Genomic DNA, 223,933 nt, shown 5'->3' on the forward strand with positions numbered 1-223,933 from the left:
TAAAAAATAAAAACTAAATAACAACCTCTAACAGCTAGCTTTATCATAAATTGTGTCAATGGAAAGTTAATTGAACAGATAAACTGAATTTCTCCACAGACTGTTTAACTATTAGGTAATAAATGTTTAAATAGAAAATGTAATTATGGAAAACTACACTTCCTCTCAGCTGTTACTGTTATTATTTATGCCATGCTAGGCTAACTATCTGCTGACATTTGCTCTTAGAGTAACTGATGAAACTTTTAAGTGAAGCTTTGAGTGAGAAAGAAATGAAACCAGAATATTTCTGTGTCACAGAAAAACATTGATATGGAAGCTTTTAACTGCCAGAAATAGAAAATGAATGCAGGAGCGGTATCTCTTTAAAACGTGACAGTTTCTCATTATAACAAGGCGAGTCATTATTGTCTTGTTAAAAAGGTATAAAAGGAGCTCCCTTTGACACTCCGTCTCCCCACTCCGTTTCTTCCAGATGACAGCACAACATCCTGTGAGGCTTTGCCAACATAAACAAGTTTTATTTTTTTTATTATGATACAAAACGCTGCTCTTATGCTATTTCCAATCTCTGGCATTTAAGGGCTTCGGTGGTTCAATCATGTCTATGGAAAAATAAACCCTGAGGCACAGTTCAGCCTAAAATTACTGAAACTTTCCGCAGATTTAGTTAAGATGGATTAATATTAAGATTTTTCTAAAATCCTTTTCTTTCTGGAAGTGATATCAGTGTTTGAAGTGGACCAGCCAGAGTCCAGACTTGAAGATGAAAGAGTTCATGTGTCAAACTCAAGGCCAGTGGGCCTAATCTGGCCCACCATTAGTATTTATGTGGCCCTCTAGAACTTCCAAGATAAAAGATAAAGGAAAATTAAACGCTGGTAAAAAAAAAAACGCTGTAAAAGGGTCAATAGAAGAACCTTTTACCTCTGTTATGTTGTGATGACATCCTGTGGATGGAGTTTCAGAAAGGACAGGTGTTTTTAAAGAGACAGAGGCCCAATTTCAAGGAGTTCATATTTGAATTATATTGTATTTTTTTATAACAACTGAAGGTCATAGTTACTTTATTGTGTTATAAAATAGCTCTATGTACCTAGAAAACACATAATACTAACTTTTTAACATTTTAAGAGTTTATTAATGGGTGGTTTTATGAATACAGTCTGCCACAACCAACCCTTGAGAATATTTGTGACCTTAATATGGCCCAAAATGAAAATAATTTTGAAACCCCATAGAGAATCTGTGGAGGGGGCCCAAGTGGGGAAAAAAAGTTTTTTTGTTGCTGTAATCCCAAGAGAATTATTAGTGAGAAGGGTCAACATATTGTAAATGGCATGGGCTTTTTTTTTTTTTTTGAAATTGATACTACTTTTACATTGTTCCATTTTTTTTTTCCAGATATCTGCCTTGCTTCAATAGTACCGTGCTGATGTGTTCTGTGGTTTCAGCAACATGAAAAAGTTTGAACTTTGCGAGACAGATGAATATTGCGTCATGGCGGACGATGCTGAAGAAGACCCGGAGTGCAGTAGATGGCCCACGGCTCCAGACGGCTACATCCCCAACTCCATAATCAGAAGCTGGAGGAAGAAACAAAAAAGTTCCAGCGGGGAAGACTTCTGGCAGCAATTCTTTTCCACCAGTGTGTACGTTGAACTGGGCGAGGAAGAGGAGAGAACTGCTGACGAGGTCTTCTACTGTTATTTCGATGTGGATGAGATCGATATTCCTGCTGAGATGGAAAGGAAGAAGTCAGCAAGAGACAGGTCGCCAAGCACGCGGAAATCAAGCAGAGTGGGAAAAAAAACCCCTGGAAGAAAGGTTTCAGTTAAACCAAAAACAAGTCAGAAGAGAAAGGAGAGCGAATATGGGTCTGATATGCAGCCGAGGAGGAGTCTGAAAACGTCTAGAAGAAGTCTGGTGTCTCAGAAGTCAGGTCAAAAAAGAAGTGGCAAGTAAGCAATAAACACAAAGATGACTTTAAATCCACAAACATGCCCAAATGTGAACTACAATTCAGTCTAGGTGTTTGTGTGTGATAGACTTTCCAAAACAGAAATTGAAGAGGGCAGACCTCTGGACAGGACAGGGCTTGGTGAAGGCGTTGAACTTGGGCTTGGTGAAGGCGTTGAACTTGGGCTTGGTGAAGGCGTCCAACGTCCACTTCAATCTGACTCCATGTTTGATTCAGCAGGCCAACAATTCGACACCAAACCTGGAGGTGAAAGGAATTAATGCTCTTGTGTATGAACATGTATGGTTCCTTACAATACAAACATTTACACTTTTTTTGTATTTTTTGCAGAGGGGCAGCAGCCTTCTGTTGACTATTTGGATGCTGACATCTCAAAGCAAGGTGACATACGAGAGCCCTTCATTTGGCCATCATAGCATAAAGTTGACATCAAAAGCACAGCATTCAGAACAAAAGTTGACTAACTTATTATGAGCTGCAAAATGTTCCCTTCTGAGGACATATTGGGAAGTAAGGGACACTTAAAATGCAATGCCCTGTCATTCAAATTCAAAAATACTTCGTTAGTCCCAAAGGGAAATCAAATGTTGTTGTAACTCAATAATTTAGATTATTCAAAGATCCATTGAAGATGGTGATGGCTGCTGACAGGAAATATTTTCTGTAGTGGTCTGTATTGCACTGAAGCTGAAGAAACCTCTGACTGAAGACAGAAGTCTTGGGCAGGCAGATGAGACCTTCCCAAGATGCCTGGGAAGGACTGTCTCATGACTGTCCTCTTCATGAGACAGTCTCATGAAGAGGAGACTGTCTCCTCATAGACAGGGCTGTCTATGATTTTCTTGATCCTATGAAGGACTCTTCTTTGCATCGTCATCTCCAGAGGTTCCATAGAACCAGAGCAGAACCAGCCTTCTTTATCAGGTTGTTGAGCCTTCTTAGGTCCCTGGCTCTGATTCTGCTGACCCAACAGATGACAGCAGAAGAGATGACACTCTCAGCAACAGATTTATAGAAGATCAGCAGCACCTTACTGCAAACCTTGAAGGATCTTAGCTTCCTCAAGAAGTACAGTCTGCTCTGTCCCTTCTTATACAAGCTTCACTGTTGCATCTCCAGTCCAGTCTGTTGTCAACACGAACACCGAGGTATTTATATTCCTCGACCACCTCTACGTCTTCTCCCATGATGGAAATAGGGTTTGATCTAATCCTGTTCCTCCTGAGATCAAAATCATCTCCTTTATTTTGTTCACGTTTAAAATAAGATTATTGTTCCCACACAAAGCATGTCATGGTGTGCCAACACGCGGCCAATTAACACCAGACACTGATACATTTATACCTGAAGCTAATTAACGATGCCTGGTGGCTTCTCCAAAACATCAACTATTTCCCCTAAATCACTTTGTAACAAGTTAGGCCGTATGTTAATGGTTATTGTCCATTTGGAAGACCCATATGTGCCTAAGATTTAAATTCCTGTCTGATGTCTTTAGATGTTGATTTGATATTTCCACATCATTTTATTTTTTATTTTATTTTATGAAGTGTTCCATACACAGGAGCTCCTCCATACAGTTCCTCCTGAGCAACAGGAGGAACTGGTGCACAGCACCACAGCTCTTACGTAACTCACAGTTGGGAGTTACGTAAGTCTTGCCGCCATACGCCCGATGGTCGCTTCCTGTGGAAGCGACCATCAGGCACCAGTGCCTGATGGTCTTCTCAGGCACTGCAGTTTCCTCACTTTTTCTTCAAATGTAACTTTGACCATAGCAATAAACATTTGAGCTTTAGTTTAATCAAATCACAGGATATGTCTTCAAAAGCTATGGTGTCTGTCCCTGAGTGCATTTGCAAACTGTGATTTGTTTGAGATTTATGAATTTATTTGGCAGGGACAATTAATTTCAATTTATATTTCTTCAAATGTGTGCCATTAGGATTTATATATTTGTAAATGTGTGATGATATTTATGAGCCCTGGACAGTACGAAGTAACAATCCATCTCCTTTGTTTCTCATGTAGCTTTAGATGATCAAACACAGATCAGTACCACAGAAACTCCTTTACCAAAGGCTCCTCCTCCAACTCCAGAGGATAAGAAATTAAAACGGAAGGTGACCTTCCAACTGCCTCAAGATGCAGATCTTCTGCTGTCCACTGATGAATATGACAGTGGAGAGCACAACAAGATGGCGCTCAGTACAAATGTTATGTCACTCTTTAGAAAGCAAAGAGAAACATTCTCTCCTCAAATGAAAAGAGCTAAGATTAGTTCTGGAAGAAGAAAGTCTGGAAGGGAAAGCTTTAGTTCTAGAAGAAGACGCTTTAGTTCTGGAAGAAGAAAGTTTAGTTCTGGAAGGGGAAGCCTTGTATCTAGAGGAAGAAGGATTGATTTTAAAAAGAGAAAGTCTAGCACTAGAAAGGGACAGATAAGTCTTGCAATGGCAATGCATTTGCCACTTGCTCATTTCTCTACAGGAATAAAGAGAGGGACCAGGCCTATCAGAGGCAAATCTCGAGTTACTGTTCCATTGTCCACCACATCCCGGAAGCAGCTCAAAGTCCAACCTGAAAGTCCTCCAGACACTGCTGATGACAGTCTTCCTCCTTTTCTATCCTTCGGCCCTATCAGCGACAATAGGCCCCTTCCTGAATGGAGGAAGAACATGTACAAAGTGATTGCTCTCAAGGGTTTCCGTTCTTCACGGGCACAAAGGCGGTTTTCTATGGAGTATCCAGATGAGTCTACCATTGCATCTAAACTCTCAGCAAAAATCCCCATCCTCCAACAGGGACAAGCTGAAGAATCCCAACAGGAGAAGCAGGAGATTGAATTGAAAAAGAGCACAGAGCCAACTCGCCAACAACCCACCGAAGGGCAGTTTGCAGCAGAGCATCAACAGGAGTCTGCTGGTGCATTTCAGCCCTCAGTAACCACCCCTGAGCTCCAACAGGGTAAAGCTGAAAAATCGAAACAGAAGATCCAATTGAAAAAGAGCAGAGAGCCAACTCGCCAACAACCTGCCAAAGAGCAGCAATCTGCTCGTGCATCCCAACCCTCAGTAACCACTCCCACGCACCAAAAATTGAAACCAGAGATCCAATTGAAAAAGAGCATAGAGTCAACCTACCAACAACCTACTGAAGGGCAGTTTGCTGCATATCATCTAGGGGAACCTCCCGTTCTATCAGAATCTTTAACAGTTAAACCCATTATCCCAAAGCCTCGACCAAAGTTGACAAAGGTGTTGACGACGACAACAGAGCCAACCCAACAACAACCTACCACAGAGCAGTTTACTGCAGAGCATCAACAGGCTTTTAGCCATGCATACCAACCGTCCACCCCCATGCTCCAAAAGGGTCAATCTGAAGCATCCATAAGGTTGGGGCAGGAGATCGAATTGAAGGAGAGCACAGAGCCAGCCCACCAAAGGCCACGTTTATATGGAGAATCCACAGGAGCCTCCCCATATGCAGAAGCCACTCCATATGAAGGAGCTCCCCCATACACAGAAGCTCCCCCACACATGGGAGCTGTCCCACTCATAGGAGCCCAATCATATACAGGAGCTCCCCCATACCCAGGAACTACACCATACGCAGGAGCTCCCCCATACCCAGGAACTACACCATACGCAGGAGCTCCCCCATACCCAGGAACTACACCATACGCAGGAGCTTCCCCATACCCAGGAACTACACCATACACAGGAGCTCCCCCATACCCAGGAACTACACCATACCCAGGAGCTACACCATACCCAGGAACTACACCATACCCAGGAACTACACCATACCCAGGAACTACACCATACCCAGGAACTACACCATACGCAGGAGCTACACCATATCCAGGAACTACACCATATGCAGGAGCTACACCATACACCGGAGCTACCCCGTACACAGGGCCATTCCCTTTTACAGGAGCTCCCCCATACCCAGGAACTGCCCCATATACAGGAGCTGCCCAATCCACAGGAGCACCCCCATACCCAGGAGCTCCCCCATACCCAGGTGCTCCCACACATACAGGAGCTCCCCCATACCCAGGAACTGCCCCATACCCAGGAGCTCCCCCATGCCCAGGTGCTCCCACACATACAGGAGCTCCCCCATACCCAGGAGCTCCCCCATACACAGGAGCACCCCCATACCCAGGAGCTCCCCCATACCTAGGTGCTCCCACACATACAGGAGCTCCCCCATACCCAGGAGCTCCCCCATACCCAGGAGCTCCCCCATACACAGGAGCACCCCCATACCCAGGAGCTCCCCCATACCTAGGTGCTCCCACACATACAGGAGCTCCCCCATACCCAGGAGCTCCCCCATACCCAGGAGCTCCCCCATACACAGGAGCACCCCCATACCCAGGAGCTCCCCCATACCTAGGTGCTCCCACACATACAGGAGCTCCCCCATACCCAGGAGCTCCCCCATACCCAGGAGCTCCCCCATACACAGGAGCTCCCCCATACACAGGAGCTGCCCCATACACAAGAGGTCTCCCATACACAGGAGCCTCTTCGTTACAACTCACTGAAGGGCAATTTGCTGCAAAGTATCCACAGAAGCCTCCCTGTGCATCCCGACCTACAATAACCATGTCCATGCTACAATGTGGCCCAGCTTACACCGCCCTTAGGGAGCTAAGAGTGGTTAAGGATCTAAGGGTGGCACAGAAGAGTCAACTGAAAGACAGCAAAGAACCAACCCACCCAAAGTCAGTTTTCTATACAGCATACACAGGAGCCTTCCCATTCAAACTTCCCAAAGTGCAGTTTGCTGCAGAGCATCCACAGGAGCCTCCCCATGTCAGTTTACGAAAGGATGGTTTGCTACAGAGTATCCCCAGGGGTCTCCCCGTGCCAACCCATCGAAAGGCTGTTTGCGGCACTGAAACAGGAACTTTCCCGTGCCAACCCACAGAAGTGCAGTTTGCTGAGGAGCAACCACAGGAGCCTACTCATGCATCCCAACATTCAAAAACAATGCTGCGGCGGGGTCAAGCTGAACCAACCCAAAGGGTAGTGCAGGAGGTCCAATTGAAAACCAGCTCAGAGCCAGCCCAATGTTCCTTCAGTAAAGTGGTCCCTTTGGCTTCTCGACAAAACTTCATCACCACAAGTAAATGTGGGAAGACACAGTATGGAAAACTGCAGTTTAACTGGATGAGGGGTTCATTAAAGTGAAAACTGATTTGTTTCAAGAAAACAAAGTAAAGTACCTTGTCTGTGTTATCTTTTCTTACATGATTTCTTTGTAAAAGAAATCATGTAAGAATTATTTCTTTATACAATTTGAATCAGCTTAGCTACTTGTTTTACTGCACATGGAATTATTTCTAGAAAATGTTTTCATTCATATGGATGTGCAGAGAGCACCCTAAAATGCTATTTTCCCTCCGGATCTATGGGTGGCACCATAGATCCCATAGATCTATGGATCTATCCATAGTTTGTTTGACGTGGCAACAATTGCTTGCCCTCCAGTGAAGTGACGGGCGAAATTTGTGGATGTGAAATTTTGAGCTGGTACATATAGAGGCGGTATACAAGAACGTTAAAAATAAAAATCTAAACTTTTGTCGATGCTACTTTTGCTGTCGTGTTCCGTGTGTTGGGTTCAACCAGTGTGGGAGAAACCGCTCTCTTTTCGCTGTTGTTCTTCGGTCCCTGTGTTGACCCCATTACTCTTCGCGAGCTTGCAGTTCAATAGTGGCGCTTTTCCATGAGTGTCATAACCTGCTCGGTCTGACCCGGCCTGACCCGGTCTGACCTGGTCTGACCTGGTCACATTCATTCCCCATTGCTCTGTTCTCTGATTTTCTCAGAGGTAGTGCTATCTGTACCAAGCCGAAGCGATATGATTGACAGCTGACCACATTCGTTGACTGGCTCGTGATTACTTCACAGCAAAAGTGCCAAAACCTCATTATAGTGTCGCTGTGGGACCACGGACATGCTGTCCATCAGAGAACTGTTCGGTTTGGAGGAGTGTAATTATCAATGCAGCCACGAGCAGCGCCAGGAACGTATATGTTACGTTTTGGAGGGGAATTACCTTAACTGAGCAGACCAGCTAGAAGCTTCTCGCTCTGGAGAACAGAAGATAAAGAAGAGAGTAACGATGAAGCTGTGGTCAGAGGTCCGTCGAGCTGCAGGTCTTCATAGATTGTATCTGGAGTGTCGCGCGCTTCTGATCGATTCTCTGTAAAACAGCTCATATAATCATGTCAGGGTTGTAACTTTCGGTTTTAATGGCAGCTGCTGTTAAAAAAAGACAGAATTGTCAAATTAATAAATAAAAGAGGTCTTGTGTGGAGTTCTTTTTGTGTGTGTGTCGTTTTTTAAAGTTGTTTTCAGTCAGCAAACACAGGTTTCCAACACATTGTGTGTATGTATCATTTATCATGGCTGATATAAAAGAATGGAAACTGGCAGCAGGGCATAAAAAATGAAAACTTTCTGAAGTGAAGGCTTTCTGGAAAACCCCGTTCTAATGTAAAGTTTGACAGATTACTGGATAAAAGAAATTTCTAGTTGATAGACTGATTTGTTGGCTCAATCAGACGATCACACATAGCAATCTTTGAGAATTTGAAAACATTTGATCTTTTATTTGCCAAAGTTATGAGGGGGGAACCAAATATTTCAGCTGCCTGAAATAATCTGTCCCCCCTCTATAACACGGGAGCTAATTATTTTTTCATAAGGAAATAAGATGCAAATGCAAAGTGATAACATCCCAGCATATAATCTTAAAATTGCAAGACGACTGTATCCACTGATCCACAGTCACCCCAAGGTTTCCCCCAGTGAATTAGAAGCCTTGCGGCCCAACATGCTTCACTTTACTGTTTAAAATAACAAATAATGTTAAACACACTTTATTGACAAATGTTTCAAATCACAAGAAAAACATGTTTTCTGCTATGCTAGGCTGTTATTGCTAGAAAAGTCTGTTGATTAAAATAGAAATTAAAGCTGAAAAAAACATTTATAACCAGCATCACCTATTTATTTATTTTTTTCAATGGGAAGACCCAGGACACGCTGGAGGGACTATGTCTCCCGGCTGGCCTGGGAACGCCTCGGGATTCGCCGGAGGAGCTGGAACAAGTGGCTGGGCAGAGGGAAGTCTGGGCCTCCCTGAAGCTGCTAACCCCACGACCTGACCCCGGGTAAGCGGAAGAAAATGGATGGATGGATGGAAAAATAACACGCTTAAACTAGAGAAATTATACAAGAAACACAGCATCAAACTAACTGTACTGATGAAAACATTAACCCTTACTGAGAAGTATCAAAGAAACAGAGCATAAGAGTACTTTTTTAGGAGGCAGATATGCAGCCGACTTCAGCATAAATCCTACAGCTTACACAGATGGCACCTGGATCAGAGAGAAGCAATTACATTTTGAGCAATGGCTTAGAAATATGGAGCGTAGCATTATATGACGCCATTTCCATTACAATTTGACATAGTTTCACTTAGTGCCACCATCTTCCATATTGAATATCATCTGTTCTCAGAATTTGCCATGCTTTCAAACCCTGGCACCCGAGAACTACCACACACAGATGTTCCTGGTACAGACTCACATTTATGGATAAATCAGTGAGAAAACAGTTACTGATCTACAAATGTCTGCATGTATTTTTAGATCATATATGAGGATTGATAAAGTGAATATATATATATATATATTAGAATAGAAAATACATTTCCAGATCATGTTAGTTTTTAATTTTAGATCATTTTAATGGTACATATCATTTTAAGTCACTTTATTTGGCCTGGGGCCAGCTCCAGCTCCTTAACCCACCTGCTGCTGCTCGCTGCCAGTCAGCTGACTGAAAAAACAAAAACAGTCTCGCTTACGAGACAATTTCTGCTGTTTGGGAATATTTTGTGATGATAAAAAGTACAGGAAGTCATAATCTAAAAACTAGCAGAGAACTAGTCCTGTTGCCTGGCTACAACTACAGGCCAGGTACAGGAACAGATAGGTAGACAGTGTTACTCTGAAGAGCACAAAAAAATGTATATTCTTCCCTCAAATATTTCTTCAGAATTTAGCAAGTGTCTGTTTCATTTTCTGCCCAAGTCTATGCATGAAAATATATAAATAAATACATGCTATATCATTAATTTAAAGGTTATAGCGTAGTTTTCAGCAACACACCGAATATTTGCTGCTTTATTTGTTTTCGTATAAAGCAGTTAGATAAGGAAAGAATTCTAGTCTCAAATTTATATGAAAATACCATCGCTATGATCCCACCAGACCCTCAGCACAGCCTGAGCCTCACGTATCAGAGGAACCTCAGTGAGGCTGGAATAACCACATCATTTCACAGACACACACATTCAAATGTTTGTGCGAACACAGTGCTAATCACGTGCTCTTGCCAGCCGTTTTTGTGTTTATGCAAACATTCTTCACACTGTAAGTAAAACTTAAACCATCTCTGTTTGTAAAGAACAGAAAACTGAACTGAGGGAAGGGTTCTGAAGCTACAGCTTCGAGCGTTAAAATGTCCGGTTCAGTGCAGAGCTGTGCGGATCCCAGCCTCGCTCTCCAGTTCTGCTACGGGCAAGCGTTGGACTCAACATTTGCGTTTGTGTTTGTAACAACAGTGTGGATAAGCTCTTCCTTTCTGCTTCACTTGGATGACGGTGGCACGTCCTGGACTCATTTCAGTTGGTGATGCAGGTGCTGAAGGCCGTTTTGTGATCATCCCAGTGGGCTGATGTGTGTGTGGTTAAGGAGATGGTTCACTGAGGTAAGTACAGGCTAGCACCCAAACCAAGACCCACAAACAGAAGGGACTCCTGACAAACTGATGTGCTGAGCGCAACTTTGGTTCAAGTAGTGTTTCCACAACACAGTTTCTTAATCAAGTGGGCTTTAAATTAGCACCACACAAGACAAAGGTTGTGGTTTTATTTGAAACAAGGTTGCGTTAGACTGAACAAACAGTCCCTTCCATTGGAGGCGTAAGGGGAGGGGGAGGGGGTTATGGGATGGGATTATCTGGCGTCATTGAGCTGCCGGGCCACCGTCAGGATCTCCTTGGCTCCTTTGCTTAGTAGTAAATCAGCCAGTTTGACGCCCAGCCGCTCAGCCGCATCCTGGGCTTCAGCTGGGACTTTGATGGCTGTGACTCCCACTCTCTGGACCTGCTCGTCCACCCTCTCCAGGCTCTGCTGAGAGTGGAGATCAGTAGGAAGATTAAACCTGAGAACTCACAGTTGTAAAGAAGAGCAGCGACCAGGGAACCCTTTCACACTCACCTCGTCGCCGGGAGCGATGCTGGTCTGCATGGTTTCTTTGATGCTCTGTGATCCATCTAGACTGTACACAGCGCCGGTCAGGTAGAGCTGAAAAAGGACGGGCAAGTTTACAGTTTTTCTTCGGTCTTTAAGAATATTTTTGAAGAAGTTTGTCAAACTGATGCACAGATATGTGTCAAACAGCATGAAGTAGGGTTGACTGGAAAATCAAAAATCGCGTGTCTCATTTTAGATGAATACAGTTCGACCTGTTGGTTTGGGCAATCAGTATGTAAACACATTTGTTGAAGTCAAGTCTGCAAGTGACTGGTTTGAGTCAATCAGAGGGAAGCAGTGAACGAGTAAGAATTCACAAAAGCCTTAATAATTTTTACATTTTTTAATTATTATTGAAATAAGATATCATGTTCATCCATCCATCCATGATCTTATCTGAGCTCAGGTCAGGGGGGCAGCAGTAGTCTAAGCAAGAAAACCCAAACTTCCCTTGATTATATTAGCTAACTGTATAAAGTTAGCCGATAATCTCTAACTTTCTACAGTTAGCTAATTTTAATTTCCGATGCCGACTCAGTTGGAATAAACGATTTACTTTCCTTAAAGGGTTTACAAGTTGCTGCATGATATTGTAACTTGAACTGGGAGAGACTGCTACCAGAGGACTGAGTGGTTTGGGACAAATGAGGGGCCCATGTGCACAGGAGCCGTACTTTACACAGTCAAAGCAGCAGGCAGTAACCAACAGAGCAGAGTCCTCCTCTTCCCAGCATTCCTACCTGGGAGTCCTTCACCTTGGTGTGCACAGCCACAGGAACACTACAGCCGCCCTCCTATTAGTAAAAGTTATTCTGAGTAAAAATCAACTCCTTAATTTAAACGCTGACAAATTTGTTCAAATAGCACAGGTTTTTGTTGTACCAGTTGCTTGAGGAAAGCTCTCTCAGCAATGCAGCGCAGCACAGTGTCGGGGTCATGGAGGACAGACACCATCTCCAGGATGTCTGCATCTCTGGCCCGGACCTCCACTGCCAAAGCCCCCTGAACACAAACACACAGGGGTTCACTACAACACGACTGAGCACAGAGTTAGCTTTCCATCACACAAACTGAACACAATTTATTCCTCTACCTGTCCAACAGCGTACATACAGTCTTCAGGCTCCAGGATCTAGAAGTGGGATCAGAGAGTTTGTTAGATGTAAACCAATCAGAAATATCTATGAGAGGATCTGACATCATTATCATCATCAGAAGGGGTACCAAGCTGATTCGGTTCTCCCAGCCCATCCTCTTCAGGCCGGCAGCAGCCAGGATGATGGCAGCGAAGTCGTCCTTCTCATCCAGCTTCTTCAGACGCGTGTTCAGGTTCCCACGCTGAGGGCGGTCGCTAAGGAAACGCATCACCTCAGTGGAAACTAGGCAACATGTTGTTTTCTACACTCGCTGGAAATATTATTCATATTCCTTTAACTTTTTCCACTTTAAAAGCCAAAGACTTCAAAGTATCTTAAAATGTATTTGAGATAACAGACAAACGCAAAGTAGGGCATAACTATGAGCTCATTTTGAATTGAACTGAAATGGATAGAAATGCCTGCAATACTTTTCAAATTTATTTCTGTAGCCTGTAGCTGCGTTTCCATTGCAAATGTGCACAAAACTATGTCAATATTCCATAAATAAGTCTGTTCATGCGAGCAGTCCTTAAAAAACGTGAGACGCCATCATCCTCCAACCACTTCCTGTCGTCTTCTTCGTGGTCTGGGCCAGTGGCAACATCTGGTTGTTGATCATGTGACTTGTGTGATGCGAAAAGTGCAGTTTTATGTTGCAGTTTTGCGACATAAACCAATTTCGATACGACGTAAAGCCCACCTCGTCACAGCGGCAAAACTTTTAATGGTAAAACAAGAATCTTTGTTTGTTTTTTCAAAATTGTTGTGTTTCCATTAAGCAAACTTAATTTTGAAATCTCAAATTGAGCAATTATAAGGCAGATGGAATCGCAGCTTGTCCTTTTTCATGCACTTCACAGACATCCATCACATTGTGTTGACCTATAACATGGATGGAAAAAAAAATCACACAGAATGTGACAAAGTTCAAATCATATAAATACTCTGGTCATCTCCATGCCGTGCTGATGAGGCCCAACAAGTTCAGAATGAAAAGAGGAAAACTGTCAGAAAGGATACGATGTCCTTGAATTCCAGATGGGGAAACCTCTTCTTCAGCTGGGCAGCGCGGCGTAATGAACTCGTGCCAATAACACTGCACACACACACACACACACACACACACACACACACACAGATACATACTATGAAACATCATCTGTCCATAACCATCAACTCCAAGTTTCCTAAACAAGCCCCACCTTTTCTCTGGAAGAGTGTCCAGAGTTTTTCCTGTGTTGCTTGGATGGAGCACCACTGCATCATGGGGGTTCTCCCTCCTGAAACAAAGGACACAAGTGGTACATGCTGCTTGACCCTCTGCCCCCTCCATCTGCCCACTGACATGAAGACACTGAGTAATAATAAGACTTATTGTGAACACAGAGCCACTTTCCAGCTCTGCTGCTGGGAAGAAACACTAAAGAAACACTAAAGAAACACTAAAGAAACACTAAAGTTCGTATAAGAAACTGGAATGATCTAAAAATGTTTCAGCGTGGCGTTTGGTTCTTTGTAAAATTAGTGTTTTAATGTTTACCAGGTTTTTGAAAAATTTGAAATTACTACAATCAATCAAAACAACTTTAAATAAAATGTGTGAAAGATTCTAATGGATACAGGTTAATTAATAAAAACATAGCAATTATAAAATTGTGGGTTTTTTTTTACATTAACAGAATATCAACAAGGGTTCGCGCATATTTGTAATGAAAATCCAGGTATTATCACTCATAATGTGTTGACACCATGAGCCTTTATGTTCCTCCTCCATATTGAGAGTGATACTCAGGAAAATACAGAATTGTTGCTCATTTCCTCTATGTGTCTGGGGGGCATCACTAAGCACTTGTACTTCGGTCACCAAATTGGTCAGCAGCAGCCCTGCTTGTGGGCAAACTTCCTTTAACTCTGCTTGTCAGCAGCAAGTCCCGACCATGGCAACGTTCTTCTAGAGCTGATGACTTGGTGTTTGCTCACGAACAGGAGCAGCACTTCCTTGGTAGAGTCTGAGCTGCAAACAGAACAAGCTGTGACCTGAAACGCTCCAGACTGCAGACCGTGGACCTACTTCAGCACAGCTCCGATGGTGAACCCTGCAGGCAGGCTGGTGGGGAGATCCTTCAGCGAGTGAACGACCAGGTCGACCCTGCGGGTCACACAGGAAGGACATCACTCACACCAGTGGCGGCCATGTTTCACTGGAATAATGCATTCATTCAGCTGCAGCCCGGATACAGCTGCTACATCTGAGGCTGCGCTTTGCAAGGCGTTTCCCTCTGGAGGACTTCCTTTAAAACATGCTCTGCAAAAGTATTCATACCTGCTCACATTTTGTCTCACCAATTTATTTCATTGGATCCATCAATGAAATATATTTATTTGATACACATATTATAAATAATACATCTATTTGATGCGATAGAACACAAAGTGGGCAGAATTGCGGGGGGGAGTAAAACTGAACCTGGTTTTTCATTTATACAATTTAAAAAATGTGAAATTAATCTGTATTAAGAATTCCTCCATCAATATTCTGCAGAAGCATCAGCTTTCAGATTTTAATTGTGATAAAAAATGGAAACTGAAAGCCATCGTTTCCCCTCCACTTCACAACTTTGTGCTACTTTGTTTTGGCCTGTCAAAGAAATGAAACGATTAACCGCAATGATCAATTATTGAAATAATCGTCAATGAATTTAGTAATCATTTACTAGACTGTACAGACTTCACAACATGCCATATGCTGAAAGAACAACACAGTCAGAGATTTGATTAAGTCAAAACTGCACAAAAAATATATATCTATTTTGCATTTAAGACTAAAAAAATAAAACCAAACAAACAAAAAAAAACGCTCTTCATCTATGAATCTGTTCCACCCAGAACTTCAAATTCTGTAATAAAAGCTCCTAAGAAGCCTTTGGTACAGTTGATCAAGTGTACAGCAAAGTAATGCTGCTATTTCATTTCAGGTAATAAAATATTTCTTGTTTAGTTTTTTTTTAAAAGGAACTTTATTTGCATTTTTATGTGTTTTCAAATATTGTAGAAAATAAGTAAAAAGTGGTTAAATAAAAAAATCTGCAGAATGTGCCAATTTTTTTTAATCCCATTAATCAATTAACTGTGAGAACAATTTATTACCAAAGTATTGGTTAGCTGATGCCCTATTCTGTCACAAAAACTCCCCACGAAGCAGATGAAGGTTGTGGTTGTAAAATGAAACAAGAAAAAGATCAAAGGGTGTGAATACTTTTCCGCATCAAATGTGCAGACAGGCAACATGTATTTTCTGTTATAAAATGAATGAATCCTTAATCAACTTAGTTGCTATTCTTCCTTTATTCCAACAAAGAACCTTAAGTTGAACATCCAGCTGAACCCTGAAACAGTACATAGGAGTCTGCAGTCAGTCTCACACTTACTCATTCCTCTCCAGGGCGTTCTCCAACTCTTTGGTGAATAAACTCTTCTCACCAATCTGAAGGAAACATTTTTTAAATAAAAACAATATTTATTATCCAGACCTGCAGGTTCCTTACTTTTCCAGACTGCACAGATAACGACAGAGTAAAATCTGCTGGGTGAAGACTCCAGGTCACACTTAAACCGTTTAAAACTTTGAGCAGCACAGAGTACATATGGCACCGTAAACAATGATTTTACCTTTGATAAAGCTCTGTCAAGGATTATATCTCCTGTTGTTGACATGGCAACTAGAAGACAGAAGATATTTATTAATGATAGTTGGGGTCAATACCAAGAAGAGATGTGGTCATACAGGTCCAAACAGTGAGAGCGAGAGATCTGCAGCCATCACATAGTGCTCTCAGAGCAGTGAAGATAAGATCACTTTGCTCCCTGCAAATCACTTTATTTCTATTAAAATATGATCTCTGGCTGTTTCTAAATGTACTACAGAATGTAGAGAGAAAATATGTTATAGTCAGTGTCGTCATGGGAATTAGAAAATGATTTAGCTTTTGGTTCTTTGTGGTATATTATTAACATATCTATATGTTAATTTTGATTAACTACTTATACAGATTTTAAAAAGCAATAAATATTCTCTAACACTTTATTTGACTGAGTGTGCACAAACATGACATTAACACCTGTCATGAAGATGAAGGAGTTTTCATGAATGTTTATGACTGTTGTCATGAAGTGTCATTCGGTAAATAATGTCGCTTTTGATGCAAAGTTGACAATTTTAATGGACTTTCAATACAAGCTTCAATGCAACTTTACATTAAAGGCGTCGTTATTTATCGAATGACACTTCATGACAACAGTCGTAAACATTCATGAAGATTCTTATCTTCGTGGCAGGTGTTATGTCACATTTATGACAGTGTCACGTCAATGTTATGCACACCCCGTCAAATAAAGTGTTACCAAATATATTTGTTAATGGGCTCATATGTCTATGTCTTCATTAATTTTGTTGCCAAAAAAGGCATTTCAACAAACGCTCCTTTTTCTTCAGACACCATTTTAGCTATGTTTTCACCATCAACACAAATGAGTCAGATACCTATGTTTCTATTTAAATAATAGAAATCACTAATCGATTAAAAAAAAAGAAATGTAAAAGACAAAATAAAAAAGGCTTAAGTTTGACATCATTTACTTAAATATAAATAAAGTCATATATTAAAAAATATAATCCAGTTCTTTTTCATTTCCTCTGCTTGCAACTATTAACTAATTACTAGTCTGGACGTAGGCATATAATTTACGGATTAGATTAAAACAGTCACAGTGAATGAAACTTGTGCATCCATTCATGCCAACGATGACTGGAGGTAAACCACACACTTTGTTCAGACCTGGTTTGACTTTACTAACTAGTTTTATCTCCTGGCAGAAGAATCCACAGCTGCAGCTGCTCACCTATTTCCAGGTGGACGTCCGGGTAGAGCTCCTTCAGCTTGTCGGCCACACTGTCAGTCTGGATGCGCGCCAGCTACAACAGAAGACGACAGAAGGAGTCATTTTAGTTTTAATTTTTTTTTTTTTTTTACCCCTCCAAGGGGGTCTTTTGTGGCTTATATAAGTATACTTATATAAGTATACTTTTACTTATATAAAAGTAGGCTGACAGGAAAGGGGGAAGGAGAGGGGAGAAGACATGCGGCAAATATCGCCGGGTCCGGGAATCGAACCAGACGGCCACTTCGAGGACTCAAGGCCTCCAAACGTGGGTCGCGTTATCCCCTACACCACCACAGCACGCCCAATTTTTAATTTTTGTTATTAGTTCTACCAAATCCAGACAGCAACAAATCCTGAAATCAGTACGGACAGCAGGATGGGGAGTTCTCGTCAAGACAAAGCCACTGTGTTATCTCTGCTGCAGACATCCTGCTCAGCTGCCTCTGAAGCCGCATCAGATAATTCATACTCAACTGACACTCTGGATCTCTGCAGCATCTCGACCCAGGTTCAGAATGAGAGGCGAAGAGAGAGGAGAAAATGTAACGGAGGAGTAGGAAAAACTCAGCGTACCTGGCTCTTGCGAGTTCCGATCCTGATGACCCGGCTGACTTTGCCGTTCCCGTCCTGACAGGGTAAAATAAAAAACAATTCAAATAATCTCAGTCAAAGAATCTCTCACCGCTCCAAGCACAGCACTTTCCCTCTGCTGTCCCTCACCCTGATGTACTTATAGGGTCCTTCCTCCATCACTCTGGTTCTTCGCTCTGAGCCGTTGAACTGTAGAGCTTATTGTGTCTGGGCCTGCCTGCTGCGTCTTGGTAAAAGGCTCTGTGCTGACTGAGGTCATATAGTCTCAAGAAACAGTGGTGTGACTCACTGATCCTCCCCTCCCACTACCCTCCCCCTTCTGGACACCCACACCTACAGATCTCTGCTTCTGACAGATAAGTGTGCCGTTAGAAAAGGCAGGGATGGGCATCTGAGACGGAGGGGCTGCTGGCTGCAGGGCGCGGCCATAGTGAGGGCAACATGTGGAAGACCTGGCTCACCGTTTTTATGAATGGAAGTTTCAGTCATTAAAACTGAGAGTCAATATAAAGAGAGGACATTCTTACTGCTCAACAGTGGACATATACGCAAGGCAAAAAGAAATTACTTAGAACTTAGAAGCAGCAAAACAACCAGATCCTGAAAACTTTGTGACTCTCAGGACTTTGTGTGAGGTTTGAACTGGGGAGTCAATTGGTTGGAAAAGAAGAAATGATCTAAAGTTGGTCACCAAAAACTAGGAAACAGCTGAAAGAAACACAAATACTAATGACGTTTGAGTAAATTGAAATTCAAAAATACTTTCTTGATCCCAAAGGGAAGTTAAATGTTGCTGTAGCCCATATTACTTCAAATTCTTTGAAGTCTTTGTACAGTAACAAAAATACAATTTTATCAAATAAATATACATAATAGCCATTAGTCATTCAAAGTATTATTGATTAATTCTCTGTAGAAACATTTATTTGTTTTTATAGTAGCTCAGGAGGTTCAATAATTACCATCTGAGCATAATTTTCACTTTAGCATAGTGTCTGATTTAGCATAGCTTCAGCCCCAGAATAACTTCAGCTTTAGCATAACCAGAGTTCAAGCATAACATGACTTTAACATGACTTTAACATGACTTTAACATGACTTCGGTTTAAGTAAAACATGTTTTAGCATAACTTCCATTTAACGTCATTCCGTTGTAGCTTAATTTTAGTTTTAGCAAAACTTCAATCTGACCATAACTTCCACTTTTGCATAGCTTTCGTTTTGGCTTTTTTTTTTTTTTAATTTTTCATCAACCCTTCTGGTTGTCTGTATTTTATTCGACCCTGAAACCAAATCCGTTGATATTCTGGTGTGTCACAACCTCACCAAGTTCTGAAAGACCCAACCTGAACTCTGAGATCAAATAAAATGTTAAACTATAGAGAGCACCAGTGTCCTTGGACACAGTGAAGCTGGCAGGACATCATCATGGAGTAAGAAAGTTTCTACCAAGAAAGACTGTTCCAAAATTGTCACATTTGAGCTTCACTGTTTTGTTGTTTTCCATCGTGACTACATCTGATTGGGTTCACCTTACGAGGCAAAAGACTAAGATTTGTCCTACATAACCATATGATCTATTCTGTTTGTGAAATTGTAACACCTTAATTGAAAATCATCTCTAAAATTACAACACAGATTGATCCATCAAGGACTGTAATAATTTATAGTGAACAAATGTCCTTCAAACAGGATCTCCTTATTGTAGTAGTGGAAGCTACGAATGAATGAATGAAAGTTTATTTTTATTTCGAACAAAAAGGAGAAAATAACTAAAAACAAAAGAAAACCTTTTTAAAAATCACCGCTCGAAAAGGATCGGAGAGAAGTATGAATTTACTGAAACCCTCTCCTTTATAACATTATAATTAATTATAATTCATATGCATGCTTCTGTTCAACATAATGCTTTGCGAAAATCAGAAGTGACAGTCCGTTCTTTGGCTAAACTTTGACTCGCTTTTCCCCTCCGCTTTTCCGTCCAATCCAAACTTCTCTTCACTAGCAAACACAAACAACAGCCAATCAGCGCGCCATAGCTAAGTGACGTCGGCGGAAGTCAACCTAAGCTCCAAGAATGTACAGAGAGCAGAAATGAGGGTGGCCAGATAAGAACCTACCTGTGAGCTCGCTTCTTCCGACATGTCGGCCGTCTGTAGAACTCAGGTGGTTTTGTCGGACTCAGCAGGTTACTTTGTTCGACACTCTGCACGTCAAAAAAATAAATAAAATAAAATCCTTTCCTCAGAGCTCTGCTCTCATTCTGCTCGCTGTGTGAATGAGTGTAGATCCTTGTGACGTCATCAAAGTAGAGGTCATTTCCTCCTTCTGACTAGCGCCCTCTAGGACGGAGGTATTCAAACTTTGTGCACCGCGGGGAAAACTCGCCAAGTCAAAAAGCACTTTTTTAAAAATAAAAACGCAAAAATGTTTTTTTTCTGTCAATTACTTTTCTTTTTATCTGCTCAGCAAATATTTTGTTGAAACAAATAAATTATTGTTGGATAAAGCGGGTCTCTGAAGTTTGTTTCCTAACATTTTGGGTCGACTGTTTTCGACCCAAAATGTCGACCCGATTTTTAGTTGGACTAAAAAAATCATTTCAGTCTGTTCACAGCAACAAACACGAGAACCTTCTCAGAAAATGATTGGTTCTATTTGTCTAAGTTTAATGAATGGATCTTTTGTTGAGTAAATCATTTCTGGATGTGTGTGGCCCCACATACAACGATATTAAAATGAATATTAAAAAACAGTCTAAAAAGAAATATTTGTAATGCTGCATAATAAATAAGAACTCCTGAATGTCGTTATTGGTTCATCCATGCCCTTATTTCTTTAGCAGCATGTTGCATTTTCCATTGTCCTTTTTTTTCTTGTTAGTTCATAACCATATACAAAATCAACAGTTTTGTAGGGATTGTATTTTTCATGTAGACTAAATAAAATCACAGTCAGATTTTATAAAAATATTTCAAATAGAAAAAACAACCATTAAAAAAGCATTTTTAAAATTTTTATTTTCTTGGGAGTGCAATGTTTGACCCAGAGGGGAGCTATAGCACCCCCTACTGTCCTCCTTGCGAAGTCACTTGTTGAAGAGGTCACTTTGAGAAAAATTAACTTTTTAACAAATTATTGCGGATAATTTGCCCATACAAAACTGAATAGCACAGCCTGCATTAGATAAGAGTAAAAATGCGACAATAAAATAAGTCTAACATTAACATTTGTGGTAAAAATATATTTTCTCACAATTTGGAATATGTTTAATTCTATTTATTTAAGCTTTATTTATGCAGGTTGACCCATTTGAAATCCAATATCTCACTTATAAGAGAGAGTTACCTGTTTTGAGAAAAAAATACACAGTTTTAGCACACGCACGGTAATTAAAACATTTGACTCAAGTAAGTTAATACATTTTTAACAAGCGCTTAATGTTGTGGTTTTCGTTTCAGTGCCATAATTAGATAGTATTTTTGCTGCTGGCGTTGATAAAACAGTCTAGTTTTGATATTTTCTAAGAAATAAACCCCTGCAGAAACAAACAAACAAACAAACACTCCTATCCTACACTTCATTTCTCCACCAAGGCCAACATTTTGGAGCCCACGTCACCGGTTTCCACGGTGGGCTGATCCAGCGAGTCTCTTCCGGTGGATACGTGGCTCTCCGCTGCCGCTGCCATATTGACGCTAACTAGCTAACGCTTCACCTTACTCGAAGTCAGCTGTAGTCGCACTCTGGCATTCCGGAGTGACGATAAATCTCCCCCAAACCACATACACCACGGACTGAAGAGCGTTCACACATAAAGAGAGACCAAACATGGTGAGTGAAAGCTGAAAGTAATTGTAAATCGTTGTAGTTGTTATCGGGCCTCGCAGTTATCATAACAGTGGCTAACGCTAGCACGTTTGTAGCTTGTATTCTCTTAAACGGAAACAAGAGAAATTCAGCGGCTGCTTCAGCTGACTGCCGAGGCTAACGTTGTGAATATTAGTACACAGCCAATGAATGTTTCTTTTTTACTAAGTCAGTGCGACATGAACCAGGGACATGTAGTCTGCAGACACTGCTGACGTTAACTAGCCTCACATGCTAGCGCTAGTTATCTTCTGTCACCAGCTGGACCCGAGCTAAGCGTTCAGACTGTCCCCTCGTCAGCCTCCACAACCAACTCTTCTCATACAAAGTATAAACTTGTACATATGCTCTTTAATATAGTCCCCAAGCGATGACAGCTATGCTATGCTAACCAGTTTTAGCTTGTCTAGAAGCTCAACATGTAGTCAGTTTGCCTTCAACGTCAACGTGGAACAAAAGCAGCCTCTTTCTTTAGGCTGCGATAATGTTCATTAATTTCAATCGTGTTTGTAAGGTTCATGTAAAGCTTGGTTTTCATGGAGGTGGCTTTATATTTCATAGAGGCACGTTGAGCTATCCCAGTATTGTAACGCATTCTGTACAAACAAAACGCCGTCATGTTGCTTTCTGTGTACATATCGTCATCATGCCTAATCCTTCTAAAGCAACGTCCACTTCATGCTGGACACATGACAGGAGTCACAGAGAGGGCAGAAAATACATTTCTAATTATTCCTTTCTCGTTAAGATTATCCAAACAATTAACGCTCTAAAGCATTAATACTCTCGGTGATGACACTTTAACTCAATGTGAAAGTATAGGCTCACGTTTACCCAATTTTGAGGATGTACTGGAATTCGTGACTTGCTTTTTAATCAGTTTTTTTTCTAAAATAGGAGGCTTATGAAATGGACTACGACAAAATCATATCTCTATCATATTTCCTGGTGGTAGACCGTCTTGTTGCCATTTTGCCCCAATAAATTAACCCTGTTGAGTCTTATGTTCATATCTAGGGCTGCACGATTTAAGGAAAATGGGGAAATTTTGACCCAATTTAAAATAATGCAATGATGACACAGATTCTGGGAAACCCATCATTTTCCCCAGTTTTCTTTATTTTGTGCCATCAGTGACCCCAGCAGTCTGAATGTTTAAACCTGCACCTGCTTTGGGCTGGAAGTTCATTCAAGTGGCAGATTGCAGTGTAACCTGCATTAAAACTGTAATGGTGATTGTAATTCAATATATTTTTGAGCTCTAACATGTCAGTTTACCTTTTATACTCAATAGGTATTGTCAAGAGCTAGAGAGATTAATTTTCATGAAAGTTGAAAATTGTATGCCTAATGAAATAAAGTTTATTTTCTGAGAACTCTGAATGACACTATGTTTGTTTTAGATCTGATCCGCATCTGAAACCGTTGACTTTTATGAATTATGAACTATTATGATGTTTGATGAAAACAAAATGACTCTGACTTCATGTAGATATTATTTATTGGGGATATATACCATTTCTTAACAAATAAACTGTAGAAAATCATTTGAAATCTTTTTGTCAGCGCGAGTTTGACAAGGCCATGATCTGGAGTGGCTATATGACACACCCTGAATGGCATTATTTTATTCTCAACCTTTTAGGAAGCCAATTAAACCAAAATATGAGATCAGCACCCACAGTGGATTGAACTAGACGATTATTCAAGAGTTTGTAAATGAACACATATGACGGTCCCCAGGAAAGACACATGGAGGAAAAGGAGGAGATGGAATTGGCTTTCTTTTATATCTTAACAAAATTCCACAATGAAACCAATGAATAGAGTGTGTGGAACTATTTGCTAAATATGCCAAAAGCTCCAATACAAGTAAGAGAGATGGAAGGGATGGTCCTGCTTTACTACATTTGCTCCTCTTTATCTTCTAAAAGATCATGATGCTGCAATAAACTAGTGTCTCTAAATATGTCACTGACATATAGATTCTGAATGTATGGAACCTAAATCATGAGCTAACATTTATCACACTTCAAGCTGCTGTTTTTAAAATTGTTCATATTGCTGATATTGCTATAAGATTCCTTGACCAGTCCTGCATCTTGTAACTGACTGATCAGTGTACTTATTCCTGAAATGATTATTTTAGAAATTAATTCTCCATTCTAGTTAGGATCCTGATCTCTAAATGAGAGGTCATCGGTTGACCTATATCCCACCCACCCCTGCAGGTGCTGTTGGCAGCGGCGGTGTGCACCAAGGCCGGGAAGGCCATCGTGTCGCGGCAGTTTGTGGAAATGACCCGGACGCGGATCGAGGGCCTGCTGGCCGCGTTCCCCAAGCTGATGAACACGGGCAAGCAGCACACCTTTGTGGAAACAGACAGCGTGCGCTATGTGTACCAGCCGCTGGAGAAGCTCTACATGGTCCTCATCACCACCAAGAACAGCAACATCCTGGAGGATCTCGAGACACTCAGACTGTTCTCCCGCGTGGTAAGAAAACCCGGGAGGATACTTGGAACATTTAATGTACGCCACAAAAAATGGAATTGGAAATGCTTTTAATAATAATGTGGCAGTTGATGGTTAGACATTTCGGAAGAGCAGAAGTTTTTAAAGTTAAATTCTAATGTTATCTGCTGATGGTTCTGAAAAAGCAGAACAGAGCCGACTAAACCTTGAAGAAAGGAGATGAACCGTACTGATGGAGCAAAGCTCACATGCACACACACACACACACTGAACGCCTGCAGACTGCAGCCAGGGGTTTAAACACACACACTCATGGGTTTCAGTGGAAACTTTCAAGACTTTTAAAGAGGACAAAGGATATATTGACAGAACTGATTTATTTTTTCTTTCATTATTGTGGCATTTAGCAAATAGAAATAATTTTGGTGATTCTAAAGCAAGAGAAGTTTAGTCTGGTTTAACTTCAGACAATTAAAAAATGTGTGTGCAACCTTTTATGCAGGTTATGCTATCTTTTGTAGTGTTTCTATCAGAAGTTGTAAGTTTTTGTTGTTCTGGTTAATGAGACAGACGTCTAAACCATGTTGATCCACAGGAGAACTCAACCTGTTTGTTTAGTCAGTGGCCATCCTCCTCCAGCGCCACATTTACAGAAAAAGACTAAATGTTTTTCCAAAAACTAAAGTTGTTGTTTTTCACAAAACTTTGAAAACTGTGAAATAGTGTGTTTGTTTAGCAAAAGCTAAAAACACTTGAAATATTTCACAGTATTTCTTGTCATATTTGGTTATATTATGTTCCGTGAAGTTTGAATTCATAAAATGAGCTCAGGATGCTCTTCTTCCTTCAGTGTTGGTTGAGTTCCCTGTCTGAATCGGTTCCTCCTTGTTTCTGCTCCTCTCCAGATCCCAGAGTACTGCCGTGTGCTGGAGGAGAGTGAAATCTCGGAGCACTGCTTCGACCTCATCTTTGCCTTCGACGAGATCGTGGCGCTCGGCTACAGAGAAAACGTCAACCTGGCTCAGATCCGTACCTTCACAGAGATGGACTCCCACGAGGAGAAGGTGTTCCGAGCTGTCAGAGAGGTAAGACGCTGGACGTGCATGAAAACGGAGAAAAAAGGAGAAAAGGACTGCGTCAACGGTCAGTAATGTTTGCAGACTCAGGAACGCGAGGCTAAAGCGGAGATGAGGAGGAAAGCGAAGGAGCTGCAGCAGGCCAGGAGAGACGCCGAGCGCTCTGGGAAGAAGGTTCCAGCGTTCGGCGGGTTCGGTAACGTGAGCAGCATGTCGTCAGGGTCCCTCATCACAGACACCATAGTGGAACCTGAGAAACCCAAGATCACACCAGCTCCAGTCCGGTACGGCACCATGAAACGCAAAACAGCCCCTAGCTGAGCGTGCAGCTCTCCTCATCGGTCAGCTGATGAGTTGTTTGTTCGTTCCTCCAGATCAAGCGGCCCGAGCAAGGCTCTGAAGCTAGGCGCTAAAGGGAAAGAAGTGGATAACTTTGTTGACCAGCTCAAGTCTGAGGGTGAAACCATCATTTCCTCCTCAGGAAAGAGAGGCTCAGACGTGTCCAAGGTTCTGCCACCGCCAGTCCATGTGGAGAGGTACACACCTCTGGTTCAGAAGGGAATCATTTTCCAGTTTTCCTGGATTGATTTTCTTGGTTTTAGCGTAATAAAATCGGTTGATTGGTGTTTAAAGCTCCTGCTGTTTGTGTTCGCTCCTCAGCGTACATCTGCGCGTGGAGGACAAGATCTCGCTGAGCTGCGGCCGTGATGGCGGCCTGCAGAACATGGAGGTGCTGGGCATGGTGACGCTCCGGGTCTCGGACGAGAAAAGCGGCCGCATCCGCCTCATCATCAACAACAACGACAACAAGGGGCTGCAGCTTCAGGTGGGTCTGCTGCACAAAACAGGCTGTTGTAGTCCAACTCTATTGTTATTATCAGTCATTTGAGGTGCACTGATATGTAAACTTGAGCCAAGATTGATCTTGCTATATGTCTCACCACATCTGCTGCAGTTAAACTCCCTACAATCCTTTGCTGCATCACCTGCACTGTCACTTCACCAAACAAATACCACATGATCTGTGGGGAACAAATATCAGCCAAGTTTTATTTATCAGACTGATACCAACATGTTCAAAAAAAAAGACCAATATAGATACCGATGTTAGTGCCCATACTTAGTGCAAACTTCAGGTATTTGTGTTTTCTCTTCTTCCCATTTTCATTATTGTACTTAAGGATGAATATAATGTGATGCTACACTGTCCATGTGTGACAGATCAGAACACATGGATTTTCCAAATTAGAGATTTTGATGTTTATAATTGCAGTAGAAAAATATGAAAACAAATTTCTTCAAATATGTGGAATATCTGAAATTCTCTGAGCGCAGCAAACTGTTGGTTGTTGAAGGAAACCCAGATGTTTGACCCAAGTCATACCAGTCAAAGGCAATGTTACCAAATCCTGAGGAAATGAATGTAAACCAATAACTTTGAAGATATCAATAAATTATTCTGAGAAATATTATTTCTCCAAATTTTGTGGCATTTAGCAAGTAGAAGTAATTTTGGTTATTCCAACCAATCTAGAAGAGGAGATATTTGGTCTGATTTAACTTCAGACTGTGATAAAAGTATTTTTGTATCGTGTATATAAACTAATGGTTTCACCTGCTTATGTATTTATTCTTGTTTATGGAACTTTAAAACCCAGATAAGTACTAAATCGGGGGTACTTGTACATTAAAATGCACAAAGCATTTCGAATAGATAAAACCGTTTTTGGAAATATTCTTTGGCCTAAATGATCAATTCTGCTTCTCATTAAGACTTTTACATAAGAAAATGTGCTAAAGTGGCTGTGATCTGCCATATGCTGCTATTGCTGATGTTCCCTCCTAGTTACAGTTCAGCAGTAAAGCTAAAACCTAAACTGCAGACTAAATGATCCACATCCTGTTCAAATTCTGATTGGTAAACTAATTCCAGGTTTTAATACTGTTGGTTTGCAGACGCATCCTAACGTGGACAAGAAGTTATTCACAGCTGAATCGGTGATTGGCCTAAAGAACCCAGAGAAGTCCTTCCCTCTCAATAACGACGTTGGCGTTCTGAAGTGGAGACTCCAGACCACAGACGAGTCCCTCATACCTCTAACCAGTGAGTTCACGTTATCCTTCCTGTAGATTATCCAGACTTATTTTAACGTGAGACTGTTTGTTACAGAGATGGAAATAACTCAGCAAATCTAACTGGAATGTTTCCATTTCCTTTGATAATGCGATTACTGACTGTAAGGTGCGATCAGTAGCAGTTGTAACTGTTGGTCCTCAGTAGTCAGAGTAGAATAGATGTGCTGCTCTCTCATCCAGCTGCTCTGTCTCCCAGTAAACTGCTGGCCTTCAGAGAGCGCCTCCGGCTGCGACGTCAACATCGAGTACGAGCTGCAGGAGGAGAACCTGGAACTGAACGACGTCGTCATCAGCATCCCTGTTCCGTAAGCACCTCAAATCACCATGGTTACGCTCCGGATCACGCCAGTCAAATTCAATACTCTAAACACAGAACCTTTAATATTACAGCTGTGTACTTGTATATTATTTTAGCAATCAAATCACAGCAGTTTGATCTGTATAATATCTGATTACATGAAGGTGAAAAGATGGCCATTTAATTTTAGTATAGACAATTCACATTAATTGACATTTGTGTAAATGTGCCAGGATTAGCCAAAACACTATTTGTCATCTGTTTTCTCTAAACGATGCTCAGTCTGTCCTGCTAAAAACAGACAAGGTTAAAATGACATAACTATAAAAATAAATTCAATTAATCCAAACAATAAATACAAAAGAAAAAAACGTATAATTAATATTTGAAGAGCTTTTTAATAGTTCTATGAATACATTCTGCCACAGCCGGCTCTTTGAAAACATTCTTGATCCAGTTGTGGCCAAAATGAAAGTGAGTCTGACAACCTGCTTTGGAGGAAGTTCAGCTCTTGACTGTCCAGGAATTAAGAATGTGCAAGTTAGAAAGTAGTCGGAAGTTTGCTTTTGATAGAAAGTAAGTGGGGCTGCAGATAGCGATTATTTTAGTAGTTGATTATTCTCTATTAATCAGATTTTAAAAAATGACACACAGGAGCTTTTTGATTCAACCATTTATTATTATTTTATACATTAAACCAGGGGTGTCAAAGTCAAATGGACGGAGGGCCAAATAAAAAATTTAGCTACAAGCCGAGGGCCGGACTGATCGAATGTTCATTGAAATTTTTTTAAATGACGCATATAGTCTAGTGAACCTAATTGAACCTACTGAAAACCTAACAAATATATTCCAATATGATCAGATAAATAAAGCAATATTTTCTTATGGCTCTGTCAGTAATCTTTCATTTTCAACAGACACAACTGAAATATTTTTAAAATATAATTGGATTGAAATACAATAAAATAAAGTGCAAAAATCTATTAATCAAAAACAGCACTTTCATCAAGGAGAAGTAACATGCAGTGAAAACAAATATTAAACTTTAACTTTTAAACTTGAACTGAGTAAAAACTCTAAATATGTGATTGCACAGTAATGTTCACTTGTTTGAGGTTGAGGGTGATACTTGGTGGTGTCCCATCTTTTCCACAAGTTCATCAATGTTCGGGGTAAGGCTCTGAGCTGAGGAAATCCTCAGAATTGAGTGAAGGTGTTCAGCAGTAAGTCGACTTCTGTGTGATGTTTTGTTCAGGTTCATCAAAGAAAACAGTTGTCCCTTCTACACGTGTCGCCGGCGACACATCTAAATTTGCAGTACCGTAATTCCGCCACACGTAGCGCTAAGTGGAAAAATTCCAACGGTTTCTGAAAGGGGAGACGTTGCACTTTCCAGCAAGTATCGGGTTAATACTGTAACTTCGCAGCTGCAGCTGCAGAGAGTGTAATTAATCCGGGGGGCACTCCTTTAATAGATGGTATATTTCGGCAATAACTTGGTGGATATTGAAAGTTCCGGTTGTTATGGATACATGGGTAAGTACATCATCTCACAGAACATTTAAAGAACTACTTACAGTTCAAATAAGGAAGGTATTTTTTTTTCAGACGGGGTGCCGGCTTACTGCGGTCTGCGGGCCGGTTCTAATAATAAATCAAGATCATTCCAGGGGCCGTAAAAAACCTTCTCGCGGGCCGGATGTGGCCCGCGGGCCTTGACTCTGACATATGTGCATTAAACTATGCAAAATATTCAGCTAAAGAAGAAAATAAACATTTTATTGCCTAAAATGCAGTAACTGCATTCCTTTAGTGAAACCTTGACTATTTGCAGCAAAGGATGAATCCACAGCTAAAAAACTCCTTGTAACATCAACGTGTGGAAAAACTCGATTCTTTCTGCTTGACCTAACATCAGCACAGTAAAGGACTGGAGATAATTTTTTTCAATTAACAGAGTAATAATTGGCCTCAGATCACTTAATAGGAGACTTATTTAACACCATTTGGACCAAATGAAGCTAAAACTGCCTACATCAGTTATCAATTAACCATTAACTGTGTAGTAGACGATTATTTGGATAATCAATTAATCACGATTAATCCAGTCGCTTCAGCTCTAGAAATAAGATGGATATCTCTTCAAAAAACAAAAATTAAAACCTACAACAATATAAATATCAATAACTGGAAGTGACCTCAGGTCGCTCTCTGTGAGCCAATGAGACGTCTCTGTGTGTTTGAACCCGCTGTGACGGTTTGCGGTCGTCGACATGTGAAGCATCTGTCTGTCATTGACCTCCAGGTCCGGGGTGGGCGCTCCTGTGATCGGAGATCTGGACGGAGAGTACAAACACGACAGCCGGCGGAACGTCCTGGAGTGGTGCCTACCAGTCATCGATGCCAACAACAAAACTGGCAGCCTGGAATTCAGCATCGCCGGGCAGCCCAATGATTTCTTTCCCATCAATGTGTCCTTTGTGTCCAAGCGCAACTACTGTGACATTCAGGTGAGCTCCCGATGAAGGCGCAGTCTTTTCTTAAGAAGCTTCGTTCGGTTCAGTAGTTTTAGATGAAATGAGTGCAGTAACAGTGGAGATGGTAAAAAGTTGGCGCATAGATTGGGAGAGGGAGTTTGAAGCTGCTGGATGAAGAGGTCTGTGTTGGCGCTGCACAGCTCAGCAGTGTCGTTATGTGGTCATCTGGAGCCGTGTTGGTTTGGGAAACGGCTCGCTGCTGAGACACGACCACCAAGCCCTCACACCTGTGAAATGACGAGATATCTGTGACTTCAGTTTCCATTTTCTCCCATTCAGAACAAAGTTGAAACATTTCACATGAAATGTTGGTTATCACAGATGTGACCATCATGCGACAAGTTACAGAAATTCATGTAATTCTTTTTTTTGTTTTTTAATGAATTAAAAAATTCTTTAGAAATTAAAAAAAAAATTCTTTTAGTCATTTTCAATTACATCGATAGAAAATATTGTTTAAATATTGCAGAAGTTCTTCCACGTTAAAGAAAAATAACCCACGAACCTTTTTTTTCTTTTTTTCCTTTTAGGTTACCAAAGTGTCTCATGTAGATGGCGACAGCTCCGTCAGATTCTCTTCAGAAACCTCCTTTGTTGTTGACAAATATGTAATTGAGTAAAAATATTGGAAGAAAATGGCAAAATGAGAAAAAAAAAATCACCATTTACAAAAAAAAGTCCAAATCTACGCTACAGAGAAAGATCGACGATTTCCAGCCTGCTGCCCCTGTATATTATCAGACTGTACACAGCCAGGACGCCCGCCAGCGCCGTGGCAACGGCACCTCCTGTGGGGAAGAGCAGCAGCAGCAGCGGTGGTGTATTTATGTTTGTATGACAGAGGATCATCTATATATAGAGTTAATTGAACAGGAATAAAACCAACACACAACTTCTCCTTCCACTAATGCTGCGGTGCAGAACTGTACAGAGGATGAGTAGAGGATGACTGTGGGGATGAAGGAGAGGCTAGCTGTGTCAGTAAGTGCTGGTGGAGGAACAGCAGGACCTTAGCACTGCTAGCTTAGCTCCGCCCCCTCCCCGATCATCATGCGTTCTCCACAGACCTCTCTCTCTCTCTCTCTCTCTCTCTCTCTCTCTCTCTCTCTCTCTCTATCTCTCTCTCTCTCTCTCTCTCTCTCTCTCTCTCTCTCTCTCTCTCTCTCTCTCTCTCTCTCTCTCTCTCTCTCTCTCTCTCTCTCTCTCTCTCTCTCTCTTCTCTCTCTCTCTCTCTCTCTCTCTCTCTCTCTCTCTCTCTCTCTCTCTCTCTCTCTCTCTCTCTCTCTCTCACACACTGCGGTGATTATGGAACGGGTGCTTTCTTCTCCCCCCTTACTGTAGCTGTCTCTTTCTCATGTGTAATTGTTAAGCTCTTGTGACTTTCTGTTTTCATGTCTCAGATTTTCTGTTTCCTGGAGAACGTAAACAAAAGCTCGTCCTTTTGTTTCTGCTTTTCTTTTCTACTGTTGCTCATTCTGACCACTGCTCAGTTCGGTGAATTTGGCAGGATGTTGTAAGGGATTCTCAACAACACACCTATCAGTAAAAATCATTAAACTTCCCCACCATGTTGTTTTTGGAACACCATTAAACCACTCCTCGCCTGGTCTAGAAGGGACGCCATGTTTAATTGTGCTCCATTTGAGTTCAGAGATGAACCCTGAGATTTCACACTTCAAGGGTTTAAAATCAGATTCAGCCGTTATCCCCCCCCCCCCCCCTATATTTCCCATCAGCAGGGGGGCTTACTGCACCTCCCCCCCACTGTAAGCTGTAATGCTCATCCAACCAGTCATCCTTTACTTACATCGTCAAAGAGCGTCGACATTATACATGAAGTAAAATTTGTCTTTTATGGGGTTTTTTTCTTTGACTTATATTCCCTCCTTTCCCGCCCCTCAATTTCAATTTAGCAATGGTTGTGTGGATGTTGGGTCAACAATGACCAGAAACAACTTTTCTTTTCTTTTTTTAACAAAATTGCAGAAGGGGAATCCTGACATTCCAGTGTAAAACTAGAAAGAAAAAAAAAAGAAACTTTAATGGAATAAAATGTATTATTAAAACTGTAAGGTGGACTTGGTCTTAATGAGCCTATATTCCATCAAGTGGGTTAGCAGAAAGTTGCTAACATAATTTTAGCATTTTCCTACCAGCAAACCTGGGGCTTATGTCAAATAATACCAATTTATGACCTACATATAAAATGCTGTTGAGTTGTGAAACATTCTCCACTAGTGAGGCATTATGCTGTAGTGATAAATGTTATTGCAGAAAAATGCACCAGAGTTGACAGGAAGACCCGTGAAGGAATTCTGTGACAATACTTGATCAAAAGAAAAATGGATGTTCGGACGTAGTTTAAGAATGGGCTAATATTTCACATATAATGTTACTGCTTTATCAAAATATTCCTGGATCGATTATTTCATTTATGTTTGAGGAATCATTGAGTCTCCCGTAGCAACCATTCACAGGTGCTTAAACACCAGCTCTCACCAAGCCCCGCCCACTTACCCAGAGCTCCTCCTTGGACCTGCATCTCCCACCCACAGAGCGGGATCCTCAACCACTTCAGTCCTTCAGTCCAATGCTCCTATGATTGGTTGTAAGCTGCATAATGAGAAGTGCTGTGATGATGTGCTGAAGGAGTTGGAAACGTGGAGAAAAAGGCCCAATTCCATGGTGTCAAATGTCTTTTATCTATACAACATTTTGATGACAACTGAAGGTAAAATGGCTCTGTGTGCCTGGAAAATACACACCGCCCCTTCAAGGAATACAAAAAAGCTAAAGACAAAACCAGCTATGTTCATCATTATACGATTTCCCGATGGACCTCTATACGTCTCATCTGTATGTCCTCTGTGAGTCATAAAAAAAATCTTCCCAGAAGTTGCGTGGTCATCACAAAGACCCAGAGGCAACATGGAACGACACATTCAGGGAGAAGCTTCCACATCTTTTTGAGATTATGAAAAATGTATGAAGGCAGCCATGTTTTTAAGTATTAAGCTAAGGGTGTGAATACTTGTGTAAATGGGATTTCTTGGTTTTCTATTTTGAATACTTTTCCAAAAAATCTCAACTTTTCTCATAATGGGGGCATTTTTGTGTAAAATGTTGAGGAAAGAGCTTTTTCATCCATCCATGACATAACAAATCATGGAAACAGTTAAGCACCATGAATGCTGTCCAGATGTTGTACAGGCGTTTTCTGGATTATAATTTCTGCTCCTGAACTAAACTTTGAAAGTTGTTTCTCCAGTTTACCCAGAGTAAAGACCCTAGTTCCACCACAATAGCATCTCATTTTACCTCTAAATCAGAAGCTGCAATGCAATGCCACCTACAGCAGTATTAGCCACTAATGGTATATAACCATATTTTGTCACAGCTCTTACATAACTCACAGCATATCCATTTGTCATTGACTGAAAAATGAAATCAAACAAAGGAAAACATGTTTGGGGAACAAGTTACAGATCCCTTTTTTTTCCTTGCTGTAGCCCCATATGCTGTGACTCTCTGGGTAGAGAACCACGTCATTTATACTGAAATGCGCCAGTGCGCACCAATTCTTAGTTGCTTAATTTAAACTCGCCAGCAGGTTTATTTTTAGCCTCTGTCCTGAAGCCAAGTGAATTTATGTTTTGGTGTTTCACCTTTTAAAACAGATTTCTCTTTGCTGCCTGCTCCACACGCAACTTCAAAGAATCCCATCAGCAGCCACAAGGAGGAAGGTGAGACAGATGCTGAGTGGAGACGCTACAGGCCAACAGATGGGTAAATGATGGCAGATGAAGAGGGACGGGGACGGGGTGGAATCAGGGGGCCACTTTAGGGCCATAGGGGTCAGCTGCAAGGCAGCCAGCAGCCGTGCCTGGATTGAGGAGGGGGGGTTGGTGTTAATAGCCAACCATAAACAGAGGGTGTGCTCTTTACGAATGAATGAGCTGGCTGATAAAACTCTCAGTGGAGCAGGCGGCGGGGGCGGGCAGACTGTTGTCTCTGTCCTGTTAAAGCACACCGGCAGCGTCACAGCGTCCGTCTGCAGGCTTTGACTGGATCACAGCCGACTGGCAGGAACTTTGGTTAATGGAGTTTTGTCCTTCCAGAATGAAACTCGAGAGTGGAAAACTTTTCTAACATCTGACCCAGCTGTTAACATCCGCTCCACCTGTCAATGAAGGATGATGGTCAAGAAAGTACGATTCAAGGTACGGAAATCCGTTCGAGTCTCAACTGATTCTGTTTTCTATGGACGGCTGTTTTAAATATTAAATATGTCTATTTGTGACTTCTTAATGGGAAAATAGAAAACCAACTATTCACCAGTGCCAGAAGAAATTGTTGCAACCTGAAACCTGTTGTTTGATATCTCATAATCCACCTGTAAGGTGGAGGTTTTGCGTTCCGTCCCTTTAAGGAGCAGCAGCGGACTCGTGTTGGGTCTCCTGCCTCAGGTTGAGCAGCAGTTCAAAGGGAGAAGCTGCTGCTCGGTCTGAGCAGCGACACTGAGGTGATAATTATTGCTCAGCTCCAGGATCTGCTGCCTCTCACCGACTTTAAGAATCAAACGGTTACATGTCTCTTTAAATGGAAAGCTCCATTTAGAATGTGGAAATGCCAGTGAGATCAGCATCAGTACTCCCACAGTTCCTCCTTTCCTGCCCAAAATGGTTTCAGAGTAATTTTTGCATTTCTTAGAAAACACAGTCACAATCTGGTGACTGATCCATAGAATGCTGATGACATGCTGATCCATGTATCTGGTAAAACTCGCTGCTAAGGTCAGATTTACTTAAAAGTGTCAGAACTTTGTGTTTATTCCTGTATTCTAAGAAAACGCTGTCTGTTTAAAACATTTTTGTTTGGATATCAATGCACTTGAAAACAGTGTTGTATAAAGTACTGAAATCTCAGAGTCAAGTAAAAGTACAAGTACCTCTCCAAAATATGACTTTGGTAAAAGTCCAAGTCACTGACTGAAATGTTACTTGAGTTAAAGTCTTAAAGTATCTGAAACTTCTTGTACTTAAGTATGGAAATTACTGTAAAAATGGATGTACTCAAGTAATGTAATGAAAAGTACAAGTAAAAAGTAAAACAAAGCAAATGCAGTTTGAATGACATTTTTTATATTTTGGTAAACTTGTCAAATACACTTAAAATAATGTACACAACCATGTGCAGGCAAAATTAAACCTGCTAATAGATATACCTGCAGGCACCATTTAGTTAAGAAAATTAGATGCTTTACCTATAGCACAAGGTTAACTTAACCTGCTTTACAACTGAACCAGCTTCTTAGTAAACCCTCCAGGACAGAAAATACAAAGTTTTTGTAAGCCTTAAGTTTTCCCTTCAAGTAAGGTCAGTGCTGAAAATGAGAAAAATAAATAGTACAGAAAATGCGGCCAACATGAAGAAAAAGAGCTGTTACGATTACTCTACTTCACAAATCAGTGAATCAGTCAATGCTACAGTCAGTAGGTAGTGCACACAACTGGTCATTATGCAAAAGAAAAAAAGAATTGGGAGGGAAATGCAGCTTATTGGCATCTGAAGAGGGAGACCTTTTTTGTAAACCTGGTTTTGAACTTGCATGCCTTTCCTATATTCGTTAAATTTAGTCTAAATTGCTATCGCTATGGCTTCTGTCCCCCTTGAACAGAGGAGTCTAGGTAGCCTGCTACAGTCAACATTAGGCCTAAGCTAAATACACCACGTATGGAACTGAAACAATGCCAAACAAAGTTCATTTATGGTCAAAGTTTCACAATTCAGTAGTGCCTAGTGACCAAGCTATAGTTACTGAAACAGGAGGATTATAACCATTTCATAAGACGTTACCTCGATGTGTTTCTTCAAGTTGGACGGGGAGTTTTTGTAAGATAGAATTTCCACATCTTCGGGCAGGAATAACATAAACTGCATGCGGTACGACGAATCTTTAACACCCACTAAAGAGTATATTGTGTTTAAATAAGGCCATGGGCTCTCATCACCAGCTGGTGGTTCCCCTGGAGCCGTGTCCGACGTAGTTGCAGTCGTTGTGGTCTCCGTCTCCTCCTCCATGTGGCTGCTGCTGATTGCGAGACTTGCTTTGTGTTTAATGGGAGAAGCGAAACAGGTGTATCCTATTGGTGGTGATGAACAAGCCCAGGCTAGTAGGCTACGGACTTTGTTCGGTAGCCTGCTTGCTACTTGCTAATCAGTAGGTGGGATCAAAACACTTGCGTTTCTCTCTCTCGCTTTTTTGTAACGAGTAACTAAACCACACATTGAAAATGTATCGGAGTAAAAGTATGCAATTAAGTTCGGAAATATAGTGAAGTAAAAGTGAAAGTCATCAAAAATTTTCATACTCCAGGAAAGTATGAAGTACTCCAAAATATACTTAAGTAAAGTAGTGAAGTATTTTTACTTCGTTACTATACAACACTGCTTGAAAAGGTTTAAAAGTGATGTTAAAATGATTTCCAGCAAAATAAACGACCCTTATCTGGTTAAAGTTCTGCTCAGAGATCAGCGGTTCTGACCATCCACTCAAAGGTGACACTTTTCCTGAGCTGAGAGATTGTGTTCAGAAATCACAGCCAAACAGAAACAATCAGAACCAGCCACAGCTACTTTGTGTTTTTTTGCTTTGTTTTTTTCTTCTTCTTCTTTTTCTTTCTTTTTTTTTTTGGTGAAAGTATGAATATAAGAGTGATGTAGCATTTTACAGGTTGGACTGATTATTTTAAACTCTATCCCAATCAATGGAAGCTAAAGTTAGAAAAAAATATATTTCTCTGTTCCATTTTCATAAAAACTCTCACTGCAGTAGTTTGGCTGAACTCAGTGCTTTTCTCCCCCACTAAATATTAACAACAATAAGTCCAATAGATAGTATTTTTGAAACAGTCTCTACTGTCACTCTGTCAGATTTGTATGTCTGCTGAGTCGGGTGCTTCAGGCTTGTATCCCCTGTGCCTTCTGAGGGAAAGCATCACCACAGCATGATGCTGCCACCACTAGCAATGCACAATATATCGGCACCAACATCGTAACTGGCCGATATTTTCGTCATATTTATCGGCATCGATCGTATAAATAAAACTGGGTCAATTTCATTTCCATCTTGTCGCCGTTTGTTTCTGGGGGTCGGTGGTCATGTGGGATTTGTTTGGTCATGTGACTGTGATGCAGCAAAGGATTGTGGGGAGTTTAACCGAAGCAGAGAAGCGCTGGTGAAGTCAGAAGTGTGGTCAATTTTTCAAGGTAAGAGTAGTGAAATATATATAATATTAGTAAATATTGGTGATCGGCCATAACAGCAATATTGATATTGGCCCAAATTTTCATATGGTAGCATTCCTAGCCACGGCCATGATAAAATCATGCTGTGGGCTTTCAGTCCCCACATAAGTCATGTAACAGACTCGGGTGTCTACTGCCTTCGCTCAGCATTTATATAGAATCAGAAAGTGCATGAAACACTTACATATATATTTATAACACTCTGCAGATCAAAGATAACGTGTTTATAAAAGTCGAAAGCACTTTAAAGCATGTGTTTACAGTATTACCAACTATATAGATCTATTCAATTTCGTACTTATTGCATCCTTTTTCTTTCTTTTTTTTAACTTTTTGGCCTTTTTAAGATCTTTTTTAACAACTATATTAGTTTCTTAAAGGTCAAAGTGCACAGTGGGACACAAGACGAATAGCTGCAGACATTTTGTGGCGTGTGATTTTTGTTGATTTTCCTCACAGCACCAACCAGTATCCTGACTGAAAGCCCTCCAGGGAGGGAGACGGAGGCTGGAAGGAAATTGTAAGAATTCTGTGTCCATATGTGGAATTTCCTCTCGTTGACTGTTCAAACAGCGGGGAGCTTTTCTTGGGTTTCTCCTCACACTGCCGTGCCATGTTTCATCCTTCACCTCAGTCTCCATGGGAATGACGGTCAGCTGAGATCCACATATTGATCATTTTTAAATATCTTGTGTTTGCCATTTGTGTCCAAACCCATCTACTGTAGACTTCAATAAGAACAGCCTCTGCACATTTCTGAGCACAGCATACTGGTATGTATGTAGATAGTAAAACAAGAAGGTATACATTTGATTTCTGGCAAGAAATTTCAGACATTTTCTGAAAAAATAAATAAATAAAGGAAATTTCTGTGTGGAAATCTTTAAAAATTGCTAGAAACAAAACTCAGAAATGCTTAAGTTGTCTCAGAAATTCTTCCTAGAAAATTTCTAGAATTTCTTTTTGAAAAATACATGAAAATTTCAATGATTGAAAAGCCACAAATGTGCTTTTATTTTTGTCTAGCACATTTTGTTTACCTTTAATACTCAGGAATTTCTGTGTTTTTTGTAGGAATTTTCTGAAATGAATCTAAAACTTTCAGTTATTTTTTTTCTCAAGCAATTATTCTAATTGTCGAACTCAGAATGTTCTTGTTTTGTAGAAAATTTTAAAACTTTTTAATACATCTCTAAATTTCTGAATTTTTCTGCGGAAATTTACTCCTCTTTTTTTCTATCTACAATGGCCATACCACGCCGTTGCAGTTAACAGCCACTGGATGGCAGTGCTGTTCTACTGACCACCTCAGAGATGTTACGCTTGAAGTTTTCAAACCTCCAGAGCAGCAGCTCACACAAACACTTTAGTCTGAACTAAATTTCTGGTGTCGGTTGTTGAGCCCAGGGTCGACCTTTCAACTTTGTGAGACAGAATGTGCCCTAAAGGAAGATGTGGCCGTCTCTAATTGGTCTGTCTCATCAAAGGTAGTTCATCCTGGCTGTGACTCGTCTCTGCTATTTGACTTGCCTTTTCTGTTGACGATATCAGAAGTGTGGAGGGATGCTGTGAGATATTTCATTCACCCAGTGAGCAGCTCCAGTCCTCTGGAGTCAGCGCCCACTAAGGCCTTTGATGTTCATAATGAGCGACTCCCTCTGCTCAGCCCTGCAGCGCTGCGCTGTATGTTTCTATAAAGCATTTGAATGGGTGCGTGGGTGCTGGGGGAAGAGTGCGACAGAACCCAACGTGGTTTTCATTTGAGATGAAAGGACGGAGAGCTTTTACTGTCTCAGACGTCTGTTTATGCCAAGTGTGAGTGGGTGGATGTGTGTGTTTAAATTAAAGGAGAGACTTCCCTTGGATCCCTGGTGATTTGTAAGTTACCTGTGGGCTCGTCCGCGTATACGGTGGCTGCCCTGCATGTGTGCTGCCTTCTTTCTGCTCCCACAACAAAGAAACAGGCCTTGGATCTACGGTTTATTGGGATACATTGTTCCGTCCCCACAGGTGGTGAGAGGAAATAGTAAAACACAATTCACAGCTGCCACGGCTCCTGTGGAATGTACATCAAAGACTGTTGTATGAAGATATTGTTGAAAATGGCACCCTTACTAAAAACTATGGTTATGGCTGTGTTAATGTGTTCTTATACCAGCTCTCCTCAGGATTCTTCAAGTAATGTCCAGATTCATAATGTCAGAGTCTTGGAACTCTCTAAGTAAAGAAATGGGATGCTCTGGTCAGATAAGACAAAAACTGAACTTTGTTCCCAACGTTAAAAATGTTGTGCGGTAGAAAACAAAACTTCCACATCATCCTAAACACAGCATCCCCTTGGTGAAACATAGTGGTGGTAGCATCATGGTGTGGGAGTGGGTTTTCTTAGTGACAGAAAAGAAACCACTGATGGGAAACTCATTGGAGCTAAATACAGGACGATACTGCTAGGAAACCAGTTAGAAGCTGAAAAAGACTTGAGACCGAGGTGGAGCTTCTCCTTCCTGCAGGAGGACAATGACTCCTGCTGGAAGTCATTAAAGGATCTTCATGTGTTATAATGGTCAAGTCACTGGCCATTATTTTATTTTGTTAGGTGTCAAAGTACACACCTAATACAATCAGGAATCTGTGCTGACATTGGAAAATTACTGCTAAAAGGCATTCGCCGTCCAATCTGACTGAGTTTAAGCAATTTACAATGAAGAATGGGAAACAATTCTACCCATTGGGTGTGCAAAGCAGATAGAAACATACGCCAACAGCTTTGTGGACCTCAACAGGCCCACAAAGCTTCTGAAACTAGCTACTGCCAGACCAAAATCAGCTCGACCAATCAGAGCCCTTTAAGGGATCTTGCATGATCGGCCCGAAGTCAAACTATCCATGCATGGTCATGTGGTTGCAGGATGTGTGTATTCACACACACCCTTCTAGGTCAGCAAGACACACTGAGCCCTAAGCAGTGATCATGGTAGAAAGCAATGACTATTACGAGTTTACAAGTTTGGAGGACCTGCGATGGACTGGCGACTTGTCCAGGGTGTACCCCGCCTCTCGCCTGTTGACAGGTGGAGACAGACACCAGCACCTCTCCTGACCCCAATGGGATAAGGGTGTAAGAAAATGGCTGGATGGAAGTTTGGAGGAGGAGGAGGAAATAATGATTGATGATCGATTAGGCTTTCACTGTATTCTCTGTTTTTGGAAGCCAACAATAGGAACAGAAGGCGTCTGTGTAACGTTCCCCAACCACAGTGGACCTGAACTGAATTCAGTGTTTTGGCTAAACAGTACATACTTCTTTATGGCGTTGGACAAATGCACCAGCTGCTGGAAGTTGAGTTGTTGTGGCTGTTTTCCGCAAAAACCAACACACCCATGGAATTCTGACCAATCACACAATCGTGTCGTATAAAGAATGAGGCGAGAAGTTTGTTAGTTGGGTTGTGACAAGAAGAAGTAGACAACATGAGGCTGAGAACAAGATAATGCGATTTTCGTCATGGCAATGAGAACTGATTTTGAGGCTTCATGCAGAACCCTTAAGAGAAATTCAAAGAACTATTGATTTGGGGTGGCACATGGTGTAGAGGGACAGCGGGCGCCACACATGCTATTAGACATTGAAGCCACTCTGCAGTGTTTGATTTCCAACCTGGGAACCTTTCTTGCATGTCTTCACCTCTTCTCTCTCCGCCAATATCCCATTTGATTACTGCAAAGAAACTGCCACTAGTGCCACAAAAATCTTTAGCAAAAAAGATATGCTGATTTAACATTTTCTTAAGTTGCTTACAGAACTGCTGACCCTTGTGTTACATTTTGGCTGAAGTGTATATAGCTGAATGGGAATTTTTCGGAGCTGTTATTATTGCTGGGTATTCTTTGTCTGCTGACTACTTGGTCATTTTGTGTGACTTGTGTTTTCATGCCTGTCTGTTCAACGGACAAATAGACACTACAACCTGTGAGAAAGATTGTTGCTAACTAGAATCAACAGTTGTTTGAAAAGACAATACCAAAATGTCAGCTGCAGGATTGAGGTTTGAGGGATGGATCTCGTGCTGCTGGACAGGCTGAAGATGTGATGATCATGGTGGGAGGTAGAGCACTGCTTGTTTCTACAATGAACAAAAAGTGAAACGGGAGTTCTGCAAGCATCTTGGTTCTGATTTACACCCTATCAGCCCATTCTGATAACTTCCAGCTCAGTGTCTGCTGAAAACATTTCCCACCAGCTGCCTTTATATCTGCAGAATTCCTGTGAGGCTGGGAGATGTTAGCCTGGTTGGGATGTTTATGTGGGTGACAGGCCAGCTGTGTAATTTAGGCTGACAGATGAATACACTTTACCTAAATCATGTTATATCCCACACAGGCTTCCAGGAATGTTAGGTATGTGCAGTTTGTCACCTCCAGAAGGAAGCTTTTCTGGATCAGGACATTGAGCTTGTAAAGTGTACACACAGCAGTTCTAACTGGGCTTTAGACATCATTCTGGTATAACTCTAAATGACCGGTTTGGTTAGAGTCTGAGGCTGCTCTGCTGACCACAAACACAAACTACGACAGGATAAAAAAGGAGTAACACTATGAATATTTCTCTGTCTTATTGCTTGACTATTTACAGAAAGTCTGCTTCACTTTCTTAGCCACAACAAACACATATTTGAGCCCCTCCATTATAGCTGTTGGACTGTCCAGAATGAACCTACCATTGCGGTCAGTTTTACAGGAGTCTGCAAGAGTTCAACAATCCTTTACACCAAATCTTACGAGTATTTTTGGATCTTGTGTCCAACATGCACAGAATCTTCTCAATGTATCTTAAACTTGGACATATGTGCAAAGTTCAAAGCACAATGCAGTTATGCTGTGCTAATGCTAATTGATGTAACAAAGACCAGCTTGCTCTGACTCAGACTGAGTTGAGAAGGAGACCAGAGCATACCACCATGAAGACAAGACCAAGACTGCAGAGGTACCAGAGGTACACAAAGGTTCCCACCGGAACCTTTCTATATATATATTAAAATAAATCTGATTTATTGCCTAAACATTCTTAACACATTTAAAATCTGTTTAATTAATTACTCAGAATTAATAAGTTATAGTTCCAGCCCTAGTTTGGAGGCAAGATTCTGATTCCTCTGAAGAAATGCCATGTTGTTTTGCACAAACGTTAACCAGAACCAGAATCTTGCGAACAGAGCCCACTTTAAAAAGAAAAAAAACATTCTTTAGCATCCTATTAATATCAGCAGAAGCAGCGCTGGGTTTTGCTGACTAACCATATCTAACACCTCTCTATCTAGAGTTGCTGTATGCTGGTTTCCTGGGTCAGAAAGTCTCTATCAGAAAGAAAATGTTGTTCACCATAACAGTGCTGCCAGTGTGTGAGTGTATGTGGCTGTTTTCCAGCGAACATTTACCCCCTGACTGTATTCCGCTCATTTTCAGCACCATGTTTACCTACAGTATGAGTCCAGGCTCAGGTTAACGTTTGTTCAGAACAACACGGCATTTCTTCATCCAAAAGAATGAGCGCCTTGTGTCTCCCTGCTGAAGGAACCCTGAGTGTTGGCACGGTGAGGGTACGGTGTGTGTGTGTGTGTGTGTGTGTGTGTGCGTGTGTATGTGTAGATGGGTGGAGGACTGGTAATGCTGAGGGAGAGAGAGAAAGCAGGAACATGTGAATGAGAGGAGAGGCGGTGGGAGCTGCAGCAGCCAGACAGACAGAGTGTGTCAGAAGAGTTTCAGCCACATGGCTTCAGATCGGTGTGTGTGTTATGACAGTCAGTTACACACTGGGTGAATGTGTGTGTCAAGCAGAGACGGTGAGAGAGAGGAGCTAACAGAGATCAGGAGTCTTTCCTCACTGGATCCCAGTCAGAATTGTTGGGTTTTGGGACAACGGACCGGTCGCTTAAACCTGTCAGAGCGGACGGCCTGCAACACCCATCACTCCACCAGGTAAAACACACCCATTGCCTCACCACAACCAAAGGATCACTGCTGTTTGAAAGCGGGCTGCAGCCTTCTGAGGAACTAAGAGTGTGTGATCATCCTGATGTGTGTGTGCAGGTGTGCATGGCGACAGATTGCACACCAGAACCCTGCATGTCTGCTTTTAACGGAGTGAAAGTTTAGCCTTTTATGCCCTGGTTTGTTACGTTCCTCTTTATGTTTAGGTGAGGAAAAATAATGTCGGCTTCTGTACAGGAATTCTTTATGCAGCTGCTTGTGATGTTTTCTTGGCAAAGTGTCGCCTTCGGTTACATTTTCCAGTTGTACTTATCACAGTGTTATCAGAGAGAGCTTTATGTAGCCAGTGATGTCTTGCCTGAAGACTTGAGAAGCATGTGGGTGCGACGCCGGATTGGAGAGCTGCTGTTTTTACAATGATTACCCAAAAGAGACACCCTTTATTGGTACTAATGATCAACCTGGAGTTCAGACTAAAACTGTTCTTGTTTTATCAGTGACAGACACAACAGTCTTGAACAGGCTGAGAAGTCGCTCTGCTATGAAGTCAGAGAGTGGCGGATGAGATAAAGTGTTCCCTAACACACCAGCCTGCCACAAAGATATTTGCTGTCTTGAAAATGTGGAAAAGTTTTTCAAATGATTTCATTCGTTAAGGCAAGATGTTTCCCAAATCACCATGGCTCATTTTGAAAAAGTTATTGCCACTATGTAACCACAATTCTTGGTAAGTTAATTCCAATTTCACCAGGTTTTTTCCGGATAGATTACTGCCAGACTTGTGCAGTAGAAACTGACTCAAATAGAACCTGTTTGACAACATAAAATTGACTATGCAATTTTGAAAAGCAACACATCATGCCGAGATCTAAAGAATGTGTCACTTAGATTTTTTTATGGAAAGGATTGCGATGCCTTTTCTAAGGCTTTTGGTATCTATAGAACAGCAGCAGCTGAGTTTTTTCAGTATTTTGCTGATGTTGAAAAAACACAATTTTGCGATTGTGTTGTTCCTCTTGTCTTCTTCTTTGTAGTTTGCGCTAGTGGCAACATCTGGTTGTAGAACATGTGACTCGTGTGATGCAAAAAAAAAAAGTGTCCATTGCAGTTTTGCAAAGAAAACCAATTTTGATCCGGCCAATAACCACCTTAACCTAGCGCCAAAACCTTTTATCAAAGGAGAGTTTTTTCAAAATTGGCATGTTTCCATTAATAACATTTATTTTCAAAATGTCAAATTGTGCAATAATATGCGCAATTGAAATGCAGCTATTGATTCTTTTGAGTGATAAGTCCCTTAAACTTGAGATTGACTATGTGGATTTTTTTTGGAAACTGTTGTTGGGGGTTTTAGATTAGAGCTATGGATTCAATACTTTTCAATGACAAGCTCAGCACTTGATGAACTGTGCGATGCTGTCAGACCTCTGCTGGAAGCAACTGCTCCTTATCCAGGGAGACCAGTGGATACAAATAAGCAGGAGGCTGCTGGATACAAACTGACATGACTCGTGTGATTCCTATTTTCTCCATTTTAAGGTCAATAGCGGCAAAGCTAGTGGGAATCATAACCCGTAAAGATGGAGCGTGCAGTGGAGAATCTTTCCAGGTGAATCTGACCTAACAAATTGTGCGTTCTGTTATTTTTAAATTCCACTTTGACTCTGATCTTCCCTTTTGCCAGGAACATGGTGTTGACGTAGCTGGGTTGACACCACCACTCTAGCCCCCTGCTTTTCCGCCTTGCCCGAACATTGGCTGCTTTATGGACCCGTGCACAGAGTATGCTGTTGTTTGAAGCACCCAACCGAAGCTGAGCTGCTCCACATTTTTTCGGTGGCTGCCAGTGAAAACGGCTGTGCACAGTCTCCAAAGTGCAGTCGCTCTCCAGCTTGTGATAATAAATCCTTTGTTACGGGGAGCTCATTCTGCTGAGAGAATAATCAGGCCAGCACAGAGGCGCTCTATCTACCGCCCCATCCCCAGTCCCCAGCCTCCAAACATCTAACCAATCCTTTTCTTTCCCACATTCCCTCTCTGTTGGGTCCTAATGCCTCCTCTGGCTGCTCTCTCTTCTCTCATTTTAGCTGCTAATGATATTAGTGACATTGATTATGATCAAGCAGAAGGTGCTGCTGGATGTCCAGAATACTGTCATAATGTTCATGTAGTTTCTCAGTATCACTGCGGCACTGCTGAAGTGCTGAAGTGACGGACTCAATGTTTCAATCAATCAATATTGAAACTGATTTCAATATTCAGTTTCAATATTGGTTTCTGTCATTGTCATTACAAAAACCATGTGATAAAAATTACATGGTTTATAACTTATTGACCTGGGGGTTCTGGGTTTGAAACCATTCTGTTTGGGCTTTGCATGTTCTCATCTCTGGATGTTTAAAACGATGCCGTTAAGGCTACGTTTACACCAGGTCACTGCTTGGAAACTGACGGTATTCTCAGATGCTTATTGGGAAAATGTTCCACGTTTCGACGGCACCGCCAACACATCGTCAGTCAGCCGTAGTTGTCACGCCGGGTCACTACATGGCGCTGTAATTTTAGCATGTCGTCGAACATGCATGCGCTTTCGACCCCTAGCTTTCACCTCACTTCACTAGCTGCACTGTAAACAGAAACCCTTCCCCGTCTGCCATGAACACAGTGCTCACATAACACGAATATTAATGAGCGTCTGGATCGCAACTAACCTACAATTTAGCTAAAGAGCTTCAATGTGTGTGTGTGCATGATTATTGGCTGTTTGTGTCTCTATCTTGTTCTGACTGGAGTCCAGGTTGTACCCCCACTCTTGTCCAGTTGTCTCATCAGTTGTTTCTAACTGTGCAGTGCATTTCTGCGGATGGCAGTATGACCACAACGAGGAGGCAAAGAGGCTCGATTATTTTCACAGTTTATATGTCTCATGCTGTACTGCCAGGACATTATGACAGTTTTTTAAAATAAAAAAAAATCACCTACTGCTTTAAGAGTGTAAGCATGCCAAAAAAACAAAAGAGAAAACATTTCTGAGGTATTTTTGTCGCCGCACTGCGACTATCCATGAAACCAGGTACCAGATGGTTCCACTAGGGGGCACAGCAGCAGGACTTATAAGCACATAATTCGGCAATATCATACATGTCTGTATCAGTGCCGTCTTTCAGAGATTATGAAAATGTCAACATTCTTTCTACATGAGCCAGTCACCAGCTCTGATGAAAGCAGCTGAATGTTTGGCAGCAAATGCCACCAGATAAAGCTGGATGTTGTATCAAAGTCTGACTCATTTATGACAGATGCACAGACTCTGCCTGCTGCTGCTGCTCCACTGGTAGCCCTGGTGACAGTACAAGACCGGCTCTTTGGAGGTGAACAGTTCTTTTCAAGCCCAGTGTGATCCTCCACCACTCCAACAGCCAGTCACACAGAATATCATGAAAAGGTCAAGAGATCAGAGGTCATTTTAGTTCTGGTATGCCGCAATTGCCTTCTTTCTTCTTCTTTTTCTTCTTCTTCTTCACACAAACTTAACACACGTGTCTCTCACTCCATCAGAAAGAATGTCACCCTGGTTTGACCTCTGTAGATTCCACTCCCTTTTATTCCTCTCTCTCCTCCCTCACTACTTCCTCCCTTCATTGTCTTTTGTCTTTCATGTGCAGAAGGCCTTCAGGCCAAAGGTCCAAACGCTGCTCAGATCACGGTCACTTTGGTTCTCACAACGCTCTGAAAGGAGTCATTAAAAACATCATTCTAACTAAAAGATACTTTTTTTTTTTTTACTACAAGTGAATATACAACATAGCCATTTCCCCAAGGAGTTGTCATGGTAGCAAAGGATATTTTGGCTTGGTTAAGGATGAGCTCATTGTATATTGACTCTCCTTTGTATACAGTGATGCCCCAGGAAGACAATTAAAAAATGTACTTGTTAGTTTTTCAGTCAGCAATACAGTGTTCCAACTTAAAAAGCAGAAATGACCTCTGATCATTTGCTGTCATTTTTCTTTCTTATGTATATGAGCAAAGTACATAGTAAGAGCAGAATGTGGTGAAGAAAACTGTTATACATGTGTATATACTATTATGCAGTATATACACATGTATACACTGGGAAAGAGAAAAACACCGCAGGACACAAACACAAAAAAATTATATATATAACAATAACAATATCTATTCAATCTGAAATTGTAGAGGGAATAATAAAATTTTTACCAACATTTTACATTTTTAAAGAGACAGCATTATGTGTTTTCCAGGCACATAGTGCCATTTTATAACACAATCAAATAACTATGTTACCTTCAGTTGTTAAAAGAACGCTGTATTTATCAAATATGACATGGAAGACATTTTACCTTGTAATTCAACATCTTGAAATTGGGTCTCTGTCTCTTTAAAAACTCCTCCTCTTTCTGAAACTCCTACTTTAGGAAGTCATCACAACATGGCTCCTCTATTAACCCTTTAACTATGTTTGTTTGTTTTGTTTTTTTTTACCACTATTGCACTGAGAAGTAGCTCCTATAATGTATAATGAGCTCAGCTGACGTGCAGCTTCACCAGGTGTTTGCTAAATCCTGCTGGCTAGTCTGAAGGAGCCGAGTGGGGGAGACGTAGAGGAGGGAAGCTCTGTGAGACGGAAGATCGGTAGCCTTTAAACTGCAGCTCAGAGGAGGAGCTGTGTCTCCAAGGCGGAGCTATGTCCACTCAGGCGTTTTCAACAGCTGAATGGTTGCCATGGAGATTCAAAGATTTCTTGAAGCAAAGTTCATAATAGTCAATTTTACGTAATATTGCCCCTTTAACACATCCATGAAGAGACCCAGAGTGAGTGTGAAAACAGAGGAGGTGTGTTCACTCTGGATGTTGTGCATGTTTTCCACTGACGGCGCTATGAGGAAGTTGGATAAGTTTTTCCAGAGGCTACTGAATGTCCTCACAGTGTTATGGGCGCTGACTGACAGGACAATACAAAGAGACACTCAGAGCTGCTTGGCTGTCTGCGAGCATGTCTGCTGTTTGGATCAACTTCCATGACTCAAAGGGATATCCCACGCTGAATCCCCTCCCCTCCGTTTCCCTTCCTTCCCTACCCCAGCCTCCACCCCCTCACTGTCACTCCCTCTTTTTTCTTAGTTTACCACCAAACAATGTTCATACTTCAGTGTACTTTTAAAGATGTGGAAGGGTTTTGAAGCTTGTGACTGAAATGAGCTGTCAAAAGAAGGACAGCATCAAACCTTGAGGAAGAGGATTGAGGAGAGTTGGTGAGTCACACTGCTGTTGTGAGAGAGTGTGTGCGTGTGTTTGTGTGTGTTACATGACGTGGAAGTCAAAGCTGTGCCTTCAGGCTGCCAGAAGGAGAGCAACATGGTGTTGTGTTTGTTTTGGAGACAAAACGGAGGATGTGTGAACATGTTCTACAAGCGCAGGTGGCGCTGGGCAAGGGATGAACGCTCAAATCTGTTGTTAAAGATGACCACTGTGTTCTGTTGAGGATACTGATCTAAAGAACGGCAGAGTTTCCCGTTTGTTTACCACTACACTGATAAATAATGATCGTAATTTTAGCTCAAGAGACGTTGGGTCTGATTTAAGTTTAACTTTGAGATCTTCTTATTCAGTTTATGTAAACCATCAAGGTCTTACCCACCTACAATATACCTATCTATAGTTTCCCTCAGACATCCAAGGTATTCCCAGGTAGGTTCATGGTCTATCCCTGGGTACCCCTCATCCCAACAGGAAGTACCTGTCCAGGAAGTGTCTGCATTAGATTCCTGAACCGTCTCAACTAACTCGAACTCGAGTTCCTCCCATCTCTAAACCAGAACCTGGACATCTTGTGGTTGATCTTGTTTATTCCACTTGTATCTTGGATCTCATTCTTTTGGAGATTCTGATCATAAAAGGTGAGGATTGAAAACAGATAGAGCTGTGTATGTAAAAGCTTTATGTTTTGGTTCAGTGCTTTCCTCTCCGAGTTAGACCCAGAGCAAAGGTCCAACTGCTCCAGTCCTGTCTGTGACTTGTGATCAAGACACCAAGATGCTTGACCTCCTCTACTTGGGACTAGAGACTGACCCCCAAACCCAGAGGACCACTCTATTCTCTTAAACATGACATTAAATATTCTCTTTCTTGTTGTTCCCACACGTTGAGCACTTCAGTCCTGTTTGTTCTGTGCCCTCTCCTCCTTCTGATTACTGCTGCTGATAGAGCCTCGTTGCCTTCCTTTGCCTCACCACTTTGGGACGTACCAGGCCAAAAGTCAGCAGATCCATTTAGCAGTGGAATAATGCTTTGCTTGCCATTCTTTCCTACTGATTTCCCACTGCCGTCTCCGCTGAACTTGGGTAAAATTGGAGTAAAACCATCTGGTGGAGGACACATACTGCCTCCACTTCTCCTGACGTTTCATGGGTAAAGCAAGAAAACCAGGTCTCTTGACGCCCATCAGATGTTGAGAACATTTCTTTTCAGAACCTTCCTTCAGGACTTCAGGACTTTCCAAACCGTTTGTTTTGACTCATTGTGGAGATGCTCTTCCTCTTTCTATTCATTTTGGGAAACCAGAGGCTAGATGTGACTGAAGACAAATGGTGATGAGGTGTACTGCTCAGCGTTCTGTGCTGAGTTGACACATTGTGTCACATTCATAATGCAGCGCTGCACAAGGGTTAGAGCCAGTTTATTCCACTTGAGTTATTTAGGGTTTATTTATTAGGATAACAGATATTTTCCCACACAGTGCTGTGTGTGTGACGGTTTAATACATGATGGTGCATTGCCTTCCTATCCATTTAAAGCTGCAGCATACACAGTTTGGTCCCCGCATCAGCCAGTCTGTCACCAATCGTTTGGACAGATCAATAAGTTTTGCCACATGGTACCTTTATATAGCATACCTCACCTGTCACCAACCAACAGATGGGATGCTTCACTTCTGGATTAATTCAGTGTATAATTATCTGGCCTTTGGGAGAAAAGAAGAAAGGAAGGAAGGATGAAAAAAGAAAGAAAGACAGAATAAAGAAAGGACTATGGAGTAAATTTCTACGTTATGGGGGGAATCATAGTTTAAATTGTGCAAATTTAGAACTGTAAGTAAAAACTTTGGTGTATCAGTAAGTGGAGTCAAACTGGAATAATTTTAATTTTGAACTTAGTGTAAAACTGTTCAAATTATCATATACACATATGATTATTGCTGGATAGGCCTGTCGCAATAAACGATAAATCGATTAATCGTACGATAAATTAAAACTATCGACGTCATTTCAATTATCGGCATTATCGTCTCTTCCGACCTTTTTCTCTTTCTGTTGATGACACCGAATGAAAAAAGGTTCAACTCCGGTGCTCTCCACTGACCCTCCCTTCCTCGTTTCCTTAGTTAAATGCCCAGAGCACACACTACGATCTTAGAGCTGTCGATTGTCGGCCCATTTTCAAACCTGACAGACCACACATTAGCCGACAGAAATCCTAGGTATAACGGTTCGATCGGGTTCGTTCCTGCCGTGTGGTGTCCAACAATGGGAACAAAATAATGGCTACAAGTTCAGTGAACTAATTTTAAAACCAGGCATTTATCAATGCTTTACTACAATCTACCTGCAATGCATGTGGCTAGTGTCAGCGTAAAGTCCTGACTGAATGAAAATCATTATAAACTATTTACGTCACGTTAACGAAGAACAGCTGAAAAGTTACCGGGTTTATAAACTGCAGTAGCAATTTCGCTCCAACTGCTCCTCTTGTCATTTCTATATTCTTTGCATGTTGAATAAACATTAATGTTGTTAACACATATCATCTCCAATGTTCGCTGGACTTCGGATTTCGCCGTATCAGCTGTCTGGGATTCCCCGACGTAATTTCCCCTCAGAAAACACTGAGAAGAATCCGCGCTTTTTGATTGGCTGCCTGTCACATTCAACAGGCTGCGTTAAGATCCCAGTCGGGGAAAACCCCTGATTTAGATCGGAGCGGCAACGACGATCTACCGTAACACACCACACAATCTTAGAAAGACCAACGTTCTAAGATTGTCATAAGGGGAAAAATAGGAGCAAAAAATCATGTAGTGTGAATTATTGCATCAGGTAGTCAGATGTGCCCATTTTCTCTATTTAAATCTAATTATTACTGAAGGGCAACATAATATACAGACTTCATAATCTGCACTCTTTTGGTTGAATGCAGTATTTATTTCCACTTTGGCTTTATGTTTAGTTTTTATCAAGTACATTTTTTGTTAATGGACACTGAGAATCCATTTTATTTTTGGTTGTTTTGTTTATTTAGTTTATCAGCTCCAGTGTTAAATATTCTTTTGAAAATAAAGTGTATCTATCTTTGGCAGGAAATCACCTGCATTATTACGTCATTTCCATTAAATCAGTGTAAAAAGGTCTTCAGACAATATTATCGTTTATCGCAATAATTTTTTGAGACAATTAATCGCTCAGCAAAATTTGCTATCGTGACAGGCCTATTGCTGGATATTATTACCCAATTATTGTTTGTGTTTCTGTTATTGATTTTATGATCATCATGAAGTAATGATTGATTATCCACTGCAGTTAAAACTAAATGAGTTAACTACTAAATACAGATTTATTTATTATATGTAAGATTATGTAGGTGGTTAAGGAGTGGGAATTTTGATAAGTTTATACTTCTACCCTCTCTGATACATAGAACTAAAGTTTTGACATTATCCCTCATAATGTATTTTTTTTCTGTACATATTCAATAAATAAACAAACAAGCACTCTTCATAGTTAGCTTTATCATTTAGTTTCTTCAACCGGAGCTGCTGGCTTTAACTAAACCCAATCTGCTTCTTTTTATTTTCTCCGTATTTGGCGCCGGCGCCCGGACCAGTAGATTACTCAGCTCCTTCCGACTAAGCAACTGGAAACTCTGAGCTGAAAAAAGGGAGTTGGACAGTGGCAACAAGTCCTTTTTTTAAAATATCGTTTACCGTAACGAAAATAAAAGCCTTTTCCAAAAAGCTGTTCTTAATAGTTTCCACTCCCACATCGGAGAACATGGCTGCCAGTGAAACCCAGTCATCTCTGGCCGGGACAGCCGTGCCTGTTGCCCAGGCTCTCAGTCAAACATATGATTTTGCTGGATAACTGAGCTCTGAATGATGACAGCCAGGGATTTTCCTGAGGTGTAATTCCTCCTGTCACTGCAGATGGTAATCTGATAATGACAGGTCTTGATTCTCGCCAGTGCCGCACTTTGATCCCAAACTGCAGGAGATAGCAGCTGTGTTTGCGTGTCCGGCCGTTTTCTCTGTTTACACGTCTCAGTGCTGCAGCTACTAATCATCTGAGGAAAGTCACCTGCCTGCTCGCGAGGACCTCTTCAGGTTTCTGCACTCTCTTTGAACTGATCTGTGAAAAGCGTGACTTAAGAATTCATTCATCTCCATCCAGCCTGCAGTCTAAACACTCCAGTGTCGACCCACTCCGTCATGTTTGTGCGTATGAAGAGTTATGGATGAAGATTGGTTTGGGCCAGCATTCAGCCGCCTGCTGGTGGTGGCGTCCCTCCAGCCTGTGGTGTCTGATGCCAGAATAATGAATTTGTGTTTACTCACGCTGTTAGGCTGTTGTGGGGGGAAACACACAGCATCTCATGCATTTACACTGAAATGAGTTGTGTAGTTCCAGATAGGGCTGGGCACACTGATCTCAATATCAATACTATCAATACCAAGGTGCGTATTGGTATTGAATGGATACCAGCGCGATGAGACTGACAGTTTTGTTTGTAGTTTTGCTTCCGTATGTTCAGTAAATTCCTGGACATTTCTCACAGAGTTCATTCTGGCACATATGAAGGAATTGAAATGCCAGATATAAAGAGCAGGATTTCATGCCCTTTGTGATGTTTATACATATTAATGTGGCTCATTGTGATAATGGTTTTGTGTTTAGTAGTATTGAAGGGGAAATAGTAATTGCATTTAGGTAGCATGCACATTACAGTTAAAAACGTACAGTAAAACATCCAAGGAGGTGAATTCTTCTTTATAGTCACTCTATACGTTCCACTGGTGTAATCAGATACAGACAATCAGAGAAACATTTTCCATGTTTTCTGTCCAGCTGAGGTTAATTATAATTTTCTAGCTGGAAGCCCCAACAAGGCACACCTCATTTCCAGCTGTGAGCTTCACTGAAAGGACGGAGTCTCATCTATCAGTAGGCCGTCTCATTCCACATAAAAGAGACATTTTTTGTATTTTTTCCAAAGTACAAATTATTGACCTCATGCAGGAAATTTAACTCAGACCAAAATCCAAACACATTGGAAATTGATGCCCAGATGCAGATCTGTGCAGTTTGTTCCTCTGACCTCGGTGTGAACTGCTAACAGGAAATGATTCCTGGTTTGGCTCTCCGTACAGGAAGTCCACTTTTAGAGATAGCTCAGTGAAGACATATGTCTTCTTCTTCTTCTTCTGTTATCTCCCAGACGACTTCCTGCTGTTTTCCTCGTGATGTTTCTCTGTCATGTGGGAAACCAGAGAAAACACAACTTATTGTGGATTTTAATGCAGTAATAAAATGTGAAATTATACCAATATCATCCCAAGTAGGCACTTTAAGATACTCCCAGTATGACAGCCTTGGATAAAAATGAGGTAAAAATAATAATAAGCCTGTATAACATAATCTGATTGCTCTTATTGCAAAGCAGAAAATCATCTGCTGCTAAAATAATTATATTTATACTAACAATTATTATCCTGTCGTATGTACATTTAAAAGTACCTATTAAATGTAGCTTTTGTTTTGTAGGACACATGCCTATTGTGCAGAATGTTAAACCTTTATCTGTGTAGCTGCTTAAACCAATGAATTTGTCTTTTCTGTGAGCCAGAGCTAAAGTGGAAGAGGCTTCTTTCAGAGAGTGCTTTTGGGTCTCCCTTAGTTTTTTGTATTTGGTTTATTTTGAGTTCTTGATGTTCTGTACATCCTTTCAAAGAGGCAATGTTATGCGTTTTCCAGACATTTGGTGCCATTTTATAGCACAATCAAGCTACAATGTTAACTTCAGTTGTTAAAAAAAAATGCTATATATCAAATATGACATAAAAGAAAATTTTCCGTTGTAATTTGACACCTTGAAATTTTACCTCTGTCTCTTTAGAAACTCTTGCTCTTTCTGAAACTCCACCTTCAGGAAGCCATCACAAGATGGCTCCTCTTTTAACCCTTTAACAATGTTTTTACCTTTGTTAACCAATGTGTGGTAAGTAGCTCCTATCATGTGCAGCTCCACCGGGTGTTTGCTAATTGCTGCTGGCTAGTCTGAAGGAGCTGAGTGGGGGAGCCACAAGGAAGGGCCGCTCTGTGAGACGGAAACTAGGAAGCTTAGAAACTGGTTGAGGAGCTGAACTAGCTCTACCCAGGTGTTTTGCACAGCTGAATGGTTGCCATGGAAATTATGGGATTTCTCAAACATGCATGAAAAAATCAAGGCAGCACTCCAGGTATGTCTTTGATGAAGGAATAACATTATAACATGATGTAAAGCCCCAAACAGTTGATTTTACACAACACTGTGTAAAATCCCCTCTAATGATCCTCCAGTAGCTTCTCTGCTCAGGTTCTTCCCCAGCTGCTCTGCCTTCTCCTGGTCCATCACGCCTGGTTCTCATTCCACTCATCCACCTTCCCAGTAGTTCGCAGCCTGTGGATTTCCCCTTCACCTGGCCAGATTCATCCGTTCCCTTGCTGAGCGTTTTTCTCTCTGCCAATTCCCCCGAAGTCCAGTTGATTTGTCATTTCCTGTCTGATCTCCTCTAGTTTCTCTTGCGCCGGTTCCGTTGGGTTCTCTGTAAGCCCTTTATTATTAAATCCCATCTGCATGCAGGTGGAATAGAAGCAGATGTTTAAATGTTTTAAATATGACAATGAGTTTAGTTTGCACCGTCAGAAAAATTCAAGACGTTCTCATGAGACATGACAGACCTGAAACTTTGATGCAGCAGTTTCAAAATTAAAATTTCTTCTAAACTTACCACCAAAGTATACAACACAAATGTTAAAATCCAGCATGTGCTCATCTAAATCATAGATGGCCTTCAGGAGCCGTTATGACCAGTCATCTGTCCTTTCAGTCTTTCTGCCCAAATGAAATTATACTGGAATTTTTATAAAGATATTGAAGCCTAAACTTGCTGCCCTTGCTATATGTTTTAGTATTTGTACAATCATGAATTTTAACATTTAATAGTCCTATAGGGACTTTGTTTATCTCTCTGAGCATTGCACCCTTGTGCATTATTTTCTTTATTAGTGAAAAGTCTGATCTTTGATCCACATCTGTGCTGCCCTGCTGCTACAGCTGCTGAAAGGAAATGGGTTTCTTCCAGTAAATCGTCTGTTTGTTCTCTGAATGTTGTTTTTCTGCATCTTTAAATTTGAACTGCCTCCTCCTCACTTCTAAGAATCCCGTCTCAGCTGCAGTTCCAGTGCCCCGCTCACTTATGTCTATAAAAGTACACCAGTGGACGTTTGTGGACTGTTTAAACTTCCCTGCCTGTGCTGTTCGGATCCTGCCTCCCTACGACTCTCTGAGAGTCCGTTTACTCAGCCGAGCCGCGTAAACACAGCTGAAAGAGACACTTACTCCGATTCTAACGAGGTTATTTAAGATGCTCCGCTCCGTATCGCCGTCGGCAGCCATACTGGATCAAATTAGCTGCCTGTCATTTCCACAGAGCATTCTGTCTGTCTGCACTTCCTCCCAGAACTCGTGTTTACTGCATTTCTGTGGTTTCCGTCTGAAAACAGCATGTGCTGCTTCATTATATTTACATTCACCATAGAAAAACTCAGCAGCTCATGTTTAACAGAACTACTCTAGGATGAATGACGGCTTAGCAGAGTATTTACAGTTAAAGCCACATGCTTAAATACACTGCATGGAGATATATATTAGATTTTTTTTTCTGACTGCTTAGGATTAAATCAAACTCAACTTTTATTGTTTTGGATCAGTTTGGATTACAGAAATTAATTCTATTTTCTAAATGTCAGAATAATGACAGATTTTTTTAATTATTACTTTAGAAAATGTTTTATGACTTTATTACCTCTGGCATGAAAATGACTCAAAATTTCCTTCCTTTCCTCATGTTTACACCCACATCACACATGTTTTTTTAATGCACCATATATAAATCTACAACTTTGGATAAAATAAAGAGCTCACTGCACTGAACCCCATTGAAAACCGCCTTGTTATTCCATCAGACATTGATTTCTGAACTCTTCCTGAGTTCAAACATTAGTATTGTTGTTTCTAAATGAATATGAACTTGTTTTCTTTGCACCGTTTGAGGTCAGAAAGCGCTGCATCTTTTTTGTTATTTTCATAATTTCTCATCTTCTGCAAATTAATACAAAATTTTTGCTTGGGATTTCAGAGAGATGATGCCAGTAGTTCATAGAATAACATAAACCTATAAAATCTATAAAAAGTAAAGTAAGAGAAACTGATCATTTTAAGTGGTCTCTTAATTTTTCCAGAGCTGTATGTATATATGCATATGTGCATGCTAACCATGACATTAGCCTTTCACAGTCTCTTCCGTATTTTTTCTGGTTTCTATGATTGAAATGATCAATGTTGTTAGCATCTCCGACCTCTAAGAAGCCTGCTAGGAAAGCAAAACTCTGAAAAGTTTTGTTCTCAGACAGCAGGAGGTGATGTTGGTCTGTGCTACAGACACAGTTTAGTGTGGAAGAATCTCTGAATGGTTCGGCAAGCAACTTGTAACAGGTTTGATTTGAATAATCTGCGGTCATCTGACCCCCCTTCACTGAGCTGTTGCAGCTCCATAATGTATCCAGGTGTGTTTGCGAGGAAGTTCGTGACACACCTGCAAAGCCTTATGATGCCTTCCACCACATTCATATTCATTTTTTTCCCCCCTGTGAATATTTTTTCATATTAGGTCATGAAGTGCCGAATGCAGTGAGTTACCTCTGGCTACAAACCGCATCTACTCTGCAGCTGACACATGATCCAACCTGCCTAATATCGGCGAGGAGTTCTTTAGAAAAAAACAAAACGTGCCTTCGGGGTTCAAACTTTTGAATAATCCAAACTTTAAGAATTGCTTTGTTTTCGTATTGCAAAGATTAAAAGTTAACAAAAGTGTATTTACAGAGATAAAAGAAGTTTTCTTAAGAACACAAAGGTACCTGAGTGTAAAGAAATGAAGCCTTTTTGCTCTTTGTAACATTAAAGCACTATCTATAAGCGTTTCAATGATTTTCTGATGTAAGAACAGTCTGAGGAAATATCTTTATGTATTCATTATGACAAGACTTCACCCAGCCGTTAAACCACCTATTTTAAGAAAGTGAATTACCTGTGTACCTGCTTGAGTATCCGCAAAAAAAGGGAGGAAGATGAAGCCCTTTTAGTTCATTAGTTCAAATTTAAGAAGCTATTTCAATTTGCAGAAATGTCTTCAGTTTCAAAATAGTGCTGGAAATTCAGCCATGCTCAGATAAAACAATGCCAGCTCTTTCTGCTGTGGCATTAGAAGAGGGAAGTTAGAATATGAGCTTCAGAAGGAAGCGCTGCAGTAACCTTCTTCTATCTGGAGCGATCCAACGCTCACACCGAGAGCAACGTGGGAGTTCATCTGTGGTGTGTAGAATGAAATAAAGGGCTATAAAAGTGGATTGGAAACGTAAATGACAATATGCTTTTTATTTATTAGTGTCTAAAAGTAGCATTTAGAGATCGTTCTAGCACATGTGCTTAGAAAAGCTACCATGCCTCAAGTTTTGGTCTGTGTGTATGACTGTGTGAGTCCCAAAAGCTAAACAATGTTGCTTCAAAAAGCATTCTGCATCAGAAAGAAGTCATCAAAAATCTGTAATTTATTGAATTCTTTCAATCCATATGCATCAAACACAGGGACAGTGAGTTAATAGAAAAAAAAAATTATAAAAAAAAAAAACAACCATGTACAAATGTTTTGAAAAAATATTTAAGACCAAGGAGTCAAACATTTGACACTTTTTTTTTTTTTTTTTTTTTAGAATTCCAGCAAACATTCCTTTAGATGCAGATTTATAAATGTAGTTGCTAAGAAATTGTTGGATATAATGTCTCCAAGTAAATGTTTTGTTGGAAAGACTATGTGACCTTGCATTGAAACAATGTGTAAATACAGAGGAAAAGTTACTAGGGTAAGCTTTGGACAGGGCAGATGGCCTAAGCAAAGTAACCCCAGATCTTGGTGTCACATGGACCGAGCGATTAGGGAACTGTCTGCTGATGAAAAGCATCTGAGGTAATAGTACTTGACTACTTCTTGAAGACAAAGTTAGAATCATTGGAAGGAGTCAGTTGAGTTAGTAAGACCATGTGATCAGGATGTTTACTGATTTCTGCAGAGGGCAGTAGTAGAAATTGTAAATATTTCTTTTTATTATGCTACATACAGTATGAACACTACATATGACGATGCTGTGGCGGCGCAGGAGTGAAGCACAACCTACATAAGGAGGCCTTAGTCCTCAACATGCCTGTCACAGGTTTGAATCCCATCCTGGTGATCTGTAGCGCATGTCTTCTTTCTCTCTCATTACCTACTTTTCTGTCTGAGCACTTATAAATAAAGGCCACAAGAGTCAAAAAACTAAAACTAAAACTCTACATACTGCAGTTTATAACGTCAATTGGTCAAGGTTGGACCTCTTCATTTGTTCAGAACTGCCCTGATTTTTCATGGTGTAGATTTAACAAGTCCTCAGAAAAATTCTTCAGAGGCTTTCTGGCCTTTATTGGCGCTGTCAATCATATCGAGCCTGATTAACAGCGCTAACACCCTCCTCCTGGCTGTGATTGGTTGTTTTTGACCTAGTGGTGTGTTTCTGCAGATGGCAGTAGGACCACAGGGAGGTGACAGAGCAGCTTTCACAAATGATCTATCTCATGTTATAAGTCACAAGATAGTGACAGGTTTATCAAATACGTAAAGAACATATTTTTTAATAAACGTTACACGCTGCAGCTGTTAGGATGAATCACGTTGCCACCTCATCAAGTGCAGATAACGGTGTCTGTTTCCGATATGGGTGACATTGGCAACCACCCAGGGTGGCATCTTGTGGGGGGCGGCATGAACCGAGGATATGAATGTCAACATTTAACCTAGTGGGGGGAGGGAGGTGCCGGAAAGGTCACCCAGGCTAGGACAACCTCTGATAGGTAACACCACATAGAGCATATAAACAATTTTTCTGATATGCTTCACACATCCCAGGTTATTCTACAGCAATAGTGGCTTGTTCAGTAAGTTCATTGGTGTCTTCCTGTGTAATTTTTCTGAAAATATTTCAGTCATCACTTTGTTCTTCTTCCTTTAAGTTGTTGTCTTCCTCAGTCCTCCCTTTTGATCACAGTTCAGACGCAAGCACACTCAAGCACATCCCGACACACACATCTCTCTTTGGAGTTGCCATTCAGGAATGCAGGTGTTAGCCTAGTGGAGCAGGCAGCAACAGGTCTGACCTCCTGAGTGGTAGTCTGTTCCATACAGAAACACACACACACACAGCAGTGTGTAAGCTGTCCGGGGCAATAAGGGTCACTCTGATAGGATTCAGTCGGCCAGCAGCAGCTCTCTGCCATGGAGGCCATGCACGTGCTGGACAACTGGAGACAGGTAAATATTACTAACCTGTAATGAAAACTAGTGTTAATGGAGAACAAGCTGTTTTGTTTTTTCTTTTTAGTTTTGCGCTGTCGAGTTTACAGACGAAACTTTCCAAATATTGTTTTAATTCTACTTTGTGAACCTGTGTGGCGCTTCCTCCAGGCTGACTCCACTGTCTGAATATCATTTCGCGGCTCTGTCAGGAGAGCAAACATGGAGATATCTGCTGCGGTGTTTAGTCATCCCGAGGCTAAAGCACATCGCAAACAGATTTCCATCCCCCGCCGCACACACATCTCTGGGAGCCACGGGGATAATTATGTGCTTTCTAACGTCTGCTGCATGCTAAACCACAGCGTGTCTCACGTCTCACCTAATGACTGCACAAATATACCGTCTCACACTTACGTAGAATGTGGTTGCTGAAGATTTGTGCTATCATACACAGTGAGATTTTATAATTATAATAAAAAAAGAGGTTGGGTTTGTGCTCCTGACTTGATGGAAATACCCAAAAGGACTCCAGGTTGGGTTTGTTAAGATGCTCCTTATGAGATTTGATGCGTGCTCAGTGGAGGTGACGATTTTGAACATGTGGGTGTGTGTGTAAATGTGTGTGTACCTTCCTGTCTCTGCCATCTGTTGTTTTGTCTTTGTGATGACAACATGAATCACAGCTAAGATATGATGGAGGAAGATCGGGAAACCCCCAGTTAACGTCGTCAGACCTTCCGAAAACAATTCTCTCATGGAGTTACACAAGAAGACTACGACGGTGTGTTAGGGCCATTGTAAATAATCTCAGAGATTATCTAGAAAAAACAAGGAAATTTGTGAGTTTGAAATGTCAAAAATGTGCTAGAAAAAAAAATTCAGGTTAATCTCAGAAATTGTCTAGAAAAATTGGAACTACCTGAGTTCCAAACGTTTAACTCTTTTGACTTTTGAAACTCTGAAATTTCCATGATTTTCTAGAATATTTATGATATTTTTGGGTGAAAATATAAACCTCCTTTTTTTCTATCTATAATGGCCCATACGTGCTCTTTTAGGGCTTTATTACATGAATACTTGCTGCCTTTCTTGATGGTAACTTGGGATTCTCACTGTCCCTGTCTCTGCCTTGTCCCTTTTGCTTTCCAGGATCTTCATGTGTTGCAGGGAGACGTAGACAACTCCGTGGACATGGATCGCTTCAACAGGAACATGCCTGAGCTCGGGCGAAAAACTCATCAGGTGTTACAGGTGGGTGTGGGTGTGTGTGTGTGTGTGTGTGTGTTTGAGGTAGTACTAGATGAGAGCTGGAGGTTACAACCCCAAAGCCTTTACTGAAAGATGGCAGCATGAGAATGACAGCATCCTTTGATGGGGTCTCGTTGATAGATTCTTGGTCCAGCTCTCTTCAGATGATAATCACAGTTGAAAAAGTTCCAGGTCGGCTGAGGCAGCACAGCTGCGGCGGACTCTGACAGCAGATGTCAGTGTGTCATTAAGCACCCTGAGTAATTAGACAGACCCTGAGATTGGACGTCTTTGTTTCCCACCTGCTGTCTCTGACAATCCTATTAGACCTTAAGGGGAGGAGTTTGAGTCTACGTGTGTGTGAGAGGAGTTATCTCCTTGTATATATTAGTGGTAGTACTTGATTAAAATCGCAGGGTCTTTAATTACTTAATTGCAATTAATCGAAAACTATTTATTGACAAAATAAGCAACATTTTCAAGTCAAAAACCCTTTTTGCTACTAAATTATTGGATATATAGTTATATGAGCTCAACAACAAATATATTTATTATCTTTTATCTCTTAGTTAGGGTTTTCAACCAATAGATTGGTGCAAAGTTCCATTATAGCCATTCAGCTTCCAAATGCCTCAGGAATCAATCATGGCACTTCTTTAGAAATGTGGACTGTGGACGCTGACATTGTACTACAGCTACATGTTTAGCATAGTGATGCTATCTTAGCCTTGAATAGCTCCTCTGATAAGCTAATTCCTTTTAGCACAACTTGAACACAACAGTGTTTTCCAGTGTCTCATCGGATCATATTTTTTAGGTAAAACTGAATCCCCACTGGCTTCATCAGACTCTGTTAGCAGATGTCGCTTGTGTGTGTCAGATTTACAAGTGTACCAGAAATGCGATACAAAAGTTCCAGCTTGGGACTTTTGTACTTTACAAAGAAAAATATGAGTAATTGCGTTAACGTTTTTAACCTGTATAATGGATGTAATTTATTAATTCAGATTAACATGTCAAACTGCAGCCCTAATAATAATAAATTATGCATATATGATTGTGTTGGAGGGCTCATTATTTGAAGTGGCTTTGCAGACACAGCAGTATCCCTGATATATCAGTAAAATCCGACTTTCCAAAATGAATTCATGTTCTTTGAAGTGTTCCACATTTGGTACCAAACAACTTTAACCAGCTTCCCTGTCGCTGCGGAACAGTAACATTCCCTCACCATGACGCTACCACCACCAAATTTCAGTATCCATTTTGGCGTAGTCTAACCAGAGCGCCATGTTCCAGATGTTTGCTGTGTCCCTGGACTTCTAACGCCTTTCATTGTGATGTGACTCTGGATTTTTATTGAGGATTATCAGAATGAAGAAGACTGACTAGGAAATGAAAATCAAATTTTTCAATATTTTTATTTGTAAATCGCTTGTGAGCAAGTTTGTGTGGGCCTATCACATCAAATTCCAGTAAAATACATTAAAGTTAAAAGAAAGTAAGGGTTTACACTTACAGAAATTACTTCTGGAAGTCGGATAAGAGTTAAAATAGGGCCAAAATTACTCCACAAAGACAGAATTGACTGATACTATTACTGCTAGAGGTTTTTAGAAGCTGCTGATTCACTGAGAAGACTTCAAGTTTAACAAATAGAAGTTAGTTTATGACATTTCTAATTAGGCTGAATGAAAGAAATTTTGACAACCAGAAATGTGGAAATGCGTAGTAAATTTTCGACCAACGGTAAATGAGTTGTTGCATGCAGTAAATTGTATAAAGGCATTGCATGCACTTCTGAAGTATTAGAGCATGAAGCAGTTGCAGAGTGCACCACTTGGGAGCAGCAGTGCACAGCAGATACAGCAGCATGAATCCCTGCAGCTCCTCACTACTCCCTTTACTCCCTGTTTGCCTTCCCAGCATTCCAGTCTGTAACTCGGTGATCCTCTTAGGCTTGACCCCACTTCACTGGCAGACCACCACAACTAGATAATCCCAGTTGGACACACACAGAGGTAGAACAACCAAACAAGGGGCCGGGTCAATGATTGCATCCCAAGTACCAAGTATGTAAGCATAAAGGCTTAAAAGTGGCACAAAAAGACACAGTCAAGGTATGTGTCCATATAAAATGTCTTTGCTACTGAATGAGTCCACTTCCATCAGAGCTCATATTCCAACAGCTCCAGAAATACCGTAGTCTGATTTAAAAAAAAAACAAAACATGCCAGTTACAGAAAAAAGAGCAGAGAAATGTCATGAACTGGAAATACTTTGGATCATCATAATCATTTAATAAAGGTCAAACCCAGTCTGTTACAAAGAGCTGTATCGGATAGACGCCCATCCATGCAGACTTTTAATTAATAATCACAGCCACTTTGCATAATCAAGTTTAGCTGAGGACCAGCGGTGTTTGGCATCGTTAAAATGTTGAGCCTCACATTGTTGAAACAGTACATCAAAATAGTGCAGACAACATGTAACCAATTTGCAGATAAATGTTAAAATAAACAAGAGGTTGACATGCAGCGTCCAATACAGCAAAGATATAAAAATATCACTTCGTCTTACTGCCAAAGTTGAGATTTCAGGAGCAGTATCTCGCTAAAATCAGAAACATTTTCATTTTAATGAGACGTGTCTCGTATCTCGCTATAACAAGAAGCAAGAACTTTATCATTTTAGCAAGTTTTGTACACGGTTACAATGAGAAAGTTTCTTGTCGGAAAGAGGGACTGCGCCTGAATTTATTTCTTAGCTATGGCAGTTAAACGCTCCTGTAAGCTTCATTGAAATGGAGATTAGTTTTCTAACTAGCTACCAGTCAGAATTAGCTCTCTTAGCATCTTTAGATTAGCTCTCCCCAGAAGCTAAAGCTAACGGTTAATCTGAGCCAGGCTAAGACAGGAGCCTTGTTTTTATTGCTATGTCATATTTAAGGCTGACGGGCAGTAAAAAAAGAGAAAAAGTAACTCAAATGTCACATTTTGAAGGTTTATAAAATAGCATTTGCATGATATGTTGGTGTCTGAAGTTGTTTGAAGATGGTAGAAACCTACTTTGATCTGACAGCTTCTCTGTACAACTACTATGCTCCTCACACTGATGTCTTTCTTTTAATTCAGTGTGGGAATAATACGAATCTTACACCTGCTTTTAACATTTCAACTGAATTTAACTTAAAGAAAGCTCATTCGTGTAGGAGTTCACACATGCACTAAATAGAAAACGAGGGTAAAATGATCAAGACGATGACAAAATAAGTCATGGTAAATAAGAAGGCTGAATTACATTGAACTGCCTGTTTTAGCACCCTGGTATTTGTACATAAAGCATAAAGTCAGCAGGGAAAAAAAGCCTCTAATTTATTCAGTGTTTTGAAACCTTGGAGGTATCGCACAAAACTGCTACGGTGGGATTAATTTAACGAAAAGCAAATCACTGAAAAGCAGAATTGGTTTTATATTCAGGCTGTGCTGAGAGCGCTCAACACAAGTTAGTTCTCTGAACAGCCTCCAGGATCCTCGTGCCTCATGACTGTGGAGAGCTGTTGCCATGGTGACATCCCCATCACCCCCCTCTTGCTGAGCACATGGTGGTGCTTTAGGGAGAGCTTGGAGGGGGGAAGACGAAATACGCACATAGACACACACTTACACACGCACACGCACGGACATACACTTTTCTTAGTGTGTAAACAGGAAGAGAAGTCAGTGGTTTAAAAGAGGATCCTTCTTTTTATCTCCAGATGGGAGATAAGAAGAGAGACCCTCTGTCTGGGTGTCAGATGAACCACTGAAGCTGTAAAATTCAGCAATGGTCAGAGCCACATCATCAACATCAACAATTTTTGATATGGTTCTGTTGAAACGGCGCTCTTTGTGTTAAATGCTTGCCTGCAGAGTACCCCACTGGATTTAATCGAGACTGGAAAGGGGCTGAAGTTTCAAGCGGAGCGCCCTCACCTGGTCAGCCTGGGCAGTGGACGACTGAGTACAGCGATCACCTTGTTGCCTCTGCCTGAGGGTGAGCCAGTAACCTCCACACAGCACAGTGATTTACTCCGTTCAGACAAATGAGACAAAAACTGATCTAAAGTACTTCACTGTAGAAAAGTACGGCTGACGGAGAGCAGAGTACAAGTAATCACGTGTGTAGCCCCTCTTCCACATTTCACATTTACTTCCATCAAGTTTTTTTTAAAACTTTATTTAACTTAATTTCCTGCCCATGTACGATCCAACTGATTCCTACGTTGGAAGGTTTTATGCAGGCTGAGAGGTCATGCATTGTCTACCATCTGTGACATTTTGTTGGAAGATTGCTTCCATTTTGGAGGCAGAGTACAGGTCAGAGTGTCACTTTGAATTTTCAGAAGAACACAAAACAGAATCAGATCTATTCAGATATTATTCATCATAGTTTAACTCAGTTTATATTTGGTTGTTTTATGCAAAGCCTATTTAAATTTATAGCCCAATCCAATTATTCCAGGTTATCCAATCAGACATGGAGTTTTTTTTCCATAATTAGCCATTTTGAGCCTGACATTTATTCTTGAAATGTCCTCTCAACAAATCAATTTTAAAAAATGCTATATCAAATGTGCAAGTAGCTTACTGTTCTCATATTAGTAAAACCAGATCTGTAGGTTTATGTGCTGTTATGTTGTTGCATTTCTTGCATAAGAAACAACCGTTGGATGTTTTTCCCATCTTGAACATGAAAGGCGACACTTCGGCCATCGTTTTAACTTGAACTGTCACATTATCAAATGTGTAGAAATTATCATAAAAACAAAAAAAATTATATATGCATATTACAAAATATATATTTCTGTACACCTTACATCATCAGAGGTCAATTCTGTGTTTGATACCGTCTTTTTGAAGCCTGATGCATGTCCCTTCCTTCAGGCCGCACCACTCTGGGGTACGGTGCCATGGACATCAACATCCAGGGCCCTGGTGTGGCAGCACAGCACTGCTACATCGAGAACAAGTCGGGCGTCATCACGTTGCATCCTTCTGGGAACCTCTGCGCTGTCGATGGGCTCCAGGTCCAACAGCCCACCCGTCTGTCACAAGGTATGGATCTGTGACTCTCTACAAAAAGCAGCCATTTTATCGCCATTTTCCGCGCATGCTGTATTGTGTTAGCGATCGATCCATCAACTCTCCACCTGCTGAAGAAAAGGTTGCGAATGATCCCAGAGATTGACCGGAAAAATCCGCCTGTATTTCCGACTTCAATGAGTTAACCTAGAAAGTCTGGTTGGTTTGGGAAATACTGTACATAATCAAACTCTGATCCGGACTAAAGAGCAAACTCTGGTCTGCCTACAAACCTAGACCTAGATCTGGCTGAAGTGAACACTGGTGCGGTTTGAATGTCTATGTGAATGCTAAGCAGACTGAAGACTGCTCCAAAAGCAGGAAGCAGGCTAAAGTGCACAGCATTCTGGGTAAATACAATGAAAGCAAATGCGCTGTTCTTGTCTTAAGGGGAGAAATGACTTGTGGTCTTTTGCCAAAGACAGAAGAGAAATCCTACAACCGCTAAAATCTGCCATCACTCCATTTTTGTTTACATTTCATGAAGAAGGATGTTGTGCTCAGTGTTTTCTTCAGAGGTGTTTGTGTTGTTCCATTCAGTGGTTCTTGGTACAGCGCCACTACAGGAGGGAGGGAACAGGTTATTCAAATGCTTTGGTTTGTTTGACGCTGTGCAGTGTGAAAGCGAATTGCACCAGTATAACAAATGTTGCAATTTTGGTCACCAATCAAACCAAGTCTACTGGACTATCAGGTGAGAAAATACTCTTAACCAATGCTAGCACTAGCCTGCATATTGACAAAACCAGAGGGAGGGGAATTTAATTATCCTCTGACTAAAGTAGGATGTGTCTAATATTTACTTGAGTGGAGAGTTTTTTTACACAACGGCCAGTGATTGACAGTAGGTGAGGATTGTAAGAAACAAAATTTGCCGCTGGTGGCCCCCCAGTGGGCCACAGTCCCCACATTGAATAACACTGCACTAAACAACCTATGAGGCGTTCACAGAACACCTGGATCTCTACTAACTTACTCACAGAGGTTAGGATTTTGAATTTTAAGGATTTTAAGAGGTGTCACATTAAAGGGGGTTACACACAAATCCATGCCACAATTTTCAGATTTCAGAAACAAATAAAAACAATGTATCCATTTCCTTCCACTTCACAACGATGCTCTTCTTTGTGTCATGACATCCCATTAAAATAAAAATTTGTGGTTGTATTGTGTTAATATGTGGAGATATTGAAGGCGATGCGATTCAGATGTATTCAGTTGTTTTCTAGGAGTCAACGTTCTTTGCAGACGTTCTCTGGTTATCACAGTACAACCTGACGTTGATGTGATTCCATGGCAGACAATGGTTCTAAGACACAGGAAACAAATTAGACAAGACCCACTTTCACTTTTACAAAATCATTTCTTTCATCCAAGCTGCTTCTAATACCACAGCAAATCCTCAAGACTCAATTAAGAAGGGAGAAAAAAACCCACGTCAGACAGTTTGATGCTTATGTTCCCGTATGGGCGTGCTGCACAACAGTGGTTCAAGTGAGGAACATTGTTACATTCAACATGTTGGAAATGCACTGTATGCTTGACCGACTTTACTGAGGAAGTGAAACTGTAAGTGTTCCACTGTTAGTCAGTGAAATTCATAGAAGTTCACTCCAGAGGCCAATGTGAATGCTATGAGGGTGAGATAAGGCGATACTACTCAGCATTACTCACAGCTTCTGAACTTCCCCCTGTGCTGCTGTCTAATCGCTCGACTTAAAGTGAAGTTAAAGAAACTTCACTTTAACTAACATAGGCTTCTTCAAGGGGCAACAATATGTAAAATTAACTTTTTTTGAGCTGTATGTCATGTTATAATCTTATTCCCTCATCAATTCCCTTGCATGCTTGAGAAAGCCTTTAATCTCCATGGCAACCATTAAGCTGTGTAAAATGCCTGGGTGGACCTAGCTCCGTCCTCGAGACGCAGCTCCAATTTCTAAGCTTCTGAGCTTCCTCCTCACAGAGCAGCCCTCCCCCGGGACTCTCCCACTCAGCTCCTTCAGACTAGCCAGCAGCAATTAGCAAACACCTGGGATTACTATAGGAGCTGGTAAAATGTTGCTAAAGGGTTAAAAGAGGAGCCATGTTGTGATGACTTCCTGAAGACGGAGTTTCAGAAAGAGCAAGAGTTTTTAAAGAGACAGAGGTCCAATTTCAAGTCAATTACAAAGTCAATTTTCTTTTAAGTCATACTTGATCTCTACTGAATTTTTATAACAACTGAAGTTAGCATAGCTACTTGATTGTGCTATAAAATGGCACTATGTGTCTGGAAAACACATAATACCGCCCCTTAATAAATCATGTCATATCCGCAGGACTGAGTGGTTTGTGTTGTGCCTGATGGCATTTGGACATGGACTCTGGCAAAGTAACCTGAGTGGAGACACGGTGCTATTTATACTGCCCTCTCTGCCGCAGACAGAGGCAACCCTAAACCCAGAGGTTTCAGGTTGAAGACTGAGTGTGAGGGGAAACCTGAGTGCACTGTCAGGCTGCTGGAGGGCAATGAATGAGCGAATTTGCAGATCTAATTTTACAACAGGAAATGAATCAGACTTTATTGGTCACTTGCCACTCCCATGCATTACATGAGCAATACATTACAAGGTGCTTCAGTTTTCTCGGCACAAGCGGGGGGCATTGATGGGTGGAGAGGTTGCATCGCAGCAAGCCAGGACAAGATCCTCCCATGTGCCAAAAGTCCTTCTAACTAAATCCTTTGGCTTCCCTTTTAATGAAGCGATCTACAGTACACCTCTTCAAGGCTTTGACTTGTCAGCAGGTCGATTTAAACAAAATCAAGCATCAACAAGCGGCTATTGTTGCACAAAGCAAATGTTACCGACAAGCTTTTGAAAGTAATTCTCCTGGATTTGCTGTAAAGTCAGAGGAGCCGGTGGAGAGAAATCCGTTCAAAATCAAAGGGCTGTGAAGAGGAAGTCAGTTTACAGAAGGCAGGATGTAAAGCAATGAAGGAGTAAAGTAGAAAAGGTGTGTTGTCTTTACTGAACCTCAACGGCTCAGATCAAGACATCATGTAGGACAAGCTAGTTTCTAGCACCCATGTAAACATCTTTTATAGTCTCCATTCATCGCTCATGCTGCTTATCTTCTGTTTTCCATAAACATATTATGAAACAGCGTTTGTAGCGTCGCTGTGGTCCTGTGTTTTCTGCCAGCATTTATTGAAATAATCGTCAGCTTGTGCTGAAACCAGGTTATTTACGTACATTGGGTAAAAAGGTATACACAATTTTTCTCACCTTCTGAAGTTAAATCAAACCAAAGTTTTCTTGTTTTAGCTTAGTTAAGATCACCAAAATTATTTCTATTTGCTAAATGCCAGAAGATGAAGTGAAAAGCTCACATACATTTGGTCAGTTTCAGGGATAACCGCATTTTGAAACTCGGGTCAAAACGTTTGGGCTTAATCCAAAACAATGGATCACCCATACGCTGCATTGTCAAGCAGAATGGCCTGCGGTTTTCACATGTTGGGGTTATTTTTAGCTGCAGATTAATGTGCACTATTGATGGAGGGTTGATTACTAAAATAATCGATTATTAGGCAGCCCTTGTCTCTCTCTCTCTTTTTTTTTACATACTTTAAAATCCTTTTTAGACATGTAAACATGGTGTGGGTGTCAATGAAACATGCACTGTCCTGTCAATGATTTATAGTATGCATAATGATTAGTAATGGGTTATTGGTAATCTGCAGGTCTCTGGTGGATCATGTTATGATCCTGCCACACACAGAGTGATTACTCCTGCCGAGGCTCATGTGACTCCAGGGAGCTCTTGGACAGGATGCTTCCCCTACTTTCACTGTGTTTATGGCTCATAATAAATGTCTGCTCCTACTTACGCTGTAACCTTTGCTCGCTAATGATTGGGATAAGATATGAAAATAGGAGATCTGCCTAAAGAGGCTATTGCTATATTCAAGCAATCTGAAGAAGTTCCTCCTTATGTGTCCGTCCTCCTCCTCCTCCTCTTCCTCCCCCTGACTCTCTCCTTCCCGCTGCGGGCTGAGACGTGATTCTGAGCCAGCTGTTTCGCTCAGCCTCGCCGTGCCACATAGCGTCTTCACTGCGCCACAAAGCGTGCGTGGGTGGGTGGGGTGAGGGGGACACGGAGACAATGGACAAATAGATTACACAGACAGTAAAGTCCCGTCCGTCCGGGCTGTGGAGTGAGGAGGGATCCACGGAGGTAGCTGCCGGCGGATGAGCTCGCGCGCGCTGTAAGAAGGCGGACAGCTGCCACGGTGAACTTTCAGATTATCGGCAGAATATATTAGACTGCGAGTTTACAGGGATTATCATAACAAAAGCGCGACCCGGAGGACAAAAGCAGGCAGTAAATAAACGCCGCTGTTCACAATTGCACAGAAACACGTGGTTTTTTTTATTTAAAGGAACAGAAGCGATGAAATCAGCGGAGGGACACGGGAGTTCTGCTCATATGACCTGAAGTAAGTCGGACTTTTGTCTGGTTTTAGTCTTTAGACTTTGTGTTTTTTTAAGTAATTGCTGGTTGTGGTTTTCAGATGATTACTGGGCTTTTTTGTTGTTGTTGTTGCTCCTTACGGTTAATAAAAGCGATAGCTACTACAGAGTTACACTAGTTGTTCTTTTAGTTAGAAGAAGTATGGTTTAGAATGATTTATTTTATGCAATAGTTAAAAACTACTTGTAACTTAACTAACCTTGATATACATTTTTAATAAGGTAACAAAAAAACAGACTTGTTGAAAATATGAACCTACAAAAAACCCAGCCTCCACACACTTTTTTCTCTTTTTTTTAATTAAATGTCTATTTCCGTCTTTCATCCTTCATTCATTCTTATTTTTAAAAGAAATATAAAAAGTCAATATATTTTGTGAAAATAATGTGTTTATGTTATTTTTGCTCTTTTTCTTTATGAAATTAAACTATAGAAAATACAAAAATGTACCCTGCTTGAATAGTGGTCGGGGGCCACACTAAATCAGCTCAGGAGCCGCAAATGGGCTTCTGGGCTCACTTTGGACATCCCTGTTGCTTTTGTGTGCTCCACTTAACCAAATTTAGCTTAAAATTGTATAATATGCATTGAATATATTAACTTTAATCAACACACTCACATATGCTTTTTAAATGAGACATTATTAAGATATAAAGACAAAAAAATGTGTAAAGTTGTACATATTTTTGCCCCTTTTTGGTAAAAAGAAAAAAAAACAAGAATGAAAAATGAAGAATGAGAGAGAGAGAAAGAGAAAAAAAATCTTTCTCTCATTCTTCATTTTGTATGTTGGGAGACAGTGACTTAGGATGTAGCAACCTGAGCTGTCTAGCAACCGGGTGGTTGCTAGTTGAAATCCTAGCTCCTGTTTTCTTGTGATGACCAGGGGGCCTTGTGACACAGATTGACTTGCAGCATTTCTTCTATCAGTTTGCCTCAGTCTGCCTCATGGCTACACCATCAATGTGTGAATGGGTGAATGACTGATGGGCTTTGGAATCCTCTGACTTAATAATACACTATAAATGCAGGTTGTTGGGTTTTTTTTAACCCTTTTTAAAGATTAAATGTTTATTATTTTAAAATAACGTGTTTTTTGAGATTTTCTTGCAAGATTTTATTTCTAGTTAGCTGGGTAATCAGATTTTTGTATTTAAATTCATAAGATGAAAAGAATAGATTTTTTTCCAACCAAATTTCTTCAGTTATCCTTCTGACACACCTAACAAACAGATCTGTTTTTCTTTCTGCTTATTGTAAAAAAATTAATTAAAAAAACTGCACTGCAGAACACCAACGACGTGTCTTTAAGATCTTCATTATTCCGTGTTGGCATTGAAACTCCTGGTTTTCCATGGACAACCCGTTAAGATGATCTTTGTTTGCCCATTCCTTGATATTCTCCTTGGCGTTGAATTATAATGAGGAAATATTGAAACTTTACAGGAAGAAAGTGTTAGGTTTTTGCTGTAGCTCTCAGGACTTGCAACCCAACACCTGCAGTCTCCAACCACTCAGTCCCACAGTTCTGACGTCCCTCCTGCCTCCATGTGAACTCTATGAATAGTCTACAAACATATACACCCCCGCCCCGCGACATCCCATCCAGTCTAGCAGGATCACACTGTCTCTGTCTACTGTTTCATTGCTATTCCTGGTGTCCAGTGCGACCAAATGGGAACTGCTAACTGGAAGAGAATGGAGCTTCCCCTTATATCTGCTGGCACTTTGGGGCCACAACCCCTGATCCCATTAGACATTTTCCACCTAGTTGTCTCTGACCTGCTCCCACTGCTCTACGAGAGCGGCCACTCCGTCGTGTCATCAGTGACATATTGTGTTGACCCCTGTGTTGTAAAGAAAGGAAGTGATGAGTCAGAGACAGAGAGAAGCCCCCCCAGCAAACACTCATCGGAGTGCTGTGAGAATGATGTGCTCTCCCAGGGGGCTTGGGGGTGCCACAGGCACAGGTCAGACATGTGTAAGGGGCCCATGGGGGCCATGATGAGAGGAAGGAGGCTGATAGCAGCTGGTGTCCCCCGCTTTGCTGGGTCAGTGTGTGTGTGTTCCTGGATGTTGTAGACAGAATGTGACCGTACATCCTCTAACTGCCCCCAGCTCTAAACAGGGTTCCTGAACGAGAGGCTCATTAGACTCTACAAATATACCTTTGGGTGAATTGCTCACGCTCTCCTCCATGTGTTTGTGTATCATAGATGTATTTTATAGCTTTACTCTCAATTTTCTTTTCCCAAGTTTGCCTGGTCCCATTCGAACTTTGTAAAGAGAAAGGGATGATGGGAAATGCCTTTTAGTAAAACTACACCCTCCTAGGTGGAACAAATGAAGCAACCGCAATGACAGGTAGAGAAATGATCTGTTTCGAAATGGTTTTGTTGGAGAAGCAGAGTTCAAATATTTTGGCAGATCAATATTTAAGGCTCCCACATACTAAGGCGTATTGTGTGTGTTCTATACCACGCAGACTCCACGCACACTGTCTGCAAACAGTTGAGATTTCATAGCCAGGAGTACCGATGGACTACATTTCCTGTGACAAATTCCTTCATTTCCCATCCCACAAGACTAATGGAAACTAACAGGTTTGATGAGCTAGTTGGGCAACCAGCCCTTTTCCTTCTCCACCAGAGCAGCATTCGAACACCTCTTAGTGCAGCACAAAATGGCATCCTTCTGACTGGTTGTGCCGACTCTCAACCTTATAAACTTGGTGCCGACCTTGGCACGGACATCTGTTTTGATTATGCGCAGACCTAAGTCTTTAATATTATAGTAATGTTTAAAAATGCATACAATATTACACGGTCTTCATCTATAGTATCATACAATTATAAAAACAAATTCCTGATCATATTGTCCTTACTTTTTTTCCATTAACCTTTACGTTACAAATTTGACAAGGAGGTGCAACAGGTTTCTCAATTAGTATCGACTGTGTGACGCAGTACAGTATGAAAGCAAACTGCACCAGTTAAAAATGCAACAAAAGTTGCAATTTTGGCCCCCAAATTAATTAATATCAGGTGTGAAAACACCCTTAGAGTGATTATTCTATATCGTTTTTCTAGTGGTTGTAAACAATCTCCAGATCACATGGTTGACTTCTTCTAAATCAGTCCTCTTTGTTTGTGGCCTTCTGCTTCAGGGAACGAGTTGAACAGCTGCCTGTAGTTAACAGAGAGGAGGTGAGGGAAGTGGATGGTTGGCGGTGGCGGTGTGAGGGTAGAGAGGCAGAGAACATCTGTTCAGACAAGCCAGAACCGGCCCCTGACATGCTGCTCATATGCACCAGCTTACAGCCTGCTGGATGAACATCTGGTCTGTAGGATGTGGATGCTGAGAGCAGCAGGAACTGATTGTGACAAAAAGGTGTGAAGTCGACTCGCCACAAGGAGGGACCCCTTAAAACACTGCATATAGTCTCTTTCTTTGAGAGATGAAGACCTCAAAGTAAAATGTCCTCAAATTTTGTGAAAGTGGTAAAAAATTAAAACAGAGATGTTAAAGGTTTAGATACATTTTTATGTAACTGTGAATCTGAAGGAATCTGAAATAACTTTTCTTAGCACTGTCAAACCACACCTCCAGGTTCGGAGTTGTTCTAGATTTTTAAATTACCTCATCCCACCTCAGAACTGAATCAGCTTGAATGTGTGTGTGGGCGTGTGCAGGCGTGCGTGTGGGTGTGTGTAGCTGCTGCCCAGGAGCATCTTGTGGTATCTGCTGGCGTCAAACGCATTCTGATATATCATCACTTTTTCCAACCAGCCATTTTTTTTCTGGCCATTTTTTCCCCACTGATGGGAATGTTAAGTTTCTGCTGAGTATGTGTATTGCTGTCAGAGCAGCAACATATCTTCCTGTGGTGTGCCTGTGTTCCCTGGAAGGCAGTCATTGATTAACTGGGGGACCTGACTCGCCAGCCTCTGCTGACACTAGAAACCAGTAGCTTTCTTTAGAAACTCTGAGAAACAGGATGCAGATGGCCATTGGTCTTACCCTTTTCCAATCGCTTGTTGGTTTTTTAGTGGTCAAACCTTCGTTTAAAGCCCATAATGATGCATTTTCATTTTTGTGGTGTCATAAACAAACAGATTTGCATGTTGCCATGCTGGATGGGTCCATGACTTTTTTTGGAGATGTTTTTTGTAATCGGAATCTTTCTATGCATTGTTTCAGCCTCATTCACCACTAGTTGAAACGAAATGCTATGCTAATAAAAGAGCAGCAGGTCTTGGTGTTTGTTGACTGTCGTGGACTCGTGTGGTGTTGTTCAGAACGTACAGTGAGATCCTGGCGGAACGTGAAGGGCTCTGGCTCTGACTGACTCGCTGTCCTCCAATCCAATCTTCCAGGCAGATATACCTCAGGCTATGCCGACACAGTGGAAACAGCTAACATGGTAATACCAGTGTAGGAAAAGGGGAAAATAAAAGCCCAAGTTGCAGATATTATTAGGCAGCTGATGGAGCATTTGGTTTACGGGTTTCAGTTTTTAGTGGGGTTTGTAACCACTCCTCCTTTTACTGCCACAGTATACCCTGATGGCAAGATGTTGCTTTGAGACCAGTTGGCCTGTAAAGTCCCACAGAAATACTCCAGTAGGCCTAAAGGGATCACATTGGTCAGCAGTGGCATTTAGCCAGAGTTGGATTAAATCTTTCTTGATTTGTACCATTCTGAAGATTTTCATGGTGAGACTCTATTACAATATTTATTTGAGTTAATTGCAGGGTCTGACGTATTCAAAATTAATTCTATTTTAATTGAAAACAATATTTTGGCCAAATAAACATTTGTTAATTAGAATTTTATTTGGCTCTAGTGGCATTTATTTGAAAGTAAGTGATGAGAGAGAGGGAAGACACATGGCAAGGGTCACCAGGCCAGGAGTCGAACCTGCGACAGCCACATCGAGGAATAAGGACTCTTTATGTGGGCTGTGCTTAACCCCTTCGCCACCACAGCACCACCAATAATTATACATTTTTGCTGCTAAGTTGTCGGACAAGAAGTTCAGCAAAATATATATTTGCTGCTTTTACATTAATCAAATTTTAGTCGAACACCATACATTGACCAAATAAACATTTTCAATTCAAAAAGCCTTTTTTTCTGCTAAATTATTGATTAAATAGACATATGAGCTCACCAACAAATATGGAGGTTATTCAACCATCAGATTGTTGCAAAGTGCTATTAGACCCACTCAGTTTTTAACTTTTTCAGGAAGCCCCGAATTGTGGAATGTGGATGTTTTCGACAGCTTATGTGCTGCTGCAACATGTTAAGCATTGAGATGCCATTTTCTTCACTGGTTTCCTGTGAACTAGCCTGATAATTCAAGAAAAACTTAATTAGATGTTTTATTTAGCCTGTTGTATAATTTTGCAGGTAAAGACTGGTTGAATCTAAATAATTTGTTGATAGAAGGCAGTTTATTCAGTAAAACTAAATACAACTTCAAACACATAGCACCGGTGCTTCCAACAGAAGACCAGGACTCTTCCTCTTTTGACATTAACCTTGCTGCATTGACTCGCTGAGCATTTTTGTCTGCGTCACACTGATCATTAATCCGCCTTGGAGTCCCAGCCAGTATATTTTACAATAGGATCATGTCGTCCTTGTAGGAAGGTGGTGGGAATCTTGTGTCCTCCTCACTTCAGAGTGCCACTGAAAGTTGCTGTCTCTGCAGTAATAATCGAAGTGCACTCTTTGTGATGAAGCCAGTGAATTGCTCCTGAGAGTGAAACCTTTCATATCACACCGTCCAGAGGATGTATCTCACTGATTAGCCCACGGGTCGTTATGCTCTCCTCTCTGTAACATCACCGGCGGTTCTTTCGACCACATTGGGAGTTATGATTGAAATATCAAATGTTGCTGGTGGAAAGTGTTGGGACCTGTATTAAGTTTCTGTTTCGCTGAACTCAGCTGCAGAGAGACGCGGTTCTGACATATTTTAGTGAACCGCTGGTTCTTGGAAGAACACTCAGAGGCTTGCCCGGGGGTCAGTGGGTTCTCTGAAAGAGGGAAAGAAAGTAGAATCAAAGATAGCTGTCGCCAACATCGTGTTAAGCCACATGTGGTGTTGATACATTAGAAAGAGAATACCATTCATTTTAGGCTGAAATTGCACAGAGTTTGGTGCATTTTGTTGTTTTAAGAAGTAAGAATAACGTGTGTTATTGAGAGTCACAAAGATCAGAATAAGGGCCTCAGACTGTAACCAGGTTGATTCAAACCCATCATCTACTATGATATTTATTAAAGAAATCCTTTCTAAGTGAAATATGTATTAGTTCAACTACACCAAAATAATTGTGTAGTTGATCACTTGGGACAAATTAACTGAAATAAATGTAAAGCAAATTGTTAGCATGTGTTGTTCAAGCATTTTTTGGTTGACGATTTCTGGTTTTCTTTATGGTCTTAACAACTAATTCTAGTGTTGACCAGTCAGTTTTGTGTTGTTATTTTAAAGATTAAAATTGATTGATGTAAATTAGAATTTGACCATCACCTTTTGCTTTTTGTTTGGTCTCCTTTCAGCATTTCAGTTTAGTTTCAGTGGTAGTAGGATTTGTCATTTGTCTTTGGCAAAAGACCACAAGCCATTTATCCTGTTAGTGTTAAACTTGCACTTTTTTTGGTTGCATTTTCCCAGAATGCCCTTCACTGTAGTTTGCTTTCTGCTTTTGGAGCGGTCTCCGGTCCGCTTGGATTCACATGTGCATTCAAACCACACTAGAGTTCACTTCAACCGAACTGAGACTTAAGTTTTTAGGCAGATCAGCATTTGTTTTTTTGGGTTGCATCAGAGTTTGGTTGGGCGTTCATAATTCCCCAAATTAACCAGACTTTCTAGGCAAACAAACTAGAGTTTGATTAAAGTGGACCAAACAGGACTGGTGTGTATGAACTGTAAGTGCAATTCTACTTAACATGCTATGCTTGTGTTTTCAAAGCAGCCAATCCAGGAGCAAGATTAGTTTCCTTGGCATTGATTGGTTGTTCCCCCAAGAGCGGTGATGAGGAAGACTACAGATGTCAGCTTCTGTGGCATTGCACTGTCCACATTGACTATATTAAGTTACAGTTGGTGTTTCAACTTTTGAAATAGACAATTAAGCATTTTTAGAGGCTATCTCAGATTTTAGCTATTCACATGGCTGTAGTCCCTAACCTCAGAGAGTACCAGGGTCTGCCATTTTAACAATCAGTGAAATCCTTAAGTCTGATCTTTTCCTATCACCAGGAAGGCTAGATTTTGATTCTTCAACATACCATTTACAGTTAGCAAACAGAACAGATGAAACAATACATCTCTAACTGCAACGAATTTCAAAGATAGGAAACTGCAAATATCACCTGTACCAGATGGTGCTGGAATCATCTGCTATTCAGAATCTTGTTCAAACATATCTTGGAAAAATTCTCCACATTTATTTTCCCCATTTTTGCTCCAGAGAGACAGTTTGCCAACTGGTATTTTGGTAATACAACCAAATACCAGTTGTATTTGGTTGACTGAGAAATACAACCAAAGCGCCAAGCAAAACCAGCGGGCTCACGCAGATAAGAACCCAAGGGAAGATGATCATTGCCATGGTGATGGTGTGTCTTGGAATTTTGGTTGCAACAGAACATAAATCATCCAGATGCTTAATGGAGACCACAAGTGTATCTGAACATTCTGTAGGAGATATAGTCAGGGTCTTGGTAAGCAACCTACAGGTGTTTCGGATTAAACAAACTCATCACAAACATCTCGGTTAACATCCCTCCAGCCTAAATGAGTAATTGAGGTGGTTTTCAGGAGTGGTTAATTTCTCTTTATGGGTAAGCTTTGGCATCTCTAGTCTCATTAACCGTTCCCACCCAGCTCTGTGTTTACAGGCATGTCTGCAACACGTCTGTTCGGTCCTGGAGATAAGGCGGGGAAACCCAGACTTTTAGGGTGGAGGCGGGTGCTTGAGACAAGAAACAGATGCTCTTTCTATAAACAACTAATTGAAATGAGCTGTGAATGTGATCCTGTCTATCCAGAAGATTTTATGATATGGTAACTGTACTTTTGGTAGCACTGCTGCCTTACGACCAGAAGGACCTTGGGTTTGAATTCTGGCTTGGGGTCTGTCTGTCCAGGGTGTACCTCGCCTCTCAGCCAATGACCGCTTCATGCATAAGTTGGTGGACAGATGATTGGATGGTCTTAAGCTCAGAGAATCCCAGCTGATTACGCTGACCTTCTTGCACAACAACTTTACTCCCAGGGCTTGTGTTAGATTACCTTTCAGTTATTTAATTGGAAAATAAAGCACAGCAGTTCCTGTGTTTAAACTGTTCTGGTTCTGCCTAATACAAATCTGCATGATTTATGAGTTCAACACTTTCCACCCTCCCTCCACTTAGTGTGATGCATGGCCCTTTTAGAGCATCTCTTTATCTCTGATCTATATCAGGGATCTATTCCTTCTCTCTGTGGTGTGTCTCCTCACAGCAGGGAGATCCATCATGATGAGGGCCTTGTGTGGTGTGGTAATGGCTTAACTGACAAACACTAATTGGCATCCAGAGACTGTTGGTGATGGATATTTTCAACAGCAGTTCAGTAACAACTTAGACCTGACTGATTGTAGATTGAAATATGATGTCAGGTTTGCTTCTCGACTGTGTTCTCAATTTAAAAAGCGTCTTTAAAGGTCAGTCTCTCTATATTAATAACTTGTTTTTCTGGAAAATGTCAACATTGCTGCAAAGTTTCAAGAAATGGCTATGATACTTAAATCCAAGTAAGATATATGGAATCATGTAGGTATTCTCTACTATTATTAACAATACTAGGATGCCTTTAGAAATAAAATCACCAAATAACTGAAACACCTGTGAAATAAAAAAGATAAAAAATCAAATTAACATAGATTAATCTCATATTTGTTCAAAAATAATTACCTACAAAAGATGCATTTCCTCATTGTGTGGTGTTAAAACAGGCAAATATTTCTGTTTTAGCCAAGCTGTGATTTTTCTCTTTTTCCTCTTAATGACCAAAAATGAGCTTTATTTTTAGGCAAACATCATTTTTTATATAATATGTGGTTGAATTGCCTTTAAGCTGTGTGACTTGGATCAAACATCTTTGGCATCGTTGCAATGGTTTGCTGGAAATTTGTCCAATTTCTCCCAACAAACTTTAGCATCTTGGTCACAATGGCTTTCAACTCTGGTCACAAAGTTTTTTGGGAGTCATTTTAGGGCTTTTCAAAAATGTTGACTGTTGCCCCTAAACCATTTGTACATAACTAGGCAGTATGTTAAGTCTCATGGTGTATTTGGAAGACAAGATTCCATATATCTTACTTGGATTTAACTGTAGCACACCTTTAGGTACTGTAGCACCTAAAGGTGTGCTACAGTAGCACTTTAAGAGGTTGGTGTTGAGTGTGAGCGAGCCAAGCAAGTGGTGTGGCTTTTATACTTGATGCGTATGTTGGTGCAGTATTCTCAGAAAATGAGCCCTCATAGAGAGTTTATATAAATGCGAGCAGTTGGAATTGCTCGCATACTGAACAATTCATCCAGTTTAAGTAAAACATTTGGTACTCAATCTATGTGACTTGCAAAATAATCGAAGGCGCATAACCAGGCACCACGCCAGCGCACAGACTGCAAAGTTGGCGCGCAGACTTAAGGTATTAACCTAGCTTAAGCTTTAATTTCATTGCTAATGTTTTGAAATGTTGCTTTAAGATTTCCACATGATGTTCTGTCCTTATGATATCATTTGATTTTTGATGAGCACCAGTCCGTCCTGCAGCAAAACACCCTCCAACATGATGGTCTGAAAGTCTTCTCATGCTTGTGAGCTTCCCCCATTGTACTCCAAATGCGATTATGGTGATTTTAGTTTAATCAGACCAGAGGTCATGTCTTCAAGTGCCTTTTCCCAAACTACAATCTATCTTTTAGTTACTTTTGAAGTTATTGATTCTTCCTTCAGTAGTGTCTTCACAGGGTTTTCTTTTGTTTTGTTTTGGAGTTAATCCTTATTGTGCAGAATATTCTGTTCTGTCTGCTCTTTGTATAGGAACATTTGGCTGATGTTAGGTAATTTTACGAATGTATTTCTTTAGTGGCTCAAGAGTAGAGTAGGACAAGCGGTACATAGTAGATTGTGTTATGTTGTAGTTTTGGAATGCCTCTCAAAGACCATGTGCTCTGTCTGTTTTGCTGAGTTATCGTGAGCTCTTCTTGGCCTTGTGTCCACAATCAGTTACCACACACACACTCAGCCTGACATTGCTGAGGTCAGGATGCCGTGTGGGCAGCAGAGGGGTCAGTGAATGTGTGTCTACTGCCTGTAAGAGGAGAAATGTCTTCCCTTATCAGCCTGCTGCGTCCGGTGCAGTGCATGGAGGTCCAGCTCCAGTCCTCATCGCCGGCTGTCCTACATGAGTCTCTGCTCCAACACAATGGATTCAAATAGTCCAGCTACCTCATCAGTATGTCACAGTTTTGCAGAGGCACAATAATAAACCTTCATTTGTTTCAGGTGTGTTGAGTCAGGGAAAGATCTAAACCATGCAGGACTGACTTTGGACAACCCTGGTTAAGATGCTCACACACACTGAAGCATGCTCTGCCTTTGTTATACATGGTTAGTCACGATGATTACCTGCTAGGGTGTGTTTTCCTGGATCTTTTTATCTCTTACACAAACCTGCCCTCAATGCCTCTTTACAGTAGAACCAAAACGTTCTAAAAGCTTCTCCAGTGTCATCAAGAACAAGACGGAAAAAGTAGTTTGCTTCACAGCCCATCGGTGTATCTTTGTTTTAAATTTCCTCAGGATAATCAGAAGTATAGAGTTACTGGTAAGAGAGGGAAAAAAAAAATCTTATTCAATTTCTGATTGTTTACTTCTTAGAAAAAATACTAATTTTGTGATTTAAATTTAATGCTACCAATTTTGTGTCGAAGAAATCCTAATAATGACAATATTGTTTTGCTGCAATTTTTACCAAGTTCTGTTTTTCCATCTAGAACTACATGTTCTCCATGCTCACAGTAAAATGTTATTATTATTATTATTATTATTATTATTATTATTATTGTTAACAACTAGACAAAAAATTAATACTCAGTTCAGGAAATATATTTTCCTTTGATTCTGATGGTAGTCCAGTATTGATTATAATACTTCACAGAAGAGATAGTTACTGGAGAAGTTAGTTGTTCTCTAGAACCAGCTGCTGGGTGAATTATGTGAATTATGCCACAGCGTCATCAGCGACTCCCTCCAGCTCCGACTGAACAATGATTTGTCATGATTACAGCACCTGATATGTGTTGCTCCAAGCTATATCCCGTTAAATGGGATTTTTTTATTTGAATTTATCTCCTTTGGAAGATCATGTTAGGTCAAGTCAGGGGGTTGGCTTGTATACCATGAGTCAGAGAAGTGGAGGGAGAGGGAAGTGCTGCTGGTAAAGTCCTGAAGAAAAGCGGGAGTTAGATGAAGGAGTTAGAGGAGTGTGGGGGGTACTTGGTGGGGGGAGCTGACGCGGCTCTAAATACCACAGGATCAAAGTGTTAACGACCGCTTTTAAATCATCCATTCAGCACTTTCTTTGTTTTTACTCGTTCTTGGCCTCAAATCATCGGGAAAAAACTGATCGGTGGAAAATTTTCACCGAAACGATGGAAATCTTCTGGAACAGACTCTTATCCATTTCATATGTACTGATTAAAGACAGCAGTGCTAATGCAAACATAAAAAAGTTTTCCCTTTTACACCGCTCATATACTTCAGGCATGTGGGATTTAACCACACTGGTTTACATAACATTTATTTCCACTTTATTGTTCGGAGCTTGAAGACTTTTTATGGCACCATCTTTTAACGCAGACGAACAAACACTCTGGAATCTACGGTGAACGTAAACAGGAAACAGATTATTAGCTTGTTGGCTGTAAAAAACATCCAGTAGGAGCGAGAAAAAAATTGACACAATCACTGACAACCCCCCCCCCCCCCCCCCCCCCCCCCCCAAAAAAAAACAGACAACTTGCAAAAACACACAGAAAAAGCAAAAGGTTTAAAAAGTGCATGTAGGTGTGGATTGGACCCAGGGCTGTAACCACCAGTCAGGAATTGAATCTCTGACACTGGAACCACTTATTATCACTGCAAGCTTTTCCATGGATCACGATGTACTCGTGTCATCCTGTGTTTGCTCAGCATAGAAGAGTTGACTGCAGGGAAAATTGGGAGAAATTTGCTGGTTTCCTTAGATAGAAAGCAACTTGGGGTATTTTTTTAATCTGCCGTGACGCAGTTGGCAGCATTGATTCCCTGCAGGAAGAAAGTCTGTGGTTCGAATCCCAGCCTGGGGTCTCTCTGTGTGGACTTTGCATGTTCTTTCCATGTGTGGGTTCTCTCTGGGTAATCCGTCTTCCTACCACAGTACAAAAATCATGACTGTTCGACTCACAGCTTTTCTGTATCGGAGAATCGGTTCCATGTCAAGAATATCCATCATACGACATACAGTATTGACTAGAGATGCATCAATCTGAAATAAATTCCAGTTCAAGTAGAAGTGACCATGTGCAAAATCCATAATGGCAGATTTATTTAATCCAATTATATGCTTTGTGCTCTGAGCGACATCATGCTTTATTATTTATTTTACGTTATATTTAGACTGTAATGGACTGGTGACCTGTCCAGGGTGACCTTGCCTGTCGGCTGTTGATGCTGGAGATAGACACCAGGACCCCTCATGACCCCACTAAGGGTGTGAGATAGTGGATGGTTGGATAGAGGGAGGGATGGACGAATGGATGGATGGATAGTTGGATGGATGGACATTATATTTAGAATTCCTAATTGCACTTTCTGAACCATTTGACAGGTTTGTTACAGTTTATTTTAAACATGTTTGACCATAACAAAACTTATTGTTTATGTCAATATATAAAAAACAGTCGCACTAAACAAATTAAAGTTTTTTCGTTTTGTTGACCAAGCTTGTGAAACTGTTGGTGTATTTTGGTGTACTGTACTGGTGCAAAGTTAGCAAATAATTTTGTTGTTAAGGACATTTTTGTCTGTTTTTGTTTTATAAAAAAGAAACATTTTGAGCCAATTCAGCTCTGGCTTTCTGTATCGGAGCCGTATCGGTTCCGATACACTCAGATACCCTCAGATATCAGTATTGTATCGGAAGTGAAAAAAGTGGATCAGTGCATCCCTAATATTGACCATTTACGGTGTTGTTTACTAAGGCAGGTCTATTTTATCTGCTTGCATGCCTCATCCTGCTAAAACCTGAAGCCTCTCTGTGTGATGGAGAAGGTTCCCATCCCTACCTCGGGCCTGACGACAGGAAGGGATCTTATCTGTCCCCCTACCCCGTCTCTACAGACGTTCCCCCCTGCAGTCCCAGCGTGACACAATGGTGCTATATTGAGAGAGCTATAAACAATTGTTTGCTTATCTGTTACTGACCTCATGACACATGAGAGGGCTGGATTAGTTGGACGTGTGACGTGCTCTGACATTTGAAACCAGACTGAAAGTGGATGGGACGGATATTACCATGGCGACTCGGTGAGAATGAGCCCAATCAGTTGCTGGACGTGGGATTTTCCTGTTTGGTCTCATATATCCAGGTTATTTAGGCATTTGGAGTGGCTTTAGTAGCTGATGTGAGACACAGACAAGATGTAGTAACCTTTGAAACCCGTCATGATGATCTCAGTCTGTCTTTGCTTTGTTTACTCCAGGCTTTAATGTCCAACAAACTGTATTTAGAGTCTTATCTCCATAATTGGATGTGTTTCCTGCAGGATATCAGGGTGAGGCAGATCAGATTATTCACTGTGTAAACCAGTGGGATTTCACTTCATCAAAGAGCAGCTTCAGTTTAAGAGCTATTTTATTCTTAGAAATAAACATTTCTGATGCAGCCTCCAGCTTCCCAAAAATACTGTTCATTTATGAATCAATTAAAATGGAAACAAATGTTTTTGTTTAAGAAAAAAGCTTCAGATTTCCTTATTTTAGAGGAAAGACTGTGCAGGAGGTTTGGGGTGGTATGAACTTAAATAAAAAAACTACAAATAGGCTAATTGCAGGGATATAAACACTTATTTGGTTTGTTGGGAACATTGATGGTTTTAAAGTCTAACAGCTGCTGGGAGGAAGGATCTGTGAAAACGCTGCTTTGTACACATAGGATGTCTGTCACTGAAGGAGCAACAGCATCATGTATGGGGAAATATACATATATGTTTCTCTAAGTCAGGAAAGCAACAATTCTAACTAATGCTAACGTTTGCACAGTGTAGATATTTAGTCATGAACAATTATTGTTTGTGTTTTATTTTTTATTGTTTGTGTTTCCCAGTTAAATTTCTTTGGGAATTTTCTAGTTGACTGATATTATACTAGACGATAACTGAGCCCTCTTGCGTAAGAAATTGTATTATGTAAGAAAAAAATCAAAGATCTCAGAAAATCCTCAAGAGTAATTAGAACAATGATGGAGCTTACCATCATGTTGATGGAAATGACTTGGACAAAACCACATGGCGAGTGTTAAAACTATCCCTTCCTTGAGGGAGAGTTTATATATTTGCTGTTTTTGTTTTCTTTTTATTATAAATTTAGGACTTTTATTGTATCACTCTTGATTAGGACTTTATCCTTTGATTAAAACATTATGGCTCTTCTTCCACCACTGGCAGCTTATCTACAAGACAGGAAGCAGGAAACAGCTAAGGGACAATAATCAAAGCTCCTTGAACCACCAGAGAGACCACAAGTTTTATCTTGTTTGTTTAATCTCTGCTCCAATAGATTAGAAAAGCAAAGTAAAACAAATGACATGTGTTTGAACGAGGTCACAGCAGGAAAAGGTGGCTAGCTTAGCTTCTAACCTCGGTTTACTGCTTTAAAGCTAATTTAAGCTAATCAGCTTAAGTTTAGCTTTTATCTTATCATTTAGCTGAAAATGTAATTTACACTTAAGATAATCAGATTCAACAAATAAAATTATTTTGTTCTTTCTGTTGTTTTGTTTATTCATTTTGAACATTTAAAATGTTTTTCAGTTCCAGTGTTAAATGTTAATTACAATTGAAAGTTTATTGATATTTGAGAGGGTGAATTTGCATTATGCCATTACCATATTATAAATTGAAAATCGTCTAAAAACAATATTATTATTTTTCACAACAACTTCTGGGGCAATTTGTCGTCCAGCAAATTGTGTTATCGTGACAGGCTTAACAAGAATTTACTTACAAGCTGGTATCGTTTTACTGAAGATGTACTTAGATATTTGCACTAGAAACTATACAAACAAAAATACTTTGTAAGATTTTGTTTTTACAGTGTGGTTTCCAATATTCAATGTCACATTGCAACACTATAAATGTGATTTTCTTGTGTTTTTCCTTGCAGGCTGTATGCTGTGTTTTGGACAGTCAGCCTTCTTCCGCTTCAACCACCCTGAGGAGGCCTTCAGGATGAAGAGCATGATACCTCATGGAGGAGGTGTTCGCACCGGGAGCTACGCTTTGTGTCCAGGTAACACGTCTTGTGCTTACGCATCCCTGCAAAAGTATCTGTATCCGTTCGAATTTTTCATAAGTTGTTGCGTTACAGCCTCAAACTTCACTTACATTTTTTTTTCTCCAAATAAAATCAGCAATATTTGGCATGTATCCTGCTGCTTTCCTCCTTTGTCCCTAAATAAACCCTATTTCAACTAACTAACTAATCCCATCAAGGGGCAATTTAACCTCAGTATAAATGCAGCTGTCTGACAATGTGTGACATTGTTTAATGTCTGTTTGGGACATTAAACAATGTCCCAAACAGACTTCTGTTCAGTCCATCACCTGGAAACAGAAAGAGGATGGAGGGCATAAATCAAAGAATCGGCCAAAGATACCTGGTTACTATAACAGAGCTGCAGAGATCCACTGCTCAGGTGGGATATGACAGCTAGAGCTTGTCCACAAATCTGATCTATATCCGATCAAATCTGGAAAAATTTGAGGGGTATTAATGCTTTAGCATAGCTCTTGCATGTCAAAGCAAAATTAACTTTCATTCCAAGCATTCAGGTCTTCTGATCATTGGACAGGTTCTAGTAGATGACCTGTGCCAATACTTACAAATCAGTGCAACCAATTTCTTATTCTCCATGACGACTACTTTTATTTTATGTTTCCATTTTGTCATTTTACTTCTGCTATCTTCTTCTTAACTTGGGAGCTGAAGTTTCCCCAAGCAGTGCACTGATTGCAGTTTTCTCTCCAGTTACTAATCTTTCTTGCTTTTTTCTTTTGCTATTATTAGCAACATTTTTGGCCAGGAAAGTTGCTAAATATAATGAAAAAGTAACTAAGATGGCAAAAGTGGAGTGGCTATTGTTAAAGGCAGACCTGGTGGGCAGGTCCGTCAGTCAGTCCTCTCTCATGGCAGAGGCAAAGAGAACAGTGGCTGATTACCAGATCTGTTTTACGCGAAAGTATCGACCAATCGTCAGCCTCCCAAAAAAAAGGAATTTGGGCTGATTTATCGTTGCGGCATTTTCTGCTATGCTGAAGTGATCTACCTGAACAGAAGCCACGTTTTTGTCCTGATACCTGTTGGTGATTCTCAGGTCGCACGGCCTGCCTATACGAGGTTTCTCCATGCAGATGATAACATCTGGAGACCATTTGATTGACTGCAGCGAGTCGAAAGTTTGCCAGCTGCAGCCCACACAGACTGGGTCCCCACCCTGCGGGTTCTTCCTGCATCTGTTTGACTGACAGTTGGCTGCAGTGTCACGTGTTTCACACTTTTACTGTTGCCACAGCCACACTGTGCTGCTCTCTGACATGCCTCAGTGGAGGACTATCAGGACTGTCCCCGTCTGAGGACAGTCCTGATATTTCAGAAAATGCAAATTTGAGCCTCATTTAGTGGCTGTCCAGTACATCAGCCTACCTCTAATAACCTCCATGCCTATACAGCTCTGATTTGAGCTGGTCCTGTATGGCTGGGATTTGGTCGTACAAGCCAGTCCAAAATCAACTCAAAGGTTTGTGATTCAGAAAGTTCTGCCAATATATTTGATTTCATATAAACTAAGGATGCATCGACCCACTTTTTTCACTTCCAATACCGACACCTGAGATTTAGTAACGGCCGATGGCAATTAAGAAAAACAGCTGTATTGACTTAAAATGCTTCTATTTTTAAACACAGACTTAAATATACTGAACTACACATTTATTTGATAACTCAGCAGTACAGCACACTTAAATACAGAAACAGCTTCACAAAACAACACAACTTTAATTTGTCCAGTAAGTGCAAGTAGGAGTAGAAGAGACAATGTAAAATAAATAAATAAATAAGAAAATGAAACCGACAAAAACAACAGGTTGACTATCTTGGTCAAACATGTAAGATGAATCTTCTTTCAAATGATCAGAAAGAACAATTAGGAATTCCAAATAAAATGGCAGATAAATAATAAAGCGTCGCTCAGAGCACAAAGTGTAGAATTAGACTAAAAAGATCTTCCCTTATGTCAATTTGCTAATGCAAATTGTTTTCAATATCAGTACTGATACAGATATTAATGTCAGATCGGTGCATCTCTAATACAAACTTATCAACAAGCTTCTAGTATTCTATGAATAAGTTCTTGTTTTTTGCGCGTTTATAACCTCTACTAATGCTGGACAACTGTTCGGCGCTTATAAATAGAGTTGTTATTATTATTATTATTATTATTATTATTATTATTATATTACCATCATGTTTAAGCTGTAAATCCATCCTAATATTCTGGGGTGGTTCAAATTGCATCTAAACTTTGACTCTGGCAGCTAACACTTTAGTTCAAAACCCTGAAGCAGTTCTTTTTACAAATCCAAGGAAAATGCAGCAGGTTCTGTTCATTGTCTAGCCATGCGACAGGCCGCGATCTGTCAGCGTTCAGTCCGTGGGACACAGTACCCGGCGAAACCCGGAGGGGGAGCCGTGCCCAGCTGGGAACCCGGAGCTGCAGTTCACACCATGCATGTTTTATGAGCATCTCATTCCTCCGTGTCTCTGGGCAGAGTCTTCAGCTGCTTGCTGTGGGCTGAGTATGTGTTTGTGTTCTGAGTGTTCCTCTTGGCAGCTCAGCAAATGGAAGCATACCTTCATCTTTAGCCTCTACGGTGGAACTGTCACCGCTGTTCCACCGCTGACGCTGCCGGCCACCGGGGGATAAGTATAGCGCACACACAGGCACGCTGCCGGCGGCACACTTCCTGGGCCAGTAATGAAAGCCTTCCGTTGTTTAGAAACGTACCATTTATGCATTCCTGTGCTGCATCCAGATGAGGACTGCTTAAACCACTCCTGTGATAAACAGGGATTATCTGAAATGTCTAAAAGCAAAGAAATGAGCTCATATTTATCTCTGAGTTCAAGAAAGAAGACAGTAAACCCCAACTAAACCAAAGGATTATTCATTTTGACATATTTCTGTCCAAATTAAGCATTACTGTAATATTCCACAAGTCAGGTTTCTAAACTTAATTTATAATTGGGGATATTCAACATGTTAGATTGTCCTGGCCCGATATCGCAGTGTGCGTGGAGTTTCAGAGGAGAAATCAGAACACATGCTGTTGAATGTAACAATTAGCCAATCAGAAAACGAGGTGACAGAATCCAAAATACATAGAAGTCCAAGCAACTGCCATGGTGGACCAAACAGTGGAGTGGACGTTGGAGACATCTTTGTATTATTTTCCCTTTATTAAATAATGTCCACAAACTTTTGCTGTTGCTTCTTCCCAGTCGGCCATGTTTGTTTTCTCTGAAGTTTTGTGAGATTTCCCACCTGACATTTCAATGTTTGCGAGTGAAATCGGTTCGTGTGTTGCTCCTGCCATGTGGCTCGATTCCACACGCTGTAAAACCAAATCGGTTATATTTGTGATTTTTTTTTTACATCATCTGTGTGGTCTCTCTGGTTTTGAAAATTGTCCGTTTGTCCGAAAATTGTCAACTAAATATGAAGAAACTTCCTGTTTTGCTAATTAATGTCAGATCTGGAACTTCCAACACCACTCCCCTTTCCTGGTTCAAAGGGTTTTTCTTACCTTGTTAAAAAAAAAACACTTGTAAATGTAAGGGCAGAATGTAAACGGCCAAAAAATTCTTAAGAACTTAGCAAAAGACAACCTCATTTAAGGACCTGACGTTCTCTAACTACCTGAGAGACTGAATGGTGTCCTTTCTATTTATAGAGGATGGTCTAGTGTTTCTGAGCCAAAAAGAAATAACAAAGAAAGCACTGATACTCCTCACTGTGGCATTTAAAGCATCCGAAGAGCTTCTGTCATGGCTGACACTTATGTACTTCCAGGTCATTTCATTCAATGAGGAACTTTACTAAACAAAACAGACTGTTTGTGAAAAGTTCCTATGAATGGGAATGTCCTTTTTCACCAGTCCGAAAAGCTGTGACGGTTTAATCTGAAATGCTGTACAGTCCTTTAAGTTGAGACAGATTCTTGTTTTCAGAGCCAGAGCAGTCTGTCACTGAGCGCTGCCTTTATTTATGAGTCTGAGTTTATTAGGGCTGTTGAACAAATTGTTTCAAGGAGAAGTGGAGTCTTCATCACATGCATAGAATCTGGAGCATATTCAAAAAACTTCAGTTTTTCCACATTTTGTTATGCCTAAATTCTTATTTTAAAGTTAAGTAAATCCATTTCACACTCAAAAATTCTGGAAGAAAACCAGGTTAGATGCGTAAAGGACTTGAGACTGTGGTGGAGGTTCACCTTCCCTAAACCCTAAACTTACAGCTAGAGACACTATAGGATGATTTGGATCAATGTCTAGACATAAATTCAACATAGAATCTCTGACAAAACTAGAAAATTGCAGTTCAACCCACCTATCCATCCAGTCTGACTGAGCTTGAGCAATTTTGTAAACCAAAAATGCGTGTTCTTTCTAGGACTATAGCAGAATGCAGTTCTAGAGAGTAGTAACACAGAAGGTCCAAATGCAAATGTATATTTTCTTTTCAGATTTTTATTCAAAAAAAAAAAGATAAAAACTTTCCAATTCACAAACATACACTACTTGGTCAATCCCTAAAGAATACATTGAAATTTGGGATGGTAATCTGGCAAAGTGTGATGAATTATGAATTCATATCTTTACAAGACACTAGATTCACTCTGTGTGTTGCCTCCTCAGCCTCTTCTGTTGTCCAGGTGAACAGTCAGGTGTCCACTTTCCATCCTCCACATGTTCCAGTATTTCTCCCAGGATGTACTGAGCCTACATGTCATTTCTTTGAGACAGGTTCATACAAATATGTTCTGTCCCTGACATATCAGCAGCTTGACTCTTGTTTGGTTTCATATCTAGAAAAGGTGCAAAAGCTGTGATTTTAGTCAGTCAAAAATATTTCCTGCTTTCAATATGTCTCCTATAGACCAGCAGATAGCTTTGTGTGCTGAAAGAGGCCTGTTGCTGGGATTACAGGCTCTTTTTTCACAGACTATTTATAATCTTCCAGCTCAAGTCAGTCTTTTTCCTCTTTGGTACTTGCCCCCAAACTCACCTATTGGCCCAGTATGTGTGCTTCTCTTGCTTTCTCTTCAGGTGCTGTTTGAAGGTCAGTTCCTGTGTAGGATAGACTAATTAATGTGGTTTACAATATGAACAAGTGTAGTGGATAAAACTGACATCTAACATTGAAACTTTAATGATTTTTAAAAGAAGGATGTCTAAAATGTTTTATGAAGAAGTATTTTTATCTCACTGAAAAATGTAGAAAATTCCAACCTCAAGTTGGAGTACTTTTATTTGTGGGAAATGATGTTAAAAAAGAATTGTTTTGAGCATAATCTTGGTCTTGAACCGGAAAAGCGGAAAAGGGTGCAGTCTTTGGGAGAATTAGAGAAACTTAGATATCTCTGGGTCTTATTTATATATGAAGAAAAAGGCAGCAGGAGAATGATAGGTGGATTGGTGTGGCGTCTGCAGTGACGCGGATGATGTACCGGGATGTTATGGGGAGAGAGCTGAGTCAAAAGATGAATCTCTCGATTAATCAGTCGATCTATGTTCCTAACCTATCTATGGTCACCAACTCTGGGTAGTGACTGGAAGTCTGAGATCATGGATGCAAGCAGTTGAAATGAGTTTCCTTTGGAGGGTGTCTGGGCTGTCCCTTAGAGGTAGAGTGAAACACTCGATCAGTTAAGCATCTGATTAGGATGCGTTCCTAGTGAGGTGTTCCAGGGACATCCCATCATGAAGAGACCCAGAGAAAGACCTTGGACACGCTGGAGGGACTATGTTCCTCGGCTGGACTTGGAATGTTTTGGGATTCCCCCGGAGGATGGATTTTGTGTCTGGTGAACCACTTTTAACCCTTTTTAGGTCTACTGGTAGATTCCACCGACCTCTCTTAGCTACAGTATATATTGAGGGTTCCTGATGCCACATATTCTAGCAAGTTTCTCAAAACCTTTTCAAGAGAAATATGCTCAAAGTGTCACAGATCCTCCACCATACATAACAACGGACAAGAGGTTCGTTCCACATGTCCGTCCAGACGAATCTGTGTCACTCCAGATTTATGGCCAGTTTTCAATACACTTACAATAAATGTATAAGTATGACCTCAAACCACTTTTATTTGCAACATACACCTGTATCAGACTGCAAGAAGTTACTCTAAGGCATTTATCAAAAGAGACACTGAAATCATCATCAATGATGATGAAATCAATTTTCACGCTACACGCTGGTGTTTTACTGTAATAAAAGGGCCCTCTAGTTTATGGTGGTGCCCCCTGTTGGAGAGGAGTCTGTGCAATACTTTGCCATTATAAGTTGTGAGCATTTGGTTACTTGACATGTTAAATATGATGACACTATAAATTGCTTTAAACAGATGATATGAATATATATATATGTCATATCATCTGTTTAAGATAATGGATTAATTAGGGCTTCATGAGATACAATATCAATTCGGTTAACCCACATTTTCCTGACTTTTTTTGTTCCTAAATCACAGTGACCACATCACTCTTTCTAAGCGTCAGCATCTCAAAACGTACCTCAAGCCTGGGGATCAGTGAGAGTCTAACAGGCCTTCATATCCTCCACTGATAGCACATGAAATCTTATTTGCTGACAAATTATTGCATGCAAGTAGACCTTTCCATCTGCAGTATTCCACACATTAGATATTTTGATAATAAATGTGATTCCATCTATTATTTATTTAATCTATCAGTTATATTTTTTTATGATGGTGCCACTAGGGATTTTGTTAATAAAAATAATTTCTATATGTGGAGTTTTCTTTCCTCATTGAAAAATTGATATAGTTTTAAGGTCGGATTTTACAAATTTTTAGAGTCAGAGGCCATAGTAGGAAATCCTTTTTTCCCCAAAGTGTTTCAGGGTTTTATTGGAAGCAAACTAAGCTTTTTGTGGCTTTTTATTTTTGTTGTTTTATTTTTTATTTTTTTTTTTGGAATGCCAAAATAGAATAAAACTCTTTTGATCCTAAACGAAAATGATCGTAATGATATGTCAGTTCACAATTACTCATTTATTCTAAAAATCTGATTTTTGTTCTTTTCAGACTGTTTCTCTTCACTTGAGACACTGGAGTAAACATTTACAATAAAGAGCCCCAGCTCGTCCCTTTGTTGCTCATGGATATAGAAAGTATTAGTATCAGTTTCAGCACATGTAGTATTTTTAATGCTCTTCTGCTCTGCTTTATAAGAAAACTGTCAAAGTTTCGTAATGGTAATAAGTAACATTGATCACGCATGACTGTCTCTGTCGTGAGTCTGTAAATCTGCCAGCTGTTGAGTTAGCCACAGCACGGGGAAAATAACACCCACGTTTTCAAAATAAAAGTCCGACTTTGACGTTTGCTTGTTAATGACAGCTAACCGGCCTCAGCTTTGAGTTTATATTTCTGGTCCATCTTCTGTTGTCACTGTCATGTTGACAGGGGGAAACATGTCAACATTGTATTGAAGTTCAAGACGGTAGCCTTTATTTTGAAGGTTTAAAACGGAAACTCGGTCATATTTCGGCTAGCCTGTCAGCACTCGGCGGCTGTGCTCGGTACCCCAACCTTTGCTTGAAATATCACCTCGGCGGTGAAGCTCTGGCTCTCTGTAGGTCTGCATGGAGCCTGGCGCGGCGGGGCTCCGTCACTACCACTCCGGTACCGGCGTGTCCGCGGGATGTGGGCCCACCCGGTGTGTCACGTAGCAGGTGAAGCGCTCTGAACCCCGGCTGGCAGTTTCTACCCCTTCATGTGAGTAAGTGTGCGGCCAAAACGTCTGAGATTTGAGCGACACCGGTCATACGAATCCGTCTCAGACCGAACTCCATTAACAACTAGTCGGTTTAATATTTTGTGCTGGTTCTGGACGGTATATCAGTCCTAGCACTGAATGTAATAGTTGCATCGTTACATGTGAACAAGCCTGTGTGTTCTGCTTATATCTCAATAGAAAACGTCTTGGATTCATTGCATTCATCCTTTATTTCCATGACCCACAGATGGAGCTGATGTGGATTTTGTTGATGTTAAATAGCTTGTTTTTTAAGAGAAGTTTGGCGTGTTGCACTGTAATCAATTATCCGTACCCCATGACATCATTGGTCGGGTTTTTCTTGTTGCTTTAATTTCTTGTCACCCCACCCCCTTTCCATCCTCCTTCCTCTTCCTCCTCCTTGTGCGCTGCACACAAGCATCGGGTCGGTTTGTTGTCTGCAATAAACGACATGACAGTGACATTTAAACGGGCCCTGGTGGATCCAGCGAACCGCCGCGGCAGCCAGATGGCTGGAATACAGTGAGGTGGCACTGAAGTGTGCTCTGATCCGGCCGTGTACCCAGAGAGCAGGGCTCAGCTGAGCAAGCTCAACTAATGCATTATTTCTCAAGCTTCTATATTTTACAGCAGTTTTGCTCATGGGACACATCTGTGACATCATCAGCATCAAGACACAAAAACAGACCTCAGTGCATTTTTCTGCTGTGTCCTTTAATTGTGTTTACATCAGTACACGCACACAAACAGATACTGTACATTCATATTTATGTTTACAGAAGTTTAATCTGAAATTAATTCGGCGACTTTCATGTCCGCAAAAATTAAAGACAGCGACAGTGTTCTTCAAAAGCTGAAATGGAGAGCTAAATTTCTTGCCTTTCAATTTACACTGAATCCATTAAAACCTGTGGGGATTTTAAGGGGTTTTTTAGATCTTGCCACAAAGTGCTTGACTAACAATCACGAAGGAATAATCTTTTGAAATAAATTTGAGAATTGTCTGGAAATGGGCCCTTTTTCAGCAAGAAGGTCCATTTTGTAATACCCCGGTTTTAAAATTAAAAACAGCAAAAAAATAAATAAATTTTGTCCTTGTCACGTGGTGTGGGATGAACCACCTGCAGCTCAATGTTCAGGAAAGTTACAGTTGCATTCTGAAATATGTTAATAATTTCCATCTTTTGATGGGATAAGTAAGCCTGATTTCATGAAGAAATCAGGCTTATGTGTGGTGTTACCTGAAACTATTTTTAATCAGTTATTTGGCTGGGTAAATCAAGCATGACTTTGCTGGACTAAAACTTTGGCAATAAGCTCTGACTAATGCAGTTAATTGGAATAGAAAAACACACAACAATTAATATTGGGTGGAGTTTTACGTCATCATCAGAAAGCAGACCATGGCAGCCTCTGATAGGAACATACCAACTATGACTGTTAGGTAATTTTCAGTTCAGCTCTTTTACTTTGCACATGTTTTTAGATCAGGTAGCAGGGGAAAAATGGAAACCACTAAATGGTACCTGTGTTTTTTGTTTCTACAAAGCAAAAACTGACTAAGTAAAAGCCCTTTCTAAGTAACAGTTCTGTGTATTTAGACAGAGGTTGTTTGATATAATTTCATTGATTACCTCCATTTATCTGATGAGTATAACATCTGTATTTTCATTTGGCTTGTGTCACAATTAGGGCTGCACTATGTTAAAAAATGTTGGAATGACAATATAAGTTGTAACATATGCCCATTTTTGTTTTTCCTCACTTTCTAATCTGCGCCTCCATCTCTGTCTCTTTAGCATTTTGGCTAAGGCCATTTGTGTCCAGCCTGAGCCTCTGCTGCCGCGAGACTCGCTCCAACTGGCTAGATATTAGTTTGGCAGGAAAAATGCAAGTTCATAACACGTGGAATACACAGTACTAGCCAAAAATTATGGCACTCCTAACCGTCCTTTGCCATCTGAATATTGAACACTCTGCTATATTGTCACAGGCTGTGACAATATATTCAGAAATTGTTGTGCAACATTTGTCAAAAAACAAATCAGCCCTCAATTTGAAGTAATTTATTTTAGATCTTTTGTTTAGGTTTGTGACTGATAATTGTCATAGCTAACATTTTCAACTGTAGTGAAAAAAATGTTTCATGATTTTAGCAGCAGTGTATATAATTATCCCTTTTTACTTTTAGATAATGCAGTCAGATCATGTTGCACATTTTTATGTTAATTACCACGAAACCTTTGAAATTTAACTCAAGAACATGTGAAAACCATCCACTTCTCAAATGGCTCCCAGGTGATTAAAAATGACTGATAAATGAGAGATGGGTAAAAAAAGAAAAACAACCAAAAAAACCCTGAGCTCCAGAATGCCATGTGAACACTAGAATGACTAATCAGTGACTGCCCTGATGATTGGATGGAGCAGTTACCCTCATGTTGCCTTTCAAAATGACAACAAGTGCATTTGAGCAGATTTCATTTAACATTGATCTGCTGCTCCGGGCCGTGCTGCTGGGTCTCCCACGGGGGCCGTGTGTTTTTGTTGTAATAATCCTCCATGCTGACATTACAGAGTTAAGATTAGATTAGCCGGTCTGTATGCTGTGTTGCTTTCGGGGTCACAGAGTAATTGTGTTTGCCTCTGACACCTGTCCAGTGTCACAGACCTGTCTTTCTGCTTATGTCCCCATATGTGTCCTTCTTCGTTTATCCACCATTTTATTTTTTTTACTTTCTGGTTTAAATGTATTTTGTGATCTAACTGTCCCAATTACAAATTTTGCTGGACGATAACTTCTACCAATAATTATTACAATAAACGATAATACTGTTGTTTTGATACCATTTTCAAGTAATCTAGTGATAGTTACATAATCCATAAAACTTCAATTTTGTAAAAAACGTTTAGCACTGGAACTGGAAGAAGATCATTTAAATATCCAAAATAAAACAAAACACAAACAATAAGCAAAATGGAAATAAAAACCACACACAAACCATGAATAAAATAGATTTTGAAGTCTCTCTAAACAAAATGATCCTTAAAAATATATTACTTATCAGAATGGAAATGATAAATCTCATTTTATCATGCTATTAATTGCTTATTGCGACAGGCTCAGGTCTTTGTTTTTTGATACACTTGTTACACATACACCACCATGAACAGAACATGAATAAAGGTCTTCTCTTCCTTTCCTGTGTCTTCTCTCCCAATCAGACACTGAGAGTTTGGTCAATGGGAATCACCAGGCCAGTTCCTCCCAGTCTCCCTCAGCTCCTGGAGAGAGAGTCCAGTCCGAGCACAGCGCCATCGTCAGCTCCATTGAGAAGGACCTTCAGGAGATCATGGATTCCCTAGTCATGGATGACCTTGAGCCCTCTTCCTCTGATGCAAAAAAGCCCCCCGGGGGGCAGTCCATGCACCACTCCCCATTGTCGCCTATGGTTAATGGAGGGGGGAGGTATTTGTTGTCCCCTCCCACCAGCCCAGGTGCTATGTCTGTGGGGTCCAGCTATGAGAATGCCTCCCCTCCTTTCTCGCCCCTTTCCTCCCCCTCGCCTGCCAGCAGTGGGAGCTTCACCAGCCCATCGCCTGGCGGAGGACACCAGGACCAGAGTTCTTCTCTGCCACCTGTGCCTATACGCTCTTCTAGCTACAACTTCAGCACCCAGCCTCTGCCTGTCCCCCTGCCAAGGACCATACTGCCTAATTTTAGCAGCACCGGGATGGGCCAGAAGGTCCAGGAAAGCCCCAGGCTACAGAGGAAAGTGTTGACAGAGACCCCTCCGAGCCCCAAGCCCAGCCGCCGGGGACTCGGCCAGGACGGCTCAGAGAGCCCTCGACAGACGCCTCTTGTTTCGTCTAGCGAGTCTCTCAGTGGTAAAAACATTGCACCAAGCAGCCCCAGAGTCACCCCCAAATTTCCAACCTGTTCATCGCCGTCTCCATCGCCTTCACCATCTAGTCCCAGGACCAAGACTGCCACAGTGCTCCAGGAAAGGCCGGCCAGTCCCTTCAGAGAGCAAATCATCTTAGCTGATGGCTCCCAGAACTCCAGCTCCTCCAGGCAGCTTTCACAGCCCAGTAAGGCTTTTCAGCCCCCCCTGGATCCCATCGTTCACGTCATCCAAGGATCTCCTCTCCCTCAGCATCCACGATCGCTGCAGCCCCCTGAAAGCCCCAGGTTGGCCCGAAGGAACTTGGAATTGAATGGTGGCAGCGCAGGGAGCAGCAGTATGAGAGAGCTGCCGCCTCTGAGTCCTTCATTGGCCCGGAGGGGGGTTCCGGTTCTTCCAGGAGCACTGCCTGGAACAATCTCCACGTCAAGGACTCCGGAGAACCCCTCATGTCTGGGCAGGCTGGTCCCAGAGAGTCCCAGGCTGCGGCGCAAAACCGGATCCGCGTCAGAAGAGCCATCTTGCAGCAGAGGGATCCGAGCTCGCAGTCCGTCCCCCACCTCCATGTTGATGGAGGGTAGCAGCGGAGTAGGGATACGTAAGGCAAGCTTCGGGAACTCTTTATCACCCGCTTTCAGTCTGGGCTCCCTACCTGGCTCATCCCCTGCAGCCAGCCCCAGGACCCAGAGGAAGATGTCCTTGGGGAGACCCCACCCAGGAATGCGAGAGAGGAAGAACAGCATCACAGAGATCAGCGACAACGAAGACGAGCTGCTGGAGTACCACCGCCGACAGAGAGAGGAGCGGCTCAGGGAGCAGGAGATGGAGAGGCTGGTGAGTTTCAATTCCACAGCAACAAGTGGCTGCTGATCAGTGTTTACTGTAAAATGAGCGTAGTGATATAAGTGTGTCTTTGTATTCGTGTCTTTCCAACGTGTTTGAACAAGACTCGTTTGAACATCAGATGATTCAGGCACATTCTGCTACTGGTGTTTGCAGTTTTGTGTCTTTGTGAAATATTGTTGCTTCTGTTGTCTTTGCTGACTCTAGATGGTCTGTTGTAGAATCAAACTAGCCTTCCTGGTGATAGGAAAATACCATAGTGAAGGATGTCACTAATCATTAATACGGCAGAGCCGTGTACTCGCTGGGATTAGGGACGACAGCCACATGTGAATAGTTGAAATTCATGAATACTTGAGATATTCTTTAAATAATGTTTAGAACTGCCTATTTTAATAGTTGAAACACCAACTGTACCTTAATATTCATTAATGGGGACTGTGGAAATCATCCTTTTGGAAATCATCAGAGCCAAGGAAAATAAATATTCCTGCTGGATTTGCTGCTTTGGGTAAATATAACTAGCGAGTGTAGCTCTAGCTCGTGGTCTTTTGCTAAAGACAAAAGAGAATATGTTATGTATTTCAGGTAAAACACATAAAATGTGTTTTAGAATTGTAAAGAATTACAAATTCCTGGCAGAGTCTTAAAGAGACGTTACATTGTTTAGTTAATCCAATAAAATTTGGGTTATTTCTCTGTTGAACATGTGAGATTTTGTTCCTTGATGTTGTTTTTTATGTCTTACATTTCCAAGTATTTACACGGTTTCCAAAATTACGTTGATTATTATGGTTCTTTGATGTAGTTTCAGTGATTTTGTCTTTTAGGGCAGCAAACATTTCCTGAAAAGAACTGAACAGATTTGTCACTTGTTTTGCCATAGAATTTCCCTTTAAGCTCTCAGTACCTGGAGATGATCTGAAGTTTCTTGCAGGTTCTTGTTTACGCTCTAATCTTGGCCATAATGAGCACCGCATCTCTGTTTGTGAAAGGAGGAGTGACCCAGCCCCATAAACCATGTCAGTGAGTTGTCTGTGACTTGGCTGCTGTCTGTCTAAGCTGCTGCCGACACTCAGTGTCGTGGAGTCCTTAGCAACCGCAGTGTTTTTGTCTCCTGAACCGGAGCGAGCCCGAGGGGTTGAGGTGAGAATCGGTCCTGAACTTTTCTGAAGCGACGCACACAGAAGTCCATTTCAGACAGGTTTTCTATGTGTTGCTGCCTGTCTGTAATTGGAGGGTAGCAGAGACGGCTGAGCCGCTCGGAGCCTGGGTCTGAGCCGGGTCGAGTTCCGGTGCTTCCTCTGGAGACGTGGCAGTGTGCTGACAGGACAGGACAGGACTCTCACACTCTGACCATGTTTAACTCTTTTAACGTCTCATCTTGTTTAGCTTTGACTTTCCTCTTGGCTGAAGAAACCTAAAGAAAAAATAGTGCAAGGTGTATTCTTGTCTTTGATTATCTGTGAGTGTATTAATAAACGTTTGGGTATACACTGCTTTATAATCTGCCTTTGATGAAGACAGAGATTTGAGTACTGGTGCGTTCTTTTTTTAAATGACAATTTTACTATATTTCAAAAGTTTTAAACAGGTCTCATTAGTTTGAGATGGAATTTGAGTACATTTCAGACCCAAAAGTTTGAAATACAAGGGCTAAACCAATAAATTGTACCTGAGTTTCTACATTTTTTCGAGATCGGCAATTGGCCAATAACTTAAATGAGAAGCCAATCTTTTCTACCTCTGCAAGGGTCTGAAAATCAGCCACTATCTCTTCCGCCCTGCCTGAGACAGGCCTGACTGACTCAGGTCATGTTTACAAGCGCGTGTTGCCAACTTAGTAACTTTGACGATATATTAAAGGGGCGGGGTTATGTATTTTCCACCCACATAGTGCCATTTTATACCACAATCAAGTAACTATGTTACCTTCAGTTGTTATAACAATGCTATTTGTATCAAATATGACTTAAAATACATTCATTTGATTTTGTAATTTAATGCCTTGACATTAGCCTTCTGTCTTTTTAAATTCTCCTGCTTATTCTGAAAGTCTGCCTTCAGGAAGTCATCACAACCTGGATCCAGTATTAACCATTTCACAACGTTTTCACCAGCATTTCACTGCAAGCAGCTCCTACCATAAACTCAGCAGTTCCACCAGGTATTTGCTAATTGCTTCTGGCTAGTCTGAAGGAGCTGGGGGAAGCTCATGGGGTGAAGGATCTGAAGCTTAGAAACTGCAGCTCTGAGGAGGAGCTGCTTCTCAAAGCCAGAGCTATGTCCTCCCAGGCCTCTTTAACAGGAGAAAAATTGTCATCAGCCAAAATCAGAATTGGCAGGTCAGGCATTTTACAGATCAGTGATCGTCCAGAAAACTGCAATCGGTGCACCCCTACAGAAATAATATTTTAATATCCAGTGCTGCAAGTCTCTCCATTGAGAGAGATGTTTTTTCTCTGATCTATGTTGGTACTGAAAGGAGGCTTGGAATGTTCTGAGGCAGCTGGTTCCACAGTGGAGCTTTTAGCACACTGCAAAAGTATCCAGCCTCACTGAACTTTCCATGTTTTGTCATATTGCAACCAAAATCTTCAATGTATCTTGCTTCTATGTTTAACTTAGGTCTGACCTTTGATCAGCCCACTTTAACAGACGACTATGGTTTAATCTAAAGTATCCCATAGTACCTTTGGCTGTAGGGTTGTTGAACCTCTGCTCCAGCCTCAAGCTACCTGTAGCCTCTAATAGATTCTCTCTCAGGTTTGTTCTGGATGTTGCTCCATCCAGGGTCACCAACATGTCAGACTCAAACTTTTTGCCCTCCTTTCTCCTAAGTAACATTTATCTGGAGCCAAGTTAACTGAAATTTAAAACTATATATTTGTTACTCCTTTATTGTTGTTCTGTTGTAGAAATTCAATGCAGATGTTGTGTTTAAAAATGCAGAAAAACTGCACAGTCTTTTTTCATTACCATCTTGAATTATTAACGGTTTAAAAAGCACTTTTTAGAAACATTTTCCGTAGGGTTAAGACCAGAGATGCTCTGTTAGTGTCATGACTGACACTGACTCCTCTGGAATCAAATGCACAAATATATAAAACCCAAAATAGACGCTTCGGTTTCAATTTTGACCAAAATAGAAACAATTAGTTGTTTTAAAAGGTTTTAATTATCCTTTAATCAATTACGTGCTGTTCAACAATATGATATGATGTTAAATTTAAAAAAAAAAACTAAAGTCAAATTTGGTTTTGTAAAATAAACATTTTTCTAGGCCAATCTCTCTTTCTGAATTGAAAGTTGCATATGAGATTACCTTCATTTGTGTATGAAGTCTGTATTCCTGTCCATCTCCAAGGATACCGCTGTCTGTCTGTCCTTTTTTGTGTTTATCTTTAGAAGTTTTTCTGTTCCAATGGAGCTGATCGCCAAGGAGAGCCGTCCTGGATCAATTCTATTCCTGATGTGGACTTTCAGCCTCTTCAATGCGTAGAACTAGCAGATGTTGCCCATTGTGGGTCTGCAGTTCAGCAGTGCCCCCTTTCATCCAGGCATGGTACTTCCTGCCTCACCCTGTGTGTTTCCATGGCACATTTATGAGGCACAACTCATCACTGCCTCACCTCTCCTCATCCGTCTTCCGTGTATTTGAACAAAAAATGTATAAAATTCAGCAAGTTTGAATTTTTTTGAAAAAGTTAAAATGATACAGAAAAGAAGTTGGTAGAACAGTCAAATGGATTTTTTCCTCATCATTGTTAGTATTTTAGTTGTCATGGTGACAAGTTATAGAGTTAATAGAGGAGTCATGTTGTGATGATTTCTTGAAAGTGGAGTTTCAAAAAGAGTTGGAGTAAAAGAGACAGAAGCCCAATTTCAAGGCGCTAAACATTATCTTTACACCCTTATCACCAGTGGGGTAATGAGGGATGCTGGTGCCTATCATCAGCGGGCGAGAGGCTGAGTCACCCTGGACAGGTCGCCAGTCCATCGCAGGACAACACAGAGACAGACAGGACATGAAGTCATTTAGTGACTAGCGACATCTCAGTTAACTAATATGTCTAATCATACACTAATTTCAGATATCTGGAATGTAATGTGTGGTGAAGCTGATTTTATGTTAAAACGGCCTGCCGTAGCCCGGCAGGCTCACTCAGCCCGCGTCGTCTGGGGCAAAGTCATCCGTCGCTCACCGTGGATGAGATCATCCTTCCTGTGAGGTCATCGAAAGGGAACTTTTCAGTTATTGCCTCAGACCAATAATGGGTGGGGCTGGGGGAGGTAGAGCGGAGGAGGGGGTTAAAGTGGATGAAGCTGTTTGGATGAAAAGTTGGACCCAGAATAGCAAAGGACAGAGATAGTGCTTTGTCATTTACTATTTTGAGCCAAGCTAACTGCAGTGAGTTATGATGCCTTTGTGAAGTGACGCGGTGGAGGGGCGGTCCTCCGCGGGGGGCCCTACAGAGAAAACTGTTGCTGCAATGCATTGTGGTTAATGGAGGAGGATGTCCAGCTGGTCTCTCTGCTCTCAGGTTTGTTGTCCTCTCTTGTAGCTTTTATTTTGACAGGATGCCAGAAATGTTGATGAGTTTCCTGCATGGTTGGCATCTTTGTGACCCTCCTGCAGGATCAGCCAACTAAATAAACATCCGAGCTTGTTAAATGGAGCCCAGCAAACGTATACCAGCATCTCCAGGAGGACTAAATACTGTATATCCACCTGCTGAGCTGCACACAACCTGCAGCTTTGTCTGCAGCAGGGTTATTAGTCTTTTGTTTGTCTACTTCAGATAGTTTTCTATCACAAAAATCTTATTTTGTGATTATGTATACATTGTTTTAAATATTTAACAGGAGATACCATTTTCAAAATAATATTCAATTATTGTTGAACAACAACTGAGTGTGGTGTTATATTCCAACTTTTGCTGTTGCCATTTTGCAGACCGACGTAATTTACCGACAGCTGACTTGAACTACTTTTGTGTGTGTGTGTGTGTGTGGGAGGGGGGGGTGGTGGTGGTGGGGGAGCTACATGAAAAGCTAATAAAACATTCATAAACATGAAAACAAAGGTTATTATATCTATCATTTCAATATGTTTTAATTTTATAGACGCACAATATAGTTCCAGTTAGTCATAGTTTTTCCTCATTAATTACGGTTTTTAATGCAAATGTTTTCTCAGTTTCAGTTTTTTAGTTAACTATAAAAATTATTTCGTTAGTTTTAGTTAACTATCGTATCCTTGGTCTGCGGCTCGGCAGCACCACAGCAGCCAGCGTCAGGCCTGCGCGTCTCTGTTTGGTGGCAGGAAAAAGGACAAAGCAAATCATCTGATCTGAAATAAACCAGTGAAAAACAAACGAGGAGAGACGTTCTGTGACACACTAGACGGCCGGCTGGGTGGCTCCTTATCTGGGGCAGCAATAAATCTGTTTGTGGTCCAAAGTAAAGCTGCAGTAATCCGGTTTTGAGACAGATCCAACAAATATGCCACGTTCGTTCATCCCCATCACACAACAAAAGCCAAATTAGGATGAGAACTGTCTTCCTTTCGGCTTCTCTGCAAACTTTATTTACTGCTTTCAGAAGGTTTACCAGACGAGGTGGAAACTTTCCTCTGCCTGTTGTGTTCTTATCTCTCCACTAGAGGGGGTTATTGTCTTTCTGCAGCATCATTTAGCTTTTCATATCTGTTTTTATTTTGTTTTTTGGCTGTTAGTGCAGAGGATTTAGGGAACATGACATTCTTAAACACATAGGATTATAAATATGATAAAATGTGGGCAAAATAAAACTCTAACCCTGGTGGGTAGAAATGTTGAACTAGATAACATTTTCCATTGATTCTCAGGTCCAATACTGTTCATTAAATGCATCAAAACTAAGATTCATGAATGGGGACAATCTTCTAATGTCTCCATCTTCTGCTGGCTTCAAAGCTGCAGATGCAAATAAATTACACCACAGTTAGTTTATTTATAACTTAAGAATTAAAAAAATTAACAAAGTCTGACTGAAAATCTATTGTTGAGAATAAAGAAAAGTGATTTATTACAGTCTTTTGAAGCTAGATTGCTCCTTCCTGGCACAACAAGTTGGGAAAACTCTTATTTTTATTTTCCAGGTGCAATATTTGGCACACGAATTACTTTGCCAAGCCATTTATTTTTTTCTCTCTTTACTGCCAGTTATGTCAGGATCTGTCCGCCATAATAGATGGATATTGGATGAGACAAGCGCTACATTGCTTCATTAAATACTCGTACAGGGACGGGGACTTCATGAAGAGATTCTGTGCTAGTTTTAGATTTTTGTTTTGGCTTAGTTCTGTTTATGACTTTGTTCGTGTAGTTTGAATGTTTTGCGCTTTTGTGCTCTACTTGTTCTCCAGAAGAAGAGTCACACAGAACAGTCATTCATCTGTTTGTGAAGAGCCATTATGATCCGAGTTGGAAGTTTTTTTACTGTATGGTCTTCCTCAGCTGCTAGATGGAACGGCATCAAACAACTTCGTGCATTACCACCACCTAGTGGTTGTGGCGTTGCATCGCAACAATAGTCCATTGAAATTAGGATGCAACAACCTAACGAGTCATGGATGAAATGAGTTATGGCATTATTTAATGGATCAAGGATTTTTAAATTGAATTTAAAATAAAAATAATTTTTTTAGTACTTTCATCCAAAATTACATACATTTTTTTATGTTTAATTGAATGTTTTGAAAGGCGATAGAGAAAAATTATGAAGTAAAAAAATAAATTGTGAGTATAATAGTAAATTTGCTAAAGTGTAGCATGTAGCATGATTGAAAGTGCTAATACCCTCCTGCTGGCTCTGATTGGTTGATTCTGCAGACAGCAGTAGGACAACAGGGAGGAGGCAAAGGATTCCAGCTTCAACATTGATTTCTCAGTGAAACCCTTAAAAGCAGTAGCTCTGCCTCAGACCTTTGTATAGTAATCAATGAGCAGTAAAGTGTGTTATTTAGAAAACAGTCTTGTGTTCTAATGAGCTGCTGAGTTCCCATGGCTGCAGTAACCTTGTGGGGGACCCTGCAGCAGAAACATCTTGTTTTCCTCCTGCTGGCCTCTGCAGCACAACAACAGTGTTGCTGTTTTACAGAAGCCAACCGGTGAACCACATCTTCTGGTTAATTAGTCAACTGACGGAGAGCCAGAGAGCAACAGCTGGGTGAATAATTCCCCCAGTGGCCATGTTCTTCCAGTGTTTCAGTGTAATGTGGAGGTGGTTCTGAAGCCTAAGCCTTCACTTCTCTTCCTGCTGACAGTGACACCCTGAAACACTCTGGCTTGTAAAGCTTAATTGTCATTATCTCCTTCCGCTTGATGTCTAAAGCTCCATAAAACACTTCAAAAGCCTCGCACTTATTTGTTCTATTATTTAACGGCTAAAAAGAAGGATAATTGCACAAAGTTGAGCTTTGAGACAGTACGTGGCAAATGTTGCACACTTCAAAGCTTTTTTTTTCATGGCTGATATTTGCCGATGGTGATGGATTAGTGTGAACAGCTGAAAGCAGTCAGCCATGGCAGCGTCTCTTGAAGTTATCGGCCTATTTCAAGCACGGGGGAGCCCGGACGAACAGTATAAAGTTCTGCTTGGTATATAAACTTAGTCCCTTTGCTTTTCTTAGAGCAAACCAGCAGGGCGCCTCCCACAGGAGGACGTCCCTACATGCTGATCCATCCCCACCTCTCTGCCGCTGTAGCTGAGTGAGCCAGGTGGTTCCGAGGCCGTTCACCAGGACAGCAGCAGCCACAAACGGAGCGCCGCCGCTGTAATGGAGCGGTTTTACACACCAGGCGGCAGCGGGACGGTGCCGGCCGTGGGGCCAGCGCCGACCGGGACGCAGCCCCTCCTGTGTCTGCTGGCTCTGACTAAACAGAAGCCTGTCTTTTTAAGCAGCGTTGCAGCGCTTATAAAGGTAACCGATGCCGCCGCCGACTATATTTAACTGAAGCTCGCTGAAGTGTTTCTATCTGCGCTGGGGATGTGGGTCGGCCTGCTTTCTACATGTGATGCCGAGGGGTTCAGTCATTAACAAGAGAACTTTTCACTCCCACCAACTGCTTCAGGTCGGAGATTAAACCACTTCAGCTCCGGAGCCACTGGCACTGGAGAACATGCACTTTGTTTTTGTCTCACTTTTGGAAAGAAATGTGATCGGAAAGTATTTCTGTTTCAATCTGAAAAAAAGTCCTGCTTGACCACAGGAGGCTCGTTGCACAATTCCTTCAGCTTTAGATGGAAAAGTAAAGATCTTTTTCAAATGTTAGAAAGCAGGAAATACAGATAGCAAATCAATGACATGGAACATTTTCACATTTTCACAGTTTTTAATTTCGTTCAGTTTATTTATAAAGTGACGGTTCACAAGTCATTTAAAAAATGTATTTCAGTCTTATCTTACATCATAACCTGTATGAGAATCTTCTGGTGTCGTTACCATGAGTAAAATTAGCCTACTTTTTCTGTATTAACACACAGAAAAGGACATACAGTGGATCCCCGCCCAGTCATGGCTTTTTCTGTGGAATGTGACAACAAATCATTTGCAGAAAATCCACCTATTTGAGGATATTTTTTTTATATATCTATATGTAAAATAAAACGCATAATGGGAAGCTGAAATACCTAGATACATGACATACGTTTGGCAGCCAAATACAGGACGTGCATTTATTTTTCTGATGCCAACATGCTACAAAGGGATAGCGGACATGTTTTTTGGGGGGTTTTTTACCTGCTCAAGAATGAACTGAACAAAAAATATTTTGACAAAACAACCAAAGTGGTTTTTAGTACTGTCATCCTGAGGGCCACAAACACCAAGGCCTCACTTTTGGACACTAATGTCTTAGTGTTTGTAGAGAAGCTTTTTTTGTGCTCATCTCAGTTTGTAACAAGCTTCCAACAGGAAATGAATTATAGGAACAGATGGATGGATGTAAAGGTGCTGTACCAACCAGCAATGGTGGACGCCTCTAACTAAAACGTTAGCTGCACTAACAAACATTAGTGCAACATGCTACAACCAGGTATTTAATGGAAGCTAATGCTAAAGCACCAACGCGCTAACTTCAATTCAAGTCACATCTGCCCTTGAAAGACTACAATCTTCAAACACCATTTGAATTTTGACATAATTTACTTGTTCTATGATATTACGATTATATCTTCTTCTTTTTTGTCTTTTTTATTTTATTCCTGTATGTTTCCTGTTGAAAATAGCTATTAGCAAAAACAGAGGGAATGTGAGGTGAAGAAACAGACTGCTGCTTCTGATTAGGAATATCTAATTACTTCAAGGATTATTAACAGTTGGTAACCAAAACTTCAACACAGACGTCAAACTCGATCCACTGAAAGTTTACAAAATAGCCAGCTAATAACTAGATGAGTGGTTTAGAATGTATCTGGGAACCCTTAAAAAGCTCGCTCAGCTATTATCAGGTTATAGCTGAGCTAATCTGGAATTGTGCTGCTAGCTGTTGTGGTTTTATTTTTAGATTAGATTAGATAGCATTTATTGTCATTGAACAGAATTCAACGAAATTTCCATTGCAGCTCCCGTGCAAAAGGTCAAATATATACAGTATAAATAAGCAAACACACAATAATAATAATAACAATATATACAACTAAATTAACTAAAGGCACTCAACCACACCAAAGAAGTAGCAGCAGGTCCAATTATGGCAAAGTACAGATAATGTGACAGTGCAAAGTGCAGAACAATATGACTGTGTGGGGGTGGGGGATATGTATGTGTGACTGCGAGGTTATGATATGTGTGGGAGAGGGGGACGGCAGGGAGTAATGGCTCTGACGGCTGTGGGGAAGAAACTGTTTCTCAGTCTATTTGTTGTAGTCCGTATATTCCTGTACCGCTTGCCTGATGGCAGCGGCACAAACAGTCTGTGGCCCCGGGTGGCTGGAATCCATGGCTATGGATCCAGCTCTCTTCTTGACCCGGTCTGTGTAAATGGAGTCCAGGTCTGGGAGGGGGCATCCCACAATGCCTTGTGCTGTTCTCACCACCCGTGTCAGTTGTTTCCTCTCCAATGCTGTGCAGCTACCATACCACACAGTCATGTTGAGGCAGAGGATGCTCTCGATCATCGCCCTGTAAAAGTTCACGAGCAGCCATGAGGAAAGTCCAGCCCGTCTCAGTTTCCTGAGGAAGAAGAGCCTTTGTTGTGCTTTCTTCACCAGGTGGGAGGTGTTTGTGTTCCAGGAGAGGTCAGAAGTGATGTGGAGGCCCAGGAACTTGATGTTGTCCACACGTTCCACCACTTCTCCATCTATGAGAAGGGGAGTGTGAGCCGTCCTCCTGGACCTTCTGTAATCCACAATGACCTCCTTGGTCTTCCCTGTGTTCAGCACCAAGTTGTTGGCTGAACACCACTGAGTGAGCTGCAGAATCTCCTCTCTGTAGTGGGTCTCGTTGTTGTCTGAAATGAGACCCACTACTGTTGTGTCGTCCGCGTACTTCACGACTGTGTTGGTGGGGTGGATGGCCACGCAGTCGTGTGTAAACAGGGTGAAGAGAGCTGGTCTGAGCACACAGCCCTGCGGCGTGCCTGTGTTGAGGACCAGTGGGGACGATGTTGAGCCACTTATTCTCACCACCTGAGGCCTGTTGGTGAGGAAGTCTCTGATCCAGTGGCACAGTGAAGCGGGCAGCCCCACCTCGAGTAGCTTCAGCACCAGCTTGTCTGGGATGACGGTATTAAATGCTGAGCTGAAGTCTACAAATAGCATCCTGACGTAGGTGTTGGGATGCTGCAGATGGGTCACGGCTGTGTGCAGAGTGATGGAGACAGCATCCTCTGTTGACCGGTTCGCTCTGTAGGCGAACTGAAGGCTGTCCAGGTTTGCGGGGATGAAGTCTCTGATGTACCTCAGAAGAATCCTCTCAAAGCACTTCATGATCACCGGGGTCAGAGCGACGGGCCGGTAATCGTTCAGGCTGGTGATGGACCTCTTCTTCGGTACAGGGATGATGGTGGAAGACTTGAGGCACTCAGGAACCATGGCGAGCTGCAGGGACAGATTGAAAATGTCCAGAAACACTCCTGCCAGCTGGTCGGCACAGGTTTTCAGCGTCTGGCCTGACACCTTGTCCGGTCCTGGAGCTTTGTGGGTGTTGATCCTCCTCAGGGTGGACGTCACCTGATGCTTCTGCAGGACGAGAGGCTGGTGCTGCTCTTCCAGTTGGGGTAGATGGGGTAGATGCTGCCCGCCGTGTCAAAGCGGGCAAAGATTTTTTGCAGAGATGCTGTCGATTGTTGCGCAAATTTCTTGTCCAAAGCAAATAGTTTACCATGCAGCTGATGTAACTGTTGCAGAATGAGTGTTTTTAAGACCTGAAACAATCCTGTGTGTTATCCCTAAAAGTCTTTAGAGACTGGAATATCAAGCCGTTCGTCTCTCTTTAATCTTCGATTCTCTCATCTTTATCCTGGAATTGTTTGAAATAACTGGAACCTAGTCTTCAACCGCCTGCCAGGCTGGGCTTCTGCCATAGACCAGAACTTGGTGGGTTCAACTCTGGTTGACCTCCATGGGGTCAAAAACTCTGTATGTCATTTAGAAGTCAGTGCCAGCGTCATGGAAAACCAGCAGCTTGTTATCTGTGGGGGGTTGGTGGCCACCAGAGAGGGTTGCTAGTCCCATTCCTGTGCCGTTTTGATCCTTGTGCGTTCTGCAGGGACACAGAGGAACAAAAGCAGCCGCAGATAATAAAACAGTGCTGTCTCTTTGTGCTCGCTTCTCCTCTGGGACCAGAACAAGCACAGCCCTCCAAGGATCCCAGTTTGATGTTGAATTAGGTTTATTTTGCAGACTGTGAAGGAGGCGGGGGAATGTGAATTTTTCAATTCCCCCCTCCAAGGTTTATGTAGTGAATAAAGCTTTGTTGAACTTCCCCAGTTTACTGTGGAAATACTGCGCTCCCGAGTCTTCTGTTTACGCCTGTGACGTAGGTGAGCACAGCAGCAAGGAGTGAGCACTCTGATCAAAGCACCACCAATTGGAGTGGAAGGGGGAGAGGGAAGCCCCCAGGGTGCTTGAGGAAGAGGAAGAAGCCTTAAAATGAGAGAACAGGAGACACCGACTCTCAGAGGAGGGAAGGAGAGGGGAGGCTGGCTGCTGAGAGGATAAAAATAAGAGATATGAGGAGTTTGTTTGACTGCTGTCATACAGAATGAAGGGGATAATTACCAGCTTTAAAGGAAAACACTTCTGTTTTGCTGAAGTTAATCCATATAAGGAGAGGACTTGCTTGTTCTGCTGCCCTGTGACAGCATCTCTCTCTCACCATGCCAAAGCCTTTTATTGATGCTGTTGAACTAAGTGTTCAACATAGTTATCTCTGTTACATTTGTGAATCACATGGATGTAGTTTTTATACAAAGTTAGTTGGTTGTTGGAGTCTGACATTAGAACCATGGGTACATGCTATCCACCTAGCCATTGTCTAAACTCACTTATCCTTGAAGGGTTACACAGGGGTCAATGGGTGAGAGGTGAGGTACCCCCTGGACAGGTCCCTAGTGTTGTCATGGCATCAGAAACTTGCTCAAGCCCATAAACCTGATTTTCATCCAGTTTGGATAAAAATGGACCGCCTTTTTTCTTCCCCGGCTCGATCTGACCGAACCTAGAAACTAAGCATCTTCTGGATTTCAGAGCATCCTGGAAAATGAGTGAAACCTCTAATTTGTCTAAATCTGTCAACATGTTCCTGAGAGAATTGGTCTCTCCACAGTCTCCAGAAGCCAGACGTCAAAAGCCAAAGTTGATTCATGTCGCGGCCAACAGAAATCAAGGCAATCAGAGCGTCTGTGATCTCACTAATCATCCAGCAGAGCCTGAAGGCTGTCTGGCAGAGGGAACGACGCCGCTGCCGTCATCTCCTGCGCTTCAGAACGCTGGGCGTCGGAGCGGCGCTCAGAGCAGGTCTTGATTTACGTGCACATTAAAGCAGATGTTGCGCGGGAGGACGTGTGGAATTGTAGACCTGCCAGTAAAGGTTTTAATTATGGCTCTTTTGTTTTGAATGTTGAACCGCTCACAGGGGTCTTCTGCTCTCTCCCACTCCAGTTAGAAGCTAACTGCTCCCAGATTACAGGTTGAGATTGGGGGTAAATGCTGGGGCTGCAGCTGCTCATCACGCAGGTCCACCCCCCCACCCCAGCTCTTATGTAAGCAGCAGATGGCCATGGTTAGATTGCTATTATTGCTTTATTTTTTAGAAAGAAACACATGCTGTCAGTTTTAGATTTAAACATTAAGAAAGAAACGCACCTAAAACACTTGGTCTCTTGTGCGTACACTGCTGTCTAAACGTCCATCTAGGAAACACTTTGTCCCAGGCTCTGACAGATGTGGATATGTAGAGGTCAGAGGTCACCGTGCGGGTGCACAGACCACACAGTGACAGCTGAAAAACACTCTGACCCCTGAAGCATCAGTTCTGAGATAGGCCTCCGTTATTTCAGGAGGGACAACTGTTTCATTTCATGCTCAGAGATTTCGCTTTTTGTGAATCTTCCTTATTCGTCTGTGTTTGTCTCCCTCCACAGGAGAGGCAGCGGCTGGAGACCATCCTGACCCTCTGCGCCGAGTACAACAAAGGTGAGAGCGTGGGGCTGGACCCCCTGGGCTCAGGACAGCTGGGTTTCCCTGGGAGTCTGGGTGACTGCTCAGGGCAGAGGCCGTCCCTGGAGAATCTTCTGGGAGGAACCCCGACGTCGCCGGCCGCCCTCCGCCTGGCGCAGAGACAGAGGGAGAGTGACGAGGAGAACCTGAAGGAGGAATGCAGCAGCACCGAGAGCACCCATCAGGAGGTGAGGACCTCTCCTGCCCCCAGCAGAGTGTCAGCGGTCCACAATGGAGAGCCACAGGTCAGAGGGCATGCTCCTTTCCCAACACACACTCTCCCTCTACATGCTGCTGAGGCGTTGCCGTGGTTGCTGCATCTGCATGGCTCTGCTGGAACCAGCTTTTCTGCTGTTACAGTTACAGAACTCAGCTAAACAATTAGCAGCTTTGATAATTAGAACCTGCTCTGTTTTCAGGTGGTCAGTTTATTATAGTTACAGGTAATGAACAGATACACTAATTGGGAACACTGAAGCAGTGGGGAAGTCAGCTGGGAGGTTGTTTTTTTCAAAGTTATGGAAAGGATATATATATATATAAAACTTCCCCACTACTTCAGTTAAAATCCCCATAATTATTTGCTGCATCACTACCACTGTCACATGACCAACCTTCTCCCGTGCCCCTCCAGAAACAAACTGCAAACAACAAATAAATATGGAAATGAATATTTGTTCATAATATTGGCCCAGTTTTATTTATCAGACCGTTTCTAATATGACTGAATGACTAAAAAATGACTGAATTGGTTGATAATGATGTTAGTTCTGATGTATCTTACATCGCTACTGCTTTCTATTATATTTCAATATATTAACACTCTGCATATTAATGATATATTTGGCCAGCTGAATGGACTCACACTCCTGATGTAAGTTTTGTTGACTAAGGTCCTAAGGCAGTGGACACTAAATTATTAGAAGTTTAGAATTAGTCTGTTCTAGAAAACTAGATCTTGGCCCAGCTGCAGGCTGAGTTCTGTTGCCGTAGGAACATATTCTGTCTGTGGTTGGTCTCGCATGTGGCTCATTAGTCACACACCTGCTTTCATACATTTACACATGGTTGTTGTTCTTTTCATGTGGTTGATGAAACATTACATCTTCTGTGTTAGAAACTGAATGGAGGCTGAGGCTGCACAGTACAATTAAAGGGTACAGCACTGCAGTGTCAGTGTGTGAAATATTCACATTGCTTTTTTTCAAACCTGAAATACATTTTAGAAAGAAATGGCTTTCCCGCCTCTGTCCAAGTTTGTCTACCAAGCAGTGTAATTCCCCTAGAGTCCTTGGTTTGTGGTATTTGAAGTGTCCGTATTCAAGAGATTTATCTCAGTCTTCCCTTGCCTATCTTCCTCCAACTTGATCCATCCTCGGTATCCGAACAGCCTGTTTTTCCATCTGTTTCCAGCCTGGCTGGCAGCAGAGCCAGAGCCACTTCTGACTGGCTCTGTGGGGGAAAAACCCTATTAAAAACACATCAGGTTTTCCACTGCTAGCAAGCCACCTGAGAGCCAGGTCATTACTTTACTAGCAATGCCTCTTCCAGTAAAGAATTGATTTTGTTTAAAATGTGTGGATTCAATGCTATTCTGTATGTTATGCTGCAGGGAGACCAACCTAAAGTTTCTGTATGACTGTTCTAATATCAGTAATCTAATCTCTAAACTGTTTTAAACAACACTCACTGTTTAACCTGTGCTTTAGAATTCCAACAGGCATTTCTGATCTTTGTCTGATTACACTGGTCAACAACCAGAAAATTGTCTGGGGGTTTTCAACAGTTTTAGGGTAATTTTGATGAGCTGAATCCAAAAATCTCTTTGGGTTTGCACAATCAGGTCAACTTTCTGAACTATGAAGCAACATGAGCATCAAAATGCATGACTTGTTCTCACATCTGGATCGGTTTCCTGAGAATCTGAGATCAATGAGTGATGAGCAGGAGGAGAGATTCCATCAGGACAGGAAAGAGACAGAGACATGGTGTTCAATTCACATTTACTTACCCTTATCAGTGTTTATTATTCAATTTACAGAAATCAAAGTTTGTAGAAAACATTTTTTCCTCCTAAAACCTGTCTTGGATGAGAAATATTAACAGAAAGGAACTGATAATGTCACAAAAATGTCATCAATTTAGTCAGAAGATCAGATTTGTCTGGATCAAATTAGAATAAAAACCTGACCTGATTGAGAAAAATTTATGTCATTTTTGGATTCAGCGGTGCAAAATAGTCCCAATTCAGTTGAATAAAACCATGGACAACTTCCAAAAAATGTTTTTTTTGTAACCCGGTGTAATTTATGAACAGCCCAATAGCTGGAGAAATGGTGACACCATAATGGCATGTCACCAGACATAGTCACATTAGCAGACCAGACTTTAGAAAAGGAGTCACAATATTGTCTTAAACTAGTCAGACAAACAGTGAGATTACCTTCTAAATAGGGCCAGGACTTTAATGTGTTCATTTTGATTAATTCATTGAGTACAGAGATTTCAACATCTAAATATTTTAGTTCTATTTATTGCATTTTTTTTTTTACATACAAAGTTTCCGGCAGGAACCTTTGTATTTGCACATTTCTTGTACGCCCATAAATCTGACGCACAAATGACGTCCGCAAACAGTGATGGACAACACAGCTGCTTCTCTCGGCCCAGTGGGGGTTAATTTATTCTTCAAAAAACAATCTGAAGAGACCTTGGAAAACATTATTGTTGTGTTTAAGTTGTGCTAAAACAAGTTAGGCTATCAATGAAGCACAGACGTCCCCAACACTAATGTCAGCCTCCACAGTCCACATTTCTACAGAAGTTAATGCCAATATTTTATGAATCCCTAGTTTTTGATAGTAGCCGCTAATGAAGGCGTTATTTTGGTCTGTCCCATCAGTGACGAGAACAGGAACAGCTGTGCCTATTATTAATGTTTATTCAATATTTGGAAGCGTGGCTAACATGGAAGCTATCGTTCACAACTCTTCATTCTGTTCCGTGATTGGCATGGTTGAAATTCTTTCGGAGAAATTGAGTTCAGTGGGAGAAATCTTAGAAAGAGCACTGAAGGGAGATGAGAATCAAGCGGCATTGCGAAGGAAAACAACGACCAGGCTAGCTCTGAATGTGGTTTGATGGAAGAAACAGGATAATAGTTACCATGTTACATGTTACCATGACTTTGTGGTTTTATCTGCTCTTAGCTGTTCCTTTCCCACATTCTTCGGCAGTATTAGTGGCTTGAGGTGCTGCTATAAATTTCTTTTAACAACTTAAATGAAGTCAGTGAATCATCCCTTTTTTGAAGGTTAAATCAAATCAGATGAAACTTTTGCTACTTCTTCAGACGTGTGGTTTTATTCCTGTTGGACTAAGTTCACCGTCTCCCTCCTGTGCAGCATGAGGACTCGTCTGGCTCAGGCAGCGCGAGCCGTTCAGAGCTGACTTACCTGGAAGATGAGAGGACCCGCGTTCTGGCCCGGACCGACGAGCTCAAAGCCCGACTCACCGAGCTGGAGCAGCAACTCCAGGAGTCAGAACAAGAGGTGCAGCCCAGAGTTGAAGGCGGTGGAAATGAGCTGAGGCTCAGAATGATCTGTCTCATGGTGACGCCATGTGAGTCTGAGTATCCTGAAACCCTTGCAGGCGGAGATGGAGCGCGCCCTGCTGCAGGGCGAGACGCAGGCCGAGCTCGACCAGATAGAGGCCGAGACAGACGTCGTCAGTCAGCTGCAGCGCAAGCTGGAGGAGCTTGAGAGCGCCATCCAGAGGGAGAAAGACAAGGTACACACAGCAGGAACCTGAGCCGTTAGGATTTCCAGCTGATGGGCTGCTTTGGCAAAGAAAAAAAGTAAAGTTCACCATTTCTGCTGCTTCAGTCTCTGAGCAGCCTTTGCATTGGCATCTGGTCCATAGCTGTGCTTCATGCACTGATTGGCAGTGCACATCAGCAGGTTAGGGACGGGCCTTACTTTGATCCATTAGACTGGATGAAATTTAAAACTTCAGGATTCTGAACCGGCCGATGCTGGAGGCTGGATTGTGGTTTCGCTTCCGAATTGCATAATCAGTATTTAAAAGTCAGGAATATGTTCAGCTTCATTCTCCCTGTGTGGGGGTGTGCGTGTGTGTGTCTTGTCTTCCTAGGAGAGGGCAAATGTTGAGGCCGAGCGGCGGGCCCTGCAGAGGCTCCAGGAAGGCTATGCTGAGCTGAAGAACCAGCTTCATAACTGTCCAGAGTCCCTGAGGGAACAGTTGCAGGAACAGCTCAAAAGGGTGGGTCTTCCCCCTCCCCCACCTTCTGCCAGGCATCAGAGGTTGTAACCTTTTTGTATTAAAAAGTTGAGCTAAAACATTAGATGTGACATTATCTGTCCAGGAAGTCCTCAGTTGCTCAGCACTGTGTTCAAACAGGCTGTTTTTACAAGGTGGGACCAGGGATCATGTTTGTTTTACTGTTACGGCCCAATATGAGCTGCAGCATTCAGATTGATTTTACAAATCCATAAATAATAATGTCATCCAAACGTTCTTCATCAATATTAACCTTCAGTTGATAACAACTACAACCCCTTTCAAGCTGTTTCAGGCTAAAATTGTAAATAAGAAATCTGTTACGTTTTGGTTGGTGAAATAAAGGTTCAACTAACAAAACACATAATATTATCAGGATTTTAAATGTTGAAGTTTTATCGGTCTAAGGCTACATTAACTCTGTAGAAATTGGTGTGACCTGTATCTGATACTATTTTAGAAAAAAAAAGTATAAACGGCGCTAATCCATTTATATATAATCAATTTATATATATATATATATATATATATATATATATATATATATATATATATATATATATATATAAATAATTTTTTCCTCCCTCCAAAATCAGCTCCTGACCACTTTCATAAGAGGTCCTAACTTGGATACTTTTCAAAGTGAGTACAGTGGAACTGCAGTTCCACCAGCAAGCCCAGTCACCAGGTGACTGTGTGGCATAATCAGCCAGATGAGGAACACATAACACTCATGAGTGGAGCATCATAGAACATTTAAGTTATAATGTTAAAATTAACCTGGTGCTAGGGCGTTGTAGTCTTTCAAGGGCAGGTAGAATTTGAAGTTAGCGTTTTAGCAAAAAATCCCATGTTGGTGAATCGCTTCCACATTAGCAAAGCTAATGTTTATGATTAGTGCTTTAGGATTAGCACAACTAACTTTTTAGCTAGCAGTTCTCTTATTTGGTAGCTGCTTTTACACTACCAAATAAGCGATAGATTCACATCATCACAAGATCTCATGATACAAACCTAAGCTGGGGGGAAATGACATTAAACCAAAGAACTCATCAGTTAGATACACACATCTGATTTCATGCTGGTTAAGAGTAACTTTGAGAAACCTCATTACACATGTTGTGTAGCAGCTAGCTGCAGGAAACATTACCTCCCCTCACAATGCAGCCGTATCAGGACCCAATCACCTCGGCTGCTGCCGATGCCATCGCTAAAGCTGAGGTGGCTGCATACATCCATAATATAGTTCTGTGTAAAAACCTTCTGTGTTTTTACCGACTTCCACTTCAAAGCTGCTTTCATGGAAATTATGTCATTGCCTGGTTCATATTGATTCTGCTTCATTTGGTTTAATGTGTCCACAGGGAGAGAACAGAGCGGTGGAAAGAGTAAAAATGCCAAACAGGATAAACAGAAGCTGAGCCTGAAAAGCCTAGACTTCTTTGTTTGGTGTGAGGGTGTTGTAGAGGTTTTGTTTTAATTTATTTATTTTGAACTCCCGTTAAATGGGTCAGTTTAATTCCTACGTCATGTGGATGTGAATTAACATTCTAGGTCGTCTAGGCTGCAGTCTCAAGAGGCTTGATAATAACATTTCATCCTGTCTGCAATTCAGCTTCTCTAAAGCAGCAGAGAAACATTTTACTGTAACTTACATAGATTTGCTCTAAAGATCAGCTTTATACATTCTTTCAAACAGTGAATCACTTCATTTCAAATAAAGCTCTGTTTTTTATGTGGTAGATTTATTCTCCCATATTAATAGGCTACTTTTGGACCCACATAAACAGACTTTTAACTTGGTACACATTTTATTATTATTAAAAGTTTGACCCTTTCTAAGGTTTTATGCTTTCAAAAGATTGGGGAAAACACCATGTTTATCAGTTTAGGCAAATTCAAACTCGGTAGAAACAGTGCAAATGCATCAATAATAATAAATCTAATGGTCTTCATGATGGCCAGTCTTCTGATGTCATTATACCTCAAGCACCATGCTTGACCCTTGGGCTATCATGCTCTTTCTTCAAAATTTGGACGGTACAAATAATGATGCTGTCTGTTTTAGTCTAATTTGTCCAAAAGTAGTGACAGAAGCCTTGTTCTTCACTTAGATGCAACTTTACTGTCATAAGTAGAGAAATACTAATTCACAATATTTAATGTTTTATCATCTGACTATCTAAACAAGGTTTAAATATTACTGATGAAGCTCTTGGATTATTTTGCGATGCTTACAGTCATTGCCAATATCTTTCCATCTTGGCGTTTTGTTAAGACATACTTGTTTGGTCCAGAGCAGCAATTTTTAATAACGGTATCTGATTATCAGAACCAGAATGCTGCTTCGGAAAGTAATATTTTCTCCATCAATCGGTGTGGACTTGTTTATTTGGAGGTTCGGGGGGGTTCAACTAAAATCTTCTTATGGTTGAGTTAGTTTTAATTGATGAGATCTCAATAATTGATCTAAAATTAGCTTATTTTACCATTTGGCAAAAAAAAAAAAAAAGAAGGGCTAAAATGTAATGAGCTGACTAATTTTTGCATGTCTCTGTGCTGCAGCAGAATCTTTATGTTTTCAATCTAAAATAATTTTATATACGCACAAATTCAAGTCAGTGGCAATCAGTTGAGCTCAAATCATCATCCCTCAAACACTAAGCTTGAGAGCCAGTGTTTTAGTTTGTTGGGCTGAGAACTGCTGCTGGTTTTATGAAAGTGGAGTTGGTTTCTGAGAGTACTGGATACCATGTTCAAGGGTGGGCAACGTGCTGTTGCATGTTTGTTCCAATCACAATGTTCTGATGGGCTCAATTAGGACGGAGAGGCAATGGAAGCAGGGACCAAGAAGTTTGAGGATCTGGAGTTCCAGCAGCTGGAGAGAGAGAGCAGTCTGGAGGAGGAAAGGGAGACTCTCAGCCAGCAGCTCCTTCAGGAGAAGGCAGAGTACCACCGCAGCGTGGCCAAGAGGAAGGTGAGGACACCCAGGACGTTTAACAGGCACCACCTGTAAACCAGTGAAACAATACAACAGTAGCTGTGGCTCCATCCTGTTGTCATGCGAATTTTTTTCTGAGCTTTTGAAACCTCGCAAATGAAAAAAAAGAAAATGCAAATTAGAAGTATTTCTTTCTATTGGTTTCTATTGGTTTTCAGGCTAAGTAAAGTATAATTTCAGCGGATGTTGACGCCACGCATGGCTGTAATCAACATGATGCTGGGGTTGCAAAGTAGCATGGAGCACACATCTTAGAAAAGATTAAAACCTTGTAAGCTTAGACTTTGAAACGTTCAGAGTTCTGTGCTTCTGGTAAGGCACAGACCCACCACTGGATGGGAAAGTTTGCTAGGCCAGAACTTATCCAACAAATGTGTTTCTATCTCCACTTTTGCGCTTTAACTCTTCTCCTGAAGAGCTGAAAACCACCTGAAGGTTTGTTTTTTACTAACCACTCTTAACACTCTTTTTTATTTTTACATTTTTTTTACAAAGGTAATACCAATTCTGCTGTCTCCATCAACAATGTCTAATGCCTTTCTTCAAATAAAACAAATACTGATGAAAACATGAGTACTGTAGCCCTGGATGCTAATCATCTATTAGTAGGTGAAGCAGGAGACCCTGGACTATGTCTGCACTGTTCAGCTGACAGATGACTGTGGCTGCATCCAGAGTTAGAAAACCTTCACCCTGAGAGTCGGGTTGTTGTTTTCTCTTGTGCAGGAAAAGGTTTCTGCTCTGGAGAAGCAGGCCAGGCAGCTTGGCCAGCAGGCTTCCCAGGAGTGCGAGCGGCTGGCCAAGGACCGGACGCTCACGCTGCAAATGCTCCAAAAGGTACTGAAGATAACAGAAGAAAATGCCGCCTCCCCTAACGTCTGAGAATCTCAGAAAAACATGCGTCAGTACATTCCAAATTCTGCCTGTATTCCAGGAGAAGGAGCGACTGTTGGCTCTAGAGAAGAGATACCACACCCTGACTGGAGGAAAGAGCTTCCCCAAGTCTTCTTCTGCCATGAGAGAGGTGAGTGAAAGAATGAAGATTAGCTTCCAACGCCCCGCTCATTTCACCATCATCTCACTCAGATCTCCTGGCCTCTGACTGTAGACTAGCATGAAGTCTGCGATAACTGTTTGGATCTAATGCAACTTCTGGGAGCAAGTCATAGGTTTTTCAGCTGATTCTTGCTTTAATTGCTAATGATTTATTGAGTATCACATGAATTAGTTCAATGGAAACATGTTACTGAAGCTCCAGTCACCTGAAGAGTCCCAAACCTTGACTGTGGCCAATAAAAGCACCTTCCCCTGACCTGTCCAAACAGGAAGCTCTCTATATCAGCGAGGCTGAGCTGTTGCTGGGGGATGTCCGGTCCTCCCAGACCTCCCTATGTGGAGTCTCTCCTTCCTTCTTACATCCTCCCCCCCTCTGTCGGTTGTTCCCCAGTAGCCCCACAGAGGTAACTGACCTGCTGACCCCCGCATGATGCCTGCTGCTCCCCCCTCTGCTGTGGTGTGTCCCTCACCCATCACCAGGCAGCGGCCTGTATTGTGAAGTAGGGTCAGCTCATTTAGAGCAACACATCAGTTATCTGCTTACTAAACCAGGGTGTCCACACATTCTTAAAAAGTCTTAGGGTTAATGTAGCTCAAGTTTAGGCTTTGACATGTCTTAAGTTAATTTGAAAAAACCAGTAGGTCTTTAATATCATAGTATTAAATCTTAAAGTTTGTCTTGACAGGACTATTGTATTTTCAGATTATATATTTTTGTTGTTAGCGTTTTCTGTCATGCTCTGTGACTCGAGACGGTTGTAGTTACTGGTAACTAGCTGGCAAAATACGTTGTCTTTATTTTTGCTTTACTTGATGTTATTGCAGAATCAACCCCAACCATTCAATATAGTTATAGTTTTGTTCTGTCTTGAATCTTTTTAAAGGTGGCATTAAAAAGGTCTTAAACATGTCTGTTATTTACACTAGAATGGCTAGAGTTAGTCCACTTTGACGTATACCTATATCGGCTTCGATAGTCCAACTGGCCTGAAGGATTTTCTCTAGCAGGTGCTTTTGTTCTGTAAATAGGGCCATTACCTTATCAGTACCCTGGTAATGGCCTCAACGCATCTCACAGTTGCACAATTGTTCCTTAGACTTCGACTTCGACTTCGACTGACTTTGTTGTCATTTTCAACAGTATAAAATATGAATATAAATCTAAATATAACATATAAAGTGCAGGACTGACAGTAAAATAGAAGTTATTTAGCTCTGTACATGTGCAAGGTATAAAGTGGAGACCAGTTTTTGAGTGCAGTCCAGTTAAGAGTTCAGCAGTCTGATGGCAAGTAGGAAAAAGCTGTTTCGGAACCAGGTGGGCCTGCACCGGATGCTGCAGAACCTCTTTCCAGAGGGCAGCAGGGAGAACAGTCCATGGTGGGGGTGTGAGGGGTCACTGATGATGTTTCGGCCTCAGGACACGCATCCTGCATCGATGGTTGACCTGACACTTCGCCCTTTTGCCTGAGCTGGGTGTGGAAGGTTGTTGCCGAAGCAGTTTCTCCTTGTGTGCCTTCTTCTCACTCACATGAGAGTTACCGAACTCTTTTGCAAGCTCAACCAGGAAGTCCACCCGTCTCTCCTGCACCCCAATGCATGCCTGATAAAGCACATGTGCATTCAGTGCTGCCATGTCAATCATGTTTGCCAGGTTTGCTGACCAGCTGTCACATAGTGATGGAACCTTGGTCACCCCCCGCAAGATTATGACTGAAATAAATGCCATTAGTTCTTGTGAACTAAATAGGTGAAGCAGTCACCTATTTATCCTCCACAGCACAAAAGGCTGCATGCAAATTTGCATGTGCTAAGTCTCCCAGATTTCTTTTGCTTACCCTTTTTGCATGATTTTTTTGAGGTGGATCAACACAATTAATTTGGTTAGTTTATTTCTAAACTGTCATGTTATACCCTCTTAGCTTTATTTCAAAGAGAAACATTACTAATTTCTTTTAGTAAAACCTTTGCATATTTTTTGAAACAGATTCTATGTTTTGCAAACTCTATGTACATTTGGCAAAATGACCTGGATAATGCAGCACAACATCATGGATCAGCTGCAAAAGGTCACATCTCTCCAAAAACACTTCATGTATGCTTCAAAACTAAACTGAAGAGCACTACCTACAGGAGACCTGATCTCCTGCAGGTATCATAGATACCCACCCCCAACATGGACTATTCACATTCCTACCTTCTGGCCTGACGGTCAACGACCACATTTACAATTGAAGAAGGGATGCTAATTTGAGCCATCAGAGTCGTCAGGGTGGACTCCGGCCTTTTGGCCCTGTTGAGCCGATATGGGAAGGACTCGAAAACTGTATCATCCTATTAAGTTGGTGAAATCTGCAGCAGGTCAATACGGTTGACTTGCTGCAACCAAGTCAAACAAACTTGGCTGACTAAGTATGGTTAGTCCAATCCAGTTGAGGGTTACTGGTAACTTATGGCTAACATACCCTTTCCTAGCTAGCCAGCTAGCTTTACTGCATCGACAGTGGGTGGGTAAGTGCAAATTAATTTCCTGTTGGCTGGATGAAGTTTGTATATTTCCGTGGAGATGTAGCTGTTAAATTCCATTTATAGTGGTCTTAAGAAGGTCTTAAAAAGTCTTAACTTTGAATTGGTAAACATGGAACGAGGAACCCTGTAAATTCTGTCTTCATAACAAACTCATCACACTGATCCTGCTTCATAGTGCACTCCCCCTGGTGTGACCACATTGTCATCTGCTGGTGTTCAGTGTTTTCCCTCCGGTTGATCCGAGCAGCCACAGGTTGGCCATCGTACCAAGCGGACCAGCTACGTTTTGCTGTGTGTCGGCCACATGTGACGTCTGTCTCAGAGTGTGTCTGGCTGTCACCAGAGCCGCTGTCAAGCATCTATGGCGTTGTTGTGTGTACACAAGTGTTGTGGTAGTGTTTGTGGAAGGCAGCGCCTCTCATCCTGTCTGCTTCTTGCCTCGCCTCGACTGGGCCTCAGGAATACGTGAAGCTGTCAGACGCCTGTAAGCTGTACCGGGCCGGCTCACTACGCCGCCCGTTAGCCGGCGCCGCCGAGGTACTCTTACTTCCTGCTTGTCCTAACTCTTGACATAGCTCTCTGTCTCTCCTCCCATCCTTCCATCTTCATGTCATGTTGCTCCCTCTGCTGGTTGGCTTTGTGCCGCATGAACGTTTGCTGTGAATTTTGATTGATGAAGAAGTGTGAGAAAGGCATGTTTGTTGGAAGCAAGTTGTTGTGTGATTGGAGATACCAGAAGAGAAATGTCCAAACTAACTGTGATGTTTCTTAGTGATAATCCAGCGTTTGTTTCCTCTTCACCTGTTTCCCTCCTGTCATTGTTCTGGTCTGGCTGACTTGTCTCTCTCTGCTCCCCCGCCTCTCCTCCTGCCTCCCATCGTGTGGTGGTGTTCCCCCTGTGAAGGAGTATGTGACAGTGGGCCAGTTAAATCAGATCTATGGGATGCCCAAGGTGGAGTCTTCCCCTACATCCCCGCTACGCCAGCCCCTGCAGCCCAGAGCAGGAGACCCCGCCTTCTCCTGCCTCCCCTCTCGGCATGGCTCCTCCCTCTCTCTGTCTGTGGAGGTGTGTGTTATCCTCCCCTCTTCTTCTCCCTCTCCTGCAGGTGTATTTGTTTAGGAGTGTAAGCGATAGAAATGCTTGTGTGTCTTAGTTAGAGGTATGGCAGTAACTAACTGAGGTAAGGAGATTTAAGAGACGTATTCAAATTGTTTAAAGTGCTAAATGCAGTTCCTATATAAAGTACTCTCCCCCTTTTTTGTTTTACAGTTTTTATTGCTTTTGCTTATCAATCGTGATCAACAGTTATAAACTCTTTAATGTTAAATTAAAAACTAATTTCTGCAAAATAAGGGCAGCTAAAAATATTGAACATAAATTATGTGAATGCATAAATATTCACCCCCTTTTAAATTTCTGACCTAATTTAACAGAGATCCAGCCAGTTGGTGCCAGTAGTCTCACACCAGCTGTATTTCCGTTACAAATGTGCGTAAAACTTTCTAGATATTCTGCTAATGTAGAAAAAAAAAAAAAACACAATTTCGCAATTGCAGTGTATCTAATAAATAAGAAATTAAATTTAAATCGGATGTAAACAGTTGCATGAGATTTATTTATATTGGAGCCATTAAACTCGGACTCATCATCAGCCATTAGAGGAGATGTTTGAGTGACAAACCCACAGAACGTGGGAGCCGCTACGTATGCCACACTTTTGGAAAATTATAGTTGGGGATTTTACAGGACATCTATAAGTTCAACAGCAACAAAAGTTAAACACTTTTCAACTTTTCCATGGCGGTCTCACCACATTTATCCTGGCGGTCTCTAAATTCAGATTGGATTACCTTTATGAGCCACTCAAACATTGGTCAGTCATAAAGTCTGCGTCTAGCAGCAGAATATTAAGCAGATCATAAAATGTGTATGAAACAAACATTTCATCCCCGTTTCTGCTCTCTTTCAGTGCTTTCTGATGTTTTCTTGTTTCCTCTCTGCTTTCCACCTTGGTGCTCTGCTTCTGTCTGCTGCTCATGTGATTTGCTCTCCAGCACCAGTGTGAGCCCAGTAGGCCTCACCTCTCCACACTAGATTTAGAGCAGTGGTACCAGGAGCTGATGACCGGCCCCACACAGCTCGGTGCCCCCCCTCTGCCGGCCAAGTCGCCGTCAGGCCGCAGACCGGTGCTGCAGGTAGCCTTTCACCCCTCACCTTTCTGCTGTGTTTTCTGGGCTGCCAAACGTCACTGTCTTGCTGACTCGCTGTCAAAAAACAAGTGTGTGTTTTGTGTGTGTCCCATACTTTTTTTTTCCAGTTGCCCACCTTACACAGAAAAATAACCAATAACTTATTCGGTTTGCAGTTTAATATTTTTACAATGGTTGAGATTCAACAAGGTAAAAATAATTTCTTTCTAATTAATTACATTTGTGTTGTGATGAAAGACGATGCTCCATACTGGGTTCAGGAAGGATGGATGAGTTTAGGCATGAGCTGGTTACCACTACCAAAGTGACTTTCTAAAGAGTTGTCGTTTCATATGTCCTGTTCCTTTGGTTTAACATAGGCTTGTCGATGTAAGTAATAAATCAATTAATCGTATCATAAGTTAAAGCAAGCTCAATATTTTGTATTTGCATGATTGATAAATCACTTTTCTCTTTCTACCAAAAACTGGATGACTGGATGTCTTCAATTTGAAGCTCTGGTCTCAAACTGAAGACCAAATCTTCAAAAAGAGGACAAAAAGTTTTCCTATTTTGAAGGACAGTTTTATTTACAGACTTGAGAGTCTATTTTATTTTTTGTTTCTGTTGTTTTCTTTATTTCCTCTGGATATTTAAAATGTCTTCCAGTTCCAGTGTTAGATGTTAGATGATTACTACATTTTCCATTGTTTACAAGACAGACAAATTCAATCCAATTTTTTGTCACCTGACACTATTGGATATTAATCAGAATAACAATTGAAAAGTAACACTGCAAGTGTTTATGTATCTCCATAGTGCAAAAATATATTAACAATTGATGTTGTTAATGAAGTTTACTGTACTCTGAAAAGTTAACACTGTACAGGGCGGGACCACATGCTCTCTGGCTCAGTGTTAAAATGGACTCTTTGTGTTGTTTCTACACTCATTTTACTGAGTATAATGAGAAAGTTGCTAATTTGGCAACAGTGAGGTTGTTAACTGCACACATGCAGACTGAGGAGGCATCACTGCTTATCTGCTTCAGTTAATATCCCACTGTAATAAGTATTGGTTGTTAATTATGTTTTGGACTGTTACAGTTATGTTATAACATTGACCAATACTGATGTTATACCGTACATTCCTAGTGCAGACGGTCAGTCTGTTGTCCCTCTCTCATGGCAGAGCAGAGAAGGGACAGTGGCTGATCTTTAAGACTTTTTTTTTTCTATTTGTTTTTAATCGCCCCGCAAGGGGTCTTTTTGTGGGCTCTAGTGTCCCTTTTTCAAAGTAGGCTGACAGGAAAGGGGGAAAGAGAGGGGGGAAGACATGTGGTAAACGTCGTCGGGTCCGGGAGTCGAACCCGCGACAGCCACGTCGAGGCCACGTTGCCTCTGAATGTGGGTCGCGCTAACCTTTTTTAAGGTAGATAGATTGCTGGATAAGATCGGTTTGTCATCTAAGAATCCAGTGGTTTATCGGTGCATCCCTTACTAAAATGTTTCACAAGCAGCCCAGCATGTGGACTACATGCTAACAAGGAAAACAAGCATCTCTAAAATGAGGCTATTTACCTGATATTTTGGTGTGATATTTTCTTAATTTATTACAAAATAAAATATTTCAGTAAATTGGCTAAAATGTATAAAAGTCAGCAGTATGTCCATAGACTCTCTGTTTTCCTTGAACACTTTTGAAGCTGTTAGCTGAGCTGAGCTGCAACACAGTAATCTCAGCTGATAGTCCAGGTTTCAGTTTTAGTTACTGGAAAATAAGATGATCCTCTGCAACAAACAAAAAACAACAACAAATGAAACAGAAATTATTTGTTTATTACAAAAGGCTATCGAAAGCTTTAATTTGGTTGAACTTTGAAGCTTTAGCTCAGGGATGTTCAAAGTGTGGCACGGGGGCCGTTTGCAGCCCTTGGCATGATTATACGTGGCCCTCAACCTTGACTCAACAATAATTGAGTTTTGGCCTGCAGATAGACACATTTTTTGTTTTAAGATCAGCTTTTCACTGACAAATTAAAATATTCTTAAAATCAAAGCTGCATGCTACAACTGCAGAATGTTTATTAGCTATTTCCGAATAGCTAATAAAGTATAAAAGTATTCCCCTACTTTCCTAGTACTGCAACATTTTTTTCAGACTCACATATGAGAAAACATTAGAACATTTCACAACATTCCCATCTAACCGTCACATGGTCGCTACTCTGTCATCACTTTGTTAAACGTTCTCCTTTGTCAGGTGTTTCGCTCCAAACTGGACAGTGATCCCGGCTTTCCGTTCCATCAGTCCAAGTCAGGCTCCTCGTCCCCCCTGCAGCACGGAGCAGCGACGCTGGGGCGCAACACCAGCTCCAAGGTACGCAGGCTGGATAAATCTTCCTCCCAGAGGCCAGGTGTCATCCTCCCCATGCCAGGTTGGGAGGGTTTCCTCCCATTCGGGCTGCTTTTGAACACATTTGGTGTTGTTAAAATGCTTTGGGCGGGTTGTTAAAATTTGAGCTGCTTTTCACAACAGGTGGCAGGTTTTTAGAAAGTGTCCAGACGAAAATCCTTTGTCAAATCCTTGTCATTGTGTAGCAGAATAGCACAGAACTTTTAATAAAATGGCATGATATTCCAGTTATTTTATTAATTTATTTTGAACTGTGTGGAATTTGTCAAAAGCGACATCATCAAGTGTCAATATAATATAATTAAAGACAACCAAAATTGTCAGTTCTGAATCAATGACATATGGGACACAAGATTAACATGAGTCTCATCATAGGTTGAGATTTGGGCTGTTTTGATTTTGTTTTGATTTCTTGGCGTTGTTTTTGGGATGGAAACTGTTAGTCAGATCTGGCAACCCTGGGTGTCATGTATTTACCCTGCTTTCTGTGACCCAGCAGAGCCCCCTGCTGGCCGCCGGCAGCACTGGAAGCCTGCCCAGGAACCTGGCTGCGACTCTGCAGGACATCGAGACCAAGAGACAGCTGGCTCTGCAGCAGAAAGGTAACAGGCTGGAAGGATTGTGATATTTAATCTGTAAATATCCCTTCAACTGTCAGAAATATCTGCAGGTCAGACACAATATGCATAACTCAGTTCATGCAGACTGCTGTCACATGCAGACGTAAAGTGATGAAAGGTGGGAATGGAAGGTAGACTGGGGTTGGATATTGTTCCGTCTCTGAGCTGCATGTGTGACTAAGTGGATCAGAGCGCAGTATCTCATTTAGCCCACCCACGGCTGCCGGAGACAGATTTGTCTCCGTCTGCTGTCCAGCTCCTTTTCACGTCTCATCTCTCCTCGCACCGCTGCACCACAGACTCCCGGATCTCCAGAGAGAAGCGTTTAGAGGAGAGCTCAGCAGGTAGATGATGTCATCGTGTTCAGGACTCTTCGTTGTCTTCCTCGTTTGTCCGGCTGCTATCTCTGAAATGAAACGGCTATTAGTGTCCTCGTATTTATATATTTATTTTAAATTCTAATTTAGAAAAAAGCTATTTTTGTGGCTCTTGGGAGCTTTTAACTTGACGATTTTGGCAAAAAGTTTGAACACCAGCCCTAAATGTTCCGTCCTCTATATTTGAATGGTTTAGATCAAAACATAGTGTTTAGTGGTCTACTCAAAGTTCAGATCTAAACCCACGTGAGGATCTGTGATCTGACATTTTTTTACTTTTCCCAAAGGGATCAATAAAAAATGTTGCAATTTATAACAAACAAGCATCTTCAAAGAGTGGTAGATAGTGATGAGTCTTCAGTAGCAGTCAGTCTTGCAAGAAATCTGAAGAGGCTTCTGACTGTATTAAGAGTCACATGACCAATTGGGTCAAAGTTCAAGCATTATTTGAACTTTTGAGATGTTAATCAGCTGTTCTCAGTTGTGAAAACAACACATTGCTGTCACGGTTGCACATCATAGTAACTAACCCCAAAATAAAAAAGTGAGAACACCCAGGGAATAATTGTCTAAACGACAAACGCCTCAACAACAAAACAAAAAAAAAATTATGAAGAAAAGTCCAGAAAAAGAGCCAATGAGAATAACGCAGCAGGGCTCCATCCTGCTGCCACCATGAGCGAGGCAGATCCTCTGTTCATTCATTGAGAGCTGTCCTAACCAAGGGGTCTGGAATCAGACAACAATCTCACTTTTGTAAATTTTATTTCAAAGCAAAAAAAAAAATAAATAGCACAATTTTACTTCCACTTCACAATTGTGCACTATTTTGTGTTTGTCACATAAATCTGAATAAAAGACAGTAGTTGCGTTAGAGTACAGCTTCTCTATGAATCTGTTACTGCTTCTGTAAACGAGGGCTCTGTCAGACTCTGCCTCATTAATGAGGCTGAATGGAAAAGCAGACAAAGCTACAATAACAACCAGGCAGCCAATCAGCATCCAGCCTGCAGGCTTCAGCGTAACAAAGCCCAGACTCTGCATGTGGCTTTGTGATGATAAAAACCCGGCAGCCTGACTTCTTGGCTATGTTGACTGGTCCATCAGAGGCAACGTCCACAAAACCTGACTGCTCATTTCAGACCCCAACCTTCCTTTTTCCTCCCCTCTCTATGGTCTCTTTCAATGTTCACCCACCAAATAGTAACAACAAAAAAATTGTATTATCTTTTCTTTGCAACATGGAACCTCCCATCAGTTTTCTCTGATGGTTCTTTCTGCCGGAGAATACTGCATGTTGAGAGATAATTTCAGAGGAGCTCGGTTGGTTTGGGACTGAGTACATAGCTGGATGTGTGCTAAATCAATAGCAATATATATTGGGATAGACAGGTGATCAATATCAATAGACAATACAACTTTAAGAATATTCAATATTCAGTATATAGAATATTCATTGAACTGCTATCCAGAACCACACAATATTCTGGGAGATGCAGGTGGAGGAAAGGCATTAGCAGATCAACCTCTAACCAGTTAACCAAGGTGTGTAATTTACTTACTCTCTGGTTACCTAGCAACACACTGCTGAGTAACTTGCGCAGCAGCAGGTTTTGCCACCGTGGCTCAGACCTGCTGGTTGAGATCCAGCGGATGCGTTCAGACCAGATCAGCTTGTTGGCCTGTTCTCCCTCTAAAATTCACTCCTCCTTTTCTCTCTTCCTCTTCCTGTCAGGTCAGCAGGTGATCGAGGAACAGCGCCGCCGTCTGGCCGAGCTCAAGCAGAGAGCTGCCGCCGAGGCCCAGTGCCAGTGGGAGGCGCTGCACGGCTCCCAGCCTCACCTCCCGGCCTCTTACTCCCCCCTCATGGCCAACAGTCCCACTCTGAGCCACAACTCATCAGGCCCCCCATCCCTGATGCACCACTCCATCCTGCACCACCAGCCTCCATCGGCCGGAGAGCAGCCCTACGACACCCTGAGCCTGGAGAGCTCGGACAGCATGGACACCAGCGTTTCCACGGGCAACAACTCAGCCTGCTCACCCGACAACATGTCCGGGTGGGTACGACAGCAACACACACGCTGAGGCACACTTTTCATGGCAGGAAGGATCTTTACATGCCTGAATATAAAAAGAAAATCAATTTGAAGTTTGATTTAAAAAGTCCATCTAAGATTTATTTCTGTTTTATCTCCAGGTATAGTTTTTTTAATAAGTTTTATAAGTTATTTTGCACTATTACAGTTATATTTTATTCAATATTGAAATATATCCCTGACACAACAAAATTTTACTTAATACCTACAAATATTTGTATATTATGAACACAATAATGTTGCTGCTGTGGATATAGGAAGGTTTAAACTTTCTTTGTTTTTTTTGTTCCTTTTGTTTTTGTTCTTTCTTATGATCTTTTGTCTTTTTTTTATTTCTTTCCTTTGTTCACCTAAGCTGCAGTATGTAACTTTTACAAGAAACATGTTTGTTACATATTTGTTGAAACTGACACTATGTTGGGACAGTTTGGTATCAGGCAGATGATCTGTGAAAAACTGGAGTTCCTCTGCCTCTTCCTGTGATCCGACAGTCATCTGTAGAAATACGCTGCTACCAGTCAGAAACAACCAACCAGAGTGTCCTAATCACCCTGGTGTATGCGCTGCTCACACTCTTCCCCTTGCTCCCTGCCATGAATGCTCAGGCTGGTAGCATAGCCACCGATGACAGCAGATGAACAGATCTCCTGGAACAATAAGTTGTTTTTCTGCCATTGGCATATTGAGCAGCGTGTACACGTGATTGATTGACAGCGCTATGATCCTCTTCCTGGCTGAATGGTTGTTTCTCATTGACAGTAGTGTATTTCTGCAGACGGTCGTACAAATACAGGTAGGAGGAGGAGATGTACTTTTTCATATTATCCTGTCATGACATGGTGACAATTTAACAAATATGTAAAAAACATATTTATAAAAGTTACATACTGGAGCTTTAAAGATTTTGTTTCTGTAGAGATTGGCTTCTTCTATATTTTTCCATCAGTTCTTCAAAATCTAGAAGGGTTTTCATGATCCAAGAGAAACTGGCTAAGTGAAATGCGTACTTTCTAATTGGATGAGCCCTTCAACACAAGTTGGGAACACTAGTGAAAGCTTGTCACAATTATCCAATAATCATAATGGATTAACACATCTGGGCGAGTTCAGGTGACTGCGTGGTTGAAATTCCGTTCACACAGTGCATCAAACTCCACATGGTGACAGAAATGGACGAACACCCAGGAGGTGGCAGCTGATCTGGATGGAAGTTGGCAGACATGCAGACCGGTGATGGGGGTGTAAATGAAAGACCGATTGCTACAACTAGTCTTTCCTGAGGCGTTTCTATGCAATATTTATCTGTTGTTTTTGTTGGTTAAAGTTACACACATCCCTGCAGGCTGACAGAAGAGCTGCATGCGGCTCCAGAACCGCAGGTTGCAAACGTTTGAACCAATAAAACGAGACGTTAACACTCGCAGACACACACCAACACACAGCCCAAAACCACAACCAGACAGCCAGCTTTGAACCACACTGAGTGGATGGAGGGCTGGTGGAGGTGGAGCAGCACCTCTGGAGCTCCCTGATTAATGACCGGCCTGCTCATCAATACCTCCCTGCTGACGAAACAATCATATTTATCGCTGTAATTCCTTTGTTTTTAAAGATTTCTTCTGATCTGCATGGATTGAGGTGTTTCCACAGGAGGGGAGGTAGTCATCACTGTGCTGTGTCTGCCAGCAGCGTTGGAGGAGTGGACGTGCTGAAGATCGAGGAGATGGAGAAGATGCTGAAGGAGGCGCAGCTGGAGAAAGCCAGACTGATCGAATCGCGGGTAAGGGTCCGACTTGATCCATCCCGGATCCGTCCTCAGTGACGGATGAGCCTCAGCCTGTGTAGCAAACTCATCCATAACTGAGCAGGAATATGGAAACATAAAAACATAAAGACTGTGACTGCAGCTCAGGTCTTTGGCTCACAACCGCTGTTCTCTGCTGAAGGAGGTCAGTGGAGCAATAAAAATCCAAGTTCACCTCACCTGACACTAATTGAACACCTTAGAGTGTTTTACATTTATTGTAGGGCTGAAACAATTAATCAGCAATGAATACAAAACTGTGCAAAAATATAAACATTTTGCATTTAAGATGAAAAACCGTCTTCATCTATAAATATGTTCCACCCAGAATTCAAGTGATTATTATTTTGAAGGGTCGCATAGCTCTTGGACCACGGTTGCTCTGGGTGAGCTGCAGAGGTTCACCCTGTAGTGAAGGTGTGGAAAAGTGTTAGGTGGTTTGATTGCAACACATTTTAGTTTGAAACCTTTGTGAAAATCAGATTTGTTTGCAGGTGTCTTCCATTTTTATTTCTTTTTTTTTTACTTCTCTGTTACCCTGGTATGTCAAAAGAACATGTGTCCAGCATGTAACTACTGTAAGCCAGCCGATGCCGCTGACTGGTTCAGCTGCACTGCTGTGGTAGTTCTGCTCAGAGGTCAGCACTCAGTCTATGTGTAGCTCCCAGCAGCGGAGCATGTCCATAAATATATGAGTGCTGTGCTGACGAAAAAAAAAAGAAAAGAGAGAGAGAGAGAGAATATTGTGTGCTCTGCAAAGCTGATCCCAAAGATCAAAAAAATATTTAATGAAAGCACTTTTCCCCCCCAGGAACGAGAGAGCCTGGCTCGCCGTCAGATGTTGGAGGAGGAGAGGAGGAGGAGGGAGGAGGCGGAGAAAAGACTCCAGGATGAAACTTTCCACAGACAGCAGCTTGTGGAGAAGGAGGTCAAGATGAGGTCCAAGAACTTTTCTCAGGTCAGTGTGACAGTCCCACTTACTCTGCTAGAGGTTGTTGGATTACTTTAGAAGGTAGTTGGGTTTCATGTAGAGGTATCAGATGTAAAGTAACAAATAACACTGGAAACTAGTATGAGACGTTTTGGTAACACTTTATTTGAAGACTGACATGACATAACGCCTGTTATAAACATGGAGGGGTGTACATGAGTGTTTATGACTGTTGTCATGAAGTGTCATTTGGTAAATAATGACACTATTAATACAAAGCTGCATTGAAAGTCAGTTAAGTATAAACTGCATTATTTGGACAATAATGACCCTTTTAATGAAAAGTTCTAAAACTTGTATTGAAAATCCATTAAAGTGTCAACTTTGCATTGAAAGTGTCATTTACTGAATGACACTTCATAACAACAGTCATAGACATTCATTAAGACTCATTCATGTTTATGACAGGTGTTATGTCATGTTTATGACAGTCCCATGTCAGTCTTAAGCACAGATCTTCAAATAAAGCGTCACCAAGGTTTTGAGTACGTCATCTTTGAACATATCAGGTTCTTCAGGACAGAAGTCGAATCTTCCTTTTCCGTCTGTCCAGGCTCGACCGATGACCCGCTACCTGCCCATCAGGAGGGAGGAGTTTGACCTGCGCTCGCATGTGGAGTCGTCGGGCCACAGTGTGGAGACGTGCTACCACGTCATCCTCACAGAGAAGATGTGCAAGGGCTACCTGGTGAAGATGGGAGGCAAGATCAAGTCCTGGAAGAAGCGCTGGTTTGTGTTCGACCGCCTCAAGAGGACCTTCTCCTACTACGTTGGTAAGACCCAGGAGTCCTGGCCTGAAATAAGTTGGGTTTAGGAAGCAGGAATCCATTCGCACTACCGTTGAATGCTGGATGAAATCCAGAGATGAATGAAGCTAAACTTTCTGAACCTCCATGAAAATGAGAAAAGAACCCGTTTATTAAGTCTGGTTCTGTGGGCTTCTTGTGAGACAGCACTGTCCAATATCTGAACCCAGATTCTAGATTCATTTAATGTTTGCTAAAGTTTCTCCTTTTTCTTTGGAGTGGGACTGAGGGTGAAAACAGTTGTATTTTGTGACTTAGTTCCTTTTGTTGGTATTGTACTCTTATTCCACTTTGTTATAGTTTGTTTTGCAAAATAAAGATGCACTTTAGTTTAGAGCTGCAACTAATGTTTATTTTAGCAATTGATTATGCTTATGGTTAATTGATTATTCAATTAATTGAATAATTCAGTTTTTTTTTAAATGGCAAATTGTTCATTTAATCATTTGAGGTCATTTTATAATGAAATAATCAAATGATTCTGTTGTCTGAGCTCTCACTTTTCACAATTTGTTCTACTGATGTACCTTGAATTTGCCACTGAAATTCAATTCAATTAAATTGAACGATTCAATTCCTATTTTTGCATAAGAAAATAGACATTTTAGCCTAAAATTCAACAACACAGCAATCCTTCAGTGAATTCTTGTGACTTGTAGTAAAAAATGCACCTGCAGCTAAACACAATCAGCGGGTAATATTTCATGTAAGTATCGCATGATCCCCCAAATTTAAGGAAATGGACCAATTTTCTATTGGAAACTAAACTCACTTGTCAACTTGACTCAAACATGTTCGTTGCTCCATCCATGGCTAATCTGGTCTGCGGAGCGTCAACTGCTCCTCATGCAGGATTCTGTTTGGGGGGGAACTCGGGTGTTAGTTTTGGATTGCATCAGCCTCCGTATGTAAATGCTGGAGTAGAACATGGAGGGCGGCAGAAGCCGCGGCCCAGCGACAGTCGGAACATGCGTCCAGCGGGGTGACATGTTGTGTAATTCGCCGCGGTTCCTGGAGCTGTGGGACACCCGCTCGCTGTCGGGCCCTTTGAAGTCCTCACAAGGTTCCGCTCAAAGCTGCTTACAGTTTTACCTTGTTGAAAGGGAGCCAGGGCGAGGAGGCGTACCGAGATTACTTTGGCAGGAGCTGAAACACGTCCCGGCCCGCCGCAGCGTCGCGCTCTTTGAGCGAGCTGATTGGGATGCAGAACCGCGGCCCCCGACTCCTGACCTTGAACACGGAGTAACAGGAGTCAGCAGCGCCGCTAATTCCCGCTAATCAGCCTCAAACACAGCCACGGTTTGGCTTATTTAGACGGAGTCAAATGAGATGCAAATGCGCGGCTGTTTGAATGCTAAAGAGGTCATTAGCAGATAATGGCTGCGTGTTAAAAGCAGGCTGTTGTTCCTAGAAATGAAGGCACTGCGCCCGCCTCTACCTACTGCTCTTTAAGTTGGCTGCTGGAGTGTTTTTTCGCCTGGAGGTAGAGAGGGCTGTTGAGTTCCCCACCGGTTCCTTACTGCAGTTCTGCAGTGGCTGATGAAACAAACTGCAATCATGTACCAGAGTAGCGTAAGAATGCAGGCAAGTCTGAAAACACAATGAAAAGCTCCACTTGCTTTAAAAAACAGAAAGGAGAGAAAAAAATATTGCTGTGCTTGTCTTTTCCCATCCATCATCACAAAGCTCAAATTGGTCATGATCAAAGTCGGGCTCCTGCGCTGATGAGCACATCGTGCGGATCTGCTCGGAAGATTCTGGGTGACATGCGTGAGGTGTGAGTCGGCTCCTCCAGCTGAGACGGTGTCAGAACGGATCAGGTTCTGACCAGAGCTGATTTTTTTCTTCTCCTCTCTCTCTCTCTCTCTGCAGACAAACATGAGACCAAGCTGAAGGGTGTGATCTACTTCCAGGCTATAGAAGAGGTCTACTATGATCACCTCCGCAGTGCCACTAAGGTACCACTCTGTCCTTTCACCCGTTCTCCTTCTGCTCCCTGCTTTCTTCGAGTCCCGTGTTCATGTTTGTCCCGTTCAGCCGTCTCCCCTCCCCTCCCTGAGCCCACTGTGGACAAACTGTTAGTTGAACTGGATGGGTGGTGGGGGGTGTTAAATGTGCTGCGAGCCCTGAAGCCTGAAATCCTCAGGAAGTACAGACGGTGACGCCTGTCGGTTTGAAGCCAGAGACTTGCTAATCCTTCCTGCTCCCTCTGTGGATCCCAGCAGAATGAATCAAGTGTCTGGAAAACAACTACAGTTTTAACACAAACCTTCACATGTTTTCCAGCTTTCTTTGATGCTGACAGTTTATGTGGTTTGAGCAGAGCAATTAGGTGTATATTCATTTATTGTCGAGAACGTTGTGAGCAGTGGTGGACACCACTAACTACAAAGTTAGCTGTGCTCACCCTAAATTTGTTTATTTAAACATTATTTAGCCAGGTGAGCAATTAAGATTTACAATCACAGACTGTCAGGGAGGGAAGGACACATAGGCAGATAAAGCCCTAATTCTAAACAGGTTCTACTAACCTATGTTTAGGTTATGAACCGTTCGTTTGTTCGCTAAAGAACGGTTGTCAACGGCAACATGAAGCAATATTGTTGTGATGACGTGGTGACAGTGGATTCTCAGACAGAGTACCAGCTTCTTAAAGCGACAGAGGCCCAATTTCAATGTGTTAAATTACTCACAAGATTTTAATTTTACTCACTGTTCATGTATACAGCTTTTTTACAACTAAAGGTAACATACTTACTGAATTGGGGTATAATATGACACTGGAAAACTCTTAATACTAGCCATTTAAATATTCTTAATACTTTTAATAAAGCAAAACGTAAACACAGATGTCAAACTTTATTTAACTGAAAGTTTTACAAATCAGTCAACTTGGCGCTTTAGAATTTATCCAGAAAAATATATTAAGGGGAATCCGATTGCTAATTGGCAGATTAACAGAAATGTCCCCACCGTTCTTTTTTAGTTTAGCATCGATGTTCACTATCATTACCACCAGAGTCCTGCTGAGCTCTCTGTCTGCCTGACAGACTGATCCCTAAAGCAGAACCTCCCTCCCTTGTGTTTAAAGGTGAAGTGTGTGTGTCTGTTCCTGCAGCTGGAAGGTAATCTCCAACACAGAAAACTTTAATGTATGAGGTTCAGCTGCAGTGAAGAATAGTCAGGATGCCCAAGAGTGTCAAGAAGGCGCCTGTCTCCTGCTGAGGAGGAGGATGCTACAGAGCCATCATACCACCAGTGCAGAGTTTGTACTGGGAGCAACTAGCCACAAAACTACGAGGAACAAAACCAGGAAGTGGTAGGATAGACAGGGTAGGACTGGAGCTGACGGCTGTTAGTGCCGACAGTAAAACATCCTCAGTTTAAATTCATGTTGGGGTTTGATTTTCCTCTCGGAGGGGGACCTTCCTTCCAGTTCTGCCCAAGAAAAACGCTGTAAATAAAAGAGTGGAGTCAAACATCCAGCAGCAATTTCTTCCTTCAATTTGGAAACAATATAGTCAGGAGACCAAAACATTTTCCTGCTGGGTGGATCAATGGAAGCAAACACACTTACCTTGAAGCATGAAGAGACGAGATCTGGTCACCATCAGTCACTGAGACATGAAGGGAGAGAACCTGGGTTCATCCTTTGTGTTCCTTTTCACAGAGCCCTACATGCAGTCGTCTCTGTTTCTGACATTCATCTTTATTTTTTACTTCTGGACAAAGCTGAGCTGCTGCCTCCTCATCTGTGTGTGTTTGATGGCCTGTCGCTGCGCAGCACACTCTGACTTACTGCACGGCTCTGATCAGCCCTGCAACTTTGATTCTCCTTGTCACTTTACCAAGAGGCAGACCTTCATGTGAGCTGCTCTCTGCCCAGACACACACTGCTTTCAGAGGCTGAGAACAGTTGCAGATGTTAACTTTGTTACACACATTTGCTCTGGTTGTCATGAAGAATGAGCAAAGTGATATTTATCTTTAAATATTGCTCAGGATTTGATTTTTATTGCCAGTTTCCACAGTCTACGTTCATTTTGAATCACGGGAAATTACAATATTTTAGAGGATTTTTCTTTGGTTTCTGATTGAAGATACATTGAGCAGAACTTTGTGCAGGCCTTCTTCATACTTTCACCGATTGGAGACAAAAATCTGATTTTTAACATTTAGGCTAGCTGGTTAGCTGTCAGGGCCAATCAAACAAAGAAAAATTGCTCTATTCTGGTTACTGGCCAATTTCCTGGTGCATCTCTAGTGCTGACCACCAGGGACCATCACAACAAAATCCAGACGATCATTGGAAAACACTGCTTGTCCAACTGTTTCAGCTCTATTACTTGGTCGGTTAGCTGGGAGTGAGCATCTCTTCTGGAAGTCATTTGGGTGAGCGCTCTGAGAGGAAACAAACACAGCAGAGCAGAACTTTCTGTTTGAGGCTGAGGCAAGCTGTAGAGTTTCTAGTTTCACCCTTCACCTTAGTTTTCTGATTTATTATTTAGAGGGAAAAACAACAACTCCAAGCTGTAAAGATTCTCCAAACGCTTACAGCTCGGACTCGCTGAAGCATCTGAATTTTTAAAAAACGAGATTTAGAATCTGAGGAGATTGATTATTGGTTCAGCCTCAGCTAAGAGGCAGGGCCAGTCCCAGCAGAGCGGCTGATGGGTGAAAACTTGATGGAGAACTTCTACTGAGTCTGGTTCTGTCTTGTCTGCCGCCCCTCCAAAACCCTCAGAGCCCCAACCCATCGCTGACCTTCTGCGTGAAGACGCACGACCGCCTCTACTACGTGGTGGCGCCATCGGCGGAGGCCATGAGGATCTGGATGGACGTGATCGTCACGGGAGCGGAGGGATACACTCAGTTCATGAACTGAGCGCGGAGGGCGAGCGGGACGCCACAGCAGGGATTGGACACACAATCCACAGGGTCCGTTCTGACGTCCACTCCGACTCGGACACCACGCCTGTTTGTTACCGTTTCTGTTTTTATTTCTCACACAATCATTTCTCCACGTAGGCGTTTCCTTTGTCATGTTACCAATGTGATTATGTTTGGATTGAAAAAGGGAGTTGCTGCCACATACACACACACACACACACCCCACACACACCAACACATCTCTGTATATAAACCAAAATGTTCACCTGTCCAGGACTGTTCAAAGCCTTTCTATATTGCCAAAAGGAGATCTTGTAGTTACTGTTGAATATTTTGTATTATTGGTTTGTTTTTTTACTTAGAGAAAAAAATGCCAAATGACATGTTGCCAATGTTATTGAGTATTCTGTTGTAACTTTGAGTGTAGAGAGAGAAGATTTGAAGAATTCCCTTCACTTTAATGTGTTTCAGCTGCTGAAACCTTTTTTCTGTTTAACGGTCAGCAGCAGCAGAGATGATCTCAGATCCCAGATCCACATCTTCACCAGGCTTACCAAAGGAACGGACTGACCACAGGTATTCCTGAAGAGTCCACTCATTAGGACAGAGTGATGGGCTGTAATGGTTTGATCGACACCATTACACAACGAAACTTCAATGGTTTCTATGCTTCAAAGCTGTCAGAAGAGGCTGGCTTAAACTGAAAGCACTGAATGACCACACAGCTGCCCTGGGCTAGCATCAAGACCGTAAATAAAGAGAGGAACTCTAAAATAATCAGAGGGATTTCTGGTCAGGCATTTTGATTCCAATGCCCATTTCTGTTTTCCAGAGTTCCCAGGTTGGGCCAGGTTCTGTAACCACATTATTGTCCAGCCCAAAACATTTGGTCATTTTATTTATGTATTATTGGGTTGCACGATACATCAGCACCAACATCGGTATCAACCGGTATCGGTAATTTTTGATATATCGGTATTGGTCCAATAAACGGGCTGATATTAACAACCAATATTTATTTCCAACTTGTTGCTGTTTGTTTCTGGAGGGGAAGGGTCAAGGTTGGTCAGGAAACATTTTTATGGTCATGTGACAGAGAGATGCAGCAAAGGATTGTGGGGAAGCAGTGGTGAAGTCAGCGATGTGGTCATGTTTTCCAATATTTACCTAGATGTATTTGCTATCAGACATAACAGTAGTATTAATATCGGGTATTTGTATTGGTCCAGATTTGCATATTGGTGTCTTCCTAATTATTGCTCATCCTTTATAAATGTGTGATCGAGTTCAAAACGGTTTTCTGTCACAAACATGTCGCTAAGCCACCTTTCACTGTTAAGCTCTCCATAGTCTTGCTTGCTTTAGCGTACGGACTGTTGATATTCTAACACATTTTTTATTCCATTTTAGGATTATTTTCTTAAGTCAGGGGTGTCAAAAGAACGGCCATTTTGTGGGCCCCGCCCACACTATTAAGAATGAGACACATTGCCTTGCATGTGGGGCGTTTGCCGATACTGAGACGCTCATTTGAAGGGAGGAATGAAAGAATCCATCTTAGTGAAACCAAACTGGAACAGAGGATGTGGTCTAAGGTTCAGCACAGCCTTGATTTCGTCTCTTCAGGCCGTTTCACAGAAACTCAGACCTTGAAATGTGACCAGACGTTGTTGGGAACTGATTAGGACAGTCGGTTTCAACAACCCCTACAGGGAACTGAATACAGCCAGTTTCATGTGACTCTGACGGCCTCGTTAGCGATAGCTGTGGTTTTGTTGGTGATTTGTTTTGCCCTCTCAGGGTGATTGTTTCTGATTGGCCATGTTTGTTCCATTCTTGAACTGTGGTTGTGGGCCACACAAGGTCTGGACATCCCTGTTGGAAGCTGTCTTTAGGCAGAGCAACGCTAACTTTTAATGCTAACCCATTTTCAGAACATGATTCATAATCACCATTAAACAGAAATCTGCCTCACTGCCGGTTGTTTCACCTTGTCGCCATTTTGACATTCGGTACCTGACTCAGCAGCACTACGGGTCACATTTTAAAGCACTCAGAGGTTGAGTGGATCAGAAGCAGAATCATTGGAAATAGAGAGTAATGTAAAACATTCAAGGGATTATGATTAGCATTGAAACATTTGTATGACTTATCTCCTGCTTAAGCAGTCAGGTGAAAATTAAACAAAATGGTGACAACCGAGTATTAAACTGTGAAAACTAACCGAAGCTTTCATAAACATGACCAAATGAAGCAACATATATATACATATACTGTATATATGTGTGTGTGTGTGGGTGTGTGTGTGTGTGTGAAACCATCACTTCTCTGACAGCTTTGAAGCAGCATTTTCTCATCATGTTTTAGGCTAGTTTAATTGAGAACTCTGTATGTATTAAATCAGAAGCCATTCTAATGAGAGAACACCCAACACTCTGAGGCTGACTGCCAAAACAAAATGCCTGTCTAATGGTTTCACCAAAGCTGCCAAGATGCCCTGAACTGATCGATCTCTGGAGCGGTCCGGTTCTGACACGGCGCAGGCTCAGGAAGCCTTTAGCTAACTTGACGATGTGACGACTCTGCTGGGAAGCAGCCGCCACCACGACCAGCCTAAAGCAGCAAGCACACACATTCAACTGTTTGGATGATGCAATTCAGACCTGTGCCTTCACCACATGTTCCTGAGTCCTGCACAGCCTCACCGTGAAGCCCGCATCACACGGACGCTTTTAAATCAGTGTTTCTTTGAGCTCTCCAACAGGTTTGCATGGTTTCCTCTTCACCTTGGAGATGGTTCTCATGATCCCAGAGGGTCCCAACATGGTGGGCTCATTGGGTCAGATAAAGAACAGTGGTCTTTTAGCGCGACGCTCAGGAGGAGCGCGGCAGATTTCAACAGCGGGAAAGACCGTCAGTTCCTAAAATCCCACATCAACCAAAAAAAACCTGGTAATGGCGCACGCTGGGCCAGAGCAACCTCACCGGACTACGCACAGGGTAGAAACCTTGTGGAGTCCATTTGACCCCGTTTCTTAGACTGCAGGAGGGTTAAACTAGTTGCCATGCTGGTAGCATGCTGCTTTGTTCTGCCCTTTTCTATTTCATATAAGGCCAATATTTGCAAATGACTAAAATATTAAATGACTATAAAATATTAGCAGGCATGGGTCAACACCATGAATGATTACAGACGAAGGTAATCTGGGTTGATTAATGAGCAAAAAGTTCTGACTGGCATCAGACCGTAGAAAAAGTAGTTCCGATGTGATGATCTGTATCGAGTAATCTTTTGTCATTATTGGAAGTCTGTGAATCAATAAATGAGCCACCACAAACCTCTCCACTACCAGATCTATAGAATACAGATATGAACAATATGATCCTAGATAAAACAAAAACCAGACTGAAAAAAATCATCTCCCTGTAAAAGTTGGTGCATATTGGCTGACTATTGAATAGCTGCATAATGCCACGTGCCCCTCTGTTAGAAGAAAATACATGAGAAAAATTTCTTGTCCTTTGTTCAGCTATTAACACCCCCACTGGTTTGCAGAAAAACTCATTTGTTCATTAGTTACTAGGGGTGGGCATTTATCGCATTATTTATCATGAGAAATTATATGAATTTTGATTCATTGTTGTTACAATGAATTCCATCCATCCATCCATCCATCCATCCATCCATTTTCTGTTCACCCTTGTCCCTAATGGGGTCGGGAGGGTTGCTGGTGCCCATCTCCAGCTACGTTCCGGGCGAGAGGCGGGGTACACCCTGGACAGGTCGCCAGTCTGTCGCAGGGCAACACAGAGACATACAGGACAAACAACCATGCACACACACACTCACACCTAGGGAGAATTTAGAGAAACCAATTGACCTGACAGTCATGTTTTTGGACTGTGGGAGGAAGCCGGAGTACCCGGAGAGAACCCACGCATGCACAGGGAGAACATGCAAACTCCATGCAGAAAGACCCCGGCCGGGAATCGAACCCAGGACCTTCTTGCTGCAAGGCAACAGTGCTACCAATTGCGCCACTGTGCAGCCTTAACAAAAACCAAACTCCATTTTGTCGTTTTAGGACTTTCTCCACTGTGTTCAATGAGAGTATCATTACATATCAATACATTTGAAAATATGATTAAATGTAGCTACTGTGTACAAATCACACTTCTTTATGTGATATTTATTGTGATTGTGACTTTCATTGTTATCACAACACCAGAAAATATTGTCCATATCGCCCACCCCAAGCAGGTACTTAGCATTTCTTCCCGACTGTAACCGTTTGGTGGAGGTACAGATTGAATTGGCTACTGCTGTACTTTCGTGTGGCCTTTTTTGTTCACAGCGTGTTTTCTAATTCTGCCTTAATAGTCCAACAGAAACTGAACTAGTGTTTCAGAAAGCTGCCTCAACACTGGAGCTCCTCTTAACACCCCACTGTGACCGGACCGGAGGCCTTTAGCACGGAGCGTTAGCCGCTACCTTGGAGACACTTCAGTCGTCCAGCAGTGAATGTTGTCCCCAAGAGGTTTCTAAGTGACATCTGTTGGTCATGAATTGCTGTTATCTACACGTATATGAAAGAAAAGTAGTATTGCAAAGAGAATGCCTGAGTGAAATGTTAGTGATAATGTATGAAAATGTATGACTTTTCACTTTTTGTCATTTCAGAACTTTTATTGCAGCTTGCATTTGAAATTGTACAATAGTCATGTATGAATATCTTTTTTTGTTTTGTTTTTTTACTGGTACAACACTTGTGCAGGTACGTGTACACAGAATAAATCAGCCATCACCATTAAGACTGGATCCTCATTTCCCCTCAGACACGATCAGCACTCTGACCATGCTGTGTTACTGTGTCACTTTCATGTATGAATAATGTGGATTTCTGTCTGATCTATTAATTAAAAAAACAAAATGACTATCAGCAAACACTCCTCTGCTGTCTGTTGTATCCAGTGCGTAATAGTGTGACTGTTCCAGTGTTGAGCAGAGGCACAAACTGTTCGGACCATTGCTGGTCACCACCAACGAAAAAAAATAAAAATATGCTCAGCCTGTGACCCACAATAAAAGAGAATAAAACATGATAAACTAAGAGTTAAAGTATCTAACATTACCCAAAGTAGATTCAGATCCCAACTTAACATAAAGAGTTTCAAAACAATAATCCTAGACGTCACATAGTAGTTCCTTCAGCTGTTAATTCTGTCCTGCTGGTGGAAGGAGGAATTACACCTTGTTGTCACTGTCACCTGCAGAGAAATGACACACACACACACACACACTAAAGATTATTATACTTGCTTTAGGAATATTGATGTTTACAGAGTGGGATGGAAGACGAGTTGGGATCTAGAGCGGATCTGCTCAGTTCAGCAAAATGTTTTTACAGGTTCAGTTCATTCATTAAACAATTCAGTCTTTTTCTATAGGTTAGTTTCATAACAAAAAAAAGTTATTTCAGGGCAGCGGTGGCAAAGGGGTAATCGATACAGCCATCAAGGGTTCTAGTCCTGGCCTGTTGACCTTTGACCTTTATCTTCACTCCCTCACACAACCTGCTTTCCTTTCTGACTACTGTTCAATAAAGGTCACTAGAGCCAGAGAAAATGTTTTAAAAGAAAGAAATTTCAATCCAATCATTCATTCCCATTGATCTTAGTTGTCAAACGGAACAGTATGCTCTATTAATTATTCAAAGTTGTTTAAAAAGTTAATAAGGAAACCCACAGATTGCATTCAGTGAATGCTGACATGATTTTCAGCTGACATGACTTTCAGCATTCACTCCTCCATTATGTTGTTGACGTTACAGAAATCCCTGACTGAGCATGAATGGAGCGACAGTGGAGAGGAGAAACTGACCTTTAACAGGAAGAAACCTGCAGCAGAACCAGAACCTGGCTCAGTAGAAGCAGACATCTGACAAGACCAATTTTTAATAAGTTTATTCTTCCACCCACTCCTTTGAACATTTATTGTTACTGCTTAGTTGTAATTTTATTCTAACTTGGCACATTCATTGAAGTAAAATAAAAAAGAAACAGATGTAGGAGTACTTTCTATGGTAATGAAAAGTAAAACGTTAATAGAATGAGAACGTTTGGTCATTTGGTCATCCCCCTAAAAACAAAAAATAGGGAAACATTTTTGACGTTTCCTCCAGAATCTCATCTCTCTCCCGTTTCTTTCAGCTGTGGCTTCCACGTAGCCACAGCGTCTCAGTTTAAACACCACCTTGTAGATCCCGGTGGGCGTGGCGCTACAGAAAACTAGCATTAGAGAACCAAGTTGGAGAACTCTGACTTACTCTCAGCACAGGGGGATGTGTAGTCAGTGGCAGCCTGGTCAGCTGAAACAGGAGAGATAAATGAGTAAACACTGACAACACACTGAATGTGGCGGAGCAAAGGCAGCTAGGTGAGCTCTTACTCGGCTGGTAGTAGTCGTAGACTTTAATCACAGCTGGTTTCAGGTTCCTGACCCGCTGATCCTCCTCCAGAGTCACCTTGCACGTCTGCGGCTCGTCCTTTTTCAGCTGCAATCACAAACATTCCAAACGCTCACTTCCTGCACAGCCACACGGAAGGAAACGCAAGGGGCCAAGAACACAGCCTGAGGGACACCCACCCCGTCCAGGTAAATGTTGAGGAATCCTTCGTCTGAGTCCACGCGCTTCACCGATCGCTCGTCCTTCAGCTGCAGCAGCAGAGCCAGCCGTCACAATGCAGCTTCTCAGTTTTAAGAAGTCGTAAGTTAGACGGGGAACTTACCAGCTGCAGGGAGCTCTGATCCAGAACGTATCCAGACAGCAGCTTGATGTTGATGATGACCATGTTGGTCTCGTCTCTCCTGCCCTGATACCTACAGGAAGTGACATCAAGCGTTTCTAAACCTGATACCTACAGAAAGTGATATCAAGCGTTTCTAAACCAGCTGAGCTGCATTAAAGCGTCCAGCAGTGATCTTAAGAGACTCCAGCTGCAGTACCTCACATGAACAGCCAGGTGGAGCTGTGGCCGGCTGAGTTTGCATCTGGTTTCGATGCTCTTGGTGATGGTGAAGGCTGAGAAGTCGTCAGGTGGAGGAACGTTGTAGTGCGCCGAGATCTGCAGAGAAACATCAGACAGTGACAGAATGTATGTCTGTGGTCAAACATACGGAGCCTGAACTGAATTTGGTCACATCATAACCACAAACACCAACAGACTTTACATGTGACTACCATCACACTTTTTATAGACGTAATAATGGATGCTGCCATCTGGATCAATTCTAAAGTTGAGAGCTGACAATACGGCAACAAGATCACAACGCGAAGCAAGAAAGAAAGCACCGCTAATAGCAACAGCCTTTAGTTGACTGTTTGGGTGTGTAGTTGGAACTGAATGCTAAAGGTCGTTGCTCTGGAAGGTGAAGCTCCACCTCCGTCTCCAGTAATCTTCATCCTCTAACAGGTTTCCTCCCATCACTGTCCTGTATTTATCTCCATCCATCTTTTCATCAGGTCTGAACAGCTTCCCTGTCTGTACCGCAGAAATCCATCCCTACAGACCAACCTTGTGACCTTTAACCCCAGTGTGGGACCTGATCCCATGTGTGATGCAGCGGTACCTGAGTCAGCACGCAGCTGTGTCCCTCGGCTCTAACGGTGTACTCTCCAGGAACCTCGCTCAGCTCTTCCTCCTGGTACAGCAGCCTGTTGCTCTGCGTCACCGTGAACTCCTTCCTCAAGCCGCCAACGGACGTCACCGTCACCGTGGTCATTCCCTGTGGGCTGTAGGTGGCCTCGGCGTACCTGGCCAGAGCCTGGAGGGCCACCACCGTGTCCTGTTGGGCGGAGCGGTCAGGTGTTAGCTCTGGCCGCTGCAGGGCTGCGGTTCTACTGGAAATGCTTACGATACCTGCGTGGAGGAGAAGCCGCCGTACGGGTTCTGCTGCTGAGCGAGCCAGCGGATGATGCCAGAGGTGTAGTCCAGACTGAAGCCCTCCAGAGGAGGAGAGAGGAGCAGGGCCAGCAGCACGTAGGAGGTCATCTCCACTTCCACAGCGTCCAGGCCCGCCTCAGAAGATCCCACTCGCTCCCAGTGAACAGTGCCACCTACCAGTCAGGATGCAGGAGGAACGACAAGATCAGCAGGCAACAAAACACGGACCAACAATGTCTCCATCAAAAAGATCCACCAAGATAAAGTGGAGACATCTCACTTAGAGGGAGAAAAAAAATTACTTCAACTTGATTCTGTTCATCATTCTACCTTCTTTATTAGAAAAAACTAACTCTCAAATTGTTTTAAATTCAGTCGTCTTGCACTCTTTGAGGACATCATCCAGGATTTGTCGTGTTCTCTCAGGGTTCATCCACAACAGAAAGTCTAGTTTGTTTGAGGGGCAGATATTCAATCAACTCAAGAAAGTGAACTTTGGTCTGCCTACAAACCCAGGCTGAAGTGAACTCTGATGCAGTTCGAATGCCCATGTGAAAGCTAACAGACAGGAAACTGCTCCAAAAGGAGGAAGTGAACCAGAAAAATTGCAAGAGTTTAGCACAAGTAGCTAATGGCTCGTGGTCTGTTGCCAAAAACATAAGAAAAATTCTACAATCACTAAAATCTGATGCCATCTATTTTTGTTTATGCTTCTTGAAACAGTAAGTTGCGCTCAGTGTCTTTTTCAGAGGTTTCCTTTAGTAGTTCTTGGTGCAGCGCCACCACATTCGAGGAGGTAAACATGTTTTTCAAAGTGTTTGGTTGGTTTGACTCCAATCAAACCGAGTCTACTGGACCATCAGGTGTGAAAACACTCTTCTTCCTACCGTCCTTCTTGGCCTTCTGGTCCAGAATGGTGACCAGTTTGCTCCTCCTCTCCTGATCTCCAGCCAGGCTGAAGGTGTAGGTCATCAGGGCCGTGGTGTACAGGTTGTCAAACTCCCCGGCCACAGCATCTTTCAGACATCTCAGGCCCTTCTGGACCACGGGGTCCTGACGCAAAGCAGCCAAACACAAGAAGACACAGTTAGACTGAGCTGGAGTTGACCCGTCTCCTTTTCCTTTAGCAGCTGTGACAGCTTAGTGAGAGAAATACGCTGAAACCACCATCAACTTTTCTAAATATCTTGCAAAAAGTGGTTTGATAACAGTAAAAATTACAATGATAAAGATGAGAAAAAAAGAGAAAGAGAGGACGTCCAACTGACCGAGGCGACTCCGTCCAGCTCCAGCATAGCAGCGACGATGTAAGCGGTCAGCGACACGTCGTCACTCACTCCTCCCTGTGGAAACAGCAGATTATACAGCAACAGGTCAGAGGCATGAGCTTCATTAAACAATCTGCCATTATGTATCAGTTTTACTCAATATGAACCAATACGAGTCATTGTGTACCAGTCTGAACTATGTTTTTGGAGACAATTGATTCTTTTTAAATGAATGATGTAATGATATTTACCTCAGTTACTGGTCCTTTAGATCACATAAATCTTCCATAACTGTAATTTTTTAAAATCTTCAATTATTTAGCTGGGTAGGGAGTAACGTTGAAATCCTTCAGTAGAAATGCTTCTTTTTAAAAATGTAGGTGAAAGTTAGTAATCAATGCAAACTCCAAACAGATAAAACTCCTGATTCTGCCTGCTAACAGTCCAGGTTTTAAAATAAGAACTGCAAGATTCTACATGTAAGTTGGTGCATTACTAGAGATGCTCAGAAACGAGCTAACGACTGACATTTTGTCTGATCTTTCTATGTACGCCCCACAGCTAAGCGCCAACAACAACTCTCTTCAGTTGGAGGTTGTGACTGAAGCGAGGACGCTCAAAGTTACCCAGTTTCACAGTCGATGAGTTAGCAATGAACTCAGAGGAAGACATGAGATTTAAAAGGCCATTTATGAAGGAAACTACTTTCTACAGTGTACACTATGTTTCTGTTGTACATTCAAGCTAACTTTAAACAATGACAGTTCAGTAGATAACAAGAAGGCTGAATGTATAAATGTTCATCTGTTTCATTCTTTTATCCTTAAGGTATGCGACTACAGTATTTAAAGGAACACACACATTGCTAGCAGATTCCAAATGTTAGCCATGCCAAGAGCTAACATTAGATGTTAATGGTTTAAAAATCAAACTCTAAGCAGTTTTCCCATTTTTTTAAGCTTACCAAATCAAGTACAAATCAGTTTCTTGTCTTCTGCATGTTTAGAATCCATGGACATAAATGTATTTGTGCGTTAGCTTTTCCAGAATGTTACATCAATGAACAAGCAGAGTGAATTGTGGGGAAAACAATACAATTTGACAAATGATGGAAGAAATGTTCTTCCTCCTGCAACTCTCACAACGGGAAGACTGCTTCTCCAAGGTCAGGCTGATTGATTTTCATCTTGACATTGTGTTCATCCTCACCTGTAATTAAGCAGCTGGTTGCTATGGTAACTCTTACATTTTATGGAAGCAGTAGGGGTGTACTTTAAAAAAAAATACATCTAAATCTGTGGTGTGTGTTTTTATACATGTTGGGTTAGGTGTTAATCAGTTAGAAGTCTCTTGCTCTGCTAACTCCTTTAGTGGTTTGACAACTTCATTAAACAGCAGCACCATGTGGCCAGATGTTGTCACAGCAGGGTCAGCGCACTTAAATAATTATCTTGTGTTCTCATTAATGTATTTACATTTAGAATATGCAACACATTAGCTGTGTTTTTTCCCCAAGCAGCCAGATTTGATCTTTAGAACTTGAAACTATTCCTCAGCTGTAGACGTGATCATGTTCCAAAGCTCTTCTAGAATTTTCTAAAAAGAGTGAAAAGACTAAACAAACTGACATCCATGTGACAAAGTTTTAACATCTTATCATAACCACTGTGGCAAGTGTTTCCTTTCTGGAAGCCAAGATGCAGGATTCTGTGTTTGAGTGACAAAATGGGGATATTGTGAAAGCAACAGTTCATGTTTCAATAGAACATGGCTGCAACTTTAACATGAGGACCTTTCAACTTCCAGTTATCACCAGACTGAAATCAGAGTGTCAACCAGTACAAAGCTAAAGAGAAGCAGAGGTCATGACTGAAGGCCAAAGGTCAGAGTAAGGCAGGTCCTGGTGCTCTGCTGCTGCTTCAGCTGAGATTTCCTGTTTATTGCTGCAACATGTTAACTTATAAGCCGCCCACAAAAACAGCCTCAATACATCTACATTGACGGAGATTAAAATGAATCATCAATGTTCTTCCGATAATCCATGTGATGCAGATTCACATAGCTACATTAAATTCCTGTATTTCCCCGTCCAGAGCTCCTGAGCAGCCGTACCTTCATGCTGTTGTGGAAGAGCTTCCCAACAGACGTGAAGCAGCCGTCGCTCTTCTGCAGTCCGGACAGCCAGGTCCTGGCGTCCTTGATGTGCTGTGGGTCCACGTAGATGTGATCTCTGGCTCCGCCAAACGACTTCATCACAAACGCAGTGAGCCTGGAGACGACAGGCACGCGGTCAGAGAGAGGCCCGACGATGACCCCCGAAACGCAGCGGCAGGTCTGACCGGCTCAATCAGCAGCACTCAGAAACACCTGCTAACTGAAGCAGTGGGGACACTGCAGTGTGTGTCCAACACACTCTACTGCTCACTCTACTGATGTTCTGCAAGGCTAGCAGGTTCAAAACTGTACATACAGGTCCTATTATATACACCGTTTTCAAGTTCCAGAGAAACTACACAATTTCTATGTGCGGTCAGAATTCAGAAATTCTGACATCGATGTTTATTATTTTTAAAATGATCATCAACTAATTTAGTAATTGAATGATCGTTAGCTGGAGAACACAGACACAAAAAAAAGCCAATTTTGCTGAAAGAGCAATAAAGTCAGAGCATTGATTAAGCCAAAACTCCAATAAAAATACAATTTTCATTTGAGATGAAAAAGAAACTTTTGTCTGTAAATATGTTCCACCCAGAGCTCCTCCAGTGGCAGTTTTCAATTCGCTTTGTTGAAATCCTGTAAGAAAAACCTCCTATCATTACCTTTTTCTATCCAATTATTAATCAGTTAATCAAATAGTAAACAGATCAGCTGTTTATTATTTGATGTTCAGTCAGACAGGTCTGAGCTTTTCACATGTTGACATTAAAAGTACTTTTTAGCTAAGATTCATCCTTTGCTAAAAATAATAAAGTGTTCATTAAATGAATGCACCTTTTTAATGTATTTCTGACATTGTTGATTGTTTGGATTGATCTATGAAAAATTGGGCAGCAAACGGTGCTTAATAGGAAGTTTTTGTTGCTTTTGTTTTTTATCATTTAAATCAGGTGAAACTGCCACATGAAGGTAGAACAGATTTACAGACAAAAAGGTTTTTCATCTTAAGGTTTATATTCTTTATTCAGTTTTGACCTGAATATCTGCTGTGAGGGAGTTCATCTTTCAGCAAATGGCATGTTTTAGAGTCTGTAGTTAACAACTGATTACTAAGTTAGTTGATGAATATTGCAATACTCCTGATTAATGGTTTCAGCCTGGAAAAAAACTTAAACTTCTGTAAACAAGTGAACAGCCTAGATTAACTCTGATCTGTAAACATGGACCACTGCTTTCCTACATGTTCACAGTAAAAGCCACATTATGTGAAGAGTGGTTCTGATCCACCTGGCGACTATGAAGCCAACACACACACACTAGTTTACCTGCTGTTCTTCTTTAAAGAAGCTGACGAATTCAGAGGGACTAAAACTCTGAAATCACTGTGTGCAGGAAAACTGATTTCCTTTTAAATCATTTCAGTTTTACAGCTTCTTTAAGCTCTAATGTGAGTAAATCCTTAAGCCCCAGTTTCTCTCAAACACATGAGGGAAAGGGGGGTGAACACACCCCCACATATTCACCGATTGCCAAAACTACCCAGCCCCCTTTTCGTTAAATCCCCCCAGGCAGCCTCTGCTTTAAGCCCATTAAATGAAAATCTTAATTTTTCTGCAAGCTTCCTAATAAAACTAATGCATCAGGATACTTGCTTTTGGCAGCAGGCAAAGACGACTATGCTTGTGTGTGTGTGTGTGTGTGTGTGTGTGTGTGTGTGCGCGCGTGCATGCGGGGGTGCGTGCGCGTGTGTGTGTTCCTCCCACCATGTCTGGATTGCATTTTTTTTGTTCTCTTGTCACATGAAACCAGAGATATGAAAAGCGAACCTTTTGGATAAATGTTTTAAATGCTTCTCGAATGATGCAACTTGAGTCTAACACCAGTTCTATCTTCATGTTTCTGCCCTCCAAACAAACATCAGACACATGTTGGAGTCACTCAATAAAATTATGTTTACTCAACTTCAATCAACTTCAGTGTATGGAGTGTAAATAGGAGCCCATCTATGTGATTTATTTTTATGAATGATCACTTTGTTATTTTAGCACTTATTTTAATACAGTATATATTATGACTGTATGAATTAATCTGTTCAATCAATATGGAAATGTCCGGATTAAAAGCTGCAGATCATTGTACTTACCAGGTATTTCCAGAGGGGTCGCTGTTCCCGAAGGCGCTGTAGGAGCCGTCATCATGCTTGTAGTTGAGCTCCCTCTGATATCCTACAACACAGAGATGCAAACAGAAACAGAAACACTTTTTAAAAGTCCCTTCTTGTTCAGAAGGGATTTCTCCACCTACAGAAAGCCGCGTTCTACTCCTGTTCTGGAAGAGCAACTCTCTGGAGTTTATCTGGCTCTGACATTCTGAGCTCGATTCCTCCTGAGCCTTTTGCTACATTACAACCGCCACTATAAAAGCAATCTTTTATTTGATTCAGCTTCACCTCCTCCTCTTGTTGAAGAGGACAGAGAAGAGACTGAGCGAAGTGCCCTCACCGCTCTCCAGGAAGCGCTTGGCCTTCTCCAGGATGGTCTCGGTCAGCTGACCGGAGCTTTTCAGGTAGTTGAGGATGAAGATGTTTGGAGCAAACAGCACCATGTTCTGCTCCCCACAGCCGTATGGCATGGCCAGCAGCTTGTCCAGATTCTGAAGGGCCCGGCCCATCAGGTCACCTGCGAGAGAGGGGCAAAAAAAGGGAGAAAAAAGTCAGACATGTAAGCACACTTTCTGCTTACTAGACGAGGTACCTGTACCCCCAGGGGCCACCAGGGGCCACCAGCAGCCTAACTGCGATGTCACCTACCCAGGACAGAGACGGACGCTCTAGCTGACCCCTCCACAAACATTTCAGGCCGATGGAGAGAGATTTTCTTCTCCACTGGACCATCTGGTAACAAAAACAGCCATTTGTTGAAGTGTGAGCTGGTTTTCTGATAAAAGTCTGATGCATAATGACATGGAGAGATTTTCTCCACAGAAACCTAGAGACCAAGAGACCCAGCTTTGAAGTGCAGACACTGACCTGCAGGACACAGCAGGGCGTTGTGGCTCTTCATCTGCGGCGTTCCTTCAGCCTGACAGAGAGTCACAGGAGAATACTAAGCCTAACATGGTTCAGAATGTACAAGGAATCTGCATCTGCCTGGAAAATCTGAAGTTTTTCACAATATAAAAAATGGGAGAGAAAAAAAGGACAGCTGCAACTAACAATTAGCTCAGTAATTTATTCTGATGATTAACGGGGTCATTTAAGCACTTTTATACAATATTACAAAAGCATTAAAATATTCAAATTATTCAATTCCTTTAAAAAAGAAAAGATTTTACCAGCTAGTGTACAATAACTTGGCATTCCTCTACTGAACGTTTGATCATTTGTAGCAAAGGATGAACCTGCAGCGAATCAATTCAGCAACTGTAATTAATCTGTTTTTGGATTAACAGATTGATTATTGGATTGCAAAAGGTGCTTAGTAAGAGATTTTTTTTCTTTTTTACAGAATTTGAACTGGATGAAGCTAAAACTGCACCTTGATGAATTCTTGGTAGAATTTACAAAATAAGTTTGGTTTTTTTAATCTGAAATGTAAAATATATATACTGTTTGAACAGTTTTGGCTTAATTACTGCTCTGAGTGTGTTCTTTAATCTAGTCTACTCCAGCTAATCGATTACTTAATTAGTTGATGACTATTTCAACAATTAATCCATCACTATTAGTCAAGACAGAAAGATGTTACTCATTAATAACATTTGCTCTTATTTTTACAGACATGAATTTCAGTTAATATATCTGTGATCCTGACAGACGTCTGGTAAGGGTGCAGGTCTCCTATTGGTTGATTAAAGTCCAGTAATTTTCCTGCAAGGAGAAACAATAAGCAAAGCCCTGAGCCTCCTTAATGTGGAGCATTAAAATATTCCGACATTTTAAATGGAAATAGCTTTGATAAAAAAGAACAAATCAAACAGAGTAAATTCAAATTCAGCCGATATGCAACACTGTATTTATTATGTGTATTTATTATGCTCTTAGAAAAAATGGTTGACAGCTGCATGAAACAAATCACTGCATAAGTAAACAGATAATTCAACCTGTTTCATCTCTAACACAAGGATTATTACACTATAAGGGTAAAACCTCCACATTGATTTTTTAGCAACAATTGCGCATATGAACCATTATGATTCCTATCTAGATCCACTTTTTGACATCCATTAATAATCATCAGTTTGTTCTATGGCTGCCTGTCAGAGCTTCTGTTTGTCTGTTGCTATGAGACCTCTGATCTGAAACGTCCAATCAGAACAAAAGAACATCTCCCACTGCCTTGGAAAAACTGCTTTCATCTTCCAAACTGTTCTTTGTTCCCCAGGACAGGCTGACCGGACAGCGTTCACATCAACTCTACAGCTAAAAAGCAGAAGTGTTGCGGTCGCCGCGGTGACGGGCGCTCTGACATTCACTGACCTCCACCAGCAGCGTGCGGACCACCGTGTCGATTCGGCCCACGTCTGGCACCGTGGTTACCTCGTTACCGCACAGATCGCGGGTCCTCAGAGCCTCGGCGCTGACCCTCAGGCTCACGTCGCCTGTATACACACACACACACACACGCAGGCGTTGGGGGTGTTTAATCGATTCCCACCTGTCAGACGTTGTGTGCAAAGGAAGGACGGCTTCCCATCTCATTACCCTTCCTGTTCCTCCATCCTTCCTCGGTTTTCTTTCCTCCTCCTGTTTACCTCCTCATTAATCCCCATTTGTTGCCTTATTATTCCGTGTCTCCATGCAGCTCTGTTTCCCATGCCCTCCCTCGCTTCCTTCACAGCCCATAATTCTTCACACGGAGGACAAGTACAGATCAGCCCCTCAGGGAGAGGTTTCTGAATGTTTCGTCAGAGATACTACCTGACCTGTTAGTACAAGTGATTGTCAGCATTCCTCTGAGGGAGGGGGTTTTGGGGGAAGACGGGATAATGGGGGGGTTAGCAGATCGCGGTTTGACATACATCAGAACCCCCTCTCCATCCCTCCTGACAGAGGCTGACGGGAATCCTCTGTGCTACGGCAACAGCATCAGCTTCCGCCGCCGGCGCCCTCAGTGAGGAGTGATTAGCTTGTTCAGAACTAGCTTTCACTCTGCAGCTGAAGGTTCTGATGGACGCAGCATGCACGTCAACACTTCACTTAATGAAATGCAAACACATGGCAACAGTGAGATGTCAGAATCCAGGTAATGAGAGCTGACTGGTGTGGTTTACGGAAGGCCAAACGGCCCACATTCTGACACGTTCATACATGACATTTTCAATTCATGAAAAAAAATGAAATTGTTTTATTACAAGCTGGGATTTTTAATGATGAGTTCATGAGCTCATCAGGAATTTATTTACAAATCAATCAGGTCAGCTTTGATCTGACTGATCAAAGGGGGATTATTTCCAGGAGAAAAAAATTGACAAGACTGTAGTCTAAACTATTATATTACAGGATATGTTTAAAACTGCAGTAGGTAACTTTTTAAAATATGCTTTTTTGTATAAAACTGTCACCATGTCGTGACAGTATACAATGAGACAGATAATCTGTGAAACAAACAAACAAATCCAGCTCCTCTGTCACCCTGTGGTCCTACAGCCCTCTGCAGAAATACACAACTGGGTCAGAAACAACCAATCAAAACCAGGAGGAGGGGCTTAGCACTGTCAATCATCCATGTGTGCACTACTCACATCCTCCCTCTGGCTCTCTGCTGCACTACAGCTTCTGGAGCATGCTGTGAATGTTCAGGGTAGTTAGCAGAGCCACCGATGACGAATAAACAGTTTTCCTGGAATGTTTAGTTGTACAGCTGCAGCAATCTGCTAATCTTGAGCTTTTACGAGCTGTGAAGGAAAAGGTGTGAGCAGCACATACACAAACATGATTGACAGCGCTAAGATCTTCCTCGCTTTGATTGGTTGTTTCTGACCAGGAGTGGTGAAAGTCTGCAAATGACTGTAGAACCAGATGAGCTCGTTCTTTTCCACAGATTATCTCATATTTGTTAAAACTGTGGCAGTTTTAACAAACATGCAAAAAGTATATTTTAAAAACATGCTATCTACTGCAGCTTTAAAGTAGAAACTTCAAAAGAAAGTAGGATGATAAAAAAATTATAGTTTAATTGATAATTATCGGAGAAGTTTCAATTTGCTATGAAAAAAGAGTTTGTTTGAAGTTATAAACTGTTTTCGTTGTTTCTAAACTTCATGTAGAAACAAGAAAACATGATTAACAAGTTCACTGCTACGCTGATGATACAGCGCTATGTTTATCTGTATTGTTGGAGGTCAGGGGTCACATCCAGGGGCAGTGATTCCTGGATGTCCATCAGGAAATCTTAAACACGGGAAAACTATAAATAAATATGTTTATTCCAAAAGAAATTCACTGACTTTAATTGTTTCCTGTGGTTAGCCTTGCTCTGGTCCTCAGTAAAGAAGACCTTAGTGTTGTCTGTAACAAGCCTACATTTCGGTGTCCATCCAATTAGCTGAATAACGACCAATTTAGTTGTGTGTACCTAGAGCAGTTGGAGTCACAATCCAGGAGAAGGTCTTGCTCTCCTCTCCACACAGACAGATGCTGTACTGGCAGCCTTCACAGTCTCTGAAGGTGAATTGGTCAGACTGAGCCAAAGTTACTTTGACCTGTGAAACAGAACCAAACACTAAAATAAGCCAGACAACTCATGTACTCTTGAGGAAAATGTCTTTGTAAGAATGTGAGTAACCACCATTATGCACTGGGAGAGGTAATTGAAGACGGTAGCTTTCAGCGTGAACACCTCCCCTCTGATGACGGAGTAGGGCAAGGTGAGGCTGACGAAGAACGGCTGGAAGGCGGTGAGCCCGGTGTTGGGCGACACACCAAAACCAGTAGGGGAGACACAGAAGGCGCTGGCTGCCCATTTGGTGATGGTATCAGGGACCGTCTTCTGAAGGCTCGCCGACCCGCCGTCTCTGGACACAGGGCCAGGCAGGGAAATTCAAAGAGTAAGCAAAAGTTCTTATATATTTCTAGAAAAGCACTAAAAAAATAAAAATCTTAATCTGGGGAAAGATCGAACAATATGTAAAAATACACAAAGCTAATGCCTTCACACAAGCTATGATAGAGATGCACCGATAGGATATTAATATCTGTATCAGTCCTGATATTGAAAGAAATTCTACACTGAGTCTTGGTGACAATATGCCTGATCCATAAGGGCAGATCTACTCAGTCTAATTCTATGCTTTGTTCTCAGAGAAGTCATGCTCTGTTATTTAATTTTACATTCTAGCTCGAATTCTGAACCATTTGAAAGAAGATTTGTTGCAGTTTTTGTACTTGACTTATTGTTTTTGTCAGCTGTTATACTCCTCATTGCACTGACTGAACAACGTAAAATTGTGTTGTTTTTACATGTTTGACCAAGCGTTTGTGTGCTCGGCTAGTGCAGAGTTGTCAAATTAATTTGTAATACTGTGTTGGGAAAAAAAAGCATTAAGTCAATTCAGCCGTTTCTCTGTAGCAGATCAGAAAAGCAGCTGATCCACTCAGATATTGATATCAGAAGTGAAAAAAGTGGATCGGTGCATCCCTAGGCACAGTTAAACCTACATATCTACCATTCACCCCTTCTGCCTCGCTCTCCCTCTCTCACACCCTTCACCCATCTTTAAAGGACCCACTCTGCTTGGCTTAAAATCCCTTTTTGCTATGATTACCAGAACCAAATTAATCAGCCATAAAAAATATAGAAGAGTTTAAAAACATTAAGCACATTTTAAAAGTTAAACTGATTGAGTAATTGAAGCTAAACATTAGTAAGAAGCTTTTTTCTTTAGGTTGCATGGTGTTCTCCTTTTCTCCTTATTACCCCACAGTAATAAGATCCCAGATCCAGGTCTCAGGAAACTCTGTTCTGACTGTCTCCTTTTTCTGCTCCTCTGGACCTCTAGCTTCTCCACCTCTAGCCAATGCCATGTTGAAGGCAACAGGTCCGGCCAAGCCTACTTCTAGAACGACATGAAAAGAGAACAATCAGTCGTTTTGCCACAGTACTCACCCAACTGAGACCAGATCCCAGATCCAGGTCTCCAAGAAGTTTTTTCTAATTGTCTCTTTAGGTATTCCAGCTTGACTGTTTGACACTGGAGCGGCTGCCTGGTCCATTTCATCTACCATTGGAAGAGCCTCTGGCATTGCTAAATAAAATTTTAAAATGGTAACAGTGGCTACTTTCATCACCAAGAATGGGTAGAACAAAACATACCGTTAAACTTGAACACAAAGCAGTCGTAAGGTTTTTTCACATCTGAGTTTGTCACAATTTTGACTCCGATGTCCTAAATGTGGAGAGACAAAGACAGAAAGAGAAATAATGTAGCATGACCGATGTCATTTTATTGCATATTGTAATATCGTTACTGTATATGAGTAATGACATTAACAGGGTTGTTAAAAAGGGATTTAATCTTTAGTGTGTTTCCATTGAATAAGAAATGCAGTTAAAATCAAATGTGAATAAGTCTGTAAGTGATAAAAAACATGCCACGCCGTCATCTTCCTGCCACTTCCTATTGTCATCTTCTTCATGGCTTGCACCAGTGGCACATCCGGTTGTTAATCATGTGACCGTCTTGAGCATAGCAGTTTTGCAAAATAACCCAATTCTAATAAAGGCAAATACACCATCTCATCCTAGCACCAAAACCTTTTATCAACAGTTTTTTGTTTTTTTTTGCAAAATTGCTTAGTGTCCAATAAGCAAAGTTATTTCCGAAATGTCAAATTACACAATTATATGGTCAATGGATACGCAGCTATTAATAAAGTAAAAAGGGTCAAAGAGGCTTAGAACTGAAAATGGATCAAGAGGGATGAAAAAAGAAGAGAAGAAATTTAGATCAGGAAATTCAAATGCCTAAGAAGTAGACATGATGGAGAAGTTAAAACAGATGCTATTGTATAGATTGGCCTAAAAATAGAAGAAATACGTTCCAATAAATCTTTACTTTAAAAATGCTGTAGACGTCTATCTTCTGATAGAACGGAGGGATGAAGAGCGAGCGCTTTGGTCGAACGTTGACGTCGACGATTGGTGTCGGAGTGACTTCAGCTTCAGGAACAGGCTGGAACTCAGGAATTGGCCTGGGGATCATGCCGGGGAAGCAGCGGAACGGATCGAAGTCTTCCACCTCGTAGTCGTACCCTGACAGCTTCTGGACCGGCAGCTGGTTAAACACCTGTTAGGACACGAACCCAAAGGAGAGCGAGCTGAACCTTTGTGTGTTTCATTTTCCAAAGGGGATCACAATGTGTCAGCCTCATCACTTTGATGAGATGCTTGTTGTCATACATAGTCAACGTTGAGCTCCTGCTCTTGCTTCAGCAGTAACACGCTCTGGTCGATGGCTCTGACGGAGCACAGGGATTTGGGGTTGGCCTTCAGTGTCAGGGTGGTCTGCTCTGCTGGGAGCTGCTGAACGGACGAGAACTTCAGGGACACCTGAGGAGCCAACCGTTCACAGAGAGGCATAAGGGGGATCCTGTTTTCTCCATGTGTTGGTTAAAAGAAAATAAAACTGTATCTTTGTGTTTCCTACCTTGTTACTGAGGCAGAGCTGAATGGGAAAGTCCTGGCTGTCTGCCACTATCTCCCCATTGGCCATCACAGAGTAAACAATCACCTGGGCAACAGGGGCGAGGTCTATCACCTCACTCAGTCTGACGGTCAGCTCCCCTTTGTTGACTGTAGCGTCGAACAGACACACATAAACAGATGTGAATGATTAAACAGCTGGATATGTTTCAGAGAAATAAGAAATAACAATTTTGTTCTTTGCTAATAATCTGAAGACAACAGCTGCTAAGTTATGAGCACTAGATGAAAATACAAAACAGACCACATTCCATGTCCTGATTGGTCAACAAATCAGAGAAACACTGTATTCCATGTTTGCCTCTTCTTTTCAAATAAAAACAAATTAACAGACCACTTGAAATGATCAGTTTCTCTGATTTTAGTTTTTATAGTTTGAGTAAAATGAACATTTTCTTTTACTCTATGAACTACTGACAACATGTCTCTGAAATTACAAGCAAAAAATGTAGCATTTGCAGAAAATGAGAAGTGGTCAAAAATAATGTAAGATGCAGTTCTTCCAGACCTCAAATAATGCAAAGAAAACAAGTTCATATTCATTTAGAAACAACAATGCCAATGTCTGAACTCTGGAAGAGATCAGAAATCAATATCTGGTGGAATAACCAGGAGGTTTTCAATGGGGTTCAGTGCAGTGGACTCTTTATTTTATCCAAAGCTGTAACTCATTTTTATCATTTCATTTGTTAAATAAGAGCTGTTGTTTTGCAGTTCCCTTGTTGTCATCTGTATGAAGAGAAGGCTTGTAAATGTTCCGGTTAACTTAAGTTAGTAGTAAGGTGGCAGGTTACTGGAACACCTTTGGTGTGTGTGGGAGAGCGACACAAAAGGAGGTGAAGAAGTGGGAGTCCAGTCGGTGCCACCCCTCATCATATTAATTACATAAAAAGCTGTCAAATACAAACAAGGCAAATAAAAAAAAATTCCCCATCGCTTTAGCGCTCCCTTTAGCGCTGTGACTCTATTGTCATCTAAATCAATCGGCGAAGGTTGGGCATGCACTATATGTGTTGCATATAGTTCATGCCCAGTTTTTGTGCCACAGACTGTCTGTCATTAAGCTTATGCTTTACAGTATAAACTTGATTGGTTTCGTACCAGTTCCTGTTTTGACGTTCACTGGGACAGAACCATGACGCACAATTTCACCTTTGGACAGCACCTACAAAGGCACAAAGGCATGTAAGAAGAGAAAATTCTGTCACTTGGGATTTTTTAATACTCTTGTAGTGGTAAAACAAAAGAACTGAATAATTAGGCAAACGAAAAAAATGTTTTGAACATTTTCTTAACATTACTGCAGCAGAAACACAATGCGACACATACCAGGTAGAAGAAGTTAAGGACCGTCTGTCCCTCTTTCACTTCTGTTCCCTGGATGATGTACTGAGCCGTCACAGTTGCATCTCTGTCGCAGGCGAAACCCTCGCTGATATGCTTGAGCATCAAGAAACTATTGCTCTTGGAATAAGCAGGTGAGACGAACTGGTAGGCCAATCCGTAGTCTGGTCGCCGTAAGTTGGGAACATAAGGTTCGTTTTCCTTTGTATCCTTAGAGAGAACCTGTTCAGTAAGATCAAGGGTTGAATTAGACCATTACTGAAATATACACCAACATCCAGCCATCTTGGTTTATTCAAGCGAAGGCCAGCAAAGAGTTAAAATAAGCATTTTCATTCAGAAATGGGGACAGAAATCTTGTCATCTAAATTAGTCAGCGAAGGTTGCTCCAGATCCTTCTACAGGTCAACCCACAAATCAGGCAACTGGACTAACAGACAACAAGGGCAACTGCAATGGTTCATCAGTAAACCAGTTAAATCATCTGAAGCACTCCTACAAACAATAACAAACCACAAAAAGTGAGCTGACCTTGAGAGAGACAGAGCTCTTCCACTCAGACGTATCCAGAGAAAACTGAGCAATGCCTTTTGCGTCTGTTGTGAGCATCATTTTCTTGGAGTCTTCAACAAACAGATAAAGCAGCTCATTGGCAACAGGTTGGCTGTCTGGGCCGACCAGCTTGATCTGCAAAAATGAAAGAAAGGTTTTCACAATGTTTATTAGTCACCATTCCTAAGGAAGACACCAGAAACTGGTCATAACATCATAAGTTTTCTCTACTAAGTATAGAATATGATTGTGGCAAAGAGGTTGACTAATCTTGACACTGAAGAAGTAATCAGAAGTAATCCTAAATCTAGCTGATACCAGCTGTATTAAGCTACTGTAACTTTTTTATGGCAAACAGTGGGCCGCACATAAAAGTGCCAATAAATCCACTTTGCAAAGGTTGTTGAACAATTTTAGCTGCATCTCTATTAGCAAAACACCAAAAACATGCTAGCAGGTCTTTGATGGAGCTTTTTACCTTTCCTTCAAATGGTATGCCAGGCTTGTATGCTCCAGGTACATCCTCGAAGGTGACAGTTCTGATCTGACTGCTTAGGCTGGCCATCCCTGAGCCTTTAAGAACGACCCCTAGACAGTGGCAAACACATGGGTCACATCCTGGTAGAAACTAGAGTGCAAAACGATACCGAAATCTTTGGGAGCCAACCTGTTCCATCCTCCTCCAACTCAGCATTTAGCTCAAAACGGTCAGAATATGAGAACTTGTTTAGAGCAAACTCTGCCAAGCTCATAGTTTCTGAGGCACATCCACTTTTGTCCAGCTGGAACATAAGAAAATATGGACATACTTTACAGGATTTCTGCAGGTTTCATCAACTCAAACTTAAGAATGTTTACGACAAATGAATGAAATTTATCATGACACAAATGTACAACAGAAAATTTCGTGTAAGAATGGAAGTGGTGTCATGTGAGTTTGTGGGAAGACGAACGTCGTCCAGGCAACCAGTGATACATTTCCAGTTATCCATAATAAATCAAAAAGCTAGCTAGCTAAGTAGCAATGGTATTTTAGCAGATAGTAATTAGTAGTAGTGATTAACGTTTTTAAGGCCAATTTATTTAAAAGCATTTAAGACATTTTAAGGCCTTAACTTTAGGTACACTAATTTAAGTCTTATTAAGACTTGTGCACAGACTGTACTTTAGCAAACATAAAAAAGGAAGTGATTCCAGTCCATTTCCTCTGGAATACTCACAGTCAAATCAAAGTTCTTGCAAATGTCATTGTCGGGCTCCTCTGAACGCCAGAAAAATTGAAAGTATTTCCTACAAAACTCGGCTTTAACTCTACCAAGAACAGGTTTCCCATACGTATATCTGCAGACAAAAAACAAAACATAGAGAAAAAGAAATAATTTAGTCAGCCACTAAATGCACAAATACTTGGTAAGATGAAAATTGAGATTTCAAGCGTTTCATCTGTTGCCTGAGAAACTTTTCTGCCTCTAGCTTCTACAGTGTGGCATTTCAATAGGCCAGTATCACAACGACCAGAATTTTTAACATACATTGTCTTTTATATGCAGCAGTCAGGTTGGATTTTAAGGTCATTGTTGTTAAAGAGGCCCTAGTCTGAATTCCAAAAGAACAAGAACTAAAAACCTTAGTTATAAATACATCAAGTGTCATAACATGCTGAAGTCGTGCGCATCACAGTTCCGATTTTTTTTTTTTTATTGGTCAACCTCCCCAGAAGCCGACGTTAGCTTGAGGTTAAGAAGTTTGGAATTTTGGGATAGTGTTGTCACATGTTTCATTTAACAAAATGTATTTGAGAAAACAAGAAAACATATGCATATTGCAGGTTGACACTTAGTGGTCACTCACTTTCCACAGATCTTGAATGTGGTCGTTGTGTCCAGGATGGTGATCACACTGGGCAGGTCCACTTTTACCTCAAACTTTGGCAAAACTGCGACAAAATGAAACCAATGAAACAACCTGCAGAGCAACAAACTTTAGCTCGATCAGTCCTTCTCTTGCTCTAGATCTCCAGAAAAACTCACCGTACTCCTTGATGTCGAATGTGTGGGAGATCTCCTCCTCTTTGTCTGTCACAACGCTGATGGTGTAAGTTCCCTGAGCGGCCTCGGGGATAGAGGCGTGTGACAGGTCCAGGATGCCGCCACCAATCGTCTGATTCAGCCACTGGGCGATGCGGTTTGAATTGGGATCCTACACACAGGAATTTCATTAATACTAATCCTACATAGTGTAAATACTTGACCTCATGGGTTTGTTTGTTTTTTGTAAATTAAATACTGCACTATAATTTAACATTAGTTGGTGAGAATTTGAGCTGACAAGTGTTTTTATTTTACATTTCTAAAAAATATTTGCCTCTGCTATCACCTTTCAGTGAGGTTAGGTTTAATTGAATGTTAGGGATGGTGGGGATTTTCCCACAAACTCTCAGCTTTCTAACCCTAAGTACCACCTTACTGTGAGATCTATTACAGTAAAAGGTTAAAGAGATCCACGAGCTTTAACATCAGCCAGACCAGCTGCATTTCTGCATTTTTATTGCATCTTTCCTTCTTCCTGCAGGCAAAACTCCTCAGGGAAAGCAGACATGTCAGCATGGAAATATTTGAGTTCTTACCTGGAGTACCACCTCTTTGTACTAAAAAGAAAGAAAGAAAAAAATTTAGTTGAAGTCAAGAGGAGGTGCACAAAACACACTTCAAGCAATTCTCCAGACTATGTCAATCTCAGCTGAAAGGGGTTCCTCTTCTCTGGCAAATACTGTACAGTTATGGGTCCATGCATGCTTTGATAATCTGATTTTTCTTCTTCAAATCCAAAACCAGGATTGGAAAAAGTGTTCTTTGATTTATTTCCCCCAATAAAACTATCTAAACCAATGGTTAAATTGAAAAGAAAAAAAAAATCAAGTAACATAATAATAGAATCCAGGAAAACCCTTTTTTCCCAGGGAGACCTGGACAAGAAGAACAGAGCTGTACAGCAATCAAAACAATAATTAAAAAGGTACGGACAACAATGAAACATTATAATTCAAAAGGAAACTAAAACTCATTTGGTTTACATTTTGTAGTCAAAATATTTGTTTAGAAAAAGATACCTAATATACTCACAAGACCTAAAGTGCGAGGAGGGGTTTTGAGTGAAATCATTACAAGTTTTGTTTTTCTCAACAGCCAAGAGCCCAGACTCTTTGGACGAAGCAAAGCATAGAACAAGGGGCTGGTTTTTACCAGGATAATGTACGTGACAAACCAAATTGTTTTTCTGTGCTAGAAATTTTATGCTTTTACTTAGAATTACAAAAGGAAAATCTAACTGCTTAAATATCTGTCTATCCGTTTTCAACCACATCAAGAAAAACTGTTCCTTAAATTTAATACACACAAAAAAAGAGAGAAACATCGATGGACTATTAAACCATCACTGGATTGAGTTGTAGGCCCAAATTATCCAGAACATCTAAAAAATGCTTCCTGTTTTAGGTTATTGGTTATTTACAGACCCACGCTTTTCTCTCCGCTCTGGTGATATTTTGAAGACATGAAAAAAGAGGTAAATTCATAAAACCTGCATCCTGTAAGAGTGAAGGGATGACGTCTTTACATTTCCATCTGATTGGACTTATGGAAATAGAAATTTCATGTTCACAGCACGCTGCCATGTTCTCATCTCCCTCATTAGAAACGGGGAGAAAAAAAAAAAAAAGGCCTGCGCCCGTATTGATTCAGATGTTTAGGTCACGCGCGGTGTGTGCCAAATGAACTCTGACAGCGTGTTTATCGCACCACTCCACACACTGCTTCACGCCCACACCATCTTCCAAAAGCAACAAACAGCGCTGCTTCCGCCTCCCACTCTGCCTGAACCAAAATAGACCCCGATGATCGTTTTCGCTGACTGCTCGCAAGAAATCACAGCCCATTACCGAGTTCACTCGTCGCAACCCAACACGTTTCACACGGCTGCAGAACAGTGACAAGATGAGCGGCATAACAAAAATAATAATAATAATAATAAATGAAGAACATACCACTCGAACCACTGGGATGAAACTGGCATCCAAAGAGACAATCCGGAATTTGACTTAAAAAGAGAAGAAAGATAATAATGTTAAATATGAGCAAAACAGCAAACTGAGGGTATAAATAGAACAAAGATTATACAACATATTTTATTTTGAGAGGGGAATAAACATAAATGATGTGTATAATCCAATGATATTACTCTAATTGCAAAGAAAAGGTGGAGTATCTTCTAATAAAATAAAAACAAAAAAATTCTTAAAGGAATCCTTTGCATTTTATTTTGTTTTAGACGTTGAGTAGATTGTCTGCTTTAGCCTTTAAAATAATAATTAAAAAAACGTCTTCAAACAAGACATAAAGGTAAAACCCAATAAACTTATAACATACTTTTTTTCTTTTTTAATATGAGTAGAACTCTTGTGATACAAGATCATTTCTCCTAATAAAGCCAGAGAAATGAGAAATGAGGAAGTGATTAAGAAAATGCATGGTTTCTTTTTTTTGCCTTAATTAGATTAAATTTAAAGTTCATCCAAACCCCTTCTGATGAGAACTGTTGAGGAAACAGTGGTTCTGTGCATTTAGAAACAACTCCCAAACTTGCTAAGTGATGGCTCAGCGTTATGCAGATGCAACAAAATAGTCCAAAATTATGCTGGTGCAGCTGAATTGCTAAGCAGTGCAGAGACAAAAGCTGAATATTGCTAATTCCGGCATCCAGCTGAAAGCTTCAGCGCTTCCACACATCCAGGATGGCGCGACATTAGACACCCACCGGTCTGTCCAGGTTTGTATATGGGTTTGTCAGTCTGCACAATGTGGATGAAGCCGGGCGGCTCGATGACGATTTTGGTCTTCTTGCTCATGGAGGCGCCCTCACCCGCCAGGGTCACCTGGATGACTGCCACCGTCCTGACTGGTACGGCTGGCACCTGCAACGCCACAAAATAATACAACATCCAATCAGATTTGAGACATTCGATATCAATCGCAAGTGTCAATGTGTTTTATTGGGCTTTACGGTGCCTATAAGAGGTAATCACACACTTGGCAGATTTACTCTCTGATTGCTTTTACAAATCAATCAGCATCAACAAAATGTGGTTGTGTTGACAAAACAACTTACAAAAATACCCTTTAAAATCAAATTGAAAACTGATTTCTCAAAAAATGACAATAAAATAAAAATATGTAACCTTTAAAAAAAAGAAGAAGAAGAAATTGCATAAATATGGACTCTGTTTAAAGTGACTGACCTAACTCAACGTAGGTCCTGCCAACTGGTGCTGGACCATAACATTTATTTTCCAGCAAGACAACAAACCCAAGCGTTCAGCAGGAGCTACGCAGAAAAGATTTGAAGACAACAAGGTGGAGGTTCTCGAGTGGCCCAGTCAAAGCCCAGACCTTAATACGATAGAAAACGTGTGCGTGGACTTGAAAGCTGAGCCCCACCAACCTGACAGAGCTAGAACAGTTCAGGGGGAAGAATGAAGGAGAGAAGTCTGACTGACAAACAAACTGCATGCTGGGATTGCAGCCAAAGGAATCTATAAGGGGGTGAATATTTATACAATCACTTGTTTTGTGTGAAATATTATTTCACTGTCATTTTGTAGAAATCAGCTTTTACTTTGACATAATTTAAATTTCCTTATTTTGTCGATCGATTCGTAAAAGAAATAAAAAAGGATAACACATCCAAGGGGCTGAATACTTTTATAGACCCTGTAGGTAGAGTCTTCTTCTGAAACCAGTTGGTCGCACTGGTTATTATTTGAGGGCGTCAGTGTAAAGGAGGCTTCACAATTATTTACACTTTGCAGATTTGATCATTTTCCCTCCACTTCACAACTGGGTCCTTGCTTTGTGTTGGTCTGTCACATATAATCCCAAGAAAATCAGTTTCACATTACAACCACATTCTGGTTGTAATGTGATAAAATCTGAAAGGGAAAGAATGTGAGGAATGGCCGGGGAATAGGTGTGCCTTGTATAACAGGATAATAACTGCATGAAAGCAGAGTAAATTGAGCTTCATAAGCTAAAAAAAATTGATATTTCCCAACAATTTAATTAGAAAACTTGTTCACTGTGTGTCTTTGCTTGCCAGTAAAGCTGCTATTGCGTAACGGGGAACTGAAACTTCTTCCAGGAAAGTGTTTCAAGGGGATTTTTTTTCCACATGCATGCATTCTGAGGGTACAGGACAGGAGGTGTTCGTCAGAAGAATGCAGGTAGAAGGCTAATCCTCTGGCAGAAAGAGGATTCACGCTCGCTTGGCTGCGAGCGTGAAAACACCCGATCGTTCCTGAAGCGGGGCCCGACAAACTCAAACGAAGACTTGTTGTTGTTGCAGAGCAGATTAGAAGCAGGCTCAGGGCTTTCCTCATCAATATGAAGCAAGGCCTGCAAGCTAACAGGAACCAGAGAATTCACGACTGAACCCCACCGCTGACAGCCTGAGTTATGGCGCTACCTAATGAGGAGTAATGATGCCAAGATCCGTGGCATTCTGTGACCAAACAATGAGAGGATGAGGGGAGGAGAGCACACTGTGTTTAAAAACATCATCAATGCAGTAAGTGTTTTGAAAAATTCAGAGTTCTGCTCAGTTTTGCAGGAGGAGAAAAAAAAAGACCAGCAGACGGGCAGGCAGGCTGACCTGGAAGCTGAGGCAGTGATAGAACTCCTCAGAGACGGTCGCCTCCAGGATGACGCTGCTGCTGGAATTCACAGTCAGGGAGACGGCGAGAGAGAGGCGTTCAGCGGGGTTCTGGACGTGAGCACACAGGGTCTCCTGTTTCCCTCCAGTCACACGGGAGCTAACAGTCACTGCATAGATACTGGAGTGGGTTAAAAAAAAAAAAAGGTTATTTAGTGTAACTGGTATAAAATGTCTCCCAAAATGTTTTAATATGAACAGCTTTGAATGCATGGAATCTGCTGGAGAACAAACTTCAAATGAAGGAGTTCTCGCTGTTTTCTTTTACGTGCATTTTGAAAGATGTTGCAGAAATGCATTAGCAGAATATTAAAAAAGTTTTACACACATTTGTAATGGGAACACAGCCACTGAGGCATTGCTAGCGGTATTTACTCCAATTCATAACAAACTGTCCAAGGTCAAATCTTTGTAAAGCTGTCAAGTTTTTCTATTCCCAAATAAATTTAAAAAGCTGCTTGTTCTTGAGTTAATGAAGGTCATATAAAGTTTAGAGGTCTGTAGCTATTGACTCTGCAGAAAGTTGATGACCGCTGGTTTTCCATTGCCTACCACTTTGTGGCTGGGTTGCTGCGTTTCCCCAATTGCTTTAACTTTGTTATAACACCACCAACTGTTGACTGTGGAACGCTTAGTAGTGATGACTGCCTTGAAGGTGACATGATCTTCCACAAAGGTTTCCACTAGCTCGTACATTTATAAACCTGTGTGTATGAAAGTGAAAACAGTGCACGTATATTCACCTTTTTCATAAAAAAAGTGCTGAATGTCAGATAATCTTAATTCCTTCATATTTAAATTCAAGTCAACCAAATCGTCTTACGCCAAATCTTTTTAAAGTTGTCTTAATCCATAGATCTGTAGGATTACTGAAGATCTTTTCCTCCTTTGGGTCCAGCAGCTGTTGAGACTTTATTTAAAACACACTACAAAGTTTATTTTCACTGCTCTCCCAAATACCTCTTAACTCTCACCACTGCTACGTTACTCTGAGCAGTGCCACGGCAACAGAGAAAGCCCTTTGTAAGACGCCTCTACAAGTGTTTGGTTAAGATTGGTTCAAACCAATGTGTTTGGTCGCAGTAATGCAGGAAACTATAGACTCTATAGGGACGATAGGAAAGTGTAGACAGAGGTTGTCTTTAAGCTTCAGCTACGAAGACAAGAAAGAACAAAGTCTTAATCAATGAGGACTTTCATCCTTAAAGATGCCACCTATTTTCTTATCTATCTTTATTCAAAAAATACTTTTTGATCCAAAGAGATGACACATGGTTGTTCAAAAACTTCATCATTGCACTGCATAATGAGGCAGAAAAGCAAGTAGCAATGCATATTGTTATGACATTTGCATAGAATCTACATACATTTTATAGCAGTGGGAATCGTGTGTTACATGTTACATTTTTGAGTTGGAACCCTATTGCATCCAAATTTTGTTTTTTCTTAAAATGTTTTGGGAGATTTGTTTTCTCTGAAAGAACTTTTTACAATCTGATACACGGAATGCAAACCGCTGTTATAGCTGAAAGGGAAACAAACAAATCGACACAATTCAATGTTTTCATGGTGCTGCTGAAAATGCTAACGCTACCCAAGCAGCTAGCACTTATTGGATCAGTTTACATAAGCACAAACATTTTAGCCACAACGATAATGTGAAAGATGATATCAGCTGCAATTGGCACGTGTTCCATAAAATGATGTAAGAACATGCAGTTATGTTAAATGTTTTATTACATTTTGTGAAAAAAGCACAAACATTATGATTAAACAACATCTACTCTTCTCTGGATGTAGCTGACTTTAAAGAAATCTCTTGTGCATCATCATTTGGTCATGCCTGGACTCTGATTGCTAGAGCAGATAAAAAAAAGGTTTGATTTCTTGTTTCATTGCTGGGGAACTACGTACCGGATAATAGGCCAGCTGTCTCCTTGCAGCTCATTTTAACTGTGCATAGTGAAACTCTTGACTCAACAACACACTTTTTTCTGTGCAACATGCAGTTTTAGAGATGGCTGTGCACAGACTGAATATCCCAAGCGTAAACAGCACACAGTGCAAACTAAGCTCTGAGGAGAACTTGGCTTTCTGTATTTCTGTTGACCTAATGGGGTATCTATAGAAATGCACTTTGACATGGAGAATCTTGCAAAGATGTTGATTTAATAAATGTCTGTTGGTTCATAACATATAAGGTACACAAAATGTCAGTCGTTTCACCAATCAGTTGGCGATTGGTGATTGAAATTAAAAAAAGTTTCCTAATCAGCAGGCGAACTACTCAAAAATCACATTTCTGTCCCTTCTGTTCAATAAAGGCAACAGTGAAAAATCCCATGGTCATTGAACACAATAACAATCAGAATGTACTTTGATGAACTTTAAGAACCTAATTTTAAATACATTATTAATCGATAGATTGAAAGATAAATGTTAGAGACATTTGTTCTTATTCATTAAAACAGACATTTAAGTTTTTTTGATGTAATGGATGCAAACCAACAACTTTACCAACTGCTGATTCTTGTTTCTTTTATAGTTAACGTTTAATGCATTTAACTGCTAAATGAGACTGTGACACATTTGTGTCTTGATACAGTGTGTAGAACTCAAGAAAAATGTTATTAGTATTATTTATGTTTGCACAAGATATGATTCACTTACAAGCTGTCTGAACTTATGTCAGCAAGATTTAACTCAGTTGTGGATATAAATGACAGGTGAAAGTCTAAGTGGCCAAACATATTTCTGTAGCAAAGATTTTTAGAATGGTGCTTCAAACATATTAGATAAATAAATATTTCACTCAAGGAAGTCTTTTGATGGCATCATATTGCGATGAAGGTTACGACTCTACTGTTAAACATAAACCCAAATTAGGAGGTCATTTAAGAGGTTAAAACACATATTTCATTGGTTTCAGATTAATAGTTATGATTTATTTTAGGTTGTATTTGCATACCTTCAGAACATGTACTAGGTACACACTGGCCCACTGTTTGTTGGGTGTTTTACTACAACATTGTTCAATTTAAACCCAGAATAGACTAATGAGATACTTACATTTACTCCCATCTCTCAACTTACAAAATGATATTTAGCATTTCCCTTTTAAAAGACAAAAAAACTGGACTGAGTAAATTTTGGAGTGCGGCTAGTTAAAGTCGTTGAAAAAAAGCATCGAGGCCTCGGGACTCTACAGAGTCGCTATCAGAAGAAACACAAACAGCCTGCCGCGAGCTAGAACTCCCGTTTTCCTCCTGTTTGGTCACGTGCACCTGGTTATCCCGCAAACTCCTGCGCGTGAGTTCGTCTCTACTCTCCAGTGCCAACTTCTGTTGCCATAACAACCTGCGGCAGTTGGTTGGAAAGTTTTTTTACTCACGTTTCGTTCAGGTTGGCCGACGTCGCGGTCAGCAGCAGAGCTGAGGCGAACATGGCAGCGGCCAGGACTCGGAGGACAGGTGCCATGTCTGCGGCGCGAGACGACCCGACCGGACCGGAGTCTCGAGGAGCAACGGGGAGGTTGAAGAGGACGGAGGAGGGTCTTCCAGGTCCCTGCTGTGGCCTGACAGTTGGGGATGTTGCCTGCTCTGAGCTGTCCTCACTGTGGTGGCGGTGCTGTTTTATAACAGCGAAACTCCCTCCAGCTATTACCCCCCTTCTTCTGGGTCACTCCCCCAAAGTTCGTTGGACATTTGCAGCCTCCTCCCCTTCCCAAAAGGAGAGTAAGGAGGCCACCTTTCCAATTTCTTAAGAATTCCTGTAAAAAGCAAGCAAGAAAAAGAAAACAGTGGGTGGAAAGGTGAAAACACAATAAGAACCATGATGACCATGCCAAGTTTTTACTAGACTGGTTTGTCAACATCTAAATCTGGCCCCTGGGAGCCTGGCCTAAGGGTTCTGTGTAATGATACTTTTAGCAACTTGCCTGTCAGTGGGGAATCTCTGGCTCTACTACATAGATATGTTTTGGCTTGAAGAGCCTTTGTAGAGGCTCCATCACCTGCTCAAAGTAAACATTATTCAGACTTGGCCCAAGTCCCTTTTCTGCTTACGGGGCCTTAGCAGAAAATAATTTAGGGGAAACTCCTTCTGTTATGAACATGACCACCCAACACAGATTGGGTGGAATCTGGGTGAGAGAGGAAAGTTTGACTTTCTGATCGCTGATAACTTCATATTATTTGCTGAGATTTGTGAACAAACCGAGCTCAAACACTGAGATCATATTGTAGTCATGGTAACACATAATCAAACTACGAAGATTATTCCTTGAACATTTACAAAATAAACTTGCCAAATAAAAATTCAAATGTTACACAATTACATTTAATTTAATTAGTCTCTGCTGAAAAAGTTTAATTGGATTCTCATTCTCAATAATAATAATAAAAAAGTTAAAACAGCTGTGTTGAAGCTGTCTGTCTCTGTGTCCAGTGTTTTTAGGGGGCCCCTTTTAGGGTTTGGGAGCTCTGAGAAGCTGCTTAGTTTGCTTCTGCCTTGGGCCGGCTGTGCTCAGGCTCCTCCAGATGCTGGAAAAACTGGAACCCAGTGAGTAAAACCTGATTTGGTGTTTTGGGAATACAAATTCCCTTTAACTTTCATTTGAACTCTTGTGTTCAGTGGACGCAGACAGAAAGATGCATCTATGGTGTTTAAAGTTTGATTGGAAGTTTGACTCCTGTATGATTGGCACCAATCATCCAGATTGTGTTTATTATGAAAGCAGTTAATGTCTGTGGTAGATTTCAGTATAATAAATTTGACAGGATCTGGGATAAATGGAAAAGATTCAGTCTGTTAAATATCCAGAATTTGTCTGATCCTCTGCACCATTTGTATTTCAATTTGCAATCTTTGCCTGTGATATCAGGAGTGCAACCCTCCTCCTTTTTCTTGATGTAATTATATGTTTTATTTTGGTTTCTTTCCATGAATGAAAGTTCTGAAGACCTTGAATTAAATATATGTATATATATATATATATATATATATATATATATATATATATATATATATATATATATAAAACCAGCAGGTATTATCACTAGCAAAGAAATGGGTTTTTTTTTAATTAAAAAAAATGAAACATCGATCTAGCTGCTAAAAATGGCCTAATAAATTATGATTATGCATCTTTCATTATTTCCTGAAGCTTCATTCTTTGTCTTTGGGAAAAGTTTATTCAAAGGATATTTATAAAACTCCATTGAAGTCGTTATTCGAAAGCTTTTTGCAGGTAGACGAAACACAGTCGGCCTACATGTTTGCTTCTCTGCATTCCAACCTGATCCAGCCAATGACAAGCAGTCAGTGAAAAGCTTTGGTGCACAAATGAAGGACTCTGGCACAAAACAAGGCACAGCAAGGACAACTACAGACGAGGTTTGCAGTCCAGCGGGACGCAGGAAAGGTTAAACATGAGAGGAATTCCTCTCAGGATATTAAATCTCTTCTGTCTCTGACATGACACACATCTTCCCTTCATTCCTGAGAGAGGAGAGGAGGCAGAATACAGATAAGCAGAGAGCAATTTGCACAACACAGACATTATTTGGTCTGACTCCGCTGGAAAAAAGTGCCTGAAATCAGGTTGTGTTAGGTTGTTTTTTTGTCTTTAATTCATTTCAGGTTAGTGACCTGTTTGACTGAAGGCACCGCGGTGACAGTCTTTTATCTGCTTTTATCTTTTGTCTCCTCCTCTCTTTGATCTCTGCTGCTTCAAGTCATTTGAATTCAATACTGAATGGAAAAGAAATTATTACATATTTTCCTTTTCGGCAATCGGCTTTTGCTTTATTCTTCTGCTGGTACGGCTAATGAAGAGTTCCTCGCTTCTGCCGTTGATGTGCTCTTACGTCACTCTAAAGAGGCTCATGGTACAACCTGATTTAAAGCTTGCCGTGCTGCATTAATGAACAGAAATAAACACACGCAATACGGTTAAGATGAGTATGGAACTCTGATTAGATGGGAATGAACTTACAGGGGGTTTCTTGTAAACTAGAGTTTCATTTACCTGCTCACACACTACTATAGATCACAAGGAAACTAGGGGGGAACTGCTGTGCTCAGGGCCACATTGGCATGTGGCTGGACAAATCTGGAATCAAACCAACAACTTTTCAGTTGCAAGGCAACTGCTCCTCCAGTATGCCACAGAAACCCCTCAGAGGGGAGAATGAGTAACATGTAATGGTTCCTGGCTTGATATTTGCCTGACCATTGCCCTCCTTTTCAATTCTGCTCAGTTCTTACCTCCCTTCAATGCTCCATCTGGGATTTCTCCCATTGAGCTCAATTTCTCTGGTTCAATTTCAACCGGGCCAATCAGCAAACAGGAGGAGGAGTTGTGAACGATTGCCATCAATTTTCTGCCCTGATTTAGAATTGCAGTTTATGGTTGTAGTTTGGCAATGGCAGAAAATGAAAGATGCCGTTCAGCCCGTGTTGGTGACGCTTTCAAATATTGAGCAATTAAAGTCTGAGCAAAAGGAATGTCTAAGATGTTTTATTGCTGGCAGAGATGTTGTGGCCCCACTCCCCACTGAGCAGGGCCACGTTTACAGCACACACAATTTCTGGAAAGCTTCATAGAGAGCTGGCGCATCACATACATTGGCGATTGGGTAAAATCAGGTCCAATTGTTTAAAACTTCAACAGAGTCAATTCCTCAAGCAAGCAATCGCTTCTCAATAGCCAATGGTCCAGACCCTCTGGACAAAGCAAACCGAAGAACAAGGAGCTGATTGCTACCAGGCTAGCTTAGCATTATCTCATCCATCCTTTGTCTGTTTATTTGGGCTTCTGATAGTGTCTCAGATAAATGCCCTCAGCAAAACCATGAGTAATACAAATCTTTTCCATTTTTGCTCCTTGCATTTTAAAACGCAGTTATTCAAAAATGCAGAAAAGCGTGGGCGAGTTTATCAGCTCAGAGTAAAAGAAATCCAGACTCCTTCTCTTCTTTAAACTCCAATGCAGAGCAGATATTCATAGTCTGGAAGTCAAAAGTTCAGACATTTATTTATTTTTTTCTCTTGGTTTTTTTTCTTTGCTGTGAACCACGCTATAGCAATAAACCTGAATACATTAAAAAATGACAGTATGAACAACTCTCACTGTTTTTTTAATTGATTGATGGACAAGCCAGCAGCCATTTTTATCCTGTCTGGAGAATTGAATACTTGATTTCTTTTGTTGAGGGTGCACAAGTCATATTCACACACGCCTTTTGTCTTAAACGTAAATGTTAAATGTGTTTAGGAGAATCACAAAACAACACAGATGAATGGACGTACAGTCAGGTTGAATGTTTGTTAACAGGAGAAATACTAATCGGAGTCCAACTTGTGCATTACTGTATGTTTCCTAAGCTTGGTTTATGTAATGCTGGGCAGTAAACTGTCAGATCGGATTCTATGGAACCTTTAGTAAGATTTATAGTAATGTGTAAACAAACCACCCCGCCACACAGAGCCTCAGTAAATTGAGCTTCAGACTGTCCCTACTGTTATTATGCAAGAAGAAGGGCACACCGCCCTCAAACAAGATAAATATTCATGTTCTGACACTTACTCAAACATTTCCTTCAAGATACTTAAAATAAAAAATATGTTTTTTGGACTTTTTTGGACCCAGAGGAGGAGGGGCAGAGCAGAGAGCTACCAGGAAGCTGACGTAAGACTTCACTATCGCTGTTCTGGAGGAGTCAACAATTCATTTATATTTGAAAGATTTTGGACATAAAAGAATCTTTACTTTAATCTTAAGGAGAACATTGCAGTTTAATCACATGACCATGTAATTGTTTTAAAATTGCAACAAAAATGTGGCTGCATCCTGCCTGGTCAGATCTTTCCAGAAGGTTTAAGATAGATTTATTCTAAAGATTTTTTGAGTGTAGCTTACATTTAAAAATAAATAAATAAATAAAAATAAAACAGCAAACAAAACGAAAACATAGTTGTAGACATTTTTCCAAATGTCTAAAAAAACCAAACATTTTCTAAATTTGTAGGTCCAGAAGAATCTGTACCATTTACTACGACACTTAATTACACATTTTTTGCAGCTTATATTGTTGATTTGATCTATATTGCCCTGAAAATGTATTTTGTAAACAAGGAAGTCAAAGGACTTACCTCTTGTAGTGCAGGATTTAACTGTGCCACAGCACAAATCTCGGGAAAGATTGAATGTCATGAATAGAATGGTTGTCTCCATTACTTGGAAATGGATGAAGCTTGAAACCACCGGATCCTCCGTAGACCTGACTAAAACAAGTAACTGGGGAAGAATGGCCTTAGCCAGAAACCTGATCAAATACATGATCACCAAGGTCACCAAGGCAGAGTTCCAGTTTCCTCTTGTAGAGTAAACTACTGCCAATGTACCAATCAGGACTTAATGGCAGAGTGAGCAGATGGGAGCCACTCCTCATTGATAGCATATGATAAGCTGCTTAAATTTAGCAGAAACACACATTTGAGATTGTGAGAGCAGGAGAAAGTTTTTGTTCTTATGAAACAAAAATAAAACTTTTGCTTTATTTTTATAGGATATTCAATTTTTCTCATGCCTGGAGAAATACTGTGATCATTTAAAAGGTCAGTGATGTATTTTCCAAGCTGTCCACCGTCTTCCATTCGTCACTGAAGGCCATCCTTATAGTCATCCGAAACCATAGTAACCCTTCATCACAGGATACAGAACAAGAAAATATAAACGCCTGTGAATGCACAGCATGCATAGTCAATCTCTGACCTTTTCTGGATTGGGATGTTATTTTTCGATTAAAACAGATGATTAAAACAGGTTGGGGAATAACAACCTGTATTTCTTGTCCTTAGGGCCGGCTGCTCCATAATTCAGTAGTTATCTCATGTGTGTCTGGATGAACCTGTTGGCTATTTCCCTCAAACCCTTTCCCTGGTCCCACACCCCAGACGTTTTGTTTTTCTTTTCTTTTTCTTACTGCATTACTTGACAGCCATGATTCGTTGCTTTACATGATTAAGAGTTTTAGGACACAGTTTCCAAAGACAGACTACTATCTGATATTGACTGAAACTTGTTGTGAACATTAACAAATAGAAAAATTATATCTGCTGGCTACATGGTTATTACGGCTCTATTCCTCAATTACTATTGTGTTTGTTACTTTTTGAGCAAGAAAATAATCAACACTAGATGAGAGTTTAAAACTTTTATTCAGTTTTATTTAAAAAATCCTTTATGACCAAACATAAGAGAAACAGTTTTCTCGAGCAAAATTTCATCCAAAGACATAAATGAAATGATACAATCCAAACAGTCAAGTCAAACTTTATTGATATAGCACATTTACAAGAGCCTCAGCACAACAAGCATGACATCACATTTTATCATTATCAAACAACACCAAGACGTGGTAGAAAAATAAAAGATTAAATGTGTTTACCTAAAGACATGCATGCAGTGGATGGATAGCTGGAGTAATCAGATGGACTAACCAAGATTTAGGTTCAAACTTAGACAGGATCTGTGATCTACTGGACTTCTTGAGGAAGCTAAGATCCTTCAAGGTTTACAGCAAAATGCTGCATATTTCTAAGAATGTGTTGTTGCTGAGAGCGTCATCTCTTCTTCTGTCATCTGTTGGGGCAGCAGCATCAGAACCAGGGACCTAAAAAAAACTCAACAGCCTGATAAAGAAAGCCGGTTCTGTTCTGGTTCTGTTTTGGTTCGGCTCTGGTTCTGTTTTGGTTCTGCTCTGGTTCCGCTCCGGTTCTGTGCTGGTTCTGTTCTGGTTCTGGTTCTGGTTCTGGTTCTGTTCTGGTTCTGTTTTGGTTCTGCTCTGGTTCTGTTCTGGTTCTGTTCTGGTTCGGCTCTGGTTCTGTTCTGGTTCGGCTCTGGTTCGGCTCTGGTTCTGCTCTGGTTCTGTTCTGGTTTGGCTCTGGTTCTGCTCTGGTTCTGTTTTGGTTTGGCTCTGGTTCTGTTCTGGTTCTGTTTTGGTTCTGCTCTGGTTCCGCTCCGATTCTGTTTTGGTTCTGCTCTGGTTCTGTTCTGGTTCTGGTTCTGGTTCTGGTTCTGCTCTGGTTCTGTTCTGGTTCTGGTTCTGCTCTGGTTCTGTTCTGGTTCTGTTCTGGAACCTCTGGAGATGATTATGTAAAGAATGATTCTTCATAAAATCCCGTGACCATCCTCCTCATGAAACTGTCTTGGGAAAACAAAGTGTCAGCCGGAGGTTTCTGCAGATTCACAGTAATACAGACCACTACAAGAAATATTTCCTGCCAACAGCCATCAGTATCTAGAATAAATCTTTTAAGAATGAATGAATCACAACAACATTTAATTCCCTTTGGGATGAATGAAGTATTTTTGAATATGAATTTGAACTAAATATGTATATTTGTATGTTTTTCTGGGCCATGTTAAAGGCTGACCAACCTGAAGCAGTGTGTCCAGTGTTTGGAAGGAGGTTTGTCTTTAACCCACATTTCTTAATTTTGTGCCTTCATAGGTGCAGCCAGTTAACAAAATAATGTTGATCTACTGTCACTGCACCATTAAAGTGCTAATCAGGTTATTATTTTATTTTTGGAAATTAATTTCCACCACTATCGATTTAATATTGCTGTACAATCATAACAGCTCATCAAAACAACCGTTTGTTTTTTTTCTTGCAGCTCAGGGAGAGGCTGTGTATTGTTGTACTCTTCATGTTGTGTACTACAGCAGAAATGTGTTGTAGCTAACAATGCCAGTAAACTTCACAGTCCCACCAGTGTAATGTGTACCGTAAAGAAAAGGTGAGGGCGGATTTTGGATCGGACTGCGTCGACGTTGCAGTAGTTCAGGAATGAAACGCAGCACACACTGAGAGGCTCATTCACTCACCTAAAGGTATTTGACTGACAGCTTGTTCTTCGCTGCCTGCTGTGATTGACAAACATGAGCGAGGGACAGAGGTAAAAATAAAAAATAAAAACAAGTTACCAGTTTTATTTTGCTGGTCGCTGGTCCATCACAAACAACAAGACAGACACATCTCAGGGCAATTTTAGAGAGAAAGAATTGCCCTGAGGTAATTTTACCGCCACCAAGCGTGTGTTTCCTCAGAAAAATGTTTTCATCGTCTGATATGATAAACGGAGCGTTGCTGCGTTGTTTTATAACCAGGATTGAATTGGAATGTATGCAATTCATGTTGAGTTCAAAGGGCATTAATGCTTTTGCAAGGCATTGCAAATGTAATATGAATAAAAATGTGCATAATAATACCTTGAGAGTATGTTTTACATCTACTAGGGTTGCAACTAAAGCTTATTTTAGCAATAGATTATTTGAATAATTTTGACTACTGATTAATCTGATGATTAATTGGATAAAAAAAACTGCCATATTTTCATTTAACCACTAAAGACCTTCTATACAATAATATATGCCATCCATCCATTCTTGTTGCAAGACAATAAGGCTACCAACTGCGCTACTGTGCAGCAGCTACATTAATATTTGCAAATAAAGAAATAATTTAATTCTTTTTTTAAAGAAGAAAACCATCTTATTGGCTAAAATGTAATGACATCATTTCTTTACTGAACACTTGATTATTTGTAGCAAAGGAAGAATCTGCAGCTACAAAAAAATCTTCTAACCTCAGCATGTTAAGAGCTGAACTTTTTCTGCTTGACTTAGCAACAATAAAGTTGCACGTCTAGAGGATCAATATCTGTAGATTGTTTTGTTGATTCACTTTATTATTTTATTAGAATTTGAATTTGAAACTTTTCAGGAGTTCAGGGAATATGGAACATATTTACAAAGGTATTTTTTTTTATCTTAAATGCAAAATTAGTATATTTTCTGTTAAATTTGGGCTTACTTACTGCTCTGATTGTGTTGTTCTTTCAACAGTGGGCTTATTTTGAGTCTGCATACTGCAGTTATCGATTTATCGATTATTTGAATAATCATTTCACCCCTTAGTTGGAAGTTTTGAATTTGATTTTCATTCCACCAAACATCCCCACAGTTTACCACTCCAAATAGACGTGTGTGTGCTCCCAGCAGCAGAGGGCAGCAGACACGTAGGCTGAGCAAATGTTTTCTTTTCTCTCATCTCCACCTCGGGGACGGGCTCATTAAATCGTTTCTCCCATCTCCTCTCCTCTGATGAATTCTTCATTAAAACGCTCCTCTACAAAAGACGTTCTGAAGGAGTGCAATTAAACGGGCCTTGATGATCTCAGAGAGATGATCTTTTGCAGCTAAAAGCTCCCTGAACGCAGCCCACTGGAGCCTTTCCAGAGTGATAGCTCAGACAGAGAAACAGTCCACCAGCGAATAACAAAGGGAAGTCAGCCGCTTCACGGGGATTTAGATGTTCAAAGGAGCAGCTTACGCCTCTGGGCCACGCAGGGCCCTCTCGAGTCGGAGAATGAAATCTGTTGTTTAACAAGCCTTTATTGGAATCCTCATGAACAAAAATTTTGGAGATCGGGGGACAAACACAAGCCCACGGTGGTGGCACACATGAACCCAAGATGAGGGAATGTTTGTCAGAGAGCCCGTACCAAAGTGTGACTTTCATATTGGTATAACAAAATCCGTTGGGTGTGTGTGTGTGTGTGTGTGTTTGCTTGGGCCAGGATATGCTGGGCTTTAGGTTGTGGATGTAACAGAGCTGTCTGCCTCGGGGTCTCTCTGTTCTTTAGTTAGTGGAGTTTCTAGAGGTTTCTGTAGACAGTCTTGGTGTGTTTCAGGAGTCTCGCGGGATCTGAGGAAGCCGGACACCGCCGCTTCCTCACCGCTGAGCTTTACTGACCCCCCTCTCCCCCCCTGCATAGATCTCTGTTTCAGCTTTAATGTTTGCTCTTCAGAAACTTGAAATACAGCAGAGAGATTTGGAGTCTTCATGCGACAGGTAACCAATCAGAATGCAGCGTAAGATTTCACCAAAAACTTTAGCGGATGCTTTGTCCCAGGTTGGACGGAACCAGCTGTAATATCAGGTCGACAGGGATGAACAGTAGTCTGGTTGTTGGGACGACAGACTGCATTACTGCCAACAGAAAACTGTATGCTGTGTTTCACCTCTTGTACATTAGATCAGTGGCGGGGGACCATGAAGGTTGGCTCGTCCAGGGCACCAAACAGGTTAGGAGCGCCTCTGCATTGGATCATTGGCTTTTTAAAACAACTGTTGGACCGGTGATGTTAAAACTGTCTCATAGGAATAGATCAGCATTTACTGGCCAACAACCATCTGTTCTTTACCAGGCAAATGACATTATAAAATTATAGTGTAGGAGAACTTAAGGCCCCCACATACTCGGGCGTACTGTGCGCATTCCATGAACCCCGCGGACTCCGCGCGTACTGACCGCGGACGGTTGGGTCTTCGTACTCGAGCCGTACTGATTACCTAAAATTCTCTCGTGACAAATTCCTTTATTTCACACAATAATAATGAGAACTAGCAAGTTTGACGAAGTATTTGGGCGCCTGGCTCTGTTTCTTCTCTATCTGGGAGGCCTTAACTCACCTCTCAGTGCGGGACAGAGAATGACAGTCACACGTCGGTTCATCGGGCAAAGACAGTGAACCGCTGTAAATGTACCGCCAGAGGAGCAGCAGGAGGCTGCGCTGGCTTGAGCTGTAATCAGGGATCCATTCAATAAGCTTAGTTTATTATGTTCTGAAAGTACAATTGTGATCGGTGTAATAATTTGTGCAGCAATCGAAAATGAGCGCATACCCGATCATCCTTTCTTTGCTGTTGTTCGAGGGGGGAAGAGTCAGACTCAACTTATCGGACCACCTCTCTGCTCCGCTTTCTTTTTTTTTTTTGTTCTTCGAATTCTGCATAATTCATAATTCACCATGTCAATATTTGCGTGAATATATAAAGCCTGTTGCTGTTAAGCATTCTCGGTATCACGTTCCCGTGACAACTTTATGTTGGTGTCAACTTTGAAACAACATGAACTCATAAAACCCTTATTCTCAAACTTATCAGCCCGGTGTCACATGAAAACCAGTTCGACGTGAACACTGTTTCCACCGGGTAGTTTAATGTGCGACACCGAGTACGCGGTCATAAAAATCTATCCTTGCCCGGACAATATCCTGCAGACGTCCGCTACGGGTCTGCGCGAACATACGCGGACTGAAGTGGGCCCGAGTATGTTGGGGCCTTTAGTTGGCCAGAACAGAGGCCTGCCGGTATCCCAGGACAACACTTTAGGGAAGAATTAGCGCCAAGACCATAAGTCACCCCTCCTCACTCAACATCAGTGTCTGACCTTACTAACATACTGCTAAACCTCGCTAAAGACTTCCTAACAGAGCTGAAATTCTGGTAGCTGAATGATTTATTTTCACTTATAAATGACTGATATATTTATCTGATCTGAAGCAGTATTTGTTTCTTTTTGTTATAATCTGTATCTAGATTCCTCTCCTGAATATGAATGAAAATAAATAATGTATCAACTGGCCTTATTCGCTTACTATGATCAGATCTGTATAAGATCAAAAACTATATAGAATATTAACAACAACAGGAGATCAGTTTGCACCAATTGCTGATACATCAAATATTAGTTGGGCCACTGATGAGTTATTGATTGACTGATAAAATAAAAGTGTTTCCTCAATTCACATAGCCCAATTTTCCCCCCAGATTTTTGCCCTTTTTTTTTTTTTACACATGTAATTTCCATCTCCACCTGTAAGTTGTAAGGAAAGTGAATGCTGTTTTTCTTTGCACTTGTGTGTTTTTCCTCAAATCTAACTCCTTCTAAATAATGAATTGAATTGGTCATCAAAATTCATCAAAGTTGGGGGTGCACTGAGGTTGCTGAACAAAGCTGTTTTCAAAAATCCTGCATGTATTTCTGCTAAGCTGTCCTTTAGCTACAACTAACAATGCTCCATCGTATTGTTGTCTAAAATAATTAAATGTCACCTTCCTAAAATAGCGGCCTGAGTCCTTTTTTTGTCAAAAGTGATTTTTGCAACAATAACAAAAAAAATAAATCCCCACATTTTTCTTTCCCAAATATGTTTTAAGCACAAAAGAAAAACAAAAACAATTTTGGCAAAAAATGACTCGGGCCATTATTTTAGGAAAGTGACAATATGCACTGTATGGGGAATACAGTGCAACGCGGCAGATTCAAATTGAGCATAATTGAGCTTCAAGACCTGCTGTGTGAACGTAGCCACTAGCTTGAAAAATAAGCAAAATGGAGATGGCAATGATTAGACTTTCACAAGTACTTAAGGTTGAGATTTGTGTGTTATTTGTACTGTGCACACTCTGATGTATCCTAACCTGAGGGAGGACATGTAGAGAACTGAATTAGGGACCCAGTGCTGTACTGACTCCTGGGTTAAATGGGCTTACAGGGCCAGCAGCCCAGGGCCCCATTTTTACTTTCTAAAATGTTTTGTAATGAATGCATGTTTTGCAGACATTGGTGTTTATACAAGAGTCAAAGTGAGAGTCAGGAGTTATGATAATATTTTGGGGTTTTCATGAATAAAAACAGTACTCAAGTATTTGAAATTTGATTAATTTATTGTATTTTATTTTTAGAACAACATGGAGCTACTGGCCAAGGGACACATTAAACCTAACATTAACAATGTTATTTGGTTGGCATTCTTAGTTCCCGCTCAATCATTTATGGTTGTACATGTTAAAATTCTGTAATTTGCATTAGAAAAAGATTTTGTTTGGTGGAAAGGGCACCAAAAAGGTTTCCACCCAGGGGCCCACATCCTTGTAAATCCATCCCTGACTGTGCCCTCTCCCTCACCCCCCTCGTTAACCTCAGATTGACTCAAATGCCACCAGCCAACCTCCATCTGTGGCTCTGACCTAAATGAGGAGGGAAAACAAGCCGAGGCCCAACCTCTCCACCGCCGGGCTGTGACTCCTCTGCTGCCATGAGGCTCCTGGTTGGAGGTGCTGAGGGAGAGAAAGAGGAAGAAGGAGAGAGAGCGGGATAGAGAGAGAGAGAAAGAAAGAGAGAGAGAGAGAGCTGTTTGAAGTACAGTAAAACACAGCTCCCTTCAGCTCCCAGATCAAAGGCAGAGGATAACCAACAGCCTGCTGTAATGAGACCACGATGACTTGAAATCACTGGGATGGCTCGGTGCAGCCCCTCCCCCCCAAACTACCACAACATCGTTATGAGAGACCGCAGTGGAACACCCTGAGAAAGACAACAGTATTCTAGCAATGTAGGTTTCTCTGGGAGTAAACTGCTGCTCTGTGTGTGATCTTGTTAGAGAACCAAAGCTGGAGACACAAAGCAGAACCAGAGAAGGGCTGAGAAGAAACGCAATGCTGTTTTTTCTATATATATAATTTTTTGACTTCCATTCACTGGAAGGATTCACTGGTGGACGACCAGCAAAGGCAAATACATCTTATCTGTCTGGGTTAAATTTTTGTATTTAAGCAGATGTAACGTACAGCGAAAGCCCTGTTTTTTCCTTTTCTTTCCATTTATGCTTGGCAGTGGCGCTCCCAGAGACATGTTCACAGGGTGACCAGACCAAGCCTGGAAAAATATTAGGATGGTTCAACAATAACAACAGAAACACATCAGATGCCAACTACATACCAACTGGTTGAGGGTGATGGCAAAGGCTTTTCTTGTCCTTGCAGATGTATGTTTTTAAAGGTTTTGTTGGCTCTAGTGACCTTTATTTGAGAGAGTTCAGACAGGAAAGCAGATAATGAGAGGAGGAAGACAAAGGTCAAAGCAGCAAAGGTCATCGGGCCGCGTCGAGGACTAAGGCCTCCTTACTTGGGTTAAGCTTATCCCTGCACCACCACAGCCCCCAACATGTAGAGTTTCCTAAACGCTAACTGGAATCGTGTACTTTGTTATTTATTCAGGTGTGGGAGAAAAAAACATCCCATATTAACAGATGATTTAGGCAAAATTACTGACACTCTGCTATTCACCAACAGGACAGCATGTGTTACTCTGTCATGGGGATGACTATGGCAGGAAGCAATAAAGGTTTGATTTATCCTTCTTTTGCCTGTAAGAGATTGTGATCTTGGATAAAGATGAATTCAATAGAATGTTTTCCACACATGAGCAGTGCAACTACCACATGATTATGTAATGCAAATAAAAAAATAATCAGTTTGTGAGTGATCCAAATGAACCTGACAGGAACAAAGATGTTAGTGTGAAGCAAACGGACACATTTCCAGAGAAACACCGTGATAGAAAATGATCACAACGGGAAATGCACAGAGGGACATTTTCTGCTTCCACATGTGGAGGGTAGTTTGATGTATTTTTGGTGTGGAGAGCATTCTGACTGAGGCCAGCATCCAGCACCAGGCCTCCATCTGATCACACAGTCCAGGCAACAGCAAGGCCAGGAGATAAAAACGCTGCTTTTAATTCGGTCAGTTTTCCTTATGCCTTCTCTGGCAAGATCGTTAGTCGTTAATCGCAGTTAGCTTTAGCGCCAAGTCACAAATTAGTGAATCTAAGAATTTACTCAGAAAAGCAATTCAAAGTAGAACAAAAGAATTAAAATTAAGAACAAGACAACTAAACATAAGTCTTAATCTTGTGGTGTTTGAATCATAAAATAAGTTATCTTCAGCTGATCAAAGAGAAAGGAAGGACCTGAACCATGAGCTCGTTGAAACAATAGAATTCACACTCGTTTATCTTCTGTAATGCTTTTGTCTTTTTTTAACTAAATATATGTCCATGAAATTATTTTATCTGAAAACATATTGAATAGAGAAAGAACTTTTATTATCCCTCAGTGGTGAAATTCAGCAGTAAAGAGACTGTCAAGCCGAAGGATACAAAGATAAAATATCATAACAAAAAAATAATTGTTAATAGACGGCACAACAAGGGCGATTTTACAGTATGAGAAAAAAATACATGTATTTTTTTATTTCTGATTATTATTTATTTTATCTAATTATTTTATCTAATAACTGCACTGGAGTACAGTTATTATAAATACCGTTTTCAAATTCAAAAAGAAGTGCAACTGAGTAGAATAATTTAACAAATTTACAAAATGAATATTTGGGAATTAAAAAACAAAAACCAGCAGACTATTTACAAGAAGTGGAAAAATGTACAAATAACAGCAGCGATGTCAACCCTGCAAAATATCCAGGGATATCCATTAATCTTGTTTTCATCTAATAGCACATCTTTTATTAAATGTCTATTAATATTCAGGCAGGAGTGGAGTGAAATTAATCTCCTAATAATCACTTCCAGCTGGTGAAATCAGTGATTGCAGCCGGTGTGTAAATCAGGAGGGATGGGATCTAATTGTCTATATTTGATAAGCGTCCTCTCCTCCCGTGTTCACCAGCGTTATCATCCCCATCTCACTGTCTAACATGCTCATTTTAGCTCCTGTTATAAAGCTAATTAATTACTTTGTATAAGTGGCCCCTGTGTGTGCGCGTGTGTGTGTGTGTGTGTGTGTTGCTCTCTGTGTATCTGCAGCAGATTGAATGTGTTGGTCCTGGTGAAAAGTGATGATGATTGGCTGTATTTTAATGATCACTACTCTCATTTTGGCTGGCTGTCTGTGTGCGCGTGTGTGTGCCTGTTTGTTGATGTGTGTGTGTGTGTGTCTGACCTCCCCAGCATGATGGGCATCATGACAGGCGACAACACTGCTGAGGTCGTACAGTCAGGATGACACCTAGCCAGTCCCGCTGGCCTCATTAGCAAAACTAAGATGTCTCCCCACACGGCTCCCGGGCCTATCCTCTGCCTGCCCGACAAACCAGGAGCTGATTGAAGCAGCCAGGTCTTCCTGTTGCTATAGTAATAGGCAACAGTGGCTCATCAACCCCCCCTCAGAAACATGGTTTTGGCATTCCTGGAGCTGTGGGCTTTACGGCCTTCCCCCTCAGAGCTCCTACACACCCCCACGTTGTTTATGCAGGCGCTGCGTTTTTGCCTACAGCAGCTGTTTTTGGTGAGCTGTGTATGAATTTTGAATCTCCGTGGGTCACAAGGATCAGAAAAAGTTGTGGAGTGGGAGCGCACAATTACTACCACAAACAGACGAGCGCAAAGAAGCACATTAGGGACCTGCTGAAGACAAACGGCTTACAGGTTTTTAAATGTTTTCCAACGTCAAAAAAAAAAAAAAAAATCTGAAAAGTGTGGCAGGCGTTTGGTGTCGTTGCTCCTAAATAAGATCCAGCGTGAGCAACAGAAGACACCTAATTAGTAAACAGAATCCACCCGTGTGTAATTTATCATGAGTATAAATGCAGCCGTTCTGTGAAGACCTCACAGGTTTATTGGAGAACATGAGAGAGAAAAAAACAGCATCATGAAGACCTCTGTTCAATCAAAACCATCTGAAAATGGAAAGGCAGCTGGAAGCCTACCAAGACACGACTGCCCACCTAAACCAGGGGTCAGCGACCTTTACAGCCCTGAAAGCCATTTTTGTCTTCAGTCCAGCTAAACAAAATACAACAAGAGGCCAAAACACAACAATAGATTTGGGCCTTACTGTCCTAACATTGTCTTGTAAACGGAGTCTTACAAGCAAACATGGAAAAAAAAACTAACAATAAATTCCACCCTGAACACACCAGCCCCGCACAATGAAACATGGCAGTGGCAGCATCATGCTGTGAGGATGCTTTGTTCAAACAGTGTTGATGTGAAGATGGGTGGAAATACTGTCAGGAAAATCAATGACAAAAAAAATTCTAGATTGGCCTAGTAAAGGTACAGGCCTAAATCAAATAAAGAGTCTGTGGCAAGACTTGATAATTGATGTTAGCAGACACTTTCCAACCAATCTGATGGAACCTGAGCGGTTTTGTAGAGAAGATGAGGCAAATATGTCAGTTTCTAGATGGGCATTGTGTTTCTAGAACACCAAACAAGCCCCACAGATTCCTGCCTGGAATTCCAGAATTCCAGCAAAAGATGGTTCAACAAAGTCATAATGGGGCCTAAAAATAAAATCATGCCACACTTTTCAGAATTATGATGGTAAAATAATTCTGATTCTTTGAACTTCACATAGTACTATGTGTTGGTCCACCACATGAAATCCCAATAAAATAATTTGTTGTTGTTATAGCATCACTTTATGAAATTGACTTTCAAAATAATATGTTTTAAATAGGGTCTAAATTCCTTTATTTTATTTAATCAGGTAAACCCCTTTGAGATCTAGATCTCATTTTCAAGAGGAACCTGGGCAAAAAATTTGCAATACATAGCAAAGTATTTTATATATTTTTAAAATAATGGCCTAATCAGTTTTCACAAAGTTTTTTTTTCAGCCTACATCCTCTTTTGGCCAAAAAAAAAGAAGAATAAATAAGACTGAGTTTATTATTTTAAGAAGGTGACAATATTTTACTGTAAATCGTGTCATTGTTCCAGAGGAAAACAAACGTTTTGAATTGATGGCTCATATTTAGGCTCCATATTTTATTTTAGTTAAACAGCTGGGATTATAAACAACTCAACCACTTTCATGTTTACCCCACACACTGTTTATTATCTGTACACATCCCAGTACTATTTCAACTCTGAATGCAATAGCGGAGCCACGTATGAATTGCTTAAACTCGTGTGCAGTAAAACGATTGCCCGCTCTTTGTGCAGTATTGCCCTCCATCTGTCCGCTTGTACTGTACAAGGCATGCAGCAGCCTTCTCCAGCAGAGCATCGCAGCGATGGGAAGAGCCTCCTTCAAAGACGCGAGCGGCCATGCACTCCTCTGCTATGGCACATTGGCATCAGTTACACCATAATTTCATCACCGCCAGCTCCCTGTGAATCCTGCTTACATTAACTTTTTACAGGGATTGGCAACACAGAGGCAGAGACGCATGGCAAGCGCCAGCTCTCCAGCCCATTTACATTCAGCCTCCTCCGACCGAACCAGTTGCTCCCAATGTATTGTGTTTTTGTGTGTGTGCGAGCGTGTAGGGGGGGGGGAGGGCGTGTGCGCGTTGTTGTTGTGTTTGTATGAACAATTGGTGCAAATGGGGAAGAATCCCTGCAGTTACAGTGGGATTACAATGGGAAAAGGATGAGGATTAAAAAAAACAAGAGGACAGGGAGACTTCAAAAGTGAGCAGTGCTGTGTTTGAATGATGGCTGCTGTATTGTTTTGATAAGTGTTCCCTGAGGAGAACAAGCAAGGCAGCATGTCACTTGCTCCTCTCATCTGTGCGATATGGAGCCGGGCGCGTCAGCAGCAAACCCAGCCGTAATTACACAGTTCCCAGGCACACACAAGCACACACACACCGCCCACAGCACCAACACCCACAACATTCATGAACAGGTTTGTTGTTTTAATGATTCACTAAAGTTCATATTTTAATTATATGGGGGACATGTGACATGACATCCAGGCCATGCATTGTGACATGAAGAACTCTTATGCATTCCCACTGTTATGGGCTGTTATTTATTGGTTTTCAAATTCATCTGCACAATATAGATTATCACAAAAAAATCCAAAAAATACGAAAACAGTCCCTCTTAATTTTGGGATTTTTATGCATCACACATAACCAAAAATGATCAGGACATTCTGAAAATGATTTATATCTGCCCTCAAGTATGCAAAACACACAGCAGATTCAACATTATCATTTGTAAAATAAGAGAAACAAATGCTTAGACCATTGTGTGTAAAAAAAAACAAACAAACACACTAAGCACACCTCATTATTCAATAGCACTTAGAACAACCTTTCACAGATTTGTCACTTTAGTGGAAAGTTGAGTGCAAGGAAGAAGTTTGATAGTAAAAGCAGCAAAAGCCAGTGGGAAAAATCAAATCCTTGGCTTGACACTGAGTCAAGATAGGGATGGGTGATATGTACTTAGAATTTTACAGTAATATTTTGTGGTAATGTTGTGATAATGATAAAGATTGTGATAAAAAAAAAGCTTATTTACTTCTTATTTTTTAGGGAAATGTATGACACAGTATTCATAGACCCACAAACACAAATATTGTTCTTGAAAACATTTCAGGAACAATATGCTCTATAAGGACATCATCTGGAATTATTCACCTCACTAAACTTGCACACAGTAATTACATCTAATCATGTTTTCAAATTGACTGATATTCATTGAAGCTCTCGTGTAACAAAAAGTGATCATTTGTGATCATATACATATATATAATCAATACTTGAATTTTGAATGTATATATATATATATATATATATATATATATATATATATATATATATATATATATATATATATAACATCAATACTTGAATTTTATCATGACAACAATAAATCTGAATTCTTATCATGATAAGATTTCATGCTAAATGATAAACAACATGATAAATACTCAGCCCCACGTCAGAACCACACTCAGAGATATCGAGGACCTGAGTTTTACCGAGTTACACCTGTCCTGCAGCTGTGCTCCTGTGGAATCACAGTTGAACTTTTTCAGTTTCTCTCTGCATTTCGGTGGTTGTTGGTTGGTAACTGGGGGTCGGAGGGACATGGCTTTAAAAGGGTTTGGCTCATTTGACTCAGTGCAGTGTGAAACTGAACTGCAGCAGCTGAAAAGTGAATTAAATGTTGCAACTTTGGTTCCCAAACGAACAGAGTCTACCGGACTGTGACTCTGCTGCAGAGTCGGAGGCTTCAAATCATGGCCTAACATCAGTGTTGTGTTTCTACCTGAAAGAAATATGAATTTATGTTAGGAGAGGAAGTCAGAAGTTTAGAAGAGAATGAATGTTGACAGTAATTATTGTTCATTTTCCTAATTTACTGAAGTCAGTCATTATAATCCCTGGTTCCAGACAGAAAATATAAGAAATATGTACTTTTTTAAATTTTAATTATAAGACCAGTCTTTTAACTGTTTACACATTTCACTTAAATATCATTAGTGCAATAACTATAAAAAGCAAGATTTATTTATTAGATTTATTTGATAGGGACAGAAACACATCAACACAGACAACGTGAATAAAGCAGCAGTTACCATGGTGCTTGTAGCATAAGCTAATTTGTGTCCCTAGATTGGCTTTTCTAAACAATATATCTAAAAACCATTATAATAATAATATAAAAATTATAAAAGTATAAAAGGTAGTATGGACAACATATGCAAAATCATACATGTGTATGTTTATTATTTTTACATATTTTGTCTGGTGCCTTATTTTTTTACTCATTAGACAGGAAAAAGGGCAAAGAGAGAGAGAGAGACATACAGCGAATGGCTGCTTTTAATAGAACAGAAAAGTTGAAGGAAAATATGATTATAAATTCCCCCCCCCCTCAAGTTAACATTTTTCTAACGCCTGACAGATATAATAATTAGACCATGATGTGTTCAAGAATGTGGAACAGAGCTGATATAAATGCTGATGGTAGATTATGTATAAACAAGAAAACCTCAGAAAGATTGTAATTCATTTTACTGAAGTGCACACTTGTATCTTCCACATCATAGAAAGAAAACAAAAACGTCCGCTGGTTGTCATGGATTGATTTGGAAAGTTTTCACAGCGCTTGACTTCACTTCCAGATTTTATATTTCATATTCCACCTGTTTCCACACTGTGGAAAAAGGTTTTTAGTTATTTATTAAATGGTGTACACAGTTGACCGGAAAGGCATACACCTGTGAATAATAGGTTCCACAGTTGACAGTGCAGGTCAGAGGTCAAACATCAAGTATGAAAATAAAGGAATTACCTGTAGACTTCAGTATTGTGTTGAGGCACAAATCTGGGGAAAACTGTTAAACCATCAGCTTTCAGATCAATTTCAGTATTTTGACATACAGTATATTTTATAGGTGACTCATATCTATTTTTATTAAACTCAACAAACTTTAGATCTTCATCCTCTTACAGTTTTTAGGAGTTGAGGCCAATTGTCTAGAATCTACAGGGACTCTATTAAATATGGTGGTCGCGATTGGCTAAAATTGTTCTTTGTGGATGTTTAGATGTCTGGAAAGATTTGAAATCATTTGTCTAATTGTTGTCTAATTCTTACTTAAATGCTTTTAATTTTGCAAATTGTTTTAAAACTAAGCACTGGTAGTTTATGTTGTATTTTTTGTCTTGCTGTACCAGCATTTTGAGGTGTCTCATTATAGGCTATTGACTGTTTCCAACTGTTTTTTGTTCGGTTTATTATTGATTAATCTAACTAACTAAAGCCATCAGAAGTTATTTGAAGCTACTGTCCACAACAATATTTTTTTTATTATTAGCATTAGCTTGCTACTCAACACCTTTTCTGTGACATTTCAAAATGGTCTAAATTTTAAAAAGAATAAAGACCAGTTGAAGCCCTGTACACTTGTTTACCACACAATCATAAAATTCTTTTCAATCATATTTTTAAAGATACATTCGTGTGACTCCTGTTAAAAGTTGAAGACATTTTCAGATGCGGTCTCTATGGAGGCCTTTGTGCTGGGTCTCTCTCTCTCTCTCTGCATCTAGATCTCACACTGTAAGAACATTTATAGGAAAAGACATCATTGACCAAAACAACCCTTCATTATCAGCTCGTTTTCATCTAATAAATAGTGTGCCATAAAAAACATACATATACACAAACTTGCCTCTGTGTTTAAATTCTATCATAGATCAAAGAAATGAATAAAAGCGTCATTTTTTCGACTTAACTAACTTATGACAGTTGATAAAGCAGATCCAGGTTATTATTTTTAATTCATGTAAATTTTAGAATTTCTTCCATTTCTTGTAATTTATTTATTTCCTTTATTATTATTATTATTACTACTACTACTACTACTACTAGTAGTAGTAGTAGTAGTGTGATAATGACTGATACTTTATATCAAAATAAACAAATAAATAATTTTAAAAGGCATATAATTTGGTATTTCAAACATTAAAATCAATGCCCACTTCTGTTTTCTTTGAAGAAAAAAAAAAACAAAAACATAAAAACTAAGGCAGAAAATAACTAGGATTAAAGATCTGTAAAAGAAAAGATCTGAATTCCTTTAAAAATGTTTAGTAAAATGATTGTTACTTTTTCCTTAAAAAGTTCAAATTCCTATAAGTCCAAAATACATCCATACGTGTTACGCCAAATACTAAAAACTAATTGAGGGGGAAAAAATAGCATTTGCTGATTATGTATAATTCCAGATGCAGGTGAGTTTTTCCTCCTTTCCCCCCACGCGCCACTATTTCTGACCCACAGTCCGCCAGGCTCTGGTCTCAGGTCCCAGGTTGGCGTTAATGCCTAATGATTACCAATCAGAGAATAAGTGATGGCAGGGCCAATAGGAATAGAAAAGTTCCCCCTGATAAACCAATGATGGGGCCACAATGTTACAGCGTTCAGCGAATCCCTTGCGGATCTGATGCAACAGGACTGCAACTAAAGTTACTACTCCGAACTGCAACATAATGTCCTTCCGCTGCAGCGCACCCGAAACTAGTACCGGGTGTTCCATCTGTTCGACATGTTCATTATTCATCCACGCTGTCTGTTTGGTTTTTTTTTTTAGTTTTTAATTAAATAGTTTGATTCTCGCGTGATGAGAAAGTGAATTAAATAGGTAACTGAGGGGTTTTACAGACGGTTATTAGCTTTTTTATTTTACGAACTACACACATCCATTTAGGCTTCTTTAACAACTTTTAAATCTTCTAAAAGTAAAAATGAATAGCTTTAGAAAAGCGAAACTATTTTTTCCGGTGGGGAAGTATTACATTTCTTGAAAAGAAAGTAAAAGTAACGCCATGGTATTGACTTAAATTGGAGCAGCACCTGTCGGACGGGCTCGTGCCGTTGACGCAAACAGCCCGAGGTCTCTGGATAATGGGAAAGTCCCCGGCTTCATGACGTAACGACCGCGAGAAGTCTGGAAACTGCGGATTGATCCCCAGCTAGGTGATCAGGTCTGGGCATTAGGAGTTGGAGAAGTAGCGGATTTAAAAACTTTCTGTCTGCAAGTCTGTTCGTGGTTCTAGCGCTCCATGAAGAGTCCCTGAGTTCCAAAAGCGAAATAATGGCTCTTTGAACGGCGTCCTCCTTCTGCGACGTTAAGCTTCGACTGCTTTGCTCCTACAAAACAACAGAGCAAGTATGGGGTGAGTACTGCTGTGGAGGGGCAGAGGAAAGTTAGCAGGGAAACAACAGCTGTTAGTTAGTTAACACTTACTTTTAGGCATTCGAACACTTTGTTTTACTGATTGGTTAGTGTAGTTATTAACTTGAAACGCTACTTTAATTGATTTTTCTATTTATAGTGACTAGCAGAATTTTTTTTTATTAAAAAAGAATTTTTTTTTTCAGTTTATAAAAAAACCCCAGGGACATGTTTCACTTTGGTTTACTAGTAAACTTTAAATTCTAAATATTTTTGTTCTACAAACCTGTTATCCCCAAACTAAAACTAAAACAGTTTGGCTTTACTTTTGTTATTTGTTTAAGGGTATTTTATTAAAAATAAATTTTTTTGTGTAGAGTTTTTGCTCAAGTAATGATTTTGTAGTAAATGCCATAAATCCAATACGCCCTGTACACTGTAAAATTACAGGTCAACAACAGATTCAATTTAAGAGAATTTATATGAAATTATTTAAACTTAAAAAACAAAAACATGTTTAGCCATTTTTAAATGGACTCTTTTTTTTGTCTTGCGTTATTATGAATTATGAATTGATATGCAATTAAATATTGTTGGTTTTAACAGCTTTCTTAAAATTTTTCACAGGTCTACAGTTAATTCCACAACTCTCGCCTCCAGCCAGCGCATGGTTTGTGCTTTTGGACAACACGATCGAAGCAGTCGGCACGATGGCGGCATCGATCCTTCGCAAGAAAATTACCCCCATTTCCACAGGCGAGCTCGGCTCTCCCCCTCTCCCACAGGCTAACCATAGCCAATCACGGCTTAGGTCGGGGGCGGAGCCAGCGGAGAGGCAGCGCTTAATTGGTGAGTTTTGCGAAGACGGTTTTTTATTTTTCCACATCCCGAGGTCGGAGCCGCAGTGCAGCACGGGGGCTAATGTCGTACAGTGAGTACTGCTAAGTGGATTTTTATCGAATGCAGACGATGCTGTTCAATCATTTTCAGATGATCGGTTAGTTGTTCGCTTGGATCTTATCGGATGTGTTGCTTGCTTTTGATTTAAGCCTTTTCAAATTGATGCTCGCTTCTTTTGATATTTTTTTTTTCTGTTTTTGTCATTTTTATTGTGCATATTTTATTCAAACAATTGCAACAAAATGGATTTCTTTTTTAAAAAAATTAACACATTCTTATGATTTTATATCACATTTTTTCTAGGTGATGGTCTCTCTGATTGGATGACAGAGAAAGTTGATTTGTCTTCATTTGTGTCAACGACCGAGTCTTCTCCGAGCTCATCTCTTCCACCCTCGCCGTTAGAACAAGATGTCAAGGTGCCCTCGGATCTGGAGGTTATGACCTCCCTACTGCAGGAGGAGCTGGCTCAGCTGGAGGACTACTTCCGCTCCGAGTCCACATCCACCACAAATAAGTTGGAGAAATCCTCAAAATGTGACAAGGTTTCCCAAGCCATGGGCTCCCAGTCTTATTATCAGTTACCCTATGGCTCATACGGGACCAGCCAATCAGAAACCAGCCCTGTGGTAGTTACCTTGGCAACAGGGGAACTGGACCTGGCCAGCTTCTGTGGCGGTCCCATCAGCAGAACCAAAATTGCACGGCCCGCCCCGTACAGCTACCACCACCGCTACCACCACAACAACGGGCGCAGGATCCTGGGCGAGTCGGTGAAAGTCGGCGACGAAGTGGGTCTGGAAACATGGGGCTCCAGGGGATGTTACTCAGGGAGCACGGAGTTTTCCGTGAACCACTACTCCACACTGAAGACCGTGAGCAAGAACAGCATCGGGAGCGTGAAGAAGGTGAGAGAATGTGCTTTATCGTTGAAGGAGGAGGAAAGTTACTGTTTTTCCGAAGGAATGTTTTGCAGTGAAGAGATTGCCAGAGGTTTCTGCTTGGGTGGCTCGTACGATGGCCACCACAAGCGAGAAGGACAGCTGATGCACAACGTGAAGGTCAATGTAAGTTACGACAGCGCAGGGCTTGAGGTCTTGCACTGCAGCAAGGATGGCGGACTCTCTGGAAGTCTTCCCCAAGAGACAATGGTGGCCGGTGACAGCTACTTCCATCAGTCCATGGCCAGCACGGATCCGTACCATAGCTTTATAGGAGACCTAGACCAGCCGGCTCAGGCACAGGCTGTGGAGCCCCAACACAGCCACTACCTCTATCCAGAATGCCTTGCGGACCAAAGCTACGAATGTCTGTCTAGAGGGGAAGGCGAGGGGCCACTGCTGGGTGCCCCCATACATCGCCCCACCCAGAGGTTAAAGGACGAGCCCTGTTCTATGAAGCCAGCCCTGGTGATGGGAGCAGGTTCCCTGGAGACCAACAATGGAGAGAGGAAGCAAAAGAAGAGAGACCAGAACAAAACCGCTGCTCACAGGTAAGCAACACCCTTCGCTCCATTGTTTCCTTAGAAAGCATGCTCCAACCTTGGAGAACGGTTGAATCAAGACAAAGTGATAAACTTGTTTTAAGAGATGGGATGAACTGATGAGCATGAGTGAGCATCTGTCCATTCCCTACAATTTGTCGGGGTGAGAGATGGGTATACCCAGAGCCAGGGCTAGTGTGTGATTATGGTCCCCTCTATCGGGCAAAGACGATTTAATCTTTTCCAGGATGACTTGATTGTTACATAGACTACAGTGTTTTAGCTGTTCCTGTGGAGCGTAGGAGGGGATCGGAAAGCCCCTCACTGGCTGCCAAATTCTGCCCCACCTAGCTAATTCTGTCAGGCTGTTTGGGCTGAACTCAGATCTGTAGATGAAAACTTAGGATAGTGAAGGGACATTGACTCATGACTAAATTTGCAAGGCAGCAAAAATCAGTACATGCAACCTAATCCTCCCCCACTCACCCCTCTGTCCCTGTTACAGGTACAGGCTGCGTAAGAGGGCGGAGCTGGACTCTCTGGAGGAGGAGCTGCACGGCCTCGAGGGACAGAACCGGGAGCTACGTGACAAGGCGGAGTCGGTGGAGCGAGAAATCCAGTACGTCAAAGATTTACTGATCGAGGTATACAAAGCTCGCAGTCAGCGGCTCAAACAGGATGGCAGTGCCTGAAGATGCCCCCCTCAAATACCCTCCATTCTCCACTACCCCAACCTCACCCTCCGCTCACCTCAACCACCGTTCCTCCCAGCCAGCACAGAGAGAACAATCACGCCAAGAGCACCAACTGGTTTTTGTCTCAGCACGATTGAAAGGGTAGTTGCATGATCCTGATAGTTCATATCCAGAAAAACAAAAAAGAGAGACAGAACAGAAAGAAACTTTGTCCTGAAAAAGAGAGAAAAAGAGAAGTGTGGAAGTGGGTGAGTGAACTGTGAGAAGCCTTAGTGAGGTGGCTTCGTGAGGAGATGCCGAACTTGTCCGTGACCACTGTGATCCGAACTGAACTCACAGCCTTGTGACGACGCGCCGATGGATCGTCATCGCTCTCTGGATTCGTGGTAGTGATTTGAAATTTGCTTGTCGTTTTTTTTCGTGACACACATCGGCAGCATCAAGGCAGACTCATACTAAATATATATATTTTATTTTATAATTTTATTTTTACCTGATAACTTATCGTTTGGTTAAAACAATCAAATGAATAAAGGGGATTGCTGGCGAAAGTGCGTAACGTGCTTAATGAATATTCACTACTGCAGACATTTAGAGAATTTGTATTGCTAAACTGTTGAGTACTTCCACCTGTCCCCCCGTCCTTCTTCACTGAGATACCCGATGCATGTTTGATTTTGGAAACGCATGAGCGAGTGTTATTTGAAGGCAATATTATGTTAACTGCATGGCTTCAAGATCTTCACTTCGCATCAGTTCTCCGTCCAATCAGCCCACGACTTTTCTCTCACCTTGTCTCAATTGGTGTAATTCCCGCTCAGGTTTTTGGTTTCCTGGACGGAGAGTAATACATTTACCCCGCTTTTTAGCCCCCTTTTCTTTACCCCTCTCTATCTGCCCTTTGACTTTATTTCGCGGACACACAATCACCTACCGAGGCAACGATGATTGTTGTCGACTTCCTGGGAATTTTGTTGTCAATCGGCTCAATTTGATGTATCTTAAGATTCAGGTCCTTTTTTATTATTGGATGTCAATGTCAGGAAATTTCTTATTCATCAGGTAGATTACAGCCAAATAAACCAGTTATGTGTTGTCACTCATCTCTGCCTTTGGACTGTTTTTGTTTCGGCTGCATGGTGCTTATCAGACGTTTGTCTTGCAGCCATCAGAATGCTTACGTCAGCTGGCTGCAGTGACCAGGTAGGGTTTAGGGGTAGGGTTTGGGATTAGGGTTGCACACGTCGAGTAGTATCACAAAAAGCAAAATCATAATGAAACACAGGCTTTGATTGACAGCTTTGCTTAATAAAACTGTTTTCCTTAAGAATTCTGATCTGATATTAAATCACTTTGTCCTAACAACTCAATTGGGGGGGTGAGAAAGCACGGCTAACCCCCAACAAAAAAGACATTTACCCGCTTTGTTCATTCATCATGATGGTTTCCCCAAGGGCCGAGTGGAATCGTATCAAGCTGCAGCTGTCAACAGACAACAGTAGTTGCCTATCTTATATGCTACAGCTTGAAGAGGTTGTTTGCAGGGGTGTGTGTGCGTGTGTGTGAAGACGGGTGTGTGTGAAATCTCTTGGTATCTCCCCTAGCAGTTGTAGGCCTTTCAAGTGAATGAGGCAATATCGCACAATACTTGCCGGAGACGGAGAGAGACGCAAAGTGAAGTGTGAGAATGAGAGCGAGCTGGGCTGACAGAGAATGTCATTAAAGCCCATCGCTTCTGTTTGTTTGGGGGGGGAGAAAAAAAAAACCTGACAAAGATTCATAAGGCTTCATTATAACTCAACATTGATTTGTTTCTGTTTGTGTAAGATATGACATGGAAATGAATACCAAATGGATTCTCATGTTGAAGCTTAGAGTCTCATTACCACTGGCGAACATCGTAATGATGTGTGTAAATAAATTAAAAATAAAAGTGAACAGATGAAACGTGTGAGTTTGTGGTTATTTCTATGTGTTAGTGGTGGGTCAGAGCAGAAAGGTAAAGCATATTTATTTACACATATTGTATAAATATGTGCCAGAGTTCATGGTTTATGATGTGCTTACAGGCAGAAATTGATCATTGCTCACTAAAATAATTTTTATTTAAGTTTTTCTTTTCTTCTTTTTTTTTTAGCTGACACAAATACAAGGAAAATTCTCAATGTACAGGACACATCCATAAAAACAGGGTTTCTCTGCAGTCTGGAATCTCCATTGGTCATTTTCTCCAGGTTTCGATAAAAATAGAAAAAAAAACCTTAGTACTGAAAAATGTTTGATTTCCCAAACGTTTTCTTATTCTGTCACCAAAAAGACAGAATCTGAATTTTGAAAGCAAAAACAGTTCTTTAATTTTTAGGTAACATATTTTTCTGTTGGCTGAAACATTTAACCCTAATTTATTTTTTATTTTTTGTTAGACTAGTTGAAAATTGGTCTATTTTAATATTAATGAATCTAAATTTAGTTGAAAAAATATATTTCTCAATTTTAGATTTCTGGATTTAATCATGCTTTTTTTTTTCAAAACATAAAGACTGAAAAACATACTTTGAAAAAGAAATTGATTTTAGATCACCAGAGTGAGATAACCCAAAGTTAATTTTAAATGGATAATTCAAGAATTCTGAAATTCTTATACGTCTTACTTTTACAAACAGATTATGTATTTTTTTTTAAAAGAGTAGAAAAAAACCTTGAAATTTGAGTCTGGAAAAGTATAGAACACCCAGACAATAAAAGTGTAGAATCCCTGTAAAAAAGAACAAAAACAAAATCAGATAGTGAGAACATTTATCTTCGAATCAAGAGTAGAATATTTTATGTGTTGCTTCAACGTGAACACACATCACCACCACTAGGTGTCACTCTGAGCTTTAAAAAGAGCCTCACGCCTCAGGTTTTCTTCTGAAGCCCCAGTTTGGTAAGACAGCTGCAACAGGAAACCATCTGAAAAAGGTTTGGCAGGAAGATCTAGGAGTGATTATTGCAGAGTGCCAACGAAGTAAAGCCTGAAAATATGTTCAATCTACTTCCATGTTCGTATTAGTCTTGGTGTTTTGCAATTCAGGGTTCTACACAGATTACAAATTACATTTACCTAAACTGTAGTTAGCAAAGATGTCTCCCTCTGTTGATCCCCATGTCACAGATTCACCCCAGGACCGGCCTGACCAGCATATATGTTTTGGAATTGTCCGTATATTATAAAATATTGGAATACTATTTTTCAAACCCTTTCCAAATTTTTGAAGAAACACATCAAACCACTCAGGTTTGGCTGAGGAATGAACGCAGGACAACATGATCCGTTTTGTGACTTTGACGGCACAGAGAACGATTCCTCCCACTTAGCTGTCATGAAAGATATTTGGGGACATTTAAAACAGGAGAAAATTAAATATTGATTGAAGAGGAAATGTTTTTTTTTATTATTGTTCAACTTGGCAGTCCTTTATAAATTATTCCAACACAAATAGTTTGGAGCAGCGATGTATCTGATGTCCTATGATTTTCTTTTGTTTTTGTGTATGATGACCTGCAGCTGGAGCTACACCTGCCTGAAACACACTGACAGCCCACTGAACCTATGACTGGACTCCTGTAAAGAGTCTTTGAGTACCTGGCAAAGCGCTATACAAAGAAAATGTATCATTATTATTATTAGAAGAAGAAAAAGACTTGAGACTGGAAGGTTCTCATCCATCATGAATATGCAGCCAGAGCTGCAGTGGAAGGATTTAGGTCAAAGCTCAGTCCAAATCCATTCCTCAAATATCAGAGGGACATTATTATGTAAAATCAACTTTTTTGAGTGTTGCTTTGATCCTTTCATGCATGTTTAAGAAATTCTTTAATCTCCGGTGGCAACCCCTGCTCCCACTGAGCTCCTCCTCAGAGCTGCAGTCCCCAAGCTGAGCCTCCACCTCACAGAGCAGCAACTCCCTCACTCTTCTCCTACAGACTAGCGGCAGCAGCCACCTGGTGGAACTGTGCATCTGCTGAGCTCATCATGCCGTTTGGCTTCACAGTCCAACGTGGGTAAAAATGTTAAAGGCTTAATGGAGACAGGTTGTTGAGATGACTTCCTGAAGCAGAGTCAGTAAGAGCAGAAGCTTCTTAAAGAGACAGAGGCACAATTTGAAGGCATTAAAATACAAAGTCAAATTTTTTTTAGGGGTTGTTGGATATGTATAGCATTTTTCTAACAACCGAAAGTAACGTAAAATGGCTCCATGTATCTGGAAAACACATCATACGGCCCCTTTAAAAGCAAATATCTTTTCTTTCCACATGATACTAGGACATGTGTTACACTACATCATGTGCTACTTTGTGTCTGTTGCATAAAATCTACATGAAATACAAAAAAAAGTTGTGACAAAATGCAAAACAGCTGAACTGCTATCATAACTTTTGTCAGGGACTCTACATTCCAATATTCTTCACACATTTTGTTTGGTCAAAGGATTTGCAGCGACCTTTTGCAGAACTTTAGTTCCAAGTCAGTTTAGGTTCCATAGAAGAAGAAGAAGAATCTGCACCAGTTACTGACCAATAACATCAGCAGGTCTTCAGTGGAGAATCATGAACATAGGCATCATGCCATTGTTGCATCAGCTTTTCCATATGGGAATTTCCATGCTCAGCAAGGCAGTGGTCATATGGAGACATGTGCGTTAAAGAAAGAAGATGAAGGCAACACAGGAACATATTGGAGCCGGTGAGGGAGAAGCATGTGGGAGAGGAGGGATATGATGCAAGAGGGAAGCTGAAAGGGAGGAGGATGGTGGGAGGTGGGGTAGAGGGAGCACATCCAGACTGGAAGAGTGTGAGGAGATGTAGCTCACTGTGAAAAATGGCCTGGAGCTCTGTTCAAGGCGTGTGTTTGTGTGTGTGTGTGCATGTGTGTGTGTGGATAGCGAGAGGGCTTTAAATTTTAAATAAAGGTCTGGATACAGTTGCAGACAAGTGCAGAGGGGGGGAGGACAGAAAAAGAGGGTAAATCTGTGGTTTGACTTTTGACTTTGGTTTAACATGCTCCACATTTTCTACTGCAATAATAATAATAATAATAATAATAATTAGAATTTGATGTTCAGCCTGAAATGTTTACCTCTTCAGAGATTCTGCGACCTTCTCACAGTGTGACCTTGTTCCATTCTTCCTCTTATTAATATTCTGTCAGACAGAGTGGGGCATGAAGTTTTCATCTCTTCCTTTACTCTGTGATTGCAACATTAAAAGTACACAATAATAACAAACAACTTCCACAGTAAGTTAAAAATGACTTTTAAAAAAAAAAGGGGGGGGGGCATAAGCACTTATTAATTGCACATCTGTTTTAATGATGAAAATAATAAGGAAAACTCCTGAAACAAAAGCATAAATTCTTGTGATCTGGATGTTATCTTGTCACAAGAGGATTAATTAATTTATTAATTATCTTTAATTAATTAAAGATTGGGACATTATCTTGTCCCAGTCTTTCCATAAATACAATAGAATATACTTTAAGATAAGATAAGATTTATTTGTCATTGTCATCAACAGATTATAACAAGATTGACATACTGATTTACTGATCCCAAATGGAAATAGCTTGTTTGTTCACAGGATATTCCTTCCTAACGGTTAAATATTAGTAAATACAATATGTATTTAAAATTTTTTTAAAAAATATAAAATTTATTTTTTTTAAAATGGTAACACTTTATTTGGCAGGTTGTGAATAAAACTGTCATAACACCATCATAAACATGACATAACACCTGTTATGAACATGAGTAAGTCTTCATGAATATTGATGACTGTTGTCATAAAGTGTCATTTGGTAAATCATGACACTTTTAATACCAAGTTGACATCATTCAAAATGTCTTTGTTATGACAACTTGACATTAACCAAGAAATCATGATCTGACATAAATGTGTTATAAAAGTATTACTGATTAAACTTTAAAAAATTATGTAGCTTTATGTTATTAAAGCTAAAGTTTAATCTTTAATCACTTTGTATTAAAAGTGTCATGATTTACCGAATGACACTTTATGACAACAGTCATAAATATTCATGAATACTTACTCATGTTCATAACAGGTGTTATGTCATGTTTATGACAATGTCATGACAGTCTTATTCACAACCCGTCAAATAAAGTGTTACCAAAAAAAATAAAATAGACACAACTGTAATATTGTAAATAATTTAAATGACAAAAAATATTAAATGTGCACAATAATATATAAAAGTTTTAATTGGGATTCTGTAGAGAGACTATGAGTAGTTAATATTTTATCTACAATTGAAAACACAAACTGATGGTTTGTTAAGGTTAAGATCTGCTAGTGAGCGGTGATAACTGAATGTCAGAAAAACATTTCTATTGTTAAATGACCCTAATCATGAAAAATGTCAGTGGTTTATGCAAACAGTGTTTTACTAATTGTTCACATCACACTTTGCTAGATTAACTGATAATTCACAGGAAAGCTGGTGGTGAGGTTTGGCCTCTAACAATGATCATCAAGTTTTAAAGAGCATGCTAGTCAAACCTGAGCAAAGCGAATCCCTGCTGCAGTGTAAAAATCAATAAAATAGAGTTCTGTTGAACTGCAGACGCACGGATCCCACACATACCAGGTTGTTATGATAGGGAAAAAAATGAGATTTTAATCATTTTAGCTTCCACTTCTAATGTAGCATATGTCCTGTGGGATCAGACTAGTAGGTAAAAAGACAGGATAGATTTAGAGAACTTGTACAAGGCCAAGTTGGCAAAAAATACTATCAAGTCAAGATATGAGATGTAGAAAGTCTGTGTGGATCCAAAGGCACTTAAAGCATTAGACCAGCTAATACTGAGCCGAGCTGAGCCGTTCTCTAACAAACAAAATGACTACAGTATATTTTCAATCTATTATGCATTTAGTGATGAGAAAAGTATTTGTGTACTTGTAGAATTCTTCTCCTTTTTGCTTTTTTTTGGTCACTCTTCAATGTTTCAGATCGTCATAAATTTCAATATGTGACTAAGAAAACTTGAGTACATTCAAAAATCTGAGTAGTAGTAATTCCCAAATATTTGTTCTATGTTTAGACAAGCAGGAAATAGTTAATCCAAATTTTATTTCAGCCCTAATCCTAACCATGACGGAGCCTTTTCATGGCGGCTGGACACCACCAGGTTCAGCTGAAGAGGACAGCGGGACAGCCACGCCCATATTTTTCTAGATCCGCCCCTGGCCGTGAGGCCTGGCATCAAAAAAGGCAGAAAAATCCGGGCCACCTTTAGATTTAGATTAGATTATTTGATTATTTTCTTACCGAAGTAACTGAAGACCAGGTGTGCTTGAGGTTAGGTATTAGCAAATAAAAACAACTTGGTAAAGATCGCCTGATGCCGTAGTCCAAAGTGAAACTTATGTGGAGCTGTATGACGTTATCTGCTTTGGAGCCTGACGCAGCGCGCTGATTGGTCCATTTGAATTCAGGCGCGTTAATGTGAAACGATGCTTCAGACTTCAAGGGGGAGATTGTTTTAAATGAAATACCGTTAAAATCATTCCGTTTTATTGTTTAAAAACACATACAAAATATTATTTAAGTATGAATTAATAGAAAAAACATCAAATTATTATTTTAATGCTTTTGGGATTATAAGATATATTTTAATCAACAGTCTAGGCAGCTAGCTGTAGGCCTGACAAGTTGTTGACTTTGAATTGCAAAGCTCATGCAATTATGAGCTTAACAGAATGTATATTAAAAAGCTACACATTGTGTTCTGTATAAACAAAATACATCCAAAAGAGTGGTAAAATATGCTATAATAAAAATCACAAAACAAAAGGAAGCTGATAAAGACCTGAAAAGAGTGAATCGGGAATGGATTCTGTGTAAAGTGCTTTCAGTTTCTTGACTAAAAAAATGTATATTGTGAAAAATATTTCTGAAATCACAATGTCATATTACGAAATTTTTCCATTGAAGAAAACACTGAAAGAGTGCTTTACGGTAGTATTACGTTTTATTTTGTTATTTTTTTAGAAACAATGTACAAATTACTTTTTTAAAATATTAACTTATTTACTGCAAATTCATGTCAAATCAACATTCTTAAATTATTTTCTAGTTTGCAGTTTTTTCTGTCACAATTTTACCGTTAAATATATGGATATTTTTTACAGTGTAGATAATCTGGCCCAGTCAGACGACACAGTTCAGTAGGACCATGTCAGCTGTACTTAAACTCACTGAGACTATTATTCTTGTGTTGAGACTCTTGTGATTATCCTAACACATCAGCTTTGAGGACTGTTGTCTCGTTCCTAATATTTCTCATTCATGCGACGCCATAATGAGTCAATAATCAGTTATTGATCTGTCAGAGGTAAATGTGCTTGATTGGCGCAAATACAAACAGCAGCAGGTATCCACTTCAATAATCATATTATGTGTGTTATTAAAACATTACAGACTGTAAATTAGTTAAATACATTTTTTTTTATTGAATTTCAGGATGAAAATAATTACGTTTGCAGAAGACTGTGGGATACGTTTACATTAACAATAAGTTTTACAAAACAATTCACAAGTTTTGTGCATAACAAATAAATATGGAGGCAGGAGCTGCTAGAAACAGATGGCTTCATTTTTATTGTGTTCTGTATTTTTATTCCCTATAGGAACCTTCTCAGGTATAATCACCAGCTTTATGTGGGCTGCTCATAATTATGGAGAGAAAAGCCTGGTTCAAAGCCTCTGAACATCTGTTACTGGATTAGAACTTAGCCAAAGTTAGCTTAGCCATGAGGCGTTAGCTTATGTTGATGGATAAAGGTAAATACAGTCCTTATAATAAAAGCTATGCAAATTTAAGGGTTGCAGTCTTGAACTTAATGGACTAATGGGGAAAAGAAAAGAAGCCAGCTCCGAACTTTGATCTGTCATCCTGGTAAAGCCTGAGATAAAACTGTGGTATTAGTAACTAAATCCTCAGTAATTTATGAGGTGTCTTGACAGGTTTGACATCAGACTTGAGGTTAAAGAGTTCCAGATAAGAAGCAGGAATTTCAACATGACGACGCCCACAGACATAAGAGGCATTACCTCTTACCAACATTATTTTAAACGTTACCTTCCTTAACATGCACCCAGTTGCTCCCCGTTTGCCAGTGGAAAAACACAGCAAAATTCCAGAATACATTTAAAACAACAAAAAAGTAGCTGTAATTAGAAACTACGATTACAAATACAAAATTCTTTACATATTTTGTATTAGAGATATTCAAAAAGTCATTTATTCAAAGAAAAGTATCCATAATCCATAACAACCCTTACTGATATACAATATTCCCAATATAATATGCAATTTTCTTTACATTTATAAAACACAATCATGTGATGCTACAACATGGCGCCACAGATCAGAAAGAATAGCCCATAAACTAATCTGTTTAATAGTATAAACAATAACAGGTAGTGCAAACATAGAAACATATTCAGCAGAACTGATACAATAAATGGCTTTTTTTTGTGGGGAAATTAATAATTTTTTTCCCCCTTTTACTTAAAAACCAAAGTAGGAAAAAAGATGACAAGAGTTGATATATTAGGTAAGAAAACATCCCTCTCTCTATTTAGGTTTTAAACTCATTTTTCTTAGAATTTTTAAAATTCAAAGTGTAATGATTAAAAACAACCTAAATATTCCAAGGACACATAAAAAATATAAAATTTAATAAAGAAAGACTCTATATGTGACATTAGGTAAAATAATGACTCCACACACCAAAATATTTTAATGAGTTATGGGAAAGCAGTTAAGTATAACTGAAATACTTTCCCATAACAACTCACTATTTAATGCGCTCTAAACAACAGTCCTTAAAACATCCAACATGTAAATAAAATTTTTTGGCTTTTTTTTCTTGGATTTCATTGGCTCTCCATCCAGTTAATCAAACCAGTGCCTTTTATCCGATTGAAACCTTTCACATGGTTTACATTTGTATTGTGATTGTGCTTATTCAACTCACTAACCAGATGTTCAGGTTATATATATCGAATCTTAAACCAGCCTGCAGTTAAAGTGTGACCAATGAGGAGCAACTCTAATTGGTCAATAGCTGTTCTTCCATCCAGTAGTCATGCAAATATTAAGCACATTTTTAAAATGTTCCCAAAAAGAAAAATAAATGAAAGCGAGAATTAGCCGTGTTTCCATCTACTGGTTTGAAGAGAATCAACTAGGCTACGCAGATTGTCACTTTGCCAGATGTTCATGTTACTCATGTCTGCAGGAAGTAGAGTGTACAAACTAGAATGGGCCACGCATGTCAAAAACTTTGAAGTTTTCAGAATTTTGAGGCCCTGGTAAGGCAAAGACGGGAAATTTGCTGCATCAGAGCTTATTCAGCAAATATGTTTCTCTCTCCCCTTTTGTGGATTAAAGAGACAGTATTCTGTGTTTTCCAGGCACTTAGTGCCATTTTATAACACAATCATGTAACTATGTTATATTCAGTTGTTATAAAAATGCTAAATATATCAAATATGACTTGGAAATTTTACTTTGATATTTAATGCCTTCAAATTGGGCCTTTGTCCTTTTAAAAATTCCTCCTCTCTCTGAATCTCTGCCTTCAGGAAGCCATCACAACATGGCTCCTCTTTTAACCCTTTAGCAGCAATTTTATTAGCATTTCACTTACACGTAGCTCATATAATGAGCTCAGCAGATGCAGCAGTTCAGGTTTTTGCTAATTGGTGCTGGCTAGTCTGAAGGAGCTGAGTGGGGTGGGCTGCTCTGTAAGGCAGAAGCTTGGCAGCTAGAAAACTGCAGCTATGAGGAGGAGCTGCGCCTCGAAGGCGGAGCTAAGTCCACCCAGATGTTTTGCACAGCTGAATGGTTCCAAGGAGATTAGAGGATTTCTCAAACATGCATGAAGGAATCGACGAAACACAATAACATTATAACATAATGTAAAGCTCAAAAAGTTGATTTTACATAATACTGCCCTGTTAACTCTTTTTTCCCCCCAAAATGAAGTGTTTTTAAAAATGTTGCTGTTTCCAACAACATTTTTTAATGAAATACCTCAAAATTATGCGTAAGACGACGTTGATGGAGACATGAAGACTCAAATATTCTTTTACAGCTCTTCATAATCGTTCTGAAGATATATATTGGAAAGGCACAATCACCCTACGATACTTTAAGTAAAGCCAAAGAATTTTACTTTGGAGTCTGTAGGGACGCAGTTGTTAAGAGACAACTTGTTACGAAACTGTAACTAACAATGGAAGTTTCACAGAAACCAGCGAAGGTGCATCTGATTTTTCTGTGCAGGCATTAGTACAGAACTGACTACAAGCCAGATACCTGCAACCACACACAGCCTAACAGATGCTTCACATATATAACAGGCCTGAACTTATACTTGCGCAAGAAACTAAATATTTGTAGTCTCTCTGACTGAAGTCAAGCCTGAACAAACTCAGAACATTACTGTCGGGGTTCCAAAATGCCCTGCAGGGCAAACATGCTGGCTGCTCAGCCAGCTTTGTACAGTGTACTCTGGATCTGAAAGAGAAGAAAAGGCATATTTACATATTATCCCTGACAAAATGCATAAAAAAGACCTACTGGTATGTTATTATTTCTGCAGAGTTCCTGTTGTGATGCAAACCAACCCAGGGTCAGCTTAAATAACTATTACTTGTTTAAAAAAAGAAAAGATTCTTAAAGTTGCTCGCGAGAAACAAACCTGCCTACTTTGGAATCATTTCAATAAATCACTGGCTTCAATAAATCATTACAAATATTTATTGCGTTAAGACATCCGTACAGAATTCAGCAGCCTCTGTAGATCCAGTGTTTCAAGCTGTGAATCAGTTTTCTTCTCAAACATACCTGTAGCAGACCAGCTGGCAGCAGCATGCAGGAAGCTGTCCATCTGCAGGACACACTTCAGTGTCTCCATCATGTGCTCCTGGCGCAGAGTGTGAAGTCTGCTGTGACTCAGAGACTTGCTGCTGTCCACCTCACTCATGCTGGCCTTCAGAGCCACAGCGGCACACTGGAGGACACTCATCCCTGAGAGCAAATTAACTGTTAGATGACTGATGTTGGTTACATTCTGGTGACTAAATCTATTTTGTAATTTTTTACAAGAAGCACACAGGCCCAACCGGACAATTCTTAAGTTCTCTGTGTGAAGTTCCCAAGCTCTTCTCTCACCAATGAGTCTCTTAGTGAAGGCATTACTGGTATATTTGCTGCATTTTTAATAACAATAATAATATCAAAGGTGATATCAGGCACAACCTCTAATGCTATGCGTATTAGCACCAAATTAGCCAAATTCAAATGTTTCTAGTGGCTTTCTAAATATAGTCGTCTTTAGTCCCTTTTTAAGTTGTAATAGTGTTTTCTTCTTATTTTATCTAATATTGAAAATAGCTAAGCAGACTAGGACTTACCAGAGTTATCAGTGGCTTCCACATCAATATGCAGCCCATCCATCATTCCTTGTTTTAAAATCTGGAAGGGAGGAAAAACAGAAGGAAAAATAGAAGGATTGTTCAAATTGGAATTAGGAAAACACCAAACCACCTGATAATAATAATAAAAAACAAAATGCACACAAATCATCTGACCTCTAACACTCTGATGTAGCCATTCTCAGCACTTAGGTGCAGGCAGGACTTTCCCAGGTTGTTGGTCTCGTTCACATTTGCCCCCAGTCGGATCAAATCCGCCACCATCAGGTGCTGATTGTGTTTGGCCGCATAGAGGAGGGCAGTCTGGGGGTACAAAGTGTGATCAAAATTTTACATCAATGTGAAATTTTATGACACTTTGCAGACTCAAGCTACACAAGTACGCAAAATACCTGAGGGTTAGCCGTTCATGGTACTCTGTGCCCCTCAATGTTTGCTCCTCCTGAGTCTCTCTGAGTTCTCTGAGTGTTTCACTCAACCCACCTTTGTGATCTTGCTGGTGCCCAAGTGGTGCTCTGGATGTTACCCTTTGTGCCTTCTGAGTCCTACCATTCAACAACAAGAATCTCCATGAAGAAACCTCTGGTTCAGGAGTCCACGACTGGCAACAAACCTCTTCCGTGTTGACAAGCTTGTGCTGCTACCTGTCTGCCCTCCAATGAAAACAACCACCTAGCAATTATCACCGTTCTGCCTCACTGGATTTCCTGTCAACAGTTCCAACTCCACCTGGATCCAACACTCCTTGAAGGGACCACGCCCCAGCGCCAGCCTTACTTCGACCCAGTGGATCCACCTCACAAGTATCATTTCAATCATCTGTCAAGCTGTGCTCACCTCTCATCTCCTCTATCCTCAGTGCTCCAAATTCCGCAGCTGGTCCAGTTCCCAGACAAAGAAAACATATTCATTTCTTTTTATATAATAAACTTTATTTTACTGATTTCTGCAACAGACTGGCGACCTGTCCAGGGTGTACCCTGCCTCTCGCCCGGAACGTTCTCTGTAGATGGGCACCAGCATCCCTCCCGACCCCACAAGGATCAAGGGGGTTAGAAAATGGATGGATGGATGGATTTTACTGATTTCTCCATCTCCTGCATGTGTTCTGCATGTGGGTCAAACGACTGGCAACAAACATGACAAAGTTGCTTGTTTTCAAGATATTCTTCCTTACCTTGTGTCGTCAGACAAGTTCTTTTCAAGTGATTTATTGATTATCCAGATTGGTTTGGGCAGCTTGTCTCCCATCACTAACTACAATCATCTTTTCAAAACAGATTTTTTTTTCTGAGATTATCTCTTACTGACATTGACATTTTTTGATGAACAGAAACGTGACAAAAAAATCTATAAGGAGACAATACATTTTTCAGTGTACCAGGAATAGAGTGTGAACTGTTTCACTGCTTTTCACTCCACATCTCAACGGCTTGGCCGTGTTTAGTTTTGGTGGCAAAAATAGTGTTGCTTTCAGTCGGCAAAACTTCAACAGTTAAATGTTGGTGTAATAAGTGTGTGTTCGGTACCATTCCATCAGAGTCTTTCAGGTCCAGGCTGTTGACTGCAGACATTCTTTTGGCGATGGCATACGCCTGTGCTCTCTTTCCCAGACACACCACTTTATGCAGAAGTCTGGAGGGAGAAACAGACAGATTGGGAAAATAGATGCATTTGAGGATCTAACAAAAGGAAAAGTTACAAATCTAAAACACGGATAAAATACATTATATGCTAGCATGACGAAAAAGGCTGCCGTCAGGATGAGTCGGGTGCTGCCTGGGGTTGAATTATTTCATTTCCACCTTTCTGCCAACATGACAAGATGTTGATCTGAAGTCAGAAATAAAACTGAACCTCCGTCTGACTTGACTACAGTTTCCTACACTTTTTGATCTTGGGAAACTCTGGCACTCAGTTATCACAGAAAGATGACAGCGCTGTCAAAGGCATCTATTCATAGAAGACGTTAAAGTCACGAGGCAGTAAATACGGACGAAGCCTTCCTAGTGTTGTTACAAAACAATTTAAAGAAATTATGGAAAACAGGGAGAATTTGGATGTAAAAATGCTGAAAGGGAATAAAAAAACAACCTATTTCTGCCATGTTTTGACACAGAAGATTCATATTCCTCACCATCGATTCAATACTACATATTCCAACATCTTCCTGAATGTGAATGATCTTAGAGCACTTTTTCATTCTGAACTGCTGATTAAACTGTCAGTGTTTTCAGCTTCTCCTCTGTCCTCAAAAAAGCTGAGACTGAAAAGGAGCAATGAAAGTGAAAATACTCAATTCGACAAACATATTGTTTTGTCATGCTTGCTCCTGTGTCATAGCTGGATTTCCCATTCCTCAGGGTTACACGTCGCATGTTTGTGTTTTGTGTCACATGTGACGCATTCAAACACATTCAAAATGTGCTGTACCCGAAAGACAATTAATTACTCTAGGTCAGAACAGGAATGTGAAAGAACTTTTCATAAAGAAAAAGGATTAGGAGGAGAAGTGAACTGAGGGTGAACCTATAAAACAAACAATAATGACGATTTTCAGAATGACTTTGACGACAAAGAGTAAGATTTGAACTCAGCTGATAACTTAATGGACTGTTGCAGGTGGAGTTTATTTGAATGATTTTGATTGGATGGCAAGCTGCAGCTATTTCCACAGCTTGAAGAGTAAAATCTCAAAATTTTACTGTCAGCGTTATTTAGCGTATTTTCTGGACCATAAGCTGGACATTTCTTCAGAGGTTGACTGGTATCGTGACATACTGTCAGATGCGACATGTATGTTTTTTCCACTTCATAACTCAATCTTTGATGATTGATACTGACCGGCATGAACCCAGAAATAAACACTACCGTTTGCAGCCGTGAAGAGAGCTAAGTGTGGGCTGTGAGCAAGAGTTGGAGGAACGAGTTCACAGAAAATGGATGCTGGAAGAATGCGTGGTCAGGAGAGACTTAAACTGGAAATAATTACAAATGGCTTTGCAGGCGGCCCTTTCATGTTGTTGCTGTTGCCGCTTCATTAGCCTGTTAAAAACCAGCCACTTGTTCTACTGTTTGCTATAAACAGACGCTCGACTAGCTGAGAAACGATTGCTGGCTGGAGGGTTAGACCCTCATGAAAGTTTTCAATGATTTGAGCCAGTCGTTATCTATTGGATGTGACGTATGTAATGCACCAGCTCAATGAAACTTACCGGAAATTGTGGGCAGTTACATCTTTGCCAGCAACAAAATATCTTAAACATTCCTCTTTCTCCAACTTTAACAGCTCAATATTTGACAGCGTGGCCAACATCGACTGAAAGGCTTCGTTTGTAGACATCAGTTGTTCACAACTCCTCCTGTTCACCGATTGGTCCGGTTGAAACGCAACCTGATAAATCAAGCTGAATGGGAGAAATCCCAGATGGGCCATTGAAGGGAATAAGAATTGAGCAGAACTTTGTATTTGTTGGTCTTTAAATAAATAGAAAGTCCACTGGGAGAGATTTTCTTTGTTGTGAGAATTTATTTTTACTTTCGGTGTCAGAACTAAACTTGAAAAGAAATCTTTTCAGTTTTCTGCTCCATGCTCTTGGAACCAGTTGCAGGAACAAAATGAACCTAAAGGTCCAAACGTCTCCAAATGTTTTAAATCTGTTCTTACTGGTTTTGAGAAGGAATCGTTTCTCTTTAAATGTTTTAACTGAGGAATCTTTTAATTGTTTTATTTAGTGTGAACATTTTCTCTTTTTGCTGTGAATGTTCTGTAATGTTGAGTGGTGCCGCTGCCAGTCTTGCCCAGGATTCTCTTGAGATTCTTAATCTCAATGAGATTTTCTACATTTTTTTTGCCTGATGCAACTTCAACTCCAGAGCAATTTATAGTTCTCAAAATATTTGGAGGACCAAATCATAAGGAACATAAAATCAGTGTAAAACCTGAGCTTAAGACGCCTCTCCTCCCAGACAGTAACAGTGAGCACCACGCTTACGTCCTGCCATGCTCATCAGTGGTCAGCAGCTCAGCATCAGAGGTCTTCCTCAGCCAGCTCTCCTCTTTCTGCAGCTGTGTCCAGAAGAAGGCAGAAGTGTTCAGATCCCAGTTGTTCTTTGGCTTGAACCAGCCCGCCTCTCTGTCACCGTAGCTCTGCGTATCAGTGACACCGGAGGGCTGGAGGCTGAGGAACATGCAGTCAGGTCGGGTCCAGGCCACGTCGTGTTCCGAGGCGCTGGGAGAGTAGGCCATGTAGGATTCTGGGCTGGGAATGATTTCATCGTATTCGTCACCAGAATTTACATCTACAAGGGAAAGCACAGGGGTAGCATGAAGTTTATCTTCCAGATCCAAGTTTAGCAAGTTGGACTGTAAGTGTTCAGTGTGTGTTACCGGTTGGAGACAGTTCGGGATAGGTAGTGGAGTCAGTAGGAGGGGAGCGAGGAGTGCAGCCAGATCTCAGGTCCTCTTCCAACACCTCGATGATGATTGCCAGTTCCTCCAGGCTTTTCACAGGTTGTTCTGCCTAAAAGTAAAAGCAACACCAAACTCAGCAATCCAAAAATCTCTCACCCATGAAGATGAGGAACCCACTGTTGTTTTATTTCCCTACACACACCCTGGTAACTTTGTTTCTTGCGCGAGTTCTGGCACGTTTCCTATTTCCTGTTGAACAGAGAGACAAACATCATCAGGAGATCAAGGAGCAAAGCAATGACAGTTTTTAAAAATATATATATAAACCTTTGGTAATCTGACAAAAACAATGCCGCTTTACATGTCTGTCTTGTCATAGACCACAGTTTACTCAGTTTTCTTATCCAAGAAATATTACTAGAGCAGCTTTGATCTTTTGGACAGCAGTGATGACATCAGTTCACTCACCAGAGCCTTTTTTCGAGCCTCTTTCCTACATTCACACATGCACATTTTGTGGAGAAACGTGAAAAAACAAACAAACAAAAGTTTCATCAATGCACAATGTATATCAATATGTTTAAAATGTTGCTTCTACCATAGCAAATGACTGCACTTCAAGAATCACTTATTTAGATTACAACTACGGTACATACAAAAATTTGAATAGCATGAAAATGTTCAATATTTTTGGTCACTCTTCTCATAAAGACATGGTGAACTAGGTCACGCCTGCATCTCTGTACTTGTATATGCTTGATATTCACGAAGACACCTGGACTGACTCACTGATATCGTAGGAGTTTCTTTAGAACTTGTGAAATGTTGGGCATAGAACAGTGAGTCAGCAGGAACACAGGAGCGTTAAGGAGACAAAGATTATTATCCCACTGTATTTAGAGCATCTCCAGAAGGAAATCTATAAAAACCCAACTGGATATGCTTTTATACATCTCTTTTAAATCTCTTTGATTTAAAGAGATCACTGATGGAGTGGAAGAGAACATATGCTCACCACTTCAGGCATTTTCAAACAAAAAGAAGAAAGGATTTACGTTAAAGTCATCGGGGTCCATGTCTTTGGGCACTCGGATGTTTTTCAGCAGATCCCTAACCGGCATTCTGACACGAACTCCGAGGTAGACCTGCTCACCGCCGGAGACTGAACATCTTGTACCTTGATGAAAAACAGAAAACAAAAAGCCTGTTGGACAGGATCAAAACTGCTCCGCAACTCCAGCTAATTACTGAGTGAGAGAGTGAAAGCATAGTTGACGTTAGATCATTTTGGTTTTTTTGGCTCTTTTATCCACACACCTGGGATGGACATGTTTACTGAAAACACAGCTAACTGTTTGACCTCCGAGTTGAAAATAAATATGATTGTTATCAGCTGACATATTGTACTGACATGTTTTACTCTGAAATTAAAACTTCAAGGTTGGGAAAAAACAAAAAGCTTCTCAACAAGTCAGAATGCACAGAGGGAACGATGGGCGTCTTAGCAGCTCACAATCCAAGATGACCAACTTCTACGTAACACTTTGTGATGGTACTTTGAACCTTTGATACTTCGTATCTCATTGAGTCTTTTGCACACATTACTACACATCACACATTGCTGCAGTGTTTGAGAGCTTATAGCTTATAGTAAACACAGCTTACAACATGGTAACATGTTTCTTCTGAGTGGAAAGATTAGGGTGATGGCAGGGAGGCCTCAAAGACTTTAGGTTATTTTGTGAAATTTCCAAGTTATAATTATCGTACTAATCCAAAGTCTGACATCTAATAAAAGGACAGAATGTAAGAGCCTTGATTTAAATCAGTACTTCAAGTAAAGGCTATGTGGGAGTTTGGAGATTATTGTTTCACTGATCCTGCGGTTGGTTGGCAAACCTGTAGGTGTACAGTGTCATGATTTGGTGGTGAGGCAGAGGCAGCAGACCCAGGTAGAGGCAAATAAGATGGTTTAATGAAACTCAAAGTCCAAAAGACCAGGTAGCACAAAAGGAGCGCAGGGCAAATGCTCACAACTGGTGACACAGGCAGACTAGACAAACACAACATGACAAGGACCCTACAAAGAACAGACACACAGGTGACACTAAATACACTGGGGGTAATCAGGGAACAAGAAACACCTGGGAGTAATCAAAGGGAGACAGGACAACACGGAGACTCAGAGACACGGGAAACTCAAAATAAACACACAGAAAAACACGGAACATGACACACAGAGGTGGACTCTGTCCTCGAATTTAAAGCATTTTGAAATGCAAACGGCATTATCTGATAATCAGACAGTCAAACAAAAGCAACTTTATGTCTTATGTCATACGCAATTTCTCAATTCATATACTTGAAAATATAAAATTGACTAGTCGTAATTTGATCTGAGATATCCTAGATTGTAATTACAGAAGTGTGATCTTTCAAATGGCCAATCTGGTGACATCATTTGAGAAATCTCAAAAGGCATTTCGATCCATCAAAATGTTATTGAGGACATATTGAACTGTTCTTCTGACCAATCAGAATTTGAATGCAGATATCTTAAATTCTTGACAGTCAAACTGTAGTTGTTTTTAGCCAAAACTAATTTTAAGACACCTGGAAAGTAATTACAGATAGTCATATGAAACTAATTTTATGTTAAAGGGGCCTGCCATACCCCATATATGCCACAGTATGAGAAACAATTTTATCAACATATTCAAAAACTAGAAATACTTGAACTGAACTGAAATGACATATTATTTATGTCATTCCTTAGTAAAAGTCATCAAATAAACTTGTGTGGTCAAACAACACTCGTTCCCTACCTTTGTTCCGTTTGCAGCCAGGCGGGCCCGGCACGGCGGGCGGCCCCTCCAGCGGAGGGCCCAGCCCGACTCCTGGAGCCGTCCTGTTGTACGGTCCTTTCATCTCCTGGATCTACTGGGGAACAAGGTTCTCATTAGCAAAGACCAACTAGAAGTTTTCTTCTTTTTTTTTTTTCCTATGAAGCCGAAGATGTGCCCAGAAACAAAAACGTACTAAAAGCAGCCTCTGACCCCGAGTGTCACTGTCACCTGCTGCTGCGTCCCCAGGAGGAGCTGACGGTCTGAGAGGAGCCGCTGCTGTTCACACAAACAGCCTGTTCTGTTCTGATCTGATCTGCTCTGCTCCGCAACTCTGTGTTGCACTGAGGAGAAGGAATGCTGTCAGGAAGATCAGCCTCGCAGATTTAACAGCAGCAGCGCGGTGCCAGAGGGCGGGCTCACATACCGATCACTTTTACTGTTAGAGCTACAACACAGGTGAGGATGGAAACACACTTCTTACTGGAGATGGTTGCAAATCCTGTTTACCAAGTTCAGATCCAAGGTCCCAAATGAAAGAAACAGGCCTGTGAACAACAGTGTAAAATCCACAACAATCCCTAGAAATGTGCCAAAAATACATCGACTATGCATTAGGCTTCCACCTGTATGTTGGAATTAAAAACCCTTTGATTTATATGAGCTCCTCTGGGCTAGAAAGGTTCTCAGTAGTGATCATGCTTCAAATTAAATAAAAAAGTCTAATCAAATTTTATTTGTATTTCACATTTCAGCAACAAGGCAAAGTGCTTTACATCATAAAAACACACAAAAAATAGTCGTAGAAGACAGTCAATAATTGAGACATTCCATTTTTCTGTCATTACACATCAGATTGTTGAATAATGTTTCATTGATTTTGTTTCAAATGCAAACTCTACACAGGTGAGATTTTAATCCAGATTTAAAGGAACTCAGTGTTTTGACTGTTTTGCAGTTTTCTGGAAGTTTGTTCTTCTTGTGGTGCATAGAAGCTGAATGCTGCTTCTCCATGTTCGGTTCTGGTTCTGGGGATGCAGAGCAGAACCAGAACCAGAAGACCTGGGTTTGGCTGTGACTAAGAGTTCTGGAGGGGATTGTTTGAATCAGGAAAGTGTTAGTAGCTGCACAAAACTTTGCCAACATCGGGTTGTTGATCATGTGATTCGTGTGATGTGAAAAAAAGTGTTTCCATTGGAGTTTTGCCAAAAAAAAAAAAAGTTTGATATGGGCAAAAAAATGAATAAATAAATAAATAAACATACTAGTGCCAAATCTTTTTATCAAAAAAACAGGGTTTTTTATAAACTGGCGTATGGTAAATTGCGCAACTATATAGTCAATGCAATTACGACACTGACAGACAACAAAGCATGTGAGATGGATGACATTTCTTTTGGTACTAGTGGCCTGTATTTGACAGGGAGGGGGCAGAGAGAAGTGGGGAAAGATGTGCGTTGCGGCCAAAACCCAAAAATTCCAACAAAGGCCCTGGGTGGTAGCAGGTGGTTTGATTTGCACACACTTCCCACTTGACTGTTTTGAAAAAATATATATGCTTTATTTCTTGTAAAAAAAAAATAGCGGCAAAATAATTACTAAAAATCTCTTATAACTTGGTTGAAAACAAAAGTATAGTTAACTTGATGTTTCAAGCTCTAAAAAGTGGTCAAAAGAATCTTTTACAAAACCTCCTGTCAACACGGCAGACATTTACCAAACAATAGACCTCCACCAAGAACCCGGTGTGTCCTTAATTACTCAAATTAATGGGAGGGTCTAACAATTACCAACGTAATCTAAACAATTCCACATAGAAAAATTAATTACAAATTTTGGTTCTACACTTAAATATATTCTAACTGCCCAAAAGAGAAAACTAAATCGGTAGAAATTACAATCCACAAAATTTAGCACAAATGGCCACAACAACGTGCAGCAAAGGAACTCAGGGCGGCCGCCGCACCACGCCCCTCATTTGATGCCATTTTTGTCAAATGCGTGAGCCAAAAAAAACGTATCAATATAGTATTATTGGTGTTGCTGTGACCACAAACAACTTTGTCAACGAGATTGCGTGAACTGCAGTCATAGAACAACAGGCCAAAAGATAGCGTGAGAATTCTTTACTGGAAGATCCAGTCAGGCAGGAAAAGGGAGTGAAAACAGAGCAGAGATGAAGTAGGAGGCCTTCTTCTCAACCACAAAACTATTTCTCTTTGTCATGAACACTTCATGACACGAGATTATGAGCCGGCTGTTGTGAATATTATGGCACAGATGAAAAGCAATTATAGCTCCACCACAGCTATGATTGACAGCATAAGGAGTCAACTGCCAGACCACTGGATGTGCTCAGGTGTGTATTGTATCCACTGAGCACTGATCCAGCTGTTCCAGCTGCCTGATCAGGAAGCATCTTTATTAGGACCTGGGGCCTAATAAATGGTTCTAACACAAGCTGTGATAACCTTGGCCTCAACTTTCACAGTTTCCTTAGCAGATCCTGAGTTCACCACTGACTTGTCAACTTCTTACCCAGTGTCCTCGGCTCCTGGTTTGATCTCATCCGGGCTTCAGTTGGGGATCTTCCTCAATGCTTCCTCAACTGGTTTCTTCTGCTGAGTATTTGATATATATTCATATTCACAATACAATACTTCGACCTTTTGGGGTTCTGCACCTACGAATGAATCAATTCATGAAAAAACTCAAACTAATAAAAACCAAACTAAACAATATTTAACTATTAATAACTAATAAAAACTAGCAAACAAACTCCTAAAGCTAATTAAAGCTAACGGATTTAGACAGATAAAAAGTCACAACGGAAAAAAACTATGCTGTAATGAAAAATGTAAAGCTGTTATAACCCTGGCTTCCAGCAGAGAGCGCTGCAGTCCAGGGCTCCAGCTTGTTATGCAGGGCCGGCCCCATGTTGTACAGGGCCTTAAGCAGATGCTTAGCATTACTTTATATTTCTAACTGTCTAGCAGTCTAAAATGTTATTGTTATGGAGGTATATTATTTACACACTGCTTTACACATTGGCAATATTAATATCTTGCATAAACTGTGGCTGATTATGACCCAGATGAGAAATTAGACAGCCATTTTGTCTTTTAGTTTTATTAGTTATAGTTTACTTATGGGCTCTGTATGCATACATATTGTTGCTGTAAATGATATTGGCCACCTGGGAATAAAAATCACTGATGGAAAATTATTTTTGTGGCGATTCAGTTTTGACAGGAAAATCAGCATCACTGCATGATTTATCAAATAACTGATTAATACTGTTCATATTTCATCTGAGGAATTGGTCCTCTTCTGTCTCTGCGTGTTCATCTGCCTGGTTCTCCTCCTTTCACCTTGTTTAAAACTACAGTCTGCTGCCATTTTGACAGTACCTGTGCCTGATAAGTGTGTTTTAAATGAAATCATCACGTTTGAAGTATAGTGAAGTAGGTGGAAAAAGATAAATGCTTCAAATTCAAAAATACTTTTATTGATCCCTAAGGGAAATTAAATGTTGTCGTAACTGATATTGATTCAGATTCTTCAGAGTTAAGAGATGGATGGATGAATCTTAGAGGTTATCTTCTGCGCCAGGATAATGTGACAGAACAGAGCTAGCATCCCACTCTGCATTACCTCATGAAATTCATCCAAGAGCATGGGAGACCCATGGCGTTCCCTGAAGAAGCCTTGGGCAAAACAGGATGGGTGAAAATCCTGCAGACTTAGGATGGTTGGAAATGCAATTACAGGCTAGGAGAATTGCCTGGGGGAAGTGTGCTGTCCATGTGAGCTGCTAAAACCTCTGCTTCAGGCTCCTTTATGTTGTTGCGCTGAAACTGGAAGACAAAACTCCCGCAGTTTCACACCTTGTGGATCCCGGCAGCAGAAAATGTGATTAAATCTTTTCATATTAGTGTTTTCTCTGATTTCAGCAGATAAGCTACAGGCAGCATCCTTGAGCACAACATCCCCCCCACCAGCAGCATGTGACAGATAAATGGATTTGCTTTAAGGCACCAGAAGTTCAGTGAATATAGTTTTGCAGTCAAAGAGCAATGGTGGAGATTAGAGATTCTTTCCCTCCTCCTCTCCCCCCAACTCCTTTTTTTCCTTCCAATTGATGGAAAAAGACCAAATCCCTGCTTTGTTTAAATGGTTGATGCTCAACTGTTTTAGATTACTGTCTGAATGGGAATTGTGCTTTATAAATACGGCTCACTCTGCAGCGCCGCAAGGCAGCTATGCCTGCGGCCTTTCACTATCTGCCAAGAAGCACATCGTCCATAATGTAAAGCCTACGCTTGATACTGTGGAGCTGAATGGTGAAAGAGACAGGAGAACTAAAGCCCTGAGACCTAATGATGCAAACAGACTGAAAAAAATATATAAAAAAATCAACCACAAGATTTCAATTTGGCTGTAAACACACACTTTCAGGGCATGTTAGAACAACTTCTGGACTCAGATGAGGGTCTAACATTGTGAGGCCTGCTGACCTCCATGGACAAATGTTAGTAAGGTTTACATTTGAACCTTCACTCTTTAGATGCACCTTTTATGTCAGAATACTGCAATTTTATGTGAACTTGAACTCTAAGTGGTGAAAAATTGGTTCTCTGCTGCCATCTAGTGTTTGCATTTGTCCTTCCAAGTCAGCAGGACATCTTCCTCTTCAGCCAACGCTGAAGAAATATAATATAGTTATTTGAGTTTATATTATTTTCACCTGTGCTAAAAACAAAATTGTGGGGCAAAAATAAAAATGTGTCTCTTGTGTCAACAAAACATCCTGTAACTCATCCGTGTGAGACTGTAGCGCGCGCGCGCGCGCGCGCGCGTCCTAAACTTGAATGTTATTGGTCAGTTTACGTTCGTTTATTTGGCGGCTTGGCGCTCTTTCTGTATGCTAAGTG

The 223,933-nt window shown here is 41.0% G+C and overlaps 6 protein-coding genes across 21 annotated transcripts; 3 read left to right on the forward strand and 3 right to left on the reverse strand.

Moving 5' to 3' along the window:
• Window positions 1-9,735: 9,735 nt before the first annotated feature.
• hmbs (hydroxymethylbilane synthase) lies at window positions 9,736-20,299 on the reverse strand. Of its 3 annotated transcripts, none has more exons than XM_023351765.1 (14): window positions 20,124-20,299; window positions 17,986-18,039; window positions 17,371-17,443; window positions 16,141-16,190; window positions 15,900-15,955; window positions 14,543-14,620; window positions 13,674-13,751; window positions 13,492-13,567; window positions 12,557-12,670; window positions 12,426-12,464; window positions 12,215-12,334; window positions 12,073-12,126; window positions 11,297-11,383; window positions 9,736-11,209 (listed from the first exon to the last, which is right to left on the reverse strand). In XM_023351765.1, the coding sequence occupies exons 1-14, from the start codon at window positions 20,145-20,147 to the stop codon at window positions 11,033-11,035; spliced, it is 1,080 nt and encodes a 359-aa protein (XP_023207533.1). In that variant the 5' UTR covers window positions 20,148-20,299; the 3' UTR covers window positions 9,736-11,032. The 3 variants fall into 3 exon arrangements, with proteins under 3 accessions (XP_023207533.1, XP_023207532.1, XP_014327380.1); XM_023351764.1 differs by lacking the exon at window positions 20,124-20,299 and adding an exon at window positions 18,133-18,251 and having other exon boundaries at window positions 9,736-11,206; XM_014471894.2 differs by lacking the exon at window positions 20,124-20,299 and adding an exon at window positions 18,133-18,250.
• Window positions 20,300-21,657: 1,358 nt separating this feature from the next.
• On the forward strand, window positions 21,658-31,164 carry arcn1 (archain 1). Its single transcript, XM_005807481.2, has 10 exons — window positions 21,658-21,837; window positions 24,105-24,368; window positions 25,253-25,432; window positions 25,508-25,707; window positions 25,798-25,959; window positions 26,084-26,249; window positions 27,380-27,527; window positions 27,756-27,864; window positions 30,166-30,370; window positions 30,928-31,164. The coding sequence occupies exons 1-10, from the start codon at window positions 21,835-21,837 to the stop codon at window positions 31,015-31,017; spliced, it is 1,527 nt and encodes a 508-aa protein (XP_005807538.1). The 5' UTR covers window positions 21,658-21,834; the 3' UTR covers window positions 31,018-31,164.
• Window positions 31,165-43,474: 12,310 nt separating this feature from the next.
• On the forward strand, window positions 43,475-143,999 carry phldb1 (pleckstrin homology like domain family B member 1). Of its 10 annotated transcripts, none has more exons than XM_023351754.1 (24): window positions 43,475-43,681; window positions 61,563-61,664; window positions 65,573-65,696; window positions 66,587-66,757; window positions 86,802-86,927; window positions 97,964-99,477; window positions 113,118-113,438; window positions 116,598-116,744; window positions 116,845-116,982; window positions 117,346-117,474; window positions 120,314-120,469; window positions 121,220-121,330; window positions 121,428-121,517; window positions 121,819-121,953; window positions 124,983-125,144; window positions 126,134-126,274; window positions 128,531-128,647; window positions 129,180-129,285; window positions 131,416-131,740; window positions 133,466-133,559; window positions 134,395-134,541; window positions 135,128-135,347; window positions 137,253-137,338; window positions 140,125-143,999. In XM_023351754.1, the coding sequence occupies exons 2-24, from the start codon at window positions 61,605-61,607 to the stop codon at window positions 140,263-140,265; spliced, it is 4,761 nt and encodes a 1,586-aa protein (XP_023207522.1). In that variant the 5' UTR covers window positions 43,475-43,681; window positions 61,563-61,604; the 3' UTR covers window positions 140,266-143,999. The 10 variants fall into 10 exon arrangements, with proteins under 10 accessions (XP_023207522.1, XP_023207521.1, XP_023207518.1 ...); XM_023351753.1 differs by lacking the exon at window positions 43,475-43,681 and adding an exon at window positions 48,875-48,969; XM_023351750.1 differs by lacking the exon at window positions 43,475-43,681 and adding an exon at window positions 60,247-60,428.
• A 937-nt stretch (window positions 144,000-144,936) lies between these two features.
• Window positions 144,937-173,649, reverse strand: LOC102231377 (alpha-2-macroglobulin-like protein 1). 3 transcript variants are annotated; one of them, XM_023351761.1, is made up of 36 exons: window positions 173,393-173,649; window positions 169,942-170,122; window positions 168,052-168,208; window positions 167,282-167,334; window positions 165,866-165,886; window positions 165,270-165,438; window positions 165,091-165,175; window positions 164,460-164,580; window positions 163,907-164,021; window positions 163,718-163,827; window positions 163,219-163,374; window positions 162,673-162,909; window positions 162,445-162,508; window positions 161,288-161,433; window positions 161,041-161,190; window positions 160,697-160,927; window positions 159,955-160,027; window positions 159,559-159,697; window positions 158,431-158,656; window positions 158,218-158,344; window positions 156,120-156,241; window positions 154,671-154,722; window positions 154,452-154,535; window positions 154,144-154,320; window positions 153,786-153,867; window positions 151,595-151,751; window positions 149,483-149,557; window positions 149,102-149,267; window positions 148,191-148,387; window positions 147,901-148,116; window positions 147,277-147,395; window positions 147,060-147,150; window positions 146,917-146,985; window positions 146,719-146,824; window positions 146,597-146,638; window positions 144,937-145,538 (listed from the first exon to the last, which is right to left on the reverse strand). In XM_023351761.1, the coding sequence occupies exons 1-36, from the start codon at window positions 173,476-173,478 to the stop codon at window positions 145,516-145,518; spliced, it is 4,425 nt and encodes a 1,474-aa protein (XP_023207529.1). In that variant the 5' UTR covers window positions 173,479-173,649; the 3' UTR covers window positions 144,937-145,515. The 3 variants fall into 3 exon arrangements, with proteins under 3 accessions (XP_023207529.1, XP_005814198.1, XP_014330063.1); XM_005814141.2 differs by lacking the exon at window positions 159,559-159,697 and adding an exon at window positions 159,748-159,886 and having other exon boundaries at window positions 173,393-173,648; XM_014474577.2 differs by lacking the exons at window positions 144,937-145,538; window positions 159,559-159,697 and adding an exon at window positions 159,748-159,886 and having other exon boundaries at window positions 145,567-146,638.
• Window positions 173,650-195,928: 22,279 nt separating this feature from the next.
• LOC102232468 lies at window positions 195,929-201,174 on the forward strand. 3 transcript variants are annotated; one of them, XM_005807480.2, is made up of 4 exons: window positions 195,929-196,154; window positions 196,781-197,002; window positions 197,357-198,545; window positions 199,042-201,174. In XM_005807480.2, exons 2-4 carry the CDS (start codon window positions 196,864-196,866, stop codon window positions 199,226-199,228), a joined length of 1,515 nt encoding a protein of 504 aa, XP_005807537.1. In that variant the 5' UTR covers window positions 195,929-196,154; window positions 196,781-196,863; the 3' UTR covers window positions 199,229-201,174. The 3 variants fall into 3 exon arrangements, with proteins under 3 accessions (XP_005807537.1, XP_023207630.1, XP_023207629.1); XM_023351862.1 differs by lacking the exons at window positions 195,929-196,154; window positions 196,781-197,002 and adding an exon at window positions 197,009-197,084; XM_023351861.1 differs by lacking the exons at window positions 195,929-196,154; window positions 196,781-197,002 and adding an exon at window positions 197,067-197,150.
• Window positions 201,175-210,258: 9,084 nt separating this feature from the next.
• On the reverse strand, window positions 210,259-219,356 carry LOC102234539. Its single transcript, XM_023350726.1, has 12 exons — window positions 219,231-219,356; window positions 218,982-219,093; window positions 217,212-217,333; window positions 216,625-216,649; window positions 216,359-216,405; window positions 216,133-216,265; window positions 215,738-216,044; window positions 213,272-213,377; window positions 211,899-212,045; window positions 211,722-211,782; window positions 211,153-211,335; window positions 210,259-210,822 (listed from the first exon to the last, which is right to left on the reverse strand). Exons 2-12 carry the CDS (start codon window positions 219,082-219,084, stop codon window positions 210,737-210,739), a joined length of 1,320 nt encoding a protein of 439 aa, XP_023206494.1. The 5' UTR covers window positions 219,085-219,093; window positions 219,231-219,356; the 3' UTR covers window positions 210,259-210,736.
• Between the last annotated feature and the right edge of the window lie 4,577 nt (window positions 219,357-223,933).

The sequence above is a fragment of the Xiphophorus maculatus genome, chromosome 18 (assembly GCF_002775205.1).
Source record: "Xiphophorus maculatus strain JP 163 A chromosome 18, X_maculatus-5.0-male, whole genome shotgun sequence".
NCBI lineage: Eukaryota > Metazoa > Chordata > Actinopteri > Cyprinodontiformes > Poeciliidae > Xiphophorus > Xiphophorus maculatus.

Excerpts from the sequence above, each read along its gene's own strand:
- LOC102234539 (XM_023350726.1), bottom strand. The coding sequence starts at position 219,084 with ATGAAAGGACCGTACAACAGGACGGCTCCAGGAGTCGGGCTGGGCCCT. Across the intron at positions 216,045-216,132 it reads TCCCGAACTGTCTCCAACCG|ATGTAAATTCTGGTGACGAA; the intron begins GTAACACACACT and ends TTTCCCTTGTAG. Across the intron at positions 211,336-211,721 it reads GGAAGCCACTGATAACTCTG|GGATGAGTGTCCTCCAGTGT; the intron begins GTAAGTCCTAGT and ends ATTTGCTCTCAG.
- arcn1 (XM_005807481.2), top strand. Across the intron at positions 24,369-25,252 it reads TCAGACTGTTCTCCCGCGTG|ATCCCAGAGTACTGCCGTGT; the intron begins GTAAGAAAACCC and ends GCTCCTCTCCAG. Across the intron at positions 26,250-27,379 it reads ACAAGGGGCTGCAGCTTCAG|ACGCATCCTAACGTGGACAA; the intron begins GTGGGTCTGCTG and ends GTTGGTTTGCAG.
- hmbs (XM_014471894.2), bottom strand. The coding sequence starts at position 18,162 with ATGGAGGAAGGACCCTATAAGTACATCAGG. Across the intron at positions 18,040-18,132 it reads GACCCTATAAGTACATCAGG|GACGGGAACGGCAAAGTCAG; the intron begins GTGAGGGACAGC and ends TTACCCTGTCAG. Across the intron at positions 14,621-15,899 it reads AACGCCCTGGAGAGGAATGA|GGTCGACCTGGTCGTTCACT; the intron begins GTAAGTGTGAGA and ends TGTGACCCGCAG.
- LOC102231377 (XM_014474577.2), bottom strand. The coding sequence starts at position 173,478 with ATGGCACCTGTCCTCCGAGTCCTGGCCGCTGCCATGTTCGCCTCAGCT. Across the intron at positions 162,509-162,672 it reads TCCTTAACTTCTTCTACCTG|GTGCTGTCCAAAGGTGAAAT; the intron begins GTATGTGTCGCA and ends GTGCCTTTGTAG. Across the intron at positions 146,825-146,916 it reads TCAACATTTACCTGGACGGG|CTGAAAAAGGACGAGCCGCA; the intron begins GTGGGTGTCCCT and ends TTGTGATTGCAG.
- phldb1 (XM_023351750.1), top strand. The coding sequence starts at position 60,393 with ATGGAGGCCATGCACGTGCTGGACAACTGGAGACAG. Across the intron at positions 66,758-86,801 it reads GCCCACCCGTCTGTCACAAG|GCTGTATGCTGTGTTTTGGA; the intron begins GTATGGATCTGT and ends TTTTCCTTGCAG. Across the intron at positions 129,286-131,415 it reads GCTGGCTCTGCAGCAGAAAG|GTCAGCAGGTGATCGAGGAA; the intron begins GTAACAGGCTGG and ends TCTTCCTGTCAG.
- LOC102232468 (XM_005807480.2), top strand. The coding sequence starts at position 196,864 with ATGGCGGCATCGATCCTTCGCAAGAAAATTACCCCCATTTCCACAGGC. Across the intron at positions 197,003-197,356 it reads GGAGAGGCAGCGCTTAATTG|GTGATGGTCTCTCTGATTGG; the intron begins GTGAGTTTTGCG and ends CATTTTTTCTAG. Across the intron at positions 198,546-199,041 it reads AACAAAACCGCTGCTCACAG|GTACAGGCTGCGTAAGAGGG; the intron begins GTAAGCAACACC and ends TCCCTGTTACAG.